At 37.3% G+C, this 256,118-nt stretch overlaps 1 protein-coding gene and 1 pseudogene across 9 annotated transcripts; one reads left to right on the top strand and one right to left on the bottom strand.

The window, feature by feature from the left end:
* Nucleotides 1-66,717: 66,717 nt before the first annotated feature.
* Ptpn4 (protein tyrosine phosphatase non-receptor type 4) lies at nt 66,718-236,664 on the top strand. Of its 9 annotated transcripts, none has more exons than XM_058583266.1 (28): nt 66,718-67,268; nt 67,454-67,550; nt 107,588-107,742; nt 130,965-131,072; nt 145,223-145,286; nt 145,385-145,463; nt 149,588-149,632; nt 149,889-149,941; nt 150,326-150,446; nt 155,688-155,775; nt 163,026-163,114; nt 169,978-170,041; nt 173,056-173,228; nt 183,202-183,270; nt 187,457-187,582; nt 190,084-190,242; nt 204,929-205,088; nt 208,479-208,562; nt 208,656-208,712; nt 214,512-214,668; nt 218,536-218,702; nt 219,695-219,785; nt 219,956-220,017; nt 224,021-224,167; nt 226,862-226,990; nt 230,297-230,445; nt 232,408-232,543; nt 236,184-236,664. In XM_058583266.1, the coding sequence occupies exons 3-28, from the start codon at nt 107,605-107,607 to the stop codon at nt 236,268-236,270; spliced, it is 2,802 nt and encodes a 933-aa protein (XP_058439249.1). In that variant the 5' UTR covers nt 66,718-67,268; nt 67,454-67,550; nt 107,588-107,604; the 3' UTR covers nt 236,271-236,664. The 9 variants fall into 9 exon arrangements, with proteins under 9 accessions (XP_058439249.1, XP_058439248.1, XP_058439250.1 ...); XM_058583268.1 differs by lacking the exons at nt 66,718-67,268; nt 67,454-67,550 and adding exons at nt 94,823-97,194; nt 128,545-128,667; XM_058583269.1 differs by lacking the exons at nt 66,718-67,268; nt 67,454-67,550 and adding exons at nt 94,825-97,194; nt 128,545-128,667 and having other exon boundaries at nt 145,244-145,286.
* LOC124101117 (cytoskeleton-associated protein 2-like) lies at nt 192,922-194,861 on the bottom strand (annotated as a pseudogene).
* Nucleotides 236,665-256,118: the final 19,454 nt, after the last annotated feature.

Here is a 256,118-nt window from a genome sequence, read left to right as displayed (position 1 = left end):
CACACACCAACAACACAACTCATACAAACACCACACACACACTACCATGTTTACACACTACATGCAAACCACACAATCCACACACACCCCACTCACACAACACACACATCACACTCACACCCACAAACACATTCACGTCATACTACACACATCCCACCACCCGTCCACACATATCCTACACACACACCTCAGATTACATTAGTAAGTCCAGCCCAAATAGGGGTGCTCTTAATTCACTGGCCCCATCACATTCTGAGGTGCTTAAGCAGAGCAGCAGGGAGAGCTGGTCAGGTCTCAGCAGGGTCTGAAAAGGTGAGGGGCCTTCAGAGCCTGCTCCTCTGCCCTTGTAAGTATCCTGTCTGGCCACTGATGGTGCCACCCACTTCCCTTGGAAGGTAGGCAGCGAAAGTGACTCCACCCCTGAATTTAGTAAGTGAAGGGCCACGTCTATGCGAAGCATCATTCGCCACCTCGCAACCCCTAACAGGAATCCAGAAATCAGATCCCTGAATGAGGAAGGCATGAGCAAAGCCCACACCCCGTGAACCCCTGGGGAAGCCAAAAATAAACCTTGGCGGTTTCCAGGCACAGATTTGGGGGTCATTTGTCACCACAGCATTATCTACCCTATCCCGCTGCTATACTACACCTAAAAGCCAAACCACCGCAAAGGTTAAATTCACTGTGCCTTGACAAGTCGTGTAATTTGGACGCTGAACTAGAGGTGAGTGTGTGTGGAGAGGCTCCTTAGTAGGAGGTGAGGATTCTGCTACTTCTGAGAATCCTTTCAGCCCAGTGCCCACGGATGCTGCAAAGCCTTGCTGAAAAACAAACATCAAAAAACGATCACGCAACATCGAGCTGTAAAAATGCTTCGCTTGTGAGTGACAAGAGTGCCTTTGTGTCTTTCTCCCTGCTCCCTACTCCCCACCCCCTTGGAAGGAACACAGGCTCAGTGAAGGTGATCGCTCCCAAACGTGAACAAATGGGACTGGGAACACTCCATTTCTTGATTTTTAGCCCTCCCTCCACATTTCACACCCATCTCTTTGAAAAGCTGAAAGCAACGCACAGATGTAAGGAGCTGTTTTCCTCCGCGTGGTTACAGCCCCGCCCCTCTGTTCCCATGGCAGCGCACTCGGCGCGCACTCTTCGGGCTGCGCTCTGTCTGGCTCCTTGTCTGGCTCTCCCAACTGGGCCGTGAATGGCTCACGGGCAGGCCCCCGCCCTTCCTTCTTGCATCCTGGGCACCTGGCTCAGCACCTGGTCCGCCGTAGGTGCTCAGTGGCTGGTGGGTGGGCAGGTGCGTGTGTGGAAAGACAGAGCCAGAGCAGAGAGGTGGGGAGGGCGCGGGGGAGGAGAAACCTGGGGGCCTGAGAGTGACACCATAGGAAAGCATTTCCTCAACACCCACTATATACAAGTCACAATCGAAGCTCTGGGGGAAAGTCTAGACTCACAAAAATGCACTTACCAGTTTACAAACACCTTGACATACGTTGTTTTGGAAACTTCTCAGTACCCGGGTGTAAGTCAACTGTACGGAAATTATCCTGTTTTGAGAGTGGATGTACAAAGTTTATGTGAAGTGGCAAAAAGGGCAGCGGCCTTGAACTGCTTGGAGTCCTGGCTCTTCCCTCAGCCAGCTGTGTAGGCTTTGGAAGCCTCAGCATCCTGCTTTATAAAAGGAGGGGGCGGCTCTGTAACTGCACAATTATGGCAGTGTCCTCTCTTGGGCTGCTTCATTCACTCAATAAGAGGTGAGCAGCTGCCCCAGGTCTGAGGGCAGTCTCAGGCCTGGGGGATAAGCTGGACCAGGGAACCGTGCAGAGACCAGGACTGCCTCATCTGTGTCCACAGAGCATCCTCCAGGCCCACCTCAAAGACATGCAGTAGGTACATTCGGGAGCAAAGGATGGGCAGCCTGCATGAGCCCAGTGTCCAGAAATCCCAAGTGCTCAAGAGCCTGTGGGCTAGGTCAGTACTTAAGGATTAAATCTGAGCCACGGAAAGGGGATAGCTGTGTGGACAGCAGCTAAGATGGTTACTGAGAGCACTGTAGGACTTGGCCTGAGAAGAATATCTATCGCTGGTGTTTTCACTTTGTCCCTGACCTCACAGTAACCACAGGACAAGAGGGCACTTGACACAAACCTGCCCTGTCTTCAGTCAACAGCACACATTCATTGAATACCTACTATGCACCAGGCTCCATTCTAAGCTCTGGAGAAACAGCATTGGATAGAAATCCCTGCCTTTATATTTGTGTTCTAGTGAAGGACACAGACAATTAACAAGGAATAAATTATTAAAGAGCACATAGGATGAAAAGCAGGCCTGCTTTGGGACAAGGGATAGGAAGTACTGGGTGGGGGGAGCAGGTGCTTCCCTAAATAGGCTGATGAAAGATGGCTGATATCGAGGAAATGACATTGGAGCAAAGATGGAGTGGGCCAGGTGGAAATTCAGGGAAAGAGCACTTAAGGGCAAAAGGCCCTGGTGAAAGGAAAAGGGGGGAGGGAAGGGAATGGAGAAGTGGAGGAGTCACATCACTCTGTTTTGGAAATTCTCCTGTTTCCAGGAGAAGCCACCTTGGAGAAGACAGCTCATGGTTGCCTTTGGCCAAACCCAGACCTCACTAACCACCTTCTTGTCAGCGCCATCACTAGGCTGGTGCTGACAGTTCATGCATTGGTTTCTCTGGAAAAACCCAAAGACACAGCTCCCAGAGGTGAGGTCACACCCAGCTTGTCTTTGAATGACTCTACAACAAAATATAGAACGAAACTTCTTAATGGGATTGAGGGGTCCAAGATGGCCTCTGTCTCTGCCTGTCTCTCCCCACATGCCTCACTTTAGGAATCCAGCTCTATCCATCTACAGGCTACTCTTTGTCACCTCCATATTTTTGCACAGGCTATTCCCTCTGCCAGAAGCACTGTCTGCTTCCCTTCCCTGGGAGACAAGGCAAGAGGGACCCATTCTTCATCTGTCCCTCCTGCCCTGTCTGTGCCCTGTGGCTCCCTCTGCTTCCTTATCAGCGATTCCCTCTATCGTTCTGCTCAGCGATTCCCTGTCTCTGGCTCCCTCCTCTCAAGGATAGCAACCTCCCAAGAGCAGGGGTCTATTTCCTTCCCTTGCACACAGCATCTGGCATCATTGAACATCTGGTTGAACATCTGGAGGAAAGGAGGCAGGTTGCTGGTTCACTGATTCTAGTGATCAAATTTAAGGGCAGAGAGGAACCGCGGAGGGAAGTGGAATAGGAGATGAGGGCAGGAGGTGGGCACTCAGAGGGATCAAGCTGGAAGCTGGGCACTGCCGGAGTCCACAGGCCAGTGACTTGCAAGGTGAAGCCAACCTCACTGTCTTGCTGTTTCCTTTAATTGGGAGCCTGAGAACTCCCACTGCTCTGTCCTTGGCATTCCTGATAGTTAAGTGTGGTTCCTCCACATAGGGAGAATGACACATCTCACGTCCTCAGTTGGGTCTTTTTACACCTATGGTCATTCAGTTCTCATAACAATACTATCATGGGAAGATTCTATTTTGGTTTTTCTTGGGTTTTGGTGCTGGGAATCAAATGCAGGGCCTGAAGTATGCGAAGCGCTCTGCCACCGAACTACACCCGCAGCCCAACAATAGGGAGGTTCTTATTCTCACTTTACAGATGAGAAAAATGAAAAATGAAGGTCAAGACCTTGCCCACAGTCACACCCACTGCTGGACAGAGCAGCATCAACTACAAAGACCATCTCTTCTACTTCTGCCTTCCACACTCGATAAGACCTGGCTCACTTTAAAAAAAAAAAAAGTTTACTTTTGGCCTCTAGTTTACTTTTGAGTTCTTGGCTCCTGGTCGGATGCTCATTTCACTACAGGCTGTTCCTCCTAGCAGATTTCTCTCCCAGGAGCCTGTGTGCCTTTGCTTGTGGGTTCTTCTACTGGTCCTTGCAGCTCCCTTTCTTGAGCTTTTGCTCTTCCTGGTTGTTTCAAGATCTTTACTAAAGTCCACACCTTTACAGTTCTCCAGGCCAGGCCTGTGCTAGAGGCCGGGGTTACAGGGAGGACCCTGCCCCTGAGGAGCTCAAGGCCTCTTTGTGGTCTCTAACAGCAACCACATACCTGACTGGCTCCCAGGGACAGGAGGGGCCAGGACAGAGATGCAGGCAGGAACGTGTGGCGGCTTATTCAGAAAATGAGGTGATTCCTCCCCACACACATACACACTCCCCCCATTTTTCTTTCCCTTTCTTCCTCTTTTCTTCTCCCCTCTCATCTAAATGTGGTAGACTGGTCTCCTTACCAGAGGCCTAGAAGGGTGGGGGCCGAGGAGGATGAGCGGTTAACAGGTGCAGGGGTACAAATGGAGAGGAGGACTCTAGCACAGCAGGTAACTATGGATGACAATTAGTTACATATTTCAAAATTGCAAGTTGAGAGGATTTTGAATGTTCCCAATACAAAGAAATGACAACTGTTTGAGGTGATGGATATGCTAATTACCCTGATCTGATCATTACACTTTGTATACATGTATTAAAATGTCACACTGTACCTCACAAATATGTACAATTATTATGGGGCAATTAAAATAAACATATATGTTTTAAAATAATTTTCTTCCATGTTTTTATTTTCCAAGGCCCTCTTAGACCTTCAGGGGAATAGACATTCTCTTGGGCTTGGATGAGAAATCTGGAGGAAACGGCAGAAAAGTTGCAGCGAGGTTTCTCACCCAGGCTAAGGTCCTTTGGGCTGATGGAAGGAAGAGGTGAAAGGTCAGCTCAGGACCCTGCTTCCAAACTGAGCCCCTGGGATGTCGCAAGATCCCAGTGGGCTGATGGGATGTGAAAAGAGGGAGCATGGTCATGTTTCCCTGGGAGGCACCAAGTTGAGGGGCAGACGTAGGCCAAGGTGACTAGAGCTCTCCTTCATTCCAAAATCATCCAGAGTAAAGTAAGTCCACAGAGAGTCCCATGAATCCAAATCTAATAAGCGCTAGGGTTCCACCATTGGGAACATGGGGCCTCTCCTGGGGACTCCCTGGCTGCTGCCCAGGAACCGCTCCACAGACAGTTGCAAAAACAGACAAGGAGGACTGGTAGCTGTACATGCCTAGGTCTGGGCACTGGGTAGAAGTTCCTTTCCCCTCTATCTCCCTCTCAGACACAATTGAATGTTCCCAACACAAAGAAATGACAACTGTTTGAAGTGATGGATACGCCAATTACCTGATCTGATCATTACACTTCGAATACATGTATTAAAATGTCACACTGTACCTCACAAATATGTACAATTACTATGGGGCAATTGAAATAAACATATATATTTTAAAATAATTAAAGAAAGACAGGGGAAGACCCTGAAATGATTAAAATCAAGTTGCTTTCAATTTCTTGGTGGAATTGGAGTTCCAGATAAAAATGTAAAAATTAGAGCAAATAAAGTTATTTTGCTTGTTCACCTGAGTCAGAGACAGGCAAAAATGGTATGGAAGCAGGGAAAAGGGTCACAGAGATTGCACTGGGTGTTTGGGGGATATGATTAACAAAGGCTTCCTGGAGGAGGTGACCGTGGTTCTTGGCATGTATACCAATTAAAATTTCCACTAGTGTCAGACCTTGTTGTTCTAAGACACATCTCTGTGCCAGAGAGGTGAAGCCAAACATGTCTTGGATGCTCAAAGTCCTGTGCAAACTTCTCGGAGGGTTTCTCAGAGCCTAGATGCTTAGGATTAACTGTGTCCAGGTAGCAAATCCCTTGCAACCTGCAGGAACTGGCTGGATGTTGTTTTCTGCAGATGCCCTGTCTGGCCAGCAGGGGGAGGAAGCTCACCATGGCCCAACGAAAAGTGGGCTTTGCTGGAGCCCCAGGATGAAGGGCAGAAGGAAGCCCAGAGGGCGGAGAGACTGCTCGAATTCATTAGCCATCTAGGGAGTGGGCACTTTTGTGATCACTAGACCAACTCCCAGATGTTTGCCCTCCATCCCTCAGCCCTGGGTCCAGCCTCAGTTCTTCCAGGTACTATCCAAGCCTTCTGCCGATGTAACTGGGCAGACAGGTAGGGGCTGATGGCCCACCACAGTTTCCAGGGCACCTTGGGATGACTGGGTAGTGGGACTGGCCTCTGAGCCTGTGGGACTTGCCAGGCCTGTGAGCTAAGGGAAGATCTCCAATATGAGTCACATAAAATGGCAGATGTCAACAAATAATTAAAGGCAAAGATGACTATTGTATTAATTGATCAGAGATCAATCCAAATGTCTTCTAATATTACTACTAATAATAATAAATTGTAGACCCACCATATACTAAAATGTTATTTAGCCATGAAGAACCCCGTCTTCAAGGAATAGTTAATGACATGGGACAGGACTCACTTGTGCTAGTTCTCCATTTGGCCTTCCAGAATTATGCTCTGCCCTGCCTTGGAGGTTGACCCCAGTAGTCTACATCACCCTAACTTGGCCCTGTGATTGCAAACTGGGCTCAGCCAATGGGAGACACTGGTGGGAACTGGAAGGGTGGGAGGAGAGCTGGGCTAGGGTATGTCTGCTCCTGTCTCTGCCTGTCTCAGAGCCTCCAGCTCTGAGCTCCCACTAGGCAGCCCCATCTAGATTCTGGTGCCACTTTTTCACCCTTACTCCTTGGGTCCTATGGCTGATAGCAGCTTCCTGCTCTTGCCAGCTCCTGGATGCCTCAGCATCCTTTGTTACTCTTCTGAAACTTGCCCACGTATCTGAAAACCATGCTTCACTAAATGGTTCTTCATTTGGACATCAGTATGAATCTTGTCTCCTGCCAGGACTCGGACCAGCTCACATGTTAAGCAAAAAGAAAAGAATACAGAAGCTTTTTTTTTTTTTCAGAAAAAAAGGCCTGATGCTTTATCTGTATTATTCCACTGAACCCTCACAGCAATGCAGAGAAATGCAGCCAAAAGGAACGTTGATACCAGATTCAGATTTAGAAAGTGTTTGAGGAGGGGAGGGGAGAGGAGGGGAGGGGGGATGGTGGAGGATGGGAAAGGCAGCGGAGCACAACAGACACTAGTATGGCAATATGTAAATCAATGGATGTGTAACTGATGTGATTCTGCAATCTGTGTATGGAGCGAAGGTGGGAGTTCATAACCCACTTGAATCAAAGTGTGGAATATGATATGTCAAGAAATTTGTAATATTTTGAACAACCCACAATAAAAAATTTTTTAAAAAAGTAAAAAAAAAAATTAGAAAGCGTTTGAAGAACAGTCTAATAATGTCTCTGTAGAAGGCAAAGAATATACTGGCAAAGGACAAGGGAGAAGGCACCCTAGACATTTACTCAATTTAAAAATTACCATAAGTTACTACAGCGTTGTACTTTTTAAAATTCATAATACCTTAACCTTTTATAAATGTGCTTCTGATTAAACGAGGTCGAGGAGGTGGTGGTGGAGGGACAGGTGGGGGAGGCAGGCAGCTTGGTAAAGTAGGCCACATGAGCTCAGATGACCTGGTTTTCCCCGAAGCCAAATTCCTACCCAACTCAGAGTGGGAGGAGCTGACTTCTCAGAATCCCTGCTCTCCCGCTGAATGGCCTCAGTTTTCTAATGTGTAAAATGGTTATACGGATGCATGCCTTGTGGGTCGCTGTGAAGCCTGATGGAATCAGTGGGTACGTGAAGCATCCAGCCCTACAGAGAGGTCACCTTGGGGACTCAGGAAATGTGAATCTCCCTTCCTGCCCCTTCCACCACATCCAGGTGGGAACACCACTGCTCTGGCTGCATGGCAAAGGAGAAAGGAGGGGGTGAGACAGAAGCTTCATCTGGTGACCCAGGGCTGGCTTACCTGTGGCCTTTCACAAGCAGCAGACAAATCCATGAATGAACAAATGACTCTTCTGCCCAGAGTTACCTCCCAGGCCAGGTCCTAGCTGACTCTTCTTAGCCTCTTCCCTTTCTCCAAAGTATCTTTATTCTCTATCTCCTCTGATTCGTTTTTTTTACTACCATGTATGAAATTTCTGTGGATTTGACAGCTTACAATAGCACACATTAATTACCTCCCAGCTCCTGGGTCCTTTCTGGTTGGGGACCCACCAGGCTGCAGTCTCAGCAGAGGCTGGACCAGGTGTCTCAGTGCCTCAGCGCATACCTGCGTTTGGCCCCGGATTCAAGTTGTTGGAAGAATGTATGGCCTTGCACGTGTAGGACCAAGGGCCATGCTTTCTTGCTGGCTGTCAGCTGGTGCTCTTCTCTGGTTTCCTGCCACAAAGTCCTCTCTCAACATAGCCGCTTCTTCAAAGTCAGCACAAAAGAGTCTCTTGCTCACTCGAGTTGGCTTAGAGCCGTGTGTGTGTGTGTGTGTGTGTGTGTGTGTGTAAAAACACCTTTGCCATACGACACAGTCTAACCCAGGGTTGGCAGTCAATCGCCTTTGCCATATCCTGTTGGTTAGAAGCAAGCCCCAATTTCCTCCCCAATCCAAGCACAGAGGGTGGGAGCTCCACAGGGCATGACACAGTGGGGGTCTCCTTAGGGTGTGCCCTCCACACCTGTCCCCTTGGAGTCCTGCCATCTGCTGGATTAAGAACAAACAGATATTTTCCTCCAAAGGGAGCTATTTGCGTTTTTACCATTCCATTCAGGAAATCATTTCTTAACCCCAGATATTTGTGATGACATCAGGTATCTTCACAGTGTTTGTTGCTGGTCTCCTTTGGAGGCATGGAAGGTGGTGTCACTACTAGAAGCCTTCACACCCTTCAGATGCACTACTCAACCGGCCACTTGCTGGGCGTGTCCATTCATTCATTCATTGTTATGTCTTTCCTCTGCTGGGCGCTTAGCACTGTGCCATACAGATAATGCTATGGATCTTTTCCTTGGTTACCCACTGATTTACTTCTTCTTCCCCCCACCCCTTTTGTTGAGTAAAAAAGAAAAATGTTGTTTTTGAGTCAGGGTATGTACTCAACAGCAAACAACATAGAACCCAACAGTGGATTAAGTGTATAAATGATTTATTTTAGTCACCTAACAAGAAATTTCTGAGTAGGCAGCCATGGGCAGGGGAGCTGCCATTGTTCCAAGCTCCTCCTTGTTCCAGCACCTAACTTTAGTCCTCATGATCACAAGACTGCTGCTGCCTCACCAGGCATTACATCCACATTTCACACAGGAAGAATAGGGAAAGCAAAGAGACTTGCCTTTGCCCTCCCCATGGACTTTCATCTACATCAGATTTAGCCAAGAACTTGATCACAAGGTCACCAGTAACTCCAAGAACACTGGGGAAGCAATTATTTTTTTTTTTAAGTTGGGCACATCGTCAGCCTGAACAAAGTCAAGTTTCTATTAGTAGGAAGACGGGGGAGTAGATTTGGGGTAGGTCACCAGCAGGACCACTGTGAAAAATCAGGCCAAATCTCCATGGTCTCTGAAGGCTGACGGCTCTGCGGTGATGGCATTTGATGCTTTTTGGGTCCTCAGTGACAGGCTATGCCGATGGGAGAGTGCTCTTGGTCTATTTTTCCAGAAAGATGTTATCTAAAAAAGTTAGCTGCTCTAAAATGGAACTGACGGCAGCTCTGCCCATCGGCCTTTCCTTCCGGAGCTCTCTGGTAGGTGGCAAGGGATCTCCAAGCCACGCCAGATGCAATGAGATGTTAACTGCAAACTATGCTGCAGGGTAGAGAGCTTTTATAAAAAGTGTGTGCAAACAGAGAGAGGATGGTGTGCAGGGGCAGGACCTGTCCACCTTCCCTCCACGCCTCTCTCCCACTTGGCCCAGGGGCAGCACTGGCAGGAGACTGGGAATGAGAGGAAGGGAGAATCCAGGGTTTCTCTCTCCCTTTCCCTGTTTGGTCATGTCCCCACCACAGCCCCATTGTGACTCCAGCTCCTGTCCAAAGATCTGCTGTGGTTTTAACTTAGCGAGGCGACCCTGGGCCCCAGGGACAGCACCTTCTCCCTGGCCCTCCAGCCCAGGGCTGGTGGTGACTGACATGAATCTCTGGGTTCTTTGTTGGACTCCTCAGTCTCCATCTACTGGGTAACTAAGTTCCGCCTCAGCGCCCTTCTGCTTTAAATACACTCCAGCGGTTTTGGAGTCCTGGTTAGATCCTGACTCATACAGACAGCACCATAAACACTCAAACACCCATCACTTAGCTTTATGATTACATTCTGCCACACTTGCTTCATCTATTTTTACATTTGTGGGGGAAAAAAAAAGTCCCAGGCATCACAATGTTGCTGAATGATTTCATCCTGGGTCTCTAAAAAATAGGGACAGTTTCTTACATAACTAGCATATTAAATCGTTCACACACCTGCGTTTACATATTAACATCCCCAACAAAATTATCTAAAGTTCTATATAGCTATCTAATTCCCAATCCATATTCCAGTGCTCCCAAATGTCCCAGAGATGTCTATTTTACAGTTGGATGGTTTAAATGGGGATTTAAGCAAGGTCCACACATTGCATCTGGTAGATACATATCTTGAGCATCTTTTAATTTCCAACAGTCCTCCCACCAGAAGGTCACACACACACACACACACACACACACAAAGCATGGCTTTGCTGACACACTAAGATCTGAGTCCTAGACTTGGGCTGCTCCTGTTCCTACTATTTCTCACAGAGTCCCTTAAACAAATGTTTCCACAGCATCCCTCTCACAGGGGACAGACCCAGCCCTCCCTTTTCCAGATCCCTGGAAACTTGAAGCTCATGGTACTGCACACCTGAAATCCCAGTGGCTCTGAAGGCTGAGGCAAGAGGACAGCGAGGTCAAAGCCAGTCTCAGCAACTTAGCGAGGTCCAAGCAACTCAGCAAGACCCTTTCCCTAAATAAAATATTAAAAAGGGCTGAGACTGGGCTGGGGCTATAGCTCAGTGGTGAAGCACTTCCCTTGCAAGTGTGAGGCACTGGGTTCCATCCTCAGCACCACATAAAAATAATTAAAGATGTTGTTTAAAAAAAGGTGGGGGGGGGCTGGGATGTGATTCAGTGATTAAGCGCCCCTGGGTTAGATTCCTAGTACCAAAAAAATTAAAAATAAAATCAAAAAAACCTCCAAGCCATTGCACCGCAGCTTGGTGCCAACTTTTATTTTGTCGACCTTTGTTTGGATTTTCCCTAATATTTTATGGAGCCACATGGAGATAAGAATAAAGCCTGTGTGGCTGGGGCTGTAGCTCAGTGGTAGAGGGCTTGCTTTGCGCGGGGGAGTCACTAGGTTTGATCCCCAGCACCATATAAAAAATAAATAAATAAATAAAATAAAGTTATTTAAAAGATGTTTTAAAAAGGGGCTGGGGTTGTGGCTCAGCAGTAGAGTGCTCACTTAGCACATTCAAGGCGCTGGGCTCGATCCTCAGCACCACATAAAAATAAATAAATAAATAAAATAAAGGTATTGGGTCCAACTACAACTAAACAAATATTCTTAAAAAAAAGTTAAAAAAAAAGAATGAAGCTTTTTAATGAGTCTCAATCTCAAAGGACCTTAAAGATTGTCTACTCTAAACTTTGCTTTTTCTTTTTTATGGTTTTACAACTTGCATAAGGGGCATATCACTGCCCATAGTACAGATGAGAAGAGAGGCCCAGAGAAGCTAAACAATTTGATCAAGGGTGCACAGCAGGCACCATGGCAGGTGGGCTTCCCCTTGGACCATGCCCCTCTCTCTTCCCATCTTCCCATGGCACCTGGTCCTGTGTTATCAGATGTAAAAACTGCCCTTAAGTGCCTGTCCCTAACAGTTATATACGGCCCTGGGCAACTGTGGCTGTGCAGAAGTAGTTATTGAAAGCTGACAATTGGTGGTTCCTGGCTAAAAATCCTACTCTATACTCCAATCCCTTTGAATTTGGGGGAAAATAAGCCTTTGATGATGATTAATAGAGTCACCCAGATATTCTTAGGAAAAACAAGAAAATGTCACAATGCACTACACTTTTAAAACCATCCTGACAGAAAGCAGATTAGGGGTGGCCATGCCTGGGGGCCAGAGTAACGAGGAGTCACTGGTGAATGGGTACCGTGATGAAATGGGGGTGATGCAGATGTGTGGGGACCAGACAGAGATGGTGGTTGCACAACACTGGGAACCTCCTAAATGACACTGGATTGTTCACTTTCAAACGGTTAATTTTATGTTATGTGGATTTCACCCCAATAAAAATAGATATGCTGTGCTTAACCAGTTTCGGTGTCCCAACTCAGCTCTGCTAAACCCAGCACACCCCAGCCTTGCCACCATCTCAGACCACATAAGTTCAACAGAGTTGGGGGGAGCACTATGTAGGGGAGTATTAGGGATTCCTCGCTTAGTCAAGGACAGCCCTGCGGGAGAATCGCCCTTCCAGATGATGGGCACCTGTCGGAGGCGTGCTGCTGAGCTGGGGAGAGGCTGTGGGCAGGATGAAGATCACAAGCAAGCAGCCCACATGCCTAAGAGGTATCCCCAAGTTTTGGGGGATAGTATGTGTCTTGAGCTGTCCTCCCAGCACTTCCCCACAGGAGAGCCCACCCTAGGCACAGGGACTCCAGCTGTCAGTGGGAACTGAGAGGAGGCAAAGGGTGGGGCCCGGATGCCCCCTGGGGAGATGGCATTGGACACCTGCCATCCCGAGAACAGCCATCAAGAACCCACAAAACCCACAGGAGAGATTGCAATCAAATAACCCAGTGAAGCACAAAGATTCTCATCCCTCCCCCATCCTTCTCCAAATCCTCCAGTAGAAAGGGGCCAAAAGGTGAGAGAAGCTGGGTACCATGGTGTGTGCCTATGATCCCAGATACCAGGGAGACCAAGGCAGGAGCATAGGAGGATCTCCTTTGGAGCCCAGCCTGGGCAACATAGGAGGACCCCACCTAAAAATATGCATAGCTCAGAGGTATCAGGGCTGGGGATGTAGATCAGAGGCAGGGTATTTGCCTAGCGTGCACACAGCCCTGGGTTTGATCCCCAGTACCATAAATAAATAAATAAGAGTGAGAGAGATGAAGAACAGCCACACTCTTCCTCATCCCAGGCCCCTTTAGAGGCAGACTAGTGCACAGAATGCACAGGAAGTGGACATTACATCTGATTCAAAGCATGAAGCTTAGACTGCACTGGAGGGCTTGGTTTTTTGTTGCTGTTGTTTGTTTTGTTTTTTAATACCTAGAAACAACCAAAGAGCTTGGGATCAGCCAAGGTTTTGCTACAGATTATGAAAACGAGATTTGGTATCTATCTACAAAATATGTATAGACTAAACAGAATAATTTCACATTTGTGCCCCATGGAGTTCAAACTATTAAGTAAATTGTTTCATATGAGTCTCTGTAAACATATATAAAATATTGGCTAACAGCCATCAAAGTTGAGTGTTATCAAAATGTCATCTATGCCATGGGTGTGACCTAAATCCTGGAAGGAGTCTGTTCCCTCACTGGTCTCTTGTAAATTTTACTTTCTATCTACCAACCAATTCATAGCCTAGTTTTATCAAACTTGACATTCTTAGGACCTACAATAATTACAAGTAGGGCTTTGATGTTTTTATTCTCTTTTCCCTTTTTCTTTCCCTGCTTCTCCATTTTGGTACTGAAGAACATTGCATCTTATTTCACTGAACTCCCACCGCTACACTATGAGATGGGTATTATTCTTCCATTTTACAGATGAGGAATCTGAGGATCAGAGAAATGATTTGCTAAGAAGCAGCAGAGCTGGGTTTGGCAACCAAGCCAGCCAACTCTGGGAATGAGGCTGCTGTACTCCTTCCAAAGCTGCCTCCTGAAAATGGGATCCAGGTCACGCTGCTGGGAGACGATAAAACGAGAGCGTGATGAGACAGAGATCTGTTCCGTTGGAGACACCCTGAAAGGTGTTGCACAGAACGGGGAGCTGGAGCCAGGCCTTGAAAGACAAATGGGTACTCATTAGGTCCCAAGGAGGAAGGGGGAAAACAGAAGGGCATTCAAAGAGGAGGGAACTGGAAGGAATCCCAAGGGGCGGGTAGGGAGGGCAGAGCTAGGGGTGGGGCAGGTTCTCTGAGCATTTTCTCTGCAAGTGTCTTCTTTTCTTCTCTTTTTTGGGGGGTTGGGGTGGGGTGTGTACCAGGGATTAAACCCAGGGGCACTCAACCACTGAGCCACATCCCCAGCCCTATTTTGAATTTTATTTAGAGACAAGGTCTCACTGAGTTGCTTAGTGCCTCACCATTGCTAAGGCTGGCTTTGAATTTGCGATCCTCCTGCCTCAGCCTCCCAAGCCCCTGGGATTACAGGCATGTGCCCATATTTTTCTTCTCTTTTCTTTTCTTTCTTTCTTTCTCTCTCTCGCTCTCTTTTTTTTTTTTTTTTTTTTGAGTGCTCGGGATGAGACCCAACGCCTTGCACATGTTAGGCCCATGCTCTGCTGCTGAGCGACACCTCCAGCCATGTAAGTGAATCTTGTCTACACTTCTTTAAAAAGAGTGTGTTTGCATCAGTGGTAGGCCAAGGGGTCTTTGCCTCTCTGCAGGCCATAAGAGGTGCATTGTCTGTAGATTTTAAAAATGATAATAATAAAATTACTTGGCACGGATTGAATTGTGTTCCTCCAAAATTCATAGGTTGAGCCACCCAACCTCCAAAAGGACTGTATTTGGAGATAGGAGCTTTATGGAGGTAGATGGGGTTAGAAGAGCAAGAGCCTGACCTGAGAGGATTAGAGTCCTTACACAGAGACAGAAGTGAGATGATCTCTGCCATGTGAGGACACAGCAAGAAGGCAGCCATCTGCAAGCCAGGAAGATTGCCCTTACCAGAAACCGAATTTGCCAACACCTTGATCTTGGACCACCCAGCCTCCAGAACTGTAAGAAATAAATATATGTTGCCTAAGTCATCCGGTATTTGGTGTTTTGTCATAGCAGCCCAAGCTAAGACAGGCATGGATGTGCTTTTTATTATCAGCATCCTCCAGTTATTTTAAACAATCCCAGTAATAAAGTACTACTTTCTGCAGCCCAGACCACTCCCATCACTCCAGTTCTTGCTACATCACTTGTTGACATGACTATGGGTAAGACCATTTGGGGCTGAAGGAATATCTCAGTCGTGGGAGCACTTGCTTTGCATGTTCAAGGTCCTGGGTTCAATTCCCAGCACAGAAAAAAAAAAAAACAGAGAGTATTATCTGGACATTATGGTACACACTGTCGCCCAGCTACTCAGGAAGCTGAAGCAGGAGGATGGCTTGAACCTAGGAGTTCCAGAACAGCCTGGGCAACAGAGTGAGACCCCCATCTCAGGAAAGAAAAGATTACTGCAGGCATCAGCAGGAAAACAAGAATATGTGGTAAAACACCAGTGGGTAGATCTCATAATGAGTCAGCATTTATGTATTCTAAAAACTCACAAAACAGCATTAGATATTATTCAGGTATATAGACACATTAACCAAAGTACAAAGACTTTCCTAGAAATACTGGATAATAAATTTAAGACAATGTTTTTCTCTGGTAGGGAGAGTTGGAGGAGAAAAAAAAAAGAGATCCATAGATTTTAAGGTAACATTCTATTTCTTAAGCCAGGTGGTTCATATACTATAGTCATTATATTATTCCCTGTACACTTTCTTATGTTTTAAATATTTTATTTTTTTTAAATGTGCATTAATCAGCCAAGGCACTTGCTCTCCCATGCATACTGGGGCAGGCCCCCCGTTAGACTGACTCTCTATTTTCTATGATCTGGATTCCCTCCTGGCCTGTAGGCATGACCTAGTTGGGCACTTTGGGGACTAGTAAGTAGTTCAGGATTTCTAAGCCCAGGTGTGGTAGGTGACAAGGCAAGGAATGTGTGACTGAGCAGGTAAGCACCCACTGAATCATGGAGAGTCTTGTGTGCCATGTTGGAGAACTTGGCTTTGTGTGAAGAAAGGAGCAACTGGACAAATCAGAGGCTTGGCAACAGGGAGACAAGGTGACTTTAGAAGCACACCGTAATGGTGAGGGTAGGCTCTGCAGTAGAGGGAGGGAGGTGCCAAAAAGGGGTGGTCAGGAGAAATAGGGGCAAATCTATCCCCATGGTTGGTCTACTGTAGAGTGATAGCCCATTCCAGCCAGAGGTGGAGTTCTCTTGGGTAAAAATGGAAACAGCCAGCAATTGCTATTTATAAAAATAACTACAAAGGCTTGACAACCCAGGGAGAATGCTGAAAAAGTAAATTGAGGGCTGTTGGGAAAATGCTCAGTGATTCTCATCTTCAAAGCATTTCTGAGACATGAGCTCATGAATCCTCCTTCCAGAGCCCTGAGAGAAATATAGGGAAGAAGGGAGGTGGGGGAGGGGAGGTACAGAGCCTGGTGACCTCGCCAGTGCAGCAGAGACTGTCCCCTGGAGACAGGAGCAAGTATGCCTGTCAAATGCCCAGTATCCGAATGATCCCTTCTATCTGCCCCTCCACCCTGCTCCTTATGCCCCACCTGGTGAGGGGCTGGGGTGTGGAGCCACAAAGGGTAGGGTAGCCACAGGAAGAAGAGAGCTTCAGGCGGTCACAGCAAGCTCCCTGGGGTTCAGATCCAGGTGATAAAGGCAAGAAAAGGAGTGGAGAAGCTGGGGGAGAGGGAAGCATGTGCTTCCTCTAAAGAAGGCCAGGAGCAGGTGATAGCTTCCACCATGTGAATGGCACATGCCTGGAGTGTGTAAGACATTTCCATAGAAGAAGGATCCAAGGCTGGGGGCGGGGAGCATCTCATACAGCGTCAGTGATGGAATTGGAACCCAGTTCACGTTGCATAAGTGCCCTTGTCTTTGCAAACTCCTACTCACCCTAAGTTTGCGTTCTGCATCCGCTCCTCTGAAAGCCTTCCCTGGCTGCCCCCAGAGGGAAAGAGCAGTTGCCCTTCTGTGTTTCTAACAGCCCAGAGCTGACCCTTCAAGAGCATCTATCTCCCTGAGCTCCATGGTCTGTTTCATTCACTGACACTTCTCAGCCCAGGCAGGAACAAGGTTCCTCTGTCTGCTCCTAGTTCATGCTCCCCGGAATTGGCTCGCCCAGGTCTCCTGCAAGGTAATCCGTAACAGCCTTTCCTTGTGTCTCAGGTCAGCCTCCCAAGAGGGAGGGGTGGACAGGCCAGGAGCTCAGGTTAGGCAGCCACTCCTATGGCTGAGGCATAGGGCAGCCAACTCGCAGGTGTAGCTCAGTAGGTCCAGGACAAAGACACACTATACCTATATATACATGATATGGTATGACAAAGAGTGCTGAATATCTGAGTCCCAGGGGCTGGAGAAGTGTCAGTGAATGAAACAGACCATGGAACTCACATTCCTGTGGGGAGATACCTGCCATGTCCCCAAATCAACAAGGTAATCCCAGCTGGCATGTGGCCCAGTGGTAGAGCCCTTGCCTAGCATGTGCAAAGGACCTGGGTTCTTTCCCCAGCTCCACAGGCACAGAAAAAAGAAAAGGGCAAATAGGGTAACCTCAGCAAGGATCCTACGCTGCGAAGAAAGTAGGACAGGGACATGCAATGGGACTGACTATGGGTTTTATTAGGCAGGGGACAAACCTCTCCCAGGAGGTGACACTGGACAGTCTGGGAATTAAACTTCCAGGGACCACTCAACTTGCTAGTGTAGCAATGCTCAGAATTGGTAACAATGGGGTCTCTACTTCATGCCAAATTATACCCAGACCCAAAAGCATTGTTTAAACTTCATGGATCTGAGCATTTTCTCCAGCCTCTGTGGTGACTGGAGAAAAGATTATTTCATTGCCTTCAACAGAAGGCGTATTTGTGTGTGTACATATGCTTGAGAGAAATTTACTGAAAAGATGTGGGTACGAGACCAGCTGGCGGCCCATTCCACGCCAGCATTCTCTCTTAGCAATCTGCCCGAGAGCTCTAGTTTGCGACACTCCAATCCTGCCAGGGAGAAATAAGGTAAGAACACCCAGGGGCACTTTGGTGCCTACCCAGGAGTGCCTCATGCCCCAGAGGGAGGGAGGTCCTAACCTCTAAGAGAAGGGAATGAAGATATCCCAGAAAAATGGAAGGGTCCATTCAGAGCACAGATTCCACATTCAGAAATGAAAGCAGGAAATGCAGTCACAGTATCTGGGATCTCTCTCCTAGTCTCCTTCTACATAGGTCCTTTCCCAGGACCTCAATTGCTGTAACTATGCAATGGGTGGAATTCCTTCCCTGTCTCATAGGTAAGTTTTCTAGTAGACAAGGTGCAGGAGGTGGAGGAAGTTCTGAAATGAAAAATCATCAACTGAGAGGTTCTGAGCACCTTTATCCCTTCCCCTCTCTCCCTTTTTTTTCTCTCCTTCCTTTTCCCATCAATTTCTCCTGGCAGTTAATATAAAAAAGCTAAAATAACAACAATGACTTGCCAAGGTCCAAGACAAGCTGGGACCCCAGATTGGGAGAAAAAGAAAAAAGATATGGTGTTAGATAGGCTGAAAGTGACACCCTCTCATAGATATCCCCATCTCATGCCCAGAAGGGACTCCTGGCAAAGGGGAATTAAGGTTTAGATGGGCTGAAGGGTGCTAATCTGCAGAGCTGAAGATAGAGAGGCTCAAGGTAAATCACAGCGTCCTTGCACGTGGAGTAGAGATGCAGAGATGAGGCCAGGGTGGTGCTGGGAAATGACTCCGCCTGCCCTTGCCGGCTTTGAAGACGGGGAGGAGGGGGCCATGGGCCAACAAATGGAGGTGGCCTCTGGAGCTGGAATATGCAAGGAAAGGGATTCTCCCCTCTGAGCTTCTAGAAGATACTTTGATTGTAGCCCAGCAAGACCCAGGTGGAACTCCTAACCTACGGAACTGTAAAATAAGAAATTTTTATTATTGAAGCCACCAAGTTTTGCAGTAGTTGGCTGCAGCAGCAATAGGAAACTGATACATTGAGACGGAGAGGAAAGAATTGAAAACAAGACAGAGGGGGCGGCAAGAAGCAGTGAGCTGGCCGTTCCAGGGGGCAGGATGAGGCAGGGCAAGTTGGATACAATTCTTCAAGGGGCTGCATAGGTCTTGGGATGGGGAGGGGGCAAAACTCCCCTTCCTGGCTGTTCTCGCATTTAGGACCAGTCACATAACTTGTGAAGCTCAGTGCAAAATGAAAATGCAGGGCCCTTGTGTAAAGTGATTAGGAAACTCTGAGAGAGCAAACGGGTCTCCTCTGATTGTGCAACCCTGTGTGACTGCCAGTCACACCCCCAAGAAGCTGGCTCTGTTCATCGTTATCAGTGGCTGCTCCACCATCTCCCGGATGTAGGAATGGGTTGTTCAGGACCTCCTACATGCCCCCTCCCCACTTCCTCCACTCTGAGCCTTGGACCAGTTCCCTTTAGGCCCTCTAGGTTCTCCCATAACTGACATTGCCCTTGTATGGGCTGTATATATTAATGCCCAATACATATTAATGCAGGCATACCTCATTTTTATTGTGCTTTGCTTAATTATGCTTCTCAACTGGGTGTGGTGGCTCACGCCTATAATCCCAACGACCTGGGAGGCTGAGACAGAGAATGACAAGTTTGAGGTCAGCCTCCACAACTTATCGAGACCCTGTCTCAAACTAAAAATAAATAAATGTGCTTCTCGGATATTGCATTTTTTTAAACAAATCAAAGGCTTGTGGCAACCCTGCATCATATAAGTCTATTGGTGCTGTATTTCCAAAAGCTCAAATAACTGTGAACATTTTTTAGCAAAAAAAAAAAATTATTTTAAAAATTTTAACTTAAAGTATCTAAATTGTTTTCCTTAGTTATAATGCTGTTGCACAATCAGTAGGTGACAGTATAGTGTAAATATAATTTTTAGATGCTCTGGGAAACCAAAGGAAATATGTGACCTGTTTTATTGCAGTGTTTGCATTATTACGTTATTTATTTATGCATCGGTCAGGAGATGCACTGTGGTATCTCTGAAGGAGGCCAGCAGCAGCCTCCCCCATGCTCCTGCCTATCTGCTTGTCAAGTTGTGCCCTCCTGTTTTGCTCAAACTCTTCAGCACCAACGTGAGGGTCTGAGACCACTCGAATTATAGGCAGAAATCAGAAGCAGAATTTTTGTCATAAAGCAAAAGAAATGAATGTGCCATTGCTAACATGCCTGTTTCTGGAGTTTAGAATCCTAATTTATGTTCCTTCTGGCAAAACATATCTTCGCCAAACAAATATGTTCCTTACCAAGCAGTTTCAGGCTGTATCACCACAAGGCTGATGTGTATTTAAATTGTCCCCCCGACATGCATTTGTGTGGGTGAAAGATTTAGCCACATTTGGCCCCACACACCCAGCCTTCATGACCACCACCGCACCAAGTCCCTGTCCCCACCAGCCATGGGCTGAGCTCTTTAACCACAGATTCCAGCTCTGTTTGAATCTGATGGCTTCAGCTACTTACTGGCAACACAATGGGTTGAGATGGGCCTTTGGCGCTCACTCTTCCCCAATGAGGGTAAAATTTTCTTACCATTTCCCCAAAATCTCTGGACAATGCAGAGGAATGAGGGTCACCTTTCATAGGAAATTGCCATCTGTTATGGCTGTAGATGTGGTATCCCCCAAAAGCTCACTGTGAGACAATGCAAGGCAGTTCAAAGGAAAAATGATTGGGTTGTGAGAGTCTTAACCCAATCAGTGACTTAATCCCCCCCATAGGGATTAACTGAGTGGTAACTGAAGTGGGAGGTGTGGCCTGAGGAGGTGGGGATTGGGGCGTGGCTTTGGGTATATATTTGTATATCCAGGGGCAGCGGAGTCTCTGTCTGCTTCCAGATCACCATGATGTGAGCTGCTTCCCCCCAAAACCCCACTCCATCATGATGTTCAGCCTCCCTCGAGCCCTGAGGAATGGAGCCGGCCTTCTATGGACTAAGACCTCTGAAACCAGGAGCCCTCAAATAAACCTTTCCTCCTGTATAATTGTTCTGATCAGATACTTTATTCACAGCAGTGAAATAGCTCACTAAAATATCATCTCACCCCCCACTTCCAGGCTGTCCCTGCCACATGACCCGTTCAGCATCAGCGCTGTCTGAGCCCCTGAACCGGTACAGAAAATCAGACTGTGAACAGGAAAGGAAGAAGAGCGAGGAGGTGGGTTCCTGCCTTGCACTGGGTTAGGCATGGTATGTGCTATAGTTCTGGCCAGTGAGGAAAATCTGGGAGCGTTAGAGTCTGTAAACAAGTCTGGATGGCGCCTGGCATTTTGCCAGAGGGAGTGGTTTGTGAAATAATGCCAGTGAGCCATTAAGTGTGGAGATTCCTTATTGGTTGATTGCTGTATCTAGTTTATGTTAATTAGATAAGCTGTGTGGAATGTATAAATACCTCTGTTGTCCTACAATAAAAGGCTCCCACTCCTGCTGTATCAATCTACACAAGTTGCTTGTCACTCCCCGGTTATTTTGCTGCAGCCGGACTGCGGCATGGGAGCCTCTGGGGAAATTTTCCATGCTGGAAAAGATGCAAGGAAAAAAGGCATCCTGGCTTCGGTTTAATATGGTCATTCCTGGGACTGTGGAGGTCACCTTACAAGCAAGAAAGGAAGCAGCTAAAGCCTGGAGTCAACTTCTCAAGAGGGAATAAGTGGGATCAGGAGAAGAGGAGGGAGGCACTCGCTTAGGGCCCAGAATTTAAGGGAGTGTCAAAATATAAGTAATTAAGATAAATTACATTCTTTTTAAATTTTTATATATTTTTTAATATTTATTTTTTAGTTGTAGTTAGACACAATTCCTTTATTTATTTATTTTATGTGATGCTGAGGATGGAACCCAGGGGCTCCCACGTGCTAGGTGAGCGCTCTACCTCTGAGCCACAACCCCAGCCCATAAATAATATTCTTTAAAAATAAAATTGGGCTGAGGATGTGGCTTAAGCGGTAGCAAGCTCCCCTGGCATGTGCGGGGTGCTGGGTTCGATCCTTAGCACCACATAAAAATAAAAAAAATATATTGTGTCCACCAAAAACTAAAAAAATAAATAAATAAATATTTAAAAATTCTCTTTCTCTCTCTCTCTCTTAAAAAAATAAATAAAACTAATGTAAAAAAAATCCAGAATGAACAAAATATCAAAACTTCAAATCAAGACAAGGTGATTAATACTATCATGCCCAGCAATATTGAAAGCTGAGCCAAAAACAAATAAAATCAGTAATACACATCCTGTCTTTATTTAAAATATTGATACTTTGTCCACTATAACTTTTGTGCTAATTTTCATCCTTTAACTTTTTCTTAAATTTTAATTACTGAATGTATTATACCTCCTTAAATCTTGTACCCAAGGCTAGGAACCTACATGCCTCTCCTTATCCTGGACCTGAGTAAAAAAGTTAAAACTCTAAAATTATTTTGCCCCCAGACTTTTCATCATGTATAATAATGGAAGTTCTTATTGTTCAAGTTACTTTTAGTTGGGATTTCTGCTTCTTATAGCTCAAAGGATAATGACACATATAAGATCAGTTGGCTGCAAGTGACAGAAACCCAACTCAGTCTTGTTTACATAATGAGGTGAAGTGCCATCTCACATTTCAGAGAACATGAAGTAGAATGGGCTGCAGGTAGAGGTTGACCAGAGCTCTGGCTTTGTTTCCCTCCTGTTCTACCAATATTTTTTTCTATCATCTTCAGATCTGTCGGTGTTACATAATAAAGGATTTGTCTGTACTTGTTCAAGGTTTCTGGCACAGAGCTTCTAAAATCCTTGGAATTTTCCAAGTTATACGGGTGTCTCTGGTATTTATGATCCTCATGAATTACACCTGCATTTATATGAATGAGATGGCTTAGAATGGGGGCTGGTAACAAGAAAGACCATCCATGGGATTAGAGGGCTGAGGTTTTGAGCTAGCCCAACTGACCCTAGGGTGGGGAGGCTGGAGATTGAGTTCAACCATGTGGCCAATATTCAACCATTCATGCTTATGTAATGAAACCCTAATAAAAACTCTGGACTGTGAAGCTTGCTGGAACTACCTGCTTGATCAACACATATATGTTGGAGTGTGATACACCCCAATTCCACAGGGAAAGAGCCCGTAAGCTCCGCATCTGGGACCCTCTTGGACCTTGCTCTATGGTTATATTCTTCATAATAAAGCTATAATCATAATTAAGGGATTTGTTGATTCAGAGTTCGATGAGCCATTCTAGTGAACTAGTAAACCTGAGAGGGTCGTGAGAACCCCCCAGATTTATACCCAAATAGTAAAAAATGAAAGTGGCCTAAGATCTCATTTGGGACTGGCACCTAAAGTACAGCAGTCTTTGAGGAGTCTCTATCCTCTAATGTGTAGAGTCTGCTCTGACTCCAGGTGGGATTTGTATTTGCTTTTGTATCTGGGGAACTCTATTGCAGTACCCTAATAGGTGCCAAAAGAGTTCATATCAGAAAAAAAATTTGATTTCTCCAGTCATAAAAAGGCAGGTGGCAGCAATATACCTATGAATTAGTGTATTTCCAGCAAGAAAGAACAACTTACCTGAAACATGGAATACACGATTTTTCCTTTGGTTTTATTGTGTTCACTTATGTCATCCTAGACCTAAAATAGCCACAAGGAGAATGTCACATGTTGATTGGTTTAACCAATCCCCTGGCAAACACAGGAATTACTATCTTTAGCTTAGATCAATCAACCTTCCCATCAAGCTCCCAAGAGTTAGAAAAGGGCTTGTCATCCTGTTATGGTTTGAATCTAGGAATAGCGCCTGAAAAGCTCATGTGTCAAGCTGTAACTTCATTAGTGGGTTAATCCACCGAAGAATGCTCTGCTGGGTTAAGAACTGAGCATAGGTGGCTGGAGGTGTGCCACTGGGGACTATGTCCTGTCCCTGGCTCCTCTCTTGTTCTCCCTACTTACTGGCTGCCATAAGTTGAGCAATTTGCCTCCACCATGCCCTTCCACCATCATGCTCTGCCTCACTTCAGGCCCAAAGCAATGGAGTTGGCCAACCGTAAGCTGAGACTTCTGAAACCATAAGCCAAAGTAGACTTTTCCTCTTTTAAGCTGTTCTTCACAGGTATTCTGGTCTCAGTGACAAAAAGTAAACTAACACGTGTCCCTTGACCTAGTTATTCTGAGGAGTGGTAAAAAAAACAAATGAAGTTTAGTTTCTGATAGTAAGGGATAAGGAAATAAATAACAGAAGCTGGAGAGACTACCAACAGTTTGATGCTCCATAAGAAAGAAAATGACCTTGACCTGAATCCCAGCTTCAGTACTGACCAACTGTGGGAGCACACTCAGTGCATTTTCCTATCTAGAAAAAAGGAGATAATAATGTCTACTTGAACTGAATTGTTTATGAGGGTTAATAAAAAAAATGCAGTGTCTGACAAACAATAGGTGCATAATTAACTGAATAGTGTCTGACACATAGTAGGTGCACACATATAGTTTCTTCTCCTGGTATCCCTTAGCTGCTGAGCTCCAGGGCTGAGCAGAGCCTTTTGTCTTTGATTGGCTTGCCTGGTCCTTGGCACATGGTGAGCATTTAATAGATCCTTAATACATGAATGGACAAGAGAGTATTCCTCTGAGTAACTGGAACTATTTTCTTCTGCCTAATATTAAGAGTTATGCAACTGACTGTGTAGCTCATTCTTGTTTTCACACACACACACACAAAAAAAAAAATTTAGGTAGCTAAATTTGAATTCCAACTATGACAGCTATTCGGCCTTCATTGTCTACACATCTGTGCTCCTCTTTTATCTGATCTCCATTTTCTATTTCTATTTTCCTTGGGCTGGCTCTCTAGCTGTTTTTGTTCTTGTTTTCCCAGGATCATTTTGTTAGAAGTGTCCTTGGTGTGAGCCATCTTTGTGGAAAGAGATGGGAGAGAAGCAGACAGAAGGCAAATCAAATCTTAGCTTTAAAAAAAGAAAAGCCACTGAAGACATAGGGAGGCCTTTCCGCCATTATTAAATGAATTCTTTCCCAGGCCGGTCTGAGTAGCACCCAGACTTTGCATCAGGCTTTGTTCCAAGGAGGTGGGGGGTGCCAAGGGGAATACTGCGGCCTGAAAGACATCCAAGGAGAAAGGCTTCTTTTACTGACAAGCCCGCAGTACATAGTTGGCAATGCTAAGCCAAACGTTCTCCCAGCTTCCAGGGGGAGATGAAAGACATTCCCCCCACAGCTTCCCTTCCAAGCTCTTACAGCTGGAAGGGCAGGAGAGCCAAGTTCCGCCCTTTTCAATGCAGGTTGTCACTTGGATGCCAGGATCTGCTGATAGATTAGCCAAACATCCAACAGGAGAAAAAGGCCCATCACGCATCTTTTTGCTTATCCATCATTCAATGCTCCATTTAACCCAAAAGAACCTGACTTTCCCTTTTTTTCTTCTGCCATAGCTTAAGGAGAAGGCCATTACTGATTTTTTTTTTTTTATAAAGGGAAGTAAAAGAAAGAAACATGATTTCTGAGCAGGCCTCTCATTTGTAATTCTGCACCTGAGGTCATTTGTATTTCATAGAATCTGAGAACTGGAAGGGAATGTGAGGATTCTCTAGCGGTACAGATTGAGAAGCAGATTCTCAGAGGGGTAAAGTGACTCATTTAAGGTCACACAACTGTTTAAGGACAGGGGCAGGCCCAGACCTAAGCGAGCAGCTCCTGATTCACTCACTCAACCACATCTTTTTCTTGCTTTTCAGATTCATATCACCCAAATTCCAATCCACTCGCCAAGCCATACACTTTCCCAGTACCATATGCTCTTTCACGAACTCTTGTAAGAGAGTTAATGATTCCAATAGATGCTGCCCTTGCAAAAGGACAAACTGCAGCACAGCCTCATGTCTGTTATTTTAAACCAACAACCCAAATAGCATAATGAAAGAGGCCAGTTTATTTTTCTTGTCATACAGAATAAAATAGTTTACAGGCAGACATTCCCTAACTTGCAAATTAGCTGTGTCCTAACAGTGTGTTTGGAATTTGCTATTTAGAATTCAGGATGTGTTTTCTTCCCCGGGAAATCACATGATCAAGTGTGGGTAGAACCCCAGGCAAGGTCACAAAGGCCAACTTAACCAGTTGGTAGCCACAGTGGATGGAGGTAACCCTTCATCATCTTGTTTCCACGAAACAAACACATTCCAAGTTTCAAAAGGGAATAGTGGGAAGAGCAGGCCTTCCCAGGTCCTGGTGGGAACATGTCTCCCAAGTACATAGGTAAGTGGCGGGAGGTCAGGCCAGGGAAAACTAGGAATCTAGGGCTGGGTATAGCTCACTGGTTGAGGGCATGCTTAGCATGTGTGAGACCCTGGATTCCATCACCAGCATCACACACACACACACACACACACACACACACACACACACACAGAGCCAGGTAGCCAGCAGAACTTGTGAAAGCTTTGGTGTGACCTTTTGATACAGAAGGAGTTGGTTTCAAGTCACCTCTGCTACTTCATAGCTGAGCAAGCTCCTTAACCTCTCTGAGCCTCTGAGAAACAAAGAGGATGATGATATTTCACAGGTAAACTACAAGTGAAGACACTTCATGTTGTTGCTTCTTACAGAATCTTGCCTATATCGGCAAGCTCTCTATTACTGTCACTGCTTGGAGGACAAGAAGAATGGGCTCTGGCAGTTTGGAGAGCTGATCCCAGCTTTTCCTTTGAGGAGGCAGAATCAGGGAAGGGGAAAGGCTCCTGATGCAGCCTGATGGACAGGGAGCATCAAGGGGACCCTGAATTCTTAGCCCCTGCCCTTGCCCCTTGGCAATAGAAATGGCAGCAGCTGTGGTCCCATCCCTGGCTGAGGCGGGTGGCGAGGTCCTTGGTGGAGCACACAGTGGCTATTCCGTGCAGCCCTGTTATAAGAAGAGCTGCATGGAACAGTGTGCAGTCATGAGCAGCTCCGTCTTTCCACTGCCCTCTGCGGTCATTCTTCCCCATTCCGCCGGGACATCCCTGGCAGCCGCCACAGTGCTTCTGGGCCCTTTCAAGTCTTGTTTCGTTGACCAAAATGTCCAATCAGTGTACAATCAAACTATAAATGTTGTTAAATGTGAAGCTTCATCCCCCTGTTCCTGCAAGCTGAGGCCTGTTTCAGGTTTAGAAGCCTTCTGGGAAGGAGCCGGGTCTATTTTGCTGGTTTCTTCTCTTTCCTGGCCCCACTCCCAGTCCTCCTACTCAATAGCTGAGTTTTGGACCATCTGAGGTCAAGCCCAGGGGGAGAAGGAATAGGGAAGGAGAACATAGCAGCTGGCCTGGTGTGGGGTCCCTAGGGTGTCTAGAGCTCAGGAGTTAGTGCTGTCTGGGGCCTATGGCGTCAAAGTGGGCCCTGGAAGCCCCTTGTGCTTTGTCTTGGGCGAGAAGGGAGCACAGGCACTTTTCCCTGAGGATACGGAGCCCAGATGTCCCAGTTTTCCTAGGTCCAAAGACTTTCCCAGGATGCAAGGCTTCTTTCTAGTGCTAAAGCCAGGACAGCCCCAGGAAGTCATTGCCTGACCCCAGGGGATGGACAAATGACTCTTTGCAGCTCTCTCCTGGGAACCCTTTTCTCTCAGGACTCTTCAGCCCAAGGTGACCAGGGCCAGAGCTAATGGATCAGATTTACCCTCCCTTAGCACGTCCAGCTTAGATGGTCTACCTCCCCCTGGGATGTAGATTCTTGGCATCTTCTAAATAGTTCCTTTGGGGTCTCTTTCTAAGCTGAGACATCCTCACTTAGAGACCAGAGGAATTTCTGATGCCATGGTAAACCCTGAATTGAAAAGCCCCACAGAGATTTTTAGGTACATCTCAATAGGGACCCTCAGAAAGCAACTGCACACTTTGATGTAGGCCAGGGTCTGGTATGAAATCAATTTTTTTTTCAGCTGTAGATGGACACAATACCTTTATTTTATTTATTTATATGTGGTGCTGAGGATCGAATCTAGTGCCTCACATGTGCTAAGCAGGTGCTCCACCACTGAGCTACAACCCCAGCTCCTGGGTTGCAGTCTTAACTCATCCACTCATTGCCTTGGCTGTGTTACCTTGAACAGCTCAGTTTGCTCACATGTGAAATGGGTTGATAATGGTACATGCCTTATAGAAGTATCCAGAAGATTTATAAGAGTTCATTCATACAACATAGTGCCTGGGATGTGGTGACTGCCCAATAAATGCTAGCTGCTATCAAAGTCATTATAGCAAGTGAGGATTGGGTAATAAATAATAAATTCCAAGTCTGTTGCAGGTATCTTTTTCTTATTTTTTAAATGTTAAAGCAAATGGATAATTTGGTGTTGGCAAATGCTCCAGAGAAAGGACACGCACGCACTCACACACTGCTGGTGGCAGTGTAAACTTATAGTCTCCTGGGGAGATCATTTAGCAATCAGTTTCAAAAGCTCTAAAAATGCCTTTGACCCAGCAATTCCACTTCTAGGAATTTATCCTGAGGAAATAATTTGGAGAACTGGCTAAAGATTAATGAGCAAAATCATTCACTGCAGTGTACTTGAAACTAGAAAAGGCTGAAAGCCATTTGAATGCCTCATAATAGGAGATCAGTTAGATTTTGGTTCATGCATACAATGAAATGCCATGCAACTATTAAGAATGGTGTGGCACATCTACATTGACTTGGGAAGGTGTATGTGCTATAGAGTCTACATATGTATAGAACTTTTGTGTGTGTGTGTGTGTGTGTGTGTGTGTGGCGCTGGGAATCAAACCTAAGGCTATGAGTTTGCTAGGCTAGTGTGCTAACACTGAACTACATATCTCCAGACTTATCATGTACACTCAATAATAATGTATATTCCAGAATTTTCCTGAAAGTGGGGATTATTATAACCTGTGTTACATTGAAAGGTATATATAATTTTGAATCTTGCTTTTGTTTCACTTAACAGTATGTAAGATCCATTTTGTACTTTATAACAAACTTATAAACTTCAAAAGTAGTAACACCCATCAAGTTGATGTTTCCTGATTCAGATAATCATTTATCACTACAGCAGCTTTTTCAGAGAATAAGAGGAGGAGAAGGAAGAAGAAATTTATGGAATGCATGGTGAACATCTTTGTACATAATAATTTTTTATTTTCAGAAACATTTTCTTAATATTAATATCCCAAGTCAAATTACCAAATCCAAGTATAGGGATGTGTAAATGGCTGACAAACTGCTTTCCAGCAAAGTTACATCAATTCAAACTGAGGCTTAATTTGGAAGTCGGATGCTTGTTCACTTAACATGATTGTTCACTGCAAAGAAAGGAGAGCCCACTGCTCCTGTGATATTTTCTGCAGGTTTATCAACCCAGCTGAATAGATTGCCCTTAGAGTATGTGATCCACCTGTTGTGATGAAGGGTGGCAGTTCCTGATGACACTGTGCACAAATAGCCATAAATACAGAATGGGGGAGAATGAGGAAAAAATATCCATTGAAGGGCAATGAAACCCCTACATATCATCACTGATAGATCAGTCCATGTGGCACAAGAGCAATTTGATTATTCAATAGGTAACTTATCATATTTTGACTGTTTTTGAATGCACTGGAACTACTCTTGAGAATGTTGTTATTTCGGAATTATTCATTATACAAAATCCAAATGTGTCTAAAAAGAAGCATCCTTGTGGAAGCCTTAGGAAAAAAACTGAAAAGATAAAAGAGTAGAAGAATTTTTAAGATGTCAGAAACTCTCTTGTTCTATCATAACAGAAGCTTAAAAAAAATTTCGATGGATAAAAACATGAAATTGGACTGGGTTGTGGGTCAGTGGTAGAGGAAACTCTTGCCGAGCATACACAGGGCCCTGGCTTCAATCCCCAGCACTGAAAAAATTCACAAAGCTGAGGAAGAAATCAAAATAGCTAAGAAAATACAAATAATGGAGATGACCAAAATGAAGAAACTGTATAAGAACGAGATTGTGCTAAAAGCAGTACGTGATTAAGAGAAAGAGATATATAAATCGAATAATCCAACTTCATGAATTAGAGCAAATCATACGGATATATTGAAAACAGATTTGTAATATTTCTTCAGAAACCTTGGAATGGAACCACCATTTGACCCAGTTATCCCACTCCTCAGCATATACCCAAAGGACTAAAAATCAGCATATTACAGTGATACAGCCGCATCAATGTTTACAACCAGCTCAATTCACAATAGCTAAGCTATGGAACCAATCTAGGTGCCCTTCAACAGAAGAATGGATAAAGAAAATGTGGTATGTGTACACAATGGAATATTACTCGGCCATAAAGAAGAATGAGATTATGGTATTTGCCAATAAATGACTGGAACCAGAGATTATCATGCTAAGTGAAATAAGCCAATCCCAAAAAACCAAAGGCTGAATGTTCTCTCTGATATGTGGATGCTAACTCACAATAAGCTGGAGAAGGAAAGGAGGGGAATAGAAGTTCATTAGATTAGACAAAGGATAAGGAAAGAAGGGAGGGGGAATGGGAATAGGAAAGACAATAGAATGAATCAGACTTAACTTTCCTGTGTTCATACATGAATACATGATCAGTGTAATGTCACATCATGTAAAACCAAAAACAGGGGAATATACTCCATGTATGTTTGATATGTCAAAATACCTTCTGCTGTCATGTATAACTAAAAAGAACAAATAAAAAAAATTTAAAAAGATTTGTAATCTTGGTGATTTGACTGTAAAATACAGACACCAACAAGAATAATGTAAACTTCTAATAGGCCCTATAGAAGGATGTTAATCAAACATTGAAGGAAAGAAGATGGTTAAAAAAAAAAAAAGTGGGGAAAAAGTATATTTTAGTCCAAGTAAGTCAAAATAAATATTAGTTGTTTTCCTGGATTTTGTAATGTATGTGATATTTGCCAGTTTTTCAAAATTTGCAATCTGTTGTGATTTCTCCTAAATTAATGTTTACATTTATGCCTAATTTTGTCTTCATAATTTAATATCCATTTCCATGTTTTTAAACTTTTTTTAAATTGACACATTAAAAACTCTACTTATGTATGGGGTGCCATATGATGTTTTATATATGTGTATATTATGTAACATTCAATCAGGATAAGCATTTATCTGTCTCCTCAACATTTATCAGTTCTATTTGATGAAACATTCAAATTTTTTTTTCTTTTAGCTTTGTTGAAATACTTTGATATTCTTTTTCTTAGAAAGTTTATATAAGCCTAGGTTTCCCAAAAACCTAGATCTGCCCACAAATGTTCTTAGAGAAGATTCCAACTTTGCTATCTCCAGCCTCACACCTGGATTTTTTTTTTTATGTTTAAATATTTTTTTGGCAGGTCTGGGGATTGAGCCCAGGGTCTCACACATGCTAGGAAAGCACTCTGACACTGAACTACACCCACAGACCTTTTTATTTTTTATTTTGAGACAGTTGCACAGGCTGGCCTTGAACTGTTGATCCTCCTGCCTCAGTCTCCTGAGGAGCTGGGGTCCTGGCACGTTTTGTAAGGAGAAGGCTTACGCAGCTCAAGTGCCTCTGAGGCTGATACAATGCTAAGGACTCTCTCTTGATAGGTCTCAGAAAAAAAAATGGAGGGGGGTTCACTGAAGGTTTCAACATTCGACACTTGAACATTTACTGAGCATCTACTACCCACACCAACAATTAGGAACACAGATAAATGAGAAGACACAGATAAATGATAGGACCCCAGAGATGGATGTGCAAACAAGCAATCAGTTTGTGAACCAGCACCTCGCAGCAGGGCACAACTAGAAAGGTCTTTTATTCTTTTACCGTCTTTTCATCTTGGCTCCAGGGTCTGCTTCTTTCCACACCCCAGCATGGACATGACGTCTTTGGCCACACCCCGGCACGGACGTGACATCTTTGGCAGGCATAATAGGTTGCTTTAAGTCACAGGAAGGTTAGTTGTATGTCTGGTCCAGGTAATGATCAAACTGTTGGGTTTCATTTGAAGTGTCTCACCGCTCTCTCTGTCTTGGAAACCTGAAGTGGTGAGGTGTGGATTTATTAACCAAAGTGACAGATGGGGGCACAGCAGCAAGAGAAGGGACAGGATAAGGGCATAGAAAGGAACTTACTTGACTTTTTTTAGTTACTGGGACTCAATAACTGACTTCTCTTTGGGGTACTTGAGTGGTTTTCTTAGAGAAGCCACTAGAATTTCTGCTGTGAAGCTCCCAACTTTGGGTTGCTGGGTAAAATACAGAATACTGGATCAAACTGGAAGTTCAGAAAAACAATATATAATTTTTTAGTGTAAATATGGCTTGTATATTGCCAATGAGGTACTTACATTAAAAATGTATCCATTGTTGGCTGGTCACGGCGGCGCATGCCTGAAATCCCAGTTGTAGCTGATTACCTCGGCTTGGGAGGCTGAGGCACGAGGATCTGGAGTTCAAGCCAGCCTCAGCAACTTAGCAAGTCCCCAAGCAACTCAATGAAACACTGTCTCTAAATAAAAAACCAAAAAAAAAAAGAGGCTGGGAATGTGGCTAGTGGTTAAGTGCCCCTGAGATCAATCTCCGGTAATAAAAAGTGTCCATTGGTTATCTGAAATTCAAATTTAAATGGGTGTCATGTTTTTTATGTGTGAAATTTGGCAACTATTCCAATTCTGATATCCATTATGAGGTTGGAGAGTGTGTATGTTTTGGAAAGTAGCTCCGAGGCCCCTGGTGTTCCAATGGTCCAACTCTCTCCTTGGTCCCTTTGCCCACCCACCCACCATGCGGCCATCCTGGGGGAGGTCCCTTCACAGGAGGCTCCAGGTAGTCTTCCCACCTGGTGGTCTACACCTGTCCCCAGGAGCCAGGCACCTTAGACCCACTGTCTTCTGGGGCAGGACATCATTGACCTGGTGCAGCTCTAGCTTCCCAGACCAGTTATCACGTGTCCTTAAGCACTTACGGGCACAAGGGAAGCGCCCCTATAGCCCTTCTCACATGCTTGAGGTGGAGGGGCAGTACTTGTGCCCTGTGCCCTGGGAGGGTAATGGGGTAGTCCGTTATCTCCCAGGAACCTCTGCCCAACTCCTTTGTTCACAGGCAGGGAGTGAGTGAAGGCTGACAGAGGCATCTTGACGTTCTCTGAGCTTGTCTGGCACAGGATTGCCACTCCTGTGTGGATGTGGGCTTCTTTGCACCTACTGTTTTGTTCTCTGCCTTTGAGGCCTCTATTGAAATTTCTAGGTAGGAGGAGAAGTTCCTTTTACCATCTGCTGTAGTTCAGATCTTAAAAACCCTCTGAAGACTCATGTGTTCATGCGTCCAGCCTATGGCACTACTGGGAGGTTGTAAAACCTTTAAGAGGCGGAGCCTAGTGGGAGAAAGTTAAGTTGTTGGGGGCGGGCCCTTGAAGCTGATATTGGCACCCTTTTCTTCTTCTCTTCGCTGCTAGGAGGTGATCCACTTGCTCCACCATATACTTACTGCCATGATATGCTGCCTCACCTCAAGTCTAAAAGCAATGAGCAAATGATCATGAGCTGAAACCTCCAAAACCGCGAACCCAGATAAACCTTTCCTCTTTTTAAGCTGATTACCTCGGGTTGTAGTTATGATAAGCTGACTAACACAACATCTATTTGTACTATTTTCTTATGAAAGAAATCCAAGTGGGCAAAGAGGGAGCAGGAAGACGATTTAGCTGGAACTGGGGACAGTCAGGAAGGGTTTCACAGAAGAGGAGCTGTCCCAGCGGGCCTGCCCAGGGCTGCTTAAATTTAAAAATTCTTACAAATCCCTGGGAAGGTATTAAAAAGCAGACTTGGCTTCAGTGGCTCTGGAGTGGAAAGAGATTCTGCATTTCCTACAGCTCTCAGGTGATGTCCTCGGATGCCCTGTGAGCAGACAGGGGCTAGAAGGTTGCATTGGAAGATGGGGGCTGGGCCCCTGGGGGAGGTGGAAAGGATTGGGCATTGCAGGCTGAGGGAAGTATGAATGCAGAGGAGATCAGGTTCACCCTGTAGGTCAGAGGCTAAGAGGGACTAAGTCATACTGGTGGAAGGGGGGCAGGGGAGTTGGCAGTACATGCAGTTCCAGAAGGGTCCTAATTATGCCTGGAAAAGCTGGAACCGGAAAAGCAAGCTGAGTGGGTTCCATTTGTGTCAGGTCTTGTAAAAATGCTTTACGAGCTAGCCTAGATAACTGCACATCTCAAAGCCATGTGAACATAAGTTGCTCAGTGCATCTGATGGCTTGACCACAAAGGGCCTGTGACAGACACGTTCAAGTCTTGCTTTGCACAATGCCCAGCTGGTACTGGCTTGCAGCAGTTCAAAAGACTGTGTCTCCACAACGCATAGGTGACATGAGTCACCTGATTTACTGCCTCAGTGAAACATCCAGCGGAGGGTCAGCAAACGTCATCGTCTAACCCGACTGTGGGAGACAGAACAGAGGCCTCCAGGGATGTCCGCTTTCTAATCCCCAGAACCTGTGGATCTGTGACCTTACACGGCAAAAAGGGACTTTGCAGATATGATTAAGCTAAGAACCTTGAAGATGGTGAGATTATTCTGGGTTATCTGAGGGGGCTCAATCTAATCATATGAGTTCTTAAAAGGTCAGAGGAAGAGATATGGCAACAGAATAAAGGTCACAGAGATGGCCTTTATGAAGACCAGACAGACGTCTCTAAGAGAGAGCTAAAGAGCCCTCAGCTGACAGCCAGCAAGGAAATAGAGATTTCAGTCCTATCACCTCAGGGATCAGAATCCTGATAACTGGGAGAAAAAAAAAAATGGATCCACCCCTCCTGTCTCCAAAAAGAGATGAAACCCTGCAGCCATGTGAGAACTCTGTCTGGCCTACAGAAGTATGTGATTAAAAAAAATTGTGTTATTTGAAGCTGCTAAATTTGTAGTAATTTGTTACAGCCACCATTAAAAAACAATAATTTTTTAAAAACACTCTGTTAGGGGCTGGGGATGTGGCTTAAGCGGTAATGCGCTCACCTGGCATGCGCTGGGTGCTGGGTTCCATCCTCAGCACCACATACAAATAAAAATAAAGATGTTGTGTCCACCAAAAACGGAAAAATAAATATTAAAAAACATTAAATAAAAACACTCTGTTATGAATGAATTCTCCATCCTTATCAGAGGAAGGGTTTGTGTCTCTGCTGAAAACCAGCTTCCCCAACTTGTCCCTCCTCAGCGCTGAGTGCTCTCCAGAAGCAGTTGTCTTTTTCTGAGAAAAACAAGCTGCTTAGAAGCCTGAAAGCAGGATGAAAAAGTCACTTTGCAAACAGCCCTGAGTCTGCTGGGCAGGCTGCAGGGGGCAGGTTGGTCTTGGAATATCTTCTTTCTGTCCTGCCCTTTTTACCCCATGGCTTGCTGAGTGACTCTTTGGACTTTCCCACTTTGTCCAGAAAGCCCTACCAGCTCTTCCTGTAGGAGAAAAGCTGTGTGGACATCACATGTGGGGCAATGTCATGCCTCCCTCAGTGGTTTCAAGGAGGGGCCCTGCCTAGATGTCTCTGTGGCCACCCTCATCAGGGTCATGGAGCAGTTAGAGCAGGAGGAGCCTTGGGAGTTGGTCCAGTCCAACAGTGTCCTTTTACATGGAAGGAGGGGAGAGAGGGAGTTGAGGTCAACTCTTCTTCCACAGTGGGTCAGGCCACAGCATCCCGAGGGATGGTATGACACTAAAATTAAGAAAGGAAAGTGGAGAGCTACAGGAAACTGGGCCCAGTCAGCCCAGTGGGCATTCCTGAGGGTGAACAAAGCTGTCTGAGTTGGGTATCCACCAGAGGTCAGAAACCGGGCACCCAGAGAGTCAAGCAGCCAAGGAAAAGGGGAACAGGGTTCTGCTTTGGTCACTTGTGTGCACCCACCTGGCAATGGGTGGGAGGACCTTGGGACCAGGTGACCAAGGCCACATACCTGATAAACAGGAATACCTGGTCCCACTGAGTGTCATGGCCCCATAGCCATCAGCTCCCATGAATCGTACACATCTGCTCAGTGTTATTAAATGTACACACTCTTTCTCCTACCCTTCTTTCTGCCTGCCTAAACAAACCCATGAAGATCAGCCTGTTAATTTTCTGAGCAATTGAATAAATTCAACTTTTCTTCTACTCCTTCTCTCTCTCCACTTAACACATGTTCTATAGCCTGTTTGTGCGTTAAAGTATCAGAGCAGTAGACAAATGCCCACTTTTTCCCTGTTTGAGACAAATGAAGACTCACTAAGGTTTTCTCATCTGTGGGGAGTTAGGTAATTCAAGGTTACCTGTTTCCCCCTAATTACAGTGAGAACCGGTGATTGTTGCTTGGACTTAGGGACAGAGAATCTGTGACATTGGAGTTTGAGGATCTGGAAAGACACTCCCTGTCGCACCCTGCTAATCACACCCCTTTAAAAAACCACTTCTATTCCCTAAAGACTGTCTTTGATTGCTGAACTGTTAAAATAATTATTTCAACAAATAGCCATTGGTCCCCTTCCCACTGTGAGGCACACAAGCCCAATGAGATGGGCGATGGGCACTTCACGTTACTCCCATTGGCTATTAACGTCACCTCCCTGTACCCCCAATCCTTTAGAACCTTCCACTCGGATCAGAACTTAACTCTAGCCTCTCTTTCAAGGTATGTTAGTCAGTTTTCTGTCGCTGAGAAAAAATACTGAGTTAATTAACTCATAAAGAGCAAAGGTTTGTTTCCGCTCACGGTTTCAGTCCATGGTTCCTTGGTTTTGGGGCACATGGTCCCAAGGCATCAGGGCACAAGCACATGGAGGAGAAGGCTGTTGAGCTTAAGGCCACTAAAAAGCAGAGAGAGAAAGGGGCCAGTACCCCCCTCAAGGACATGCCTGAAATGACCTTACTTCTTTCCATTAGACCCCCACGTCCTACAGATTCAACTATCTCCCAATAGAGCCAAAAGCTGGGGACAGAGTCTTTATTTACCACATGGGCTTTCTGGGGACATTCTAGATCCAAACTATAGGATGCATAATTAGAAAGGGGGTCTATTTTGACTCTTCCTCCTTGGATCAATAAACAGATTGGCAATTCTACACCAGTTGTACAGGCAGCTTCCCCACCTCCCCTGACTTTGGCCTTGGCCTCAGGGCCAGATCAGGATCCTGGCCTGCTAATAGCACTTGGAGCTTCAGTCCTGTCTCTGCAGGTGGGAGCAGCAGACGGCACTCACCCTGGGTGACTGAGTCCAGACACCTGCTCCTCCGCACAGTGGAAGCCTCCACCCAAGCCCTTGGAATGGTGACTTCCCATCACTGGGGGGTCTCCTGACAGTGGCCAGGGGCTGCCCGTCTTCCCTGAATCCCATCCCTCTCCTGCAAAAGCCGTTTGCACTGTTTCATAATGATTAATGCTGAGGCTCTCTTTCCACTCTGTGGAGATGCCTTTTCATGCTGTGTGCTCACAAAGGGCTCAGCCATCTGCAGTGGACCTGAGCGGAAATGGGGGGAAATGACCGACCGTGTGTTTATTTATGTCATCCATTGTTAGCTAAGAATATCTAGGTGTTCTAATAATGGAGGTACCAAGAAAGGAAAAAGTGTTGGGTGGTGGGAAGGATGCTGGGTTCAGGATTCACACAAGCCCCACAGCTGAGTTGAGTGACCTTCTGCAAGTGACTCTAGGTCTTTGGCCTCAGTTTCTTCCTCTGAGGAAAATAAAATGAGCCAACTAGTACTTGCCCTGTAGACCTTAAGGGGATGTGTTGAGAATCTGATGACAGGATGTAGGTGCATCCCACGTTTCCTCAGGCCCAGCAGTCAGAGGGACAACGAATCCACATGAACACATGTCCCTATCTTGTGCCTTCAACCTAATGACACAGGGCTGACAGCAGCCTGCCCCACAACCCCCCAAAAAGTTTCACCAGAGATATTGTTTGGAGCTCTTAGGGGTGTCTCAGGAGAACCCCGACACAATCTTCTCTCTTAAGTCACTGCCTAAGAAGACCCTCCCTGTGGCTACCATCTCCCCCAGGAAGGAAAGTGGATCTTGGGGCTCACAGAGCTACAAAAATCAAGAGGTGTCAAGATGATCTGTCTCCTCTCAACACCTACACCAAGCAGATAGATACCTGGAGACTGGGACATGGCCAGGAATCCAGGAATACCCATGCTTTAGGCTCAGGAGAACATCATTGCCCAGAGGTGGGGCCCCAGGCTGAGGACTTCATGCACGGTTCTGCTGAATTCAAACAACTGCCCCGAGAAGGAATTGTCCTCTTCATTGTTTTACCAAATCACACAACTAGTAGTAGTAACTGGTAGAACCATGTGGTAGACATTCAGACTACTTAGGAAACAGAGAATAGATAGTCTCCGCGTTCTTCTAGAAGTTTCAGAGTTGCATGGCTTTCTTTTTCTTCTTCTTCCTCCCCTTCTTCTTTTTTGGAACCCAAAGCCTCAGGAATGCTAGGCAGGCACTCTACCACTGAGCCACATCCTCAGCCTGCCTAGTTTTCAACCTATGGCCAACTCAAGTTAATTTTTCCACGTGATGGAAAAGTAAGAATCAAGGTTCTTTCCCTTTGTATATAGATGCTCACTTGTGGATATACTTTTTATCTGGAGGGAACATCAAGTGGAAGGAAGTTTCCAGGACATACTACAGAAAACGCAAACGAAGGAAAGGATAATCTCCTGTTCCTTCTCTCTGGTTGCTTAAAACTTTGACACTTTAAGGAGAAAAGCCAAGGCATAGGGTCAGTTAGGGATTATATGAGGTGGCCATGTAGCGTAGTGACAAGTTGGTGGCCTCTTCACTCTGCATCACCTCTTTTGTATCTAGCCCCAGACAGTGCCTCCCAACTGCCCAATGATTCTGTAATCACCCACCGATTGTCTCATAAGTGCTTCTCTGCTTCAATTAACCAAAAACAGCTCTATTTGCAACCAAATTCCCAGCTGCAACGAGGCAGAATTCCAACCAGGCATCTCTTCCTGAAAACCCCACGGGCTTTCTAAAATACTATTCTCAGTGCTCTGTTACAGCTTATACACATATAGTATTAGTATTACAATGCATTAAATTGGACAGTGTCCCAGTGAGATGAGTGACGGGTGGTGGTGATCGCAAAAGAAAGGGAGCACAAACCATGGAGGTCAGATGCTCTGAATCTATAGACTCAGAAATGCTTGAAAGGAAAAGAGCTCTGCAAGCCAGGAAAGCAAGTTTAAATAGGACGCACCAGCTGGGCGCTGGGATTCCACCACCTGTTTTCCAAAGGACTGGATTTGGTTGTGATTTTTTTTTTTCAATCCTATATGTTGGGGGATGATCATAGTCATAGAACCTAGAATTTTAAATCCATGACAGACCTTTAAAATCAGCTGACTTAGCCTGGTACAGTGGCAACTGCCTGCAATCCCAGCGACTCAGGAGGCTGAGGCAGGGGGATTGCAAGTTCAAGTTCTGCCTAAACAACTTCGAAAGACCCTGTCTCAAAATAGAAGTTAAAAAGGGAAGGGGGATGTCGCTCAGTGGGATTTCCCTCTGGGTTCAATCCCCAGTTTCTCACACACACACAAAAATCACCTGATGTACTTGCTTCATTTCATGAATAAGGAGACTGGTACTCAGGTAGGTTAAAACACAGGTAGCATCACACAGCAAGGCGAAGATAGATGCAACCTTGACATTGGCTGCATGGGAAAGGAAGATAAAAATAGTTCAAAATCAGAGGGAAGCAGGCCATGGGGGTGCATACCTGTAATCGCAGCAGTTTAGGAGGCTGAGTCAGGAGGATCACCAGTTCAAACCAGCCTCAGCAAAAGCAGAGCGCTAAGCAACTCAGTGAGACCCTGTCTCTAAATAAAATACAAAATAGGGTTGGGGATGTGGCTCAGTGGTCAAGTGCCCCTAAGTTCAATCCCTGGTACCCCCCCAAAAAATCAGAGGGAACCCCTCTTACACAGGGGGCAATTAGATATTAGTTCAATTAAGAAGTCAAATTAAGAGTTGGGGTTAGCCTAGCACGCACAAAGCCCTGGGTTTGATCCCAGCATTGAAAAAGAAAGAAAGAAAAGGAAGAAAAAGGGAAAAGAAAGAAAACTAATATTTCAAGCTTATTCCAGTCTTTGTGAAATCCCAGACCCATTAGCAAACCCAACCCCCTGAGATGCGCCTACTCTTTCCTATGTTCCTATTGAAGAACCTCCAGATAAATGTCACCTCCCAAGTTCCCCAGGATGTTCCTAAGGTACATACTCAAGAAAATGAAGCACCCCAGAGTGAGGTGTATATGAAGTTGTTCTCCAAAATGTACTCTTTCCTGCAGTCCACACGGGCATCCTTTCTTGTGTTCTGTGGATGGAATGAGATGCTCAGATACCCCTTCCCAAGTTGATGCCTTCCCAGGCAGCCTCTTGACTGTGACTCACTTCCTTTGCATCTTGTCCCAGCCACATGCTTGGTGTCACTGTGTTGCAGTGTTATCTTAGAGATGATCCCTCTCGTGACCTCGTAAGAAAAAAGATGCTAAAGAAACTCAAGAAGAGACCTAAGGATCCTACTCAGATATTGTCACACAATCAGGCAACCATTCTGAATACAACTTAAGGAAAAACTTTCCTTCCCCAAAATACATTTTCTTTTTATGCAGTTCTGAGGATTAAACTCAGGGGCATTTGCCTGTTTTGTTTATTTTACGTAGAGACAGGGTCTTGTTAGGTTTGTGGAGGATGTCCTCAAACTTGAGATCCTCCTGCCTCAGCCTCCTGAGTAGCTGGGATTCCAGAGGTGAGCCACCACGCCCGATTAATTTTAATTGACACATAATAATTGTACATATTTAAGGGGGTAGAGTATGATAATTAGGTACACATATACAATATATAATGATCAAATAAGGATAATTAACATTTTCCTCTCTTTACATTTATCATTTCTTTGTGTTTGAAACCTATGAACTTCTCTTCTCCAAAAATTAACGTTTTCTTAATTAGCTCTAGAAGTTAAAGAACCAATCAGCTTCCCCCATAGGAGGATCCACCTCTCCAGCAGGTACAACCCAATAGTCTTAAGTTTTGTGGTCAACCAGGGAACAGAGGCCCCCCACCCCTAAGTGCATTGCAGTACCAATCTTAGGGATAATGAGGTCACTTAGTTTGTAATGATGTGAAAAGTTCTCCAAAATTTATCAGGGATGCAAAAAACAAGGGTGCCATGACCAGCATGTCCGATAATTCAGAAACTGGACAAGGGGCAATGGGGGATGGAGAAAACACAAACAGACACACATAGAGAGAAAAAGCTGGGGCCAGGTGGGTAGTTGAACTCTGATGGGTTCGACTGACCCAGAGCTAGTTCAGCATGTTTATTTTATAGGTGTTAACATCAAGAGATTATTTGTGGGAAAGTTTCAGGATAGCAGACAATCTGAAGGACGCCGGACTGGTGAGACATTAGGGTTATCTTATTATGCTCAGAATTGTCTATCCCTGGGAGCTGGTGCCTGAGCTCAAGGTCCCAACTGATGTAACTCTGACCCTTTGTGCAGAGTTTCCTCAGGCCAGGGCCACCATACCAACTAGGCCATCTCGACCTTCACCTTCACACAGGAAGTTCCCAGTGCAAACACAACTACAAGAGAGTCAGAAAGACCATGATTCAAATCACCACTCTCCATGCAAGAATTTGATCACATGCACATAGAAAATTTAGCAAAATACACAGATAACTCTCCGTCTATGTATTTCACTGGAGGCAACTCATGTGAAAAGAGACACACATGAAACTCTTAACAATGTTTGCTCTTGGGGCCAGGATTGGAGTATCAAGGAGGGAAAGGTGGGGGGATTTCTTGCTTTTCACTTAAAACATCTTTGTAATGTTTATATTAATAATAACAACCCAAAATGAGCATATGTTATCTTTATAATTAAAAAGATAAATAAATTTTTTAAAATATTTATTTTTTTTAGGTGTAGATGGACACAACTCAATGCCCTTATTTTTATGTGGTGCTGAGGATCGAACCCGGGTCCTGCCCGTGCTAGGCGAGTGCTCTACCGCCGAGCCACAATCCCAGCCCTAAGAAATAAATTTTTTTTTAAAGTGTAGTTTTCTGGGCTTTACCTCCCAGACTTGGGGTGAATGGAACTTGGAAATCTGTAATTTAATTTAATAAGTTCTTCAGACAATTCTAATGTGCAAACAGTGTTAAGGGCCACTGACTGATGTATAACTCTTCCCTGATAACATGTGAGCTGGGAGGAAGGTTCCTGGTGGGTGGGGGGGTGGGGGATGCCAATGAAATTTAGCAGAACACCTAAGCAGTGTGTCACTGGGGTGCGCACCCTAGGGACAGCCAGTGGGTGCTCAAAAAGTGAAGAAGAGGGACGTGGGGTGGGGGAGGGTAGCTCAGTGATACAGTTTGCCTAGCATGTGTGATGCCCTGGGTTCAATCACCAGCACCCTTAAAAGGAAAAAAAAAAGTGTTTAATTGTGAGAAGAGAGAAGAGGAAGGCGGGCCAGGCCTACAGGACCCACATGTCTCCAGAACCAGCCCATGGGCTCCGTGTCCTCTGGTCTCCCCGCCACCAAGCAAGGGCTTGCAACCCACAGGCAATTAAGATATTTGTTTTATTTGGAAGTCTCTAAGTTATGTTTAAAAATAATTCTGGGTTTCTTTCAAAAGGCAGGTTCAGGAGAAACATCTGGAATGAAATAAACCCACAGACCAAAAGAGAAAGGGAAAAAAAAAAAAAAACCCACTCCAACAATGCTATTCTCAACTGTGCCAGGAAAGATATGAATGAGGAAAGAGAGGGGAAGAAACAAACTTTAAAATGGTTTTAAGAGAGGGTGGAGAAAACCATCGTGTGGGTGGGCCTGGAAGCACTTTGCTCTCACATCTTGGAAGGAAAGAAGTTGCATTTTAGTAATTTTGAGTCGTTCTCAAAAAAGTAATTCTTATGCGTGGTTCTAAATTATACACTGGAGTTAACTCTGAGTAATGACACACAAGATTAGTATCTAAATCCCCCCTACTTCCCAGATAGGCACAATGCTACACGTCTGTAATCCCAGCTACTCAGGAGGCTAAGGCAGAAGGATGGAAAGTTCTAGGCCAGCCATAGCAACTTAGCAAGACCCTATCTCAAAATAAAATAAAAGGGGTTGGGGATGTAGCTCAGTGGTAGAGTAGTTGCCTAGCATGTGCAAGGCTCTGGGTTCAATCCCTAGAACCACACAAAAAAAGGCGGGGGTGGGGTGGGGGGATGATTGGGATAATAGCAGGAGGGAACTAGCATTGCTGAACATGTGACAGGGGCCTTGCACAAGTGTTGACTCTTTATCAGTTCTGAGAAGTTGTTTCTATTTCAGAGACAAGGAGATTGACTCACAGGAAAGCTTAGCTTCAGAATCAAGCAATCTAGCTTGATTCTAGACCAAGTGGGCAGTTTTGACTCTGGGCAAGTTACTTAAGACTCTGTATTTCAGTCTCCTTCTCTTTAAAGAGGAGAGAATAATGGAACCTCCCTCACATGGTAACAATCAAGATATACACCGGAAAGGGCTTAGTAGAGAAATAAGCAATCAATAAACACTAGGGACTATTGTTGTTAAATCTTACCACGTTCAATACCTTGCTCAAATGAAATAATTCAGCACCAAAATAAAATGTGAATCGGAGATTTGCATTATTGTCTTAGCCTCAATATACATCCTCCCTATTCTTTCTAAGCTAAATCTCAAAGATAGATAAACAAACATGCAGAGATCCCATCGTCCTCCCTCAATAGATATTAAAGGAGCGAAGGGTATGGATTAGTTGATGTCACATTCAGGCCACAGGTTTAGTCCAGAGCTTATTGGTCAGTGAGTTGGACTGGTTCCCTGTTACCTGCTGCAGCACAGGCTAAGGGTGAGGCCCAAGACAATTCTGCTGCCAGGGTAGTGATGAGGCCTGAAGCTGGGAACAGGCTGGCAAGGGCAAACTGGAAGGAGGTGACCAGGGATCATGGCAGCCAAGGGTGGCCTGGGCTGTGGAGGGTAGAGCCAGGATTCTTAGGATCCCTGAAGAGGGGACTGGCTGGCTCTCTAATGAACCTCTGGCCCTGGCCATTCCTAGTCTCTCCTAATGAGGGCGTTTGAGTTGGGGGATAAGGTGTGTGTAAACAAACCCCATGAAAATAGGAGCCAAGGATGACCATTGACATGCCAGGCACACTGCACATTCTGTCTTAGTTCTCACAGCAGGCCCGTTCTTGCCTCTCGAGTTAGAAAACAGGCTCAGACAATTTAACTTACTCAAGTTCGCTAAGAAGCTAAACAGAAATCTGCTTAGGATATTTGCAAAGCAGAAACACCTAAAAAATCTTGTTCTTGGCATAATTCAAAATCTGATTTTCCTAAGAATATATCAAAGAAATCACTGGTGAAAACATCAGAACTCTGTGGGACTTAGGTCCTCAACTGAATGGAAAGAAAAGAGTGGGAAAGGCACTTTCTCCTCATTTTCTTCTTCTATTGTTCTTTCTTTGTTTTGGCACTAACCCCTTATTAGTCAAACCCACAGCTAAGTAAGTGCTTTACTGTCGAACTACATCCCCAGCCTGTTTTTTGTTTTTTAAGACAAGTTCCCCCTAAGTTGCTGAGGCTATCCTCAACTTTCAATCCTCCTGCCTCAGCCTTCTAAGTCTCTGGTATTATGGGCTTGTGCTACCGTTGGACGCAGTTTCTTCTCTTTCGAGGGGTAAGCAAGAGTGAGGGGATAAGTTTTCCTGGAAGCCCTTGGCAAATTTTCTCCAACATCCCCTGAGCTAGAACTGGGCTGTATGTACCCTAAACCAGTTGCTGGCAGAGTGAACCAGTGTTGCGTTGATTGTCTGAGAAGGACTGCAGTTTAAACTGTGGTGCTAAGCAAATTGCCAATAATATTGAATTCTGTTAGCAAGAAGAAGGGGACAATGGCTGCTGAGCTGGCCATCACTGGAGCTACTGCAGTCCTTCAGAATGCTCTGAAATGTCAGGGGAGCAAAACATGGACTATTCATTTAACCAAATGGCTACATTGGGTTCAGTGTTTATTAACTATGTTTTTTTAAAATAAATAAATATATATGTATGTTTAAATATGTATATGTATATATATATGTTTATATACATATACATACATAATAAATATGTATACATACATAATAAATATGTATATGTATATATATGTTTATATACATATACATACATAAATATGTACATATATGTTTAAATATGTAAATATGTATTTGACCCTGATAGAGACTTAAATCCCCTGACATAGGCATGAGAATATGTTCTAACTGAAGTTTCTCTTCAATCCTGTCCCCCTTCTATCTCCCTCACTCTATTGATCGGCTAAGCCCCTTGTGTCCTGCCTTCCTTCACGGTCTCCACTTCCCATCTCTCCTCAATTTTCTGATGTCTGACTTTGACCCACTGTCTCCCTGTCTGGCAAAGATTCTGAATATGGGTATCAAGGTCCCCAATCCCTTGCACAGTTTTCCACCTACAGTTTACTAAGCTCCATAGCACACAGTGTGGCCTCCAAACCATGGCTCCCCTTCCTTGGTTCCTAGCACCTGCTTTCCCCTTGTGTTCTTCTGGGATCTCTGGCTACTCAGTCTCCAATTGGTCTACTTCAGGCAAATATTCCCATATGTTGGGTTTAATTCCCCAGGGTTCTTGCCTTTACAGTAGTCTCCTCTTATCTACAGGGGATATGGGCCAAGACTTTCTACGGATGCCTGAAACTGCAGATAGTACTGTTATCTTGTATATAACGTCTTTTCCCATGTGTACATAGCTATGATAAAGTTTAACTTATAAATTAGGCATAGTAAGAGATTAAGAATAATAATGAAAAATAATAAAGTAGAATAATTATACCAATATAATGAAAAATCATGTGAATATGGTCTCTATCTTATTGTATACTCACCTTTTCACCTAAAAGAAACATTGTATGACTCCTCTTTGGTATATCTAAACTGTCGGCATCACTGTTCTCACACTTGGGGGTCATTAGTAAGTAAAACAATGCTTACCTGGACACCAGAACTGATCTGATAACTGATATAACTACTGAGTAACTAATGGACAGGTAGCATATACAGTGTGGATATTCTGGGCAAAAAAGGATTCACATCTCAGGAGGGATGGAGCAAGATAGCCTGATAATTCATTATACTACTCAGAATGGCATGAAATTTAAAACTTCTGAATTGTTTATTTCTGGAATTTTACTATTTTTAGACCATGATAGGTGACTGAAACCGTAGAAAGTGAAACTGCAGGTGAAGCCATAGATATGAAGGGACTACTGTACTTCCTTTCTTCTCTCTCCACACACTGTCCTTATGCCCTGCACTAGCATCTCAAATTTCTAACTTCAGTACAGGCCGGAGACCTCAGCAGCAGGCCTGTATGTTTAACTTAGTTTTGAATGATTCTACCTAGAATCTCCCAGGCACCTCAAGTTCAATTCCTTCTAAACTGAACTCATCCTCCTCTCTTTAAAATATACTCCCATTATCTTATGCTTCCTGATCTTTCTGATAGGACTACCCACCAACCCACCCAGCCACTTGGCCAAGCCAGAAACCTGGGTTCTATCATGCAGTAAATGGATCAAGTCATTGTTTCTACCCTACTTAGTACATCTGTTGTCCTTTATGTCCAAAATTCCCACACAGACTCAAACACATCATAACCCTCGGCATTATTCCAAGAGACTGAAACTGGTCTCCCTACTTTACATTTACCCTACCCCCCCAATATGTGTTCTACCGTCATCATAGTATCTTTAAAAAATACACAGATGATCACTGCTCCACCTTAAGAGCCCTCCCAAAGTTCATGATATACTAATGCAAAGGTGGCCCCTCTCTCCAGTCTCATTCCTGTCCTTTCCCTTCTTAACTGAGGCTTGTCCCATGCTGGCTGGCAAGAGCATGACAGGACATGGCACTGTTACCCTCAATAACCAAATTGTTTGCATCTGTGTAACACGCTTTTGTTGTTTGTTTGATTTGGGTTTTTTAAAAATATTTTTTTAGTTGTAGATCTTTATTTATTTTTATGTGTTGTTGAGGATCAAACCTAGTGCCTAATGCATGTGAGGCAAGTGCTCTACCACTGAGCCTCAACCTCAGCCCCCACTGTTTGTTTTTGAAGCTCCATTTGGGGAAGTCAATGTTAATGATATGAAACAATCGGCTAACTCTCCTCCAACACTGTGGGGCTGAGTTGAATTGTTGTAACCTTTAAATTCAAGTTTCCTTATATGCAAAATAGGGGTCCCAATACTTTCTCAATGGGGAGTTGGGAAGACATAAATTCAATGATGTATAGAACAAATGTAGCTGGTAAGTTTCTAATCAATGACAGCTGCTACTTACAGAGTACATCTTACTCTTCCAGGATGGCTCTAGGTGTTTTTTTGTTTGTTTGTTTTTTAAGGTACCAGGGACTGAACTCAGGGGCACTCAACCACTGAGCCACCTCCCCAGCCCTATTTTGTATTTTATTGAGAGGCAGGGTCTCACTGAGTTGCTTAGCACCTTGCTTTTGCTGAGGCTCGCTTTGAACTTGCAATCCTCCTGCCTCAGTCTTCCAAGCCACTGGGATTACAGAAATGTGCCACCAAGCTCAGCTTTGTGTTTTATGGTTTTTAGTTTCTTTTATCTCATAATAATCCCATGAGTTAGGTACTAGTATTCCCATTTTATAGATGGAGAAACAAGCACAGAGGATTTGAAAAGTTTGTCCAAGATCACACTGACTGGGTTGGGGTGTCCTTTGCCCTGTTACTGCATGAAGCATGCCAGGGAGATTTGAATCCTGGCTGAGTAACACCATAAACTATATTCTTTTGGGGGGAGAGGGACCTAGATATTTAACCCAGGGATGCTTTACCACCACGCCACATCTCCAGCCCTTTTTATTTTTTATTTTTTATTTTGAGACAAGGTTTCCACTAAGTTGCTTAGGGCCTCTCTATATTGCTAAGGCTGACCTTGAACTTGGGATCTTCCTGCCTCAGCCTCCTGAGTTGCTGGGATTACAGGTGTGCACCACTACACCCAGCTCAGAAACTGTATTCTTAATCACTAAGTGATTTCAATTCTTTGTGACTGATCATCATTTAAATGAATGCATTTATTTTAGTCAGGTGCACAAGAAAATACATTTGGAATTCCAAACAAATTTGTTGCAAATTATTTGGTGGGGAAACACAGCATCTAAGAATTTCTAGAATGTTAGTATAAAAGTCAATAGGAGGATGCCCTCCACCACACACACACACACACACACACACAAATTTAAATACTTGGAAGGTGCTTCCATTGAACTGATTCAGGAACTAATTTCTTTGATGACATTGATACCAAAATAATTCAGATCAAAGTTGAATCTGTCATTCTGCAAATTAAGGAGTTTGGAAATTGCTTCAAAGAGACTAACATTTTTGCTCTTTTCAAAATTCCGTGTCACATCACCTTCATTGGGTACAAACTTCAAAACAGAAGCCCTTGTGGCTACCCATTTGGGTAAACTTGATTTTTTAGCTGGAGCAAAGTGCTTCACACTTGGTATTTACCTAGTTCTCCTTGGGCTGGATTTTAGCCAATCTGTCAACAATCAGAGGCACTCAAGGATGACTTTAAAGGTGTATCACAGGAACTGGAGTGTGTGATTTATGTCAACTCAAACAGGTCTTTCACTACTTGGTCTCAATTCTATGAATACTTGGGAAATTCACCCTTGTAAAGACAACGCAAACAGAGGCACAGCTTTTTAGATCACCCTTTCTGTGTTCTGCAAAGTCCTTTAGGGTGGAGACCATGTGATATACATATCTCTGCAAACCCAAATCCTGGCACGGTGCCTGGCACAGAGAAGGCCCTCAGCTAAGCCAAATACCGGCAGGGTTAGAGGTCCCAGTTTGCCTCCTACGTCAACCACAATAGGTTCAGAATAGGGGTTTCTGTGGCAGAATACGTACAAGCAACAGATACCAGCACCCTCCCATAAAGGGACCTAAATTGTAGTATTTGAGAAATAAGATGGGGTTGGTAGTATTTGAGAAATGGTCAAGTTGTTGGAAATATATAAAAGCTTCCCAAAATGAGTAAGTTGGAGGACTGTACTAATCTGTTTTTTTTGTTTTTGTACCAGGGATTGAACCCACAGGTGCTTAACCCCTGAGCCACATCTCTAGCCCTTTTTTTGTATTTTATTTGGAGATACTGTCTTCCTAAGTTTCTTAAGGCATTGCTTAGTTGTTAAACCAAGTAAGCTGTGATTCCAATCCTCTTTTCTTTTGGTTGATGTTTCTCCTAGTCTTTTCCCACTAAGATAGTATCTGATTCTATAAAATCTGTCCTTCCTTTCCTTATTATCTAAGCATATAAAACATTCACATATGGAGAGGTTGTGATATGTGTGATAATTCCAAAGACTGCAAGCTCAAAACAGACCTGGAAAATTTCTTGATTTACTTGACATTCTTAAATCAGCATTCTTTTAAAGCACTAAAAAAAAAAAATTAAGGAAAAGACCCAATGGTAGACGAAAGTAAAACTGGTATTTGAAGGAAGAGTACTTAGAAGGGTGCCTCTTCTCCTGTTAGTTGAGAATTGAATTGAACTTTAAAATAATCTATTCTCCCATCAGATATGATTGAATTATCTTTTATCCATTTGAGGAAACATTACCCATAACTGATAATACTACATAACAGGTACTAGGCTAAGTGCTTTGTATGTATTATTCTTTCAATTGTTCCCCACACTTTGTGGATGTCAATTTTAGAGGTTCTGTAATTTCCTTAAGTACACATAACAAATAAGTTTGCTGTACCCCAAAGTCCAGCTTCCCTCAACAGAACCAGTAGTTTTAACACAGGACCAGAACCTGGCATTGTACGTAAAGTTGTGCTTATTAGCTGTGTGGTTGAGAGAAGCAAAGAGGTTGAGACTTTTGAAGCACAGAGGGTAATGCGGGGCACGGGACAAACCCTCAATAACTACTACTGTTATGAAGATCTTGCCTGCTATGATTTGTCCCCTTCAAAACTCATGTTGGAATTTGATCACCATAGTGGAAGTTTGGGGAGGTAGAGCCTTTAAGAGGTGATTAGATCATCAAGAGGGATCAATATCTTTCCTAAGGGAGTTCTTGCTCTCACAGGACTAGATTAGTTACTGCAAGAGTGCTGCTTTAAAGCAAGGCAATCTTTGTGTTTTACCTCTTCCACACACTCTCCACTTTCCTTTCTGCTTTCCACCATGAGTTGAAGCAGAAGAAGGCTCTCAATAGAAGCCCTCCAGAACAATAAGCTAAAGTAAATCTCTTTTCTTTATAAATTACCCAGCCTTGGGTGCTCTGTTACAGCAATGGAAAGTGGACTAAGACACTGCCCATACTGAGGATGACAGTCCAATTTGTACAGATGGAAAAGGAGGCTTTGAATAAAAGTGAAGATGGGGCAGGGCACATGTGTTATAAGTTGCCTGGTAAAAGAAGTGATCCAAGAAGAAGTGAAAACTAAGGTCAAAACCAGAGCAACTGGTCTAGAGCTCTTAGCAGCCAGGGCATTTGATGGAGGGGGCTAGAGATAAACCTCAGTGGTGGAGCACCTGATTCACATGTTTAAGGCCCCAGGTTCAATACCCAGCAACACACACACACACACACACACACACACACACACATGAGAGAGAGAGAGAGAAATATGATGGAGACCAAAAGGGTTGGAAGAGGTAAGCAAGGGTATAGAAGATGTCATTTGACAGTTTAAGAATCCCTCTTTGAGCCAGATGCCATGGTATACACCAGTAATCCCAGCAGTTGGGGAGGCTGAGACAGGAAGATCACAAGTTCAAAGCCAGCCTCAGCAACTTATGGAGGCCCTAAATAACTCAGTGAGACCTTGTCTTTAAATAAAATACAAAAAAAAGGGCTGGGGATGTGGCTCAGTAGTTAAGTACCCCTGGATTCAATCCCCTGGACCAAAAAAAAAAAAAAAAACACTTTAAACACCAGAGACAGACTGTAGAGCCCTTTATCTGGAGATTGCAGATATCTTCTCAATGTTAGTGGCAGTTTTTCAACGTATACCTAATAGAGAACCTACAAAATGCACATCCTGGCAGATGGAGAGGGCCCAAATTTGAGCGTAGTCATTGATGGAGAAATCTGTCTCATATGTAATATATTTTAATATATGAACATAAATAAAATGCAATACATTACATCATGTATATGAAAATTTTTTTTGGTTAATTGTAACACACAGTGGAAATACTAAGAGTACAAGGGAAATGTGCTAGTGATGCAGGGTTCTGGGATCAGGATTACGAGCAACCAGTCATTCTTCATTGTGACAGTTGCCCAGTTCCCAGAGTCTCCTTAACCCTCAGAATTAGGAGTGGAGAAGCCCCCACATTTAGACAGGCAACATGGCAGCCCTGGAATAAAGACCACACTTCCCAGGATCCCTTGCATCCAGGTGTGTGCAGCAACTGAGCTCCAGCTGTGATGTAGTGATACTTACCGCTTCAGGCAACTTCCACCAAGCAGCAAGCACCTGCCTTTCTTTGTGTCTTTCCCCTGTGGCTGCCTGGCATCTGAATGTGTTGCAGCCCTTGTCACTAATCTAGACCATGAGGATGAGTCACACCCAGGGGATGGCAGAGCAGAGAGCTAGAAACAGCCGAGTCCCTGAGAAGTTCACAGAGCAGGGCCACTCAGGACTGCCTGCCTCCCTCAGTTTTTCACAGAAGAGGGATTTAACTTCTCCTGTGTAAGCCACTGTATTTTAGGGGTTTTGCCAAATGCAAATGGGATTATCTTAATCTCTTTTGGATTTTCTTTTCTTTGTAGCACCCAGGGTAGTATATATGCTCTGCAATAGCTAGCTCTCCAGCCTTCTCTTGGATTCTTGTGTTTATTTTTGCTTCTTTTCTAACTATGCATGAGGTCTCTTAGGAGCCCCCCTCCTGGGATTAGAAGGGTCTGAGGCTGGCCAGCTCAACCGGTCCTCTTAGTTGGCCCCTAAGCACACTACAGATCCTATATTTCTTAGTGGTCTGTTGTTAATGACTATGGTAAGCTATCCAAGCTGTTTTTATTAAACTTCAGAAGTCTATACTTATGAAAAAAAAATAGACCCCAGAAGAAATTATTAAGCTCTTCAGTCCATGCTGGATTTCAGGAAGCTAATTGGTCCTTCTTGAGCTGTTCTGGGTGGTTTTCCTGCGATTTCCCAGCTTTAATGCTGAGCACCACGCTCAGTCTCAGCTGCCAGTTAACTGGGGCAGGAAGACTGCTGCATTAGCATGACAAGGACTCTGCAGCTAGCCCAGGCTTTCCCAGCACTCCACCGGCCAACACAGATGGGGGCTGAGATTTGGCTGCAGGGAGAAGGATGATATAGGGAAAGGAGCTGAGGGAATGGGGCATCTGAGAACAGGCAGGCCCAGAGATGGACACTTGAGACATCCTTGTGAAAGCTGAACTAACCAAGTGCCTAAGGTCTGGTGCAGGGGACACTAAAGAGGGGTAAGGAGAAGGACAGGAGTACAGGTCAGAAGGGTGAGCAGAGGTGATTCACTGGCACTATTGGGAATACAATTAGTAGCTCTTGAATAAAGGAAGGGAAGAGGAAGAGAGAGAAGCAAAGAAAGGACAGAAGAAAAATAAAGAGGTTGCTAAAACCAAATGCCAGGCAACCAAAAAGAAGTATTGCTTCCATAGAATAAACAAGACAAGAACGTGCCTGCAGGTATCCTAGGGTCATGCTTCAGCTGGGTGAAAAATGCAGACACCGACACATACATATACAGACACATAAATAGATATGGATATACACGTAGGCATAGATGTCATAGTCGACTTCTAAAATGGCCCTGGTATTTATATCCTTGGGTAGTAACTTCCTACCACGAATAGGGCTGGCATGTGTGATGAATAGGGCATTATGGAGAAAAGGTGAGTAATTTCCAAGGCTAGATCATTAAAAAACCATAGAAGAAGATCTCACCTTGCCCTGTCTGATGACTCCCTCTGGGGGAAGCCAGTCTTCAAGTTATAAGGACACAATGGAGTTTCATGGGATAAGGAATGGAGTTCTGCCTACAGTGCTAACCAACCAGACAGCCAGGTGGCCGTCTTGGAAATGGATCCTACAGCCCCGTTCCAGGCTTGCGTTGCTGGTGACCACAGCCCTGGCTAACATTTTGTAGAGATTCCCCCCCCCCCCCCCGCCCAGGACAAGGGATTGAACCCAGAGGCACTCTATCACTGAACTACATGCCCCATCCTTTTTATTTTTTATTTTGAAATAGGGTCTCACTAAGTTACCCTGGATGGCCTTCAACTTGCATTCTTCCTGCCTCAGCCTCCTGAGACACTGGGATTACAGGCATGTAACACCGTGCCTGGACCCGGACCTGGACCCGACTAACATCTTAACTGCAACCTTAAACCTGAAAGAGCCGTTCCCAGATTCCTGACCCACAGAAATCCTGCGATAATCCTTTGTTGTTTTTAATGTCACATGTAATCTTCATGTAATTTATAAGAAATATAAATCATATACTCATATTTCCCATATATAATTTATAATATAGGCACATGTATATAATTATCAAAATAATGTGTATTTATTGGAAAAATATTAATGAAATTCAGAAAAGTAAATTAAAATCACCACATTCTACCCCTCCAGAAAAAAATATCATGTCCTAGTCATTGTTTAAAGCACACTATCTGTTAACTATTTAATTCTCACAACAAACCTTATGAGGTAAGCATTATTATAATTCACAAGTTAATTGATGGGGAAAGTGAAACAGAGAATTCAAGAAACTTGCTAAGCAATAGGCAGAAGAGGTAGAACTTGATCCCAAGGACTCAGAGTCCATCATCATGTTGTACTATGATACTATCTAGCTTAAATTTTGTATTTCCCTCCAGTATTTTCTCTATACATCTAAAAAAAATTAGTAGGCTTTATTTTTTAGAGCAGTTTAAGATTTGCAGAAAAATTGAGCAGAAAGTACCAAGAATTCCCATATGCCCTTTATCTCCACCTCTCATCAACAGTTCCCGTTATTAACATCAAGTATTAGTGTAGTACTTTTGTTATAATTGATGAGCTGATACTGATACATTAAGTCCAAGCTTATATTCAGCCTCACTCCTGGAGTTGTATATTCCATTGGCAAATGTACAAGGGATAGAACCGCCATCCTTGTATCATATAGTATATTTACTGCTCTAAAATCTCCTGTGGTCCACCTGTTCGTCATTCCTCTGCCTGTCATTTTTAAGCAGAGGTCATACTATATACATACACCAATTTTACATCTCACTTTTTTCAACTAATATTACATAATAAACATTTTTCCATGTCAGTAAAACTTATTTATAAACACAATTTTTTATGCTTGGCTAACACTCTGTGTGCATGGCTGAACCATAACTATATTCCCTGTTGTTGGGCATTGGAATTGTCCTTCTAAGACCTTTTTGTAATTCCTGGAGTTGGGGATTCTTGGCGACTCAACCCAGTACTCTTAATTTAAGTGTGCCTTTGTCCACAGATACATGTGGGTTTCAGTAAGCCCATATAATTGCTATGATTTAAACATACTTAACCTGACTCTGTTAGAAACTTGGAAACTATTGATTCTGTAAGTTTTTTCTAGCCTGTGAGTACACGTATTCTATCCACCCCCAACCTGGCTTTAAGAATAAGCTTTCCTTAATTTCAAGAAACGGATCACTGGGAACGACTAAGAAATCGTCTTTGCATCCTATTTCCCACATTGGACCCAGGCAGGTAGCACTGATGCTTTCCCAGGATTGACAAGGATCTGAAGACAACAAAATAGACACAGGAGCAATAAAGAAAAGCGATACTGACTTGTCATGTACTCTGTATTTCTTTTGCCCATTTTCCATATTCCATCACTTAATTCTGAATTCAATTTTGACAGCCCACAAACTCCTATTGGATTAAATCGCTATGACTCATCTGTACTTTCAATTTTCTCTAATTGAAAATTCTCTTTACGTGTGATTTTCTACTTACTATACTTTCTTGATGTGTGTGCCAGGGGACACCTGGGTCTGTATTGCAGGCAGGTACACAGACCTGTTCAGGCTGGTTCATTAGTCACACTGTCATTAACAAGAAGGGATAATGCACAAAAAATTTAAGCCTTAGGTTTAAATGTTGCCCTGCCCTCCCCTCTCTCTCTCCCTCTCCCTCTCTCTGTCTCTTTCTTTGAAATCTGATGCCCAGAGAGGAAGTGGTGTTCTAAATTGTGTAACTTTGTTAATCCTTAGAGCAAGTATTGGTATTAGAAAATTCTAAACAACCACGAGGAACTAGAAATGTAAAACCTGAATTGGCAATTATAAGTCCTTGATTGATTTTGGCCAAAGAAAGATCATTTGTCTCACTCATGATGGGCAGAGTTTTAAAAAATTCTGAGTAAGTTCAACTTAGAGTGAAGCACAACCTTAATATTCATCTTAATGTATTCCTGGGTATTTGAAGAAAAAAAATTTCATATAACTTACAGAATGCCTATAAGATAGCTTAGATAATATATAGGTAGCTTTCCAATGAATATCACTAGGCCACAGTAGAACAATGTGTTAATTTATCAAACATTCAGTAAAAGGTCTCTATAACATAATAAGTGTGTGCTATGTGTGGCGGGGGAGGGGGTGCTAGGCACACTTACTAGGAATTAAAATTAACTTTAACCAGGTGACTAGTAACAAATTCACAACTTTTATGTCCTTTTGCTTTTTTTTTTTTTTGGTACTAAGGATTGAACCCAAGGATGCTTTACCACTGAACTATAGTCCTTTTTATTTTTAATTTTGAGGCAGGGTTTCACCAACTTGCTGAGATTGACCTCAAACTTGTGATCCTCCTGCTTCACCTCCTGAGTCACTGAGAGTAATAAGCTTTTGAGATAACCTTTTTTTTTTTTTAATAATCTGTTAGAAGTTTGGCTTTACCTCCAGGAGAAGCTCAAACATAAAATTGGAACCATTATTTAAACTGGTTAAATATGTAATGACAACACATCAAGTTTCTACAATTTCACATATAGATGATTACAACTGACTTCTGAATTTCCTTTTTCCTGCATCTCAGTTATAGGGCAGATTCCCCTTGGCACCAATGTTTCTATGCAGTGATTATTCTGGGAAAGGTGTGGGTTTTCAGAATTGAATGGGGGAAGGGAGGGCAAGATTTAGTGTTGATTGTAGCATGTTGATGAGTTGGATGCTGCTCATGGGGTGATGCTGTTCTTTTTTTAAAAAAAACAAACAAACAAACATTTTTTTAGTTGTAGATGGACACAATACCTCTATTTTATTAATTTACTTTTATGTGTTGCTGAGGATGGACCCCAGTGCTTCACACATGCTAGGCAAGCACTCCACCACTGAGCCACAACCCCAGCCTCACTATTGCTATTTTAACTGGTCTACCAGGTTCAGTCTCAGCCCAAGTCTAATCTCTCTTTCCTCAATGCCATGAAATTAACTTTTCTTGGATAACTAATTTCATGACTATACCGCCCTTCTTACACACATTCATCCCCTACCAGTTAATGCTCATATTCTTCAGCTTAACTTTCAAGGAACAACCCTCCAATATCCCATTAGCAAATCTTGTAATGGATTATAACAAATGGTTACACCTCCTCACCACCATCAAACTTTCATAAGATCAGAAGTTACTCATATCTCCTACTACCCCTCCCCATAACATCATCCTTAAGAATAGAACTAGGGGGCTGGGGTTATGGCTCTGTTGTAGGGCTCTTGCCTCACATGCCTGAGGCACTGGGTTCATCCTCAGTACCACATTAAAAAAAATAGATAAAATAAATATATTGTGTCCATCTACAACTAAAAAATAATAATAAGAAGAATGGAACTAGGAGCTGGGGTAGTGTCTCAGTGGTAGAGCGCTTCCCTAGCATGTGTGAGACACTGGGTTCGATCCCCAGCACTGCATGTAAATAAATAAAATAAAGGTCCATCGGCAATTTAAAAAAAAAAAAAAGAATAGAAAATCAGAGTTTATTTCACCAAACATTTTTGGGGAATCTCTACTGTGTAAAGCTTCTGGGGACCCAAGAGCAAACAAAAGGAAGGATCACTGTTCTAAAAAGGGCTATGCACTTTGCTAGGGAGAACTGATTCCCTGGGGAATGGGAGATTCTTCAGGCTTCCAGGAAGAACCATTGTCAGAGCTGAAATCTTGGCAGAGAATGGGAGGCAGGGCAAGAAGAGCAAGACTGCAAAGACAGAAGGACAAGGCTGCACATAAAAAGGTAAGGACGGATCAGCTTATGACTCATCTGTGAACAGAACCTGCGCTGTGTCTAGTTGACAATACCTTGCCAATAAAACCTGGGGGTCACTCAACTGTAATCAAGGTGACTTGGGATAGCCTCAGAAGTGGTTTAAAACCAGAGAAAGTTGTAACTCAAACCGGTACGTTGAACCTGCCTGCTTGAAGTAGTGATGGACAGAGGAAATGTCCTAGAAGTGTGACAGGTTGTCAAAATTTGTCTGTGCTTTTAAGCATTGTCCAGGGGAGAGCCACGTGCATCGGGTACTCATGAGGGTTGTCATCGCTGGAAAGGAATGCTCCATGTAGGGCAGGGAAGATTTCCATTCTGGGTTCCCTAAATGACTTTCTTATGCCTGGGACTTTGGTACTAGAAAAAGGCTATTGTTATAGCAAAGACAGTGTCTGGTCCCTGGAAAGGCATATTTCCTTTAAAAAAGAATGAATTTGCTTTATAACCAGTTTCTTTTAAATTTTAGCATATGAGCATCCCCAAGAGCCTGATCAATGTGTATATTTGATGAGTTCAAAGACTGACCAAGTTCTGGTAGCTCCACAGGACTCTGTTATTTGGCAGGCAGTGGCGGAGAGGGCAGCAAGCCTGCTCCTTAAATGTGGGTCCTGCAGTATTATCATTTGTGTTTTGCATCTCCTCTGTCTTCTCCTTGACCATCTAGAATATAACCTGAAGCCATATGACTACAAATACTTCACTGTAAATGGTTTGTCACCAATCCACAATGAGATAAATACAGAAATTGAGAGTAAGCAGTGAGAATTTGTCAGGGTAATTAATTTCCATCAAATCTAACAACAAAGTTGGGACTTGTATTTTATTATGTCTTTTATTATATGCCTTTTTCATTCTATTTCATTTCATAGTAATTTATTTTTATTTATATTTTATAAAGATGTTGGGACATTCTAGATTGATCATTCACCCCAGATAATCTGACAAGAACTGAGGAAAGGGCAGGGATCCCTGGGTCACACTGAGGCTCTGTGATGTTCAGTGTCTGTCCAAATGGGAACTATGTCCCTCAACCAGCTGCACAGTAGAATCCCCTTGGGATATGATAAAAAAAAAATCTATATCCTTATCTAGAGAGACGCTTCAGTTCCACCCTGATCAATTAAATGAAAATGTGGGTGTGAGCATGGTGGGGTTAAAGCATCTATATGTATTTATTTATTTAGGTACTGGGGATTGAACCCAAGAATGTTTTAGCACTGTCCAGTGATGACAACCCTCATGAGTACCCGATGCACGTGGCTCTCCCCTGGACAATGCTTAAAAGCACAGACAAATGTTTTCCCAGCCCTTTAATTTTTTAATTTTGAGGCAGGGTTTCGCTAAGTTCCTTAGGATCTCACTAAATTGCTGAGACTGGCTCAAACTTGTGATCCTCCTGCCTCAGCCTCTGAAGTCCCTGAGATTATAGGTGTGTGCTTCTGTGCCCGGCTACATCTGTATTTACAAAAAACCTACTTAGTGTTTCTAACTGACAGTCAGGGATGGAAATCCTTTTTTTTTTTTTAAGGAATGAGGATCTTTAATGTGGACAGTACACAATCAATGACCACAGGTTGAATGGATGATTATAATGATTATAACAAGTCAGTCAGCCAACAGCTGGTACTTACACAGCTGATAATGCTGTATCAGGTTCCATGTAACATGGTACAAAGCCATGGAGATTAATCAAGATTTTCCAATCTGATGATAATGCTTCTGTGAACAAAGCCAACATATAAAGAACACAAACCAACAAACCCACAGTTTTCACCTACAAATAAAGTAACATTTATATGCTATATAGGGATGTTCTCTCTCACTCTCTCTCCTTTTTTTTTTTTGTGGGGACAGGGGTGATTATAACACACACACACACACACACACATATTTAGTTGTAGATGGAGAATGCCTTTATTTAGTTATTTTTATATGGTGCTGAGGATCCAACACAGTGCCTCACACATGCTAGGCAAGTGCTCTACTGCTAAGCCACAACCGCAGTCCTGGTGTTTTATTATTATTATTTTATTTTGAGACAAGGTTCTTAGTAAGTTGCTGAGGGTCTTGCCAAATTACTGAGGCTGGCTTTGAACTTGTGATCCTGCTGTCTCAGCCTTCCAAGTCCAAGTGTGCGCCACCATGCCCAGCTCTCCCTCTCTTTTTTAAAGCAATCAAGATTGCATCTAATAGGAAGATTTCTCAGGTCGGTGTCCCCAAGTTGGTTAAAGAATCCACTAGATGTCACTCAAGATCCCTCAGGGTTCCCTCTTTCAGGGTCTGCCCAACCTTCAATTCTATATACCATCTACCTTTCCAAACTGTGTCCCACTCCCAATGGAAACTCTGCAAAACAAAGGCACACTGTGTTAGGATATGAGTTAGTGGCAGAGCACTTGTCTAGCTTGTGCAAAGCCCTGGGCTCCATCTCCAAGCATTGCCAAAAGAGGAGGGGGTTGGGGGACAATAACAACAAAAATGTATAGAATTTGTTTGTTGGTCATTTGATCTCCTTGTACAGCTTTCCCTAGGCTCACCCCATTCATTAATTTATTTGGGAATAATAACTGAGGGCTGATCTTATCTCAGACATTCAATTAAGTGGTGACAAGATAATGGCTAGTGATTCTGTCCATGATTCTGTCCTCATAAAGTTTATAGTTTCATCTATGAAAGCACTTCCCCAATTTGAATTGTTTGTTTATTTACTAATGCTCCCTTTAGACTAGAAGCTCTCAAACTTTTTTGGCCACCACACCCAAAGAAAGAAAGACATCTTATATCTCAACCCCCCCCCCACAAAAACACATCACCACATTTATGCTTATATTCCTGTTGTATGACACGCTCTAAGATTTTCGATTCTAGTTATTCCTCTGTTTTCCAAATGCTAGTCATGATTCATCAAATTGATCTCACAAACCTCTAATAAATCATAACTTCAAGAATGAAAAATACTTACCTTAAGGGCAAGGGCTACCTCTTCCTGTATTCCCATTGCTTAGCAGATAGCAAGTGAGCAATACATATATTTTTTAATGAATAAAAATTATGAGGACTGATTTGCATTAATATTTAAATTAAAAAACTTAGATATAGGTTAAATGGCTTATATTATGCATGTTAATGTCCTAAGAGTAAGCTTATACACACACATTATATTCACATATATCCTTTTTGTTTTTTGCAGATATTATATAGACATTATGCCAATATAAAATATGTTCATTTTGGGAAAAGAATTCATTAACTCTTTCAGATATTTAAACTTATAAACTCTAATAGCTAAAAATAGTTGGTATTAGAGATTATGGCACAAAGAATAATAGCCTCCGAAAATGCCTTAATCCTCAGAACCTGTAAATATGTGTCCCTACATGGAAAAATCTTTCCAGATATGGTTAAGTTAGAGGTTTTGAGATGAGGATATTATCCTGGGCTACTTGGGTGGACCCAGTGCAATCACAAGGATCCTTACAAAATGGAGGCAAGAGGGTCAGAGTAGGTGAGACAGAAATTTGGAGATGCTATCCTGCAGGGTTTGAAGGTGGGAGAAGGAGCATGAGCCAAGGAATGTAGGAGGCCTTTAGAAGCTCTACAAAACCCAGAAGAGAAAAGCTGGATGCAGTGGTGCAGGCCTGTAATCCCAGCAACTTGGGAGGCAGAGGCAGGAGGATTCAAGATCAAGGCCAGTACTCATCAATTCAGTGAGTCTCAAAATCAAAGGGGATGTGGCTCAGTATTAGAGTGCCCCTGAATTCAGTCCCCAGTACCCCATTAACTAAATGCCCATTAGTTAGAGAAGGCTGATTACATCATGGGAGAGCCCTTAGAAAGAGACAAGTATCTGTATGTTCTGTTGAGGAATGATCCCCAGATATTGGTAAGTGTGAAATATAGTACGTATAGCATAACCTGCTGTGTTCAGGAGAAAGAAAATAATTTTCCCAAAAAGGAAAATAAAAAGTCAAGGGAAGGTCTGGGGTTGTAGCTCAGTGGTAGAGCACTTGCCTTGCACATGTGAGAAACTGAGTTCATTCCTCAGCACCACATAAGATAAATAAATAAAATAAAGGTATACAGGGGCTGGAGTTGTAGCTCAGGGGTAGAGCACTTGCCTTGCAAATGTGAGGTACTGGGTTCGATCCTAGCACCACATTAAAAAAATAAATAAATAAAGGCATTGAGTCCATATACAACTAAATTTAAAAAAAAGGTATAAAAAAAATCAAGGGGAGATTCTCCTCTAAAAGGTTCCAAGGAATACAACCTATTGACTCATTTTTGTTTTTCTGATGTCCAGACTGTAAGATAATAAATTTGTATTGTTTTAAGCCACTGGAGTTGGGGTAATTTGTTATAGCAGTAATGGGAAACTAATACAGAGATGGAGAAGATAACTTATTGGAATAAAGTAAAACATTCTCAAATTAAAAATACTCAGAAGCTGGGTGCGGTGGCTCACACCTGTAATCCCAGCCACTCTGGAGGCTGAGGCAGGAGTTATCCTGAGTTCAAAGTCAGCCTCAGCAACAGTGAGGCACTAAGCAACTCAGTGAGATCCTGACTCTAAATAAATACAAGTATATTAAAAAAAAAAAAAAAAAAAAAAAAAAAAAACCTCAGCGGGCTGAGAGAGTAACTCAGTGATAGAGTGCATACTCAGCATATATGAGGCCCTGGGTTCAATTTCCAACCTACCCCTCTCCTGATACTGCCTGGCAATGTGTTGAGGATTTTGCATCTGATAAAAACAATTTAGCAAATAGTTGTGTGTATGTATGTAATGAGTAATTCAAAAAGGTGATATTAGGACAACTGCCTAACCCGTTTTAAAAAAAACATGAAGGTCGATCTCTGTCCTGGTATACTGGAATTATTTCCAGATGGATAAATTTCAGGAAATACGAATAACTTTAATTGAGAAAAATGCAAAATCAAGAAATGACACAGAAGATGTGAGTAATGGTAACTCTCACACTTAGTTAAATTGGCAACAATTATTTAAAGTAAGAATGCACAAACATTTTGGCCCCACAAATTCATTCCCAGGAATTGACCTTAAAGAAAATACTTCAATATAGGTATAAAGTTTTGTAACAAAACAAAACAAAAAACCCAAACATTCTTTAAAACATTATTTGTAGTAGCACAGAACTAGAAATGACCCAAATGCCCATTCATTAGAGAAGGTTAATTACATCATGGGAGAGCCCTTAGAAAGAGACAAGTATCTGTATGTTCTGTTGAGGAATGATCCCCAGATACATTGGTAAGTGAAATATAGTAGGTATAGCATAACCTGCTGTGTTCAGGAGAAAGAGATATACTATTTTAGCTTATACATGCAGAGGAAATTCTGGAAGTGTCCCATGGATGATTACTAGTGCTTACCTTTGGGGAGTGGATTGGAAGTAGAAGGAAATCTCTGGTTTTAAAACTTTTACATTTTCTGTAAAGTTTTCTATCTCAGGATTGCTAAGTTGGGTCATCTGCTCTGATCTTTAGCCAACAAGAAAAAGAAAGAATTTCTACAAGTGAAGAGGGAGAAAGCCATGCAGACAGAGTGACACACTGGGCCACTGCCTCAGAGGTATATCTATTTGATTTTTTAAAATAGTTTTTTTTTAAGTACATTTAAAGTTGTTTTGTGCTTAAAGGAAGGCTAAGCCACAGAATTCTAAACTTATTGGAAAAATGTATTACATTTCTTTAAAGATTTAAATTCTTTAAATTTACTTTTTTTGTTTTTCTTTGCTTTAACTGAGGCATGAAGATTACAGATAAAAAGATGAAATTGCCCCTCAATTGTCTAGCTAAGGCAGACAGATATCTAACTGGGGTGTCATGTCAGAGACCAGCTCAGGACTCAAACTTGTCTGAAAGCCTTGTACATTGAATGCTCCACCTCACCAGCTTAAGCAACAAAATCAAGTCATTTTAAGTCACGTGGTTTTTTTAAAGTTAAAATTCATATCACTCCAGACTCTATCTAGCACGTGAAAACCAACTTTCCTTTGGGGTTCTTTTCCCTTATATATCCCCAGTGATTCCAAAGTTACTCAAATTTCTTTCAAAGGGGTCCTCTCAAGCTACTGATAGTAGGGTGGCCAGTGAGTCAGCCACAGTGCCCAGGCAAAGCTTATCTTCCAGTAATGCTGCCCAGGGTCATTGCCAAGGCCCAGGTGGCTGAGTTAGGCTGCACAGGCCAGAATAAATGCCTATTCCCTCCTGGCCCTCGCTATCCAGGGTTAGGAGAGAAGGCTGGTCCTTGCCTGTCAACAGCCTCCAACTATGGACACAGCCTTTATACTCACACTCCAAAGCACAGCCAAGGGCATGTTGAAGACACAGGAAAAAAAAAAAAATCAGTCAATAGCTGCGTCTGCTAATATCCAGTAATGTTTGAGGCCACTTTAAAAAAAAAAAAAAAGCTAACTCCCAACTATTAAATTATCTTAACTATGTTTCTTAGGTGTAGATCAGGTATAAATTCCTTATTGTCATATCGTTCTATGTCTATAAAGCTAAAGTAGTATGATAGATGATGCTGTTTTATTGAAATTTAATTCTCTTGGGCTGAGAATATTGAACTCACTGCTATGGTTATAGTTGTTACCACATACAAAATGATTCAAATGATTCAGAACAGGCATTAAAATATAATAATTTTAAAAAGAACAATTTAAATAAGAGCAAAACTTTACATTTATATAGAACTTGCAAATTGATTTTCTTTGACTTCTGTTTAATGAACAGTGGTCTACGCTTTTGCTACTCTAAGGTGGTCCAAAGACCAATGAACTTCTTAGAAATGCAGAGTATCAGGCCCTACCTTAGACCTAGTGGATTAGACCTGCATTTTAATGCGATACTCAGGTTATGGATATGCACATTGAAGTCTAACTTATTATTCCCCAGTTCAGTCTACAATAAGCCAGTATGGAGATGGATATATTCTAAAGCTCTCTCTCTTTCTCTCTCTCTCTCTCTCTCTCTCTCTCTCTCTCTCTCTCTTTGTAGTTGGACACAATACCTTTATTTTATTTGTTTGTTTTCATGTGGTGCTGAGGTAGATTTACGTGAACTTAGAATTTTCTAAGCATAACAGTAAGTGACTCCAATGGCCCATCCTGGTGACTTTCACTAAGGATGTTCCATTCAGGAACTTATTTAATTTATATGAATTATCCAGAGTAAGCAAATCCTAGAGACAGAATATAGCTTAGTGGTTGTTAGGGACTTGGAAGAGGAGGAAATGGAGAGTGATTGCTAACAGATATAAGATTTCTTTTGGGGGGTAGAATTAGTAGTGATAATTAGTAGTGATAGTTTATGATAGTTTATTTTAGGTGGAATTAGTGGTGACAATTGCACAATTTTGTGAAGATTCTAAAAAGCACTGAATTGCATACTTTAAAGGGTAAATTTTATAGTATGTGAATTATATATCAATTTTTAAGAAAGTGGCTTCATACTTTTCTTAAAGAACAATAGATGAATATGAGGCTTATGTTTGTTTATCTAAAGGGCTCATCCTGAGGAGTTTCCCAAAACAAAGGATGTCTTTCTCCAAGCCCTCATCAATGCTGAGACTCCAGATATATTTATGGTACACGTCAGATTTATGTTTTATGTAAATATAGACACTGTGGTTTACAGATGAGGGTAGAAGGAATGAGCTGCAGGGGGAGGGTCTGAAGATGGAAAGGTTAGTTGGGACTAGTTGCCAAGCTCTATAGGGCATCAATAAGGGCAATTTAGACCTGATTAATATCACTGATAATATCCAAACTACCAGATTTAGAAGGCGAGGAAGAGTGTGCTCCATTTTAAACATCTTCCTGAAATCCTACCGTGAGAGATTCAAACATTTCATTCTATCAACAACACTTTTTTTTTTTAAACCAGGCAGTGTAATCAAACATTATAAAGGATATAAAGATGACTGAGAGGTCCTTTCCCTTCAGTGGAAGTAGTGATCAGACCACGGAGTCGTGGTATGACCTGCACAGAGCCAAGTACTGTACAATAAAATGTATATGATGATAAGAATCAAAGGAAGATATAAACTTAGAGCTCTCTGTGTCAAAGGAGGAAGAAATTACTTTTTACTGTTGGTGGTATTCCTTTCTGATCTTTTGTTGGAGGATAAATGGATATTGATAGGTGGATTTGGGATGGAGAGCATTTTATAGAGTCAACAGCATGAACAAAGGCATCGAAACTGGAGACTTAGAGGCAAGAATGCATATTTAGGGAAGGATGAATGAGCACTGGCTAGACAAGAAATCTGGAAAGAAAACTAAGTAGACGAGGTAAAGCAGAAAAAAATATGAACTGACGCGTTTTCTTTTTCAAATGGCAAAACTAGGGAGGGGGGTGAGAGGAAGAGAGTCAGTCTTTCACAGATTGGTACACATTTCCCTGACTGGCAAATAGCCATTGTGTTGACTTGAAGGGAAAGTAATTTTTGAAGGAACATTTTTATAAAGGCCGGCTCTAGTAGGGTGGAAGCTATGAGCAAGGAGAAGGAAGAAGACGCCTGGCAACTGGGGAGGGTACCGGCAAATATGAGGCAGAAGGGAAGTGCGACGGTCAGGTCCCTGTGTCTTTCATTTAAACTAAGATCATAAGCCCATCTGTCCTATCACTAATAGGTTTGTATCCCAATAAAATATGAAAATTCCTGACGTGATAATATTAAATGCGCATTTATTAGAGTGAATTAATTCGATTTTAAAAAACACTGTGTTCCTGGTACATAGAGGGCACCTAACGTTTTATAAATTAACCTTGTTTGTTTGGGCTTTGTTTTGGAGCCTATATTTAGGAGAGTATTCAAAACTGCACCTCAAATTTTCAATCTACTATTAGTATTGATATTGGGATGCCCTGGTACCAAAAGATCTGCTTCTCCCCTTTAACACTTTAGTCTCTGGCCCCTCCCACGGGTCCCTAGGATCCTTAGGTACAGCGGCGGCGGGGTGGGGGCGGGTATTGCAGTTCGAGCAGCCAATCACAGCGCGGAGAAGGGGTGGGGCCACGGCGTCCGGTCTCTCCTCCTACACCGCCCACCCCACCTTCCCAAGACCCGCCCCTCTCACACCTGCGTGTCCCTCTACTCTGGGGCTGGTGTAATCTCTATTCGCTGCGCTAGCAGGGAAGGGGCGTGGCCTCACCTCTCGCGAGACCGCCTCCTGTTGCCTTTGCCGCTGCTCCTGGCAGCTGACTGGTCGCGCTTGCGCAGCCGCCATGTTCGGTTGCTATGCTGCGGCCTAGGAGACCGGTTGTGCTTGAGGGAGGAGGAGGAGACGGAGACGGAGGAGGAGGAGGAGGAGGAGGAGGAGGAGGAAGAAGAGGAGGCGGAGAAGGAGGGGGTTGACTGAGCGCCTCTTGCACTCTCACACACAAATCCTGCCCAGGATTGCCCGCCCGCTCCAGGCGTGCTGCGCGCTTTTCCGCTCCTCATCCCCCCCCCCCCACATTGTTCTCTCAGGACTCCTGGGTCCCCGGGGGCTGAAACTGGGCCTGAGCTGGGGCGGGAAGAGATTTGGCTTTGGCCGGAGGGTCAGAGATCTGGGGCCAGGCCCCCCGCCCCAGATCCCCTCCCCCACGTCGCTTTTTGGGGGGTGTGGATTATCTCATCCCCGCAGGGAGGTGGGAGAGGGCGCCGGCTGCCCGCCTCCCTGCCACTTCCCGGGCGGCGCTGGCCCGCGGCAGCCCCGCAGCATGAGGTGGTGCTGGCGGCTCCCGGCCGTAGCACGGCCGCCGCGGCGGCTGCTGCTAGGGGAGCGCTGAGGGAGCCCCCGGAGCTGCGCGGCGCGGCAGACGCGCTTCTCCCGGGTGCGTCCGGGCCTCGAGGTTTTTTTTCCTAAAGCCGAGAGGACGCGGCTGTGATACGAAGGTAAGAGGCTCTTGGGTGCCCGCCGGCCTTTCGGCCCTACACGTTGTATGCGAGGTTGTTACCTGGGGCATGTGAGGCTCTTGGAGGTGCCAAATAGGGCAAACCGGAGGTACAGGGTTGATTTAAAAGGAAGGAAATAAGGACGCTTCTTTTTTTCCTTTTTCCTGGGACCTTTGCTCTTGGAGTTCCCAACGTTATAGTTGAAATCTGTTATGGGTGAATGAAGGAACAAGGGATGGAATACGTACGAAGATGGAACGTTTCGCGGTGCCTGAACTCTATGTAAGGCTTTAGACTCTTTATAGACTTTTCCATTGCTGGTAGAATTCTCGGTAGATTTTAAAAAATTGGCTCAGGAGCCCTTCTTGCTTGCTGCAGGAGCACACTATCTCTACTATTCAAATTCTAACCTTCTAATGCTTCTACCAGTATATGCTAGTATTTAGAAATCTGTAGTTGGGCCAAAAAAGTTGAGATATAGCTAAATAGATGAGCCGATGCATTTCCCAGGGTTTCCTTAAAATGGAACAGTTTACAGTTGCACTGATGTACGTATGGATATTTCTGCGAAACTTAGAATGGGAGACTGTGTCTGGGTTTGCATCATAGAGTGACATCAGTATGCACAAGGACGATTTGCAGGATTTTTCAAAGCCTTGTTCTAGGAGGACCTGACATCTGCAACAAACCAGCTGCTTTTCGAATATGAAATTTAATATTAAGTTTTTGTGACGAAATCTTGAGCCCACTTGAAATGGCACAGCACAATAAAACGTATCTATGGAGGAAAAAAAAGTCAGTGTATCCGTCTTGTAATAGAAGATTTGAGTAGAAAGAAGACTGGTACAGTAAAAGCCAGGGCATTTTAAAATCCTGGCTTCCTGAAGCTTAGTGTGCCAGAGGGAGGAAATTATTTCTCATTTTTTAAGAGGGGGAGGGGATGACCTTAAAATAAATGATTATTCAGAGCCCCAAATGTCCTTAATGGAATAGAGCTAGATACATCAGTTAAATCTTGAATTTGATAAGTTTAAATTGAACATTGTTTTAAAGGAAAAGAAAACTTTTGAAAGCAAAAGTTGTGTATGGTACAGAACTACTTTACAGACTCATAAGAGTTAAGTCAGTTTGTGGATACTACCATTTTTTTGTCAGAATAAATTTCTGCTCCATTTACCATAACAGCTATTTTTGCATCTCTTAACATTTTTATGGCTTACATATCTTTATTTCATTTTGCATTTACACATGTGCATGGTTTTATAATATGATCTTGAGTGATTTGTAAGAGCAACATGGTCTTTTTTGCATATAGTAATTGTGATTTAGCTAGTATGTTTTAGACATTTGGCAAGACATTTTGAACACAAGGAGACATCACTATTTTATAGTTTTTTAAGATATTGAGTAGGTTAGTTATTAATTTAGAAAACCAGGGATTCTTCAAAAAGCAGTAATAGATGAGGATGTGACTTTCTTATTGCCTGTTTTCTAAAATGTTAGCTGTGGATGGATTGTGTCAAATTTGTGGTTTTTTTTTCTTATGTCCTAATTGAATATCTTTAAAATACCTCTAGTAACATGTTACTTTAAATTTATGACACCTGATTTCTAATTTAGGCTAGGCATAAAACCAGCATTGATTGAATGCACTTGCTAAAAATACTTTCTGGGTCAGATGTACTTAGAATGCAGCCTCAGGAAAATTCGTTTAGACTAGCCTGTGACCAATGTACACTTCATTATTATTAAAGGGTGTTAAAAAAGTACAGAATTTCACAAACTAAATTTCATCAGTTCAGACATAGGTGCCTAACTTTTATTTTAATGTGTAAAGTAAAATAGTAATAAGTTTATGTGGGATAATAATTTTAAAAAGTTTTTTCAATTATTTTAAACTTATATGATCCCTGTAGACTGTTGTTAAACTCTGTGGTTTATATACTTGATATATTTTAGTTTCATCTATTAAATATAATTGAGTTGTATAGTGACAGTATGTATGTGGAAATATTGTTGTTATTGGTCTAGTATTTATTTATGACTTTGTTTACACTCAAAAAGGGGAATGTTGACCATGTTTGTTTTTTTTTGACTATGTTTTTTTAAGTGAATTATCTTTAAGGAACAAAGAGACTACCAGATAATTTCACAGAGGCACTGATATTGAGAATACTTTGTTTCGTCCTTCAGAGAGTTAATTTAGTCACTTTTAAACAGCAGGAATGCTTTTAAAAAATATTTAAGGATCTTAACTTGTTTAGTGGCTGTTTAAAGGGAAATGGTTAAAAGTTCTTGAATTCTTTGTTACTTATTAGGTATGCAAAAATCTCTGACCTCACTAGGAATGAAAGTCTGTATGATTTAATGGTGCTAAGTATGAGTTATTGCTCCTAAATAAAATTTGTTTATTGGTAGAAAAGCACTGGTTACAGACTGAATTGAATTGTTGTTTTTCTGGGTTATTGCATGTTATGAAGTTTTTTATATGCTATAGTCGAGGTAGATTAAATTTACTGGCTCACTAGAAGAAGCTGTGAAGCCTTGAAGATTGGCTTAGCATTCTGGAAATCCTTGTATTGTTTGCCAGGAAAGTACTGTAGGAGGAAGGTATTGTTATTTCTTCATTTAATACTCAATTAGTACTGATGGTGAGAAGGAATATAATGTAGAAGCACTGTAGGGTATTTATTGGTGTGGAAGTCAGTTGTTTAAGAACAGCCTAATTTATTGTATATCCTTTGCATGAGAAGTCAGTATAATCAAATATAAAATGGAATGGGGGAAAAGAGAAGGGAAAATTTGTCACACTCTCTGTGTTAGAGGTATTTTTCCCTCACATTAATTCTTTATTTCATTATTCCCAAGTAGAAATACTGGAAGAAAAGCTCAGGTTTTCATACTATGGACTATTTTGAGGGGAAGATATTAACTTGGGTGGGTTATTGTGTTTATATCTTTTAACAAGGAGATTATGTAGAGTACTAGGGAAAAAAAAAAAAGACTCCAGAAGGGAAGAATAATAGTATTTATTATCTGTTAAGTGTCAGACAGTGTACAAGGGGTATTTCATGTTATTACAGTTCATCATCAAGTATAATTTGTGAGGTAAGTATTATTAATCCCCTGTACTCTCCTACCCCTGAAATAGAAGTAAAGAGAAATTAAATAACTTGTCCAGAGTCATAGTCCTAGTAAGTGGAATTCAGACCACATTTGTCTTACTGTAAAGCTTATTCTTTAGATCAGGGCTGTCCAGTTAAGTTTTCTATATTGTGAAAATATTCTTCCCTCATGTCCACACTTTAATGAGGTTTAATTGACAAATATGATAGAAATGTTCTTTTTCCGCACTGTTAGATATGGTAGCTATTAACCACGTGTGGCTGTGGAGCACTTGACATGTGACTAGTATGTGTGAGAAACTGAATTTAAAATTGTATTTAGTTTTAATCACTTTAAAATGTGGTTCACAGATGCTAGCCATATCTCGTCGCGAATGTGAAAGTGTTGGACAACACAGCCTTATATCTTGCTTCCTATGAAATCTGAGTTCTAGTATGTAATCTTCTACAAGTTTGTGTATGGTGTTAGGCATGTTACTTTGTTTTAGAGTCTCCATTTAACCTACTGTGAAAACAGTGGGGTTGCCATTAAAAGATTATTTCCAAGATCTCTTCTTGTAATTTTTATTAAATGTTCACTGGCTCTTAATACAAACGTATCTGAAAGTCTCCCCTCTGCAGTGTGCCCATTCTTCATATAAGGATTTTTATTCAGTCATTTTCTTTTTGAGAATATGTATAAATCACACATAAAGAATAATGGATTACACACACAGTTGTTTGTTGAAAAGATTGGGTAATCCAAGGCAGTACTATATGTTGGAACAAAGTTTGAATCTTTAAAATATCATATTTCAGCAAGTCACCTTCCATTTAAGAATATGTAGAGTTCCCTGGTGCTTACCAAATTTATTCTGAATTTATCTGCTGGGCCTTGAAGACTTTCCCCAGTTTCATCTCACTAATGCTGTTTCTTATTTTTGTTTTAAAAAAGAAAACATTCTTGTTTTTCCCTCCATCATTTTTTCCTCAGTTTAACCATCCTGCAGTCCATCTGCCTCCTTTAAGCTGTTCTCAAAATTCACCTTTTCTGGAAGAATGATGCTTAATCCATTCTTAAAGATCAGGCTTTGAGTCCTGGTGACACCACCTGGGGTTAATATACTTGCTCAGATACAGTTTATTATATCTTCCTACAGCTTTTCTTGAGTTTTAATGTTACCTACTAAATGTAAGAAAATTAAAAACAAGGCTTTCTTAGTTTGTGTTGCTTTGAGTTTAGTTTGTTATTCAGTAATGCCCTTTTTAAAAGTTCCTGATTTTAAAAAGTGATAAATACTGTAACAACATTTATTGGTAATCACCATTGTAATATTTTTTATTCCTTCTGGATAGTTGTCAATACTTATTTATATTATATATAGATGTATAATATATAGACATATAGCATATATACCTGTATTTTTTTTTCCTGGAAAATTGTGTAGTCAAGATATAATTTTAAGTCAAATATAAGGGAAACAGATCTGGTTTGGAATCTAGTCTCAAAAACCTTGTGCATGTCAGAGAAAACATTCTACATTTTACCTAACTTTTGTATTTACATACATGAATAGAGCACAGTGAATCCTAACATAAAGTATATCTACAAGACACTAATTAAAAAAAAAAGCTGTAAGTTGCATAAAGACCAGTAGGGTAGAGGGAAGAAAGGAGGGACTGAATTAGAGCAAATTATATTTTATGCTTTTGTGATTATGTCAAATGTATCCTAATGTTTTATATAACTACAAAGAATCATTTAAAAAAACCCTTGGGCAAATTATGTAACATCTGAACCACTTGGCCTTTTATTGTGGAGATTAGGATAACATATATAAAGCATCTAGCACTGTGTTTAAATAGATGATCAGTAAGTGGTAGTTGGTATTACTATTTTTTCCATTTTCCCATTCCCATGTTCATGAATATAGTTTAAATGTTTGCTTAAACTCAGGTGATATTCCATAATTTATTTAGTCGATTGCCTCTTGTTAACTTTTAAAAATTTTCCTCAGTCTAAAACTGTAGGACTGGGATAATGGTCCAGGGTTATGCCAAATTTCTCTCTCAAAATTCTTACAATGGGTAGTCTTGTTTTGAAAAAGATGTTAATTTGATTGTATAGTTTTGCTTTGTTATTTTAATTAATGTGTTTTTGAAATTTTTGGTTTATTGGGAAATGATGTTGTAAGCATTTCTTTACCTCTTAATAGAGTGAGAGCAATGGCATAAAGGAAAATAAGGCATGATTCTTGTTCTTGAGCTCAAATTCTAGAGTGGTAACACATGTCAACAAACACAATTCAGAGTGACAGTGAAATAAGATCTGGGGGAAATGAGAAGTGGTATTTGGAATATGGTCTTGAAGGATGAGTTGGAATTGATCTGGGTAGAGAGAACAGTGTGTACAAAAAGTCAGAAGTACGAAAGAGTACGTAGTGTGTTTGGAGAAATGCAAGTTGTCTTGTGTATATTCACCTCTTGATGGGTGTCGTATCTACTCCTGTGTGTGAATCTGTTTGTGCATATGTGTTGACTATTGAGGGAGACAAGCCTAGTTAAGGATTCTTATGTTTGGGCAATGAAAGGGATCATATTAAGACCTTTAGAACAGAGCTTCACGTTGGGTATGTTGGAGCCTTAGGATGGTTTCTTTTGGCTTCATAGTCTTCTTGCTTTATACAATTGTGCTAAAAAATTATTTTGGTGGCAACTTGGGAAAAGGATTGTGAAAAACAGTGTTGGAGAGTTTATCCATTCACTCTTGGCAGCCCCATTTCATAGTCAAGAATAAAACGCATACCAAGTCCTAAAGCAAGCATAAAGAAGGTCAAGTCAAAGTCTCCCCTTCCTCCCCTATCTTCCCTTCTTCTACCCACTCCTCAGTATTTTCTTCATTATTGTTGTTGGGGGGGGGGGTAATTTTTGGTGCAACTGTGTGGGAAATCAGCATTAACAATTAGGATATTTGAATAAGGGAATAAGATTGGAAATAGGTTTTGAAAGGTAACTCGTGACTTCTAGGTAATGATACAAGGATGTAAGAATGGTGCAAGGATGAGGTTAGAAATGGGGTAGGGAGATAAGTAAGGATGATCTTAGCATGCCAAGTGAGGGATAATAAGGCTAGGAATGGGGAAATAAAAATAAGAATGTGAGATTACTGATTAGGTAGTTTCATTAGAACTGTGAAAACTGATTAGGTAGTTTCATTAGAACTGTGACTCCATTTGGATATGGGGGAAGGAGGCAAAAAGTTGAAAATGATTGCTAAGATTTGTTCTTTGGCCACTTTTCTCCTTTGAGAAGGCCAAATAATTTTTATTGAGTACCTTCAGTGAGCCAAGTATTTTGCTAGGCACCAAGGTTGTCATGAGTCCTTATTGGATTTTTAAAAATTAACATTTTGAAATTCAAGCCTAATGAAAAGTCTCAAGGAAAGTAGTTAGAGCGCCTGAACTGTCTATTTGTTCATTTGCCTGTTCAACCAATTTTTAACAATATATATACTGTGTATGTACCCAAGATGAGCCTGGAACGTTTTGTTGTGCCTAACTTACTGTAGCAGGCTTAGTAAAAACTTCTTTCTACATTTCCAGGGATAACCTGGGCATATCTTTTTGCTATGTCTAATTGTATTCTGTTTAAATTTATTTTTCACATTTTTTTATTGATATAGTTGTACATAATGATGGGGTTTGTTGTTACATATTGGTACATGTGCACAAGATAACAATATTATTTGGCCAGTATCACTCCCTAGCACTTCCCTCTTCCCTCCCCTCTTTTTGTCCCCTGATCCAGTCCCTCTTCTGATCTCCTGTCATGAGATCCCTGACTACCCTGCCCACCCCCCACCACCTCTCTTTTCTTTTTTCCTCTCTAGCTTCGACAGATGAGAGAAAATGTACCACCCTTGACCTTCTCAGTTTGGCTTATTTTGCTTAACATAATTAATGACCTCAAGTTCCATCCGTTTTTCTGCAAGTGGCATAAATTCACTTTTATGGCTGAATAAAACTCCATTGTGTATATGTACCACATTTTCTTTATCCATTAATTCACTTATGGACAACTAGGCTGATTTCATAGTTTGACTGTTATGAATTGTGCTGCTGTAAACATGGGTGTATGCATGTATCCCTATAGTGTGGTGACTTTAATTCTTTAGGATAAATACTGAGGAGTGGTATAGCTGGGTCTATGGTTGTTGTATGCCTTGTCTTTTGAGGAAACTCCATACCAATTTCCATAGTGGTTGTATTAATTTACAATCCACCAACAGTATAAAAGTGTTCCTTTTATGTTTATTATTATTATATTTGTAGTACATTTGTATTTCTTCTTTTGACAGCTACTATTTAGTTTAATTTGCCCATTTATTAATTGGGTTATATGATTTTTTTCTTTATATATTCTAGATATTAGACCTCTTTTCTTTGGGGGTGAGTACTGGGGATTGAACTCAGAGGCACTCGACCCCTGAGCCACATCCCCAGCCCTATTTTGTATTTTGTTTAGAGACAGTCCACTGGGTTGCTTGGTGCCTTGCTTTTGCTGAGGCTGGCTTTGAACTTGGGAATCCTCCTGTCTTAGCCTCCCCAGCCCCTGGGGAGGCATGCGCTACTGCACCCAGCTAGATATTAGAGCTCTTTTGGAAGAGTAGACAACAAAGATTGTCTCCCAGCAGAGGCCGCTGCCAAAGCCCAGAGGTCTTTCTCCAGGCATGGTTGCCTCTCCCACACTGCTGCCCCCACCTTTGCCTAGAGGTTTTCTCTCTGGCGCCACAGATGCCACTTCTACCTACACTGCTGCCTCAGTTGCCCGCTCCTCCCTGTCATCACCTAGAAGTCTTTTCTCCAAGCGCTGCTACTACTGGTACTGCTCCTGTCAACTGATTCACTTGGTGCCGCTGCCCTGGACTGCTGCTGCTGCTGCTGCTGCTGCTGCTGCTGCTGCTGCTGAACCACTGCTGCTGATGTCCAGAGGTCCGCTGCCAGAGTGCCTGCAGGTTTGATTACACATGGCCACCTCCATCTTGGGATGCCAGCCAGCGCCTGGGGCCTGGGTGCCAGCCGGTTTGCAGCCACTGCCATCTGAGGGCGAGCTGCCTCTGTTTGGGGACACCAGCGAGGATCTGGATGTTCAGTGTCAAAGTGCCTGCAGGGTTGGCTGCGCCTGAAGTCTTCCTATAAGTTGTCCGCCATCTTGCAGTGCCTTTTCAGGGTCACTTCCCTATGTGAGTGCATCCCTGGTCATCTTCCTGCAAATTAGAACAGCTTGGAGATCTTGGGTCTGCAATGTGACCAAGCTTGGGGTATTGAAATCCAGATTAGAGGGATGGTAGCTGGGTCTGTGTGGCAGTCCTATGAAGAATCAGACAGGTCTGAGAAAACTTTGAACTCTGAAGCAAGCAGTTGCTCAGTTTTCCATTGAGCGCCCCCATCCCCATTTGATGTGCTTTTGTTTTAAATACTCCCCCCCCCTTCTCTAGCTAGCTACTATTTTTGGTTCCAGGTATTTTTTCATGCATCAGTTTGTTGAGGATTTTAGTGTATGGATGGTATTTTGCATTTTATTGTATATTATATTTTTAATTTTTATTATATATATTTTTCCTCTCGCTTGTCTGTTTTCCTGGATTTCTGTATTTTTTTCCCACTAAAGGTCAGTCTCTGTCAATTCTTTCCCACTCTTAGATTTTTGCTTATGGCTTCTCTCCTCCTCCCTAATGAACATAGTGTCCTGCACCACTTCTGTTCTCTTTGTCCAGCATTTGGAATTGTGAACCCTTTTAACAAATTTGCTATGTATAGTGTGGACAGTAAATTAAACTATTTCTTTTTGTTGTGAGAAAACTGTGGAAGTCTTCATAGGATCTAGTGGGTTTGGGGCTATATGTTGTTTACATTGGGTGCTTTTGATATTGGTCTCCCCCCTTGAAGGTGAGGTGCTGGAAACCTTCAGGGACACCATAGGTCTGCAGAGTAGAATTTGTGTTGCCTTAGATCCATACTGCTAGATTGGGAAACACACGAACAACATGAAAAAACAAAGGAATAAAGTGCCCCAAATAAACCAAGAAGCTCCAGGGACAGAATCCACTGACAACACAGTAGAAGAAATGTCAGAGAGGGAGTTTAGAATGTACATAGTTAAACAGATCTGCGAAAAAAAGGATAGTATAAGAAATGAAAGAAAAAACACAGGAAGTGAAGGATCGCTTCAATACAGAGAGATTGTGAAAAAAAAACCAAGCAGAAGTCCTTGAAATGAAGGTGTCAATATACCAAACAATGGAAGGCATCACCAACAAACTAGACCTCTTGGAATATAGAACCTCAGGCCATGAAGCTAAAAGATATAATCTTGAAAATAGAGTTGACCATGCAGAGAAAAGATGGTAAGAAACCATGAACAGACATCCAAACAAGAATTATGGGATTATATGAAAAGACCAAATTTAAGAGTTATTGGGATAGATGAAGGAGCAGAGATGCGAACTAAAGGAATGCGCAGTCTTTTCAATGATATAATATTGGAAAATTTCCCAAACCTAAAGAAGGAAATGTAAAATCAAATACAAAAGGCTTACAGAATCCCAAATGTACAAAATTACAGCAGACACATTATAATGAGAATGACTAACACAGAGAATAAAGATAAAATCTTAAAGGCCCTGAGAGAAAAAATTCAAATGACATATAGGGGGAAACCAATTCAGATCTCAACTGATTTCTCAACCCAGACCCTCAAAGCTAGGAGGTACTGGAATAATATATTTCAAACTCAGAAAGAAAATGGATGCCAACCAAGAATTTTTTATCCAGAAGAATTGTTTCAGATTTGAAAATGAAATAAAAACCCTCCATGATAAACAAAAGTTAAAAGAATTTGCAACTAGAAAGCCTGTACTACAGAATATTGTCAACAAAATATTCCATGAGAATGAAGTGAGGGGGAAAAAAAGTGAAAACCACCAGAGATGAACAATGCTAAAGAAATGTCAATCGAAGGAGAAACTAAGACAAATTAAAAACCATAAGTAAACCAAAATGACTGGCAACACAAATCGTAGCTCAATAATAATCTTAAACTCATCAATCGAAAGACACAGACTGGCAGATTGGATTAAAAACAGGAACCAATAATATGCTGTCTACAAGAGGCTTATCTCATAGGCAAAGACATCTACAGAATGAAGGTGAAAGGATGGGAAAAAAACATATCACTCACATGCAGGGTTTTCTATCCTCATATCAGATAAAGAGGACTTTAAGCCAAAGTTAATCAGAAGGGACAAAGAAGCCCATTTCATACTGCTTGAGGGAATTACACATCAACAAGACATAACAATCATAAATATCTATGCCACAAACAGTGGAACATCTCTGTACATCAAACAAACCATTCTAAATTTTGAGAACCAGATAGACCACAACACAGTAATGCTGGGTGACTTTAATAACACACCTCTCTCACTATGGGATAGATCTTCCAAACAAAAACTGAATAAAGAACTCTAGATATAAATAACACTAATCAATAATTTAGGCTTAACAGACATATATAGAATATTCATCTATCAATGAGCAAATACACTTCTCAGCAGCACATGGATCCTGCTCTAAAATAGACCGTATCTTATGCCACAAAATGACTCGTAGCAAATACAAAAACATAGAGCTAATACCCTCCATCCTATCAGATCATAATGAAATAAAATTAGAAATCAATGAGAGAATAAAAAATATAAGCTATTGTAACACCTGGAGACTAAATAAACATTATTGAATGATGAATGGATAACAGAATAAATCAAAGATGAAATAAAAAAAATACAGAGATGTAAATGATGAGAATAGTGATAAAACATAACAAAATCTGTGGGACATCATAAAGGCAGTGCCTTGGCCTCCCAGATTGCTGGAATTTCAGGTGTGCGCGACCATGCCCAGCTACAATGACATTTTGACAACTCCAAAACCCACAATAAGATGGCAATAATTTGAAAGGAGGGTAGGGAGTTATCCCAGATACCTTCTAAAATTCATTCAGGGCAATTATTTTGATAGCAAGTATTGGTATATGATTTTGTTTAACCATCTTTCAAATAACCACTATAATTTCTGTCCCTTAATCTTAAAAAGTGATAAGATGTATGTATCATTAAAAAGAAAAATAAATGATATTTTTCTTGATGCTATCTCCTCATCCTCCATAATCCAGGAAAGTCCTTCTTCCCTTTATGGTCAAATTTCATAAAAAGTTGTTTAGTTTATAATCAGTATTTGTCTAGTTTACCTTTCCACATTCAAAGTAGCTTACTATGTTAATGTTTTATAAACATATATGTTTTTTCATTTAAATATACCTTGGAGATCATTTGACTTTAGTGTTTAGAGAACTCCCAACCTTTCTTCCATCCAATATAGTGACATACTCTATTGTGTAGATACGTTGTTGTTGTTGTTTTGATATGTTGTTTTTAAAAAAATATTTTTAGTTGTAGATGGACACAATGCCTTTGTTTTATCTATCTATCTATCTATCTATTTTTATGTGGTGCTGAGGATCAAACCCAGTGCCTCACACATGCTAGGCAAGTTGCTCTACCACTGAGCCACAACCTCAGCCTTAGATATACTGTTAAGCTAACTTGTTTTGAATATTTAAGCTCTTACTATACTTGGATTCTTTTATTCTTCTCCTGTGTAACTTATTTGCTTTAACTTCTTTTCTGTCTGAATTGGGCTCCCATGAGGCATTGTGCATTAATGGTTTGCTCGACTTTGTGTACCTGAAGTCCTCTAATGCCTCGTGGGACCAACCTTTTAAACTTTGTGGCTAAGCCAGACTCTATCCTCCTTATTTCAGTTGCTTACATGAAAAAATGGTAGCAAAAGAAAAAGGGATAAAACTAATATTTGTTAAACTCTACTGGTTGTTTTTAAATATAATATTTAATTTAATTACCTCAGTAACCCTATGGAGTAGGTGGTGGTAGTCTGGTTTTACAGATGAAGAAGTTAAACTCAAAAAATAGAGTTGTCCAGACTTTTACAGCTTAAAAATGTCAGGTTGAGGGTTTTTTTTGTTGTTGTTGTTGTTTGTTTGCTTTTTTGGGTTTTTTTTTTTTTTTTTTTGTTTGTTTGTTTGTTTGTTTTGTGGTGCTAGGGCTTGAACCCAGGTCCTTGTGCATGCGAAGCAAGCATTCTATCAGCTGAGCTATAGCCTCAGCCCTTGGAAGTTTTTAAAGTAGGTTTGAGTCTAGAATCTGTACCTATTCTGCTACTGCCCTTGTTTTCTGTGTTATAATGTCATATTTTTGAATTCTTGAACTTTAGCCTTAAAGCCGGAGCTCTCTATTAATCTACTGTATACCTTACGTCAAGAGCCACATAATCAGACATGTTGCCTGCTGCCATGTTTCCCTGTTGCATTGTTCCTGATTGCTGGGATGCCACCTGCTTACCTGACCTCTGTGACACTAAAGCCCACTTCTCTGGATCCCTGCCGATAGGCATTTTCTAATTGCCTATCTGTATTGCCACTCATCATTACTCTTAAGGGTTTTTTGTTTTGTTTTGTTTTCTTCTCTAATTTCCCCTGCTTAGCCCTGTCACCACTTGCTTTTCAGTTTATCAAGCTTTGTGAAGCTTGAGCAAAATTTGCAAAATTATTTGGGATGATTTAACATTTTTTTATGTTAAATCTTTTTTTAAAAAAAGTTTTTTGTAGTAGATGAACCCAATACCTTTATTTTATCTTTTAATGTGGTGCTGAGGATCAAACCCAGTGCCTCTCACGTGCTAGGTAAGTGCTCTAACAACTGAGCAACCCCAGCCCAATGTTAAATCTTATCTTGGAGTTTTATATTAGTTTCCATAAAAGTGCATTTGACCATTAGTTTAGACCTTTCTAATTTCCTAGTGTAGCCAGTGTGGTCTGACATGCATATTTGATCAAAATTTTCTATTATCTCTTCATCTGCCTGTGAAACAAATGAAGGGATTTTCCAAGGAGTTCAGAATTATTTGAAAAATACCAATTTTATAAGTAATGTTGAAGGTGGGCACAGTGGTTCACTCCTGCAATCTCAGCTACTCAAGGAGGCTGAGGCAGGCAGATTGCAATGTCAAGGCAAGCCTCAGTAACTTAATGAGCCCTCCATCTCAAAATAAAAAATGAAAAGGAGCCAGGTATGGTGGCACATGCCTGTCATTCCAGTGGCTTGGGAGGCTGAGGCAGAAGGATTGCGAGTTCAAAGCCTGCCTCAGCAATTTAGCCAGGTCCTAAGTAACTCAGTGAGACCTTGTCTCTAAATAAAGATATAAAGAAGGGTTGGGGGTGTGGCTCAGTGGTTAAGTGCCTCTAGATTCAGTCCCTGGTACAAAAAAGAAGAAAAGGGCTAGGGATGTAACTCAGTGGTGGAGTATCTTTGGTTCAATTCCCAGTAATGAAACAAAAAATGAAAATAATGTTAGTGTCATTTTTGCTGGTTTCTTTTTTAGATATTTCTTTATTGTATAGAAGCAAATATCATTATAGACTTCAGAGATTCTTGAATTGTTTTATTTGCATTGTAATGAAATCTCTACTTGGTTTATTTACATGTCCCACTTATCTTTCTTTTTCCAGTCCAACAACAGTCAGTTACAGTCGCTTACTACAGAAGTACTAGGAAATGGGGTATCTTCTCTGAGAAGCGTTTTGTGACTTGGAAAAATTGTTGCAGGTGATTCTGATAATGTGATCCACCTTACATGTGTCCATTTTTATGGGTTTTGATCTGTGTTCACACAATCATTTAAAAAAAATTGTATAGGTCAACATTTCTTTTTATGAAATTTCAAATCTCTAAAAAATTTTTTTTTATTCACTTAGTGCCAGACTTGACCTAACAGATGTGAAGCTGTTTAGTCTTCATTTATCTCACTTAATAGTAGACCTTCTTTAAGTTCTCTAATGAAATTGTATGGTGCTGTCTAGAACTAACCAAGAAGGTTACTCAATATAAGGTATATATTTTTTTTTTTTTTTAGGATAAAGCGGTTGAACTTATGCTTTTCATGTTCCAGTTTCACTTTTTACATATATTCTTCAAATTCATTGTTCATTTATCTGTTAGTGTCTTAGTAAGTTTTGTTACCAATTTATATTGTAGATATTAATTGTTTATTTGATAACACAGTAATATGCTTGGGATATACTGTGAGTTTTTTTGTATCTACCATATCAAAAAATGCCACAACTTGAAAGCACATCTATTTATAAAGGAGATGACTTTGCTTACAATCCTTTTATGTCATTCAGTGTTACATCTCTACATTAAAGCCATAGTTAGTTAGGTACTGTAGTGCATGCCTGTAATCCCAGCAACCCAGGAAACTGAAGCAGGTAGATTACAAGTTCAAGGCTAGGGATGTAGCTCAGTGGTAAGGTATCCCTGGATTAATCCCCAGTACCAGTACCAAAAAAAAAAGAAGAAGAAGAAATGAAAAGAAAAAAGATAAAATCCATAATTAATAAGTGTTGAGAGCCACAGCCGAAGGGGCCCCAGCAAACTTTCAGACTGCCAGCTGATGATTGGCTTACAGTGGCCCCATCAACTTCTAGCTGATTGGCTCCTCTGCGGTGATGCTCATTGGGCTGTTTCCCTGCCCTTTCAGACCACGGAGCTGCTCATTGGGGGACTTTTTTGGCTCCACCCGCGCGACCCAGCCAGTCGGCCTCAAGAGCAGGAGGAGGGGGGAGGTTGAGAGGCTTGTGGGAAGCCGGTGGTGGCAGTTGGGCTCTGAGGGTTTTTCCTGAGGAGCTGTTTTGTTTGGCTGTGTGGTTCTAAAAATAAAGTTAGTTTCTTTTGACAAGTGGCTCCTGAATTGTGCCCAGCCAGACTGCGGCAAATAAGAAAATTTCTTCTGAAGAAGAGAGGAACAACAAAACTTGAAAGATGATACCTTTTTTAAGACAAGAATAATAAAGAATATTCTCATTAGTGGTACTTATAAAAGATAGGCTTTATCGGAATCTAATATAGAAGGAACTAAAGAACCAAAGTTCACTGATTTATGTAGTTTCTTTCCCTGTCAAGACTGTGAGCCTCCTGAGGCTAGAGATCTAGATGTATGCATATTTATATCTCCAGCATCTAGTACTGTGCCTGCTAGTTAAGAGCTGCTCACATATTTATATGCATAAACTGGTGTTTTGAATGTACAGATTTAGGTAACTCATTTCAGGGTTTGTGGGTTTTGAGTCTGTGGGTCTTTGTCTCTTGTTTCTCTGTCACTTCCTCTCACAGAGTATTTTAAATGCTATAATATATAAATATGATGAATTGTCAAAGATTAAATAGCAAAAAAAGGAAAAGCCTCTGGTAAATAAATTTGATGCAAAAAGTGGTACAAATTAGTTTCTTATATTTAAAATACAGTTAATGAATATCAAATCTATTTGACAATATTTAGCAGTCAGTAACAGTTGAGTAGAGGATTACACAAAGGACATTTAGAAAATGCTGTTTGTATGTCAGTGAATCTGTGCAGGTTCAGTGCTGTGCATGCAGGTGTCAGGTGATTGAACATGCTTAACATGGGATGCTTTTTTCTTAGACTATATGACTTCTATTCCCCCTTCCCCCATTATTGGGCTTTGAACCTAGAGGCAGTTTACTACTCCCCCCCCCCCCCTTTTTTTTTATTTTCAGAAAAGGTCTTTCTCAGTTGTCCAGCTGGCCTCTCAGACTTAGGGTCCTACTGCCTCAACCTCCTTAGTTGTTGGAATCACAGGAATGTGCCTGGCATGTGGTACACCATTTCTTAAATAAGAAGCTTTTATTTAAGGTGTTGCATAAGAACTACTATATAACTAGGTTTGGTACATGTAAGTCTAAAGAGAAATTTTAGAACAAACTTACAGCATTATTTATTTATTTTCTTCTACAGGATATCAGTTTTATAGCTCATAGTTTTAATAGTGCTGTCCTTAGGGAATCTGGCCCATTCTGTTTTACATTGCCAGGTTTAGTTTAGTGGAGCTCAGTGGTAGAGCACTTGCCTATCACGTGTGAGGTACTGGATTCGATTCTCAGTACCACATAAAATAAACAAAGGCATTTTGTTTATTTATTTTTTAGTTGTAGATTAAACAACTAATAAATAAATAAATAAGGGTAAAGAATTATCAGCTATCCATGTGCTGATGCACATGCCTGTGGCTCAGGAGGCCGGAACGGGAAGATTGCAAGTTCAAGGCCAGCCTCAGCAAAAGTGAGGTGTTCAGCAGCTCACACCCAGTCTCTAAATAAAACACAAAAATAGGGCTGGGGATGTGGCTCAGTGGTTGAGTGCCTCTGAGTTCAATCCCTGGTATCCCCCCCCCCACCACCACAAAAAAAAAGTCAGCTATCCAGAAAACTTTTTGAGTGACTAATTGCTAATTGCTTGATTATTTTGGATAACAATGAATTTATTGTGTATACTTTGTTAAATGTAAAAACATAATTTGAAAGGAATGTTTTCTCTTTCCTCACATCTTTTTATTTTTAAAAACTTCAGACCTGTGGAAAAGTAGCAAGAATCACATATTGAACATCCATATACCCTTTATATAATTTTACTAGTTGCTACTTTGCTTTATCTCTCTGTATATACTTTTAAAATTTCTGTTTGGGAATTGTAGTCATCATGATCATAATAACACTTTATCCAAATGTTTTAGCATGCAAACATGAATCTTCTAGGAAAAAACACATTTTCCCATATAACCACAAAATCACACTCAAGAAGTTTTGCATTGACACATGCTGGTATCTGAAATACAATCCATATCTAAATTTCTCCAGTTGTTCAAGCAACTTCTTTATGCCCTCTCTCCCCCAATCCATGATTGGATTAAGGATTGTACATTACTTTGGTTGTTAGGTCAACTTGGATGTTTTAACCCATAGCTCTTCCCCAGCCTTCTTGTACATCTCCTGCACATACTTAAGATCTAGATTTTTTAAGATCTAGATAAGTTGTTTTGTAGATTGTCCTTCAATTTAGATTTAGACAGCAACAAGCTAAATTAGTTTAGTGACAGATGTTTCATTTAGTTTTCTCATCATTAGATTTGGGTTAAACATTTTGGCAAGAATACTGCATAGATGTTTTGTTCTCAGTGTTTGATATTAGGATGATGTTGAATTTGATCATTTGGTTAAGGTAGGCTTTGATAGGTTTCTCCATTAATAATAATCTGTGGGGTAACACTTTCAGGTTGTGTACCTTGTTTCCCAAATAAACTTTTGCCCAGTGATTTTAGTATTCATTTATGAGTCTTCCCCAAATCAGTTATGGTAATTGTAAAGTAGCAATTTTCTATTTCTCCAATTTCTTCTGTTTCATCACTAGACATTTTTATACAAAGAAGAGTTATTCCTCTCAGTTAAAAAAAAAAAAGTGTAAGTTGGACCTATTAATTCTTGTTTTTAGAGTATCATAATCTATTCTTATTTATTTTGGAACTTAAATTGATTCATGTTTAGCTAGTAGGAGTCCCATTAGACTTATTCTTTGACTTGTCCTCTTTAGAGTTTGAGGGCTTCATTTACTGGCACAGATATTTTACCCTCATCTTATATTTTCCTTGTTCCATCTCTGGGATCAGTAGTTTGTCCTAGAGTCTTAATTCTTCTAGTGGGTAGAATAATATAAGGGATTAGATATGCTTGGTGTTTTGGGAGCTTTTTTCCTTTTAGGTTCAAATAGTGGGCAGAGGTAGAGGTGGCAAGGCTACTTTTAAAAAATGATGGAATCCTGTCATCAAACAATACCTTATCTCCCATGCCATGGGATCTAACTTCTTAATCTCCTCCAGCTAGTGAGGTTCCTGGTAATATTAACATTTTTCATTTATTCATTTATATAATACACACAAAATAGTTTCAGAATGGTTCAAAACTGTTACTGAGGGTGGGGCATGATGGCACTCATCTAATCGGCCCAGGCTGAGGCAGGAGGATCTCATGAGCCAAAGAATAGTTCAAGGCCAGTCTGAGCAAGATAGCCAGATCTTGTCTGTCTGTCTGTCTCTCTTTTTAAATAACTTTTTAAAATTTATGTATGACAGCAGAATGCCTTACAATTCTTATTCCACATATAGAGCACAATTTTTCATATCTCTGGTTGTATGCAAAGTAAATTCACACCAATTCATGTCTTTATTCATGTACTTTGGGTAATAATGTGCAAGAAATGTCCAAAAAAAAAAAAAAAAAGACAACATTGACAACAAACCTACTGAGTAAATTTAAGTTTTTTTGTGTTTTTCTTTTTTTTTTTTTTTTTTTGGTTTATCCTTAAATGTATTCTTCTGTGGATATACAGACAAGAGTAGAGGCAGGCAAATCACTACCTGATTTTGTATGGCCTATGAAATAGCATGCTTTTACATTTTTTTTTTTTAAGAGAGAGAGAGAATTTTTATTTATTTATTTATTTTTTTTTTAGTTTTTTCAGCGGACACAACATCTTTGTTTGTATGTGGTGCTTGAGGATCGAACCCGGGCCGTACACATGCCAGGCGAGCGTGCTACCGCTTGAGCCACATACCCAGCCCCTGCTTTTACATTTTTAAATGAAAAAAAAAAAAAAAATCAAAAGACTATTTTGTGACCAGTGAGAATGATAGGAAATTCAGATTAAGTATTGGTAGAGTTTTGTTGGAGTACGCCATGCTCATTTGTTTATGTTGTTTATGGCTGATTTCAAGCTACAAAGATAGTAGTTGCAACAGAGATTATATGGTTTGTAAAAGCTAATTTTTTTTTTTTTAATCTGGCTCCTTACCAGAAGTTTGTTTATCCTGGTGAAGAATACTGTGCTTACCAATTACTAGGATCAGGGCTGGGGCTGTAGCTTAGTAGCAGAGCACTTGCCTAGAATGTGTGAGGCACTGGGTTTGATCCTCAGCACCACATAAAATAAACAAAGGCATGCTGTCCATCTACAATTACACAATAAACTAAAAACAAAAACAAAACAAACAAACAATTACTAGGATCATTTTCCACTCTGTGTGGTGGTGATATCTATCTGATATATAGTTAGGTTCATTTATTTACTCAGTTCTCAAAGGATGTTTTTTTAAATGTTGGAAATTAGAAATGATTAAATTTTAGAATTGGAAGAGTACTAAGAGATTATGTAATCCTGTACTGCCCCATAGGGTAAACGCTAGTCTAATGTGGCCATTGAAGTTTAACTTAATTTTAAAAATTCTTGGCTGAGGGAATAGCTCAGGTGTATAGTGCTTGCCTATCATGTGTAAGGCCCTGGGTTTATTCTCCAGCACTGAAAAAAATCTTAAGTCATATGAGCCACATTTCAAATGCCTAGTCATGACATGTCTACAATATAAGACAGTATAAACAGTAGGTGAACAAAAGTTCTGTTCTTTTACAGATGAAGAAATGGAGGCTCAGAAAAATGGAGTGATGGTCTCAAGATAGTCAAAGTTAGAAACAGAATTAGAATGCTAAAATTCACTGTGTGTCAGTGGCTTACCAAGTGTTTAGTTACAATGTAACAGCAATTTTCAATGGGAAACAAAGACCTCTGCCTTAGGCTTTGAAAACCCTTTCTTTGCTAAATTCCAGATGAGTGCAGCATAGTAACAGAAATTTTTGTATTTTGAGACCTTAATAATTGACTGAATGGATGCCCTATTTTACTGCTTTGTCCATTCATTTGCATTTGTTCATTTTTGTAATAGGACATTTTTCATTTGGTTATTGACTTAGGAAGCTGTTGGGAGAGGTTGGGGAAAATGGGCCGTGCTAATTAAAAAAATTAAACAACAAAACTCGGATACTGATTCTCAGTAAGCCTGTAATCTTTTTTTCTGTTAATATCACTATCACAAGTTGGGTATAGTGGCACAGACCTGTAATCCCAGCTACTCTGGAGGTTTATGAAGACAGATCCCAAGTTTGAGACCAGCCTCTGGGTGATTTAGCTAGATCCTGCCTCAAAACACTTCACACATATGAGCAGTGAATTATTCTCTCTGTCCTTACTTTAACAACACATTTCAGGATATTTGGCTGTGACTTCTTTTCCCCTTTAAGTTTTCCTGGGAGTAGAGTTGAGTTGGGGAGATTGAGGAAACAATAGAACAAATCATGTGATAAATCAGATTTAAGATTTGCAAATTAGTGGTATCTTTTTTTCAGTAATATCTTTAATTTAATTTTTTTCCATGGATGACTTAAAAAGGACAATAAAAATAATTTTAGCATGGGAAGTAGTAGACATCATTATGACATAGTGGAAACAGCTTTTTTTTTTTTTTTTTTTTTTTGGTGGTGCTGGGGATTAAATCCAGGACCTTGTGCATGCAAGGCAAGCACTCTACCAACTGAGCTATATCCCTAGCCCGGAAACAGGATTCTTTTTGTGAATAAATAGATTTGGATTCAAGTGCTACTCTTTTGCCTGTGTAACCTTAGGCAAGACACTTAATCCTTTTGAGTCAATTAAAATAGTGGATTGTCATAGTTTTGAGTATTGATAAAATGAGAAATGATCCAGTTATTACCGTCTAGCAAACCATGTCAACACTTAATAACATAAACCAATCACCATTTTATTTATTTAGTTATTTATTTATTTTTTATTAGTTGCTCAAGACAATACAATGATATGTCACATTTGATTCAAATGGGGTATGAATTCTCATTTTTCCACGTGTACAGATTGCAGGATCACATTGGTTATATAGCCACGTTTATACATACAGCAATACTAGTGTCTGTTGTATTCTGCTGTCCTTCCTTTGGGCTGGGGATATAGCTCAGTTAGTAGAGTGCTTGCCTTGAATGCGCAAGGCCCTGGGTTCAATCCCCAGCACAACCAAAAAAAAAAAAATCTCACCATTTTATTTTTATAGACTGTGAGTGAGGAATTCAGATGAGGCCCAGGAGCAACGGTTCTTTTCTGCCCCACAGTATCTTCTTGCTCAGCTGGGACTGGCTAGGGATTGGAACACTTAGGGGGCTGGAAAATTGATTTTCAGGATTGCTCATTCCTGTGTCTCATGACTGAAGGATGGGCTCAACTCAAGCTGTCGATATGGTCTCTTTGTATAGCTTGGATTTCTTACAGCCTGTTAGCTGGATTCTGAAAGGATGTATCCTGAGAATGACTTCCAAGAGAGCCAGAAGGAAGTTAAAGGTTTTTCTGATGTCATCCTAAAAGTGGTATACCTTCAGATCTAGACTCTGTTGGTCCTCACAGTCACCTCCCCCTTCAAGAGAGATGACATAAACTTCCTAACTCCTGATGGGAGGAGTGTCTGTGCCATCAAAACCAAAACAAAATTTCTAATGATAGTCTGCATGACTCATTCTTTTCATTTGCTATGCTTTATGATATTGAGTGGTGGAAAGGCATCATTAAGCTTCTTTTGGTAATTTGTTAAAGAAAAAGGACTGTCTAGATGGAGTGGTTCATCTTTGACATTGTAGACATTTTGGATCACATAATTCTTTGTTGTATTGGTTGGGGATGCTGTCTTGTGAATTGTATAATTTTTAATAGCATCAGTGGCCTCTACCTATTAGATGCCAGTAACACACCCTGCCCTACCCTGTTGTGATAAACAAAAATGTCTCAGACATTGTTAAATGTTCCTCAGAGGCCCAAATAATCACTACTCTACGTTATTGTTAATCAAAGTGTGGGCCTGGTGTGTAATCCCAGCTACTTGGAAGGTGGAGGCAGGAGGATCACAAGTTCTAGGCTATCCTGGGCAGCTTAGTGACACCCTGTCTCAAAAAAACAGAGTGGGGATGTAGCTCAGTGACAGAATGACTCTGGATTCAATCCCTAGTACCATTAAAAAAAAAAAAAAAGGTATGGTTCATAAACTATCCACATTAAATATCATTTGTAGGACTTGTTGAAAGTATTACAGAATCTGGAAATGATTCCCAGAAATCTGTGTATTTCAAAATGCCCTCAAGTGATTCTGATACCCACTGACATGAGAAAAACACTGATAAAGGTCATCTTTGGATACTTACGTGAGCAAGGCATGGTGGCGCACACCTATAATTCCAGCAATTTGGGAGTCTAAGGCAGAGCCACTTAGCAAGACCATGTCTCAGAATTTTAAAACAGGACTGGCCATATATAACTCAATGGTAAATTGCCCCTGGGTTCAGTCTCCAGTACCAGGAAAAAATAGGAGCAACAACAGAAAAACTTAAGTGGTTTACAGGCATATGAGTACTTTATTAACTGCTAATATGTTAATCTTAGGTAAAATTAATGGCATAGTAGACTTGTACACTCCGCACATACTTTATTATTTTGGGTTCCACAGATAATTAGTGCAAATTGTAATCCATGTGCATTTTAGGAAGAAATTTTAAATTTTAATTATTTTTCTCAACTTTGTTTTAAAAACTTTCAAACACAAAAAATATATTACAGGGGCTGGGGTTATGGATCAGCAGTAGAGCACTCACCTCACACGTGCAAGGCCATGGGTTTGATCCTCAGCACCACATAAAAATAAATAAATAAATAAATAAAGTTAAAAAAATATAATACATATGGGCTGGGCTGTAGCTCGGTGGCAGAGCGCTTGCCTATCGTGTGTGAGGTACTGGGTTCAAGCCTTAGCACTACATTAAAAAAATGAACAATAAAATAAAGGCATTCTGTTTATTTACAACTACAAAAAAGTTTTTTAAAAAAGATATGATGAACATTTATATATTTGCCACCAAGAATCAGGTGGTGTTAAAATTTTGCCATGTATGCTTCTTGAGTATGTCTTATGAGAAAGAAGAGAAAGTGAGAAATCAGATGTTATCATAAAGTATGGAATCAAAGAGATAGATGTATTCTGTCACATATCAGGACACTTTTACTCAGATTAATTAATGAATTGATTTGTAAACTTTAAAAAATGCTTGCGTAGTACGAGCACCCCACCCCTCTTTTTCTTTTTGTGGTGCTGGAGATCAAATCCAGGGCCTTGAGCATGCTAGACTAGTGCTTTACAACTGAATTATAACCCCCCCCATCCCTAGTAAAACTATCTTTCCTTGCTTATTTCTTAGATACTTTAATACCACTTCAGTCAAATTATGCTTCTCCTTAATGTAATCTGTAACAATGCTCGTCTAAGGATCATCTGTGAATTGGTTGTGAGGAAATAAGTACAGTAATTAAGTATTTAGAAACTTTTTAAACGATTGATAGACTTTGCTTTCTTTATATCTAATAAAAAACTGGGACCAATATTTTGTATATCTTTTACATTTTTATTTTTCTATTTGTAAAAGTACTTACTATATTTACAAAGTACTTACTGATCTTTGTTCTAGTTGCCTGCTGCTAAGTAACAAACTATCTTAAAACCTGGTGGTGTAAAACAATTGGCAGTCATTAATTTTGTTCATGAATCTGTGTTTTGGTCAGGGGTTGGCTAGGAAAACTTGTCTCTTCTCCATGAAGAATCAGCTTGGGCGGCTCAGTTGAAATTGGCTCACTCACGAAACTGGCAAGTTGGTGCTGTCTGTCATCTGTGACTCTTTTTTAAAATAAATAAAAAATATTTATTTTTTAGTTGTAGTTGGACACAAAACCTTTATTTATTTATTTATTTTGTAGTGCTGATGATCAAGCCCAGGGCCTCGCACGTGCTAGTGCTACTGCTGAGCCCCAACCCCCCAACCCCCTCATCTGTGACTCTTAATAGGTCAGAGGTCTTGGGACCTCAGTTCCTTTTCACATGTGGCCTGTGCATCCTCAGAGATTGGTGACTGGGTTCCAGGGATAATCATCCCCAGGCAAATCCAGGTGAAAATTGTATCATCTTTTATGACCTAGACTCCAAAGTCACTGTTATTTCTGCTGTACTCTTACTCTTTGAAGTAGCCAGAAATGATGGCCCAAATTTATGGTAGAAGAGACATAAATTCTACTTCTTGATGTAGTGACAAAAGTCTAGAAATATTGTTGCTGCCATTTATGGAAAATGCAATCTGCCACATGCCGATTGAAAATGGAAAATACTGGGCTGGGGATACAGCTCAGTGGTTGAGTGCTATCTAGCATGTTTGATCCCCAACCCTGCAAAAATTAAAAAAATGACTCTTCAATACAGGTAATTTGAGAGCTGCCACTCACCTAGTCCTAGTTGACATTCTGTTGGGCACTTAAGTGCTAGCTTAACTCTTAAAAATTTAGAGGGTACTTTGATATACTTTAGAAGACACTGTGTGGTGCACTGGTGAAGAGATGCCAAAAGGCTGGTAGAAAACTTCTCATGGTGGCCTGTAGGCTTTAGAATTTTAAGTCTTTTCCTGGGCTGGTGGTAAGCTTTCCTAAAGGAATTGCCAGTTTCTTCCCTGGGCAATCAAACATGGCTGCTAGTGTTCTAGAAACCCATTTAGGAAATTACCCTGACTGAAAGAGAGTTGATACTGATACAAAGCTCAGTTCTAGGTGCTAAGACAGTACATGATTTCTGTCTCTAAGGGGCTTAACAATCTTATAAAGGAAAAATACATTTGACAAGACTTTAATGCTTAAGTATTCATATTAATTAATAGTATTAGTATTTAAGATTTTATTATTCTAATAGTAATACTACTATCAGAAGTAATGTTGTCTGACATTTATGTATCACTTTAAAAAATTCCAAGTTGTTTTTCAAGTTCTTTGTCTTGCCTTAGCTAATACATTAACTATAGTAGGTCCCCAGGCTTAGCATAGTGCTTACAACAAGTGGATGCGTAATAAATATTTGAGGTATAGTAGTATAATTGCAGCCTCTGCTGTCTGGTACACTAGATCTTGCACTTTCTAGCAGTGTGATATTGAGAGGGTATGTCACCTCTGTAAGCCTGTTTTGTCATCTTTAGAAATAAAGTTAGTATCTCTCTATAAACTGTATATAAAAATAGGTTGGGAGCATTGGGTATGTGTTCCTAAGACACTGTATGTGTTTTTAAATTCTAATTTTAAAGCCCAGTATATGTGATAAGTAGAAGAAATTTCTGGTGTTGAAGATTAGTATTAGACATTTTAGGTACTGAAATTTAAAAAGGGGTATGCTGCCCTCTAGGGGTAATGTGCTATTAAATTAATTCTTGAAATTTTTATCCTTTCTCCTGCAATATAAACTTGTTTTTGGAATAAATATGACATATTAAGCAGTATTTAAGTTTATTTTGTCTTAATTTTGACCCTCTCCCATTTCTAGACTTTTACTGATATATGTTCATAAGAAAATTAAGGACCACTTTTTCTCTCAAATTAACTAGTCTTATCTTTCCATCTTAAATTTCACTAGAACTTTTGGAAATCGATACACATTCTGTAAAAGTTAACAAAGGGAGAACTCCATTGATTATGTTTATTTAGAATAGGAGATGAGATCACAAATGATGGAAAGCTAATATCACAAATTCTACTAAAATAAATATAATAACAGCTTCACTAATTAACTTACTGACACAAGTCTGAAAGAACATTTATTAACTATGCAAACATATATCACCTTTTTATATATTAACATTTTAAAATCACTGTTAATTGTAATAAAATGCATACAATGAAATTTACCATCTTAATTTTTAACTGTACAGTTTCCTGATGTTAGAAACATTCATTTGGTTATGGAACCATCACTAGCATCCTTCTCTGAAATTCTCTTTATGTCTAAAGAAAAACTTTATTTCCTGTTCTGTTTCTGCTTTTGACTACACTAGATACCTCATATAAGTGGAAACACAGTGTTTGTCATTTTGTGATTGTTATATTTTATTGAGCATAACTGTCAAGATTAGTCTGATTTGCAGATTTTTCTTCCTTTTTAAGACCAAATAATATTCCATTTTGCTTTTACATTCAATGAACTCTTGGTTTGTTTCCATCTTTTGACTGTTATGAATAGTACTGCTATGAATGTGGGTGTACAAACATCTTTTGAGACCTGGCTTTTAATTCATTTGTGTATATATTTAAAAGAAGAACAGCCAAATCATCTAATAATTCTATTTTTAATTTTTTGAGAAATCATCATACTGTTTTCCATAGTGGCTGCACCATTTAAATGTCTACCTATGAGTTTTTCATATATGCTCTTCATTATGTTAAGATAATATCTTCTATTCCTAGCTTACTGAGTTGTTTTCTCATGACAGGGTATTGAATTTTGTCACATGTTTTTTCTGCATTGAGATGAGCATGTGGTTTTCTTCTTTCATTTTGTTATGTGGTATATTATGTTGATCAATTTTTGCATGTTGAACCATGCTTTTTCATATGATGTACATTAAGGGACCAACTTCTGTTTTGCATATATGTATCCAATTGTCCCAGTTAACTTTTTGTAAGTATTCACAAGTGTAATTCTAGATACAAGTCCCTTTTCAGCTATTTAGTTTACAAACACTTTGTCATATTCCCAAGGCTGTCTTTTCATTTTCTTTTTGTAAAATTTGCTAATTACATGGCAATAGAATGCACTTTGACACATTATACATTAATGGAGTATAATTTCTCATTCTTCTGGTTGTACATGATGTAGAATTACACCTGTTGTGTAGTCATATATGCACATAGGGACTGTTTGTATAATTTGGGGATGTATTGTTCTAACTTCATTATTTTGTAGGTGGATATTCATTTGTCCCAGTACTGTTTTCTGAAAAGGCTCCATTTTTGTTGGCTGAATATTCTTGGCACCATTATGGGAAATAACTTGATCGTGAATATGTTTATTTCCATCTTGGTCTGTTCCATTCATTTATGTGTTTTTCATTATGACAGCCCTGGGCTGTCTTAAATTATTGTAATTTTGTAATATGTTTTATTAAAGATGTTTTTAGTTGTGGGTGGACAATAGTACTTTTATTTTATTTATTCATTTTTATGTGATATTGAAGATTGAACCCAGTGCCTCACATGTGTCCAGCACTCCACCACTGAGCCACAATCTCAGCCCATTTTGTAGTAAATTTTGAAATTGAAAATGTCTTAAACATTACAAAAATATTTTATGATTGTTTTGGTTATTTTGTATATCTTGCATTTCCATGTGACTTTTGTGATCAACTTGTCATTTTCTCCCAAAAGAAAAATGAAGGTGCAGTTTTGTTAGGGATATGTATTTAAAGAAATATAACAACAATATTACACAGAATTTAAAAAAAATAGAAGAGTAGTGTTATGGTTTGGATGTGAGGTGTCCCCCAGAAACTCACGTGTGAGACAATACAAGAAGGTTCAAAGGAGAAATGATTGGGTTTTGAGAGCCTTATCTCAAATCAGTGAATTAATCCTCTGATAGTTATTAACTGAGTGGTAACTGAAGGCTGGTAGGGTGTGGCAGGAGGAGGTGGGCATTGGGGGTGTGGCTTTTGGGTATATATTTTGTATCTGGCAAGTGGATGGAGTCTCTCTCTGCTTTCTGATCACCATGTTCTTCCTTCGTGTTGTTCTGCCTCACTTGGAGACCTGAGGAATAAAGCCGTCTATCTATGGTTTGAGACCTCTGAAACTGTGAGCAGCCCCTAAATAAAGCTTTCCTCTTTTACAGTTGTTCTGGTTGGGTCCTTTAGTCACAGCAGCGAGAAAAGGTGACTAAAACAAGTAGATTCTGTATTTTTTGTTGGTAGAATGTTTTATAGATGTCTGTTAGGTCAAATTGGTTTATAACATTGTTTAAATCTTCTGTTTTCTTGTTGATTTTTCTGCATATTCTGTCCATTATTGAAAAATAGATAGTAAAGACCAGCAATTTTACTTTCTATTTTCCCTCAAGTTATGTCAGTTCTTGCTTGATTATTTTGGGATGTTTGTTTACTAGCTGGCTAGGTGTGGTGGCACATGCTTGTAATCCCAGTGGCTCAGGAAGCTGAGGCAGGAGGATCACAAGTTCAAAGTGAGTGAGGCCCTGAGCAATTTAGTGAGACTGTCTCAAAATAAAAACGGGCAGTGGAAGTGGCTCAGTGATTAAGTGCCCCTGGTTTCAATCCCTGATACCAATAAATAAATAAGTCAGTCTTAGCCCTTCTATTGTTACAATGTTTATTTTTATGTAGTTCTTTTTTCATCAAAATCATTTGGTTGCTGTTTTTTGTGGTATATCTTGTGTGTGTGTGAATGTGGTACTGGGTATGGAACCCAGGGCCTTGTACATCCTAGGCATGTTCACCACCACCAAGCTAACTTCTAGCCCTTTGTTTTTATTTAATTTTGGAGCAGGGTCTTGCTATATTGACCAGGTTGGCTTTGAATTTAGAATTCTCCCGAGTCAGCCTCCGAAGTAGCTAGGATTATAGGTGTGCACCACCACACCCAGTTTGTAGTGTATCTTTTTATATCCTTTTACCTTCTCTTTGTTTACATTCTTCAGTCAGAAATGTGTCTTGTTGAGAGCATATAATCAGAACTGGTTTTGAAAAATTCATTCTTGTAATCTCTGCCTTTAGATTTAATCCACCATTTAATGTAATTATGGACAAGGCAGTACCATTTTGTATTTGTTTTTTTTATATATCTTTTGTCTCCTGTATTCCTCCATTGTTGCTGTTTATTTTACATAGATATATTTTAGTCTGTTGTTTTAATTGTTCTGTGAGTTATATTTTTTAGAGACTTCCATGAAGATTTATTTATAACCATGTACTTACGTTGAAATTTTGTTCCTAATAGCTCACCCTCCTTTTTTTTCTTATTTAATACTGCTGTCACATGAATTACATCTTTATACCTTTATATATTTTTGTTTGCTTGTTTGTTCGTAACTTTTCCCTCCTATCTGATTTAAAAGACCACGAACACAAAATACATTTATTACTGTTGTTTATATTTATCCATCTAATTACCCTTACAGGTACTAGTTATTTTTTCCTGTGGATTTGAGTTACTATCCAGTGTCTCAATTATTAATATTTTTTTTCCTGGGGGCAGATTTGCTAATGACAGATTCTTTTGTTTTTTGTTTTATTTCTGGGAATATTTTAAATTTTTCTGTCTGTCTTTCTAAGCAGTGCTGGAGATTGAACCCGGGGTCTTGTGTATGCTAGGCAAGTGTTCCACCACTGAGCTGCATCCCAGACCATCCTTTATTTTTTTTTTTATTAGTTGCTAATAACATTACAATGATCTTGACATATCATACATTTGATTCAAATGGGGTACGTAATCTAATTTTTCCACGTGTACAGATTGCAGATCACATTGGTTATACAGCCACGTTTATACATACAGCTATATTAGTGTCTATTGTATTCTGCTACCCTTCCTATCCCCCCCACCCCCATCCTTTATTTTTTAAAGCATTGTTTTACTGTACAAGGAGTTCTTTTTGACAGTCTTGATAGTCTTTTTTTTTTTTTAATAGTTAGTATCATCCCACTGCCTTTTTACCTCCATTTTTCCTGATTAGATTTTGCCTCTTCTCTCTCGATGCTCCTAAGATTTTGTTTTTCTTTGGCTTTCATCAGTTTGATTACAATGTGTCTATGGGTGAGCATCTTTGAGTCGGTCCTAGTTGGAGAACATTTAGCATCTTGGATGTGTACTGTACTTTTTCTGACCCAAGTTCAGGAAGCTATATGCCGTTATTCTGTCTTCTTTCTGTCTGTCCTATTAGGTATAATGTTGATGAGCTTGGTGGTGTCTTATGTCCCAGGCTCAGTTTATTTATTTGGTTAAATTTTTTTTTTTTAGTTGTAGACGGACACCATACCTTTATTTTATCTTTATGTGGTATGAGGATTAAACCCAGTGCCTCACATGTACAAGGTGAGTGCTCTATCACTGAGTTAAAACCCCAGCCCCTCAGTTTATTTTTCTTTGTTCATTATTCCTTCTGTTGTTGAGATTAGATATTGTTAGTTAACTTCAAATCAATTGATTCTTCTGTCTTCTCAAATCTACTGTTGAGCCCTGACATTAAAATTTTAGTTTAAAAAATATATTTTTAAAATTATTTTTTTCAACTACAGAATTCTGAACTGCTTGTTTAAAAAATAACTTCTATGCCAGGCATGGTGATGCAAACCTGTAATCCTAGTGTTTTGGGAGAGTGAAGCGGAAGATAACAAATCTGAGGACAGCATCAGTAACTTATGAGACCCTGTCTCAAAAAGTAAAAAATTCTGGGGACATAGCTCAGTGGTAAAGTATCCCAGGATTGAGTCCCCAGGACCAAAAAAAAGTAATTTTTGTTTTTTTGTTCATACTCTGTTTGGTGTGATATTGTTCTCATGCTTTTGTTTAGTTCATGGTAAGTTTTTTTTTTTAACATACTTACAGTATGTTACAGTATGATTTAATTTTTTTTTTCAGTAAATTCAATGTCTGGACATCCTTGGCAATTTCCATTCATTCCTTTTTATTGCCCTATATGTGGATCATAGTTTCATGCTTTTTAGTTTGTTTTTGCCATTTGGTAATTTTGTGTTGCGTGTTGGATTCTACACTTTAAATTGTATTTTAGGGCTGGAGATATAGCTCAGTTGGTACAGTGCCTGCCTCAAATGCACAAGGTCCTTGGTTCAGTCCCCAGCACCATAAATCAATACGTAAATAAATAAATGTATTTTCACAGTTCTAGAATCCGATTCCTTCCTTGCTGGGTGGTTTATAGTTTTTGTTACTTGTTACTATTTGTTTCTTTAGTAACCTTCCTGGATAAATTTTATAAAGTCTGTTCTGTTAACCACAGGTCGCCCCATTGTCTTGCTCATTTAACTTAGCTCTCAGGCAGTGAATGAACAGAGATTTCCTTACACATTTTGAAAGAGTAAGCCTTGCTTCCAGTCTTTGCTAAGGGTATTTTCAGTGTTCATTTTATAGCCCTGCTTTCACTCCTGACTTTGCAGAGCCTCAAGGTTAGGAGGTGAGAAATTTGAGCCTTCTGCGCTCTTCCCTGAGCATGCAGAGTTCTGCACATGCTAGTAGCCTTCTGGATTCCCAGAAATACGTTGGAGCTTCTCAGAGTCCTTTCTGGACATATCATTTTCCACCTTTTCTCATTTTTGTCTTTGATCAATCTTTTTCACGCCAACTCTTATGGTTACTTCTGGTAACTGCAAGATTAAACAATTGCCAATTATATTTTTTTGAAAAGCAGCCTATATGAAAGGTGATTGGTAGTAAGCAGGTAGAGTCAGGTAAAGTACGCATGTTGTGCAAGTAGCAGTTTTCAGGTAGCTGATGAAATGGTCAAATAATGACAGTTCTCCCAACTTAGGACTTTTTGGCGAGTTCCATGCCTTTTCTACCCATTCAGCGATTGCAAAACTGCTTGTTTGTTTAGCTATCATGACTGCTAGTTTGTTGATGGGAGAAGATGGGTAGAAGTCACATTAAAATGTTACAAAGTTAGTTGTTCTTACTGAGTTTCTGCTATTTGTCTTGAATTAAAGCACATCTAAGTATTGCATTTATTTTGTTAATTTCCAGAGTATGGAAATGTTGATTTTGACAGTTTGTCAGTTGTCTTTTCACTTTATTTATTTATTTATTTTTAAGTATTTTTTGTTTTAGTTGTAGTTGGACACAATACCTTTTACTGTATTTTTATGTGGTGCTGAGGATCGAACCCGGTGTCCTGCATGTGCTAGGTGAGCGCTCTACGGCTGAGCCACAACCCCAGTCCCTGTCTTTTTACTTTAATGTGGAGAACTAGATTTTCAGAGGTCCTTATTTCACCTTTTATTTTTTCTTTCTTTCTTTTTTTTGGAAGTAAATTACACCAAATTGAAAAGTTGCCTTTAAAAGATGACAAAATAGTTTTCATAGTTAAAAATTGGACATTGAGGGTTGGGGTTTTGGCTCAGCAGTAGAGTGCATGCCTAGTACATGCGAAGCCCTGGGTTTGTTCCTCAGCACCACATAAAAATAAATAAGTAAAATAAAGGCATTGTATCCAACTACAACTAAAAAAAAATAAATATTAAAAAAAAAATTGGACATTGAGGTCAACAAAATGTAGTTGAGTTACTTTCAAGTGATTGATACCTGAGGGTTTTTTTCCATGTTAACACACCTAATGTGAATCTGAACCTAACTCTGTGCTTTCTTAATTGGAATAGTATTTTGTATAAGGTAATTAGTAATGTAACTAGGGTTTGTATAAGTAACATTTATGTAATATTAACATGAAAAACATTAGTCTTTTCTAGGGAATGCACTTTAAGAACTAAGAGACTAGTTCCTAAGTTAATTTTTACTCCATTTCCTTTTTTTTGCTTTATTTATACAAACTTACTTTATTTCCAATGACATTCTGTTTCTGCAAATGTAAATTATAGTGACAGTAATGGAAGGTTTTGATTTATGATTATGAAAATTGAATTTATGATTATGAAAAGTAGATTGAGAGGAGTGCTAGTTGTAAAGATGGAAAAGATACTGTTAATAGTTATAAAGTGCTTACTGGATGTGTTGTTGTATGGCTCCTCCTGGACTTCTCTCTGATCCAGTAATAAACCTTATAAAACTCAGGAGATATTAAAAGTACAGCTCTATGTACCTCAATAGTTGTTATGGCAGGTAAGGTTGTTAGGATGTTATTCGAATGTGATTTTTCAGCTTCACATAATTGGAAACTAGGGTTATTTATTGTTCCTTTATTGGTCTGTAGAGATTGTAGTAACAGAGCTCAAACTACTAATTTCTGTTTTTTTTTAACCTGCATTTTTTTTAACCTCCTTAAGTGAAGCACAGAAGAATAATAAAATGATAAGAGTGATTATCTCAGCGACATCTGCTTCTTGGGTGTTTGGAAATATTTTATTGCCAAATTATCAGATACATCCAAGATTATCAAACAAATTAACCAGTCAAAGAACAATCTTTAAATTAATGATAAACCTAATATGAGTCCTTAGAAGCTAGGCATGGTGAAGTACACCTCTAATCCCAGCAGCTCTGGAGGCTGAGGCAAGAGATCATAAGCTTGACACCAGACTCAACAACTCAGTGAAACCTTTAGCAACTCAGCAAGACCCTATCTCAAAAAATAAAAAGGACTGAGGATGTGACAGTGTGCCCCTGGATTAGGTCCCTGGTACTGGAAGGGTTGGGGGGAGATTCCTCAGAAATAAGATGTATGGTAATGACAATTATTTATTTATTTATTTGTTTGTTTGTTTGTTTTAAAGTTGGCCATTGAAAAGGGAACGTCCACACACAAAAAAAAATATCTACAACTGACATCACACTTTATGATACAGTCTGCACAGTTCCTCTAGATTCTTTTAAAAAGCCTTTGGTCCCATTATGTTCTTTTCATTGAAAGAGATGCACTCATTATTCTTAACATCTCCCCCTCATTTATATGAGAATATTTGAGTTGAATATACAGTCATCCTCTGGTATCTATGGGGGATTAGTTCTAGGACCAGCAAATCTGAGGGTGCCCATCTGAGGGTGCCCAGATTCCTTATATAAAATATGTAGTATTTGCATAAAATCTGCACACATCCTCTTGTATACTTTAATCATTTCTAGTATATTCCTAATACAAATAAATGTTATGAAAATGGTTGTAATCCTATAATATTTAGGGAATAATAAGAAAAAAACATGTTACATGTTCAGTACGGACACAATTTTTCTGAGTATTTTCTATGCATGATTGGTTGAATCCAGTGGTGCAGAATCCACAGATATGGAGAGCTGACTTTTTCAGGATTTTGTTAGAGAAATCCAGTTTTCCTGTATCTTTGTAAAATTGTCATTATTTATTTTATATTTTACTACTCACATAAGTATATAAATGATATATCATCTTAAATTTTCATTTCTCTAATGATATTGAACATTTTTTATGTACTTAATTGGCATCTGAATATTTTATTTGAAATGTCTCTTCATGTTTTTAGCTCATTTTCTATTTGTTTTCTAATAATTGCGCTTTGAGAGTTCATTAGATATTCTAGATACTAGTCAGATAAGTAGTTTATAAAAATTTTTCATAGTCTGTAGTTTCAAAGTTTTTGTCCTCTTAATGTCTTTTGCACCGAATTTTAAAGGTTTTTTTTTTTTTTCAGGGGGAGTACCTGCAATTAAACCCAGGGGTCCTTAACCACTGAGCCGCATTCCCAGCCCTTTTAAAATATTTTATTTAGATTTGTCACTGAATTGCTTAGGGCCTCAGCCTCCCAATCCTTGGAATTACAGGCATGCACCACCATGCCTGGCAGAATTTTGAAGTTTTGATGAAATACCCAGTTTGTCAGGTTTTTTTTTTGTTTGTTTGTTTGTTTTTACGTTTATGAATCATGCTTTTGGTATCACATCTAAGGACATTTCACCAAGTGTAGGTACTGAAGATTTTTTCATGTTTTTCTTTTTTTGGTGGCGGTGGGGGGTAGGGTTGGCCACTGGGGATTGAACTCAGGGGCACTTGACCACTGAGCCTCATCCCCAGCCCTAATTTGTATTTTATTTAGAGAAAGGGTCTCACTGAGTTGATTAGCACCTTGGTTTTGCTGAGGCTGGCTTTGAACTTGTGATTCTCCTGCCTCAGCCTCCTGAGCTGCTGGGATTACAGGCTTGTGCCACTGCACCTGGCTTTTTTTTTATTTTTAGCAGGGAGCGGGCAATGTTTTCTACTGGAAGTTTTGCAGTTTTAGGTTTTAAATGTAAATTTGACTCAATGAGTAATTTTCGCTATGAGGTTTAGGTTGAGGCTCCTTTTTTATTTTGGGTATAGCCAACTTTTCCAGCACTGTATGTTAAAAATGGCATCTCTTCATTGAATAGCTTTTGCACCTTTGTTAAAAATCAATTGCCTGTACTTATTTTAGTTCACTGACCCGTGTATCTCTGCTGCTATTACCACAGTCTTGATTACTATAGCTACACATTAAATCATAAAATCTGGGAGTGATGATTCCTACTTTGTTCTTATTTGGGGTAGGAGTAGAGTTGTTCCCTTTTTTTTTTTCTCTTTTTTTCAAAATAATTTTCTTTTTTAACTATTCTGATTGTTTTGCTTCCCTGCTCTTCCCCCCGCCCCCATATTGGCAATTAAACCCAGGGTGTTTACCATTGAGCCACATCACTAGCCCTTTTTCAATTTTGAGACAGGGTCTCACTGAGTTGCTGAGGTTGGCCTCAAACTTGTGATGCTCCTTCCTCAACCTCTTGAGTCACTGAGATTACAGGTGTGTGCCACCATGCCCAGCTATTTCCTTTGCTTTTCCATATAAATTTAGAATAATCTCTATCTGCAGAAAAAGGCTACTGGGAATTTGGAGAGAATCGACATCTTTATTATATTGAGTCTTCCAATTCATGAACATATTATGTCTCTCTATTTATATAGATCTTTGATATTTGTCAACATTTTTTTTTAGTTTTTAGCATAGAATTTCTGTGTTTTGTTAGATTTACACTTAATTTTTTAAAATTTTTTGTTTAGTAGTTGAAATGGGATTACATTTTAAATTTGACTCCATATTTGTTTCCAGTAGAAGCAAATGAAGTTGATTTTTGTATGTTAGTGTATCCTGTGACCTTGCTAAACTCACTACTTCAAGTGTTTTGTAGATTCCTTGAGGTTTTCTACATAGACTTCATGTCATCTGCAAATAGTAAGTTTTATTTCTTCCTGTTTATGCTTTTCCCCCTTACTTTATTGCCCTGGTTAGGACTTACAGCTTTAAGTTGAGTCAAGTGGTGAGAGCAAACTCCCATCCTTGTTTTGTTCCTGGGAGAAGACATTCAGGTTTTAGCGAATCATTATGTGTAATGCTAGCTGTAGGGTTTTTTTTTTTTTTTTTTTTTTTCTTGGTAGACATCTTTAATTATGTTGAAGAAGGTTCCCTTTATTTCTAGATTTTGAGAATTTTTATCATGCATGGGTGGTGGATTTTGTCATGCTTTTCTGCTTTGATTGGAAATATTGTGATTTTTAAAAAATTCTGTTAATTCACAGGATAATACTGGTCCCATAAAATGAGTTGAGAAGTGTTCTTTCCTCTTTTGCTGTCTGGAATAGATTGTGTAGAAGTGGTTTTAACTTTTTGTTAAGTAGTTGGTATAATCCTCCAGTGAAGCCATCTGGGTCTGAAGAGTTATTGGAAGTTTTAAAACTATAAATTCAAATTTTAAAATAGTAACAGAGCTGTTTAAATTATCTTTTATATTGGTTAAATTCTGCATTTTGTGCCTTTTTAGAAATTTGTCCATTTTATGTGTCAGACTATTGTACTTATGTATAATAATGGATTTCTGGTTTTTATTTCAGTTCTACAGTTTTTGCTTCAAAAATTCTGGAGCTCTGTTGGTGCATTCACAGTTAGGATTGCTGTGTCCTGGTGAATCGACACTTTTATCATTATGTACTATCCCTACATGTTCCCAAGAATTAATTGTTCTAAATCTGAATTCGACTTTATCTGATGTCCATATGGGCACTCCTGTTTGTGTGTATTAATGTTTCCTTGATATGTCTTTTCCCATAATTGCACTTTCCACTTGCCTATATTGTTAAATTTGTGGAGAGTTTCTTGGAGGCAGCTTACAATTTGAATCATGGTTTTGTTTTGTTTTTTCCCCTCCTTTGCTAATGGCTGACTTTTAATTGGTGAATCTTTGTATAATTTTTTTATTTGTTTTAATTTGTTATTCATGACAGTAGAATGCATTTATGCACTTTGATAAGAATCTTTTTTTAAAAAATATTTTTAGTTGTAGATGGACACAATACCTTATTTATTTTCATGTGGTGCTGAGGATTAAACCCAGTGCCTCACAGGTTCGAGGCAAGAGCTTTACCACCGAACCACAACCCCAGCCCTAATTTTTTCTTTTTTTGGAGTAGAGTTTTTATTTCTTTTTTAAAAATGTTTTTATTCTAAATTGTTATATATGACAATAGAATGCATTACGTTTCATTTTATACATATGGAGCATATTTTTTCATATCTCAGTCGTATACAAAGTATATTCACATCATTCATTGTCTTCATACATGTACTTAGGGTAATGAGATCCATCTCATTCCACTATCTTTTTTACACCCCTTGCCCCCTTTCTTCCCCTCCCTCTCCTTTGCCCATCTAGAGTTTGTCTATTCCTCCCATGCTTCCCCTCCCAACCCCACTATGAATCACCCTCCTTATATTAGAGAAAACATTTGGCATTTGTTTTGTTGGGATTGGCTTACTTCACTTAGCATTATATTCTCCAATGCTATGATTTTATTCTCTTGTATTGCTGAGTAATATTCTGTTGTGTATAAATACCACATTTTCTTTATCTATTCATCTACCGAAGGGCATCTAGGTTGGTTCCACAGTTTAACTATTGTGAATTGTGCTGTAATAAACATTGATGTGGCTATGTCCCTGTAGTCTACTGTTTTTAATTCCTTTGGATATAGACCAAGGAGTGGAATAACTGGGTCAAATGGTGGTTCCATTCCAAATTTTCCAAGGAATCTCCAAACTGCTTTCCATATTGGCTGCACCATTTTGCAGTCCCACCAGCAATGTATGAGTGTGCCCTTTTCCCCACATCCTCGCCAATACTTGTTGTTAGTATTCTTAATAGCTGCAATTCTGACTGGAGTTTTTATTTGCATTTCTCTAATAGCTAGAGATGTTGAACGTTTTTTCATATATTTGTTAGTTGGTTGTATATCACTTTCTGAGAAGTGTCTGTTCAGTTTCTTGGCCCATTTATTGATTGGGTTATTTGTTATTTTGGTGTTTAGCTTTTTGATTTCTTTATATACCCTAGAGATTAGTGCTCTGATGTGCAAGTGGAAAAAATTTGCTCCCAAGCTGTAGGCTCTCTATTTACCTTGCTGATTATTTCTTTTGCTGAGAAGAAGCTTTTTAGTTTGAATCCATCCCATTTATTAATTACTGATTTTAATTCTTATGCTATAGGAGTTTTATTAAGGAAGTAGGGTCCTAGTCCAGTATGACAGAGATTGGGGCCTTCTTTGTCTTCTGTTAGACACAGGGTCTCTGGTTTAATTCCTAGGTCCTGAATCCACTGTGAGTTGGGTTTTGTGCATGGTGAGGATAGGGGTTTAATTTCATTTTGTTGCATATGGGTTTCCAGTTCTCCCAGCACTATTTGTTGAAGAGGCTATCTTTTCTCCAATGTATGTTTTTTGCACCTTTGTCTAATATAAGATAACTGTAATTATGTGGGTTAGTCTCTATTCTGTACCATTGGTCTACCAGTCTATTTTGGTGCCAATACCATGCTGTTTTTTCACTATTTCTCTGTAGTATAGTTTAAGGTCTGCTATAGTGATGCCACCTGCTTCACTCTTCTTGCTTTAGCTATTCTGAGTCTCTTATTTTTCCAGATGAATTTTATGACTGCTTTTTCTATTTCTATGAGGAATGTCATTGGGATTTTGATTGAAATTGCACTTATAGTGCCTTTTGGTAATATGCCCATTTTGACAGTATTAATTCTGCCTATGTAGTTGATGAATCTTAACATGCTAAAACTATTTCTCATATTACTTTTATACTTATATAATTATTACTGGAGGTAAAGTCTACCTGGTCCCTCAGGATCAGCTAATTAAGCTGAGGGACAAAAGATGTTGAGGCAAGGAAGTTGACCTTGACTGAAAAACTGACTCAATAAGAAGAAAGGGGAATCATGTGTCTAACACCCTTCTTAAGGGGAATTTGATCCAGGTAGCTTATATAGGTGGTTGATGGGTGTTCCCAAGCTGGTGGGCATCTTCCTGCAGCTGTGTGCATCTTCCTGCAGTTGGAGGGCAGATGATACACATTCTACCCAGATAACTTAGTTATGTAGTGTTTTTTGGCTTCTGTTTCAGAAACAAAGATCACTTATTATTCCTTTGGGCTCTCTCTCTCACTGATTAGTTAACATAATAAACCATGGACAGCCTAGAGTGGCTATTTGGAAGTTCGTATAATTTGAATTGGAATGAAGCTTTCTTGTGGGGGTTGGGTGGGAAGACCCTTTTGGTCATGCCAGTTAATTGTCAGACTCCCTGTAATGGAAAAGAACATCCTTCGTTTAGTTATATATTATAAACACAGACTGTGAAGATAAAATGTCTGCACTTCTTTGTTTCATAATGTTGACTTTTACTTTCAGCTTTTACCTATTGACATGAATAGAAATCAACTTTAAATGAATACCACTGATTTGAAATGTTTCTTTTTTTATTATTACTATTTTATTTACTCATTTTCACATTGCTTACTACTTTTCTTTACCCATATTAAAACTTCTAAATACTTAACATTTCTTCCTACTTTAGTTTATCTAATTAATTTTAAGGTAAAAATTTTATGAATTTTAAATGTTGAATCAAGGAATATCTGAAAAATGTTTTGAGTTTTCTCTAACATGAATGTTAGTTTTCTGGATATAAAAGCCTGTGTTTCTATTATTTTTCCCCCCAGAACATTGGAGCTGCAGCTTCATTGTCTTAACATGTAGTTGATATCATTATGATTTCTGTTCTTCTATAGACATTCTGTTTTTCCAGTTTTCTTAGGTAAAAATTCAGAAGCAAAGATTGGTAGGCTTAAGTTTTCTATTTAGTTTTTATTTTGTTTTGTTTTTTTAACATCTTTACTTATTTATTTTTATGTGGTACAGAGGATCGAACCCAGTACCTCACGTGTGCGAGGCAAGCGTTCTATCACTGAGCCACAACCCCAACCTAGTTTTTATTTTGTAAGGACTAAGTTTGAGGATAGTTAAAATGAAGGTTATTGTTATATTTAAAAACAAAGAAAACCTCCCATGTTTTCCTAAAATCTTAAGTTTTCTAGGGAATGGCCTAAAAGTTATCTTACCTTTTGTCATTCTACAATGATTTTAAATACTTGCATCAATGAATAACATTCAACTTCCTGAGGTGGCATTACCCTCTCCCTTATTTATGTATTTTAAATTGGAATGTGACTTCCTGAAATTTTAGAATATTGAATTCTCTTTGGAGCAGTTAAAAATAAAGCCTTTTTAAGGCAATAAATATTTGTTTAGATGATGAAATATATATTTGTGTATATATCTATTTTTTTTATACCTACAGTTCTTATCCTAATGTTTCAAAATTTGTTAGTTTCCTAAGTTTTAATTTAAAAAAATAACAATTATCTTTTAAACAACATTGTGTCTTCCACAGTCCTTTTATTTGGTGATTTTTTTTAAAACTTAGATCTTGTGTGGACAGTAATGACCTCACGTTTCCGATTGCCTGCTGGCAGAACCTACAATGTACGAGCATCAGAGTTGGCCCGAGACAGACAGAATACAGAGGTGGTTTGCAACATCCTTCTTCTGGATAACACTGTACAAGCTTTCAAAGTTAATGTAAGTATATTATTTTTTCTTCTTCGAATCATCATTATCATCATCATAACTATTTTTTAGTCTGAATTTAAATGTATTTTAAAACTAGAATCATTAAGTTGTGTAGTTTGAAAAATTATTCAGATATGAAATTATTCAGATATGAAATTCTTTGATACAGGTTTGTGTTAGGTATGTGTTCTCATTCAAATTGGGTGTTTTAAAAAAATCTTGCCCACTGAACACTGTTAACAAACCAGAAATAGTATGTGGGTGGTTGAAGGTACCTGAATGGAATTTGTTCTCTAACATAACTTATATGTTTCCATTGTAGTCTTTCTTGAACTATCTGTAAAACTTTTGCTAAATAAAGATAATTGATATTCCTGCTCTTAACTATTATCTTAATATTTATTTATGCAATTTGTGTCTAGCTTCATTTGCTCATTGTTACTTGTGAGTTTCATCCATGTGGTATTAATAATAATAGTTCATTTTCATTGCTAGACAATTGCCTTTTGTATGAATATGTCACAGTTTATCCATTTATTTATCTGCTTGTCAATTTATTGTTTATATATTTGGATTGTTTCTACTTTGGGCTTTGCACTGAACATTCTTGTACACATGTTGATATACAAACAAGGATGCATTCCCCCCTTTTTATTTTAAAAATTTTAAACATAAAGAAAGAATTTAAAAAATAGTACAATAAATACCCCATGCCCTTTACCAACATGTTTGAGAATATCATAAAAGGATTTACTGTGTTGAACTTATATTAACATTTTGCACATTTGCTTTCTTTTTCCCCCCGAACTGTCTCAAAGTAGTAGATTTCATCCATAGTACTCTAGCATCCAAAGAGACTCCTGAATTAATATAGTACTGTTATCACACCCTGAAATTTAATATTATGAAAATAATAGTTTTTAATATTAATATTTAAACTGGAATTACTCATTTCCAAGTCTTCACTATGACATAGCTGTTTTCTTCTGAGTGATTGAAAATGCTCATCGGTATCTTAAGCTCAAACTGTTATATATTACTGTACAGCAGAATTGCTAATTTATTCTAAATTCCAAGCCATTTCACATCAGAAAAGAGACTGCAGATTGATGAAAGGCACATTTGAGATACTTTTAGTATATACAACAATTCAGTATGTCTTTTCTAAAATGTTGAACTTCTAATTTTTATTTCTATTCTATCATCTACTAATAGATAGTTGGAGTATAGGTTGCTATGCAAAAATATTATGAAATGAAGGAAATTTTGCTTTGTAAAAATTTCTGATTAATGGAAATTCTTTAAGTATCAAACAACTGGTATAAAAAATGCTACTCTTTTTCCTGATATTAATTCATTAGAATTAGAAAACCAGGATCGAGGTCTCAAATCCCTAACTAGCTTGCTAGTTGAGGGTCATAAACTTAAAAATACTTTTGTTGTAAGTTGATATTAGTTAATATTTTGTTTTCATTTTAACTTATAGTTTGTATTTGTTTCATAGTATCATAAAAGGATTCTCTGTGTTTCCCATCCAGCATTATTTTTCTTTTGATAACTTTAATTATCAAATTATCAGCAAGACCTTGTCCACCGCCCCCTACCCCCCCCAAAAAGAACCAAACAAACAATGGGCCAGGGATGTGGCTCAGTGGTTAAGTGCCTCAGCCTTTCAAGTAGGTACCAAAAACAGCAACAATAAAAAACTCAACCATTTATTATCCGCAGGAATTCTGTTTGTTATTTGGGGGATTCACACATGAATGCTCTATCTGCTCCATTATATGTCAGGCCTCAGCTGGAAGACTCAAAGGCTGGAGACTATGCACAAACAGGGAAACCTCAGCTGGTACTGAAGCACCTATATATGACCACTTTGTTTACCTTGGGCTGCTTCATAGCACAGTAGCTGGTTTCCAAGGGTGAGCACTCTTACATAAAAAGTCAGACTGGCTGGCCGTGGTGATGCATGCCTGTTATCCCAGCAGCTCGGGAGGCTGAAACAAGGAGGATCATGGGTTCAAAGCCAGCTTCGGCAAAAGCAAGGTGCTAAGCAACTTAGTGATATACCCTGTTTCTAAATAAAATACAAAAATAGGGCTGGGGATGTGGCTCAGTGGCCAAGTGCCCCCAAGTTCATTCCCAGGAACCAAAAAAAAAAAAAAAAAAGAGAGAGAGAGAGAAAGAGAGACTGTAGCCATATTACCTTTTCTTAGCTGACGCTTGGAAGTCTTGTAATGTTATTTTCCCCATATTTTGCTTGTTAAAGTTTTCATAAAAGGCACACTCACAGTAAAAGAAAGATAAATGTGCTGTCTTTTGAAAAAAGTGACAAGGTTCTGGAGGATCATGTGATCAGAAATACTGCTGTGGACTTGTTAGGAAAATATAGTCTGTCCATATGCCCATTGGTGGAGACATCTATCTTGCCCTCACCCAGCTGCCTTAGTAGCCACAAACATTAATTCTCATTTTCTCATCATAGCAAGACTGCTTGCTACTTGGTACTTGGACTTTCTTTCTCTGTAAAGTTATTGGAAAATACCCTCAAGGTGAAAACCAGTGTGGAACTAGATTCATTCAGTTTTTTTTCTCCCAACTATCATAGCCCTGCATAGGTTATTATCTGTTGTCTGCAAATTAGATATTTATTGGTTCAGCTTTTCCCTCCCTCTCTCCCTCCCTCCCTCCCTTCTTTATTTTGATAGCATTGGGGATTACATGTCCAGCCCTTTTTATTTTGAGACAGATTCTTACTAAGTTGCTAAGGTTGGCCTCGAACTCTCAATCCTCCTATTTTAGCCTCCCAAGTGTGTGGAATTTCAGGTGTGTGCCTCTGTGCCCAGAAAGTTATTTTTCTTAGTAATGTGTTAGGACTACTTTTTCATTAGTCTTTTGAATTCTACACACAATTTTTTCTGTATCAGTTTGTTTAGTTTCCACAAAGAAAAGCAAAAGGTGTTATATATGAGGAATTACTAATGTTATGATAAAATTTTTCTGAATGTGCAGGCATTTCCTTTTGGTGCTTCCTTTGGTTTGTTTATGATATGCTTTAAAGCTTATAGTTTTGGCTGTTCTAACAAGTTGTTTAAGTTTGCTTGTTTTTGTTTTTTCCCCAAGTAATCGATTTGGAGATAGATAGGTACTTAATAAATTTAATACTTAATTTTAGTGGTAATTTTTAACGACTTACTATATATTATTTTTTTCTTTATTTTTGTGGTAGACAAGTACTCTACCATCAAGCTATATCCCTAGCCCATGTCAATATTTATTGATATCATTCAACTTTGAATCACTATGGGATAATTTGCATTTTTCTTTATTAGAATACCTCATGCGGAAAAAACACTGGTTCTGCAAAGAACTAAATAGATCTGTCCCTGGATTTTAGGTATTGAGGATAGATTCTAGGATACCTGTCTAGATTTATGTAGTCCTGGATTGTAGGCTATTTAGATATCACAAACAGATAATCTAAGCATAAAGTGATGTAAAAATTAAGACTTAAAATGCTGTACAAATAACTGAGACAGGAAGCACTGTGGTGTAGGGAGACAGCATAGTATAGTAAAAACTGCATGGGCCATAGGATCTGAAGGACAAGATTTGCATTCTGTTCTGCTCTATACTTGATCTGTGACGTAGTCTGTCTTACTTGACCTTTGAGGTATAGTCATTTTGTTCAAATGAATGCAATTGAGAACCAAAGAATATAACTGATTTGTGCATAGATTTCAACCACTTACTTCCCTTACTATTTTTAGCCTTGTGCTTTATCCTGCCTTTTCTTGATACTTGTGTCTCTATTGGGGGCTTTTCTGTTGGATTTGCTTCTTGTTGGTATTCTTTGTGGATATTTGAATTAGCTCTGCTGTCTCTTTGATGTTATTTCCATCTTCTGGAGTGTGTTAATATCTCTGATATCTTCTCCTCTGTTGTTCTTGTGGTTTTAACAGCTTTCTTTTTTTCCACAAACAAATGGGCTTTCAGGAAAGAATAAGTAGACATGTCCAGTCTATCTCATTTAACCGAAGGTATAAACACTTTTAAACAGCAAATTGTTTTTCCTTAAAAAATTATTTTTTCTTAAAAAGAATTAAAAAATGGGTAGTTATATGTAATACAATTTGAAATCACATTGCATTAACATAAAGATTTTATATTTGGGGCTGGGTGTGGTGGCTCAGGGAATCTCAGCAACTCTGGAGGTTGAGGCAGGAGGATCACAAGTTTGAGGCCAGCCTTAGCAACTTAGCAAGATCCGTCTCAGAATAAGAAGGGATGGAGATATAGCTCAGTGGTAAAGCAACCCTGGGTTCAGAACCCTAGAACCAAAACAGTTTTTTATTTTATTTTTTTGTTTACCTCTCACCCACTTCCATGGTACTTTTTTGGGGGAGAATATAACAAAGTCACACTTTGTCATCAAGCATGTAAATATTGCAATCTTGCTTCTATATTCATTCTTCTACCCAAACTGCTTCCTCATTATTATCTAGTTAAGAAATTCATCAGTTTATCAGGGCTCATTTTGTTTGTCCTCTAGAAGGTTTTACAACCGTTAACCTCTCCTTACTTCAAAAAAGCTCTGTTCTCTTCTCCAATCACATTCTGGATCTGCCTCACCTATTCCTTGTATTTTAATGTTCCTTGAAGATTTACCATTGATTTTTGTTTCTTTTACTTTCATTCTTTTCAGTTACTAAAGATTATCATATATATTATATTCAGTCCTGATATCTTTCTCCTTTTTTATGTTTCATTATTAAAAAATATTTTACAGCACAGTTCACAATATAGCTAAAAAAAAAATAGCTAAACTCTGGAACCAACCGAGATGCCCTTCAGTAAATGAATGGATAAAAAAAAATGTGGCATATATACACAATGGAATATTACTCAGCAATAAAATTTTGAGAATAGAATCATGGCATTTGCAGATAAATGGATGGAATTGGAGAAGATAATGCTAAATGAAGTTAGCCAATCCCAAAAAAATAAATGCCAAATGTTTTCTCTGATGTAAGGAGACCGACTCATAGTGGGGTAGGGAGGGGGAGCATGGGAGTAATAGATGAACTCTAGATAGGGAAGAGGGGTGGGAGGGAAAAGGAGGGGGCAGGGGGTTAGCGATGATGGTGGAATGTGATGGTCATCATTATCCAAAGTGCGTGTATGAAGACATGAATTGGTATGAATATACTTTATATACTACCAGAGATATGAAAAATTGTGCTGTATATGTGTAATATGAATTATAATACATTCCATTGTCATTTATTTAAAAATATATATTTTTAGTTGTAGTTGGACACAATAACTTTATTTTGTTTATTTAGGTTTTTTTTTTTTTTTTCTTCTTCTTTTTATGGTGCTGGGTAACAAACCCAATTGCCTCACTCATGCTAGGCAAGTGCTCTACCACTAAACCACACAATCCCAGCCCTCAGTCTTGATATCTTTCTATAACTTGAAACTCCAAAGACATCCCAAAGAAACTTATAGTGGTTTTAAGATTACATTTAATTTTTTGTAAGTTTTTTTGTTTGGTTGGTTTTTTTGGCCAAGAGAGTGAGAGGGTATGTAATCCCTTCATTTGAAACTTGGTGATCCTTTGTGATTTCTTGCACAATAGAATCTATTGGAAGAGATGTTAGAGGACTTTCTGGGGTTTGTTAGAATATATTGTTCAGCTTCTGCAGCTGTCTTGTGGTTAACTCATTCTGGGAGTGCGTCTAGCTGCAATGTTAAGGCTGACTCCCTTGAGTCCACACTGGTGGAGACCCAGGTAGATGGCATATAGAGAAAAAGATGGCTGAGGAATCCCAGCCTAGATATTAGACATGTGAGTGAAGATACCTCTGAGGTGATTCCTGACCATGTTACTGCTCCATATGAAATTCATTGAGTGAGACTTAATTAAGTGAACTTAGGAAGTTATTAACATACCATTTTAACATACTGTTTTGATGTGGCTTGTTAGATTGCAGTAAATAACCTGTATTCACATTTATCAGATCCTAAAATCATTGTCATCTCCCCATTGAACTTTAGTCTTTGTTTCTCCTAGTGTCACCGTCACCTATGATATAACCTTTTAAACTTTTGTTTAATTCTTTGGCTCATTTAAAAAAAAAAATCTTTAAACACGTTTTAAGGGGTTAAGGGTGTAGCCCAGTTGGAGCATTTGCCTAGCATGCATGTGGCCCCAAGTTCAATCCCTAGCATTGCCCCCTACAAAAAAATTATTTCTTTTGTACACAACATAACATTGACCATTTAAATTAAAGAGTACAATACAGTGGTATTGAGTATATTTACAGTGTTGTACAACCATCAACGTTATCTATTTTCTTAACTTTTTCATCAAATTCTGTACCCATTCTATAAATACTAATTTTTCCCAGCCCATAGTAACCTCAATTCTACTTTTCCATCCCTATGAATTTGCCTTTTTATTCCTGAATAATTTTCCATGTGTTTATTATCACATATTATTTATCCATCCTTCTGTTGATAGACCCTAGGTTATTTATTTTCTTCTTTTGTCAATTGTGAATTAATACTGCTGTGAACATGGATGTACAGGAAAAAAGGAAAAGAAAAAAAGGAAAGAAAATAAACAAAAGACTCATCCTTGAATCAAAAAAGAAAAAGAAAAGGGGATTTTCTGAGAAAAATACATTTATAGCCATGAGACATTAAGTGGTTTTTTTTTTTTTTTTTTTAAAAAAAAAAAAGAAAGAAAGAAAAACTCTTTCTCGAAACCAAGGTAAAAAGAAAATAAAAGAAAGGTGGTGGTGGGGTCTTATGAAAGTCCTAGTAAGATCAGTAGAGGAGAAAAAAGGGACCAAGGGCAGGAAGGAGGGGAGGAAAGGGGGAAATGCTGGGAAATTATATTGGCTCAATTATTTTGTTACATTGTGTGCATGTATGAATGTAAACAACGAATCCCATGATATTCAACTATAATGCACCAATAAAATATATTTTCCTTAGAGTTGGGTGTTTAGCTCAGTGGTAGAACACTTGCATAACATGCCTGATGCCCTAGGTTTGATTTCCAGTGAGAGGTGAGGGAATTCATATGTTTCCTTGTAAAAGTTTCATGGTTTACGTATCACATTTAGATCTATGATCCATATGAAGTCTATTTTTTATATGGTCTGACAAATTCTATAAAAGATTACGTAAGTATTTTAGGCATTGAGCACCCAAAATGATCTGTTGCCTGTTGTTCTTTGTTGTTTTTTTTAACAACCCCTTAGAAATGTTAGAACTTGGCCTCAAGGGCTATACTAAAAATAAATGCCAGATTTGGGCTTTGAGCCATATTTTGGTGACCTCTGGATTTGCATGGGTCCATTTGTGTGTTTTATGTTCTGTTTCCCTGATCTGTGTATTTACTCTTTCTAAGACCCCATGTCTTGATTATACTTATGCAAATTCTTGAAATTAGGTAATGTAAGTCTACCACTTTTTTTTCTCCAAATCTATTTTTCTTTTCCAAAAGATAACCTTGACCTAATAACTTTTACCTTGTACCTATTTCTTTCCATATATATTTTAGAATCAGATTTTCTATATCTTCAACAAATCCTACTGGGATTCAGGTTGAGAATTGATTGTGTTGAACCTATACATGAATTTAGAGAGAATAGGTATCTTAGCAATAATGTGTCATCTGATCCATATACATGGCATGTTGCCTTATTTGTTTATTTGATTAGTGTATGAGTTTATAGCATCTTGATCCTGATCAGATTTTGCTAGATTTATACCTAAGTGGGTTTTTTTATATTCTATTATCATTTTTAAAACTTAGATTTCCAACTATTTATTACTTATATATGGAAATATAGTTGACTTTGTAAATGGACCTTGTAACTGACTCCCTAAACTAAATTCTAAGACCTTTTGTGTAGAGTCCATTGAATTTTTTATAAGACATTTTATTTGAAAATACAGATTTCCTTTCTCTCTCCCTTCCTTCCACTTTCCTTCTCACAGGCAGCCATATTCAGCCACTCTCATAAGAAGTGAATTTTATGCAGTTTGATAAAATTGGGGAGAAGCAGCTAGTTTGCTTCTCCCTTTACCCACAGAAGCCTTGTAGAAACTAAAGCCAAGTGCTATACATATGTAGATTTAGCTAGGCTGTGCTTAGCAAGAGAACAAGTCAGTCTTAATTTCCTTCCTGTTTTTCCTCGCCCTGAGGATATAAAAGCAGTTATGAGGAAGTTGCTTTTAATTTCAAAAGGAATGTGTTTCCTTTTTTCCCCATTCCTTTCTTTTCTGGCTACACTAAGGGATAAATAGGAGTGAAGAGAATGGAAATATTTCTTGTGTTTTCAATTTAGGAGCAAAGTGTTGAGTCTTTTACATTTGAGCATGATGATAGCTTAAGATGTTTTGTAGATGCCCTTTATCTATTTAAGGAAGTTCTCTTCTGTGCCTACTTTAGCAACAGTTTTTACCATGAATGGATGTTGAATTTCATCATGTTTTTTTCTTCATGATCATTGGCTCAAGTTCTTATTTAGTTCCCTAGTATAGTGAATTACAGTGATCCGTTTTTGATTGTTGAACCAGCCTTGCATTCCTAGACTAAACAGAACTTGGTCATGATCTATAATCCTTTTCACATTTTGCTGGATTTGATTTTGCTAATCCTATGTTGAGAATTTTTGTGTCTCTGTTTACTGGGGTTGTTATTATGTAGTTTTATTTTCTTGTAATGTTTTGTCTTTTAGTATCAGGTTAATGTTAGACTCATTAAATTGTAAGGGTCCGGCGAACGACGGAGGAAGAGACCACCAAGAGACTGACTCATGCAATCGCAGAAGGGGGTTTATTGAAGAATCCAGCGCGCTGGGGCTCCATGCTCACTCAACAAGGGAGAGCAGCCCAGAGCCCCGAGCAGGGGTTGAGCAGTGCTTAAGTACACTTTTTGGGGAGGGCGGGGACTTTACATACATCACAGTCTCCTTTAACAAATCATCATACACTGCGGGAAAATCAAACAACAATTCTTAAACATGATTAGCACATTCATTGGCTGTAACAGGTCAGGCGGGGGTGATAGTTCACTCCTAAAGAGGGGGGTACATTCAAACTGATTGGTTTGGGCCCTGAGATGCCTACGTGCCAAGCTGCACAGGGTCCTAGGTTATTAAACAACTAGATGGTCAGGGTGAATATTTACTGGGCAGTCCCGGGAATTGTTTTAACAGCTATAGGAATTTCAGGTTTTGGGGGTGTGGCATGGGAACTTAACAATACCTGGGCCTTTACATTTTAACTCAGGCTTTGCCGCTTAGAAACTTTACAATACCCGGTCTTTTACACTTTAACTTCAATTTCTTTTACTCTTACAAAATTAATTGGGAAATGTTTCTTTCTCTTATGTTTTCTGGAAAAAATGGTATAGAATTGGTATTATTTCCTTCTGAAATGTTTGGTATAATGTGTGTTTGGGTGGGGGTGTGTATTTTTTTTTTCCAGCTAGCTTTGATAATTTGTGTCTTAAGAAATTGGTCCATTTTACCTAAATGGTCACATTTTATCTGAATAGTGCACATACAATATTTTGTAGTATTCCTTTCTTATCTGTAGAATCTGTATTCGTTAGTGTCTGTAGTTCTTTTCTGATAGCACTGCTCACTCACTCTCTAGCTAGTATGTTATCAATTTTATTGATTTTGTAAAATCACCCTACAATTATTTAACTCCTTAGTTGTGTCAATTTCTGTTCTTATTATTTTCTTTCTTCTTTTACTTTGGTTTAATTTAGCTCTTTTTAAATATCCCAAGGTAGAAGCCTAGGTTATTGACTTGCAATCTTTATTTTTTCTAGTATAAGCATTTAATGCTATAAATTTGGCTTTATTTGATTTAAAAACTTTTTGCAGGTTTCTTTGATTGGTATCTGCTTTCTCTTTTTCCTGTCCTATAACCTTTAATTTTTGCTTCACCTGTTGGTCATCTTTAGGGTAAAGGCTGTTAAAGTCTCTTGCCCATTTCATAATTATTATTTTTTAATTATTATTATTGTAAGAATTATTTTTTCTGGATCCTGGGCTGGGTCGTAGCTCAGTGGGATAGGGTCATAGCTCAGTGATAGAGTGCTTGTCTAGTATGTGAGAGGCACTGGGTTCGATTCTTGGCACCACATGTAAATAAATAAAGGTCCATTGACAACTATTAAAAAAAAAAAGAATCATTTTTTTCTGGATCGAAGTCACTTATCAGGTATTTGATTTGCAGATTTTTTCCCCCCATTCTGCTGGTTATCTTTTTCCTTGGTGGAATTTTTTTAAACAGTTTTAACCTTTGATTCTAATTTGTCCCTTTTTTCTTTTGTCACACATGCCTTTAGTGTCATATTGAAAAGAAATTGCCTGGTTCTGGTCACAAGGATTTACTCTTATATCTTCCTCTAAGACTTTTTATAGTTCTAGATATTAATTTTAGGTACAAGATCCGTTTGAAGTTAATTTTTCATAGGGTTGAGGTATAGGGGTCCATTTTTATTCTTTTGTATATGGATATTCATTTATCCTACCACCATTTGTTGACCCATATGAATGGTTTTGTTGCCCTTGTAACATCAATAAACATAATAGTTTATATCTGAACTCTAATTCTTTTCTTTCCTGTTGCAATTTCTGTCTTTATGAATATATATATTTATGAATGTGTATGTGTATATATATCAATTTTTTTTGGTTGGGGGGGTGGTCCATACTTAGAATTGCTGTGTCCTTGGTGGTGAATTGGCCCTTTTGTCATTTATAATTCCACTTTGTTTCTATTATAAACTCTTTTGCTCTGAAGTCTACTTTATCTCACTTTAATATAGACACTTTTAAAATTTTTCTTATAATTTTTATACCTTTATTTATTTTTATGTGGTGCTGAGAATCGAGCCCCAGCCCCAGCCCAGCCCAGACATTTTTTTTGATTAGTGTTTGTATTGCATTTTTTTTTTTGGCGCATCATTTACTTTCAGCCTATCTTTATCATTATACTTTTTGAGGTTTTTGGAGATGGCATATCTTTGGGTCATTTATTTTATTTTATTTTTTGGTATTCACTCTTGCCAATCCCTGAGTTGGAAATCAAAATTTTACTTTCTTTGCAAGTAATTTGTGGACGCCATCATCCCAGAAACACTTTAAGTTTATTTTTTCACTTGGAATTTTCAAACCACATTATATAGCTGACAAGACAGAGAGTTTTCGTTTTTTAAATTCTTTGTTTTGTTTTTCTTTGCCATTGTAAATGGCATTATTCTTTGTTTATTTGTACTTTGTGAGTACAAAAATTTTGTGAGTACTTAAAATTTTGGGTCTTTTATTTTCAACCTGAATAAACTTTGATTTTCATATATTATATGTGGTCAAAGCAAAAGCTAGAAAACTTAAGGACTGGAAACTGATCATAACATTTCTTACTAGTTAGGCTTCCTAGATCCTTTTTCGCCCCATGCTAGATCAGTAATAGATTAAAACAAAAAATATTGAAAATATTTCATCTGGCCATTTTATTGCATATGGGAGGATTTTTTTTTCCTAAACATACAATCTCCTTTACTGCCAGAAATAGAAGTCATATCTTTATTTGCACAGGAGCTTTTATTTTAATACAGATTTATCAATTCTTTATTGTTCATACTTTGGGCTTTTTCTGAGAAAGCTTTCTCAACTATGAAAGCTAAAAGATATTCTTGTATAATTTTCCCAGAAAAAATATTTAAAAACATTTTTTTGGTACTGGGGATTTAACCCAGGAGTGATTTATCTAGGAGCTACATTTCCAGCACCCCCCCACACACACACACTTTTTTTTTTTTTTTTGAGACAACAGTTCACTAAATTGCTGAGGCTGGCAACGTGTGATCCTCCTGCCCTTGCCTCCCCAGTCACTAGGACTATTTGCGTACCCCACTATACTTGGCCAGAAATTTTAGTTATACTTTAAATTCATCTTAAATATTTGTTTAACTTGAGAGATAATATTGAAATTTTTTAAAAAAATTTTGCCCTGACAGTAAGGAGGTACTTGCACACGTTTTCTCCCTCATGCTGTTAATGTTTTACATCATTAATTACTTGTGCTGCATTTGTGACATCTGTGAAATCCTGATATCTTTTTTTTTAACCATGATGTCAAGTCAGTTTGCTAATATTGAGGGTTTTGCATCTCTATTTGTGGGATTTGCCTTTATATTTTCTTTCTCAAAAGTCACTAGACCACACTTAGTGAACAAAACTAAATCAGTGAACAAATTAGAACAAAGTGTTACCTTCCCTACACCCACAATTACTAAGTGACATAATAAGTACAATGAATTATATACAAAAAAAGGGTTGGAAGTGTGGCTCAGTGGTTGAGTGCCCTTGAGTTCAATCCCCTGTACTTCCCCCCCCCCCCCCGCAAAAAAAAAAATACACATAAAAAAATTAAGAGTGGAGTGTCCGGGTTCCCACTGGAGATCCGGGCTGACTGATCCGCGCGGCCCGCCACGCGGCTACAGACGGCGGGGCACCACCGAGAAGCGACCAGCAAGCAGGGAGAAACGTTGCTGCGGATTCTGTGGAATCCTGCCGGCTGAGCCCCCACTAAGCCCCGGGCTGAGTTCGGGATTTCAGACGGGGAAGGAAGCGGTGTACAGTTCTATCCCCCACAACGGAAACTCCACCAAGGAAACCAGCGGCCACCATCTTGGAGAGCTGAAGTAACCACCGCCACTCTCCTACAGATTGCAACAATAAAACAGGTGTGTGTTACTCAGCTCAGCTCCCATACAGTGGGGAATTCGCATAAAATCTCTCCTAGGCTTTCCGGGGGTGGGATTATCAGAGCAAGCCTGCATAAAGACGTGGGAAAACTAGAGATACCTGACCTTCAACTCCCCCTCCCATCAGTGGCGAAAACGAAACCTGTCTAGCCAGCGCTGGGGGAGGGGCAAGCAGAAAAAATCAAAACAATAGAGTGCTGGGATTCCCAATAGTCACCCTCCACACCCAACAAACAGCAGGCCCAGAGTACAGTTTGAACTGCCGAGAGGCGTCACTCAGGGGAAATCTGGTCTAGCAGGAGAAACCAGGACTAGCAGGAGAAACCAGGGGACTAGAGGCCAGACCCTCGCGACTGGGTGGCTGGAGACCGCACGCCCGCTGGTGACAGTCCACCCGCTGCCCGCGTGACTGGGCTGCTGGAGAACGCCCGCCTGCTGGCGACCGACTGTGCGACTGGGCAGCTAGAGATCGCCTGCCCGCCCGCCACAGCCGGCCCACTGCCCGCGTGACTGGGCGGCTGGAGACCGCCTGCCCGCCGGTGACCTATTGCCCGCCGGTGACCTATTGCCCGCCGACTGCCCGCGCGACTGGGCGGCTGGAGACCACCCGCCCGCCGGCGACCGACCGCGCGACTGGGCGGCTAGAGATCGCCCGTACACCGGCGACAGCCCACCCGCTGCCCGCGTGACTGGGCGGCTGGAGACCGCCCGCCCGCCAGTGACAGGGAGCTGAAACCAACCAGAGACAGTCCAGTCCCACCCCCCCATTCGGACATCCCGGCAAGGAGCCTGGGGCCAGCCATAGCAGAGAGGTGTCGTCACTGGAGCTCGGCTGTCGGAATTCCTTCCCAGTGGATTCCACTTTAGCAGGCATAGTCTACCAACACAAAGGAGAGACAACAGAGATATACAAAACCAAAACAAATCTATAGAAGAGAGCAGAAACACAGCAATCAAATAGAGCTGGAAAGTAACGTGAACATCATGAAAAAACAAGGGAAAAAAGGAGTACAAACAATGCAGGACAACTTAATTCTACAGGAGGATCTAGAAGCATCAGAAACATGGATAGGGAAAGAACTCAAGGCATACCTAACTGAGATGGAAAGGAATATTAGAGAAGACATGAGGCAGCAAGTCCAAGCAATAAAAGTATATTTTGAAAATGAATTAAACAAATTCAAATGGCAAAGAATGAGCTTTACCAGGAGATAGAGATCTTAAAAAAAAATCAAACAGTAATCCTAGAAATGCAGGAAACTATAAACCAAATTAAAAACTCAAACGAGAATATTACAAATAGACTAGATCAAGTAGAAGTCAGAACATCAGATAATGAAGACAAAGTTTATCAACTTGAAAAGAATATAGTCAACACAGAAAAGATGCTTAAATCCCACAAGCAATCTATTAAAGAGATATGGGATGTCATAAAAAAACCAAATTTGAGAGTCTTCGGGATAGAAGAAGGCATAGAGATTCAAACCAAAGGAATGGACAACATATTAAATGAAATAATTCTAGAAAACTTCCCAGAGATGAAAGATGGAATGAATTGCCAAATCCTGGAAGCCTACAGGACCCCAAACATTCAAAACCGTAATAGACCAACTCCAAGACATATAATTATGAAGATAGCCAACATACAGAACAAGGAGAGAATATTAAAAGCTACGAGAGAAAGGAGGCAGATTACATTCAGGGGTAAACCAATTAGGTTAACAACTGATTTTTCATCACAGACTTTGAAAGCGAGAAGATCCTGGAACAACGTATTTCAAACGCTGAAAAATAATGGATTCCAACCAAGAATACTGTATCCAGCAAAATTAAGCTTCAGATTTGACAATGAAATTAAAATCTTTCACAATAAACAAAAGCTAAAAGAATTCGCAGCCAGAAAACCAGCACTGCAAAGCATTTTGAGCAAAATACTACAAGAAGAGGAATTGAAAAATAGTGCCCAAAACTAACAGCGGGAGGTATCTCAGTAAAGGGGGAGGAAAATAACCAAAAAGTAAAAACTAGCCAAACTAAAATAAATAAATAAATAAACATGACTGGAAGTACAAATCATATTTCAATTGTAACCTTAAATGTTAATGGCCTAAACTCACCAATCGAGAGACATAGGCTAGTAACCTGGATCAAAAAAACAAATCCAACAATATGCTGCCTTCAGGAGACTCATATGATAGGAAAAGACATACACAGGCTGAAGGTGAAAGGTTGGGAAAAATCATACCACTCACATGGCCCTCGGAAGCAAGCAGGAGTGGCCATATTCATATCGAATAAAATCAACTTCAAACCTAAGTTAATCAAAAGGGATAAAGAAGGACACTATATACTATTAAAAGGAACCATCCACCAACAAGACATAACAATTATCAATTTATATGCACCGAACAATGGAGCTGCAATGTTCATAAAACAAACTCTCCCCAAGTTCAAGAGTCAAATAGACTACAACACAATGATTATGGGTGACTTCAACACACCACTCTCGCCATTAGACAGATCCTCTAGACAAAAACTGAATAAAGAAACTATAGAACTCAACAGTACAATCAATAACCTAGACTTAACCGACATATATAGAATATATCAACCATCATCAAGTGGATACACGTTCTTTTCAGCAGCACATAGATCCTACTCAAAGATAGACCATATATTATGCCATAGGGCAACTCTTAGTAAATATAAAGGTGTGGAGGTAATACTATGCACCATATCTGATTATAATGGAATGAAACTGGAAATCCATGATAAAAGAAGGAAGGAAAAATCCTACATCACATGGAAAATGAACAATATGCTACTGAATGATCAATGGGTTACAGAAGACATAAAGGAGGAGATGGGACACAATGAAAGCAGTTTTAAGAGGGAAATTCATTTCTTGGAGTTCTTTCCTCAAAAAAAGAAAAAACCAACAAATAAATGAACTCACACTACACCTCAAAAACCTAGAAAAGGAAGAGCAAAACAACAGCAAATGCAGAAGACAAGAAATAATTAAAATTAGAGCAGAAATCAACGAAATTGAAACAAAAAAAAACCATTGAAAAAATTGATAAAACTAAAAGTTGGTTCTTTGAAAAAATAAATAAGATCGACAGGCCCTTAGCCATGCTAACGAAGGGAAGGAGAGAGAGAACTCAAATTACTAACATATGGGATGAAAAAGGCAATATCACAACAGACACTACAGAAATACAGAAGATAATTAGAAAGTATTTTGAAACCCTATATTCCAATAAAATAGAAGATAGTGAAGATATCGATAAATTTATTAAGTCATATAATCTGCCCAGATTGAGTCAGGAAGACACACACAATTTAAACAGACCAATAACAAAGGAAGAAATAGAAGAAGCCATCAAAAGACTACCAACCAAAAAAAGCCCTGGACCGGATGGGTATACAGCGGAGTTCTACAAAACCTTCAAAGAAGAATTAATACCAATACTTTTCAAGCTATTTCAAGAAATAGAAAAAGAAGGAGCTGTTCCAAATTCATTCTGTGAGGCCAACATCACCCTGATCCCGAAACCAGACAAAGCAATTGTGTATAGTTAGCTTAAATAATTTCGTTAGCTTAAATAATTTCCCCCTAAGATGGGAGGACCAAATATAAATAGCCTTTCATTGTTGACCAAGGCAAAATAATTATCTGAAGCAAAGTATTGCATAGTGGCTCTGGGCAACTCTAGACCCACATAACCTGGCTAGAGTGTATAAGCCTTGCCACTTAACAAACCTGTATAATATTTAGAAGTCTATGGTATCTCCCTGTGCTTCTTCACTTTTAAAGAATCTTAATAGTGCTTACTTCATGTTTTTTGGTTTTTTTTATGTTTAAATGACTCAATACACATATACTTTACAATAGTGTCTGACAATCATTAGTATTCAATAAATGTTAGTTATTATATTAGTATGAACTTCATTAAGCATAATGCTTACTTCTTGAGACCATTTTTCTGCATGGGAAAAGTTTTTCATTGACTTTAGGAAAAACTATATAGAATTTATACTTTATTTTTAGAAGGCTGTATTGCTTTTTCCTGTTCTGTTTTATAAATGAGTTTTCTGCAGAGAAGGAAATCAGTTGCCACTTCATTAAGACACTACTAAATTTTAAATTTTCCATTAGTAAGTAACCTTTTATTTTCAAAACCATTGGTTGTTTTTCTCTTAAATTTATGTTACCTATTACTAATCTCTTTTCCCTAACCCTCCAATGAGAAACCTATTCCTGTGATCTATTTTCTTCATCCAGAAAGGTGATCAGAATTCATAGTATGATAAGGCTCTCAAGTATTCATTCTTTTTTTTTTTCTTTTTTCTTTTCTTTTCTTTTTTTTTTTTTGTAGTACTGGGTATCAAACCCAGAGCCTCATGCTGGGAAAGTGTTTTGCCTCTGAGCTACCCCCTGAGCCCTTCAGTCACACTTGAGGGTCATTACTATGACTTTGCACTAAATATTATGGAGGGAACTCTTTCTGTAACTTTGTCTTACTCACCTGCCTAACCTATTTCATAACTGTATTTTTCATTTATGGAAAATATTTCGTCCTTGGGGCTGGGTCTGGGGCTCAGAGGTAAAGCACTTGCCTAGCATGCGCGAGGCCCTGGGTTCAATCCTCAGCACCACATAAAAATAAAATAAAGATATTGTGTCCACCTATAACTAAAAGATAAAATTTTTTAAAAAAAGGAAAATAGTCCTACCTATCTTCAGGACAGCATCTTTAGAAATATGAAATCTTAGTGTCACAAGGGACATTAGAGATTGTCTAGTTGTTTTCAAACACTTTTTAATAGACTTCTTTTCCTAATAAAGGTATACTCATGCACACATGAACTGTATATGTATAATGGATCAAATTATAGTTAGTAGTTAAAGTGAGGTGTCTTGGACTTTTCTTTCTCATTACATCAGCCCTGAGTACACTCACTGAACCCCAACAATACTACACAGCATAATCTGGAACTACTGATTTAGGCTTTCTCGTATTTTAGGGTTCATGAAATTAGCCTGCATGGAAAGAAAAATTCACCCAACACCACACATTAACTAGCTCAATAAGGACTAAGCCTAGTGTTTATTGTTTCCATTTTGCTACTTTCTAAAGCATTGCCCTGTTCCCTCTGCTGTATGTCTGGAGAGCTGCTGCTTCATCTTCCCCACAGCCTTGTCTAACGCAGTCTCTCCTTATACTTGGCCTGCCAACAAGAATCTTAACTTAGATAGACAATCGTTGGTCTAGGATTCTAGTGATAAGATTCTAGTGACAGTCTTCCTCTTTAGAGACAGTTTACCAAGTTAGTTTATCTGCAGATAAATTATTCCTTAAGCTTTAGAGATAACCCTTAAATGCCCTGTTCTCTAACTGGTCCTTTTATAAAATAAGAAAAACAGAAGGATTGGCATTACCTCCAAAGACCAAAAGCCACATACACTTTTATAATTGCTTCTATATGCTGTTTTATGATTTAATTATTCAACTAACCACTGGGTACAGTTGGTGCACATCTGTAATCCCAGTGACTTGGGAGGCTGAGGGAGAGGATCATGAGTTCAAAGCCAGTCTCAGCAACTTAGTGAGACCCTTTCTCAAAATAAAACATGGTTCAGTTGTTAAACACCCCTGGGTTCAATTCCTGGTACAAAAAAAAAAAAACCAAAATTCAGTAAACCAAATATTTATTGGTGTCCTTTTTTGGACAGACTTCTTAGAATCTCTGGTACATTCCAGAATTCTCTTTCACCTGTCATGTTACTCTTTGTTTAGATACAGGGCAGTTTTATCTGCTTCAGTTCTCAGACTGATGACTCTCAAATATGTATTGCTTCTCGGTTGGACAGTGAATCATTTATTCATCCCTTTATTGTTTATTCATTCAACAACAAATATTTATTTATTGTTGGCAGTGTTCCAGATTCTAGTAACTTGATAATAAGACTGTTACTCTGGAGCTTTCTAGTGTGAGACATATATAAATATAATTTATATATATGATGGTGTTAAGTAATACGAAAGTGAAAATGTGGTAAAGGCATAGAATGAGTTGGGAGCGTGGAAGGTACATGTGGTCACAGGTGGTGGCACTAGAGCACAGTTCAGAACTGAGAAACAAGCCTCAGGTAAGTCTGTTAGAAGAGTAGAGATCGAGTTTAGTGTGGGAAAATCAAGGAGGCTGTCATTAGGTAAGAATGTGCAAGCATAGAGGTGTGCATGATTAGTAAGGGATTTGAGGATTGGATCAAAATAGCACCTCACTAGGCCTTAGCAATTTCTATGGTTTGGATATGGCTTGAGTGGTTCCCCCAAGATTGTATGTTGAAATTTAATCCCTATTATGAGGTATTAAAAGTGCAGAAACTCAATCTGACTATGGTTTTTAGAGGTGAGGTCTTTGGTGGGCTAGGGATGTGGCTCAGTAATAGATCACTTGCCTAGGGATGTGTGAGGCCTTGGGTTCAATTCCCAGTTGTGTGTTGGGGGTGGATGCGTTTTAGAGGTGGGGCATATGGGAGGTGATTAGGATTATATAAAGTCATTAGGATGGAGCTTTCCCCTAATAATTGAATCCTAGTGGTTTATTTTTTTCTTGTGGTACTGGGGATTGAGCCCAGAGCCACACATATGCTGCGTAAATTTTAGTGTCTAGTGGGAGGGAGTTCAGAAGAGAGCAAGGGATAGAGATGGAGATCCCCTGCCACCTTCTCTCCTTCTCTCCCCCTTTCTCTTGCCTTGTGATGATCTGTGTTGTCTTAGGACTCTGCCAACAAGAAAGCCATTTGTCAGATGTGGCCCCTTGACTTTGCACCTTCAGAACCAAGAATCTAAAGAAACTTTTCTTGATTAAAACTCTGCAGTCAAGCCAGGTACAGTGACTTGTGCCTGTAATCCCAGCAGCTCAGGAGGCTGAGGCAGGAGAATCACAAGTTCAAAAGCTCAGCCTTAGGAATTTAGCAAATCCCTAAGCAACTCAGCAAGACTCTGTCTCTAAATAAAATATTAAAAAGGGCTGGGGATGTGGCTCAGTGGTTAAGCACCCCTGGGTTCAATTCCTGGTGCAAAAAGAAAAAAACAAAAACCAAAAAACCATCCCAATCTATGGTGTTATGTTATTGGCAACAGAAAATGGATAGTAGGGCAAAGAATGATAAATTTATTTTATTTTTTCATTTTTTTTTTTGAGGTACTCGGAATTGAACCCAGGGAAGCTCTACCACTTATCTATACCTTCAACCCTTTTTGAAATATTATTTTGAGACTGAATTTTATTAAGTTTCTTGACTGGGTTTCAACTTCCAGTTCTCCTTCCTCAGCCTCTGGAGTAGCTGGGATTATAGGCGTACACCAGTGGACCCAGCTTGCAGTTGTATTTTTAAGTCCTTCTTCTATCCTTCTTCCTTTGGTTGAATCATAAGCCCTCAAAATATAGGGTTTTTTTCCTTTTTTGTTGTTCTTTTTAGATATACAGACAATACAGTGTATTTTGATATGTGCATATACATACATAGAGTGTATAGCTTATTCTAATTAAGATTAATTCTTGTGGTAGTACAAAATGTGGAGTTACACTGGTCATGTATTCACATATGAATATAGTAAAGTGATGTCTGATTCATTCATTCTTATTCTCATCCTCGGTCCCTTCCCTTCTGCTAATCCAGTGAACTTGTATTACTCCCCCTTATTGTGTGTTAGCATCCACATATCAGAGAAAATATTTGCCCTTTGGTTTTCTGGGGTTGGCTTATTTCACTTGGCATAGTCTCTAGTTCCATCCATTTACTGTCAAATGCCATAATTTCATTCATCTTTATGGCTGAGTAATATTCCATTGTGTATATGTACCACATTTTCTTTATTCATTCATTTGTTGAAGGGCACCTAGGTTGGTTTCATAGCTTAGCTGTTGTGAATTAAGCTGCTGTAAACATTGATGTGACTTTGTCACTGTAATATGCTGATTTTAAGTCCTTCAGGTATATTTTGAGGAGTGGGAGAACCAGGTCAAATGGTGGTTTCATTCGGTTTTTCTGAGGAATCTTCATGCTGCTTTCCAGAGAGGTCACAGCAATTTGCAGTTTCACCAGCAAAGTATGAGTGTACCTTTTTCTCCTTTCCAGCCTTTATTGTTACTTATATTCTTGGTAATTGCCGTTCTGACTAGAGGGAGATAGAATGAATATCAGTGTGTTTTTAATTTGCATTTCTATAATTGCTAGAGATATTAAACAATTTTTTATATAATATAGGTTTTTGAAACTGAGGTTTGTTCATGGAATGTTCCTTCCATCAGTGAATGGTACCACTAATGACATATTTGAATAATGCAGGCACGTACACACATTGTCTTTGATGTTCCATCCTTCCTTATCTATAGTCAGTTGCTTTTTTGCCAATTCTGCCTTAATGAATAGATCAGTTTATCATTTTTGATGTCAGTATAGTTTAGGTCTCCATTATACTTGGTATTATCATAGGAGTCTCTTAATTTGTCTTGTCTTAAAATTTTTAATATCTACACAGTATTTTATAAAGCCATATGTGATCTGACCATAGCCTTGCTGCCTTTTTCCACATTTCAGAGTTTAAAAAATTTTCATTTTAGCATGTTTATTAGTTGCAGTCAGCTGGAGGCATAGCAGAAAATGATTCTGTTACATCCCATCTAGACAAGTACATCAAACTCACCTTAGACTTTTCAAAAGACTTAATGCTCGATCTCTTCCTCAGGTCAGTTTAATCAGAATAGGAGAGGGGCCAGGAGGTAGGTTTCATCAATATAAAAAATATTTTCAGGTAATTGAATGGGCAGCAACATTGAGAAGCCCTATTTTTGAAACCCATACTTCCTGCCATTGATGAGTTTGGTAAATAATCATTTTACCAGTTCTTGCCAATAAGACATGAAGGGAAGCTCTTTGTAAAATAAGTTTACAAGGAAATGCTTTCTTTTGAACATTGTCCTATGTGCGTATAAATTTTGGAATTGCTGTGATAATCTTGCTCACGGCACCCCAAAATAGCCAACCCTGGAATGCAGATAAGAGACATGGAAAGAAACCTGGTCCTTGATTGTCTTTTTTTTTTTTAATATTTAATTTTTAAAAGTAGTTAGACCAATACCTTTATTTTATTTATTTATTTTTTAATGTGGTGCTGAGGATCGAACCCAGGGCCTTGCACATGCCAGAAGAGCTGAGCCACAACTCCAGCCCCTTTGATTATGTCTTTTATTTACTGACTTAGTTAGCTCTGGAATCTATTGTACCTCTATTAAAATGTTCTTAATATTTCAGCTCTGAGATTGGATTCTGATTTACAGCTAGAAGCTTCCAAACTACTATATCTCATGAATGGATAAAGTAGTGGTAAAATATACCACTATTTACTGCTGTGTTTTCTATTATTTCTCTTGTATAAATAACACTGCAGTGAACATACTAGTGTGTATAGTTCTTTCCCCCAGTTTTGGGCTTCATGTCATTACTCAGATTCAACATCCCAGAAGTAGTTAACATTGTTTTTGCTTTTGTTTAATATTTCAAATTCCTTTCCCAACAGGTTATATCTATCTACAATGTTAGCAGTAGTTAGTATTTTTAAATCTTGCTCACCAGGGTTTTTTTTTCCACTGTTGTTTACACATGTTCTGTCGTTGTAATGTCCCACTTTTATTTCTTTTATTACTAAACATGTTAATCATTTCTCTGTTTTTATTCATTAGTTTCATTTCTTTTTCTTTAGGCAGTTGTACAATCATGTCTTTGTGCAATAATTTAGTAACTATGGAACTTGGGGAAGTTATAGTTACTATTACTAAAACAAGGGAATAATAAATAATTTATTTATTACTGTAGGGTTAGTGTGAGGTTAAAATGAGAGATTTTCCTGAAGTTCTCTGAGCATCATAATGAAATAATAGTCCTTTATCACATTTGCTGTATTTTTAACATCTTTTGTTTCCCTTTTCATGGCATTATTTTACACAAAATTATATTTTCAATTATAATTAGTCAAGCCAGTTACTTTTCAGTCATAATTTAGATACAAGAAAAGACATGAGAAAAATGACATGGAGTTATACGTAACTAACATATGTTAATCATACTATGTACCTACATGTTAATTATATACACATATAATTAATGTGGTACTGATAAAAATACCATGATGATAACCTGAAAGCAAGAGACATTTTCAAAGGTTTCTTTATATCTTCATATTTATTATATACTCTTGAACCAGTTTGTTTTTAAAAACTATTAAATGTGAAGGCTTTTCTCTGAACCAAGTCATTGGTATAGAGACATTTGCCATTTTAATAGAAGAGGACAAAAAGTCAAGCAGGTTATAAAGCAAAATTGGTTTCATGTTATTTTTCTTTTCAGAAAAATGAGCTGGGACAAGTTTTGTTGGATATAGTCTTCAAGCATCTTGATTTGACTGAACGAGACTATTTTGGTTTACAGTTGGCTGATGATTCCACAGATAACCCAGTAAGTTTCATTTTCATTTTAGTTTTTTCTCTCTGTTTAAAATATAAAGTCCTTTTTGTTTTAAATGTTCACTGATTTAATGAATTTTTAAATTTTTATTTGAACAGTTGGAGGTAATTCTTTTGTCTTCATTCCCCTTTACTTGATGTTTTTGTAAGTCAGCCTATAAGTCTAGTGCCAGTTTCATTAATTGTGTATCTCAGAAAACTGGAAAAAAAAAAAGTATAATTCATCCTCTTGACTTGAAGAGATGACTGGGCATAAAAATTAAAATATCTGGAGACTTATTAATTTGCACTAAAATGAAATTGGATTTTTATGGTATTCATGGAGAATTATTTCTAACAAAAAATCCTTATTTTTTTGTTCAGGATAAATTTTCCAAATAAGAATATTCAAAAGAGACCTCCCAAATGAGATAGAGAATAAATTCAATAGGTACTCAAACTTATTATTCAGTATTTGTAATCATGGTTTTTTTGATTAGAAACATCAGATCATGGAAATAGAAGATAACATATGATTAAATAGTACAGCTGTTGACTTTTTAAATTGAACATTATGAAATACACTAAGGAAATATATCTTTTTATGAACCTAGATGAAGGGCTTACTGCAAATTTTGGTTGAATTCTTATATGTTTACATGGTTATACCATGAGAGACTTTTACAGAAATTATGATAGCCTTTTGATTAGTGTAGGAAGAGTTCATTTTTAAGGAAATATTGTGGACAGCTTAGAAAAATGAAGAAGCAGAATAGTTTCTAAATCAGTGTTTCAGAAATCCATTATAAGACTATACTGATAGAATGTCTACAGAAAATATAAATATTGTTATGAAAAAGTAGGGGGTTTTGTTTGTTTAGTTTTTTGTTTCTTTTTTGTTTTGTTTGTATGCTACTAGAGATTGAACCCAGGAACACTTTACCACTGGTCTATATCCCCAGTTGTTTATATTTATATTTTTATTTATTTATTATTTTGGGGGGCGGTGGGTACCGGGGATTGAATTCAGAGGCACTCAATCACTGAGCCACATCCCCAGCCGTGTTTTGTATTTTATTTAGAGACAGGTTCTCACTGAGTTGTTTAGCGCCTCGGTTTTGCTGAGGCTGGCTTTGAACTCATGATCCTCCTATCTCAACCTCTAGGATTACAGGTGTGTGCCATTGCACCCAGCCTATATTTTTATTTTTTTGAGACAGGGTCTTGCTAAGTTGCCTCGACCGTATAATCCTACTGCCTTCGCCTCTTGAGTTGCTGGGATAACAGGTGTGTGCCGTCACATCTGGCTTGTTTAGTGCCCCCCCCCCCTCATCTTGGGTCTTAGTTCTCTGAATGAATTGTTAGTGGGAAATAAATATTTGATGTTAAATGTTACTATTTTATTTTTTGGTTTCATGTATTGATTTTTATATCACAATCAACCAGAAGAAAATAGAGGATGAAGTGATAAAAATAAACCAAGGGCCAGATAATCTCAGTGAAAATAAACACTTTTAAACTTAATTAAAATTAAAACAATGTTTCCTCATATTTTGTCTTCAGATGACTTGACTTTCTCCAAGGGCCTTGAGTTATACTGTTATTTCTTGGTAAATAAACCCATATAAACATGAATATTAGGTGAAATGTCAGTAATGCAGCTCTCCCAGAAAGGTAAATTGTTAGCTAAGAAAATACCCAAAAGATACATGTGACACTGCATTGAGAGAAAAGAAAGTCAGTTGACTCCTAGATTATCTTGCTGTGCTCATAAGACACTCTAGCCAGTCTTGGCTTTAGATTGATTGGAGAAGGACAAGACAGATTTTTATGCCAGATTTTTTTTTTTTTTTGCCAAAAGTGGGGTGTGACTATTTTGTGATGCTTTTTAAAAAAATGTGCTGATATTACTTTAAAATCATTTATTACTAATGGTGCAAGACTAGGATACATGGAATACTCATGAATATACATTAATACAGTGACCACCAATATTCCTATGGTTCCTGAGAAAGTGTTCCAAAAGGACTAATACTGAGCTCACATGTACTACAAGAGATAAAACGTACATCACATAATTTTGGATACAAGAAGATATTCTGTTCTAATTATGCCAGGATGAATTTAGGGAAATAAGAATTTTATGCTAGGTTGATCTTTTTGCTTTCTTCTACTGTTTCTAACTTTGTCTTTTCTGTTTGGAGTGTTCCTTTTTAAATGGCAATATATTCCTTGGTTCCAGGGTTTTTAACTTGCTTATCATCTAAAATAATTGTTTCAGGAAAGTTAGAATCATAAAATTTTAGGGATCTAAAAGAGGCTTTAGATATGATCTAGTCTAATACTGTGATTTTACATGAGACATTTTTTCAGTTCAAAAAGATAAACCTGAATTACTCCCTGGCAGAACCTTGGTATTTCTAATTCTCTTTGCCATTCTTTTTCTCTGGACTGTAATTTTAATATTTAAATAGAAAAATTGTGAGATGCCAAAATATGTCCAAAAGGGATCTTTTTTAAAAAAATGTTTATTTTTTAGTTGTAGTTGGGAACAATATCTTATTTATTTATTTTTATGTGGTGCTGAGGATCGAACCAGGACCTTGCACATGATAGGCGAGCGCTCTATTGCTGAGCAACAACCCCAGCCCCCAAGAAAGGAACTTTAAAGATTTTATAGTTAATATCCCATTTCTACTTGCCAGCCTGAACTTATATTAAGGTTTTGAGGGTAATGAATACACTGAAGGAAAGGGGCATCATTCTTCAAAAGAGAAAGGAATAAGGTAGTGTCATTTATGAAATATCAATTGTAGGTTTATTAACTAAGTGTTTTGCATATATCTCATTTAATGCTATTTTTGTTTCCACATTTTTTATTTGAGCATTATAGTTGTATATAACAGTGGGATTTGTTGTTATATATTGGTGATAAACACATAGATAACAATATGATGTGGCCAGAATTATTCCCCAGCACTTCTCCCGTCCCTTCTATCTTTCTACCCCCTGGTCCCTTTCTATCCCCTCATGTAGTAATAGACAGACAATCAGTAGAGTAGAGGCAGAGGATCACAGGAAGGTAGGGAGGAAGGTAAAGGGAAGATCCTAGGGAATGAGATTGATCAAATTATGTGCATGTACTAATATGGCATAATGAATCCCACTATTATTTTTAGTTATAATACACAAATAAAAAATTTAGAAAAGAATTTGCCTTTAGAGCAAGTTCCCATGTGATAATTGATGTTGCAAGTTCAAGAACCACATTTTGAAAATCCTGCTCTAACTCAGTAAAATATTAAGTCAGCTGAAGTATGGCTTAATTTATGTGGAACAGTTTGATTGATCTTCCTCCCTCCTCCTCCTTCTAATCCTCCTCCTTTTTTTTTTTTTCTGGTACTGGGCATTGAAGCCAGGATGCTTTACCACTGAGCTACAATACCAGTCCTTTTTATTTTTTATTTTGAGACAGACTCTCACTAAGTTACTGAGGTTATCACTAAATTACTGGGCCTGGGGTTGTAGCTCAGTAGTAGATCACTTGCCTTGCATGCGTGAGGCATTGGGTTCGAGTCTCAGCACCACATAAAAATAAATAAATAAAGATGTTGTCCATCTATAACTAAAATATATATATATATTTAAATTGCTGAAGATGGCCTGAAACTTGGAATCCTCTTGCTTTAGTCTCCTCATTTTGCTGGGATATAGGTGTGAGCCACTGTGCCCAGCTAAAGTTTTTTCTTGTTTTAACATATAACTCAAAGTTGCTGAATTATTTATTTTGTCAGGCTTGAATAAATACAGAAAAAGTCACATATGGTTCAGTATTACAGTTCCTATAGTACTTGCTTTTATTTCACATGTCAGTATTTCTGTCTTATATTTCTTTCATGTGTTTTGTTGTAATAACTTAAATTTAGGCTCTTATTACCTGCTTATAAACGTCTTTGCTAACCTCTTTTTAAATTTTAGCCCTGTTATACTTTCTTGAGGAATGACAGAGGTACCTGAGATACAGAGGAATGTTTCAGAAAGAAGCAGCAGCATATGCAAAGATTCAAAGTAAAGACACAAGAATGCTGTATTTGAGGAATTGAAAAAATGTTTTGAGCTGGGGATGTGGCTCAGTGATTAAGTACCCTTGATAACTATTATATCCCTGGTATCAAAAAAAAAAAGTTTTAATTTGGCTGGCATATAAGGTCAGGAAGAGACAGGTAGAAAAGGACTATGCTTACTTAAGGATTTATTTATATACCAAATGTAAGACATAATTCAGCTCTATCACTTTATGTTTACAGTGTAGACAATGACTAATAGTTATAGTTTAGAGATAATTGGAAGATTATTTTATTAATGATGTTACTAGGAAAAGTAATGATTGACTGTAGGGGGTGAAGAAAAAATGAGTGCAAGAAATAATTTGATGAAATAGGAGTAGATATAGTCAAGGTAGAGTGAATCCATAGGGAAAGGAATTAAACTCATTAATTCTGCATTTTGTAAATTCATGGAATTTTCCATATAGATTATCATGTATGTATGTGGTTAATTAAATTGACTTTCAGATTTTAAATATATACAATTGACTGTGGACAAATAGATACAATTGACTGTGTGTTAAACTTGAATCTAAATACACATAAGTTCAAGTATTTTTCTTCTTTAATTCCTTGGGGTTTTCTGTGTAAATTATCATATCCTCTCTGACTAGGGACGGTTTTACTTCTTCTCTAGTCTTTATTTTTCTCATTTTTAAATTCATTATCGCATTGGCTAAGACCACCCTTACAGTGATGAACAGCAGTGATGGGAGAGATTAATTTATCTTCTTTATCTTAAGAAAAAAGTATTCAGTGATTCACCATCAGGTATGCTGTCAGTGTAGAGGTTTTTTTCCCCCCTGAATTAATGTAATTGAAAAGTAGAACCACAATGAAATGTCAATACACATTCACTAGAATAGTTAAAATTAAAAATTCTTTCAATACCAAGTGTTGGAAAGTATGTGGAAGAGCAGATAAGAATTGCCTGTGAGAATGTAAAAATATTCAATCATTTAGAAAATAGTTTGTTAGTAGTTTAATTCCTTGTAAAAATTAAACACATTTGATATATTATACCACCTGGCAAAATCTCACATATATTTATCTAAGAGAATGAAAACATTGTATAAAACCTTGTATATAAATGTTCATAGGAGTTTTATTCATAATACCCCAAGCACAAGTTCACCTTAATGTCCATCAGTAAGTAAATGGATTAAAATAAATGTTATATAACTGTACAGTGGGACACTGTATAATTCCATTTGTATTAAATTGTAGATCAAGCAGAATTGATAAATAGTGACTAAAAACAGATGTTGTCCAAGGCTTGGTTGACATACTACAAAGGGATACAGGGAACATTTTAGGATGTTGGAAATATCTTGATTGATAGTGGTGGTTACCTAGCTGAATACAATTGTCACAACTTAGACTGTATATTGAAAATAGGTAATTTGGTTGGACCTACAGTCTGTATTTTATTTCCTTTTTGAGGAGGAGTATCTCCACTCATTTCTTTTAAAATTCCAGTTGCTTTTTCATGTAACTCTAGGGTCTCTGTTTGCATGCGTAGTTCATGTGTCACCGAGTTGAGGTGGCTTGAATATGTAGGTTTAGGGCCTACTTTCTGTTGAGTCTTCCCTTTCAGAATTTCATTCTCAGTTTTTTGGATGTTCTACCTGTCCTTAACTCTGTCTTCTGACACCTCTGGTCAGTGAGGCTATCCCCCTGCTTTATGAAGGAATTGAGATTGCCCTCAGGCCAACTGCTAGAAACGTCACTCTCACTTATTACAGTTTAAGAGTAGACTTTGCTCCTGCTTCTGCCTGCTTTTGGTTACTTTGCAGTGTCAGACATTACACATACACACAAACTAATACCATTAACAACAAATGTTAAGAAGGATGTTTTGAAGATGGATCTTCTGAGGATTGGATCTTAAAAGATTGGTGGAAGAATCAAACCAGAGGAAAACTCACCAGAAGGAGGAGAGAAGAAAGGGGCACAGAAATTATTTGAAGAAATAAATGACAAAAAATTTCCCAGTGATATGAGTATACAAATTAAAAGAAGCTCACCAATCTCTGTAGGATAAAAACTGTTGAAAGACAAAGAGAATCTTGAAAGCAGCAAGAGAAAATTGACTTACAATGAACAAGGGATCCTCAATAAAATAGGTGATTTCTTAGTAGACGCCTTGCAGGTCATAAGCAGTGGAATGATACATGTAATTTACTGATATATTCGACTGAGAATTTTGTATCTAGCAAACATGTCCTTCAAAGATAAGGAAGGAATTAAGACATTGACAAATATATTACACCTGAGGGAGTTCATTACCACAACCTGTCCTAAAAACAAATGCTAAAGGTAGTACTTCAAGATGAAATGAAAAGACACTAGATAGTAAGTCAACTATACAGAAATAAAATATCCTATAAATATGCAATTATACATGAACATTTATAAGAACAGTATTATAATTTTGGTTTGTAACTTCACTTTTTATTTCCTATAGAATTCAGAAGACAAATACATAAGGAATAATTCCAAAATCTGTTAAAGAGTACATGTGTAATGATGTAGTTTTTTTGCATCTACAGAGAAGGGTTAAGGGCAGAGTTGTAAAGGACTACAGTTTTTGTATGTAATTGAAATTAAGTTGCCACCAGTTTAACACAGATTGTCTTTAGGATCGAATATGTAATCCTCATGGTAACGACAAAGAAAATATTTATAGACTATACACCAAAGGAAGTGAGAAGAGAATCAAAATATTTACCAAAAAAGAAAGAAACCAAAAACTAAACACAAAGAGGGAAGTAATAGAGAAAATGAAGGACAAAAAATATATGATACAAAAGTTTATGTTTCCCTGTCAGGGCTGGGTGCAATGGTACACACCTGTAATCCCAGAGGCTTGGGAGGCCAAAGTAGGAGGATCTAGAGCTCAAAGCCAGCCTCATCAAAAGCAAGACACTAAGCAACTCAGTGAGACCCTGTCTCTAAATAAAATACAAAATCGGGCTGAGGATGTGGCTCAGTGGTCAAGTACCCCTGGCTATCCCCCCCCCCCCCCCGCCAAAGTATCTGTTTCATTATCAGTCATTTAAATGTAAACATACTAAATTTTACCCCAATCCAGAAACATAGATGGGATAAAGGGTTAAAAACAAAACAAAAAGTCAGGATCTAACTATATCCTGACAAGATTCTTTTTCTGTCTAAGTGTATACAAGTTGACGGGTATTTTTTTCTAGTGTGCTGTTCCTATAAATCATTTGCAGAAGCAGCCTCCTTTCACCAGGAAACAAAGGAAAGATTATATTTATCATCCATTTTTAAGAAGCTCTCCTGCTTCTGGTTCCCTGACTCAAAATTTTATGTGTTTTTATGTGTGTAACTATTACTGTTTCATGGATTGCTTCAAAGAGCCATCTTAATATTCCATATTTAAGTTCTTTTTTAAAAGAATAGTTTTAGTTGTAGATAGACACAATACCTTTATTTTATTTATTTATTTTGATGTGGTGCTGGGGATTGAACCCATGCCTCACACATGCTAGGCAAGTGCTATACCACAGAGCCACAATCCCAGCCCCCATATTTATGTTCTTTAAAAATAAGTAGATATTCTATTTGAAAAAGAAGATACAAATGCTTCTGTAGCAAGATGGCAAACATGCACATTACAATATATTAATCATTTATAATGCACTAAGTATTTTAATTTTATTATCTATTTTAGACCTATTAACACTGTAAGTTGAATACTGTCATCTTCGTTTTATAGATGAGAAAATTACTATACTGAGAAATGAAGTAGTTTGCCAGAGATCACAAAGCTACTAAATGATAGAATAGTTCCAAAGGTATGCCATTTTCATCAATGAGTGCCATTGAGACCAACAAGAGATTGACCAACAGGGGCACTGATTTCAGATGTAACCTACTGAGTCAACCCAGACCTCCCTGGCCTTTTGGAAAGCAGTAAGCAGTATCTACCTTTAAGTGTGAATACTTGGATTGGAGAAATCAGCCAGTGTTCCCATTTGACTTGTGACACGCAATGAAATGAGAAAAGCCTCTTTGCCCAGGATTTTGTTATAACATAGTGGAAGCATAGTCAATCCCTTATCAACTGTGGGAGTCAAGCTATATGTCCTATCTCCTCTCTAGAAGTATTCAAAAAAATAGATCCAAACATTTGAGGAAAGTTAACACTGTGAAAGAGATGTACCCACATGATTAAAACAAATACTTTATAGAGGAAATAGAGCAATATGTAAAGACGGGAAAATAGCTAATCTTGGGATTAATAGAGATGAAGTGAATTTTTACATGTAAATTGCATAGAACGGTGCTTGAAACATTAATAAGTGATCAATATTAATATATAAATGAACATGAAAAAGAACTATATTAGCATGATTAGAGAGGATATTATATCCATGCAAAGGAAACAATGAATGATTTTGGAAAATAAAAATACGATGGTCATAATAAAAAAGCTCACTAGTTAGGATAGAGTAGATAAGGTAGAATAGTAATGCTTTCACCATGAATGGATGTAGCAAATATAACAATACATTAATATTTCAATGACAAAATAAATACCAAGTTTAAGCAAACAGTCATATAATCTTCTTTTCAAATGTAACTTTTCCACAAATTCAGCATATATTAGACAACATATTAGGAATTTGTATAAATATAAATTTATGTTAGAAATTTCATTACTATATTTTGGATGGATACATAAATTAATTTGTTTATGAAATGCTGTATAGAATAAACAAGAGATTCATCCAAAAAAAATGGAATGAGAAATTGGCTTTGAGAAGACTAGAATGGTTCCGTGCCTAAATACAAATCCTTCCTCAATTGATGATGAAATATTGTCCCTTATTATCTATTAATATTTATCAGATATTAATGATTTTTAATACAGTATTATCGTACTTGAATATATATTGCATTGCATACAGTTAATCTTCTCTTGGATGCAGCACAATAATCCAGTTGGTACAACAGTTGTTGGAACAGAGAAATGCAGTCCATGACCACAGGTTGTAAAATGACCTCAATGCCCATTTATATAAGAAAAAAGAAGGGTTTATAATACTTGTTCTCAAGATGTAATGAAACAGTTTCTGTAAGAAATTACACTCCTAGATATGTACCCAAGACTTAAATATATATCCACACATAAAAATTTGTATTAAGATGTTTATAGTAGAATTATTCAAAACAGCTACACAGTAGAAAAAGTCCAAATGTCCATCAAGTAATGAATGAATAAACTAAAAGTAGTATATCTATACAATGGAATTTTATTCAGCAGTAAAAAGGAATGGCATACCACTGATCATTCGCTAGGATGGAGAATTAAACAGCTCATGTTGGTAGGCATGATGGTATATGCCTACAGTCCCAGCTACTTGATTGTCTGAGGCAGGAGGACCAAATTTAGTTCAGGAATTCGAGGCTAGCCTGGGCAATATAACAAGATGTTTTCTCAAAATAAATAAATAAAATAAAAAGCTCATGTTGATGAGGAGGTGGAGAAATTAGAACCCTTGTACATTGAGGATGAGGGTGTAAAAAGGTACAGCCACCAGAGAAATAAGTTTGGCAGTTTCTCAAAAGTTAAATATAAAGTTACTATATGACCTAACAATATTACTCTTAGGCCTTATACCCAAGAGAAGTGAAAACATGTTCACATAAAAACTTGTACATAGTTGTACATAGCATTAATATTCACAGTAGCATAAAACAAAATAGCTCAAATGTTAGCCATAAAAAAGACATATTACAATATAGATAAACCTTGAAAACATACTAAGTGCAAACTGAAAACAAAAAAGGCCACCTATTATATGAAATGTCCAAAATAAGTAAATCCAGAAACAGAAAGTAATTTATGGATAGGGTCATAATGAGACTGATTATTAATAAGTATAGATTTTGGGGGAGTGTGATGAAAATATTCTGAAATTAGTGGTGATGGTTGCACAATGTAGTGAATATACTAATAATATATACTTTAAAATAGGAAAATTTTATGGTCTTGAATACATCTCAGAATGCTATATAAAAATTTATCCTGGGTCTGTGGTCATATGCATTTTATCTTTTGATCAATATTGCCAAATTGTCCTCTATCAAAATGGTACAATTTATACTCTTAAGAAGCTATGGATGAGGGTACCTGTTTTTATCATGTTCTTGGTGTTGTGGTATGTGATCAAAAGTTTTAGTCTTTGTCCGTGTTGTTGTTGAAAAGTAATAACCTAGCTGGGTATGGTGATGTGTGCCCTCAATCCCAGCAACTCAGGAGGCTGAGATAGGAGAATTGCAAGTTTGAAGTCAGCCTCACCAACTTAGACCCCCATCTCAAAATAAAAAATAAAAGGGCTGGGGATATAGCTCATTGGTAAAGCATACTGGTTTAAATCCCTAGTTACCACCTACATCACCTCCCCCCCCAAAAAAAAATTAGAAAGAAAGAATAAAATAATAATCTGATGTAGATTTGTGATTTATTTCTCTATGATCCAGATTGAACATCTTTCATAAATTTTTTGCCATTTTATTAAGTATGAACATCTATTACTCATTGATTTTTTTTGTTAACATTTGTCTTTTTCTTATTGATATGTAGGACTTCTTTATGTTATCTTTTACCTACTTTTTCTTTTGACCGAGGGATGTACTTTTTAAATTAAATTATTTATTTATTCTAATTTGTTATATATGACGGCAGAATGCAATTCATTTCATATTACAAATATAGAGCACAATTTTTCAAGTCACTGGTTGTACACAAAGTATTTTCACACCAGTCATTTCTTTATACATGTACTTAGGGTAATGATGTATAAATCTTTCCACCATCTCTTCTACCCCATTTCCCTTTCCTTCCCCTCCCTCCCCTTTGTCCTATCTAAAATTCCTCCATTCCTCCCATGCTCCCCCATGCATCGCCATTATGAGTCAGCACCATGACTGAAGGATGTATTTTTATCATGAATACTATCATTGCTGTCCAGTAGTACTTGTTACAGCTTTGCTCCATCTTTGAAATTAAAATAAGAATCTTGAGTCATATGTCATTGACATCACTGATGAGGGCTGTTAAGTTTCTTAGTACTTATCCTTGTACTTCTTCTAAAGCTATGACAGTTTACCACATCTGTTTGTGTATGTAATTGTTTTTCTTATATTCAGAATATTTTGAAGGGGAACTGAATGAGGAACTCAGGCTTTGGATAAATTATTTGATTCTAATTTTGATTTTTAACAACCATTAAAGTAAATGTAGTTTACTACTTTTCATAGAAAATATGAAAAAAAAATTACTAGATTAATATATGGGTGAAAAGATAAATGGGTAGATAAATAGCGTAAACAAATGTGTTAAAACAGGGCTGAAAACCAGGAGACTCTTTGCAATGGAATAGTTATGCCGCACCCCCAACTGTTGAATCATTCATGCCTAGACAGTCTTCAATAAATATTTTTATTCATATTATATGCCAAACCTTGTTCTTGGTTCTGACTATCTTATGTTGACTGAAACAGATTTTTCCCCTTATTTTTTTTAATTGGGACATTATAGTTGTACATATGATGGGATTTTTTGTTACGTATTCATACTTATATACAATATAATAATATGATTTGGCCACTATTATTCCTCAGGACTGAAACAAGATTTTATCCCTGACCTCTTACAGTTTATAATCTAATGAAAGAGATAACAAAATGGAAAACCGAACATACTGTAATTGAGAAGATGTTATAAAAGTTGAATGTTTCCTGCTTGTTTATAGAAAATAACTGAGTAACTGGGAGCTGTGTGACATACTTTGGGTAGAGTGGTCAGTGAAGGAGCTCCTTCTGAGGAGATAAGGTTTAAATTAATACAGAGGAAGAAGCCAGCCATAGCAAAGCTGAGGAGCATTTCATGAAGTGGAGGATTGAAATTGAGGACCCTAAGGGTATCTTTTGAGAAACAGGAAGGAGGCCATTATGGCTAGAACTTAATAATTAAAAGTGGAAAAGATAAGAAGAGACCTTTCAAGTTATAGTAAGGACTTTGGACCTTTACATTGAGAAATTATCAGGAGATGTTAAAGCAAAAGATTGACACAATCAAGTTTATGTTAAAAGACCAGTAGTTTCTAGATGGAGATCAAAGAGAGAGAGAAAAGAAACTGAGAAAGCAATTAAAAGGCTATGGCCCGTGGGGCTGGGGATGTGGCTCAAGCGGTAGCGTGCTCGCCTGGCATGCCTGCGGCCTGGGTTCGATCCTCAGCACCACATACAAACAAAGATGTTGTGTCCGCTGAAAACTAAAAAAAAATAAATATTAAAATTCTCTCTCTCTCTCTCTCTCACTCTCTCTTTAAAAAAAAAAAAAAAAAGGGTATGGCCCAGTGGCTTGGGAGGCTGAGACAGAAGGACCAGGAGTTCAAAGCCAACCTCAGCATCTTAGTGAGGCCTTAAGCAACTCAGCAAGACTCCATCTCCAGATAAAATGTAAAAAAGAGCGGGGGATGTGGCAGTGGTTAAGCATCCCTGGGTTCAATTCCTGGTACCAAAAACAAGGGGCTATGGGCAGTGCCTACACTAGAAATATGGATGGTGGCAGAGTAGATGGAAAAATTTTGTTCAGTTCTAGGTATAGTTTGACAGTAGAATCAACATATGACAGATAATGAAGAAGAAAATTCTTGGTATATTTCCAGCTGTTTCTTAAAATTTTAATGGGGCTGGGAGCTTAGTGGCAGAGAACTTACTACCTAGGCTCAGTCTCCAGCAATACATACGTATGTATGAAAGTAAATAAGTAAATCGATGCTTTGCTTGGAATCAAATATGGGTGGTGGTAGGTTTTAATACAGTGATACATAACATATCTTGTAATGCTTTGAAAATACTGTTTAATTTTGGGTTCTTCCATTTTTTTTTAACTGAAATATGTTGGCAATTGAAGTATTTTCTGAATTCAGTTATAATTTTGCAGAAATAGAGCTTAATTGGCATTTGAAAGTATTGAGACTGCTTAAAATCCTCACAGCCAAAAAGTAGTTCTTCCCCAAACTAAACATTTTTAAAATTTATTTTTTAATTTTAATTTGTTATATATGACAGCGGAATGCATTACAATTCATATTACACATATAGCATGCAATTTTTCATATCTTTGGTTGTACAAAAAGTAGAGTCACATCATTAGTGTCTTCATACATGTACTTTGGGTAGTAATGTACATCTTATTCAACCGCTTTTCCTATCGCCATGACCCCTCTCCTCCTCTCCCTCCCTTTTGCCCTGTCTAGAGTACATCTAATCCTCCCATGCCCCCCATCTCCAAGCCTATTATTAATCAGCAATCTTAAAACAGAGAAAACATTTGGCATTTGGTTTTTTGGGATTGGCTAACTTCACATAGCATTATATTCTCCAACTCCATCCATTTACCTGCAAATGCCATGATTTTATTCTCTTTTAATGCTTAATAATATTCCATTGTGTGTGTGTGTGTGTGTGTGTGTGTGTGTCACATTTTCTTTATTCATTCATCTACTGAAGGCATCTAGTTTGGTTCCACAGTTTCCAAACTAAACATTTTCTCTTAGAAAATATGTGGGTTCTTTGAGGTGGGGTGGGCAAGTTTAAAGTAACAGAGTAGAAATTAGAAAATTTATTTTCCACTTATGTACTTAAAATTTTGTCTGAGAGTATCAAGCCACAAAATTTTATTTATGAAAGAAGGGAATTTTTTTAACTTGCCAGATAAAATAGTTAAATTTATAGAAGTTACTTCCAGTTGCTGCAACTAAGCATCTTTACTTTTGAAATAGAGGTATTGCACAGTGGATACTTAGATGGGAAATTAAAATCAAAATCTTAAAGCTAACAAATATATTCAGTAATTTCTATCATAATTTTGTTATATTTGATATGAATAATTTGTAATTTAATGATTTTTTTCTACCTAAGCCTTTTCAAAAATGCAGTTTCTTAGTGTTGCTCTTCAAATGCAACAGATTTGCAAGAATTGCTATATTAGATACTCAAAGAGAAAAGAAATCAGTCTTCTTTATTTATTTTTCAGAGGTGGCTGGATCCAAACAAACCAATAAGGAAGCAGCTAAAGAGTGAGCATACATATTTACTTGATGTTTTGCAAGTACACCTTATAAGGATAAAGGATTAATATAAACTTATTAATTAGAACTGCTTTTATTAATTCTAGGAGGATCTCCTTACAGTTTGAACTTTAGAGTCAAATTTTTTGTAAGTGACCCCAACAAGTTACAAGAAGAGTATACAAGGTGGGTTTATGGAGCATATTTGTCTTGAAAACATTGTCAAAATTCTAATATGAAATTTTGAGGCAAAAATAGATTACCATTTTATACCTTTCCAGCCAGCACAGAGAAAAAATTATGGATAATCTAAGATAACTATTACTTCTCCTTTTGGATGACTAAGAGGGCTTTAGAGGATTAGATTCTCAGGAATTCCCCATCCACCTCCTGAGCTGAACAAACTCTGCATTATTTATTTACTTATTTATTTTACTTGTGAACAGTGGTTAAGAAGCAATGCTGTGAGCTGAGGATGTTGCTCAGTGGTAAGTGCTTGCCTAGCTTGCACAAGGGCCCTGGTTCAGTCCTGAGCAGTGGAAAACAAAAGAAGAAGCAATGCTGTAGTTAAAAATGGTAATCAGGTGATGCCAAAATTGTGTCCAAGGAATGGTGCATAGTGAGAGTTTTCCTTTTTTTTTTTTTTTTTTTCATGTAAAAGCATATTCTAAGGCTGGGGCTGTAACTCAGTGGTGGAGCACTTGTCTCATGTGTATGAGGTACTGGGTTCTGTCTCAGCACCACATAAAAATAAATAAAATAAAGGTGTTGTGTTCATCTACAACTAAACATTTTTTTAAAGCATATTCTGTATATATTTTTTCCTTTCATTGAAGGGAACATAGAATTTCTAGAATACATTACCATCATGTAGAAGAGAAATGGTTGTCAATAGATATATTTTTTTCCCTTATTTGTTTTATATCTTTGGTTCCAAAGAAAATACAATAGACTCTTAAAGGATGCTGCAGAAGGTTCAGCCTTTGCATGCCTTCTTTATTGCCCATCTTAATTCTGAACTTGTGTTAAAACTGTCTTAATTTTGTTGTCACTTGTTCTTAGTGAGGGATACACAGGAAAGATTCAAATGAGCATTTTTGTTAGATTAAGCATTAGGTGAAATGTTTAGGGTAGAAAGAATAGAGAAATACTGACAGTATGATGAATGTCATTATCCAAAATAACCTGAATAATTATATTGCATTGCTTGAAAGGTAAAATTAGTAATTAGTTTTTAAAAATGAAAAATTAGTATATTATACCTTCTATAGAACATGTAAGAATATAGGTCAGCAACTACATTGAGAATTACTCCAGAAGTTAGGTGCCAAATGGAAAATATGTACCTAAATCACGTATAGACAGAACATTTGGTTTTCATACATTGCTTATTGTTTAGAATGTTGTGTTGGCATAGAGAAACAAAAGGATAAATCAAAGATACTTAGTTAGCCTAAGATCCTATTCTTAGATGCCTGTAGTGTTTTCAATATTAAACCAAGCGAGAAAAATTAGATTGAAATACTTTAGGATCTTTTTCTGTGTATTTGTTGGGGGGAAACTGGGTATTACTTTTTTAATAATGAAAAAATTCAAGAATACAGGGTATTCCTAATATTTGCAACCAGTAGTAAAGTCCAAGCTAATTATCTTGAAAAATAAAGTATATTATATTAGTACCCTTTAATTTAATATTATAGCCCTTAGTCAAGTTTGTTTTTGAATAATTAAAATAATAAGATCTTTTATAATTAATTCTCAACGTAGTAAAACTTGCCCTGATTTTGCATGAATTCCAAGGAAACTACTTTCAATCAATGAAAATTTTTGATTTATAAAACGGTGTTAAATGTATTTTATATTTCCAGGTACATATAATAACTTGAAATTGAATAATAAAATATTTCACAGCTTTTATTTTATATAACTAGACTCCAAATGTTTAGAAAATAGTCATGATTAAAATCTAATAATTAGATTTCTAACATGTTTAATGTTTATAAGTTTGTTAAAGTAAGCAATTAAAATATCATCAATTATAGCCAGGTATATAATTTACTTCACTTAGAACTGCCTGAATTTCTGAGTGGAACTTAAATGTGTTGATTCTTGCACAGCATGTGTTGAAAATGTAATTGAGAAACAAATGTGTCTCACTGATAATTAAGTCAAAATAACTTTTTGACAATGAAGAAAGTGAAGTCAAGTTAGACTTTAGTTGCAAATGAACTTGTGCTCAGTCCCTAGTCTAGAGGATTATCTTGTTTTCACTAGAAATAATGATCTTTTTCAAAACCCCATATGTTTTTGGAATGTTATAGAATCTCATAACTGGTTTGGCAAAATGTGGTACTTGGCTAGTTTTTATTATCATAGTGTAATTAGTGATTCATTATCCTGATTACAAATTACCATCAGTTAGGAGAGTTTTAAACCATTCTAATTAGCCACTTCTCTTCATAGTCTGATTTAATAGATCTCAGATGGGACCTTAGCATAGGCAAGCACCCTCCACCCCCACCAGCTGATTCTTATACATATAGCCAGGGTAAGAAGTACTTTTAAAATTTTAGTACTTGTGTAGACTTAATCCGATGATCCTGATACAAGGACACTCTGTGCATAGCTACCAAGTTTTCAGGATTTAGTTAAGACCCACAAAACAGCAAATCTGCTATATCCCCTTACTCATTGAGTTACCGTTTTGAATAAGTAGAAAAAAAAGAATGTAGTTAAAGGGCTTCCATTAAATGTCATTCAGTATTGACAAGTGCTGGCATCATTAGAATTGGATTTTTCCAATTCCCAAGATACAGAAATTAGGCAAATTATATTACTTCTTTTTTACAAGTGTAAAAACGAAGGCTTAGCCACATTTTAAGTAATTTGCCCAAGATCACAGGCTAATTTAGCCTGGTACTTAAATTCTAGCTTCTACTCTAATAGTCCTACTTGCTTAAACAAGTGTGTAAGTAAAATTCAGTAAGGATAGGCCATACTTGTATAGGATTTGCAATATTATATCAAAGATAATACATGACCCCTAAATCCTAACTTAAGATTCTTTCCCTGCTGGGAACCGCGCCCCCCCCCCCCTTTTTTTCTTTCTTTCTTTTTGTGGTGCTGGAGAGTGATTGACCCAGGGCCAGGGCTTCATTATGCTTTGTGCTTTACCACTGAGTTCTATCACCAGCCCATCTTTAATGTTTAATTATGAAACCAAATAACTTTGATAGAAATACACAGTCTTGGATTATCAGTAATAGTTGTAATATTGTGTATTAAACTGCACAGGGAATTTATGTACTAAATTAATATATGAAAACAGGATATTTGTTTCAGTTTTTTTTTCTTTTGGTAATGAATATCTGATTCTTTAAAATCTTTAATTATTCTTCAGTAATTTGAATATTGTCATGGAGCTAGTTAATGACAAGCCACACTAGAATTATTATTTAATGAGTTTTGATTCATGACATGTATTCTTATTTTTTTAGTTAGGTGAAATAAAATCTTAAAATTTCCTGTTAAAACATTTTAAACCATAACATGTGTTCTTTTGCCAACATCATACAGCACAGATAACTTTGTCCAAGTACTGATAATGAGTGAATGGCCTAAGCACTAGCAGGGATAGAAGAAGGACAAGGCCATCTTCCAAGCAGCCTCAGCAGTCTTGTAATAGGATGCTTATGTTCTCATTTGTTTTCAAGAAATTGGTTACTTGACAGTTCCAATAAGAGTAGATCAATAATAGAAAAAGGAACTTAGGTTGTTTTTCTGATCAGAGATTTTTTTTAAGTCTAATGAAAGTGGACAGTTGCTTTTCTGCAGTAAGCCTAATGATAAAATTATCAACACAAAGGTCTGTCCTTGCAGCTGGATTTCTCAGCAGAAAGAAAGATTTTCTTCAACTGGTTTCTAGTGCATTTGCTGTCAGCTCTCCTTTATGTCTCGTGCTCAGCTTTTCTGTGCTTCTCAGTTTACTTTCTGCATACATCAATCCTTAAGAATATTTTCCTTTAATCTTCTCCTTTGGTCACATAACTTTTAGAAATCTTGAGAAGTTTTGTAATAGAAACAAGACATTCACAGTATAAAATTTAATTTATCAAAGCATTTTAAAGATTTATATACATGGATTTATGAAAATTATTTTTTAAAATATGTGCTAATGTATGCACTTGCTAACATTATAGGTGCTAATATATAAATTATAAAAGTACTAAATATTTTCATTTGTTAACATAAGTGTACGGTTTCTCAAAACTAAAAGTGTAATTCCAGTAAATGCTTATTTTTTTTTTAAGGTACCAATATTTTTTGCAAATCAAACAAGACATTCTTACTGGAAGGTGAGCTATTTAAAATTTTTTTAAATAGACTTTAAAATTACTTTTAATTCTGCATTCTTGAAGTAATCAATTATTAAAAATTATCAAAAATGTTTACATTTAATATGAATGTTTTTCATCATATAAGTTTATTTCTTAATAGTTAAAATTAAATCACATGAAAACTTCAGCTATGAATAGCATAACATAAATTATAGCACTTTTGAAGTTACTGTGTTTAATCTTGGGTTATGTATTTTCTGTTTTGCTTTATCAGATTACCCTGTCCTTATAATACTGCTGCCCTTTTAGCTTCATTTGCCATTCAGTGTAAGTATCATCCTACTTTAAGATCAAATAACATATGATTTGTGGCCTGATAGTATATTTATTTTAATACAGGAGTTCTTTAGACATGTTATAGTGCAGTAAATAGAAATTGTAGAGGAAATTGAATGTTCAAATAGTTAACAGTGCTTTGATGTTTGAAAATTTTTTTTTCTCTGAAATTGAGACCTAGAAGAATGTTGTGAATTATTGCAGACTACTTAAGTGAACTGTAGTAATTCATTTAACATTCTTCTTAATTGGTTACATTAAAAAATCCAAGTATTTTACTTCCAGAAATACAATGGAATTGATGGTATTGCTGCTTTAACTATAATAATTGGAAGTTTTGTTTTTTAATGTGAAATTTTTTCTTTACATTATTAGCTGAACTTGGAGACTACAGTCAGTCAGAAAACTTGCCAGGCTACCTCTCAGATTATTCTTTCATTCCTAATCAACCTCAAGATTTTGAAAAAGAAATTGCAAAATTACATCACCAACATATGTAAGGATTTGTTTAATTTTCTGCTTATTTGGTAAACTTATTGGTGTCCTTTTTAGAGGAATATTGTAAATTATTTCTAATTTTATTGTTGTATTTACTTAACACAGAACAATTACTATTATATAAAGATAAGATTGTTATAAAGAAATGTATGTGATCTCTACTAAAAATGTGTTTTGCTTATTTCATAGAATATGTGAGACTTCTTTTTATTTCTGTTAACAACCATAAAGCTATTTGTTAACAGAAATTTATGTGTTATTATACAAAATTATTCTTTACAAATAAATTTTGGAATATTAATAATATATATTCATAACTTGCAGTTCAGTCTACTTGGTAAGCCTTTCTTAGTTTTTAGCTATATGAAAGGAATTGATTCTGTTTGGTAATGAGCCAAAAGCACCCTTTGTAACACTAATTTTATGAAAATATTCCTTTAAAAATAGTGGCATTTTTTCAGTTACAACCATATTCATCTTTGATTTTTTTTTATAAGTTTGATTTTCTATGACTTTTTTTTTGTTTTGAATAGGCAGTAATATTGTTGATTGGTTCATAGTTCAATTTTGCTTTAACATATGATTCAAAATACTGAATCCTGGAGGAACTAAGGCAATGTTGCAACTTGGCTAAGACTCTGAGCTAGAGAACCAGATTGTCTGATTTGAATTTATGGTAAGGTTACTGTCTTATAACGTTGGCCAAATTGCTCTAAACCTCTGTTTCTCCATTTTCTTGTATATAAATTGGGGATGATAAAAGTATCTATCTCTGGAGTTACTTTTAGTCCTCAGTGGAGAAGTTCTCAGAATGGTGCCTAGCACATTGTAGGTATAGAAGAAATATTAGTTCTTACTAAGAAAACTTACTTTCATTTGGTAATAACCTATGTATCTGAAAATGTATCTAAAACATGTTGGCAGATTGGCTGTTGCCTATTTTTGTATGGCCCATGATCTAAAAAATGGGTGTTTGTATAAATGGAGAAATATATGTGCATACACATGCAAATTTGTAGTTTTTATGTATGTGTACATATTGAAATTTCACAAAATCCAATGACCATAATAAATACCTTTTGAGACAGATACTCCAATTTGTTATATATTGACTATGACTGCCTTCATACAATAGCACAGTTAAGTTGTTGTTGTAGAGACCAGCTGAAAGCCTAAAATACTTACTATCCAGTCCTTTCCACTAAAAGGTTTGCTCACCTGGAATCTAAAGGGACTAATGACTGAGAATTGTAATAGAGTAGTGTAAAGTAGTGAAGGGGCTGACTTGCGCTAAATTGCTGTATATTGAAAGTTTTAACATATAGCATATCTGAACCAAAGAGTTAAAGACTAGACTTTTAAAATTTACCAATAATGAAAAATATTTTCTATAAGGAAAAGGTTTATTTAATGACACAGTGATTACATATTTCTATTTGGTTGAAAGAATTGATCATCAGATCTGCAGACAAGGATAAAATGAATTATCCAGTTTAATGGGGATGGGTGGAGGGGAGATAGGCTCTGTATTTAACTTAATGAAATGTTTCAGAAAAGGGAAGTATAACCTGCCATCTACCCTTTTTTGTTGGTACTGGGGATCGAACCCAGGGGTACTTGACCACTGAGCCACATCCCTGGGCTTTTTTATTTTTTATGTAGAGGGCCTCACTCAGTTGCTTAGGCTGGCATTGAACTTTTAATCCTCCTGCCTTAGCCTCTTGAGCTGCTGGGATTGCAGGCACTGTGGTGCAGTGCCCAGTTTTGCCTTCTTTTTGAAGAATCACATTTGTTATGATCATACATTGGCAGGTTGTGGCTCCCTTTTCTAGTATCATTAGTGAACAAAAGGTTGATACCTTTTCTTTAGTAGTTTATCACTTTTGCTGTACTGTAGTTTCATAGCATCAGATAACTAAGGTTGTTAGAACTGTGTATGAAATTGGGTGTTTTGTTTTGTTTTGTTTTTGAGGTACTTGGAATTGAACCCAAGAGTGCTCTACCACTGAACTACACCCTCAGCACTTTTTTGTTTTTGTTTTTCATTTTGATACAGGGTTTCAGTAAGTCCCCAGGTTAGCCTGGAACTGAATAAAGGTCCTCCTGCCTTAGTCTCCCAAGTAGCTGAGATTACCATCATGTGCCATCACACCTATCTATTTTAAAAGACTTCATATCTAGAGCAGGGTTCTCAAATTTATATTCACAAGAATCACTTGGAAAACGTATTAAAAAGATAGTGCACCACAATCAAGTGGGATTCATCCCAGGGATGCAGGGATGGTGCAACATACGTATATAAATAAACATAATTCATCATATTAATAGGCTTTAAAAAAGAATCATGATCATCTCAATAGATGCAGAAAAAAGCATTTGACAAAATATATCACACCTTCATGTTCAAAACACTAGAAAAATTAGGCATGGTTGGAACATACCTCAACATGGTAAAAGCTATGTATGTGAAGCCCAAGGCCAGCGTCATTCGAAATGAAAAATTGAAAGCATCCTCTCTAAAAACTGGAACAAGACAAGGATGTCCTCTTTCACCATTTCTATTCAACATCATCCTTGAAATTCGAGCCAGAGCAATTAGACAAAAGAAAGAAATTAAAGGGATACAAATAGGTAAAGAAGAACTCAAACTATCACTATTTGCTAATGACATGATTCTATATCTAGAAGATTTAAAAAAAAATTACCAGAAAACTTTTAGAACTAATAAATGAATTTAACAAAGTAGCCAGGATATAAAGTCAACACCCATAAATCAAACACATTCCTATACATCAGCATTGAATCCACTGAAAGAGAAATTAGAAAAACTGCCCCATTTATAATAGCCTCAAAAAAAAAAAAAAAAGATAAAATACCTGGAAACCAATCAATCTAACAAAAAAGGTAAAAGACCTTTACAATGAAAACAGCAGAACACTAAAGAAAGAAATTAAAGAAAACTTTAGAAGATGGAAAGATCTCTCATGCTCCTGGATAGGCAGAATTAATATTGTCAAAATGGCCATACTACCAAACGTGTTATGCAGATTTAATGTAATTCCTGTTAAAATCCCCATGACATTCTTCATAGAAATAGAAAAAGCAGTCATAAAATTTATTTGGAAAAAATCTTAACACACACACACACACACACACACACAAAATAACCCAAACAATAAATGGACTAAGTAAGGAACTGAACAGACACTTCACCAAAGAAGAAATACAGTCGATCAACAAATATATGAAAAAGTGTTCAGCATCTCTAGCAATTAGAGAAATGCAGATCAAAACTACTCTCAGATTTCATGTCACTCCTGTCAAAATGGCAGTCATCAAGAATACAGGCAACAATAAAAGTTGGTGAGGATTGGTAAAAAAGGTAAACTCATATATTGCTGGTTGGGACTGCAAATTGGTACAACCACTGTGGAAAGCAGTATGTAGATACCTCAGAAAATTGGGAATGGAACCACCATTTGACCCAGCTATCCCACTCCTCGGTTTATACTCAAAGGACTTAAAATCAGTATACTACAGTAATGCAGCCACGTCAATGTTTATAGTAGCTCATTCATTCACAATAGCTAAACTATGGAACCAAGCTAGATGTCCTTCAATAGATGAATGGATAAATAAAATGTGGTATATATACTCAATGGATATGGCAAATGCCATAATTTTACTCTTCTTTAAAGCATATGCCAGTAAATTAATGGAGTTGGAGAATATCATGCTAAGCGAAATAAGCCAATCCCGCAAAACCAAAGGCCGAATGTTTTCTCTAATATATAGATGCTAATTCACAATAAGGTGGGAGTGGGGGGGACTAGAGTTCAGAATAGTGTTACCGTAGATTAGGTAGAGGGAAGTAAAAGGAGGGAAGCGGAGGGGAGGTATGGATAGGAAAGATAGTAGAATGAAACAGACATTATTACTTTATGTATATATGTGACTGCATGACCAATATGATGTACACTACATGTACATCTACAACATGTACACTCAGAAAAATTAGAAATTATATCACATCTATGTATATCAAAGTGAATAAATGCATTCTACTGTCATGTATAATTAAAACAAAAAAGTTAATTAAAAAAAGAATCACTTGGGATACTTATTAAATGTTACAGTTTGACTTTATCCTTTCTGTTGAACTCTATTTCCAAAACCATCTGTGATGAAAGACCAGTCTTCCCCCAGTCTGTCATTATTATGTTATTTATAATATTTTGAAATGTGTAATAAAAATGAATTACAAGAAAATAAAATGGAGAAATAAAGCAAAGACATTAAAAAATTAAATCCTAGGAGCTGTGGATGTATCTCTGTGTAGAACACTTGCCCAGTGTACAGGAGGCCCTGGGTTCAATCCCCAGCACTATCCAAAAAAAAAAGGGTCCTATTTTTTCACTATTAGATTCAACTAACATAAAATGATTGCCAAATATCTATAAAAGTCTTTGACACTCGTTTCTGTACTTGGTGTGAAACAATATCTGTCTGTGCATGACACTCAAGAAAGCATTGCCCTGAGGATCTGCATATTTCAGAAGCACCCCATATGATGTAAATGCAGCTGTGGTATGTGAACCAATTTTCGAGAGGAAATAATGCTTCTAATTTATATATAAAAATGGCTTTGTTAGAGCCATAAAACTATAGGAGTAAATTTATATTTAAAAAAAAAAAAGATTTTACATCTAGAGCAGTGGTTTTCAAACCTGCTGTAGATGTCAAGTCTTTAGAAAAGGATCTACTCTGGGTGTAGTGGCACATGCCTGTAAGCTCAGCAACCAGGAGGCTGAGACAGGAGGATCACAGGTTCAAAGCCCCAGCAATTTAGCGAGGGCCTAAGCTTAAGTTTAGCAAGATCCTATCTCAAAATAAAAAGGGCTGGTACATCATAGTTCAGTGTAAAGCACCCCTGGGTTCAATCTCCAGTACAAAAAGAAAAAAAATGGATTCACTCATGTTTCTTAAGAGTTTTCATAAATTTTTAAAACTTACTGTATTAATGTATTTCTGGAGAAAACAAAAACATTCTGGAAGACAATAGTTTGAGTTACTGAAAGTGTGCTCTCCAAATGTATTAAATGTTACTATTCAGAACTAAGAGGAAGAGTCATAGATGGTGGTTTTACAAGATTTAATTAGACTGTACATTTTTCCAGATAAATAACCTTTTACTAATTTGGGTATATTTGCAATGGATAACCTGATGATGTCTTTACAGGGGCTTATCTCCTGCAGAAGCAGAATTTAATTACCTGAACACAGCACGTACCTTAGAACTCTATGGAGTTGAATTCCACTATGCAAGGGTAAGTGAAGAAAATAAATTTCAATGTTGTTGAATTAAGCTTCATTACTCAGTATCAAAAATACTGTAATGCCTTGAAAGGCTTAGGTAACAGATGAAATAACTTACAATTGCTGTTGACATAGTAGAACTGAAAATTTCTTCTGAATATAAATATTTTTTGCAATAACATTAAGACTGTTAAAGTGCACTTTTCATGGTTTTTCTTCCAGAACGTGTTTTATAAAGATAGTTTTTGTAGACTATAGGAGATAGACTTAGAATATTTAGTCTATAAAGTAAAGGTTAAGTTATAAGAAAAGTAGTCTTTTTACTCTTTGATAATCATCATAAAAATGTTTTCACAACACTGAGACTTGTATTGCTGAGCTTGATTTTCATTATTTCTAGTATCGTAAATTTTTATTTATAAAGCACAAAATGGAGCATAGTAACATGTTTTGTTTTTATCTGCCCCAGTCCCTTTATTAACTTAGAATTTACAAATCACTGGCTTTTCCTGTACAACACTATGTAACCTCTTTTTTCCTTGCATCAAACTGTTCATCCTATGAAAGACTGTTAACTTCTTGTCATAACATAATTCTGTGTAGCTATTCTTCATTTGTGGCTCTATTCCTTCTTGTGTTTTTTTTTTTTTTTTTTTGTCAAGAGGTTATATATTCCTTTAGAAGTACCTGGAGTATAGCTGTTCTCAGTGGAATTATAAATAATCATTGGTTGATTTAGAAATAGGGTTTATATTCTCTCAGGACAGACTGTTGAGCCTAAAAAGGATATCAATCTGAAAAGGAGTTAAGGAATTATTTTCCTTAGGTAATTATTTTGAGCACATTCTGTTAGTACCCACACATACACAGTTGCATAGTTGTTTCAAGTACTCAAAGTTTTGCTCCTCATAATGATTAAGCCATCTGACCGTGTTCTAGGAGAGGAGCTTTATTTCTTAACATTTCATAAAGCTCATGTCAGTTTCTTCCTTGGTGGTCAGAAGACTTGCTTTCTTCTGAGGAATGTATCTTGTAATTCTGAGTGTTATGACTTAGAAATCTGTTTTTTAGATTTCTATTTAAAATGTTAAGTCTTTCTGGAGCTTTTTGCTCTTTAAAATGCTCTTCTCTCTCTCTTTCCTTATTTGGGGTTTACAACTGTTGAACACGGTTTTCTAAAATGTAATAGTCAATATTTGTGCAACTAAATTTTGTTTTATATTACAATAAATTTACAGCTGTAGAACTTCAGATATGAGCTATGCTTAAAAATAAGACAACCAGCTGGCTTGTCTGTAATCTCAGCAACTCAGGAGGCTAAGACAGGAAGATCACAAGTTCAAAGCCAGCCTCAGCAATTAAGAGAGGTCCTAAGCAATTTAGCGAGACTCTGCTTCAAAATAGAAAATAAAAAGGGCTTGAGATGTGGCTCAGTGGTTAAGCACCCCTGGGTTCAATACCCAGTATAATAAAGCAAAAACAAAAACAAAAAAAAAAAGAAGAAGAAGAAGACCAACTAATGTGGTGTTGTACACCTGTAATCCCAGCTACTTGGGAGGCTGAGCCGGAGAACCATAAATTTGAGGCTAGCCTGGGCAACTTAGTGATATCCTGTCTCAAAAAATGAGTGTGTGCTGGGGATATAGCTCAAGCATTATAGCACCCCTGGGTTCAATCCCTAGCACACACAGCCCCCACACACAAAAAAAGACCACCAAAAACATTTTGCTCTTTTGTGTTGTTTTTGTTTGTTTTTTGTTTTGGAGTGTTTTTTTTTTTGGTGAGGGTTATAGTTGGGGTTAAACCTGGGGATTTCCATGTGTTAAGCAGTTGCTCTACCACTCCAGCCATTTTTGTTTCATTCTTTCTTTCTATCTATCTATCTATCTATCTATCTATCTATCTTTTAATTTTTGAGACAGGGTCTTCCTAAGTTGCCCAGACTGGCTTCCAACTGGCAATCCCTCCTGCCTCAGCCTCCCAGTAGCTGGATTACAGACACACATCACCATTCCCAGCTCCTTCGCAGTTTTCTAAATATAGTTTTATGTCTGCTGAGATTACTGACAATGAAATAAGAAGAGTGGTAAACTTTCATCTTTTCACTTGTATTATAAGACTAAATAAATTTCATATATAATTTACCATGTTATTATTTATTTATTTGACTAAGGTAGTTTTTCTTTGTTTAAATTATTAGATTATAAAACTGCTTCTCTGAAAGCCCTCAATATGGAGGACAATATTAAAGAAGTTTAAATTTGAAATTGTCAAAAGTTATTTAGATGTGTATTTTGCACAACTCCCCACATCCCCTCCCTACAAAAAAGAAAAAAAAAAAGACCGACAGGAAAGGGTTTTTTTTTGTTTGTTTGTTTGTTTTTTGTGAATACTAAGACCTTAAGAAGTCAATGTGCAGATGTTCAGTGAACATGAAGAGAATTTTTGTGGCATCAGAAACAAAAGAATAGCCTATATGGTGGCGCACACTTGTAATCCCAGAAGCTCAAGAGTCTGAGGCAGGAAGATCCTGAGTTTAAAGCCAACCTCAGCAAAAGCGAGGCACTATGCAACCCATTGAGACCCTGTCTCTAAATAAAATACAAAATAGGGCTGGGGATGTGGCTCAGTGGTCAAGTGCCTGAGTTCAATCCCTGGTAACTTCCCCCCTCACCCCTCCAAAAAAGAGCATAAGGTAGATGAGGGAGGAGCATAAAAGAGGAAACCTAAGCTTTAATTGAATATCAGAAGCAAAATATTTTATTTTGGCAAGCAAGGTAAATTATTTTTTTTTCTGCCTTCAAGTGGAACCAAGTTATTCATATCGAATTCCCAAGATTCATATAAATCTTAGTGCATTTATAGCAGTGGATCTGCTCTGTGCCTGGTACAATCTTAGCACTAGGATTATATCAGTTATTCCTGCCCTCATGGAACTCACACAATAGTGGGAGAAAGAAACAGACATATATTAGCAAATACATGAGAATATGAAGGAGAGAGTACCAAGTGCTGTGGGATCATACGGCAAGAACATCTAAACCCGCACCCCCACCCCCCACCCCCGCCCCAGGAAGAGAGGGTAGGGAATGCTTCTTAAAAGTAGTATGTTCACTTAAGTCAAAAGAACGAATAAGATTTTTCCAAGATAATGATTTTCACTGTAGAGTCATAAATAAAAACCTCAAATCAAGACAGAACATTGTGGGGACAAGTGTATGGAGTACTGCATACATGGCATATGTTAAGGGTGTCTGAGTGGCAGGGCACTCCTCTGTGCTAGACATGTGAGTGCCAAACAGCTTACCCTGTAGGCACAGCCCTGGGTGTGAGGCCCCGTGTTGCAGTCCAGCACTTCTCCACGGCCCACTCTTCAATTGATCGCTTCAAGGGCAGTTAGCAGACTTTGCATTGGTGGCTGCCTATAATCTGCTTAGCTACTGCCTGAGTATATATACATGGTATATATACATGGTACAATCAGACCTGCTTCCTGCTTGGTCTCTGGAGGTCTTGATTAGCAACTCCGCAGCCACACTCTCCTGTACCCTGTTCCATGGACCTCCTCTCTGAATAAGAGAGAGCCCACACAGAACATGACATATTTGAAAAAATAAAATTAATAGCAAGGAATATCATAGGAACTAAGTTTAATTTTTTATAAAGAATTTTTGATCTCTTCAAAGGGAAAAGGCATTATCTCAGTAGAAACTGCTGGCCTGATTGAAATATCTTACTTTTTAGATGAATAGTGGATCAGTCATTCAACACCTATCAACTTTCCTTGAAAATCAGTCAATAACTATTACACTAAGAAAATAGAATAAAAGAATGAAAGAGAGCTGTGATAATATCTAAATCATGAATCATCAAACTCTTCTCTTTCTCTCTTATTTTGTATTTGGGATTAAACCCAGGAGCTCTTTACCACTGAGCTACATCCCCAGCCCTTTTTAAATTTTTTATTTTGCTGGGTCTCACTAAATTGCTGAGATTGTCCTTGCAATCCTCTTGCTTCAGTCTCCCATGTCACTGGGATTACAGGTGTGTGCCGTTGTATCCGGCCTCAATCTCTCTTGTAGAATGTTCACATATTAAGAAAAAAAAAAAGAGGGATTATATTAAAAAATTACTGTTTCCAAATTATCTACAGGTAAGCATAATTATGTTTTTAGTTAGGTACAGGAGGCTTTCAATCAACCCTAAAAAATTCTAACCAAGTTTTAGGCTTAATTATGAATCTTATTTCCATAAGTATTTGTAATAGTGATAAAGATAATTCTACTAAAAAGGAATCTTTGCTCTTCAAAGCTTCAAGAAAAGATTTATGATTTATGATGGACCTTTATTTTTATTTATTTATATGCAGTGCTGAGAATCAAACCTAGTGCCTCACACGTGCTCGGCAAGCCCTCTACCATTGAGCCACAACCCCAGCCCTTATGATGATATTTTTAATTTTTTTACTCTTTGGTGAATATGTTTTGAGTGCCTACTGTGCTCCAAGTCCCATGTATAGCCATTATGGATACAGCAGTGAGAAAAGCAGATAAATTCCAACCCTCAAATGCTTCATTCTAGTTGGCAAAACAAGACTATCAACAACTAATTATATCAGAGTGAATAGTCTGATTCCATGAAAGTAAAGTTCAGTGATAGGCAAAACACCTGTTAATATTGATAGAAGTCAGAATAACAGTCATCTCTGGAGTAGTATTATTAACTAGGACACTCATGAGGGAACCTACTGAGTTTTTAAAAATGTGATATATATTAGTGGTGGTTAAATATTAATGTATATAAGTGTGAAATTTCAAGTTGGACATTTAAGATTTGTGCATTTTATAATGTATATATTTCAGTTTTTTAAAAAGGTAATTAGATAATAGGTCAGATAACCAATAGGTGCTACAAAGAAAAATTAAACTAAGGAAGGAATTTAGTCAACCAAATATAAAGTATCCATTTAAGCCTCACTGAGAAGGTAAACAGACCTGAGGAAGCTATACATATGTCTAGGGGTTAGGGGGAGATAATTATTAGCAAAGGAAACAGCAATCGAAGGTGATGAAATAGTGTGGGTAGCAGTTCAGGTGACAGCAAAAAAACGAATTTGTCTTGGGGTTGTGTGAGGAAGGCAGGAGAATATTAGGAAATGAGGTCAAAGCAGACCAGGACTTTAAAAACATCTTAAAGACTTTGGCCTTTAATTTTAAGAAAGTTCCTTATAGGGTTTTTGGATATTTTTAAAGATAGGCTATGATTTTACATTTTTAAAAGAAATTCATGGCTATTCTGAGAATATATTGTAAGACACTAAAGGAAGGGACCAGTAAACAGACTGTTAGATTTACCAGGCATAGTGGCACATACCTATAATCCCAGGAGCTCAGGAGGCTGAGATAAGAGGATCACAAGTTCAAGGCGAGCCTCAGCAATTTAGTGAGGCTCTAACCAACTTAGTGAGACCCTGTCTCAAAATAAAAAACAAAAATGGCTGCTAGGGATATTACTCAGTGGTAAAGTGTCCATGGGTTGAATCTTCAGTACAGAGAAAAAAAAAAAAAACGTCGAGATGGTTATGGTGATCTAGGTGAGAAAAAATGGTGGTTGTAGCAGTGGGATAGTAAAAAGTAATCAGTAAGTGAAAAACCAGGCAGAGCAGGTTTCAGAATTAGTCTTGGGACATGTTAAATTTGAGAAGACTTTTACAAGTCCAAATGAAGAAGGATAGACAGTTCATATAGATCTGGAGTTCAGAGGAAAAGTTTGAGCTTGAGATACAAATTTGGGGATTGTTAGCTTATAGATGATATTTAAGACTGCAGGATAAGAGACCTGGGAGAGGTGGGGCTGGAGTTGTAGCTCAGTGGTGAAGCACTGCCTGACATGTGTGAGGCACTGGGTTCAAGTCTCAGCACTGCATATAAATAAATGAATAAAATAAAGGTCCACCAACATCTAAAACAAATATTAAAAAAAGAAAAAAAGAGCCCTGTGGGAGCAAATACTGTAGATAACAGAAGAGATCCTCAAAGCTGGAACACTTCAAAGTTTAGAGGTTGGAGATGAGGAAGAATAGGAGATCAAGAAGGAAAAGCCATTTGGATAGAAAGAAATTTTTTTTTATGTTAAAGATACAATTGTGTGTCTTTAGAGTCAGTTGAATCAGGGGTGGTCTACTGCATCAAATGATGCTTTTAGGTCAAGTAAGATGAGAACAGAGAACTGAATTAAAAATGTGGAAGTCACTGGTGACCTTATAAAAGCAAGTTTGGACTATAGCCACAGGATGATTAGAGAATTTTCAAAAAAGATTGTGAGGACAGTAATTTTGAGGAATTCTACAGTCCACAACATAGGTAATAACAACAGGAAACACCAATGTGGCATTTACTAAATGCCAGACACCCTTCTTAGGGCATTACATGTATTAATATCCTTTAATCCTTCAAACAGCCCTCTGAGGTGGGAATATTTTATTGCCCCTTTACAGATGATACACAAAAAAAGTTAATTTGCATTACCTTCTAATACCTATTTCTGTGTTTAAAAACCAACCTATATCTTTTTTCTAAAGCTTTTTTTTTTTTTTTTTTTTTTTTGGTACCAGGGATTGAACCCAGGCCCTTTAACCACTGAGCCACATCCTCAACCATTTGTATTTTTTATTTTAAGACAGGGTCAGGCTGGGATTGTGGCTCAGTGGCGGAGCACTTGCCTGAGGGTGCTGGATTTGATTCTCAGCACTACATATCAATAAATAAAATGGAGATCCCTTGACAACTAAAAAAAAAAGACAGGGTCTAGCTAAATTGCTGAGGCTGGCTTTGAGTTTGCAAAGGATTATAGAAATGCACCCTGCTAAAGCCTCATTTTTAACCTACATATATTTGAAGACTTTTTGGCAGTTTGGTTAGAATAATCAAATAATGTAAAAACATAATTTGGAACAAGCAAAGAACCTCTTCTGTCAGTATAGAGGTATACATATGACTTCCATCTATGTCCCCCTAAAGTATTCAGAACAAAATTTTCCATAATTCTGCTTCACATTTGCATCATCTTTTTTTTTCACCTGACTTTCTTTGGGAAATATGATGTGTAAATGTGTAATAATTGCTATTTGGATTTGTAATTATAGCATGATTCTATAATATCTTTGAAAATGTCACATTGTATTGAAACTAATCCTGTTTAAAAAATATATTTCTAACAACTAAAGCTATTGTTTTAGATTGGTCATGTATTTCTTTTGAAGGATCAAAGTAACAATGAAATTATGATTGGTGTGATGTCAGGAGGAATTCTGATTTATAAGAACCGGGTACGAATGAATACCTTTCCATGGTAAGAACCTCATTAATGCTTTTGTTTTTACCACTATATTACCAAATATAATAATTTGTGTTAAGTAAAGGTGTATTAACTTTTTTTTTAAATTTATTTTTTAGTTTAGGTGGGCACAATATCTTTATTTTATTTTTATGTGGTGCTGAGGATCGAACCCAGTGCCTTACTCATGCCAGGCGAGAGTGCTACCACTTGAGCCATATCCCCAGCCCAAGTATGTTAACTTTTTAATGTCAGTTTTCTTAGGTGGTGCAGCTTATACTTTATCCTGTTTACTTGGAACCTTCAAGAAAAAAAACTAAAATTTGTTTATTTTAAAATGGCTACATAAAAATATTACTAATGAAATTTTTCTTAAAGAATCTCTAACTTCATACTGCAGCATTATTAGAGCATTTACTTTGTGTCTTCTACCATGTTAAGAGCTCTAAGTACAGTATTTCATTTAAATGCATCCATTGGAATCCTAGTTTATTGTTGAAACAAAAATGGATGTAATCTCTCTGGAATATCTTATAAGCCCCATGATATTTGAAATGGTTTTTATAGGGCGAATAGGAATTTTCTCAGTTGAAAGGGAAATGTGGAAGAGGCAGCAAATATAATAGAGTTTATTTAATGCGTATAGAGCATTCAAGATAGGAGTACCATTTGTGAGGCCTGATGACGAGTTCATTAATGGAAGGATACTTGAGTTGCTTTTTCCTTCCTTCGTTTGTTTTGATTGAGAAGAAAATAAGAATTTAGGAATATATTCCTTAAGGAAGAAAAAGGACTCAGACTTATACGTCTTACATGCTAAGGAGTTGATTTTTATTTTATAGCTACATATAGTGAGAGTTAAAGTTGAGACATAGAACTTATATTTCCAGTTCTTTAACAGACCATTAGGTTAAAAATAAAAGTAGCAATGAGGATGTGAGTATTTAAAGTATCAGGTGGAAAATAAACAGTGTGGATTTTTACATTTTATTTTTAAAAATTACACTAAATAGATGGGATTTAAAGGTGCTAAAGCTACTAAGTCTGCCTCATTATGAAACATGAGGATTTCTTCTGAGCTTACTAATCAAAGCAGTACATAATATAATATTAGGGAAATATTTACAATTTGGTAACAAGAAGCCATGATTTAAGATCCAATATATATGTATTTTTTTCTTCATTTTTGGGAATCAAACTCAGGGCCTTGCACATGTTAGGCAAGTGATTATACCACTGAACACAGCCATTCCAAGTATCTTTGATAATCATCAAATTTTTGAACTTATTTTCACAAAAGCAAATACTTCTCACAAGTATCATTTGTGAATATGGATTATATTCATCTCCTAACCATTATCAAATTGGTATTTATGGCATTGCCATTGCCTTTAAATTTATATTTTAGCAAGTACTGCATAAATTTACTTTAGGAAACCATAAAGTCACTTTATGAGTACTGATAATGATGATGACTATAATAGCTTTCATTTCAGGAACTTTATTTCATGTAATATCTCAAATAAGATGCTTAGGCCACAAATTAAAATGGTGTAGATACCAAATATATTCATGAATGAAGAGTTTAAAACTGATAGAAAAAAAAAATCACTCATGAATTTCAATCCATTTATCTGTAATTTAGAATTCTGCAAGTTTGGTAATTATTATAATTTTTTTTAACAAATAAGGAGAAACGCAGGAGAAATTGGGTGGGCCTTAAATTAAATAACTGGTAAGTATGAAGCAGAGCTTTAAACTCATTTCATTTACCTCTTCTCTCAGAATTAGACCTACATGTAAAAAGAGAGTACCACATAATAAATATGCTCTCTCGTGTCCATTTTCTATATATGATTATCCCCCCAGCTCAAGTTTATACTTTAAATTTGTTGAATAACAAATTGGAGATATGTAGATTCTTTAAATTAGACTTCTTCAGAATGAATATCAACCAGGAGGCATCATTAAGACAATGAAAAGAGAGAGTTCTGATTTCCAGTCTGACAGGTAAAAAGCTTAGATGTTCACACTTCTGTCCTCACAACAAGAAAAAAGCTAATAACAACCCCAAACCAACAACTTTTAAGATTCTTCAGAGAATCAAGGACACTGCTGTTTTGAAAACTGGAGTGGCAAATTAATACAGAGAATAATCAAGGTTAGCAAACTACTAGAGCCAGAACTGTTAGGAATACTTAAAGGGTCGTTGTCTAATAGCTAGATACCGAGTTTTGACTAGATAAAGAAATAAAAAATTTCTGGGGGATCCAGACTTAGGAAAACCTCCAGACTTTCATGAGTTTTCATGCCTCTCCGGGTTCTCATGGTGAAGAAGGAAGAAAAAAATCCATTTATGGCAGCGGGTGGGGGAAAGTAAACATTTTAAAACCACTTAGAGCTTTCTGTTCTCCTTAACAAGGCCTGCCCTCAGAAACTATTTTGCCAGCACTTAAACAACATGAGTTCTATCAGAACCTTACCAAAATGGGGGATGGCAATTATCCAACTCAGACTCCTCCTGCTTTCTTGTCTACCTAAGGAGGGTCATAAGGAAGAGGCAGAAACCACTAAAGAACTGAGACGTAATCAGGATTAAAGAATGGTTTCCCCGCTGCCTGTACCTTAACAGTCAGTGAGGCTCCTCTGTAATAACAGTATTATAACTGAAGTAACTGCAAAGCTCAGACTGTTTAAAGTTTACCTAGGGAAACCTAAGACAATAGGGATAACAAAAACACAGATACTAGAGGAAATTTAACCTCAGGTCTACAGTTTGTTTACAACAAACTATAAACAGCCTTTCCTCTTACCAGATAAATAAGAACCTCCACTAAAGGGATATTTGCCCTAGTTCCACTTACCCCTGTATATCACATCAGGCATTCATCAATCAATTACAAAGCATTGCTGAAAGGCAAAAAACAAAACCAAAAAACAGAAGAGGCAAAGGCAAGCACCAGAACCAGATTCAGGTATCTCAAAGATTTTAGGATTATATCACAAATTTAAAGTAACTAATTAGGGGTTGGGGTTGTGGCTCGCCAAGCATGTGTGAGGCCCTGGGTTCCCTCCTCAGCACCACATAAAATAAATAAAATAAAGGTATTGCATCCAACTACAACTAAAAAATAAGTTAAATAAATAAACTAATTAGTATGTAAGGACTTCAATGGAAAACTTACACAGTATGCAAAATCTGATGAGTAATGTGACCAGAGAGATGGAAACCCTGTCAAAGAATCAAAGGAATTAGGAACACTGCAAAAGGAGTGAAGAATGCCATGGGTTGTCTCATTGGTACATTGTATACAACTGAAATATAGTCACTGACCTTGAAGATATGTCAGTATAAACTTCCCGAACTGGAAAGCCAAGAAGAAAAAGAAAAAAAGCAGTTAAGATAGATAATGAGACTACCAGAAGGAGAATTTGAACAAAAGAAGTAGTGTTTGATACCTTTCTAAAGTTAATGACAGCCACCCAGCCACAAACCCAGAAGTTCAGAGAATATCAAACAAATTAAATACCCTCCGATTCTAGAGCTACACACAGCATATTCATACTTTACAAAGTCAAAGAGAAAGAGAAAAATCTCAAAAGAAGCAAATGTCAACACCTTCATCAAGGAACAAGGATAAGAAACCATGTAAGCAGGAAGAAAATGGAATAAAATATTTAAAAGTGTTGCAAGAAAAAGCTCACAAACTTAGAAGTCTGTAATTACCTTCAGAAGTGAAATAAATAAAACTTTCTCAGACAAAAATTGAGGGAGTTTGTTGCTAGCAACCCTGCCTTGTGAGAAATGTTAAAAGAAGTTCTCCAAAGTAAAGGAATTTTCAAATTGAAATTATCAAAATGGTTTTTTTTTTTAACAACTTCACTGCTACAATTTACATACTCTAAATTTGCCTGTTAAAGTATAGTTCAGTGGTCTGTAGTATATTTACAGGTACAACATAATTTTACTCTAATTTTGAATCATTTTTATTACCCCCAAGAGATAATCTTGCAACCATTAGGAGTCATTCCCCATCACTAGACATGGCAATCACTAATCACTTTTTTCTCTATAGAAGTTTCCTGTGTTGGATATTCCTTTAAATGAGATCATATGCTATATGGTCATTAGTGACTGAGTTCTTTCATTTAACATAATGTTTTTGAGGTTCCTGCTGAATAATATTCCATTCTGTGGTCATATACCACATTTTGTTTATCAGTTCATCAATCACTCTATCTTTTGGCCATTAGGAATGATGCTGCTACGAATATATGCGTACAGGTTTTATGGACACATGTGCTTTCATTTCATTAGGGCATACACAAAGGAATGGTTTTGCTGAGTTTTCAATCATGGCTGCATTATTTCACATTCCAAAGGGCAGCATATGTATGTTCAACTTCACCATATTCTCCCCTGTGGTGGTTGTTGTCTGTCTTTTATATGACAGTCATTCTGGTGGATGTAAAGTATTTATAATTTTTATTTGCATTTCTCTAATGTCTAGTAATGCTGAACATTTTTTCAAATGTTTGTAGTTCTTTCATCTTTTCTGGATTATTCAAACTGGACTTTTACAAAAACAGTCTACATACTGTCTACTAGAGATATATCAAAAGCATAAAGAGACAGAATGGTTGAAAGTAAATGCATTGAAAAAGATAAACCAAGAATATAGAAACCAAAAGAAAACTATTATAGCTATACTATTATTTGACAAAATAGGTATTTCAAAGTCCTTTTATTCATTGTTTAATTATATAAAAAACTATTATGCCTATGTATAGAATAAAATCATATAGAATGTCTTTAAAAGAAAATACAAGTTGTATAAAATAAATTTTATGCCAAGGAGTAACCAGTGTAAGAATTTCTATTTATTCCTTGTTTGATGTTTTTCTGGGTTTTTAAAATTAATATGATTTGAAACTGGGTTAGATTTCCTGTATACTGATCATTTAGAAATGAATAGAGTTTTGTTTGTTGCTTTTGTGACAACTCCTAATAGAAATTCATTTATAACTTCTAAAATATATGTACCGCTTTTAGGATTTTTAAAATGAGGTACCTGGTTTTCTTTTTTCCATAAATACAGTTTGTTTTACATAGTCTTTTTTTTTTTCTTGACTTTCTAGAACTAACGTCCTCTGTCATATGACATAAGAATTTCCCCATGTTGTGGGGAAGCTCTGAATGTAAAAATAAAAAACAAAAAATTTTAAGCCTAAAAACTAAACATAAACCAGTAAGTGCATTGGCACACACCTGTAATCCCAGGGACTTGGGAGGCTGAGCAGGAGGAGCACAAGTTTGAGGCCAGCCTCAGCACCTTACTGAGACCCAGTCTGAAATTAAAGAATAAAAAGGGATGAGGATGTAACTCAGTGGTAAAGTGCCCCTGGGTGCATTCCTTAATACCAAACAAATAAACAAAAATACCACTAAGCATATATTTTCTTTCCTATTCTAAACTAGTCATGCTCGAAGCTGACTCATTCATTTGCCTCCCCAAATGATTTGAGGTGTGAGAAATCTATCTGGGAATGCCAAGAGCTTCTTGGATGGATAGGGCCATGAGTTATGAAGATCAAAATTTAGAATCAACATGAAAAAAAATGTATTAGAAGATTGGAGCAGGATCCCACAGAAGTTTTCACTAAATAAATTTAATGCCTTTGGCCTTATGACCAGGTCTTAAGGTCAAAAAGTATCTTGAGTCTTAACATATTACATATGGTTATAATAAAGAGACACATCAGTTTTGCTCATATTGATTTCACTAATGGAACTTTGAGGATGCATACCATTGTGGATTTCATATGAGAAGAAAAGTAACATAGAAAGGTGAAATAAAAAAAATATTTATGCCTTGTAGTGGGGGGTGGTACTGGGGATTGAACCTAGAGCTTTGAAAATGATAGGCAAGTACTTTACCAGCGAGCTACATTCTCAGCCCCTTTTTAAAATTTTATTTTGTGATGGGGTCTTGCTAAGTTACCCAGGCTAGCTCCAACTTGAGATTTCCTGCCTTAGTCTCCTGAGTAGCTGGGATTATCAGCAAGTGCCACTGTACTAGTTTAATTAAGCTTTTTAAAGTCAAATAAAAAAATGGTTCTAGGGTCATTGCACAAAGCTGAAATTTTACATTTTATCAGTATTGCTTGTAATTTTAAGGAGTAAACTACACCTATTTTATTGATACTTCTTGAGGTTTTTTTCTTTTTTGTTGTTGTTGTTGTTGTCATCGTTCACTGTTGAGTGCTGGGGATCTAACTCAGGGCTTCCTCCATGCTAGTTGGCAAGCACTCCACCACTGAGCCACATTCACAGTCCTATTTTTTGAAATTTTAATTTGTGACACTTAAGTATTTCTGTACATATAAAATTGGGAAATGGATATTTTGCAATTAGATATTTTGATAAAATTTTCTGTAGTTGAACCCATAGATTTTAACTAGTTTTTCATGAAGCACCAAAAACTTCAGATTTTTTTATATTCTGTGTGTATGTATAGAATATATGATAAGATGTTTAGATATTAGAAAATATAAATTTATAAGATCATTTTATAGATACTTTCTTTTGGGGATGGGTGGATACCAGGGGTTGAACTCAGGGGCAATTGACCACTGAGCCACCTCCTAGACCTATTTTGTATTTTATTTAGAGACAGGGTCTCACTGAGTTGCTTAGCACTTGACTATTGCTGAGGCTGGCTTTGAAACTGAGATCCTCCTGTCTCAGCCTCCCAAACCACTGGGATTACAGGCCTGTGCCACCGTGCCCGGCTGTTCTATAGATACTTTCTTAATTTGTTAATATTTTTCTCTTTATTCAATATTTTAAATGCTCTAGTTTGTTCTCTTTTGTACAGGTTGAAGATTGTGAAGATTTCTTTTAAGTGCAAACAGTTTTTTGTTCAGCTTAGAAAGGAATTGGTAAGTATTGGTCTAATAATTATTGATATAAATGAAGTAAGTCTCTTATGAAATGCCCAGTCATTAATGATAGAATTTTTCTACCATTATAAGTACAATTAATACTGTTGATAACTCTCTATTAAGGTAAATGAATTCACTTTTTATGACCAGATGTATTTGTTTCTTCAGTGTTTCTGTGGTTCTGATTTAAAGTTCTTCTAGACATTCTTTCTGTTCTTTCCTCTACTCACAAACTGATTTCTAACACATGATATTCATTGCCCATCCCCAGGTTCCATTCCTAAGAGCAATAGCTGAACATTTTCTATGGCCTTCTCCTTTTTTCTATTAAATCCACTGCATTTCATTTCATACATAAGTTCATTTCATTTTTGGAAAGCTGAGCGTTTCGTTTATAATTCGTGAACACATAGCACATTTCCTCACTGTGTTGAAGTGATAATGGCCTTTTTCTATGTTAAGTATAAGTTGAGTTGTCATGGAAAGTACAGTGTTGGAAACAATTTTTCATTGTAAGTGATTATCTATTTCATCAAATTAACCTTTTTATTTACATTATTTCTTAGAAATCTTTGCAAATTAATATAGATTTCAAGATGGACGTGAGTGTGTGTGTGTGTGTAGAATGTATTCGAAACCTTAATGTATTTGAATCCACTGCATTTTATCAGGATATCAATCTAATCTGTGGCTGTTCATTTATGTTCACAAAATGTAGAGTTTTCCTAATCAAATTTCTATTGAAGTTAAAATGTAGCACAAAAAAGTACATGGGGTGTGTGTGTTTGTGTGTTGTTGGCAGTTGAACCCAGAGGTGCTCTACCACTGAGCCACATCCCCAGCCCCCCCTTTAAAATTTTTTTTTAGTTGTAGATAGACAAAATACCTTTATTTTATTCATTTATTATTTTTATGCAGTGCTGAGGCTCAAACCTAGTGCCTCTCTTGTGCTAGACAAGTGTTCAACCACTGAGCTACAACCCTAGCCACCCAGCTCTTTCTTTAAAAAAAATATAGATAGATAGATAGATAGATAGATAGATAGATAGATAGATAGATAGACATGTATTGAGAATCAAATCTAGTGCTTCACACATGTTAGGCAAACGCTCTACCACTGAACCACAATCCCAGCACCCCCTCACCGCCCAGCCCTTTTATTTTATTTTATTTTATTTTCAGATAGGGTCTCACTAAGTTGCCAAGGCTGGCTTTATACTTGGAATCCTCCTGTTTCAACCTCTTGTGTTGCTGGAATTACAGGCATGTACCCAGCTAAAAGTATGATTTTTAAATTTACAACTTGAAAACATAAACACATCCATTTCAACATCTTCCAGATTAATAACACAGAACATTACTAGTACCCCAGAAGCTGGTAATGTTGCTAATGGAACTGAGGCCCACTTTCAGTCATTAACCCTTCTAAAAAGTAAACAACCTTCTCATCTGTATCACCATGGATTAATTTGCTTATTTTTGAACCTAAAATATGAAGTCTTATCAACCATTTTCATGTTATTCAGTATTTCTTCTCAGATAGTATATCAGTTAGGAATGTGTTTTCCTATAAGTAACAAGAGCAACAAAAGTCAACTAGTATTTGATTAAAGGCAGTATACAGGTATATTCTGCAGAAGGTCACCCTTGCTAATGTTTTCTCCTTAAAACATCTCTTTGTTTTTAAATACCCAAACTTTAGAGAATGTGCTAATCTCTCAGTATAACCTTTTGTGTTCATTCTTTTCAAACTGTATGGGAAAATTTTTTGTTACATTCCAAATACAATGAGTAGCATATGACGAGTACATGGACAAGTGTCAAAAAAGGGGAGTATATATGCATCTTGGATCTTGCTGACACAGAGAGACATTACTATGTCATATTTACTGTCTGTCATTTTGCCCAATGTTCATGGTACATGTTATACATACTGTATGTGTTACTACATACAAAGCAACTAATAATCATAACTAAGATTAATTTTCTGGTGGTCAAGAAATGATGTTTTAAGCATATTAACTTTATACATGGTACTGTATTATTTACACAGACATTTTACAGTGATTTAGTTATGGAAAACTGCTTCATGACCTTTTTTTTTTTAAAAAAAATATAGTATTGAGGATTGAACCCAAGGGTGCTTTTCCAGTGAGCTATATCCCTAGCACTCCCCCCCTTAAATATTGAGACAGGGTCTCACTAAGTAGCTGGCCTTGAACTTAATGATCCTCCTGCCTGACCCTCCTGAATTGCTAGGATTGGAGACATGTACTACAGCTTCTGGCTCTCTTTATGATCTTTGAATGGGGAAAGATTTGTAGAATAGTACATACAAGGAAATCTTCTTAACCTTAAACATAAAAATTGATAAGATAGGCTGTTATAGTTAATAACTCTTCATCAAAAGAAATCATTAATAACAGAATATGTATTTCTCTCTCACACACACACTCTGTCCTTAGTTTTAAATGCAAGCCAATAGAAAAATAAACTAGTAACTTGAACTACACTTCACACAAGAGAGTGTATCCACATGGCCAGTAACGTGAAAAGATATTGAACCTCATTAGTCATCAAGGAGGTACAAATTATAACCAAAGTGTGCTGCCTTTGGATACTCACCAGAATATTAAAATGAAAAGGACTGATAAACCAGTGGTTGGTGAATATATGGAGCATACACAATTTTGGGGTTTTATGTAGTAAAGCTCAACATACTCGTATCTATGATCCATCAACAGAAAAGTGTTCAAGTGTACACCAGATGACATACAGAAGTATACATAGCAGCATTACTCTTGTCCCCTCAGACTGGAATCATCAAGTGTCTATCAGCAGTAAAGTGGATAAGTATCTGTAGTGTGTACATTTCCAGTAGAATACTATGAAGAATAAAAATAAATGAGTTACTGCTTCACAGCTCTGTAGATGTATACGGAACAAAAGTAAATATAGCATTAGATTCTGATGTTTTTTCTGATATTCTCTGCATTTTTGGTTTATTACAGCATGAATCTAGAGAAACACTACTGGGATTTAATATGGTGAATTACCGAGCTTGTAAGAATTTGTGGAAAGCATGTGTAGAACATCACACATTCTTCCGTTTGGACAGACCACTTCCACCTCAAAAGAATTTTTTTGCACATTATTTTACATTAGGTTCAAAATTCCGGTACTGGTAAGTACTACTGTTGTATTAAGAATTTTTTGTTAGATGTTTTTCCTCCCATGAAAGCAATTGTCTAGTTGATAGAACCATAGAATTATTGCTCCTCATACCTACCTTTGGAGTCCCTATGGAATGCAGCCCTTACATATGTATCAGAAAGTTCTATGTGTTCTTCAGAGATTCATCAGGCTTCAGAGACCCATTCTATTGACTTTATTTCAGGTCCTTATTATCTAAAGTAAATTAACCACATTAACTTATTTATAGTCTAGACAGGGGTTAGATTTCCATTGTCTCTTTACTATTTAAGTAAAAACTTCTCTTTGTTCAGGCACATTTATTTTATTTGTAAAAATTAAGATAGATTCTGCATGAGTTTATATATTTTTTTAAATTTATAATTTAGCATATTTCTGAGTTGTTAAACCATCTATTGTAAAGAGTTCAGAACAATCATTAGGCAAAATCAAGTTTAGTTGTTGAACAAGAACTCCGGGGTTTCTTTTCCCTACAAGTGTCTTATTTATTATTTCTTAAATCATTTTTATTTTTAATGGACACATAATGGGGTATAATGTAATATTTGATACCTATAAAATATGTATAATGATCAGATCAAGGTAATTGGCATATTCATCACCTCAGACATTTATCAATTATTTTGAAATGTACCATTAATTGTTGTTAGTCAGCATTATCCTATTGTGCTGTAGGACATTAGAAGTTATTTCTCCTATCCAACTGCACCCTTTGTCTTATTTATTCTTGACTGCTTTATTTTTTCCTGAAAGTCTTTGGGGGAGTAACTAAATTTGAAGAAGCTCTGATTGGTTTTATTTATGGAATTTTTAAAGGCCTTTAAAAGCTGGTTTTAAAATGAAACCAGATAAGACTTGTGTAGAAAAAGTTATTGATGATCTTCTAGTAAGACGAATATTACTGATTTTTGTCTGTTTCTGTTCACAAAATAAGATTTTTCTATCTTCAATAAATAAAACCCTTGACCATTATGTGATAGGCTGATTTTATCTTATATGTTCAGGAGAAAAATATTTAGAAGTGTCCTAACAAAATTTACATTGTAGGGACTGGGGTTGTGGCTCAGTGGTACAGTGCTTGCCTAGCACATATGAGACACAGGGTTTGATCCTCAGCACTACATACATACATACATACATACATACATACATACATAGCATTGTGTCCATCTGCAACTTAAAAAAAAATTTTTTTTAAATTTACATTGTAAATTATAGACATGTATAAATGCGCAGTTTGTAATCTCAGTAAAAAATAACAGCATGAAGTTTACTACAGAGTATATCACTAAAAATAGATGCCTGTCATCCCAAGAAAATGTAATAAAAGTGCACAAAAGTTTAGTAGCAACAATTAAACAGAATTAGGAAAATTTTAATTAAAAAAAAAACAGAATCTTCAGTGACTTAATGTTTTAACTCCTTTCTCACTTTCCTAAAAGCAATATTGAGAAAAATTATTTGCAAAATTAAAGGTAAGAAGTCTGAGGGTGAATGTGTGCAGTCAATAGTGAAAGTCAAGGGAAAATATTGAACCTTCCCTACAGAAAAAAAATCTCAAAGGCTCTAAGTTATTTGAAATGTGAGATCAGTATAAAACCAACCTAAGGGTGTTCTTCAATGAGTCTAATTCCAAAATGACCACTGGGGTAATCACCCAAATACTGACCTTACTTTCTGGTAGAACTCTTTTCTTTTCCCATATCCTTGCAGAAATATGTATCTGTCCATCCATTTCCCTCTCTCTCTCTCCCACCCTCCTCTCTCTCCATACACACCCATTTTACTTATGTGACAAAGAAATTAATAAAACACAGTAACCAAACTTCAACTACAATTCAAACAGGTCTCAGATAAGAAAAAATTCAAGAAAGTAATCCAAACCATACCGTAGGTCTAGATGTGATGAATACAAATAGAAGAGACAATTGAAGATACTATTGTGGAGAAGATCATCACTGACACCAAAAGAAATTTCTACCATAGACATTAATTTAAAAAAAAAAGTTTAAGAACTATTTTGAGGCTGGGATATCAGTGGCAGACAGCTTGTCTCGAACGTGTGAGGCACTGAGTTTGATCCTCACCACAACATAAAAATAAATAAATAATATAAAGGTATTGTGTTCATCTACAACATATATATACACACACACATAATATACATATACACAAAATATACATATATATTTTTTAAAAAAATAAACTCATATTTAAAAACAAAAAAAATATTTTAAGATTGGTGGAGAGAACATTAACTGCCATTTGACTGTTATTGCCCTTGGGAGAAGATTGATCTAGAATTGACAGACTTTATTCATTCAACAGAACTGAGATTATGGTCTATTAAGTGGAATCTGTACATTTTTAAAAATTGAATGAAATACTTTAAAATAGATTTATTGAGGTATTCACACATAGTAAACTACATTTAAAATTAATGTTTGAATCTCCATGAATCCTTCACCATAATCACAATAATAAGCATACCCATCACCCACAAAAGATCTATAATATTCCTCTGTGACAACCTTTCTTCCACCTTTTGTCCTCAGACAACTGCTGATCTGTTCTCTGTCTTTATAAATTTTCTAGGATTTTTATGTAAAGTGAAACATATTAAGTATTCTTTTTAGTCTTTAGTCAATCCACTTTTACTCAGGATAATTACTTTAAGATTCATCCATATTCTTGCCTGCATTTATAGCTCATTTCTTTTTATTGCAGAGTAATAGTCCATTGTGTAGATAAATAATTGGTTATCCATTTGATGATGAGAATCAAGTGGATTGTTTCCAGATTCAGGCTATTACAAAAAAAGCTACTGTGAACATGCATATGGAAGTCTTTGTATGGATATTTTCTTAGGTAAATACCTAAATGTATAATGGCCAGCTCATATGGTAGATGGCATGTTTAACTTTTTAAGAACTGTTGAACATTTTGTCCAAGCAGTTGTACCTTTGTGAACTTTCCTGCAGTGTATGCAGTGTACTTTCCTGCAGTGTAAGTTCTATTTTAGGACTGAGGGTGTAACCCAGTTGTAGGATACTTGTCCTAACATACATAAAACCCTGGGTTCAATTCCTCCCACCACCCAAAAAAATAGACTTCTAGCTCTACCAGGTCCTCAAAGATAATGCTTGCTGTTATCTTTTTAGTGTTTACCAGTATCAAGAGAGCAGATTTTAAATTTTGATGGAGTTAAGCTTATTAGTTTGTTCTTTTATCGACTTTTCTTTTGTTCTCATATCTAAGAAATATTTGCCTAATCCAAGGTCACAAAGATTTATTTCTGTTTCCTTCTAAGAGTTTTATAGTTTTTGCTCTTACATTTAGTTCTTACATTTAGGTGATACATTTGGATATAATTCTTATATTTGATGTGAAATATGGGTTGGAGTTCATTTTTTGAACATTTATATCTAGTTGTTCCTTTTCACTTTTGTCAAAAATGAGTAGCTCATTTGTATCGTCCTATTGTTGAACTTATTTTTTATTATTAGTCCTCCAGCTTTGCTCCTCTTTTAAAAGTTATTTTGGATATTCTAGCCACTTTGTATTTCCATTTGAATTTTAGAGTTTTTTTACCAATTTCTATGAAAAAGGGATTCTAATTGGAATCATGCCGAATCTGTATATCCATTTTTGGAGAATTGATATCTTAAAAATATAGGCTCTTCCAACTCATGAAGCATAATATGTGGTTTTCTTTTATTTCTCCAGCAATGTTTTTAGTTTTTCATGTACAAGTCTTGCATGTCTTTGTCAAATTTAACTTTACATATTTCATATTTTTATCCATAAATGGTATTTGTTAAATTTTGATTTCAAATTGATCGTTGCCATTAGAGGAAATGCAGTTGATTTTTTAATGTTGACCTTGTTTCCTGAAGCCTTGCTAAACTCATTTATTATAGGAGCGTTCTTATAGTTTCCAACAGATTTTTTTTTTTTTTTGTACCAAGAATTGAACCCAGAGGAACTTAACTACTGAGCCACATCCCCAGCCCTTTTTAATATTTATTTAGAGACAGGATCTCACTGAGTTGGTTAGGGCCTCGCTAAGTTGCTAAGGCTAGCTTTAAACTCATGATCCTCCTGCCTCAGCCTCCCAAGCCACTGGGATTACAGGTGTGTGCCACCGAGCCCAGCAGTTTCCAACAGATTTTCTACCTGTAAGGTAAAGATGGTTTTAGTTCTTCCCTTCTAATCTGATGCTTTTTCTTTTTCTTTCCTTATTGTTCCATCTGGATTACATGTTGAATAGTGTTGAATACAAGTGATGAGAGCAGACTTCCTTGCCTTCTACTTCATCTTGGTAGAAAGCATGTCATCTATTCACTGTGAACTATGATTTTGGTTGTAGGCTTTTTCTAGATGCCCCATATCATTCATGCATGTTAAAGAACTTCTTGTTTCTTCTTTCCTGAAAGTTTTTGTTAGGATTGTGTGTTGATTTTTGTTAAATGCTTTCTCTGTAATTATTGAGATTATCATATGGTTTTCTTTTCAGTTTGTTAATATTATCAGTTACTTTTTGAGTTTCAAGTGTCAAACCAGTTTTCTATTCCTGGGATAATGCTCTCTTTTTTATATGCTGTCTAAATAAACTTGTTAAAATTTTGTTTAGAAATTTTGCATCTGTGCTCATGAAGGATATTGGTATGTAGTTTTCTATCTTGTAGTGACATTGTCAGGTTTCTGTGTCAGGGTAATATTGGCCTTATTGAAGAAATTGGAATATCTCTATTTTCCTGGGAGAGTTTGTGTGGTAATGCTCTAATTTCCTTTGTAAATGTTTGATAGAATTTACTAATTAAACCAAATTACATTGTTATATTGTGTGCATGTATGAAGATATAGGAACAAATCCCACTGTTGTTTAATTATAATGCACCAATTAAAAATATGGGGGGAAAGTGGCATAAATAAATAATAGGCATTGCATTCCAATTGTGAAAGACACTTCACCAGCCTTGGATATTATTGATCTCTTTTGTGATTGCTAATAAAGGAGTTTTATTTATTTATTTTATTTTTTATGTGGTGCTGAGGATCGAACCCAGTGCCCTGTGCATGCTAGGCGAGCACTCTACCACTGAGCCACAACCCCAATGAGTTTTAAATAGTGAGAAAAGAAAAAGAATTTACCAATTAATCCTTCTGGCAGTTTTATTTCTTAGAACGTTTTGAATAAATGTCCAAAAATTTTAATAGATAAGACAGTCCTGAGCAAACTTTGGTAGTTTTTCTTTAAACAGATTTTCCCATTTCATGTAAGTTACTGGCTTTGTTAGCATAAGGTTCATAATGTTACCATTATCTTTTTAATATGTCCAGAATTTAGCAATGTTGCTTGTCTAATTGATATTGATAACTTGTCTTGCTAGAAGTTTATCTATTTGGATTAAATATTTTTTGAACAATGAATATGCCAAATGAAACTTGTCTTCGGGCTTATGTAGCTTGTGGACCACTCTTTGTCTCTGAAGTCCTAATGAAAATAAGAGACTAAAAAATATTAAGCTCACCCAGGTTGCCATTCAAGTCTAAAGTCAGGATGACATTATTCAGTATGTTAAACCTCATGTAATATAAAATCTCTGAGCCTTTGAAAAACATCTACTCATAGTAAAATTAAGCCAACCAAGAGATAAGTCAAAATAAGAAAAATTCTTCTCTTAGAATGAAGATTAAATCATTCAAATAGAATTAATACTTTACAATTGTAAAAATAATAACTACTGAATAGAAATAAATGGTAAAATTTTAAAATGTAAAATAAATACTCTAACTTTAAAATTAATTAATTAATTATTTTTTTAAAAAAGGAAATTGAACCACACCTGTAATACCCGCAACTCAAGAGGATAAGGCAGGATTGCAAGTTCAAAGCCAGCCTGAGCAACTTAGAGCCTATCTCAAAATAAATTTAAAAAGCAAGGGAAGATGTAGCTCAATAGTAGAGTGCCCCTGGCCCCTGAGTGCAATCCCCAGTACCACAAAAAAGAAAAGAAAAGAAAAAAAAAAGACAAGTAAGAAGAAGTATTTGAATCCTTAGTGTATAGCTTTAAATATTAATACATGAACTTCTTAAGCTTTCTCAATCTTTTTTCCTTATTTTTTTTAAACAAACAGCATCTTTTCCTTTCTTTTATTTCAAAGGAAATCAGCATTATCTTTTTCAGTTAAAACTGGATTATAATTAAGCATGGTCATACGTGCCTGTAGTCTCAGCCAATTCAGAGAGTGAGGTAGAAGTATTGCTCTATCCCAGAAATTTTTAAATAGCTTTATTATATTTGTTTATTTTGTGTGTGTGATGCTAAGGATCGAACCCAGTGCCTCACATGTACTAGGCAAGCGCTCTACCACTGAGCCACAATCCCAGCCCTGATCCCAGGAATTTGAGGCTAGCCTAGACAATGTAGTAAGACCCTGTCTCAAAAAAAGTAAAAATTAAACAAGTGGCATATATCTTGTATTCACGTTAAGATTCTGTCTCTATTTCAAGACTTTTTTCAAAATGATTTTTACCTGTGCTTAATGATGATGATTTGTTGGTAGAAAAAAAAACAAAACAGTTTTTTTTCTTTTTAGACCTTTTTTATATTACTTAATTACTTATAAATAATAAGCATATATATTTATATACAGACATATGTATATATATTTAACTCCTGGCACTTTCTTTTTTTTCTTTTCTTTCTTTTTTTTTTTTTAACAAGCCTATTTTTTTTTTCTTTTAAAGAGAGAGAGAGAGAGAGAGAATTTCAATATTTATTTTTTAGTTTTCGGTGGACACAACATCTCTGTTTTGCATGTGGTGCTGAGGATCGAACCCAGGCCGCACGCATGCCAGGCGAGCACGGTACCACTTGAGCCACATCCCCAGCCCTCCTGGCACTTTCTTATTGTTCAAAAGATCAGTAATCTACTGTCAGATTTTGGTGTTCTATATTCTAATAACAATACTAAGCCTTTAAAGACTGTGTTATAGATAATATGCAACATAAACTCTCTGGTATTGTTTAAATTGTTCCTTCTGTGGCTATAACTCAGTGGCAGAGCGCTTGCCTAGCATGTGTAAGGTACTGGGTTCCATCCTTAGCGCCACATAAAAATAAGCAAAATAAAAGCATGCTGTTCATCTAAAACTACAAAATATTTTAAGTAAATAAATTGTTCCTTCCTTATTATGAAATTCAATTGTAAATCCAGCCTTTTGAATAAGAATGCACCATTTGAATCCTCTTCACTGGATAATTAATGTATCTGTCAGGATTTAGTTAGAGGAACAAAGCCTTTTTGATATTTCAAATAAAAGCAATTTAATCGAGGGAAATGGTTATACAGGTGTTAAAAAGACTGGGAAGGCAATAGGGAATAAGAGGGCTGTGAAGAGGCAAACGGGAAGAAGGGAGAATGCCCAAGGATCAAAAGCTTGGGTCACTCTGGGCTGGAATTCCCAGGCCTGGACTTGGTACTACACTGTTAGAGCCACTGTCACAATTCTGAATCATCCAGAGAAGTGTTGCTTTAGCCAAGGATGGAACCATCTATAAGATGCTGTTTCCCACTGTGCCCTGTTCCCACAACTTAAAGCAGCTACCAGTACCTTCCTGTTTCCAGCTCTGCCTTTCTCTACTTTCTGATCTTCCATCAGTGCCTTCTGAAAACGGAATGTAACAGAAAGACAGGTAGCAAAGGAATCTACAAAATGGAGTGTATTCACTCAAAACCCCTTGCTAATTGTAGCAGAGCACAAAAGGACAGAATTGATACTTATTGTCCAACCTTCAAAAGCTGATTTTTGCAGTCAAGTCAGAAAGATTTCAAACATGTCAGCAGAGCAATAGGCATGAGTTTATTGAAGGGATAGGAAAAGGGAAAGAGGACACTCTCAAGCCAGAAAATGGGTCCTGTCAGAGAAAAGAGGGATAATTAGCCTCTCCTGCACTTCATTTTTATTGGAGATCCCAGAGAAATTTCCAGAGAGTCCCACTCAGGCCCACCTCTTAACTTTTGACTGGCAGAAGGATGACATCAGACTTTGAAATCTCCACTGCCATGACAACTCTAAGTCACCTTCGCATATACTGACCTGTTCAAATTGGATTCTTAACCATGCATTCTTACAGATTTTATGGTTAAAAGGAATTATCCTTATCTCCCTGAGTTTTGGGATCTGGTCTGTGAAAAGAGTCACAGAAGTATTCCTCTTCAGGGTAACTTGGGATTTTCTTATCTATGTTATTTTGGGCCTACATTTCTCGTATAGATAATAAGTAGTTTACAGAGGAATGCAACATATCCTGTCTACTTAAGCCAGGCAGGGCTACAGGTAAATTACTTCTTGGAAAAGAAAGCACGTGGGGGTCAGCACAGTGGGGCCATACTATAGAATTATTCTTTTAACCTTGGGTTCCCACTACTCACATCTGTCTGCCCCCATCACTATGACAGCTCAGTCCACATTAAGTTAGTGTGTATATACAAACCATATATACTTGCCATATATATTTATAGTTTTAAAGATTAAGCTTTATGTTTATAGTTCCTAAGAACTTTAAAAATTATCTAAAGCACTTTTTAATCACTAGAGTGACTAGTAGTCTTATAAATGAAGTAAGAAAGGCAGCATGACAAATGTTTAACAGTCTTATACCTAATAACTATACACTAAATAAACACTTTTTCCCTCATAGTTAAGTGGTGGTTGACAATACAGGTACTATTGTCATACCTAAAATGTTGAAATATTATTTTGACTGGTAACATTAGACAGAAGTATTATTTTCCCCACCAGCCTCCCCATGCACACCCTGTTATCTCTGTTCCAGAATATCCAAGGGATTAAATCTTATTCTAATGTGGAAATACAAATAGTGGGGGACCTTAATTTATTATGTCTTCCTTAGAGGAAATATACTTTCTTAGGAAAGTTCAACTTATTAGCATTAAAATATCATGTTACTGTTTCTCATTTTTCCATTAAAACCTCACAAGCATGCTCTTCAGATCACACTTATTGATACTTATCCATGGAAAATGGTCTTAAAATTGCTTGAGTAGCTTTGGAGACCTTTATTTGGCTAGTCTTACATGCATTGATATCTGCATTTGTAAATGGTTATATTTGATGTACTAGAAATATATTCACACTTAAGTAATGAGATGTCACAAATCTTAAAATTCTCTAAGAATCAACCCTTTATTAACAAAGTTGGTGTGAACACACTGGTGTACAAAGGAGGATAATCAGATTCCTTGCATAAAGTGTTACTGATCAACTAATTGGTTTCAAGATAAATATCTTAGTGCCCAACTCCTAATGTTATTTCTGTCCTTAGTTTTCCTTTCTATATTTGGAAATCTGAAATTGCCCCACATCTGGACATGTAGGGAGTTGAGGATATATGTAACAGTCCTCATTATCTGTATGATTATTAGCAGTTGAAAGGAAGAAAAGCTTGCCCAAAGAAAGAGCAGTTCTCCCAAGATCATCCCCCATGTTTCAGCTCCTTGCTTAAGGAATAGTGGAGACACTAGCTAAACCCCAAACCTGTGGGGACAGGACAGGGCTGGTAGAGTTTGTTTAAACTAGGGCACAACAGCCTGTTTCTTACTCTAGAGAGAATGTTTTTGCAGGGCAGAACCAGGAAGGAATTCTTCTCACACAAAACTATTTTGCTCATACTCTAAGTATTTGAAAATAAAATGTCTGTGGAACACATGTCTGTTCATTAATGGGAAAACTTCATCCATCCAGGTAGAACTGGAATGTAGTTCCGTCTAATAGTCTTATTCTGCTTTTGTTGTCATTATTGTTGTTGTTGGAAATGTCTTGTCTCATACAAAATTGTAATATAATCATATTGTGTGTTGTCATTTTATCTTGTAGTTCTCTTTAAGATATTGTACATATTTATGTATTTCAGTGGGAGAACTGAAGTCCAGTCAGTTCAGTATGGCAAAGAAAAGGCAAATAAAGACAGGGTATTTGCAAGGTAAGCCAATTCTGTTTCAGTGTCTGAATTTTTTTTGAAGAATTAAAGTTATTAAAAATTTTTTCTAAATGATTTCAGAATAGTCACAAGTCCTTTTCTTTATTCACACAATTGATTTGTTTTCCTTCCTTCCCCAAATGAAAATTAATCCTTTTTTTTTAATTAATGAAAATGAGAGATAGGATACATATTTAAATTTAAAATTCCAACATTGTCAAATATCCTAAAGAAAAATTGTCATCCCAAAACAACCATTTTAAATTTTTTCCAGGGTTTATTCAAGATTTTTCTGTGCATTTATAGATTTATGTATGTATATATTTGTTTCAAAATTGTTTCATGCTTTCTGTTGCTTGCTTTGATCACTTAACATATCACGCACATTTTCTTTGATACTGAAAAAAATCTAATCATTTATAATAGCAGTAAGTCTTTATAAACAGTTAAATACTTTTATAGTTAAATGTAAATCTAACTTTTGAGTTCTTTCCTTTGCCCCTGCCATGTCCCTGCCTTCACAGTAAGAGTTGTTGCTAAGACTATTTGTTACTGTCACAGTAATATGTATTAAGAGCTTATAAAAATAAATAATAACTATGAGCTACTTATATTTAAAGCAAAAAATTGTAGAAAGATGTATTTTGTGTTTGAGTAAAATTTACGTACCTTTTTTCCTTTCTTCTGGGGTTACCTTCTTTCTGATTTGTCTATGAATAATCTAACAGGGAAACAGTCTATGAAAATGGCTTGGTGGGAAGGATTCAGCAGGTTAGGGATATAGCATTTTGCTGTGATAAGTTTTCTTGAATTTTAATAGTATAATTCATTTTAGCATTTGTTCAGAAAAGTTTTGAATTCAGTTTATTCTTATATCTTAGTTTTAGATTTATGAGGGGAAGTTATCTTTTTATTTAATATAAATTTTAGTGGCTGTTATTTTGGAAGGGAGGAAAAAGTCAAAACACAGAGATGGTTATCCTAATTTACATGATTCCTGAAATTACTCAAAATCCTCCTTTTTACAGTGCTAGACACCATTATTTCCAGTTAGTAATAAAGACCTGTACAAAGCTAAAATGCACAGTAAGTGTTAATATAAAATTGTTTTCTTTGCAATTGCTCTTAGGGAAGAAATAATTTCCTTATCAACTTTATTATTCTAACTTAGAATGAATTTTTTCTAGCTCTGAGTATTATAATTTATTTTGTAATACTCATTTAAGTACTTATTAAAATGAAAATATTTTTCCTGTTACAACTGCACCAGAACAATATCCTTAAGCCTTTTTCTTTCCTTTCCTAACAGTAAGCTTTTTTCTTACTTAATATTTACTAAAAAAAAATAAAGATAAAATTTAAAGATAGCTATAATATTATGTCCATGAATACAGTATTATAAGTGTATTTTTACCATAAGGTTAATAGCAAATGCAAATGGTTTCTGTTTTATTTATTTATTTACTTATTGTTTATTTGTTTATTTGTTTTTTGGTAGTGCTGGGGATCAAACCCATGGCCTTGCACATGCTAAGCAAGCACACTCTCTCTGAGCTGTCTCCCCAGCACCACAAAAAGTTTCTTTATTAATATCATTTTAATATTTTTGGTCATATCAGCTTTTAGAAACTATACCTACATCTTACTTGTTCATTTTGTGTAGTCATTATTAAAATGTGAAGTTAATAGGTTATTTTATAAAACAAGTTTGCATTCAGTGAACAGTAGAGCTGGAATTCCAACATGATAATCCTCAAATGTCTATTCTGTTCCTTCTGTTTTGCTGGAATTTTATGAATTCTCCTTGAAGTAAGAAGTCATCAACTGGGAAGAGGTTTTAGTGGTACTGGGCTATTTTATTTATCCTTTCATGTTTAAAAGACTAGACTTTCTGGGATTGTTTTCCTAATATAATATTGTTGTGATGACCTGATACATATACATCAAATTTCTGTAGTAATTTCAGCAACTTTTAAATTATTTTGGCAAAATATTAAAGAATTCCAGAATTTCTCACCTGTTTTGAAATTTTAGTTGACAGTATAAATAGATAGAAAAAATTTCTTCTTAAATTTTTTATTATAAATTTTATAGCATTTTTTTCTTATTTCAACTCTTCAAATTGCTTTCACACTTCCTCAGTTATCATATAATAATATCTAAGAAGAAAGCAAAACAGCATTCTCATACAACAGAAAAATAGGTGCCATGGTCAGAAAATAAATTTACCACATTGCAAACACACTGCAGTGTGGTATTTTTTTCTCTGAAATTTCCACACTCAACAGGAAACATAGACAGCAGGTTTGAGTGGGTGGGTCTCTGAGGTTAAAACTGTTAATAAAATAAAATACCTGAAATTTAGCTTTGAATTCGAAGCATTCCAAACATGCCTAGTCTTATGAAGAAGAGTAAAGAGTTTTGACGGTTTATAGTAGGTGAGTATACTGGATATTTTCTTCCTTCAAAGGATTTTTTTCCTTCTCTTAGAAAATGAAAGTAGTTGATGTCCTAACTATAGATAGTGAACTCTCTTACAGCTTTCATTTAGTAGTCTTAAGATATGAGGGAAGAATAGTTTATAAACCTTAAGGATTAGCACTAATAGAAGAGCCATAAATGGTAAGTTATGGTAAGTTTATTTTTAAAAAATGAATGAAATAATACATATTAATTTTGTTTTGATTGATATGAACATTTGCATTGCAGTGTGAAGGAGTTGAACTAAATGGTATCCTGTAACTTAAACTCATGATAGTGGGAAATATTCATATTTAAATTATTTTGAATTTACTTATGGAAAATGAAGCTATGTCTTTTTGTTTAACCAACATTATATCTCTTTTTTTTTAATGCCCATTATTTTTTAAATTAAGGAGATATTATTATACCAAACTAAAAAGTTTTTGACTATGAATTCCTAAAATGCTAGGGCATTTTTGTGGTTTGGATTCATAAGTAAATTAAGTTAACTCATGTTAGTAAAACTAAAACATTGCTCTGAAAATTTAATTATCACAAATCATTAAATTCGGAGGTAATGTGAAGGGCATAAGGATCATATTATACCAATAGATATAGAAACTTAACTGATTTGTTAGGGGAAGGCCAGAACTAGTATTCAGTTCTCCTTATAATTATTTTAATGCTTTCTACTATATACGTGACACTGTTTCAGTTGTAATTGTGTGACTTAATATTAATTTGCCTTATGCCTTGCTTAATAATCTTTTTTATTTATACAAAAGTGTGCATACAGTACATGACAGGTTGGGGGGGTGGCAAACTTTAAGGGGAAAAGTCCTAATAAGTTAGAAAAAGAAATCCTATGAATTATAACTAAAAATAGCTTTGGTTTTTTTTTTTATTTCACACAAAAATTCTACCTACATTTTTATGATCTCCTTTTTTACTTTTGTAATGGGGATTTTTTTTTTTTTTTAAAGACAGGTCTTGCCGAGTTGCTTAGTGCCTTGCTAAATTGCTTAGATTAGTTTTGAACTTGCAATCATCCTGCCTCAGCCTCCCATGTCACTGAGATTATAGCTAAGTGCCACTGTGCCTGGCATGATGTAGTAGGATAATAGAATGTTTTTAAAAAATTATGATGTAACGGAAAATAACAAACATTTTATGTGGTGTGAATTTATTACAGAAATTTTAAAAACCTGGAAGATGATTTATTATATATTTTTATATAAGGAGCTTAATTAATTGTATTAGCCTCCATATAACCCTGAATTTCTAAAAGCTAGTTTAAATAGATGCCATACATTTTCAATGAATTTTGACCAGTTTTGGAATTTGCATATTAAAAAGTTTGGGGGTTTTTTAGTTGTTAACACTCCTAAAATTCTAAGGGTTTATGATCTCTGCACAGATCAATATCAAGATCTTTTTATTTGAAGATTACTTTTAGTTCTCATATTTATATCACTATGATAGCTGACAAGTAATCACTCCTCACCACAAGACAGAATAGTTAACCTTCTAAAATGCTTTTGTAAAAAAGAAAAATCCACTTTGCTATTATAAGAAAGTTTATACATAAGAAAGAAATAAATTGCATTTATTTGTAATTTATGCTGACTCATCTAGAGTGTAATCTATTAAAACACTTAAGAATTTGGTTTATAGTTTGGACTATAAAAATAAAACTCTTAATGTATTATTTAAATTATTTCTGCAGATCCCCAAGTAAACCTTTGGCACGGAAATTAATGGATTGGGAAGTAGTAAGCAGAAATTCAATATCTGATGACAGGTTAGAAACACAAAGCCTTCCATCTCGATCTCCACCTGGGACTCCTAATCAGTAAGTACTATCCAACACCAAGTTTGTATTTAGCTAGTTGCCAGATTATTAGCTGTATATTTCCATGAGTGTCTACATAAAAATTTAACTCTTTTTGATCAAGTATGTTTTTTGTTGCTCCATAGCATTATATCCTCCTTGCTTATGGCAAAAGTGGCATGGAATAATAGCTTTGGAGAATGAGGAAGTAGCGCATTGACCCTCAGTTTCCTCAGTAGTTGTCCTTCATAGTAAACGTCACTAATGAATAAATTAAGATCTATTAGTGGACTTAAAATCTCTTCAGATTGTTTTTTACACATCCTTTTCCATGTGAATTCCCAACAGAATTTCTCAGTGTAAAGATTGTTTGTAAATGCTTTACAAAATGATGCTATTCTCTTATATAAAACCCCACCCTACTATAGGGGTGTAACTTTGTGATAATGTTTGGCTTAGCATGTGCAAGACCCTGGGTTCAATCCATAGCAAAGCAAAAACATCCCATTCATTTTCTGTGGCCTAGAAAAGAATTTACAACAGTAGTCCCCATAAGCTTAGCTTTATCTATGCTAAAAAGAACTTTGTGATTTAGCACTTTTTATAGCATTTATCATAAAATGCTTTTGGTGTTAATAATAAAACAAGGAGCTTGTGACCAAAGGTATTGATTATTTTAATTTTATAATAGTAACATTATGTTCACCTAATTAAGATAATGGTAAACAAATGTGTATCAGCACATGAACCAAATGTATATACACCAAACTTTGTTATCCTATAAAGTTCATTTGTAGAATACTTGAATTTTGGTATAGAATATTTGGTATATATTATTTTTTTTGGTACCAGGAATTGAACCCAGGGGCGCTTAACCACTGAGCCACATCCCCAGCCCTTTTTTATAGTTTATTTAGAGACAGAGTCTTGCTGAGTTGATTAGGACCTCACTAAGTTGCTGAGGCTGGCTTTGAACTTGTGATCCTCCTGCCTCAGCCTCCAGAGTATTTAGGGTTACAGGCAGTAGTCACCATGCCTGGCTAGAATATTAATGTTTGAAGAAGTCTTCTTTAGAAATATTTTATACACATTAATGTTCAATAAGTTTTCACTAAATTCTAAAAGCTAAATCACTGATGGGTAGTATCAGCTGAAAAATAAACTTCTACCAATTGGACAATAAAAAGTATATGTATAAAAAAAAATTGGTTCACAAAACTTTATACCTAGGTGTCTTCCTTCCTGCTAGATAAATTGGACTATGTAGTTTCTTTTTTGTTTGTTTGTTTGAACTCCATAGTTTCTATCTTGCCCATTGCAGATTACTGAGTTAGTTTGCCTTATAAAATAAGGTGTATGCTCATCAGCTTGTTTGAAGAAATTTTGGAACCTTCTTTTTCGCTCCCTTTTGCAACCAGACATTTCTCCATTTGTTACCAGCACCACTAAATAATTATAATGAGTTATAGATGACAAAAGAAAAATTAAAACAGATGATTAATTACTTAACAGCATCTTATTAAGTTTTCGGATTAATGAAACAATTTTAGGTATTTTTAAATTCTAAATAGCTAGTACAGGGTAGTGGTTAAGAATGTGGACTTTAATAGTAATAAGTGTGTTGCATCTAATTATGGTAGATAGTAAGGCTTTTTAAACTTTGAGCAAATTAATTAATTTTCCTCATCTACAAAATTATAAGAGTGTCTTTTAATATTTATTTATTTTTTCGTTGTGGTTGGACACAATATCTTTGTTTTATTTATTTATTTATTTATTTTTATGTGGTGCTGAGGATCGAACCCAGGGCCTTCCTTGCACATGCTAGGCAAGCACTCTACCTCTGAGCCACAACACCAGCCCCAACAGTGTCTTTCTTATAGTACTGTTTTGAGGACTAAAGAGGTAGTATATGGGGGCTGGGACTGGGGCTCGGTAGTAGAGCGCTTGCCTGACACGTGTAAGGCAGTGGGTTCAATCCTCAGTACCACATAAAAGTAAAATAAAGGTATTGTGACCACCTATAACTAAAAAAAATACATATTATAAAAAGAGGTGGTATATGCAAAATGCTTACAACAATGCGTAGTACATAATAAATTCTCTAATATCAGCTGTTTTAACTAACAATTGTAATGACAACAATTATTTATATGACAGTCATTTGTAAGGATAGAAATATGGTATTTGGTGCCTGTTCTTAGGATGTGAAATCCCATAAATAAAAAACAGAATTAAAAAAGAATTTAGACTAGAAGATATTTCTAAATCATTTATTCTAATCAATTTTATAAATTTTGGATAAGATATAAAATTGTAGTGACTAAAACCTAGAAACATTTGGATAGAGATAATAAATGATTGAATGGGTAAAATTCTTGTGACAGATTTGTTTGTGTCAGACACTTTGCTTAGTCAACATAGTTAGTCTTAAAAACACAATCCCCACTGTCTCATGCAACCATATTTTTAGGAAACTTGGAATATTTTAATTAAAGCTTTTTTTTCTCTTCTTCATTTAGTCGAAATTCTGCATTCACACAAGAGGGAACCCGATTACGACCATCTTCAGTTGGTCATTTGGTAGACCATGTGGTTCACACTTCACAAAGTGAAGATTTTGTGAGTCAGAGATCTCCATCATCTACACAAGCTAATAGCATCATTCTGGAATCATCACCGTGAGACCTTTTTTTATTTTGCTTCCTAATTCTATATTTTCAGATGCTAAAAATTATTTCATTAAAAATAATTTTTGATACAGGATGTTATTTATCTGATTTTTGAATATTTAGTATTTGTAAATGAGCCTATTTGTCCCTGAGAATTGTTTGTTGCCTCTTTCTCCCTTTACCTCTGGTTGCTACTATCTTTAATTTTAAGTGCATATGCTCAGATATTTGTGCAGCTTTTGTAGCATTGTGGTCAGGAAGTAGGGTAGTGAAAGGTACAGCTTTTTTTTTTTTTTTTTTTTTAAGACAGTGTCTCACTAAGTTGCCAAGGCTATCCTTGAACTTGCAATCCTCAAACTTGCCTCAGCTTCCTGGGTAGCTGGGATTACAGGCAGGTACCAATGCACATGATGTTTTCTTCCTTAATATTTTTTAAGGGGCTGTGTTTGCGGCTCAGTGGTAGAGCACTTGCCTAGCATGTATGAGGTATTCTCAGCACTGCATATAAATAAATAAACAATAATTGATAACTAAGAAAAAACATTTTTAAAAAGTTAAAAAATGCTTATTAAGATGGTTAACACTGAATAAGCCTTAGAAACCATGCATATATCAAATTTTTATACAGGTATTATTATTGTATACTTATTGGCTGCATAATTTTAAAACAATGGAAATTCTAGCTGGTAAGGTAGCACATACCTGTAATCCCGGTTATCAGGAAGATGAGGCAAAAGGATCACAAGTTTAAGGAGAGCCTGGGCAATTTAATAAAATTGTGTCCTAAAATAAAATTCAAAAAAGAAAGGGCTCGGGATATAAGTCCGTGGTAGATCAGTTGCCTAACATGCAATAGGCCCTGGGTTCAATCAATCCCCAGCATTGCAAAAAAAAAAAAAAAAAAGCACCGTGAACTTTTACTTTCTACAACATGAAAAGACAATAAATAAAAGATAATGTATAAATGGAATGAACATAAAGGACTAAGTATATGATCTTCAACCACATTCACATTATATATTAAACTGATCTTTTTATAATCCACTTATTTGAGACTGTGAGTTGACATGATACATGCCATTTAAATATTACTTCTTGGCCTTATAAAACAATTTCATTGGTATTTATGTGGGGAGAACAAAAGTATTTATTGTAACAATTATGTTTCAGAGGACATGATTTAAATGTGAACATATTATATAATGAAGAAGAAAGCAGTGCAAGTATTGGCTATTTTAGAAATGCTTCCTAAATTAAAATAACATTTATTAATTTATTTGGCACTGAGGATTGAACCCAGGGATATTTAATCACTGAGTCACATCTCTATGTTGCTTAGGCCTTGCTAAATTGCTGGGGCTGGCGTTGAACTTGTGATCTTTCTACCTTAGCCTCCCAAGTTGCTAGGTGGTGTGTATATACCACCAGACCAGACTTAAAATGACATTTATTAAATATTATTATATTTCCCTTCCCACACTCCATTCTAATAGATGACAAACTATCATATGAATCTATGAAAGTTAAAGTTTTAACATTGACACAGGTTACCAAGGGAACTCACATTAGATTTAAAATTGTGAATATTCACTGTATTGAGCACCTTTTTTTTTTTCTTACACGAAGTACCTTCACTTAAAATGGCATGTTTAGTTAAACTATTCTTGGTAACCTCATTTACAATCAAAAGATGAGCCAAGAGAGCACAGATACAGACTTAGTATCATAGATGAAAAATGATAGTGAACCAGGCATGGTGGTGCATGCCTGTAATCCCAGCAACATTGGAGGCTGAGGCAGGAGGGTCACAAGTTAGAGACCAGCCTCAGCAACTTGGCAAGACCCTATGCAACTTAGTGAGACCGTATTTCAAAATAAAAAGGGCTAGGAATGAGGCTCAATGGTAAAGTGCCTCTGTATTAAATCTCCAGTACCAAAAACAAACACAAAGAGATAATGAAGAACCATAGGCATTTTAAGGGATGAAACAGAGCACAACAGTCTAGTTAAATTAAGTTTGGTGGAAAACTTCATAACCCATAACATTTGAAGTGGGTTGATCTTTCTTTGTTCCATAAGGGATTCAACCTAGGGCCTCAGGAATATTCGGCAATACAGTCTACCAATTAGCTATACTTCCAGCCTCATTTTTACTTTCATACTAATCAAAGAAAGGGGCAGTGTGGTCATTCTGTTTTAAAAGCAGGAAGGTATATTATAAATTTGGTGGTTGTTTGTTAGTTATGGAGATTGAGTCCTGGGGTGTTCTACCACTGACATATACCCCCAGCCCATTTTACTTTGAGACAGTATCTCATCAGATTGCCAAAGCTGGTATCGAACTTACAGTCTTCCTGCCTTAGTCTCCCTTGTTGCTGGCATTACAGTGAGCACCGCCATGCCCAGATGACATTGAATTATTTTAAAATTTTTTGCTGGTGTGGTGGCACTTACCTGTAATCCCAGCAGCTTGGGATGTTGAGGCAGCAAGATTTCAAGTTCGAGGCCCCTCAGCAACTTGGTGAGACCCAAAGGCTAAAGGTATAGCTCAGTGGTAAAGCACCCCTAGATTCAATCCCTGGTGCAAATAGATAATAAATAGATAGATAGATAGATAGATAGATAGATAGATAGATAGATAGATAGATAGATAGATAAATGGTCAATGTAAAAACATAAATTTTATCTTTAACACCTCATTTTCTCATAATGCAACTGATATATTTTGACCAGATTATTCAATGTTTGTAACATTTCTTCTTTGAGGCATCCCTTTTTAATTATGTTCAGGCATTCAAAAAATGTTTTATTTAGAATTTTTTCCATAAGCAACCTTTGTTCCTCTTCTTTTGCCATGGTAGTCTGACAGGACCCAAATGATTTTTCATTTTGAACTTAGGCTCAGGCTGGGTAACTACTGAGTTAGGATGGCTCTTCATCGCTTTTGCTTTACCAGCTTTCCAATCACTCAGATGAGCTTTTCTCTTTTCTGCAGTTTCTCTGGACTGAGCTGATCCTCTCAACAATTGCTTTTGTTCTAGTATGTCTTTACTGGTGTATTTTTTTTTTTTTTTTAGCTTTTCTATCAGTTCGATATTAGACGATGAAGGAGGCCCGGCTACAATTTCAGATGCTATGGTGATGCCTTATATCATTTTATGTTCTGAGAACTGGTTTGACACTAGAGAAAATCATTTTTGACTGTAATAATTCTTTTTCATGAGGCCCTTTTTGAATTTTAACACTAGCAGGGATTCTGCTGGTTCCTTACTTCATGGTATCCTGGGTATTATTATGGTGACTTCTAATAGGATGTCACATACGTTGTGTGTTCTGGGATGTAGTGCTTACAAATTTAATGGTAGCATTCATACTGAAGGCTCCTCTTTCACTTCCCATTACTGGTGTTTACGGGCTGAGGCTTTGTGGCTTTAGAGAGAGTAGTTGAAAATCTGTGTAGTTGCACAACTCTTTGACTTGTAGAGGTTTTCTAAATGAATTAATATTAGACTGACTAGTTTGGCCAAGATAAGATCCTAGTACAAGTTTCTTGGGTGTATAACATCTTGCTTTGGTTTCTCTGCAGTCATTTGTTACTTTTTATTATTGCTTTTAGGGTGAAATACCTGGCTTTTAATGTCTTATTTTGACTTTGGGGATCACCTTAATTTGTAATGACTGCAGAGTTTGTCATCCTCAAAATTATGTTTCAGTTGCAGTAGTAGAATTGGTTAACTCATTAAAAGGTTTTATTTTAAGACAGGGTTTTTTGAAGTTACCCAGTCTGGGATCAAGCTTGTGATCCCCTTGTCTTAGCCTCCCAAGTAGCCAAGATTACAGACCTGTACTACTGTATCCAGCTCATTGTTATATTACTGTTACTCTTTTGATATTTTTTTCCTTTTTCTTGCTCCCCACCCTGCCTTTACACTAGTGGGCTAAGGATTGAACCAAAGGGTGCTCTACCACTGAACTACATCACCAGCCCTTTTTTTAAAATACATATATGTATATTTAGTTGTAGATGGACACAATACCTTTATTTTACTTATTTATTTATTGTAATTTTTTTTTAGTTGTAAATGGGCACAATATATTTATTTTTATGTGGTGCTGAGGATCTAATCCAGCAACTCGCGTGTGCTAGGCTTGCGCTCTACTGCTGAGCCACAACCCCAGCCTCATCTCCAGTCCTTTTAATTTATTGAAACATAAAATTACTTAGGCTGACCCTGAACTTGGGATCCTTCTGCCTCAACCTGTCGTATCACAGGGATTAGAGGCATGCTTCTTTTGATATTTTCTTTTTTACCCATTTTTGTTTAAGTTTCAGAATTTTTGTCCCTTCTTGGACCTGGTCCTCAGATGTCATTATTCTCTGTTCTCTACTGGATATCTGATTTTCTGTTTGTATGCAAAATGTTTTTTGTTTTTGTTTTGTTAACAAATGTTCCTTGAGCTTTTGTCGTCTTTGCGCTCGGAACATGGTCCAGGCCTTCTGACTCAGGAGCAGCTACAGGTCCATTGGGCACAGTTAGGGTGCTTATTGCAACCTGGGGTTGGGAATACATCTCCACCTTAAACGACTTGGATTCTCTCAGGCCACCACTGCCACACAACGCACGCATCATTTCTAAAGTTCATTTCTACATCACATTGCACCTGATTGATATATAAATTCAACTCCTTAATTTAGTATTTAGTCCATCAATTTAATATACTAATGATATCCTCACATTAATGTTCAATACCTTAATTTATTGGCTTATATAATACAGAGTTTCTATGTATGTGCGAAAATGAGTTTATAAAAAGTAGAAGATGTACCATTGTACTGTCATGTATAACTAATTAAAACAAATAAAAAAATTAATATTAAAAAAGTAGAATATGTACAAGACACAGATAGGTAAGAAGATTCATTAATTGTTGAGAAAGAGAAAGGAGTACAAGATATAGTGAATGTGAACAGCTTAAAGTGACAGAAGAGATGAATGGTCAGCAATGCGGTTGTAGGTACTCTAGAAAAACATGACTAGATATCTGAGCCATCGTTGTCTTTAGACTGGGCCAACCAGAGAACACTAGCTAAGCTATCAAGGCCTTGGTAACTTACATCTTAGGTAAAACATTTTGATGGTTTGTATATATTATGAGTAATGAATGAGTAGGACAGATATACATACCATAAATGAGTTAGCAAAGGATAGGATTGATGGAAATTTATTGTTTTATTATGTTAAAAATTAAAATTTTAAACTTTTGGGTTTTTTTAAATAATCATTTTCTTCTTTTAAAATTTAAAAAGTATAAAGTAAATTTTCTTTATTTTTTTCTCCCCTATATTGAATTCAGGGATGCTCTACCACTGAGCTACATCTCCAGCACCCCTGAACCATTTTTTTTAAAAGACAGTGTCTCAGTTAGGTGGTGGTGGCACATGCCTAAAATCCCAGTGGCTTGGGAGACTGAGATGGGAGGACAGAGTTCAAACCATCCTCAGCAAGCAGGGCTGGGGATGTGGCTCAGTAGTAAAGTGCCCCTGAGTTCAGTCCCCAGTACCAAAAAACAAAACAAACAAACAAAAAACCCAAAAGACAGGTTCTTGCTTAGTTGCCCAAGCTGACCTCAAATTTGCAATCCTCCTTGCCTCAATCGCTCTAGTTGCTGGAATTATGGGTGGGGGGCACCACACCCAGCTAAAGTATAAATATTGAGTCCTAACCAAATTATTTTAATCTACTTTTTTTTTTCTCTCTCTTTTTTTTTTTTTTTTTGTTGTTGTTGTTTTGTTTTGAGACATTGAGAATAGGGTCTTGCCCATGCTGCCCTCAGTAAACTCTTGATTCTCTTCTTTAGCCTCCCAAATCACTGGGATTATAAACATATACCACTACACATAACTTATTTTCTTTCTTTCTTTTTTTTAGGTACTGGGGATTGAACCCCCAAGGGTTCTCTACCCACTAAGCTATAATCCCTTTTATTTTGAGATAGGATCTTGTTATAAATTGCTGAGACTGGACTCAAACTTGCAATCTTGTTTCAGCTCCCTGAGAGGTTGGGGTTATAGGTGTACACCACCACATCTGGCTTTTTTGCAGAGCCTGTTTTAGAAAAACAAAACGCACACAATTGAATATTTTCACATACATAGATTATAAGCCCCCCAAATCATTTGCCCCCTCAAAATTCCTTTCTTTTGCTTTCTGATCTAAAGTGCAGAAGTATATTCAGAAGAGAGTATAACCATGCAGTGTTTTTTCTTCCTCTCCTTGGTTCACAGAATTTAAAATGATTGAAGCTTTCTCGTAGGACATGAGGTATAAGTTTATGTGTTTGTATTCAATTTTGAATTTATAACATTGCATGTGAAATTTGACCAGTTTTAACCTGAATAATAATGAGTTCCAAGAAGATAAGTGTTAAACCACGCTGCAAAGAAAAGACCACTAACTCCAATTTAAATCAAATTAAAGCAAGTTTGTAATTCCTACCGGCTGGGGCTGTCTCTCCCGAAAGCCGTGGGAATAGAAGACAGCCAAGCCGTGGGAATAGAAGACAGCCCTGCAGCTCTCAAGGAGTGCAGCTTTATGGCACAGAAAGTTGCAAAAAAGGGGAGGTGTCTTGAGAACTTACAGAAAACAGGATTTTGACAAGCATAACACAAAGGCAGGTAGTAGGTTTAATGGTCCAACACTTAGGGAGTAAATTTAGATCCCAATATCAGAATTTATGAGGCGCCACTAGAGTTTCAGAGAGAATCATTATTTGTAAGTTCTCAAGACACCTCCCCTAATTATAATAATACATTGGTTGCTTACAGTTGGCTTTCACATAAATTATCTCTGTTCTACTTAGAAGAACTCAAAGAAGTAGGAAAGATATATAATATCCATTGTATAGATGAGAAGCCACACTTAAAGCATTTATCCCAATTTACAGAACAGAAATTTAAGCCTTCTCTACCTAAACTATTGAGAACTTTTTACCCCAAACAAGACTTTGGTTTTTTTTTCTTTTGTTTTTTGCAATTTAGAAAAAAAATTCTTTGTTGTATGGATTCCGTAGATTTTAGTTTCACCATTGGCTAAAAGTGAAAAAAAAAAAAAAAAATTCAGACATTGTTGGATTAAGCAGGAAGCTTTTCAGCATATAATGGTTTTTGAGATCTTACACTTTTTTTAAAGTTGACAGATGAAACTGTAGTGAAGTAGATCTTGAGATCATCTTACCAATTCTGTCATTTTTAAGTGGAGTATAGGACGTTGGTTATACTGTGTAGAATAGTCACCATTTATACGTTGGTGTAACAGAGACCATAGTTTACGATTTTCTTCTCTTTAACAGAAAATTAGAGTGTTTTAGTTTGTAGTTTTATGAGATATAAATAATTACCCTCAATTAATTTTTAACAACTTAACAGATGTTTATTGTAATAAATTTACACCACAAATACTAGTACACAATATTTAACAATGAAGCCAGGGTATTTGTATAAAAATAATCACAGAGCATGTGAATTGCATGATTAAAATTTTATTTTTTATTAGGAAGCAAATTGCTAAAGGCAGCAACAGAGAGCTGCTTTGACTGCAAAATAAGTTGCTTTCACTGCTGTTGTTAAAATATTTTCTGAGAAATTAAAGCTGAATGGACTGAAATAGGCAAGTTTTTGCCCCCATGTTGATTGACAGTTTTAACATTTTTTTTGCTTCTATGTGACAAGATATTGCCCTGTCACCAGCACTTAAACATGAAATTTTCATTATTTGTTCTCTACTTAACAGTTTACAAAATGTCAGTTTAAGATAAGCCAGTCACTTATGGTAAAACAAAAACAACCCAATATGAAATATGAATGTTTGGAACACTCTTAAAATTATATTCCTATCTCCCTTTCTCTTTATACATTTTTAGTTGTAGATGCACACAATTTTTTTTAATTTTTTTTTTAATGTGATGCTAAGGATTGAACCCAATGCCTCATGCATGCAAGGCAAGCAAGCACTCAACCACTGATCCACAACCCTAGCCCTCCCCTTTCTCTTAACATGTGAAAGTTAACTACCTATGTACAAATTTTACCATAAAATTTTATATGCAGTAAATCTTGTGCAGTGTATTTCAAGCTCTGACTTCCCATCCCTTGGATCATTATCAGTTAAAATAAATATGGATGTATTAAATCCCTGATCTCTACTATATACCTTCTTCTCATTAAAATATAGTTTTTATTAAAATTTAAGATATTACCATTTATAACCTTGATTGGTTTGGGGTTTGGAGATTGAACCCAGGTCTGCTCTTTACCACTGAGCTATACCTCAGCCTCAGAATGATTTAAAATAGTCAGGTTCAGGATATGCTTTTTTAAGTCCCAAGAGTTCTGCTGAGGCCTCACGTAAAGGCAGACAGGAGGGGTGCTTAGCCTTTTATAAGTTGTCTTCTGAGAAACATTCCATTTGAAGAAAATATTCCACTGCTACAAAAAGTTTAGAAATTTCTGCTTTAAAAAGAACTTTTCAGCTGGGCACAGTGGCACGCACATACATGTAGTCAACTTGGGAGATTGAAGGAGTAGCAGGTTCAAAGCCAGCCTTGGCAACACTCTGTCTCAGAATGATTTTTTTTAAAATAACGGTTGGCCTTGTAGCTTAGTGTAGAAGGATTAACTAGCATTTACTAGGCCCTGTGTTCAGTCCCCAATCTCTCCTCCCACCCACACACATTAAAATTAAATTGTTGTTTTTAAAAAAGAGAACTTATCTGCTGCTTTTTACAGTTAGTTTCTTTGAGGTGCAATTATGTAGAAGAGCGCAAGTGGCTGGGCACAGTACACCTGTAATGCCAGGGGCTCAGGAGGCTGAGGCAGGAGGATCTCAAGTTCAAAGCCAGCCTCAGCAATGTAGTGAGGCCCTATACAACTTAGTGAGACCCTGTCTCAAAATAAAAAGGCCTGGAGGTATGGCTCACTGGTTGAGCGCCCCTGAGTTTAATCCCTGGTACCCAAAAAAGATAAAAGAAAAAGCACAAGCTCTGGATTCAGACAGGATTTAAACTAGGTTACATCACTTCTAATTATGTGACCTTTAATGAGTTATTTTATCTCCGGAAACCTCAATTTTCTCACATGTTGAAAACCAAGATGATAACAGTGTCTACCTCATAGAGCTGCTCTTAGCATATAAATAACTTTCTTCAGTTTATATATATATATATATATATATATATATATATATATATATATATATATACACACACACACATACATACATATGCATACTGAAAACTTTTGCTTCTCTTGTTTATAATTTATTTTTCTGCATGTTTTGAAGTGTGATTATCTGATTAAACACAGTAAGGAATTCCACAAATTCTCAATGTTTCCTTAGGTCTCTAATCACAAGACTTTATGAAGACTTCATAATCCTCAAGTGTTAAATCCATTTCCCTAAACCATTGTTTCCTGGACCAAACATTCTAGAATTACACCTATTGAATACCCACAGTTTTGTCCATCCTCATGAAATCCCTTTGTTAGACTGCAAAGCTTTGCTTCTCCTCTGCTGCCTCTCAGCTACTGGCACTGATGAGTTCCTTCTGCAGCCAGCTTTACCCAATTCCTATTCCAGTCTTGATCAATAAAGTCTTGCAATATATTATGAACCATGCAAATTCTTGGCTGGTTTAGGATAAGAAAATAAAAGAACCAACGAGAGTATGGATAAAACGAGATATCAAGCAGTGGAGGCTCAAAGGTGACTTAGAAGCTATATTTTCAATAGCAAAATTAATTGTAGGTGTCTAGGTTGCTCTAGCTGTAGTTTGCTTACCTGCCTCCCATCTCTGGCTGGTCTCTATGACTTGTATTTCGCAGCTAAGGTCAGGGACTTTGAATTTGGTTGAAACTAAGAATCTCAAGTCTAGGAGCCTTATTCTAGAATAGATTCTTAGTGATAAAATAATATAATAGCGTCAGTTTTATTGTGTATTAATCATATCCCTGAAAATGTATGTGTATTTTTATATGCCCTTTTTAAATTGCCTTGAGCATTAATTAGTAATCCACTGAAAGTTTTTACTTTTACAGTATAAATTAGCCAAAAAGTCAAAAGCTTGAATTTTAAACCAGAATTCTTTATCTAATGTAATATAAGTAAAGTATAAGTCATGCCAAATCCCAGTGAAGACTAGGATGACTCTGACTATAGTTAAATGAGACGTGATCTTCTGGTGCATATATCTCCAAAAAAAGTAGTAGTTTCAAAACGAGACATCATTCCTGGCAAGTTTGTATTAGCGTCTCCCAAGAAATGAACTTTTTGTTTCCTAGTCTTAAATTTTAAGAGCTTTATGCTGCTTCTATATTAGATAGGTATGTACAATTGAAGCTTGAGCACTAATTTTTTTTTTAAATTCACAACTTTAAAGGTCTGTCTTGCTCATTTGTCTTTCTTAAAATAAACTAAAATAATAATTTCAGGATTTCATTTCTTTCTAACTTCCTATATGAAACATAATTTTTAACTGTCAGCTTTAAAAACAGATAGATGATGGCCTCCATTAGTAAGACTCCAGCCATAGCCCTGATCCTGGCTTCTTTCTTTGGTTTCTCTTGTCCTAGGCCTGTCCAAACTACCTGTCAGTAGATGATAACCTTTTTAAAATATAGGGCCCTTTCTTCAAGGTACCAGCTGTTATTTCTGATGCGGCTGTGTTTCACTGTGCTGCTTGCTTATTCTCTCCCACATATGTAGGGTCTCTGCATTCTGTTATACTTGCCAGATATTTGTATGTATGTATACATAGAAACCAGATCTTTTTAAAGAACTAGTCTTATTTTCATGGTATTATTTTTAACTGTATTATAATTCCTAATCATAATGCATGGTTCTAGATAATTCAGTAATAGGTTACATGTGATAGCTATACATTAGATACGAAGAAGAAAATTATCCCTCATTAAGATAAATTAATACGTTTGGAATGTGTTTTAAAAATATAATCGATAATTTTTGCCCAATATATGAATTTTAAGAGTCTGATCACCTTGATTAATTTTATAGATTGTAAGTGTGTATGGGTATGTGAAAGTGTGTGTGTACATGTGTGTATACAGAGTTTTGACTGCTAAGTTGGAAACATAGAAGGGGGAAATAATTACCAAGATTTCTGGCAGAGCACATAATTAGAGTATAAGAGCTCCCCAGCCTGTCAGAAGCAGTTATTTGAAGAGCTTATCTGTCACTCTGAGAAGTTACTTTTACATAAGACAGAAGGCAGGTAGCCTATATCCTGAAACAGTTTTACTTTTCTTTCTTCTGCTACCTTTGTGTGGACTACAGACCTCCAACCCAGGTATACACGTGGACTCCCTTCTTGTCTCTGTCTTCCTCCTGTTCAAAAGTTAGGGAGAGGTTGTGCTCAAACACCCAGTGAAGTCTGGCAACTAAGACAGGGTGGGGACTCAAGTGGATTGGAGTACCCATCCCCCATCAAAAAGTAGCTGCTGTCACTTGGCTGTATCTACTCTTTGACAATTGGTAATGGAGACCCATTCCTTCCAAAGCTTACAGATTTTTCAATCTGAAAATCCAGATTTGTATTGTATATAATTATTTTTACAATTTATTTATTAGATTTGTATATAAATTTTTAAAATATGGTCATTGATTCACATTGTTTTTACAAAGACAATGGATGGCCATAATTGGTTTACAAGCCATGAATTTATAACCACTGTTCTAGGACAATGATTTTTAATTAGAAGTACACAGTAAAAATCACCTCTGAAACTTCTTTGACAATATGTGCCTAAACTCTTATCCTCAGAAACACAGATTTAACTGCTTAAGCCAAATACCATTATATCAGTGTTATCTCTCTGGAGTGTAACTGAGCAATGCTATGATTATGCCCATACCCATGAGGTTTGGCTGACTTAGATATTATACAGTAGATCAGGCTTAGGTTTGTCCTGTTATATATTTTGGTACTATATTTAGACCATTAGACCAAGAATAAGTGAAGTTACTCCTGCATTTCCATCTGATCCCAACCTGGTACCCTCTCCACTCAGTTTTCTGGATAAATGCATCCTGAGTATGATAGTTGTTTGTACAATCAGTGGGGGTGGGAAGCTTCTAATCGTCTTACCTAAATGATTATACTTAGACCTAAGTTAGGTTGGAGACCTATTGTTCATTGGATATGGAGTCCAGTAACTTCTGGTTTTTGATAAGTTTGGGAGACTTTATTCACTGACTTTTAGAAATCTTGAGTTCTGTCAAAGGATGTCCATTTTGATCTTTTGTAATCCATTTAGGAGACCCTGGTGGAAATCTGTATTCTAGATCCTGGAAACATTTCCTTGGAGTAGCAACATTTAAATGTATTGTCCAAGAGGCTTGGGTTCTTGGCAGTGGAAAGTAGTAGAACAAAAACCTGCTATGTTTTGGACCTGGGATCCCTGCCTAAAAGCAGGTGTCAGTGAAGCTTTTGCTGAAAAGAAGGGTGTTTTTGTGTTTGTGTGTGTGCTGATGAGTCATAGACCTATCAGAATTTAGAACATTTGTGCCCTGAGATACTGGTATGCAAATGTCCAGGCCAATTGGGCACTATTGTTTACTTACTGAGTGGTTATATTTTATCAAACTAGAAAATTTGAGAACTCTTTTCCTTAGGAGAAATACACCCCACACCCAAAAAAGCAAATTCCCTAGAAAACCATATAATGACATCATTCATTGTTAATCCCCATATCTACTAGGTTTCTAGTAGCCAACCTCTAAACAAGTTCCCACATCTTCTAATAGAGAATATATCCAAGGATCACTCTGTCAGTGACCTTTCTATTATCTTGGGCTAAATTATGCTGTGCTTGCAAATGAGTCAAATTTACAGGAACTTAAAACAACAAATGCTATTTCTCTCTTACGTTTATCACTGCTTCACAGTATCTTCATGCTAGGTCTTAGGGTGACAGTAGTCCCTGTTTGAATGTGACCAGTCTCATGGCCAAGGGAAGGAAAGAAGCATAAGGAATCGTGTGTTTTTTAAAGCTCCCTTCCAGAAGTAACACTTACTAGACTGGGGGTGTAGCTTAGTGGTAAAGCCCTTGCCTGGCTTGTGCAAGGCCCTGAATTTGATCCCCAACTGAAGAAAAAAAAAATTATACGTATCACTTCTATCTACACCTCATTGGCCAAAGCAAGTCACATGGCCAAACCTGATGTGAAGCCAGGTGAGTGTAAGGAATATTTTGAAAAATGATAAAATCTAACACAGTTTTACTTTCTCAAGTCTTTAAGGCCTAGTGTTAGGCATCTGTTGTCAGTCAACAAAACTGAGTAGATACTAAGTGAAGTATGTATCTGAATTCCACAGCCACAGCCATGTGGCTTGATATACAGATATACAGAGTTAAAACTCTTATCTGTCCTTAGGCAATGAGATCATAATCCTTATGTTTCCCCAGAGGGCCTCCTGCCATCTCAGAGGTAGATGATAACCTCAGTGGTGGTCAGTGCTCTTGTGGAGAACTATTTTTCCCTTTCCTGTTCTTTAATATCTTCCAAACTCAATATCTATAGTGTCCACTTCCAAGGGAAACAAAACCTCTGGTTCCCCCTTCTGGCCTTTGTGGAAAACTCAGATAGTATTATATATACTGTGATTGTTCTTAACATCTACAATTTCTACCTTGAAATTTCTCCTATAATATCTAGTTTTTTCTATCAATTCCTGCTGCCACAAGTTGAGGGTTATGCTCCCTAATGTTAATTGTATTTTTGCGTTCTTACCTTAAATTATGTATCTGACACTTATTTCATCCAGTTTTGTCTCTTCAGTGATGATCTCTGCCCTATTATAATCTTGTTACATTATTAAGTTACATTCCTTGAATCATGTTAAAGAAAATAGGCCAGCTACAGTGGTGCATACCTGTAATCCCAACAATTCAGAGAGCTGAGGGAAGATGACTGTAAGTTTGAGGCCAACCTGGACAACCTAGCTAGATCCTGACTCAAAATAAAAAGAGCCAGGGGTGTAACTCAGTTGTAGAGCACCTCTGGCTTCAAAAAAAAAAAAAAAAAAAGAATAGGCCAAATATTTCAGTTGTTTTGTGTGTGGCACAGCCCACTTCTCAGGTTTGATTTCTCTTTGCCTACCTTATTCTCTAACCATGACTACACTGAAAACCTTAAAATATATATATTTTAGAAAGTTATGTGAAATGCTAAAACAAAATAACATATCTTCATAGGAATATTTTTGAAGTACATTTTATCATAATTATTTACTGATTTGGAAAAGAAATTAACTTTTCTACTTAAAAGGTAAAGTTTTTATTAAAAGTGGTACTGGGCTGGGATTGTGGCTCAGTGGTAGAGCGCTCGCCTAGTAAGGGTGAGACCGGGGTTCGATCCTCAGCACCACATAAAAAAAAATAAATAAATAAAGGCATTGTGTTCTGTCCATCTATACCTAACAAATAAAATAAAATATTTACTTATAAAAAATAATAAAATAAAAGTGGTACTTTCAGATAATTATGGTATTTAAAGCCTGTCTCCGCCTAGAAATTGTAAATATTTGGGTTATTTGATTTGAACTTTTAAAAAAATATATTTTTAAAAAATAATTGTGTGAGACAACTTCTAAAATATTTTTTCCCTTTTTTTTTTCCTAGATCACAAGAAACACCTGAAGATGGGCAACCCCCAGCTTTACCACCTAAACAATCTAAGAAAAATAGTTGGAACCAAATTCAATACTCACATTCTCAGCAAGATCTGGAAAATCATACTAATGAAGCATTTGATATACCATCTTCCCCTGAAAAATCTACTGTAAGAAGCTTCTTTACATATTCTCACTTTTCCTTCAATTTCTCAAATCCAAAATTGAGTTTCTTTTGTACTTTAGCATATTTTAACTATAAATTTTATTATAGTACCTCGTCTTTTTCATGATATTCTTTAGTCATAAATTATCTTTTTCCCCTAGGCATAGAGGTGTATACCTATAATCCCAAGTCTTCAGGAGGCTGAGGCAAGAGAATTGCAAATTCTAGGCCAGCCTGAGTAATTTAAAGAGACCCTGTCTCAAAATAAAATAGAATCAGGGCCAGACGTGGTGGCACATGCCTGTAAACCCGGTGATTTTAGAGGTTGAGGCAAGAGGAGCCTCAGCAACTTAGTGAGACCCTGTCTCAAAATAAAAAAGGAATGTGGCTCAGTGGTTATGTGCCCCTGGGTTCATTCCCTAGTGTAAAAAAAGAAGGAAAGAAAGAAAATTCCTTTTTCTTTGGGGGTGGCTGACTAATGCAAAACATATCTACACTTCCAGAACAAATGTTAATAATCCATTAATTACCACTAATTTTACTACATAATTACTTAGAGAAGAGACTTTATCTTTTTCATCATCTTTTGAAATTGAGTACAGGTTTTTAGAAGTATTTTAGTGCTTTTGCCTTAGAGAATATGCTTTTACCACAATAAAATGGTGAGTTGGTAGAATACCCTGGTTTATGAATTTTCATTGCTTTTTCAAGTAGATTTAAATAATCCATAAGTGAGATTGTCAGTATATTTTGAGGAAATACTGTGCTCCTGAAGAAATTTAAAAACAGATAACTATTGGTGTGTTTCAGGAAACTTAAGAGACATCAAGGAATGGAATAAGATGTAAAGAAGGGAAGGACCACAGCAGATATTGGCATGTATGCCAAAAGCCTGCAGTGGCCATTACACTCATTGCTCTATTGTTTCTTCAACCATACATTGCCTCTCATATTATCTGAAGTTGAAATTGAAAGGCAACCATTCTCTTATCCCACACTTACTGCTCCAATACCATGGATATAAAAAATAGATGAGAATCCTTACAAAAACTGAAAAAGTGGGCAAGGGTTGTAGCTCAGTGGTAGAGCGCTTACCTAGCATGTGTGAGGCACCAGGTTCGATTCTTATCACCACATAAAAATAAGTAAATAAAAATAAAAAAGAACTCTAGTACTACCTCTGTGGTCACTTGCATATCATTTGTTCATGCATTCATTCATAGTCATTGAGTTCTTGCTGAATGCTGGGCACTTTGATGGTAGGAGATATGCAAGGACAAATAAAACATGGTCCCTGCTGTGACATAATTTATAATCTAGATTGCTTGTTTCTTTCTTTTTTTTTCTTTTTTTGTACTAGGAATTGAACCCAGGTGCACTTAACCACTGAGCTACATCCATAGCCTCTTTTTTTAATTTTTAAATTTAGAGATAGAGTCTCACTAAGTTGCTTAGGGCCTCACTAATTTGCTGAGGCTGGCTTTGAACTTGAGGATTAAATAGTAAGTAAGATATAAATAATTCAAATATATAGCATACTAATTTAAATGCTAGAGAGGAAAAATAAAGAAGGAAAGGTGTTTAGGGAATTTCCAGAAGTCTTCTTACAATTTTAGATAATTTGAGCTAGGAATGAAATTTGTGATAAGCCATGTAACTATCTAATGGAATACCAGATACAAAGACAGATGTCTTAGTTCATTTTCTGTTGCTGTAACTGAATACCACAGACTGGGTAATTTATAAAGAATAGAGGTTTATTTAGTTCATGGGTCTAGAGGTTGGGAAGTTTAAGGACATAGTACTTTCATCTGGTGAGGACCTTCTTGCTGCATCATATTATAGCTGAGGCCATTGCATGACAAGGTAGAGCAAGTGTGCTAGCTCAGGTCTCTTCATCTTGTAAAGCCACTAATGCCATAATAGGGGCCGCACCCTCATACATCTTCCAATCCTAATTTCCTTTCCAAGAGCTCACGTTTAAATACCATTAATATATGAATTTGGGGATTTTGTTGCTAGCATGTGAACATGTGAACTTTAGGAGGACACATTCAAACTATAGCAACAAGAGTATGATTGAGGGGCTGGGGCTGGGGCTCAGCAATAGAGTGCTTGCCTCCCATGTCTGAAGCCCTGGATTCAATCCTCAGCACCACATAAAAATAAATAAACAAAATAAAGGTATTGTGTTCAACTACAACTAAATATATATATATAAAAAGAGTATGACTGATATAGTCAAGGGATACCAAGGGAGACAGTGTGGCTACAGAAAGAGTAGTAAATGAGGAGACAAGCTAGATTCTCAAAGACTTCTGTTAGAAGGATTTTTTGTTTTAACCCTGAGTGAGATAGGAAGTAAATGGACATATCTGAGAAGAGAGGTAACATGATGTCCATGTAGGTTTTTATGGTATCGCTTTGGCTGTATTTCAAGTAGACTGAAAGCAGGGCAGAGGAAGAGATACTGGTTGTGAGGCATTGCAGTATTTCCATCATGTAATGGTGATTTGGACCAGGGTGATAGCAATACAGGGGATGAGAGATGACTGTCCTCTGGATGTATTTTTAAGACATGATATGCTCATGGATTAGATGTGGAGTACTACAGAAAGAAATCAAAGATAATGCCAGTGTTTTTATTGAGATGTGAAAGGCTGCAGATGAAGCAGGTACAGTTAGAATGTCAGGAGCTCAGTTTAGAATGTGTTAAGTTTGAAATGTTTATTAGGAATCCTTTTGGAGATGAGGACGATTGGATATATGATTCTGGACTTGAAGGGTGAGGTCTAAGCCAGAGTTATAACATTGGCATATAGTGGTATTTAAAACCACAAAATAGAGAAATCACCAAGAAAGTTTATGTAAATAAAAGGTTCTGGATACCAAGCCTTCCATCCTTCAATTTTAAAAAATGAAGGAACTGAAAGGAACCCTCAAAGGAGACTGAGAAAATGCAGATAGAAAGGTAGAAGGAAAAGTGGGCAAGTGAATTTATCAAATATCACAGGTAAGTCAAGTAAGATAAGGACTGAAAATTGAACCCTAGATTCAGCAATGTGAAAATCTTTGGTGTCCTTAATTAACAGTTGTGATAGATTGGTGGGGATGAAAATCTGAGAAGTAGGATGGGATTAGAGGAAATAGAGACAGGAATTTCTTTCAGTTTGCTGGTGTTCTTATTAATATAGTGGCAAGAAGGCATGAGAGAATATAACAGCAAGTTATTATTCAAAGAAATTTATTTTCTTAAACTAACATTTTGAGTAGAATTATGATTCTTTATATTCTGTAGATAATAAAAGCAAATGAAAAGCATGCTTTATGTATGTCTGTAGGATAAACTATAAATGCAGAAATTTATATATTATTTTATTTTTGTCTTTTCAAGCCTAATGGTGGTATTCCACATGATAATCTTGTTCTAATCAGAATGAAACCTGATGAAAATGGAAGGTTTGGATTCAATGTAAAGGTAAGCTGGAATTTATATTGTATTCAGTTTTTACATTAAGTTGTCTTTATTTTGACAATATTTGACCAATACTTTTCTTGTTTTCTTTTCAAGGGAGGATATGATCAGAAGATGCCTGTAATTGTGTCCCGAGTAGCACCAGGAACACCTGTAAGTTATAGTATACTAGCAGCAGCTTCAAGCCAAGTTCTATAACACCAATTCCAATACCTCTGTCTGTGTCTATCTTGTTCTCCCTTGATCTCTATCAGTTGTTGCTCCTGAGTCTCTACTAGGCAGAAATTGCACAGCTATTGCCACTATTCTAATCCTCAATTCTCAGTGTTAGGCGTGAGATTTGTATATTACCAGCTCAGTAACCCAGAGTGACTAAACCTCTCAGTCTAATTTGTAAACCCCTAAGAAGTAAATCCTCAATAAATCAAGCTTCGATCAGATATCTTTGTTTGGAAAAACTCAAATTATTATTCAGAGATGCATATGAAGGTTGGGTGAAGTAGCCCCAAATTATTTAATCAATAGGAAAGTTTATGTGTTTGAGATTACAGATGAGGAAATAAATGTTTGCTAAATTCTCATCTGCATCTGTCATATAGAAAGTTTATAAATAACATGTAAAATAGAAAAAAAGGGAAATGTTATTTAGAGATAGAGGTTAAAAAAATATACAAAAAGATGTAGCTAAAATATTGAAAGTTGTTACTTCTAGAGACAGGAAGATAAATGGTAAGGAGAAACACAGAAACTTTCATTCTCTCTCTCTCTCTCTCTCTCTCTCTCTCTCTCTCTCTCTCTCTCTCTCTCCCTCCCTCCCTCCCTCCCTCCCTCCTTCCTTCCCTCTCTCTCTCTCCCTCTCTCCAGGGGGCTGAAGGGGGGGCACTTAACTATCCATATCCCTATCCCTTTTTTATATTTAGAGCCACATTCCTATCCCTTTTTTATATTTATTTAGAGACAGAGTCTCTCTGAGTTGCTTAGGATCTCACCAAGTTGAGGCTGGCTTTGAACCTTGCCAAGTTGAGGCTGCCTCAGACTCCTGAGCTGCTGGAATTACAGAAGAAATGGTTTCTAATAATCTTATAGACACAGTCAGATTTTTAAATTGTGATTAATAACTTTTTTAAAACTGATTTTTAAAATTTAAAAATTATACCTTTTGATCTGACAATTTGACTTTTAGGAATTATTTCTAGTGGAATAATTAAACTACCGAACAAAAATACACAAGAATGTTCATTATGATATGAAATTGAAAAAATCAAAATATGTGTCATTAAAATTAGTGGAATAAATTATGCCTTGCTTTACTGCTATTAAAATGATGCTGTGTCTCTGTAAATACAGAAATATATCCACAAAATGGTCTTACTGAAAATTACATTATAAATCTACATATATGTTTGAACCCAGTGTATAAAAATGTAAATTGTATAGAAAAAGTCTGGAAACATGCAAAAAATGTTACTGTGTTTTGCCTGGATAATGGAATTATTGGAATTCTTGCATTTTTCTTTATTCCTTTTTTAATTGTTCAAAACATAACGATCAATATGTATTGTTCATATTATTAGAAAAGATAGTATACTTTATTTAAGTCTAAGATGTTCAGGGAACATTCTATAGATCAACACAATTCTGTGACTCCCAAATTCTCTTCTTAAGCTATACAAATTAGAGTTTTGTTGTCGTTTTGTCATTTTATACATTCACGTTCTCTCTCTCTCTCTCTCTCTCACACACACACACACACACACACACTTTTTTTCACAGCACTGGGGATTGAACCCACAATTGCTCTACCACTGAGTTACATCCTCAAGCCTTTTATTTTAAGATAGGGTCTTGCCAAGTTGCCCATTCTGGCTTCAAACTTGCAATTCTCCTGCCTCAGCCTCCTGGGTAGCCAGGATTATAGGCATGTGCCACAGGCTCATTTTATATTATTTTATTAATTTCAAGACCAACACAGTCTTCGAATTAGAAATCACATTTTTAGATGACTTGGAGGTGTTATGTCTATTGCCCATTTTGTTCTGGGGGGGGTAGGTTGCCAAGAGACCAAGAAAGAAACTCAGAGATGTGATATGAGATACAGGATTTATTAAGAAATGCTTATGGGGGAGGTTCAGTGGCAAGCAGCTAGACGGATTCTTCTCCATAAAGGCCTGTGGTGATAAGCTCAACAAGTGTACCTCTGCTTTGTCCCTGGGCAGTGCTTCTCTCTCCAAGGTGCTCTGATTTGTACCAGTTACCACAGGAGGGAAGGTATAGGTTTTATAGGTTTAGTTACAGAAGCAGAATCAGCTTAGCTTGCTTTGTCCAATTGTATGACCAGCATACCAAGGAGCAGCTGTCCTGGCATGTGTGAAAAAAAAAAAAAAAAAATGGGTTTCTACAGATAATGCTAACTTGCCCTGATTCCCAGCATACATCTCAGAGAGCCAAGTGTCCCTCAAGATAATATGTATCTGGACATCCTGGCCTAGACCCAATTTCATTGTTCCTTTTATTTCATTTGACTGGGTTTTAGGGAACAGAAGGGAGCATTCAGGGACATTGTATTTTATCAACCCCCTTTTCTTAAAAATGATACAAGGAGAAACAGAATTTCAAGTATTCTGATGTTTTTTTTTCTATTTTGGACACCTCTGAAATGGATAAATTCCAATGAAAAAGAATCATGTTTTTCTTTCTGGTCTGATAATCTTTTAGTCAGTGGCTATTGCTCCATCAAATTCATTTTAATATGTTCTTTATTTAAATTTTCAGAATCAGAATAAAATATAAATAAGAATTTATTTCTGAAAGAAGGCAGGCTAAGTATGAGTTTCCTTCAATAATAATAGGTGCAGTAAGGGATACTTATAGTTATCTCTAACAGACCATCTGTTCTTTTCTACCAACTACACCATCCACAAAGTAATATAAAAAGATAGCTCTTTCTTCTACCATTAGCTCCCACTCCATCTCACTTCAGGTATTCCAAAGACATTTAGAAAAACTTGGAACCAAATTGGTATGCAGAAGCATTACACTGCTAATGCAAAGAGAATATATGAAATCTGTCTTCTACTTTACTACAGAAGTAGAGAGAAAAAAGCAACTGGAGAGAATGAACATAATCTTACTTTTTTGTTTGTTTTTGTTTTTGCAGTTCTGGGGATTAAGTCCAAGGCCTTGTGCATGCTAGGCAGGCACTCTACCACTGAGCTGTCCCCAGCCCACCTTAAATTTTAATATTTCAGATTTTAAAACTTTGGATTAGTATTCTCATTTTTAGCTTCACAACAGTTCTGTGAAATAATCAAGGCAAATATCTTCTGTGTTTTCAGAATTTTATATATCAAAGATCACATATTTCATAAACAATAGAGGAAGAATTTTGACCTTTTTTTTTTTTTTTCAATTCTAGGAATTGAACCCCCAGGCCTCATGCATGCCAAGCAAACTCTCTACCACTGAGCCACATCCCAAGCCCCAACTTTGACTTGTACTTAGAACAAATCAGTGACAACCTTGTTGGATTTTATGGAATTTGTGAATTTTTTTTAATGGAATTTGTGAATTAGTGAATTCTGAGTAGTTGTGCTTTCTTTTTTTTTTTTTTGTTTGGTACTGGGGATTGAATCCAGAGAGGCTTAGCCTCTGGGCCACATCCCCACCTCTTTTTATATTTTGTTTAGAGACAAAGTTTTGCTAGTTGCTAGGGCCTTACGAAGTTGCTGAGGTTGGCTTTGAACTCATGATCCTCCTGCCTCAGCCTCCCGAGCCCCTGGGATTACAGGCATGCAACACCTCACCCAGCCTTGCTGTCATTTCTTACTGCCTTTGTCACAGGAGTTTCCCTTTTTTGTTAAGATACTGCCCCATTTTTCCTTCTCTACTCCTATCTGTCATCCTTTATATTTGACTCTCATGTTTTTATTGCTCTGTTCCCAGAACACAATCTTCATAGTTCTGTTTCTATTTTTCTTATATCTTTTACCTTAATTACTGGCTTGTTTTCTCAATAAAGTGTGTACAAGTAATCTTCACTTTGCACAGTAGTGCAGGACAATGTGTGATGAAATCATGGAGTAATCTTGATTAGTTGGAAAATTACAGTCGTCGCACAACTTTTATATTTTTTTGTCTAAACATTCAAATCTCTTCCTGTTTCTTACAAAAGTATAGATAAATGAGAAAATATTAAAACTAATAAATGATTTAGTATCCTGTGATTCAAAACATCAGAAATATTGAGATTTAAAATGTTTTCTTTATGAAAACATAGCACAATCTCATAAAGTACTTGCCTCCTTCTTGTTATAAAACTTTTTGTACAGAGTGAGCATTTCTTCTTGCCTTGATAATTATCTTTTTAGATTTCCTTTCAACATTTTATACTTTGAACTTGAGTGTTTTTATTCTCTTAACTTCATTTATGTTCAATTCAAATTTCATTTCCAGGATTAATCAAATTTCATTTCTTTGCTCATCTTTTTTGGTCAGTTCCCTCTTTAGATTATCCATTTTTGTATGGCTTAATCACTGAAAGGAAGAAGGAGCAAAACTACATGCTTTACTTTCTGTGCATGTAAAGAATGACAGATATGCATTGACAAATCATTCAGATTTTGAAAGAAGGGATGTGGCCAGGCACAGTGGCGCACACCTGTGATCCCAGTGGCTTGGGAGGCTGAGGCAAGAGGATTGTGAGTTCAAAGCCAGCCCCAGCAATTTAGCAAGGCCCTAAGCAACTTAGCTAGACTCCATCTCAAAGTAAAAAATTTATAAGGGGATGGGGATTGGAGTTGTGCTTCTGTGATTAAGCACCCTAGGGCTTAATCCCTGGTACCAAAAAAAAAATGATCTGATTGGTCACTCATCATAATATATGTGTTTATCTGTGTAGAGATTTTTGGACTGAGAACCTTACAGTGAAGTGTTTATTTATGCATTATCCACAATTAACACATGGTAACTAAAATTTAAACCATGTTGTTGGGGGACTGGTGTCGTTTAAACCATGGTAACTGTAATTTCTATGTATATAGACAGTATAAAGTTAGAGCTGCATGTGTATGTGTACTTTTACACCTTTAGTTTTATCTGTATCTCTAGGCACATAATAGGTCATCAGGAAGGAAGAAGGGGAAGAAATAGTATCTCCATGAGAAAATTAGGTTTCTAAGCCGGATGTAGTGGCCCATGCCTATAATCCCAGTGACTTGGGAGGCTGAGGCAGGAGGATCACAAGTTTCAGAACAGCCCAGGCAACTTTGTGAGACCCTCTCTAAAAATTTTAGAAAGCTGGAGGATGGGGGTAAAGTGCCCCTGAGTTCTATCCCCAGTACAATAAACAAAACAACAACAACCAAAAAAACCCTCTATGTTTCTACTTTTTAAAATTGATGAATGAGAGCTAGGATTGTGGCTCAGTGGTAGAGTGCTTGCCTAGCATGTGTGAGGCACTGGGTTTGATCCTCAGCACCACATAAAAATAAATACATAAAAATAAAGATATCATGGGCTGGGGTTGTGGCTTAGGGGTAGAGCACTTGCCTTGCATGTGTGAGGCACTGGTTCAATCCTCAGCACCACATATAAATAAATTAAATAAAGGTATTGTGTTCATATACAACTAAAAAATATTTTTAAAAATTAAGGTATCATGTCCATCTACAACTAAAGAAAATATTTTAAAAATTGATGGTTGAGGGCTGGGCTTGTGGCTTAGTGGCAGAGTACTGTGCTGCTTAGCATGTGTGAGGAACTGAGTTTGATTCTCAGCACCACATACAAATAAATAAAATAAACGTCCATTGACAACTAAAAAAAAATTTTTTTAAATGATGAATGAGTGCATAGATGCTTTTGGTTTTCCTGTTCTGAATTATATAAAAATAAAACCCAATACTTCCAGAAAGTCACATGCAAATCTGAAACCTTACTTGCCTTATATTACAGGCTGACCTCTGTGTCCCTCGATTGAATGAAGGGGACCAAGTTGTACTAATTAATGGTCGGGACATTACAGAACATACCCATGATCAAGTTGTCCTATTTATTAAAGCTAGCTGTGAAAGACATTCTGGGGAACTCGTGCTTCTAGTTCGACCCAATGGTAAGTACTCTATGCAATACTGGCTATTTGTCATAATTCATTACTCTTTATTACTGGACATAACAGCCAGAGTGGGCTTTTAAAACATAAATCATGTCAGTTTCCTGCTCAAAGCACAATGGCCTCCATTCATACTTGGAGAAAAATCCAAATTCTTGGTTTCCTTACTTCTTTACTCATCTTGCTCATTCTCCTCAATTCTACTACACTCAGTGGCTTTCTTTTCTTTCTTTTTTCTTTTTTTTTCCTCCTACACTGGCTTTCTATTTCTTTCTTTTTTTAAATTTATTTATTATAATTAGGTATATACGACAGCAGAATGCATTTTAATTTATTATACACGATTGCAGCACAACTTTACATTTCTGTGGTTATATACTATGTAGCAGCTTTCTGTTTCTTAAATATTCTGATCTATTTCAGGGTCTTCATGTTTGCTGTTCCCTCTGCCTGATAAACTATTTTTTTTCTTTTTTATTTTATTTGTTCTTTTTAGATATATATGACATTAGAGTATATTTTGACACATACATACAGGGAGTTTAATTTATTCTAATTAGTGATCCCATTGTTGCAGTTGTACATGATGGAGTTTTACTGGTCACGTATTCATATGTGAACATAGGAAAGTTATGTCCAATTCATTCTGCCATCTTTTCTATTCCCATTCCCCCCCCTCCTTCATTCCCCTTTGTCTACTCCACTGAACTTCTCTTCTTCACTCCCCTGCTTATTGTGTCAGCATTCACATATTGGAGAGAACATTCAACCTTTGGTTTTTTGGGATTGTCTTTTTTCACTTAGCATAATAGTCTCCAGTTTCATCCATTCTGATAAACTATTCTTGATTTTTGTATGACTTTTGCCCTCACTTTATTCAGGTCTCTGCTAAAAGGTCATCTCAGAAAGGCTTTCTGTTTCTTAATCTATCATTAAAATAGCTTTTCACTTCCCCTAATTAGTTTAGTAGTAGTATTAAGTACCCAGTAAATTCTCAGTAGATGCATGAATAAATTTTGAATTCTGTTCCACTCCTAGAAAATTCCATAATAATCTCTAGTTTAAACAATTTGTGTTTTTAAATCTTGTCTAACTTTTCAGTAGGTAATGTGCACTTGCCTAATCATGTCATCTACTTATCTGGACTTGTTAATTCATAACCACAGATTCCTAGGTTTGAAGAAATGTCAGACCTCATAAGTTCTAGCCCCTTTGCCAATTGCACAGGTCTCTTCTACAGCAGCCTCAAAAACATCCTATCAATGTAGAGTACTCAGTGGTTCCTGAAGTAGTATATTCTGCCTTTACATGTTTGAATTGTTAATTGAATTAAAGTTTATCTTCCTTCAATCCCTTCATTACTAATTCTATCATTTAATTCTGTCATGCAGAATAAGTTTTTAATCTCTCTTCCTTCAATTTTTTTGGCAAGAGCTAATTTTACCAGAAATACCCTCCATGGTCACCAATTTAACAGTCACAGAGCCTTAAGCCATTGTTCATAGGGCATTGTTTTCAAGTTCCAAGAAAAAATTCCTGTGTAATAGCATTGAACATATTCTTCTAATTTTGTTCTGAACCTATTGTCCAGCACACCCAACCCTACAAAATTTTGCCAAGTTTTTTTTTTTATTAAAAAACAAAACAGAGCTAGGGATGTGGCTCAAGCAGTAGCATGCTCGCCTGGCATGCGCGGGGCACTGGGTTCGATCCTCAGCACCACATAAAAATAAAGATGTTGTGTCCACCGAAAACTAAAAAATAAATTAAAATTTTTTTAAAAAACCTCTCAATCTCTCGGATAAAACCAGGCACCTTAGGGACTAGGGTTGTGACTCAGTGGTAGAACATCACCTAGCATGTGTGAGGCACTGGGTTCAATTCTCAGCACCATATAAAAATAAATAAATAAAGATATTGTGTACAACTACAACTTAAAAAAATTAAATAAGATTAAGTTTTTTAAATAAGGCACTTTAATTTTGTCTTCTCTACTTTGACTTCTCTATTCATAGTCAGTTATAAGGACTTAAACAGATCATTCTATCTTGGTTTTTCAAAAAACTTGTTTATTTAGACCTGGCACTGAAGTGACTTATTCATTTCTAGGCATTTTCTGTCACTTAAAGCTTCCTAAGTTTTATACCAAGAATACTGTTCTTTGAATTTTACTTACTCTGTTTTTTCTTGATAATATCTCCTAAAGAACTTAAAAATAATGTGATTTTTAAACTTTCTATGTACATAGGCTCTTCTGTATGCTCTCATTTCATTCTCATGGCCATCCAGTGTGATAGTTGAAAATAATCCTCATTTTAAAATTGAATACACTTTGGTACAGGACATTCAGTTTTCTGTTCATGGATTCATGACTAGTGCAGAGCCAAAATATGAGCAAAAGACCATATGATGGCAAAGACATGGCCTTCTTAAAATTTCATATTGCCTGATTTACACTTTAATTTATGAGAGAAATCCACCTTTCTTGCAAAATGTTAGACTTTTTAAAAATATTTTTTAGTTGTAGATCGATGCAATATCTTTATTTTGTTTATTTTTATGTGGCGCTGAGGATCGAACTCAGTACCTCATATGTGCAAAGAAAGCACTCTGACACTGAGCCACAACCCCAGCCCAAAATGTTAAATCTTTCTAACATTGTTTTGTAGTCAAAATCTGGGCCAGGACCTCTATTCATTTTCACTGTGGGACCATCATGTCCATTTGAACTTAAAACAACTTATAATCAAAATTAAGTATGCTTACCAAGAATGTGCTTTTTATTTTCTGATCTTTTTCCCTCTAAGTCTTATTTCTTCTTAGGTAAACTAGTCTCTCTTTTTTTGTTGTTGTTGTTTTGTTTTGTCTTTGTGTTCTTCATTTCAGAAATTTATTTTTATCAAAAAATGCATACATATCTGAGAAGGAACCAGGCCTCCAGATAAGAGTAGCAGAGGTCTCAGCCTTGACTCCATATTTTAGAAAGCTTTTCTCTGTCTTTTCTTTAGCCATGTTCCTTCCAATAGGGTCAGGATTTTGCAAGGCCAACAAGATATGTCAAGCCATCACCTCTAACTTATCTCTCCTTTCTTAAACACTCTTTTTACCCCTCAATTATTTGTCCAAATACCCTGAAGCCACTTCTTAGGCCTTTGTAAGCATTTTCCACAGTCTCATTTCTCCCAACTGTGGATCTTGTGATATGTGTTCTCAAGGCAGCAAGGTAATTAAGAGGCAGTAAGTAGTTAGCAGACGAGTAGTGAAGACAGAGCACACATGTGGGCCAGGATGTTTACATGTGTGTTTATAGGTCCCCATGTTATGGAATGGGGCTAAGAAGGTGAAAAGAAATAGTGTATTCTATAGGCTTAGGGTCTAGGGACTGACTCTCCTCATACTATCATGACCATGAATCTGATTTAGAATTCTCTTTTTAAATCTGGCATCTCAGATTATTTTGTTGCTATGTCAAGGAAAGAAGATAGAGCATATATTGCTTATCATTTTGTCCAATATATTTGTAACTTACATTTAGACATTTGTCATATGAACTTCTATTTGTATTCTTGTCCTCAGTCCCCACAATTTAAGAATAGGTCTATTCATAGCTACATCTTAGCAGCATCATTTTTTCCTTAATGTTTCTTCAAGTTACAGACATTTTTAGGCTTCTGGCCAAAATCCTTTGTTTCCCCCACAGGTGCAGAAAAGCCCTTCAATTTCACAGCCACTCAGTTCCCACACCCTACATCAGATTAATATAATTAGTCAAAGTGAATTATTTTCTGACAAAAAACTAAAGAGCATATCGAATTCTTATAATGAATTACATTAAGATTTCTATGTGCATTTTTTGTTTTGTTTTAGCTGTGTATGATGTAGTGGAAGAAAAACTAGAAAATGAACCAGACTTCCAGTACATTCCTGAGAAAGCCCCACTAGATAGTGTCCATCAAGATGACCATTCCCTGCGGGAGTCAATGGTCCAGCTAGCTGAGGGGCTTATTACTGGAACGGTCCTGACACAATTTGATGTGAGTGATATCATTGTACAGAAAAAGTGTTTGCCCATATTTTCTAATTAGTTTCATGGTTTCTAACTGCCTAATCTACTTTCCATTATAATTTAGAAATAAAATGGTATCCTTAGAAATGTCTGATAATAAGAAGTTCCAAAATACAATTTTTTAAAAAATTGTTCCCATAATAATTGTTATGATTATATAAGTACAGGTTTGTTTTTAAAAAGAGGATAAAGGAATTTTATATCTATATCATCAGACTACATTTTTTTTCAATAATTAAGCGTCTGTTTTTATGAAAAGTAGAAGATGAAGATAAGCTATTACAGACTTTAAAATTATGAATTAAAGGAAAAATAACCTGTTTTGAAGTTTATACCTTGTTATATTTAATCTTTTTCTAACTTTGATCAGTGCAGTCTTTAAAACTCTTAAATAGTTTGCTGAATCAGAAGAACATGAATGCTTCTTCAGTACTTATAATCTGTATTTTGATTAGTAAGCATACAGAGGGTTTTAAAATGCTTTGCTAAGACTATGTGAACTTAATTTGCTTAATTTAGGAAAAGCAGGAGGTTTTTAATGTTTTTTAAAATGGCCATTATGAGTATTTGTTGCTCTGAAGAATAAGTTATGTGTTTGTAATGATAAAACATTAAAGACACATGTTGGTTTTTTCAGTCTTGGTTCATGTGCTGCAAACACCTCCAAATTAAATGAAAGTCAAGTGTCCTCTGCAGATGTGGTACTTAAAATTTTAGGTACTATTGCTGTATACAAAATTGTTTTCATCTGTTTTTGTTTTTTTTTTAATATCATATATTTAATTCTTCTCAGAACTACATAATTCAGCTTTCAAATTCTGGTTCAATACTCTAATAGGCCTAGGTACATCATTGTGTAGATGAAGTATTCAAAGGAAAAAAACCTATTTCCTTAAAGTACAGAAACAATTCTACAAAATAAAACAAATTGTTGGACTGAAGATTTTTTTTTTTTTATAGCAACTGTATCGTAAAAAACCTGGAATGACAATGTCTTGTGCCAAATTACCTCAGAATATTTCCAAAAATAGATACAGAGACATTTCGCCTTGTGAGTATCTATAATCTTTCCTAAATTTGATCTTTTTAACATAACTTTATTAGAACATTGTTTCTAGACTGGGGATTTAGCTCAGTGGTAGAGCATGTGCAAGGCCCTGGGTTCAATTCCAGCACCAAAACAAACAACAGAACAAAAACATTTCTTTTGAATTTTTACAGATGATGCTACACGGGTCATTTTAAAAGGTAATGAAGACTACATCAATGCAAACTATATAAATGTAAGTTGTTTTTTTAAAAATTATGTCTTTGTATTTGAAATAATAGGGACCACTCTAAGCTTTGGGATAAGGAATCTAACTTAGATGGAATATTTAAACTTGCAAATATTAAAACAATATTATAAAAGTAATGTTGAATAGTTTGATGTTAGTATATTAGTATATACATTGAACATTGAAATACAATACTTCAGAGATAGATAACCTAAATATTAAAATTTTTTATGCTAAATGTAGCCTTTTAAATCATTGGAAATACAACAGTCTATCTGAAATTTGGTGAACTGTCTAGAATTTACAATTGTAAGAAAGATTCTTTGCCCCCCGTTGAAGAGAAAAAAAAGGATCACTCCTATTTTTTCTTAACTTTGTAATATAGAAATTTTCAAAGGTATAAAGTTAGAACAAAACATAAAATGTGGGACTGAGGATGTGTAGCTCAATGGTAGAGCACTTGCCTAACGTGTGAGGCCCTGGATTTAATTCCCCACACCATTAGAAAAAAGATAAAAGTAAAATGAACCTTCATATACACATCTCTCAGCTTCAGCAGTTGTCAGTTCAGGGCCAATCTTGTTTCACCTATATCCCCACATTCAGATTGTTTGAGGTAAATCTGTATGTCATATCATTCTATGAATACCTATTCATCTCTTGATGCTGACATCTTTTGAAATACATCAAAATGTAAGTGTTAAAAACAGAACCATGAAAGTCCTTGAGAGAAATAATGAGAGAATTCTTTAATATTTCAGAAAGGGGGAGGTTTTATCAGCTTAGATACATGTCTAATCTATAAAAAAATATTGATGAATTTGGCAGTGTAAAATTTGTAATGTTTGGTATGCTTAAAAAGTACTAAAATCTAGTTATGCCCTGAATTTTTAAAATGCTAGAAAAGGCTTATTTCTTAAATATAAAAGAGCTCTATAAACAATTAAGAAGAATAAAGACTTGAAGTGAGCCATGGTGGCACATGCCTGTCATCGCAACAACTCAGAAGGCTAAAGGCAAGAGGAACACATTCTTGAGGCTAGCCTAGACAATTTAGCAAGACCCTGTCTCAAAATAAAAAAGGGCCAAGAATATATAGCTCTGTGGTAAAGCACCCTGGATTAAATTCTCAGTGACCTAAAAAATAAAGAAGAACTACTAGAGATGTAGTTAATGCTAAGGCACCACAGGGTTCAATCCCCAGTACCAAAAATAAATAAATACATATATACATACATAATACTTGGATGAGATTAATCAAATTATGTTATATGTATGTATGAATATAGCACAATGAATCCCACTATTATGTATAAGTATCGTGCACTAATAAACAAAGATGTGCACTTAAAGATGGAAAAGAGAGAGAGAGAGAAAATGGGCCTGGCATGGTCGGATACACCTGTAATCCCAGTGGCTCAGAAGGTTGAGGCAGGAGGGTCCCAAGTTCAAATCCAGCCTTAGAAAAATGATTATTCAATTAAAGTAGACATAGAACATAGAAAATTCAAAGAAAAGGAAATGCAGATGATGTTTTAAATTTCACGGCTATTTTCAAATACAAAAGTAGAATGGTATGAAGAGTCCTCTATGTTACCAGCTTCAAGAACTTTCAAAAGATGGCCAGTCTGATTTCATCTGAGCAGTACCCTCTAAAATTTTTAAGCCCACTTTGTCAATTCTGAGTATTTGAAATAGTTGAAGTTTTTGTGAATATTGAATTAGTGAATACTGAGTCATTGCTTCTAGAACAGTTATTGAATTAGGATTCAAATATAAGCCAAATCACAAAATTTTCATCATAACTTTGTTGCCATTTAAGGTATTTTATTAAATATATAATTAATTCATTGACACTGAACCTATAGCCCATAGTACTGCTGTAACTCATGCCTGAAGAATACTAATCTAAATATTCTCCATTGGGCATAAAAAAACATGCAAAAAAAGTGCAAAGCATTCTTAGGAACACTGCATAGTAGTGTTCTGCATTTATAAACAGAGAAATCACGAACAGAAAGCACCTAATGAAAAATATGGCAGTGTATAGCATGCAGAATGGTTACTTGTTTACAGATACGACGGCAGAAAGAGGAAGGCACTGAGTTGTTTTGTTTGATATCAGTTGGAAATATGCATATCTTGTGACTCAGATGTTTCACAACTCTGAACATGCTTACAGGTGACCAAGAAAGCACCTCAACTGTTCGGAAGTTACATATAAATTTCAGCAAGAAGTCAAATTTACAAATACAGAATCTGTGACTCAGGATTGGCTGCTTTAATGTGTACTTCTGACAAGGATTGTTTTATTTTAGCAAAACCACAATACCATTGTAACACTTAGAAACTGAGTTAAACAAATAGTATATTCAGCTTAATTTTTTAAAAAGTAAAAGTACAAATGGAAACTGTAGGGAAGCTGGGTGTGGTGATGCACACCTGTAATCCCAGCAACCCAAGAGTAAAGCAGGTAGATCACAAGTTTAAGCCCAGCCTCAGCAACCAAGCAAGGCCCTAAGCAACTTAGTGAAAACTGTCTCAAAATAAAAAATAAAAAGACTAGGGTTGTGGCTCAGTGATTAAGCGCTACTGGGTTCAATCTCTAGTGCCAAAGAAAAGAAGAAAAAAGAAACTGCAAGGAATTCCTGGGTTTGTTTGTTTGTTTTGTTTTGTTTTGTTTTATTGTTTTTTTACCTATGAGACTGAAAAATCAAAAAGTTTGATGATATCATATAGATGTAGAATAATATTATACTGCCATTTTTAAATAGCTTTACAGAACAAAAAGGAAGATGGCTTAACATTGGTGTGTTGTGTGCAGAATATATCTGAAAGTTTAGATCACAAATAAGAAAAAAAGGGCTGGGGGTGTAACTCAGTAGTAGAGCACTTGCCTAGCATGTGTGAGGCACTGGGTTGAAATCTCAACATTTCATATAAATAAATAAATACAGGCCCATTGACAACTAAAAAAAAGAAATGAGAAAAAAAATTACCCTCCTGGATTGCCCTATTAGAATGTTGCATCCTAAAGGCTGGGATGGAAGGCAGACTTCTTTTTCTATTCACCCTTTGGTATGCTTTGAATTTCAATTTGGTATGCACATATATCACCTTTATTTTTTTCCAACCTCATGTAGTATGATTCATTTTCTCAAATATTTGACTCATTCTGAAAAATTTTGAATACCTTTTAATACCCTTTAAGTTGTTATATATGTAAAATCCAAGCTATAACAAATGGCAGGGCTTTTCTTCCTCACAAGATTACAAATACGCTGTTTACAGGTAAATCTTTTTTAATTATTCACTAACTCTCTGCATTTGAAACAAGGTTCTCTCTCAAGCTACTTTTACAACCATGCTAGTGTTTTGGGAGATATTTATATTTAAATCCTGCTTTCCATTAATTAAAAGGTAAATATGTATAACTATTGGATATTGCTAAGAAATTTCTTCCACGGATACTGATAAAGATTGTTTTACTGCTGGGCACAGTGGCACACAACTAAAATCCCAAGGACTTGGGAGACTGAGACAGGAGGATTGCAAGTTCGAGGCCAGCCTCAGCAATTTAGCAAGGCCCTCTGCAACTTAGGGAGACCCTGTCTTAAAATAAAAAATTTTAAAAAGGTATGCAGGGGGATAGAGTTGTGGTTCAGTGGTAGAGTGCTTGCCCAGCATGCGTGAGGCACTGGGTTCAATCCCTGGTGCCACATAAAAATAAACAAATAAAATAAAGATATTGTGTTCATCTACAACTAAAAAAATATTTTAAAGGGGGTGGGGGAGCATGAGGATGTAGTTCATCAGTAAAATCCCCTGGGTTAAATCCTCAATACCGAAAATAAAATTAAAAAAAAAAAAAAGATTGTTGTACTGATTGCAATTTATTGAAATTAATTATGCTCAATCTCACAATTAATTAGTGAATCATTTTTATATTGCCAATCACAATAAAAAGTTGTAATACCGAAGTTTTATTTTAATGTTCTTTTCTTTTTAGATGGAAATTCCTTCTTCAAGCATTATCAATCAGTACATTGCTTGTCAAGGGCCGTTACCACACACTTGTGCAGATTTTTGGCAAATGACTTGGGAACAAGGCTCCTCCATGGTTGTAATGTTGACCACACAAGTTGAACGTGGCAGAGTAAGTTATAGTTTAATCTTGCACATTGTGCGGGCTTGTTTCAAATTACACTGAATAATAAAAATATTTTCATTGAGTTAATCTTTTGTAACCTTTAATCTTTTTTTATGATTTCATGATTTGAATCATTACAATTATGTGCTTAAAATTACGATTGACACATACTACTGTGACATAAGTGTTAGCTATTATTATTACCATTGTTATTATTTAAAAGGATTAATGTTTATGTAAGGAGTTTGTATATAAATATATAAAGAACTCCTATAACTTAACAATAAAATGACAATCTAGTTTTTTAAATGGGCAAAGCATCTGAATAGACAGTTACCCAAAGAAAATATTCCAGTGGCTAGTAAGCACATAAAAAATTACTTGATCACAGAGCTGGGGATATAGCTCAATTGGTGGAGTGTTTGCCTCACATGCACATGCACAGGCCCTGAATTCAATCCCCAGCACCACACACACACACACACACAAAAACTTGACCACATTAGTCATCAGGGAAGTGCAAATCAAATTAATAATGAGACCCCACTTCGTCATCAGTACATGAGTGAAATTAAAAAGACAGGTAACAATAAGTGTTGCTAATGATATAGAGAAAACAGAGTTTTCATACACTGCCTGTGGATTTGTAAAATGGTACAGTCACCTTAGAAAAGTCTGGTACTTCCTCAGAAAGTTAAACATGGCTTTACTACAACTCATCAACTTCATTCCTAGATGTACCAAAAGAATTGAAAACATGAACATGCAAAAATTTTGTTCACAAGCATTTGTAACAGTATTACTCAAAATAGCCAAAACATAGAAAGACTCACATGTGCCAAGAAACAGTAATATATTCGTATTGTTGGATACTTGGCAATAAAAAAAAAATGAGTACTTATATATACTTGCTACAACATGGATGAACCTAGAAAACATTTTGGCAAGTGAAAGAAGAGTTTTCCTCTTCTTTTTTTCTTCTTTTTTTTTCCTTTTTGGCCACATATTATATGATTATTTTTATATGGAATAGAGTAGGGACAGAAAGTAGATTAGTCATTGTCTAAATTCAGGTTGGGGAAAGGAAAATAGGTTCAGGTAGGATGCACAGTGACTACCAACAAGTATAAGGATTTTTTTGGGTGTCATGAAGATGTTCTGAAAGTGAATGTGTTCATGGTTACACACGTGTGGATATACTGAAACCAGCCATGGTAGCATATGCCTATAAGCTCAGCAATTCTAGAGCCTAAGCAAAGAAGATCCCAGTTAGAGTCCAGGCTCAGCAATTTAGCAAGATCCTGTCTCAAAATAAAAAGAGCTGAGGATGTAGCTCAGTGGTAAAGTGCCCCTCAGTTCAATCCCCAGTAACCTCTCAAAAAATAAAGTATACTTTTAATGGGTAAGCTATATGGTCATTAAAGCTAATTTTAAAATCTTAACACTGGGTCTGGAAGTATATAGCTCAAAAGCTCTGGATTTAATCCCCAGCACCAAAAAATGAAAATCTTTAAAAATTAATCAGATTATTTAGAGTCTCAAAATATGGCCAAATAGATTAATTATTGTTACAAGGGGTGAAAAATGACATAATGTTAATAGTTGATAGTTTTTTGTTTTTGTTTTTTGGTACCAGGGATTAAATTGAGGGGCTCTTGACCACTGAACCACATTCCTACCCCTATTTTGTATTTTATTTAGAGACAGGTCTCATTGTGTTGCTTAGTGCCTCACTTTTGCTGAGGCTGGCTTTGAACTCATGATCCTCCTGCCTCAGCCTCCTGAACCACTGGGATTACAGGCATGTGCCACCACGCCCTGCTAATAGTTGGTGGATCTTGAAAAAGAGTTAGTTAAATTATTATGAGAGTTCATTAAATTATTCTTGCATCCTTTTCTTAAGTCGGAAAGTTTTTTGGTTTTTTGGTATGGGGGATTGAATCCAGGGGCACTTAACCACTGAGCTACATCCCCAGCCCTTTTTATTTTATTTTATTTTTTTATTTTTAAAGAGAGAGAGAGAGAGAGTTTTTTTTAATATTTATTTTTTTTTTTTAGTTTTTTGGCGGACACAACATCTTTGTTTGTATGTGGTGCTGAGGATTGAACCCGGGCCACACGCATGCCAGGCGAGCGCACTACCACTTGAGCCACATTCCCCAGCCCCCCAGCCCTTTTTATATTTTATTTAGAGTCAAGGTCACCCTGAGTTGCTTAGGTCCTTGCTAAGATGCTGAGGCTAGCTTTGAATTCATGATCCTCTTGCCTCAGCCTCCCAAGCCACTGGGATTACAGGCATGTGCCAACACGCCAGGCTGAAAGTTCTTTTTTTAAATATATTTTTTAGTTGTAGCTGGACACAATTCCTTTATTTATTTTTATGTGGTGCTGAGGATTGAACCCAGTGCCTCATGTGTGCTAGGCAAGTGCTCTGCCACTGAACTACAGACCTGGCCCCCTGAAAGTTCTTAAAAATTAAAATATTTTAAAAATTTGGAGAAACTGGGTTGAGGATGTGGCTTTGTGGTAGATTGCTTGCCTATCATGCACAAGGCCCTGTGTTCAATCTCCAGCACCACAAAAAAAAAAAAAAGAAAGAACTTAAGTTGATATATGTATGTATGTGTGGGTGTGATTTTCTTTGTTTATTTTGTGTGTGTGTGTATAATTTCTTTGTTTATATAATTCTGTTGATACCAGGTTAAATGTCATCAGTATTGGCCAGAACCCACAGGTAGTTCGTCCTATGGATGCTATCAAGTTACCTGCCATTCAGAAGAAGGAAATGCTGCCTATATCTTCAGGAATATGACACTGTTCAACCAAGAGGTAAGAAGGCAGGGTGTCCATTTGCTAGAACTGTGTTTAAAGTAAAGACTTTGAAAGCTGAAATGTGTTTTAGCCAGAAAAACATCACAAAAATTACTAACCTGTTTTGATGGGACACTCTGGAATTATATTTTCCTATACTATAATAAATGCATTTTCAATTTCTACTGCCAAAAATTAGTTGTCAGTATAAAAGCAGTCTGGTTAATATTATTTATTACTATTTACTACTTTGTCTGTTCATGATGATTATACCAGGAGTTTGTTTGATTACTAAAAAATTCTCTCTGGGAGTAATATAGTAAAATATTTGTGTATTTGTGAATATGAAAAAGTAATTGAAAGCTGTCAAATTGTTTCTTTTTTCAAAAGAATAGAGGCGAACACAATCCCCTCAATATTAAGGAAGAAAAATTCATAGGCAAGACCTTCCTATAGGTTAGAGCTTTCTACCTGCTAGTTCTTCTTAGTTCTAACTGGGTTACGCACATTGGCTACCAAAGCCAGAAATGGGGATTGATTAGTAAATGATGGCTCAGTACTCCAATTAGAAGATGTGTGTAGAGGGCATGATGAGGCTGTTAGAGACAGTATCCCATATTCACTGTCAGCAGCTAGGTATTCCGGTGCTGGCCACCTGTGGTTTTGGAGGGAGCCAAAAGAAGTAACTTCTAGAGAAAAGCAAACAGCATAAACCATAAAGGCCTATGCCTCTCCCATAAATGGTTAAACCTTTGGAAATGGAAACTATAACCCTTCTCCAAATTTATGATTAAAAGAGACCAGAGACAAGAACCTTTCTTGCCAAAAGGGAAGGAGCCAGAGTTGTGTTATTTATAGAAAAGGAATCTGGTGGGTTGGGATGTAGCTCAGTGATTGAGCACTTACCTCGCATGTTTGAGGCCCGAGGTTCAACTCCTAGTACCACAAAAGAAAAAAGTCTTACTGGGCACAGTGGTGCATATCTGTAATCCCAGTGACTCAGGAGGCTAAGGTAAAAGGATCACAAGTTTGAGACCAGCCTCAGCAATTTAGGAGGCCCTCAGCAACTTAGCAAGACCCAATCTCAAATTTTTTAAAAAGGAGAATGGGGCGGGAATGTAGCTCAGTGGTAAAGTGCCCCTGGGTTCAATCCCCAGTACCAAAAGAAAAGAAAAGCCTTCAGCTATTGAATGAAGGTAAAGTCTGAAAATAAAAAGTTAAATTTTATTCAGATCAGAATGAATTTAAGGGGCTTAGGGGGATATACTCATGGTCTAATATATTCTCCCTAATTGATAATGAAAGATAATCTGTGTGTTTATATAAAATAATATCTGGGGCTGGGGTTCAGTTTGTGGTTCATTGGTGGAGCGCTTGCCTCTCATATGTGTGAGACACTGGGTTTTATCCTCAGCATTGTATATAAATAAATGAATAAAATAAAGGTCCATCAATAACTAAAAAAATATTTTAAAAAATAATATCTGTCTTCAATGTAGACTCTACTTGGTGCAGTAGTGTATGCCTGTAATCCCAGATATAGGCAGGAGGATTGCAAATTCAAGGCCAATCTAGGCAACTTAATGAAACTCTGTCTCAAAATAATACTTTATAAATAATGACTGTGGGCTTATCTCAGTGGTAGATCACTTGCCTAGCATGCTTGAGGCCCTGGGTTCAATCCCCAATACTGCAAAAAGTAAAAAACAGTCTTTTTATTATACTCTACCTGTAGATTAGCACCTGAATAGTAGTTTATTGAATAGTGGCTTTTCTTTGTATACCCTGAGTACCTTAGAAACTATGCTAAGTCATGTTTCTAATGTTTGAACCACATATAATTGGGAAAATAAATTTGCATGTGTATGTAAATACATCCATACGTTAATGGACACTGGTCAGACAGACAACACTACCTAATCTTATATATCTTTTGCTTTCTTAACCACTAAGCTACATCCCCAACCCTTTTTCTTGATTTTGATACAAGGTCACCCCAAGTTGCCTATGGTCTTGTTAATGGTTGGCTTGCTATGGCTGGCTTTGAACTTGTCGCAGCCTCCCAAGTCACTGGGATTACCCGCATGCACCACCATGCCCCATTACTTTTCATAGTATTTTTCTGGAAACCTCTCCGCATGCACACTTTTTTTTTTTTTTTTTTTTTTTTTTGGTACCAGAAGATTGAACTCAGGGGCTATTAACCACAGACTCACATCCCCAGTCCTTTTTATTCTTTTTATTTTGAAACAAGGTCTTGTTGAATTGCTTAGGGCTTCACAAGTTGCTGAGGCTGGCTTTGAATTTATATCCTGCCTCAGCCTCCTGAGTTGCTGGGATTACAGGTGTGCACCACTGGCAGTTGTGCTCCCTTTAATATAAATGGCAATAACCAGTTTTCATAATGTTGAACGACTAGCTACCTGTTAATTGTGTCTATGATGTCAAGTAACGGGGTGATTTACAGGTCATTTTATGGAGTCTTTTCAACATTAAGATTATCCCTTAAATGTATAGATGTCCTTTTTCAAGTGAAGGAAGAAGTGAGGCTCTGAAATATTAAATTCCATCCTGACATAGTCAAGACTTGAATCAAGATGTATCTAAGAGTCTTACTCTCTCTATTAGCTCTCCAAAAGGAATAATCACTGGTTTGATCTAGGGATTAATTAATGTCTGGTGATTTTTTGATCTCCAGTTTTTAATCTACATTTATTTTTTTTAATTTCCAAAATTTTATCTGAGTTGTGTCAGGATTAGCTCAGCTTTGTGCCCCATCCAAAAAATATATTTATTTTTTACTTTACCATTTTTGCTCAATTAACAGATCTTTAGTTAAATCTTTTTATTGGTTGTTCAAAACATTACAATGCTCTTGACATATCATATTTCATACATTTGATTCAAGTGGGTTATGAACTCCCATTTTTACCACGTATACAGATTGCAGATTCACATTGGTTACACATCCACGTTTATACATACTGCCATACTAGTGTCTGTTGTTAAATCTTTAAGCATTCCTCTGGATATTTGATTTTGTAAGTTTGCTTGATTATCATCATTTTAAAACTATAAATACAGATATTGAGTTATAAAAAGGCATCGATGTAAGTAGCCAATAAGATAGATACACCTGTTTCCATAAAATAGTTTATCTCTTATTTGTTGCAATTTAGGATATTAATGGGTTTATGCATTACTTCTTTGTGGGGGAGGAAAAGGAGTTGGTTTTGCTCTCCCTCTAAAATTAAAATGACATGAATATTTATATTTTAAAGATAATTCCTAAGTCAAGGTAAATAATTTTTCTTTTATACTTAGAAAAATGAGAGTCGTCAACTCACTCAGATCCAGTACATAGCCTGGCCTGACCATGGAGTCCCTGATGATTCAAGTGACTTTCTGGATTTTGTTTGTCATGTACGAAATAAGAGGGCTGGCAAAGAAGAACCTATTGTTGTTCATTGCAGGTATTCTATTTCCTGTCTTTTATGAATGAATAACTGACTTGATATATTATTTTTATTATAAGGGAATAGGTATTTTATTGCACCCCTTATGTTGTGATTGCCACAGTGACTAATTACTCATAGCTGTGCTCTGATGTAGAAAACAAAGGATATGTTCTAATGTTAATATTTGGCAGAAACTTTGTGATAAGACATAAAAATAATTATTATTGCACGAATTCTGAGAAGCTTTTGTATTTTAGCATTGCTGAAATTGTAATTTAGATCTGATGATATACAATATTGTAGAAATATTATAGATTGTCTTAGTCTATTTGTGCTGCTCTAAAAAAATACTAAAGGGCTGGGGTTGTGACTCAGTGGTAGAACACTTGCCTAGCACATTTGACTCGCTGGGTTCAATCCTCAGCACCACATATAAATCAGTAAAATAAAGGTTTATTGACAACTAAAAAAGTATTTAAAGAAAAAGAAAATACCTAAGACTAAGTAAGTTATAAATAACAGAAATTTAGTTGGATGTGTGGAGGCACATGCCTATAATCTCAGCAACTTAATGAGTCCCTAAGCAATTTAGTGAGACCCTGTCTTTAAATAAAAAGGGCTGGGGATGTGGCTCAGTGAGTAAGTACTCCTGAAGTCAATCCCTATAAAACCCCCGCCTCCCCCCCAAAAAATACAGAAATTTATTTCTTAGAGTTCTAGAGGCTGGAAAATCCAAGATCAAGGATCTGATACTGCAAATTCAGTATCAGATGAGGGCTATTCTCTGCTTCCAAGATGGTCCCTTATTTCTGCATCCTCCAGAGAGAGCAAATGCTGTGTCCTTATGGCAGAAGGGATAGAAGATATAGAAATGTGAACTCACTCCCTCAAGCTGTTTTATAAGACCCCTGATGCCATCTGTGAGGGCTGTACTTTCATGAGTTAATCACTTCCTATATGCCCTGCCTCTTAATACTATCACAATTAAGTTTCAGCATGGGGCTGGGGATATAGCTCAGTTGGTAGAGTGCTTGCCTCACATGCAGAGGCCCTGGGTTCAATCCCCAGCAACACACACACACACACACACACACACACACACACACAATTTCGACATGAATTTTGAGGCACACATTTTGAGGCATACATTCAGATCATTACCTATACATTAGGATGCAGTCTGCAGTTTAGATTTTCTCCTTCCCAGCAAGGTATTCTTGTCTTTCCTGTGACCCCTCTTAGGATACTCATTGAGTGCTCCCACATCTCTTGGAATGAGCCTACCAAATGGGTTTATAGGACATGTCATTCCCAATATTTCTAGGTGAACAGTGGCAGGCTACCTTTCCTTCCTTTCACCCCAGGTCTCCTTCAGTCCTCAAAGAGCCAAACACTGTGACTCCAACCTTCACTTCCACTGACCCAGAGATTGGGATACAGAAATTATTTTCTTCCTTTCATAACCATGTTTTAAAGTGCTTTATTTGGAGGATAGTTTGAGATAACTCACCTTTTCAGCACATTGTAAGAGCAAACTTTCGGATCATTAAAACAGATCATAGAACAAATATTTGAGAGGCAAAGTGACAAGAATGATGAAACACGTGGCCATCCCATATCCTAAGACTCTAGTAGCTACCACATTCTTGTTTACAGATCATACTTCCAAAAGTTCTTAACTATCCAGAGGTAACTTAATTTTTTTAGAAAACCCTAATTTGTCTAAGGTATAAAATAGTGCTGTCTTCTACACATTTGTTAATGATTATTATAATTCTCTTGTTATGTTTTTTAAGGGAAGTTGCTCCAATGAGCTTATACCTTGTTTAGAAGTTAACTTACTACTTCTCTAATATAAAACCTTAAAATGAAATTATTCTTCAATATTATTCAGTATTTTGATTTTTCTGCACTAAAATCACAAGAATTTTAATAGAATATTATCAGTAAGACCTTGCCCATATTTATCTTTTTTAGTGCTGGAATTGGAAGAACTGGGGTTCTTATTACTATGGAAACAGCCATGTGTCTCATTGAATGCAATCAGCCAGTTTATCCACTAGATATTGTAAGAACAATGAGAGATCAACGAGCCATGATGATCCAAACACCTGTAAGTACTGTATTTCATGTGCACATGTGAATCTTCAATGATGGTTTTTGTTATCAGTGTATATTTTAAGTTTTATTCTGAGTCATATTTTTATCTTTTTAATTCCTTATCAGCAGCTAATAACCTTTTGCCTGTGAATCACATCTGACTTCCCCCTCACTTTTTTTTTTTTTTTTTTTTTGAATCTTTAATAGAACCCAGCCATGTTCAATTGTTAATGATTGTCTTTGGCTGGTTTTATACCACTTCAACATTGAGCATAGTTGACAAGTTGCAACAGATACCATATGGTCTAATCTTTTTTTGTTGTTGTTTTTATTTATTTATTCATTTACTTTTTGGCAGAAGGTACCAAGGACACTTTACCACTGAACTATATATCCTCAGCCATTTCTATTTTTATTTTGTTTCAGGGGCTCAGCAAGTCACTGAGTTTGCCCCAAAACTTTGATCCTCCTGATTCAGCCTCCTGAGTCACTAGAATTAACAGGCATGTGCCACCATGCCTAGCTATGGCCTGCAATTTCTAAAATATTTAACATCTGGCCTTTTACAGAGACAGTTTTTGCCAACATGCAAGTGGCCTGGCATATTATTTCTTAAGTATTACAACAGATGCAGAGGAATGTGTCTTATATTGCTTAGTCGAGAAGAATGCTCACAATGATAGTACAACTGAACTGGAGAATCCTGGTAGGCTTGCTTTCAGTGAAACAGCTGTGGTGGAAGGCCTTTCTTTTTCACATAAGAACTTAAATTCCTCCAACAAAAATATTCTGTAAATCAAGCTACTTATCATTCTCCACTGACCTTTTTTTTTTTTTTTTTTTGTACTGAGGATTGAACCCAGGGGCGCTTTGCCCCTGCTTCACATTTAGAGCACATAGGTCAAGTAATCTTATTGACACTAGTAATGCTAAAATAATCTTAGCCTGGTGTGGTGGTACATGCCTGTAATCCCAGCAGCTCAAGAGGCAGAGGCCCGAAGACCTCAAGTTCAATGCCAGTCTCAGCAATTTAGTGAGATCCTATCTCAAAATAAAAAATTAAAAAGGCTGGGGATGTAGTGGTAAAGTACCTGGGTTTGGTCTCTGGTACCAAAATCATCATCATAATCTTAATACTATAAAATTTCATGTTTCTTGGAGCATACTTAAGAGTCATTGGAGTCAGATGTGGTGGCACTCCCTTGTAATCCCTGCAACTGAGGAAACTTTTCTCTTTTTTATGATTTTTATAACTCCTCTGAATCTCTTACATTCAATTCTATATGAATTTTAGAATCAGTTTGTCCTTTTTACCTAAAAAAGCCAACTAGACAAATATAAGATTGTCCTATTTATTTATGTATTTCTTTCAATGATATTTTGTAGTTTTCACTGTAAAAGTGTCATATTTTAGTCTTTGTGGAGCTACTGTGAGTAGAATTATTTACTTAATTTCATTTTAGAACTGTTTGTTGCTAAGGTATAGAAATGCAATTGATTTTGTATATTGATCACATATTCTTCAACCTTGCTGAAATCATTTATTAACCAGTAATTTGGTGTGCATGAGAGTAAATTTTTTAGAATTAGAATGTCATTTTTCAAACCTGATGAATTAATAGATGTAGGCATTGATCACTCCGTGCTAATATCACAAAAAGAAAGACAGATGTGTGTTTTTGAATAAAGAATAAAACACCTAAGCTGCTAAAGTCTATGGATCCACTTAACACTTTTAGGAAATAGAACACCACCTTGATGTAAATCAGCAAAATCCATCAGTGGACATTTATGTTGCTTTTTCTACCTTTTGTCTATTGTGAGTAATGCTGCTATGAACGTGGGTTATATCTCAAGACCCCACTTTTCATTCCTTCAGGTATACACCAACAGGTAGAATTACAAGATCATAACATTCATGATGGGCTTTTTTTTTTTTTAATTTTTTAGTTGTTGAAGGACCTTTATTTAATTAATTTATTTATTTGTGGTGCTGAGAATCAAACCCAGTGCCTCACACATGCAAGCAAGTGTTCCACTTCCACCACTGACCACAACCCCAGCCCCACTGAGCCATAACCCCAGCCCCTCGTGATGGGCTTTTGTTTTTATAATTTGTATAAAATCAGGAGTCAGATATGTCTACTCACATTGATTAGTTATGTTTCCTAAGTGCCTCTTAAGTGAAATCTTCCTCCCCTGATTATTTTTGCCATATAGTTCCCCACTATCTAGATTTTGTTGATTTATATCATCAAAGTGGTGTTCTATTTCCTAAAAGTGATAAGTGGATCCATAGACTTTAGCAGCGTGTTTTTTGTTTCTTCAGAAGCACATATCTGTCTATCTGTCTGTCTGTCTTTTTGTGATATTAGTACCCTCAAGTAATCAATGCCTTCATCCATAAATTCATCAGGTTTGAAAAATTATATTCTCATTCTGTCTTTCTTCATTTATCAGCTGGAATAATTGTTTAAAGAGAAACTTCTTGGGCTAGGAATGTAGCTCAGTAGTAGAGTGCTTGCCTGGTTTGTGCAAGACCTCAAAAAAAATAAATAAATAAAATGAAACTTCTCATCTTGGCCAGTGAGTGGAATAGTGTTTGTATGAAAGGCAATATAAATGTGATTACCTGATTCTTACCCTTTATTTATTTATAAGTTTTCTCTTTTTCCTTGGTCGGGGATAAAACCCAGGACCTCAAGAAGTCCTGGTTCTTGCCCAGCCTGGCGTCACATGCCTGTTATCTCAATGACTTGGGAGGCTTAGGCAGAAAGATCACAAATTTGAGGCCAGCCTGGGACAGTTAGAGCCTATATCAAAATTTAAAAAAAAAAAAAAAGGCGGGGGGGGGGGCTAAGGATGTAATTCAGTGGGGAAAAAGAAAGTCCTGGTGCTTACTAGTGAGAGATGCTTTTAGGCACCACCCTCTAAGCACTAGAGAGTTCTATTGTTATTGGGTTTTATTTGTCTCTCGAAATGCTCAGTTGGCTGAGCTAGGAAAGTATACGTACCATGAGTTTGCCCATCTAGGACCACAGTAATTTTACTTAACCTCTTTTATCTTACATCATATCTCCTCTTTTCTTTAACAAAAATACTAGTTTTCTACAAACTAGAAAAAGAAATTGAAAACACATATTCGTTTTGTGATTATTTACAATAATCACAATTTGTCTTTTGGACTTACTGGAAGTGGGATTGATGGGTCAGAAGGTAAATTAATGTAATTTTATAGATGCTTTCAAATTCTTCTTTTTAGGGGTTACAGCACTTTAACATCCCTATCCACAACATATGAGTTTTGCCAACAAAATCTTCTATTTTCAGACTTTAGGTTTTGCCAATTAATTGATAAAAAATGCTGTCAATATTTTTCACTTTGAATTTCTTTTTTTTTTAAGAAATGTCCTTTTTAAGAAATGTCCTTTTTTAAGAAATGTTGATGGACCTTTATTTTATTCATTTATTTATCTGTGGTGCTGAGAATCAAACCCAGTGCCTCACACATGCAAGGCAAATGCTCTACCACTGAGCTACAACCCCAGCCCTGAATTTCTTTTATAAGCAAGCCAAGTGAGATGTTTATGTTTTGGTATGGTCTGTTTTGAGGGTTTTTTGATCAATTCTATTTTTTATGTTTTCTTTTTCAGAGTCAATACAGATTTGTATGTGAAGCTATTTTGAAGGTTTATGAAGAAGGCTTTATTAAACCCTTAACGACATCGTCAAATAAATAAGAAAAGATCTGAAATACATGTTGGAAAACTGCTATTCATTATATTTCATTATATTCACTGTGCCATGACACTGCTTGCAGGAAATGGCATCTCACAAAAAAACGAAGAACTAAAAAAAAAAAAGAACTTTGAAAACTTCAGCACTGTTGCACTTTATGTTTTAAAAAAAAGTCAACCCTTCAGAATCTATAACTCATGTGTTGGAAGACTATTTCATGCTTTGCTCCGAACAAATAGTGAATAACTGAGTATGTTCAGGGTAATTTATGAAAATTTGTGGTGGTGCCATGCAGTCCCCTTCTGGTAGAATTGCCACAAGCGAGGCTCAGAATCCTCATCATCTTTGTTGTACACCTGTATCTTGAAAGCAAAAAGAAGTAAATATCAGGAGTCAGCTCTGGCTTTCTTTTTTCCAGTGGATCGTGTACTTACTATACTGATTATCAGATTTTATTTTTAAGATTTTAGCAATATCATTCTCAATATTAGCCAATACACTGCCTATGGATGCAGCACATCTTTCCCTACATGCCCCCTCTAGAGACCTGCTGTTCAGAAGAAGAAAGGTGGAATTTGCTATTCCCAGGAAATGCTGCACATTGTCCATTTACCAGCATCTTATAAAAAGTATAGATATGAATCTACAAATTTTCTTGAATTTAATAATGTAATTATATTTATCATAAGGTTGGCTTATTCCAAATCATGTGATTTCATATACTTGATGTAAAGGAATGCATGCATTGTGTCTTAACCCCTTAAGTGCCTTGAGACATCTTTGTATGTCTAATGAAAGGCACTCATTTGACCCCACTAGGAGGTATGTAAGTATATTGTACATTCTTACATTTTTATGCATTTTGAATAAGTTCACATTTTAAAAACAGGCTTCTTGTATTGAGAGTTATGCAGTCAAAAAAGGGTAAGGAAATTCTATTTCTTACTCAATACTTGTATTTTGCCATAAGAAGCAAAAATACTTCGTGTTCTACTGAGTGCACGCTCTGCTGCTACAGAATTGTTCAAAATATGCACATTCCTTTACTGCGGGACAGGGGTTACAGTTAAGCAGCTCAACTTAAAAAGATGCTTTATTCTTCAAATTTCATATTTATTTTATCCCTGACTTTAGAAGTGGCATCTGATAAAATACTGGGACTCTAAGCTATAGAGCAATTAATTAATTTTGATTCATTCCTATCCATAACTAAAATATTTCTCCTTAGCATTCATTTTAGTTAATATGAAGCCTTTTTCGCACTGGTATTTTGGTTGGGATTCTTCAAGTGAGAAATATTATTGAGTCTAAATATAACCCTTCCTTAACTAAAATGAGGGTTTTCTTGTCACTTTGTGTACAATTAAATTATTTCAGTTTATATATACTTATTAAATTATAAGCATGTTATATAAGGAGTCTTTTGATTATCCAATCTGATTGAGGATCTGATTCCCATTAAGGATATATCTGTTTCCCTCTTCAGGTGTTTTGGATTTCAAGTCTACAGAGATGGAACTTTAATATTGCCCAATTTAAGTGAAAATTTGCATGTCTATTTAAATATTATTTTACATAAATATTTTATATGGATATGGTTAAAATAGATTCATTTACTAGTGGTTTCTGAATATTTATAGTTTTGATAAAGTTTAGAGTCTAATGGTTGGTATTTTGGAATGCCATTTAGTATGAAGGGGAAAATGTACATTTAAAAATCTTTAGTAAAATCTAAATGATGTCATTTCACATTCAAAAATCCATCATAATACATTTCAGAAAGTTAAACTCCTAAACATTAATAGCCCAGATACCAAATAAATTATATTAAAATACTTCTAAGTCTTTTTTTAGAGAGAGAAGTAAACATAATCTTTATGTTCTCATCTATTTTCTGATTTCAGTCAAGACAGTATAAAATAGTAAGTGAACTATTGACTTATTTGAACATTCCATTCTGTACCAACAGATAAATGTAAATTAGGCTGCTGTATGACATCATGACAAGTTGAAAAATGAAAAAGGAAAGACACGTTGGGGGTCTACATATGAAATAACTGTTTTTGAATTTATTTTTTGTGTGTATTAAAAAAGTCTCTGCTAACTGGACAGAAAATGACAGTCACAGTCAAAAAGACAACAGTTATGTAGACATAAACAGGCAGATGTCTTGCTTGGCATGTTCTTTAACTACGGCTTTGTTTACATTTCCCAGGTTAACTAATTGTTGGCAATGAGCACTGCTGCCTTTTTAAATCATTAATGCCTGTCTTGAAATGCCAATGTGTTAGAGGTGTAGAATTACATTTAAATTTCTCATGTATGCATTTTTCATCTGGGAGCTACGCTTTGTCAGTGTTTGTTTGTATGTACAAAAGGATCCTTTTTAAACATATATTAGGATATTACTTAAATTATCCTTCACAGCTTCTAAAATGACTACTCTAATTAAGCTTCCCTGTTTACCTAACAGCAAAGTCTTTATCCATTACACATAAGAATTTTTTAACCTGTTTCAATCTAAATAGGTTTCTAGAAATAATGGTGGCTTTTGTACACCAAGTTGAGTAGTTCTAGACTCCGTCCATATCAATGTAATGTTGTGTGGTAAATTTCACGTTTCTTGTATCTAAGCTACTCTCCCAGTCGTGGTCACCCCTGCCTCCATACCATTATACACTCAAGAAAGAATGCTGACTTTTATTCTGACAAGTGGAAATCAGAATTGGTGATTCAAGGAGCTTTTGTAAATGCAAGTATTAGTAGAGAACTTCCCTCTCCGATTTCAAATGCTTTTTCTGTGTTCATTTTATTTGTATCTTATTTTATTAGCATCTGATTTGTGTTGGCATGGTATAGACAGGCTGAAGAATATTTTGGAATAATCTTTGCATTCACAAGAAGAATTGGTTGGATTTGTCAAACTGATACAACCATCCAGAATTGAGGCAGAGTAAACATCTCAGAAAAATTTCCTTTGTCTGGCCTATTAGGACAAATAGAAGGAAGACAGATGGTTGATCATTTTGATTTAAGAATACAGAGAACATTTATTATATGAAAACTGACTTCAAATGCACAAAGTTACATTAAGGCATTAAAATGATTGCTTGAAAGTTTCAGGTACAAATATATATATATATATATATATATATATATATATATATATATATCATAGAGATACTTTAGTGCATTTGTTTACACATTTCGTTAAAGTTAATGCCCACAAACAGGAAGAACAGACTGTTTAAAGTACAAGGTCTTTGAGCATCAATTAGCAGGTCTGATCAGGTCTAATCAGGAATTTGAGAAAAAAGTCTTGTCTCCTGTCTCAAGTACAACTTGAGAGCAGAAAGAAGATGGAAAGATTTTTTTCCCCCAATCTCCACTTCCCTTATTATAGCAAGGAAACAGAGACCCAGCAACAGTAATTGATTTAGCAAAGTCTCATTTTGTACAGTCTAAGTTTCCTAATTCTCAATATGGTGTTCTCTATGTTATACTAGAACTTCAGTAATTGTAACCTATGTGAATATCATAAATTCTTGTGAATTTTAGTCTGTTTCAACTTGAGAAGCATACTCAGTGTTTTTGCTTCATAACTATGACAACCTTAGGAGATGTCGCTTAAGTTAGAAAATAAGTAGGCTGCAGTAGTGATCCTAATTAGGACCCTGACTCACTCATGCTTCCTTGTCAGAGAACATAAGCTTTTGTGAAGTATTGAGGCTGATACAAATGCAATATAAAAGCATTCTGGACTGCAAGTAGAAGACTAATTTTTAAAAACACTTAAAACACAGAACTAAGATTTAAATGTATGTCCATTTATAGTGAAATAATTTATGTTCATTATGTGAACATGTAATAGAAATAAAAGCATTATTTATCTTATAATCTGATCATGAAGGGAGAAGGGAATACGAATTTATAACAATGTGCTATTTAATATCTGTATTTTGAAAATATTTAAAATATTCTATTGGTAAGGTTGCCAAAGTAGTTTTGAATTCATAAAAGTTATAATAATGTGGGATATGTTTACAGGTTCTTTCATTTGGTAGTAATTTTCATAGTTCAGATTAATTTGCATTTAAAGTCACTTGTAGTAAGTACATTATGGTAAATGTTTGTTTGAATAAACATCTTGATATGACAAGATGTATATGAGTGATACCATAGCCTGCTTTTATATAAGCTGCCACATAAACAAACTGAGTACTTCATATGAAGATTGCTTATTTCCCACATTTGCTTCAGTTAAACAACCACAGTTTCTGGAACTGTTTGTTGTGGTGCTTCTTCCAAATGAAATAGCTCTGTTTTTACAATCCACTAGGTTAATTTCATCAAATATTGGATTTACTGATCTGTTGGCAAAGATTTATTATTAGTGTCTCAGTGTGGTCACAATACAAATTGTAGCAACTATTTTATAAAAGTCTTAAACATATAGATAAAAGGAATTTTCTTAATCCTAAAGCATTTTGAGGGCTGCTTGCTGATCGATATTTCATCAATTTGAAGAGCCCAAGAAATGAATTCCTAAATTGTATGTTTGGGGTTCAGTTTTCTTTACAATGCCTACAACAATTATCAACATTATTATATGCAGTCTTCAACTATTTTTTAGTAGCAATTATTATTATAAGCCTTTTGATGTTGTTAGAAATAGCAATCCCTATTTCTGCCCAAAATTAGACACTTTTATTTCACAATATTGGTGAATTTGTTTTGGGTAGACAACAAAATACTACTTGTTTCTATATATAAATTTGCTGCTATTTATTTTTATGTTTTTCTACTCTAGTATATTGTTGATTTCTGAAATTTAAGTTACAATTGTTTTTATTTTAGTCATCCAAGCTAAGTGGTCAGCCATAGTACTATCTACTTGGGTGTAATCTGTCTGCATTAGTTAGACATAGTTCAGTGCATAAATAAACAAATTTTTCTTTTAATTTGCAAAGTGAAAGTTACTAGCAATCTTACAAGTTAAAGCTACAATTTTAGGGAAGAGTTCAAACATTTAACTTCCTGAAACCTTTTAAAATTTCCAGTACAAGAATGGAAATGTTTGAAAGCCTTCTTTAGCTCACAAAAGTTTTAGTTAAACACTGTAACAGAGTTTTCCTATCTGTTGTTGTGTAAATGATATAGAAAATATTTTTCTATGGAAAAAAGTTGAAAATGTTAACTTTAATTGTTAAAAAGGGATAAAATGATATTTGTATGTCTTTCATGCTGTAAAGAAAATGAATGTATCTTTCAAATGTTATTAGAATTATGACTTGATTCTAAGGATACTCATTTTTTAACAAAAAAAAAGCCTGCAAAAGGATTGGAAAGAAGAAAGGGAGGAGTATTACACATTATAAAAAATGCAATTTTAGATGAAAAGTAATTTTCATTATAAACGAGCAATTGTTGAAGCATATTACAAACATGATGTGCATTCTTTTTCATATTGCTTTGTTTTGGCTCTAGAAATTTCCAGAAAATTTGCACATACGGCTTTTAAGTGTAAAATATTCTAATTCTAGGTTTCTGGGGTGAATTTTTGTGTGAGGTTAAAAATTCTTGATGAATTTTTGTGTGAGGTTAAACATGCTGCTGCATGTGTCTGCCACGGAGAAAAGTTCCCAAGTTTTGTCACTGGGACACCATAAGTGAGGACATCATTGTAAGAATGTGATTTAGTTAAAGCCTGAAAACCTTGCCTGAAATCCACTACAGTTAATTATGTGTAAAGGTCCCTGACCCAGTAAGTGGTTCTGCCTTTTTATTGTCAAAGTCACAGACCATCAGGTCCAACTCTGACTTGAAGCAGTGGTGTCTTGTATGTTAACGATTATTAATGCTGATGAACAACAACAAAAAAAAAAACTTTATTTTAAGCCAACTACTACAGGCATGATTTGTTCAGCAGCAGCTTTAAAAAGTAGTATTTACTGTCACTCATTAAACTTGATTCAGTTGGGGTTGGAAGCAGTGATGCAGGCCTGTAATCCCAGCACTCAGGATGCTGAGGCAGGAGCATTCATATTCAAGACCAGCCAAGGCAACTTAGTGAAACCTGTCTCAAAATAAAAAACGACTAGGGATGTCACTCTGGTAGAGCACCCCTGTGTTCAGTCCCCAGTACTGGCAGGAGAAGGACTTGATTCAGTTAGAGTTTCATTATCTTAGCTTCCTGCTTTTTGTCCTCTGCATTTAAAAAAAAAAATCACTCACCTTCCAGGCACAGAGGTGCATGCCTATAATCCCAGTGACTTGGAAGGCCGAGGCAGGAGACTTGAAAGTTCAAAGCCAGCCAAAGTACTTGGAGAAGCCCAAAGCAACTTAGACCCTGTCTCAAAAATAAAAGGAGCTGGGGATGTGGCTCAGTAGTTAAGTGCACCTGGGTTCAAGCCCCAGTACTCCCGCCCCGACTCCAAAAATCACTATGAAATAAATACTCTGAACAACTAAAAGGTGTTACCTTTATTACCTTTTGCAATAGTTATAAAAATTAGTATTAGACTCCCTCAACCCTGGGAGGTTCCAAAATTCAACACTATCACTTGTGCTAACCTTAAATGCCATGTTGCTTAATAAAATTATCAGGAAGCGATTGAGGAAAAGATTGCCCTGCTCAACCCTTAAACCAAATAGTTGCTGATTTATGGTGTCCCCCAAACCATTATAGTCAAAATTGAGCCCATTTTACCTTTTAATAAAATAAGCCTTTCTAGTTTCTCCTCTTGAATTTTAGTGCTCCAATTATTTGCATTCCTGGGCAAGAAAATTTCAACTTAATTCTGTGATTCTCTGGCACCTGTCTTTTCCAATCCTTCGATGAGTTGACAAGGTTATTCATTCTTGTATTCTGTAGAATATGTCACATTTCAATTATCAAATTGATTTCTTGAATTTCAAATAGCACTTTATTTCATGCTTACTACTGACTTAATTTATACATCTAAAGATATAATCTACGAGTTTTGTAAATACAGAAAAAAATTGATTAGTATTAGAGCTCTTTAGATTGGACCCAAGTTTAAATGCTTTACAATGATCTCTTGATAGCTTATTTGATATTTAAGAGGTAATTTGTGTGATTTTAGGTTTGCCACCTTTCTGTAATTTATACAGTACAATAAAGGCTACACCATTGACTGTTGCTGGACTCTCGAGTTCTGTCAGCTAGCTTCTACCAAGTTTGGTTTTCTGTAATCATTCTGCTTTGTATTTCGTGTACATTATGTGAAAACTTGGAAATGTTTTCAGTCCAGTACCTATGGTTTAATTTTTACTGCACTGCAAAAAAGATTCAGGGGACAAAAGTCCTGGTAGATTATAATGAAGTGGAGGATTTAGGAGACTAAAACAGTTTACATTAAACTATTTTCGTCTTCTGCCAGCAGAATATATCTGCTTAAAAAAATAAAAACTGTCTAAAGTGTACTCCAGCATCAGGACATTGCAATTATGAACTGTGTTGTGATCTTTTCAAATAAAAAAGGCCAGTCTTTATTTTCTACAGTATAGGTTTAGTTTTAGGACTGATAGTTTACTATATCCTCATCAATGATACCTTTAAACAGTAGTTTTAAAAATAATTACATAGAGGGTATTTTAATTTGGAATATTTTTTTGTAACCGGTGCTATATGTATGAATGAAGTAGGAAAGTTGCCTAGTTAAAGGTCTAGTTTATTTTCTGACCAAAATGTACAATTTTCATTTCGGTTGCCATTCATATTTGTTTTCGCTGAACTTGTATCAAAATTGAATTAGTCTCCTAATCTTTTATGATCACTTTTCCCCAACCCATTTCACAAGATTATCCATTTTTATGTGGTTATTCTCATAATTTAGAGGCAAAGAAACTAAGGATTAATTTGGTCAATAATGGGTAATTTGAAATTATCACTTCAGTTTGTCACTGAAGTTTAGTGTACTTGAAAAGACCTTGTATCTTTGTCTAAATTTCATTGATAAATTAGAACTCCTGCCATTCATGTTTTTTTAAAAGTCTACAAATACTGATAACAAACAGGATAAAAAAGATGAATTTAAAAACTTTCAGCCCTGAGAACAATTTACATTCTGTGAAATGCTATAATACATATTTTGTTGACTACATTTCATTTTAATTGAGTAGTTGTTAAGGTCCAAACATGGGGGAAAAAAACTTAGCTGTGACTCAATGTTCAACTGCAAAATAAAGATGTGCTTTAGTCATCTAAAGTACAGTAGTTTTCAAGGCTTCTTTATGGGAGTTTTTTTGTTATCGGGCTTTTCTGACATGGCTCATGTTCATTAGTGGACCATCAGTTAGGCTGGGGAGGATACTAAGCATAAAATTTATTTCTAGAAATTACTTTTTTACATAGTAGCAATTTTTGAGGGAAGGGGATGATTAGGAACTAAATGGGGTTTAGAAAATTAAAGAATGTCTGAAGAGCCCTCCTTCCTTCCTTCCTTCCTCCCTCCCTCCCTCCCTCCGCTGACTCTTCCAGTATCAGCCCCTCTCTTCTAGTAATCCTGATATAAGACCTTGTGATTGAAAATAAAGGACCCCTCTTTCTATGCATGAAGTCACAGTGGACAAAAGGGCAAAAATGAAGATATCTGATTATGCCATGCCTCCGTTCTTACATGCATGATGATTAGTGTGTCAGGTGGATGGCATACGCCTATCGTTCCAGCTTATGAAAAGGGTGAGGCAGGAGGATTGCTTGAGCCCAGGGATTTGAGACCCTATCACAAAAAATCATTATGAGAAACAGTATGAGGAAGAGCCGAGATGATTTGTGACAGCCTCTTCCCTCGTGCCCCATCTCTAAAAGGAGTTCCTCAAGCCAAAGGCAACCTCCGTTCAATTGTATTTTATTGGGGAGGGGTATATTTGTGAATTTGCATATACATACACAATATGTTAATACCAACAGGATTGTACAATCTAATCTATATAACTTTCATTTTTTAATATTTCCATATCAGTTCTACCTCATTCCTTGTTTTTTGTTTTTGTTTTTTTCCTTGAAGTACTAGAGATTGAACCCAGGGCCTTGTGTATGTCAAGTGCTCTACCACTGAGGTCCACCTCCAGCCCTACCTCATTCTTTTTAATTGAGGAAAAGATTGCCCTGATCAACCTTCAAACCCAAATATGAATAAACCATAATTTATTTTTTTTCGTGTGGTACTAGAGACCCAGGGTGCCTTACCACCGAGCTTCACTACCTCCCCACCCCCAGCCCTTTTGATAAATTGGAACTGGCCTCGAATTTGTGATCCTCCTGCCTCAGCTTCCTGAATGGTTTAAATTACAGGCATGCACTGCTGGTGCCTGGCTGATAGGTTTATACAAATGTTAAAAATGTCCCCCCATCACTTCCACTAGCCTCACAAAAGAATAAAAAATAAATTGGTGAGGAGCTTGCAATCCTTTTTTCTCAGCCATGCAAGCAGCTGAGTTGCAAATGTGCCACTGCAGCCAGCAACTGACTTTTTTTTTTTTAACAATATATTTATTTTTTTAGGTGGTGCTGAGGATCGAACCCAGTGCCCCACATGTGCAAGGCAAGTGCTCTACCACTGAGCAACAGCTCAGCCCAACTGACACTTTCTTAATCACCACCCAAATAAACTACTCAGACTGGCACATGGCTTCATACTCTATAATTTATTTATTTATTTAAACTTTTGCTTTATTTTTATATGGTGCGGTTAGGAACAAACTCAGTGCCTCAAGTGTGCTAGGCAATCGCTCAATAGCCCCATCCCGAGGCTTCATACTCTTGATCTCCCCTTGCATCTGTTGACTGCTCTCTTTTATGCCAGAGCTCTTTCAGTTCTACCAGTTAAACCATAAACTTTCTAAAACCTATTAAGTTATGTGATATTATATGTATGCAGAGTTACTTTTATCAAATAATTGTATATTACATAAATCTATGACAGAGTGAAAAGAGTTGGTTTTTCCAAAAATCTTATAAAGGTGAGTCATTACAGTTTAAGGGTTTCCCCTTTAGTATTGAGGATTAAACCCAGGGGTGCTCTACCACTGAGCCACATTCCCTAGGTCTTTTTGTGTTGAGACAGGGTTGCACTAAGTTGCTTAGGACCTTGCTAAATTGCTGAGGAGGGCCTCCAACTTGCAATCCTCCTACCTCAGCCTCCCAAGTAACTGGAAGTAAGGGGTGTGCCACCATGCTCAGCAAGGATTATTTTCTTGATTTTTTAAAGATGGGTAACGGCAAGACAACTATGAAAGACAAAAACATAGCCAGGCACAGTAATGTACACTACTGTACACTAGTGTACTAGTGTACACTTTTCCAGTGACTCAGGAGGCTGAGGCAAGAGAATCACAAGTTCAAGATCAGCCCAGGGAATTTATTGAGACCCTGTCTCAAAAATAAGGACTGGATATATAGCTCAGTGGTAAATCACCCCTGGGTTCAATCTCTAGTACCTGCAGAGGGAGTGGATGGGGAACAAGATGGTAACACTTAGGGCCTTTTTATTTTTTCTTCCCAAGAAAAACTAAGGGATTATAATGAGGCTGAAACATAAAAAATAAAAGAAGGTGGGCTGGGGTTGTGGCTCAGTGGTAGAGTGCTTGCCTTGCATGTGTGAGGTACTGGGTTCAATTTCTCAGCACCACATATAAATAAATAAAGGCCCATCAACAACTAATAAAATATTTTTAAAAAATAAATAAAAGAAGGAGGAAGAAAATACCTGCCTTTCATAAAAAGAATCACAAAAAAGGATTGGTGATGTAGCTTAGTGGTACAGTACTTCCTAGCATGTGTGAGTTCAATTCCCAGCACCACAGAAAAAATAATCTCAAACACAGTTTGTGGCACAGGCCTATAATCCCAGCAATTTGGGAGGCTGAGGTAGGAGGATTGCAAGCTTCAGGCTCTGCCTCGAAATAAAGAATAGAAAGGGCTGGGGGTTGGAGATAAAGTTCAGTGGTAGAGCACCTGCCTTGCAAAGCCCTGGATTCAATTCTCAGTATTGCAAGAACAAATTCAGAAAGGTCTAGAAATGTAGCTCAGGGGTAGAGTACCCTGGGTTCAGTCCTCAGTACCACAAAAAATAAATAAACAGAAAAACAAGGCAAGAATATCCACTCTTGCCAGTTTTATGCAACAGAGTACTGGAAGTACTATTGAAAAAATCACACAAGAAAAAGTGCTAAAAAGGCATTTGAATCAGAAAGGTGGAAAATGTTTCCCTATTTGCTGATGGCATGATCCTATATGTAGAAAAACCCAGCCCAATACATATTTGTAATCCCAGCAGCTTGGGAAACTAAGGCAGGAGGATTGCAAGTTCAAAAGCCAGCCTCAGCACTTAGCAAGGCCTTAAGCAAGTTAGTAAGATGCTGTCCCCAAAAATAAAAAGGGCTAGGGATTGGGCTGGGCTTGTGGCTCAGTGGAAGAGAACTTGCCTAGCACATGTGAGGCACTGGGTTCAATCCTCAGCACCACATAAAAATAAATAAATAAAAATAAAGGTATTGTGTCCTTCTACAACTAATATATATATATATATATATCTTAAAAAAAAAAAAGGCTAGGGATATGGCTTAGTGGTTAAGTGTCCCTGGGTTCAATCCAAAAAGAAACAAAAACAAAAAAAACAAAACAAAGAGTCCACATAAAACTGTTAGAACTAATAAACATACAGGAAAGTTGCAAGGTTCATAATCAACCTATAAAAATCAGTTGCATTTCCTTACACCAATAATGATTTATCTGAAAAGGAAATCAAAACTATTTATTTTATGATGCTGGGATCTAACCCAGGGCCTCATAAATGCAAGGAAAGTACTCCACCACCTCTCTGGCTTTACTTAAGTTTTGAATATTAAGGTTTTATTTCCCCCACAGTGAAGGTTGAGTTTGATATCATAAATGGGATTTTAAGCTTATGCATCCTAAATACTGGTTGAGTAAACCCTATCCAAAATGCTTGGGACCAGAGTGTTTCAGATTTCAGATTTTTAAAAAATTTTGGGGGGCTGGGGATGTGGCTCAAGCAGTAGCATGCTCGCCTGGCATGTGTGCGGCCCAGGTTCGATCCTCAGCACCACATACAAAGATGTTGTGTCCGCCGAAAACTAAAAAATAAATATTAAAATTATCTCTCTCTCTCTCTCTCTCTCTCTCTCTCTCTCTCTCTCTCTAAAAAAAGAAAGAAATTTTTGGAATATTTTCATAGACACTATGAGATATCTTGGGAATGGGATGCAAGTCTAAACACAAAATTTATTTATGTTTTATATATACCTTATATGTATAGCCTGAAGGTCATATGATACAATATTTTTAGTACACTTGCATTTTGACCTGTCACATGAGGTCAGGTGTGGCATTTTCCACTTGTGACACTAGACATGTTAGCACTAAAAAAGTTTTAATTTTGCACAGGCTTGTCATCCCAGCTACTTGAGAGGCTGAGGTAGGATTGTGAGTTTGAGGCCAGCCCGGGCAACTTAGCAAGACCCTGTCTCAATAAAATAAAAAGGGCTAGGGATGTGACTCAGAGGTAGAGTGCTGTTTGGGTTCAATCCCCAATACCCCAGTACCACCAAAAAATAAATAAATAAATAAAATTTAAAGCATTTTGGATTTTAGATTAGAAATGCTCAATCTATATATTTATTGTGTTGATTTGAAAAGGCGGGGAGTGGTAATTTACCACCCCAGCACTTTGGAGGCTGAGTCAAGAGGATCACTGAAGTCCAGGAGTTTGAGCCTAGCTGGAACAATGTAATGAGACCTATCTTTAAATATAAAAAAAATTAAAGGGCTGGATTTGTGGCTCAGCAGTAGAGTACTCACCTAGGGCATGTGAGGCCCTGGGTTCTATGCTTAGCACCACATAAAAATAAAAAATAAGGTATTGTGTCCAACTACAACTAAATAAACAAAATATTTTTTTAATTTAAAAAATTAATAAAATGGCTTCTTAAGAAGTCAAACTATCTTTGTTTGCTGATGACATGATCCTATATGTAGACGACCCAAAAAACTCCACCAGAAGACTTCTAGAGCTTATAAATGAGTTTAGCAAAGTAGCAGAATACAAGATCAACACCCATAAAATCGGTAGTTTTCCCGCACTCCAACAGAGATTCAGCTGAGGAAGAAATCAGGGAAACCATCCCATTTACAACAACCTAATGAAATAAAATACTTGGGAATTAATCTAACCAAGGAGGTAAAAGCTCTTCACTGAAAATTATGGAACAACAAAGAAAGAAATTGAAGACCTTAGGAGATGGAAAAATCTCCCATGTTCTTGGATAGGCAGAATTAATATCATCAAAATGCCATTCTGCAACACTGCCATGTGTCATCCCCACATCCCCAGCCTTTTTCTAAGAAGGTCTCACTAAGTTGGTTAGGTCTTTGCTAAATTGCTGAGGCTGGCTTTGAACTTGAGATCCTCCTGCCTCAGCCTCCTGAGCTGCTGGGATTATGGGTATGTACCTCCATACCTGGCTCAAATATTTTCTTTCACATGTAGAAGCTAGGGTAAAATAAAGGAAAGGGGGTACAAAGGATAAGATACCATAAAGATACAGGGAAGATCAGTTGTGTAGAAGAAGGAGATCGAGAGGCAGAGAGGATGGATGAGAAACTGGAGGCAATGTGTTATGGGCCAGGCTATATAGGCAGTGACCAAACAGACTCCATTTTACCCTGGGATTCCATATATTGAAAGAAATGCTTCTGCCCTGGGAAAGTCCTGCCTTTGTACCCATTAATAGTTACCTAGCATAACATACTTGGCAACACAAAATAGCAATTCTTATACAATGAAAAATTGTTCCCTTTGGTTTCCATGTTTCTTGGGCAATGTACCTTGTCAGAGATTGATTGTCTAGACATTAGTAACATTTCTCTAACTTGTACTGAACAGGGTCATTTTGACCCCCTTCCCTTCTGCTTGCTTGCTGCTATGCCAACCTAGGAAGTCCCATGGGAAATACCAATGTCCCCATTTCATTGTCTCACTAACTGCCCAATCCAGCTTTTGCACCTGCTTGCTTGCAGCTAAGCCAACCTGGATGTGGTTTTTGCCTTTAAATATCCTAAAATGCTCAGGCTTGGGGCTGTTCCTTGCAGAGAGAGTTATGGGTCCTTCGATGAGCAGTCACCCACCAGCCGGCTAAATAAAGACTCATCAATTTGGACAAAACTGGGACTTGGTGTGTTTTCTGAGCGACCTGCCCCACAACAAATGCAGAATAAATTCTTTAAAAATTATGTTATGTGAATATGTATATGTACCAAGGGGAATTTCAGCTTTATGAATGAGTAAAAAGAACCAATAAAATATAAATAAATACAGGAGTGAAAGGATGTCAGAGTAGAGGAAGGAGAATGAGGGAGGGGAGGAAGGACAAGAGGGAAAAGGGGTGATCATGAACTGAAATCAAATTCCATGCATATATGACTTCGTTGGGATAAACCCAACTACTATGTATAATGATAAAGCTTTAATAACAAAGGAAATAAAATATACTTTTGACATGTACTGAAAATGTTCATATGAATTTCTATGCATGTTACAAATGGCTTCATACAGCTGAAATTTCTATACATTCTTTACATGAACACTATTTGATTACAGTGTTGAATTTTGAGTGCTGCTGGATTTTGTTTTATGTTTTTCTTCTTTTAGGTTTTTAAAGGTTATTTTTGTGGCTTAAAATTATTTTCCTGATTAGATTCTAATGCTTTAAAATAGTGGAGCTCACTGAGTGGAGTGGTGCACACCTGTAATCCCAGTGCAGTGGCTTGGGAGGCTGAGGCAGGAGGATTGGGGGTTGAAAGCCGGCCTCAGCAATGGCAAGGCGCTAAGCAACTCAGTGAGACCCTGTCTCTAAATTAAATACAAAATAGGGCTGAGGATGTGGCTCAGTAGTCAGTAGTGCCCCTGAGTTCAATTCCCTGTACCAAAAAAAAAAAAAAAAAAAAGTGGGGCTCACTAACTTAGATAAAATTTGGCTACTAAGAGGAAATGACTTGATGCACTAAGGCTTCATCATAAGTGAAAGTAGCTTAGTCTAAACCTAGGAAGAGCCCTGCCCAACATTCTTAGCCTTCAATAAACCACACGTTCTGAGACAAAGTAAACCTCAATATTGAGCATTACACTAAAATTTATATCAACAATGGTCTTTTTATGTTTTTTTTTTTTCTTGCTGGAAATCATGAGGATTCTCTATCAAAAAGTAGAAGGAGCTGGGCTTGGTGGCACATGCTTATCATCCTGGCTATTTGGGAGATATGGGAGATTGTGGCAGGAGGCTCACTTGAGCTCAGGAGTTCAAGGTCAGCCTGGGCAACACAGCAAGACCCCCAACTCAAAAAAAATATGTTTGAAGAAAATAGAAGTTGAAGTTTTCCTATCAAGTTAAATGAACTTTACTGAATGGAAATACTAAGCTTTCCATCACTATAACAAAAACCTGGATGATCACCTTATAAAGAGAAAAGGTTTACTGTGGCTCACAGTTTTTAGGTTTTGGTTGATGGTTGGTTGGCTCTGGTGTTTGGGGGCCCATGTGCAGCAGCACATCATGGCAGAAGTGTGGCAGATCAAAACCACACACCTCATGGCCAGGAAATAAAAAGAGGAAGAGGAAGGGAATGAAGTCCCATTAACCCCTTCAGAAGCATTCCCTCAGTGACCCGATGACCTCCCATTAGACCTCTTAAAGTTTGTGCCACCGCCCAATAACGACACAGGGAACCAAGTCTTAAACATATGGAGCTTTGAAGGACATTTCAGATCTAAGCTATAGCATTCTGCCTGAGGCTCCCAAAGATCCAAGATCTCACAATGCAAACTGCATCCATTCCATTCTCAGAATCCCTGAAGTCTTAACTGTTCCAGCACAGGTCAAAAATCTGAGAAAACAGCTGGGCACAGTGGCTCACTCCTGTAACCCCAGGGGCTTGGGAGACTGAGGCAGGAGGATTGTGAGTTCAAAGTCAGCCTCAGCAACTTAGCCAGACCCTACCTCAAAATAAAAAATAAAAAGGGGTGGGGATGTGGTTCAGTGGTTAAGTGTCCCGGATTCAATCCCTAGGGCCAAAAAAAAAAAAAAAGAGAGAGAAAAAGACTCAAGGAAACTCAACTGTGAGCCCAAATCTCCACCATGTTGGCTTAGGAACCTACTTCCTTAAAAGACTCCTACTGCGCAAGAAGTAAAATCAAGAATCAATAAATGGGGGGCCTTGGTTGTGACTCGGGTAGAGTGCTTGTCCAGCATGCATAAGGCACTGTGTTCAATCCTCGGCACCACATAAAAATAAATTTAAAAAATTTATTGTGTCCATCTACAACTTTAAAAAATATTAAAAAAAGAATCAATAAATGAGATGGAATCAAACTAAAAATCTTCTTCACCACAAAGGAAACAATAATGTGAAGAGAGAGCCTACAGCATGGGAAAAAAATCTTTATCACACACATCTCAGATACAGCATTAATCTCCAGGATATATAAAGAATTCAAAAAACTTAACACCAAAAACCAGATAACCCAATCAATAAATGGGCTAAGGAACTGAACAGACACTTCACAGAAGAAGAAATATAATCATCAACCAATATATGAAAAAAATGTTCAACATCTCTAGCAATTAGAGAAATGCAAATCAAAACTACACTTGGATTCCAACCCACTCCAGTAAGAGTGGCAATCCTCAAGAATACAGGCCACAAAAATGTTGGTGAGAATGTGGGGAAAAGGTACAGTCATATAATTGCTGGTGGGACTGCAAATTGGTGCAACCAGTATGGGAAGAAGTACGGAGAGTCCTTAGAAAACTTGCAATGGAACTATCATTTGACCCAGTCATCCCACTCCTTGGTTTTTACCCAAAAGACTTAGAATCAGCACAGTACAGTGATGTAACCATATCAGTGGTTATAGCAGCCCAATTCATAATATGGAACCAATCTAGGTGCCCTTCAAGAGATGAATGGATAAAGAAAATGTTTTATATGTACGCAATGGAATACTAATCAGCCTTAAAGAAGAATGAAATTATGGCATTTGCAAGTAAAAGGATGGAACTAGAAAATATTATGCTAAGTGAAATAAGCCAATACCAAAGAACAAAAGGCCAAATGTTTTCTCTGATATGCAGATGCTAATTCACAATAAGGGTGGGGGAGAATAGAGATACTTTGACTAGACAGAGGGGCATGAAGGGAGGGGAGAGGGCATGGGGGTAGGAATAACAGTAGAATGAATTGGACATTAATACCCTATGTGCATATATGATTATATGACCCGTGTAACTCTACATCATGTACAAACCGACAAATGAGAAGTTATACTCCATTTATGTATGATGTGTCAAAATGTATTCTTCTGTCATGTACAAATAATTAGGACAAATAAAAAATATATAATGGCATGGCAGGCACAGGGTATGTATTTACCCTAACCTATTATGTACTGCCTCAGAATCCCAGGATGTTAAATAATTGCCTGTGTTTGTCTTTAGCACATACTCCTGGAAAGAGATATATTTGCCCTGTGAGCTGTGAATCAGCCTCTGAGTGGGGTCTTGCAGGGAACCTGCCAGTCTCTGAGAATGGGGTTTTGAATAAGCTTTGATCCCCACCAGTGGATGTCAGGCTGCTGGGTTTTTGTTAACTACTGAACCACATTCCTATCCCTTTTCACTAAAGGATTTTCCTCTAGTAAGAAAACCCCAAAACCTACGAAGTGGTTCCGACTTCAGTTGGATAAGGTGGCGCCTGTCTGTAATCCCAATGACTCTGGAGGCTGAAGCAAGGAGATCACAAGTTCGGGGCCAGCCTGGGCAACCTAGCAAGACCCTGCCTCAAAAAAAAAAAAAAATAATAATAATAATAATGAGGCTGGGGTTGTGGCTCAGCACTCGCCTAGCACGTGCGAGGCCCTGAGTTTGATCCTCATCACCACATAAAAATAAATAAAATAAAGGTATTGTGTGAACCCCAATAATGCAATACAATCCACACTATTGCATTCAAACAGAAATTTCAAAAGAATACAATTCAATGTTTATCAATTAAATAAAAACAGATTTCAATATTATTTTATAAAATTACTATTAAATGTGTATGTCTGAGGTTGTTAATTAAAGGAACAAAGTATGTAATCATAAAATTACTTGCATTTGATGAATTGTTTTGAATTGGGTATGGTCCTACATGTGAAAATCAATTGGTTTTAAAATAAAGCAAATATATTTTTTAATTTGAAAAATTTCAAAATAAACTTCTACATTAAATCTCATAAATAAATAAATAGAGGTATTGTGTCCAATGACAACTAAAAAATAAATATTGAAAAAAAATGATAAAGGGGAGGCTGGAGATGTAGCTCAATGGTAGAACACCCCTGTTCAATCTCCAGTACACATAGATAAATATGTCAATAAATGCCCAGTTCCCTCTTCCCCAGCAGCTGTATCTGGCATTAAGAGAGGTAGGAACAAGCTGCAGTGTTCCTAAACTGTATATGTTCCACCATTTTATTGGTTCTTCTCAACTATTATCTATTGTAGATGAGGAAATTGAGGCTGATACAGTTTGAGGATCTTTCCTGCAGTTCAATGGCTAGTGCATAGAATGTACTGACCCAAACTAGACCTGCCCAACTCTAAAACCAAATTCAATTTTCTTTGAGAGAAACTATTTTTGAAGGAACAATGCCAGTTTATATGTTTGAAAAATCATTGTCATAATTAACCTATACCTCATATTTATTGAGGTTTGGGTTATTTTTTATATTGATTTTAAAAAATGATAGCGGAATGCATTATAATTGTTACTATATGTAGACAGCACAATTTTTCATATCTCTGGTTGTATATAAAGTATGTTGAAACCAATTCATGACTTCATAAGAGGTTTGGGTTATTTTTAACAAAACTCAACAACATATCTAAAACCAAGTTTTTATGTGTGTGTGGTATCTTGGGTTGATGTAAAATAAAAGCTTCATATATAGGAATAAGTTTAGTGTCACAGATTTTATCCTCTTTTCTAATGACCTGATTTTCTAGATGAGAAAAGTAAGACCAGGAGAGATGCAGCCTTAGCTGGTAGGTGTGGCTCACACCTGTAATCCCAGCGGTTCAAGAGGCTGAGACAGGAGAATGGAGAGTTCAAAGCCAGCCTCAGCAACAGTGAGGTGCTAAGCAACTCAGTGAGACCCTGTCTCTCAATAAAATACAAAATAGGGCTGGGGATGTGACTCAGTGGTTGAGCGCCCCTGAGTTTAATCTGCAGTACATCCTACCAAAATAAAAGATGAAGCCTTGTCTGAGTGAGGTAGCAGCAGGGTGGCCACACTGGGCTTGCTCCTCAGACTTTCGCAGGCCCTGGTGTCCAGCACTGGTCACAGGTGTTGCAGCACTCCCTGAAGACTTCCTCCTCAAGGTGAGGCCACTAATAAGCAGTATGAACAGCAAGCTGGTTTGTAATGCAGAATCTCAGCCCCCCACCCAGTCTCGAACCATTTAATAAGGTCCCCGGTGACTCATGCATATTAACTTCTGGGGGCAATGAGTTGCCTCCTTCCTTTTTTCCCCCTTGAGTCTTTAAGCCTCATCATGGTTTCACCATTAGGCAGACCTGATGGCAAAGTGTTTTCATTTCTTTTATTACCCAATAGTATGAGCTTTCCTTGGAGCCATCAGAAGTTTTCTGATCTTCTTCCTCCTCTCTGTGTAAATAAGGAGTATATGACACCAGATAAATCAGGCTCTATTTCAGATAACTCTGCACAAAGTGAGGTATGGCATATGGAGTATTCGTGGAACAT

Source organism: Marmota monax, unplaced genomic scaffold (genome assembly GCF_021218885.2).
Source record: "Marmota monax isolate L192 unplaced genomic scaffold, Marmota_monax_Labrador192_F-V1.1 WCK01_AAM20220418_F8-fsc00121, whole genome shotgun sequence".
In the NCBI taxonomy this organism is placed as follows: domain Eukaryota; kingdom Metazoa; phylum Chordata; class Mammalia; order Rodentia; family Sciuridae; genus Marmota; species Marmota monax.
The sequence above is the reverse complement of the archived record's forward strand: the minus strand, read 5'-3'. Positions and strand labels throughout refer to the sequence as shown.

Excerpts from the sequence above, each read along its gene's own strand:
- Ptpn4 (XM_058583263.1), top strand. The coding sequence starts at position 97,005 with ATGCCGTTATTCTGTCTTCTTTCTGTCTGTCCTATTAGGTATAATGTT. Across the intron at positions 107,743-130,964 it reads TACAAGCTTTCAAAGTTAAT|AAAAATGAGCTGGGACAAGT; the intron begins GTAAGTATATTA and ends TTTTCTTTTCAG. Across the intron at positions 149,633-149,888 it reads CAAGACATTCTTACTGGAAG|ATTACCCTGTCCTTATAATA; the intron begins GTGAGCTATTTA and ends TTGCTTTATCAG.